General features: G+C 33.1%; 6 protein-coding genes, 3 long non-coding RNA genes and 2 other non-coding genes across 16 annotated transcripts; 7 read left to right on the top strand and 4 right to left on the bottom strand.

Moving 5' to 3' along the window:
* Window positions 1-42159: 42159 nt before the first annotated feature.
* LOC105342962 (uncharacterized) lies at window positions 42160-44245 on the top strand. Of its 2 annotated transcripts, XR_010711816.1 has the most exons (4): window positions 42160-42225; window positions 43113-43241; window positions 43525-43617; window positions 44087-44245. It is a non-coding gene; the product is annotated as an uncharacterized protein (transcript). The 2 variants fall into 2 exon arrangements; XR_010711814.1 differs by lacking the exon at window positions 42160-42225 and having other exon boundaries at window positions 43023-43241.
* A 2096-nt stretch (window positions 44246-46341) lies between these two features.
* On the top strand, window positions 46342-144439 carry LOC117687011 (uncharacterized). 2 transcript variants are annotated; one of them, XM_066065607.1, is made up of 3 exons: window positions 46342-46489; window positions 141385-141547; window positions 142682-144439. In XM_066065607.1, exons 1-3 carry the CDS (start codon window positions 46418-46420, stop codon window positions 143203-143205), a joined length of 759 nt encoding a protein of 252 aa, XP_065921679.1. In that variant the 5' UTR covers window positions 46342-46417; the 3' UTR covers window positions 143206-144439. The 2 variants fall into 2 exon arrangements, with proteins under 2 accessions (XP_065921679.1, XP_065921680.1); XM_066065608.1 differs by lacking the exon at window positions 46342-46489 and adding an exon at window positions 140214-140345.
* Window positions 52625-54529, bottom strand: LOC136273636 (ankyrin-1-like). Its single transcript, XM_066078539.1, has one exon. It carries the CDS (start codon window positions 54441-54443, stop codon window positions 53130-53132), a length of 1314 nt encoding a protein of 437 aa, XP_065934611.1. The 5' UTR covers window positions 54444-54529; the 3' UTR covers window positions 52625-53129.
* On the top strand, window positions 81289-82335 carry LOC136269884 (uncharacterized). The gene is made up of 3 exons (XR_010707464.1): window positions 81289-81369; window positions 81570-81704; window positions 82168-82335. It is a non-coding gene; the product is annotated as an uncharacterized lncRNA (long non-coding RNA).
* LOC109618202 (uncharacterized) lies at window positions 85993-87909 on the bottom strand. The gene is made up of 3 exons (XR_010707463.1): window positions 87735-87909; window positions 87413-87532; window positions 85993-86275 (listed from the first exon to the last, which is right to left on the bottom strand). It is a non-coding gene; the product is annotated as an uncharacterized lncRNA (long non-coding RNA).
* Window positions 90075-92890, bottom strand: LOC136273634 (nuclear apoptosis-inducing factor 1-like). The gene is made up of 5 exons (XM_066078533.1): window positions 92548-92890; window positions 91703-91871; window positions 90787-90859; window positions 90417-90594; window positions 90075-90277 (listed from the first exon to the last, which is right to left on the bottom strand). The coding sequence occupies exons 1-5, from the start codon at window positions 92721-92723 to the stop codon at window positions 90103-90105; spliced, it is 771 nt and encodes a 256-aa protein (XP_065934605.1). The 5' UTR covers window positions 92724-92890; the 3' UTR covers window positions 90075-90102.
* Window positions 106906-131302, top strand: LOC117687981 (uncharacterized). 3 transcript variants are annotated; one of them, XM_066065605.1, is made up of 3 exons: window positions 106906-107007; window positions 126102-126320; window positions 128817-131302. In XM_066065605.1, exons 1-3 carry the CDS (start codon window positions 106974-106976, stop codon window positions 129503-129505), a joined length of 942 nt encoding a protein of 313 aa, XP_065921677.1. In that variant the 5' UTR covers window positions 106906-106973; the 3' UTR covers window positions 129506-131302. The 3 variants fall into 3 exon arrangements, 2 of the variants coding, with proteins under 2 accessions (XP_065921677.1, XP_065921670.1); XM_066065598.1 differs by lacking the exon at window positions 106906-107007 and adding an exon at window positions 107014-107418 and having other exon boundaries at window positions 128817-131300; XR_010707472.1 differs by lacking the exon at window positions 106906-107007 and adding an exon at window positions 124513-124589 and having other exon boundaries at window positions 128817-131301.
* Window positions 138191-139756, top strand: LOC117687908 (uncharacterized). The gene is made up of 3 exons (XR_010707479.1): window positions 138191-138289; window positions 139252-139380; window positions 139663-139756. It is a non-coding gene; the product is annotated as an uncharacterized protein (transcript).
* Window positions 144440-145062: 623 nt separating the features above from the next.
* On the top strand, window positions 145063-147838 carry LOC117685447 (uncharacterized). Its single transcript, XM_034459835.2, has 2 exons — window positions 145063-145936; window positions 146636-147838. The coding sequence occupies exons 1-2, from the start codon at window positions 145271-145273 to the stop codon at window positions 147521-147523; spliced, it is 1554 nt and encodes a 517-aa protein (XP_034315726.2). The 5' UTR covers window positions 145063-145270; the 3' UTR covers window positions 147524-147838.
* Window positions 147839-149619: 1781 nt separating this feature from the next.
* Window positions 149620-154233, bottom strand: LOC136269883 (uncharacterized). Of its 2 annotated transcripts, none has more exons than XR_010707462.1 (3): window positions 151947-152135; window positions 151629-151806; window positions 149620-149923 (listed from the first exon to the last, which is right to left on the bottom strand). It is a non-coding gene; the product is annotated as an uncharacterized lncRNA (long non-coding RNA). The 2 variants fall into 2 exon arrangements; XR_010707461.1 differs by lacking the exon at window positions 151947-152135 and adding an exon at window positions 154162-154233 and having other exon boundaries at window positions 149621-149923.
* Window positions 154234-166459: 12226 nt separating this feature from the next.
* Window positions 166460-171766, top strand: LOC136269882 (uncharacterized). The gene is made up of 2 exons (XM_066065514.1): window positions 166460-171102; window positions 171646-171766. The coding sequence occupies exon 1, from the start codon at window positions 166499-166501 to the stop codon at window positions 170708-170710; it is 4212 nt and encodes a 1403-aa protein (XP_065921586.1). The 5' UTR covers window positions 166460-166498; the 3' UTR covers window positions 170711-171102; window positions 171646-171766.
* The last annotated feature ends 45578 nt before the right edge of the window (window positions 171767-217344 follow it).

Raw genomic sequence — 217344 nt, 5'->3', positions numbered from 1 at the left:
ATTTTCCCGTAGAAATTTATCTTTTAAAGGTAAATATCTCACCTAACTGACAGGTGAGATAAATTAACAACAAATATGGTTATAAACACTTTAGGCATTGTTCTATCATATGGCATATTTGAAATTTTCGATACATGCAGCTTAGACGGGTGCACAAATGCCACTTTTGCACCGGCACCGGGTTTTACGTCGGATTTATTATTAAACTACATACGATTGGCTGTAGTCGTATTCCTTTGTATTCTACAAAGTTAAAGCAATTGGCATCGGTGCCAATGTCGTTGGCTGATTTAGAATGTTTTGTATGTTTCCGATATTCAACGTTGGAATTTTTTTAATCACGATATGTCTTAGGATCCATCTCCTTTCAGAACATCTGCTGGTACGTGTATTGTTGAAATACCTTTAAAAACATCATTCATTATGTACTCAATTGAGGTGTTTAAAACCATACAAAACATGATTGTTACCTCTGAATTAAATGACACTCAGAATAAATACAAGTAAGTTGAATGTAGAGAAAAACACGTTTCCGGCTTTGTTAAGAAACAGATAATTATATCATCAGACTTTACAGACAGTTATTGATTTTTAGTACCTGATTTCAAGCGATGTGAATGATTCGTCGAATGCAAAAAAAAGGTAAGAAATTTACAGGTTTTCATGTAGAAGACAAAACTTTTCCTATAAAACTGCAGGTAATAGTCAAAGCAATTACTGAGAACATTTTTTCTTCTTCAGTTAAAACTGTCTTCAATAATTACTAGTAAATATGTAACATAGTGTTTCACTGTATGTAGACATGTTCCCCATGGGATACAGCATCTAACATAATTAAAGCAGTGTTCCTGATCATGAGTTTTGTTGTAGTTTTGGTGTTTATTCAGAGGTCGTATATACTGTTTAAAAAGAATATTCAACCAACTTAAAAAATTGCAATACATTGCAAATTCAAGTCAAAACTACGACTGTTTGAATGGTGACCGAGGTTCTACAATAGTTCTTTGTGTTTTTAAGAGACATTAATACCAAAGATACATCTGTTTAATTGATAACTTTGTCCCTTAAAGAATAGTAAGGCTTCAGTCACTCAAAGGCACAAAAAAGCAACATCAAAAAAGAAAATAATAAAAGAAAATAGAAAAAAATTATAGGCTTACCGTTTGTAAATAGTGTGAAGTCTAAAGCAGACTAAATATTATGAATATGTATCGTTTACTTCTGAAACTTGATTGTTTTATATGAATCAAGGTTTGTGATATATTAAATTCTCTGAAAACACCTAACGAGGCCAGATCTAACTTTTTCTGCCCTAGATTTTTTAATGAAATTTTTTACATGAATTTCTACTGATATAATTATCATCTTAAGATAAAAAAAAAATAAGACATTTACCACACCGTTTGTTTAAGGGGTCATCTCAAAGATTGTTAATTTTTAACATAGGACCCTATGGGATTTTGCTTGAAATGTATCAATTTTGCACATTTTTTTTTTACATTTTTTTTTAAACTTCTGCCCTAGGGATTTCCTTTTTTGTTCTACATATTAAAGTTATTGCTTAAAGGCATCAAATGGTAAAAACAAAACCCTTTTACCTCCTTGTTTGTGCCAGGGGTCTTATCAAAGTTGCTTTTTGTATGCCCAATTTCCCAGTTTGCCAGATAAAGGCTATTTTTCTTATTTGTCAAAGACGGAAATGGTGATCTTTATAGTATTATTAAAACAATCAGACACATTTAAGTAATAAATAAATATGAAACATCACATATTAAGGGTTAATAATATAAAATATGTCTTGAAATGTATGAATTAAGCTATATTTAGGCGGGTTAAGAAAACGTGACAGAGGGCTAGGCTTGCTAAACCCTCTTCACGTTCTCGACCCGATCCCAAATATAGCTTATACTTCGAGACAATTATGTTTATTCCACAATATAATATCAATTTTACGCATCAAACGTGCTATTTTCAACAAATTTTGCTAAATATATGCAGTTGAAACTATCACGCCATGGCGTCAACAAAGCAAAAAGATGACGTCACAATACAAATGAAACGCTGCGCGAAAGCGTGCGTACTCGTTCTGTACTCGGCCTCGTTAACTCCGAAACGGTTTATCCCCGCCTGTATAAAATACAAGTATTATTTGTTTCACAGTCTATATTAAACACAAGTATCATTTCTTTTACTGCCTTTATACTTAGTATCAGTTTTTTCATTAATCTTTTCTACAGATTAGGTAGTTTGACTTTATTTTACTCGCTTTGGAATGGAGAATGTGTTTAAGCTACACATTTTCTGTTTTTAATGCATACACATTGTACTATGTTTATCGATATAACTATTTTTGTTTTAACTTGGATTGAAAAGAACATAATAGTGTCAGTGTGAAACTTTGCAATTCCGAGCTGGTAGTGTTTCACATGAATTTATATCACTTGTCGTTTACGACAAAGCTAACTAAACATTAAAGTTGACAAAATATCATTTTAAATGTTAGGTTTTAAAATATACTGATAAAAAAGTCGAATTAAATTTTCGTCTGGTTGAAATTAAACGCGTGTCTTCCTCTTTTGACTGTAGGCTTGAACTCAGTGATTTTTTTTTTGGGTGGGGGGACCATAAAGGATAAATAACAATTGCAAAATAAAATATAAGCAAAACTCTGCACACCTTGGTTAAAACATACAGTGGTTTAGATTATTCTAAATACCTGCATGATCATCCTGTACTTAGTTAAAATTAGAAAAAAATCTGAAGATGAAAGTGAAAAAGCTTATATGACTGGTCTTGGGTACTTTTAGCAGAGATTTTTTCGGGAGGCTTTGGCGGAATAACAGGTGCTGGCTTGCTTCAGTTTATAAATTTCGACAGCCTTCCAACTCTTTATTTCTAAAATAAAACAAATATTTGCTTTCTTACCTTTACAGAGCCTACATCCAACAAAATATCGAGTTGTTGATCTGAAATTTTTACTATTTAAAAAATCAGAAGTCGTTTGAAGACCCTTCTTTTTTGCCACCCTTTCTGAATTATAAAGGTGTACTTACTCGACAAATTATCTACCTCTTTGACTCTGTGTTTATATCTATCTATCTATCTATCTATCTATCTATCTATCTATCTATCTATCTATCTATCTATCTATCTATCTATCTATCTACAACATCGCATTATCAAGTTTTCAGAATGAACATCTATTAACAGAAGAGACTTCAGATGTATCGTGAAGTTTATAAGAAAATGTTCATTCTAGTCCAACATTAATGTCTGTCGGTGTCCTGTGATCTATGCCTTTCATTCTTCATACACGTGCATTCTTTTTTGTATATAAGTCGGAAGGCATTTGAAGACTTCATATATTTCAAAACAGTAGAATAAACAAGAATCCCATGGGGCCACATTGCTCACCTGAGCAACAAAGGCTTTATATGGGTGTCCAAAGGATATTGTGCTATATGGCCATCGGCAGAAAAAAAAAAGAATACCATTAAGTATCCAAATTTTACACTTATTTTCCTACACTTAATCTTTGACATTGTACCTTTATGAAATACCATTGTTTTCAAAAACAAGATCATAAACAAGATATAAAACTAATTATTTTGGTAGGGGTACACCGTTAACTTCCAATTCTCTTTATTTTAGTTCTGCCCCCTAACTTTATAAAGCGATCAAATTATATATGAGAGCATGCATATAGGTACATCTTAGTCTTCAACTACTAGCTAGTTATTTTATTTATTTTAAAAAAATCTTATATGTGAAAAAAGAAAATTGTACCTCAATGCGCTCAAATTAAAAACAATTAAAAATTTAATTGGTCTTCCACATATATTACATGTATATACATGTACACCCATTGTTGTTTACCAGGCGTGAACTCGTGTGACGTTTTATAACCTTACTCACTTTATCGATGAATACACTCGAATGAAAAATGTTGTCATTTTATATGTTAAAGAGCTATTATAATCAATGTATAGGTGTCGGAACCGGGGGTGCCCCCCCAACACTTTTTTTGCAAAGTTAGACATAGCCGTACTCAAAATCCTTTTTTTGCTTGTCAAGATTTCTGATAAGGTCTAAACCCCCCCCCTCCCCCCCCCCCCCCCCCCCCTCGGCTACAAATGAAGATGATTTTCTGCTGTAATATTTTCTTAAGAATAGCGAGTTGTTTTTATTTAATTGTGTCTGAAAATCAATCAATGTTGGTGTAGATTTCATATCATTCATCGTATAAGGAGGGGACCCCAGAAAGTAGTTACAGCATATCATGATCCTATTAATATTTCTGTACCGGTATTAACCGTTTAGCGACACATTTCTAGTGATCAATCAAAATTTCAACGTCAATTGTAGAATTATAAGCAAGATACAGAGCTCACAATTCTGCTAGGTTTGACTCAATCTTTTGTTCACAAGAGTTTATTACATTCAACTTAAGATTTTTAAATTTGGTGTTTTCTATGCAGCGTTTAAAATGTAAATGCACAAAAGCATGGCCTCAGTTCTGTGTGCTATAATTCGAAACTTGACACTCAAATATGGTTAATAAAGAGAACATTTTCAACAATTAAAACAGAAGAAACATGCACTAAAACAAAAAAAGAGCATTATTTATTTTCATAATATATCGATACATACCTAATTATTTCTGGCAGCGAAAACAATCTCCGTTTAGACTGAAAATGCAAAGCATCTTAACAAAACTCGTTGTATTCATCAACCATTACGAAGAGATCGTACCGAATCGTATAATATTTATAATAGAGGGCGAAGCCCTCTCACGGGCCCAAAGGGTCCGTGAGAGCGAAGCTCTCCCTATATACAACACCTGTATATATGTCTAAATATAGAAATTACACTCTTTACCTATGAAGTTGAAAAACCTATCTAATATAGAGGAAACAAGAATAACTTCACGCGCAGTGACATCACCGGCATCCATGTTGAATTTGAATCTCGTACTAACTTCACGTTTGGTGATAATTTATCAGCTTTGTTTAATGAGTGATAAATACATTCAAACTTACCTAGTGTGTTCTTGAAAAATAAATTCCTAATTAAGAAAACAAATTTTCGCTTCCTTCAACTTTCAACAGTTGCATTAGATCCGATCAAATGAATTTCAGGACACCTGATTGAACGTGTTTCAACAGTAAAGCAGTTTTAATTCATTGTCATTAAAATAACTTCATGTTTTTAATTATATTTGCTTTCTGATTACTTTTTGAAAACACCAAAGACGATTTTTCTCCAATTTGTAATTTTGGTTTTTTTTAGTTTTCATCTCAAATCGTAGCCTAACATACTCATACCCAGATCCTTTTGTACTCAGAATTCAAATTAATTATCAAAATCCAAAAAAAAAATTAAGTTATGACCAATAACTAATTCAATATAAAACAAAAGATAATCAAAACTTAATTTTGTAGACATCCTTATCTTTGACAGACACATTGTAAAATATTTCCCCATTCCAATTCACCCACCCCCCCCCCCCCAAATGTGTAAACCATTCGTATATGATTAAGAAATACAACAAATGTTCAAATTACCCCAAATCTGCCATAAAAATAAAACCAAATAGGGAGATTTTTTGGAGCAATATGCATTATAATTACTTAAAAATTATGTATAATAGGAAGTACTGATCTGCATTCACAATCATAAATATGCATTGCACACTAAATGTAAGACATTTGTCAGACAAATTTATACAACCCAGTATGTACAATATACATGAAGGACATCATTTGCACCTTATGATGTGAATTAGCTGGGGTATTATCTCAATTCCCTAGATTTAATGCGCAAATCAATCATTGAATGTTCAATAATTCAGTGTTTGGATGACAAATTTTAGTGAAGTTAGGGACCAAAAATAATCTTAATATCTGTCCATACAAGTTAAATATTCTCGAGATAAATTGATTTCCTTATTTTAAAAAAATATACGTCATTACTCTTTAATTCATGTTTCAAGAATTCATTTAAAATAAGGGAGTAAAAAGTTAAAATACTTCATGCTGAGAAATTATCCAGAGATCTGCGATGTAGAATCTACATGTAGCTGCAGCCAGGTATTATCCAATATATGTAACAGTTTCAAGGAAATGTGAATTCGTGGCCAATGATCCAATCAATACGAAAAGTTAATAGAAGTTTCATTTCAATGGACATTTAATTTCGTGGATCAACTCAAAAACGAAATCCACGAAAATTGATATTCAACGAATATTGATGAAACCACAGTACATGTATAGTGATAGAATCAAAATAATTTTTAACTGTCTCAAGATTTTTTGCTTCATTATTAGTTATTCAACGAATATTGATGAAACCACGGTACCTGATAGTGATAGAATCAAAATAATGTTTAACTGTCTCAAGATTGTTTTGCTTCATTATTAGTTATTCATAAATATCCCTACCTTTGCTAGCCAAGGGTTTGTGATCTACAGGAGCGGCGCGGATCAGAAACCCTTGACTTACAAACATAAAATATTTCAGATTTATTTACATACCAGAATAGACCAATCCACACTTTACAGAAGTTATGTCCCTTGGTTACCATCTTTGGGGAAAAACCCATATATTTCTCACAGTGGACTTTGTAGTTTAAGGGTTGTAATATTTGGTTGCATAAAGAAGGACAAAGTTGTTTTTTTCCTTTTGACCTTTGGGTTGACCCTGCAAAGGGGAACAGCTTTTGCAAAGTGTGTATTGGACCATGAAAAATTGTTCACAGGTTTTTGTATTTGAATTTCCTCGCTCTCTCTCTCTCTGACTTGTTCGGCTGAAAAAGCGGCTGTAAAATAAAAATCTATTGAGATTTGTATTGCAAATGATTTAAAATAAGATCTGGATGATAGCATTTGAAAATTGTGTGAGGTGTTCCAAGAGACTTCCGAATGGAAAAATAGATAAATCTCCATAAGAAAGCTTTTTTTGTTTCCTGTGAAAATCTCTGAGTAAAAAAAAGAAAATGTTTAAAAAAAACGTAATCTGAACAATCATATTTTGCATGTTTCAAGTATCCCTTTGCACTTAAACTGTTGCAAAACAAGCAAATTTATCTTTGTCAGTTTGACCCGTTTGTCATGCGTCAACATCCTATATGTGAAAGAAGAAAATTGTACCTCAATGCGCTCAAATTAAAAACAATTAAAAATTTAATTGGTCTTCCACATATAATACATGTATATACATGTACACCCATTGTTGTTTACCAGGCGTGAACTCGTGTGACGTTTTATAACCTTACTCACTTTATCGATGAATACACTCGAATGAAAAATGTTGTCATTTTATATGTTAAAGAGCTATTATATTCAATGCATAGGCGTCGGAACCGGGGGTGCCCCCCCCCCCACTTTTTTTGCAAAGTTAGACATAGCCGTACTCAAAATCCTTTTTTTTTGCTTGTCAAGATTTCTGATAAGGTCTAACCCCCCCCCGGGCTACAAATGAAGATGATTTTCTGCTGTAATATTTTCTTAAGAATAGCGAGTTGTTTTTATTTAATTGTGTCTGAAAATCAATCAATGTTGGTGTAGATTTCATATCATTCATCGTATAAGGAGGGGGCCCCAGAAAGTAGTTACAGCATATCATGATCCTTTTAATATTTCTGTACCGGTATTTAACGTTTAGCGACACATTTCTAGTGATCAATCAAAATTTCAACGTCAATTGTAGAATTATAAGCAAGATACAGAGCTCACAATTCTGCTAGGTTTGATTCAATTTTTTTGTTCACAAGAGTTTATTACATTCAACTAAAGATTTTTAAATTTGGTGTTTTCTATGCAGCGTTTAAAATGTAAATGCACAAAAGCATGGCCTCAGTTCTGTGAGCAAAGCTCTATATCTTGCTATAATTCGAAACTTGACACTCAAATATGGTTAATAAAGAGAACATTTTCAACAATTAAACAGAAGAAACATGCACTAAAACAAAGAAAGAGCATTATTTATTTTCATAATATATCGATACATACCTAATTATTTCTGGCAGCGAAAACAATCTCCGTTTAGACTGAAAATGCCAATCATCTTAACAAAACACGTTGTATTCATCAACCATTACGAAGAGATCGTACCGAATCGTATAATATTTATAACAGAGGGCGAAGCCCTCTCACGGGCCCAAAGGGTCCGTGAGAGCGAAGCTCTCCCTATATACAACACCTGTATATATGTCTAAATATAGAAATTACACTCTATACCTATGAAGTTGAAAAACTTATCTAATATAGAGGAAACAAGAATAACTTCACGCGCAGTGACATCACCGGCATCCATGTTGAATTTGAATCTCGTACTAACTTCACGTTTGGTGATAATTTATCAGCTTTGTTTAATGAGTGATAAATACATTCAAACTTACCTAGTGTGTTCTTGAAAAATAAATTCCTAATTAAGAAAACAAATTTTCGCTTCCTTCAACTTTCAACAGTTGCATTAGATCCGATCAAATGAATTTCAGGACACCTGATTAAACGTGTTTCAACAGTAAAGCAGTTTTAATTCATTGTCATTAAAATAACTTCATGTTTTTAATTACATTTGCTTTCTGATTACTTTTTGAAAACACCAAAGACGATTTTTCTCCAATTTAAAATTTTGGGTTTTTTTAGGTTTCATCTCAAATCGTAGCCTAACATACTCATACCCAGATCCTTTTGTACTCAGAATTCAAATTAATTATCAAAATCCAAAAAAAAATTAAGTTATGACCAATAACTAATTCAATATAAAACAAAAGATAATCAAAACTTAATTTTGTAGACATCCTAATCTTTGACAGACACATCGTAAAATATTTCCCCATTCCAATTCAACCCCCCCCCCCCTAAAATGTGTAAACCATTCGTATATGATTAAGAAATACAACAAATGTTCAAATTACCCCAAATCTGCCATAAAAATAAAACCAAATAGGGAGATTTTTTGGAGCAATATGCATTATAATTACTTAAAAATTATGTATAATAGGAAGTACTGATCTGCATTCACAATCATAAATATGCATTGCACACTAAATGTAAGACATTTGTCAGACAAACTTATACAACCCAGTATGTACAATATACATGAAGGACATCATTTGCACCTTATGATGTGAATTAGCTGGGGTATTATCTCAATTCCCTAGATTTAATGCGCAAATCAATCATTGAATGTTCAATAATTCAGTGTTTGGATGACAAATTTTAGTGAAGTTAGGAACCAAAAATAATCTTAATATCTGTCCATACAAGTGAAATATTCTCGAGATAAATTGATTTCCTTATTTTAAAAAAATATACGTCATTACTCTTTAATTCATGTTTCAAGAATTCATTTAAAATAAGGGAGTAAAAAGTTAAAATACTTCATGCTGAGAAATTATCCAGAGATCTGCGATGTAGAATCTACATGTAGCTGCAGCCAGGTATTATCCAATATATGTAACAGTTTCAAGGAAATGTGAATTCGTGGCCAATGATCCAATCAATACGAAAAGTTAATAGAAGTTTCATTTCAATGGACATTTAATTTCGTGGATCAACTCAAAAACGAAATCCACGAAAAATGATATTCAACGAATATTGATGAGACCACAGTACATCTATAGTGATAGAATCAAAATAATTTTTAACTGTCTCAAGATTTTTTGCTTCATTATTAGTTATTCAACGAATATTGATGAAACCACGGTACCTGATAGTGATAGAATCAAAATAATGTTTAACTGTCTCAAGATTGTTTTGCTTCATTATTAGTTATTCATAAATATCCCTACCTTTGCTAGCCAAGGGTTTGTGATCTACAGGAGCGGCGCGGATCAGAAACCCTTGACTTACAAACATAAAATATTTCAGATTTATTTACATACCAGAATAGACCAATCCACACTTTACAGAAGTTATGTCCCTTGGTTACCATCTTTGGGGAAAAACCCATATATTTCTCACAGTGGACTTTGTAGTTTAAGGGTTGTAATATTTGGTTGCATAAAGAAGGACAAAGTTGTTTTTTTCCTTTTGACCTTTGGGTTGACCCTGCAAAGGGGAACAGCTTTTGCAAAGTGTGTATTGGACCATGAAAAATTGTTCACAGGTTTTTGTATTTGAATTTCCTCGCTCTCTCTCTCTGACTTGTTCGGCTGAAAAAGCGGCTGTAAAATAAAAATCTATTGAGATTTGTATTGCAAATGATTTAAAATAAGATCTGGATGATATCATTTGAAAATTGTGTGAGGTGTTCCAAGAGACTTCCGAATGGAAAAATAGATAAATCTCCATAAGAAAGCTTTTTTTTTGTTTCCTGTGAAAATCTCTGAGTAAAAATAAGAAAATGTTTAAAAAAAACGTAATCTAAACAAACATATTTTGCATGTTTCAAGTATCCCTTTGCACGTAAACTGTTGCAAAACAAGCAAATTTATCTTTGTCAGTTTGACCCGTTTGTCATGCGTCAACATTCAAACATGGCTGCTTCAAACAAAGAACTTTCATTTTCGATATGGAATACCGAACCCGAACTTATATACTGATTGACAGCGATTATCTCTTTATTTCTATTTTCATAAATTAATGAAATTTGAAACAGAATTAGTCCATAATTTTTGCAATTTATATTTTCCTTTCCATAAGGATTATTTATTCTAAATTACGTTGACTTTGACTCAGTAGTTCTTGAGAAGAAGATTTTTATAACCCACCCCCCTTTTTCTACAGTTTCGAGGTTTTCTCCGTTTTAAAAAAAGATCGGTCTTTCATTTCTGCAAGTTATAATCACCTTTCTATAGGGATGGTTTGTGTCATATTTGGTTGAAATTGGCCATGTGGTTTTAGAGAAGTTTAAAATGTGAAAAGTTTACAGACGGACAGACGGACGGACAGTCAGACAGACGGACAGACGGATGATGGACAAACTGTGATGAGAAAAGCTCACTTGAGCTTTCAGCTCAGGTGTGCTAAAAGAGAATGCTTGCATAAATCTTTAAATAGATCTTTTTTTTATCAAAATCAATAATTCTAAACGGATATAAATCAACAAAATTATCCTCATCATTCATCTTTTTTGTTTGATTTTTCTTGTAATAAGTACTAATATTTTTTCTTAAATTCAATAATTCAAACCACCTTTACCTGGAATTAGTTGAAAACGTTTCATTAATGAATGCATTTTTGAAACATTTTAATTTCCTTTAAAATTAATTCAAAACAGAAAGTACACGCCACTTATCACAAGGGCTACTTCTCTATTAGTTGATGGCATCCTTTTTAGATCATTTTGCATTTGAACAATAGGCGTTTTTTTAAAGAGTTGTTGTATTTGAATAAACGTGCATTGAACTTTTTAGATGCACACAACACATTCATTCAAAAATGACACGTTTATTTTAAACATTCCTATAACTTTAAACCTGACAAGCATAGCAAGATTTTTTTTATCATTATAAATGCTGAATAAGAACCTATTATTGCATTACTCTGCATTCTCAGAAGAAAAAAAGCAACGATTAATATTTTTGTCATGGTAATGCAGGTAAGAAATTGCAGACAAAGAGGTCATCAATGAAATAAATTGCATGATGGTGATATAATAAGACTATTAACATTATTTTAAATTTGATTTCTAAGTTTAAGTTCAAAAAGTTCATTCTATTTGTTTAAGGTGCGTGTGGTCTGGAAAGGAGAATAATTGAGTCAGGAATTGCACAAGCCACACACGAAATATACTGAAAGTATGCAGAGTTATCAATAATTTATTTTATGATTTTTTGATAATCAACTATCGTGTATTTATATCATTTCAGTCATCTTTGAATTATCAATTAAAGCATTTCTTTCGCTGGCTTATAGAAACTTATTACGGAAACAAAGTCACATGTTGGCATCATATTTTCACTGCAATGAAAGATATGAAAAATTGTACATTTGTTCGTAATGATTTCATATTTGTTAATATGTGATCGATGGAAAAAAATGAAGCAAAATCTGAAATATAAAGAGATAAAGTGTGTGCCAAAAATAAAATCAATTGTCAAAAAATGGATTTACATCAACTTTGAAGTCTGCTATGACCTTCATTATTAATATGCTTTAAAATAATTCTCGCAATTATACGTACATACATGCTAAACTTAAGGTAATATATTCAGCTTTCCTTATTTCAGATTAAAGTTCTTTTTCTATCGGTTTTGAATCATTACTTTGCAGGCGACAAATTATCATTATTTGCATTATCTAGATAAAACTGATAAGAAAATAGCCACATTATGCTAATATTTAGAATAAATGTGTTAACATGTGAGTTTTATGTATAACTTCAAAAAAAAGAAAGAAAGCGTTATTTTCAATTAACATTTAAAAATTATCACACAATTTAGATGCCTGTCTGTTTCACTTTAATTATGCCTTTCATTTATTTCTTAAAAATAACCAGCTGTATATAGGTTCAGATGCTTTTATAGATTTGATTTTCTCAGATTAAATAAATATGCATTTCAAATCAGCAAAATGAAAAAAGTATGTCGAGCAGAATACGATATAGTCTTTAAAAGATTTGATTATCAAAAACAAAATTAAGTTAAAAGGTAAATCAATAAAAGCATCATCATCGTTTAGGACATATGTTAAGTTGGAATCTTATATGTATTACGTATTGATACGTTATCTTAATGGCATGTGACATTTTAACAAATGAGACTATATTTGTAATACAGTTAAAAACGTATATTTTCTCAATGCATATTCTTCAACATCTTTAACTATCTTATTGTATGACAAAGGGTGACATTCAATTGATAGAAGTCATTCTTTAATTAGATTAAAATTGCATCCGAACAATAGGCTTTTTAATAAGAATTTGCACATGTAGAAAAACGTTCATTGGACTTTTGTGTATCGCATATAGCCTATTCATAAAAAATGAAATGTGTGATATCTGCTTTTAAGTTTAAATCTTGTTTACATAAAAATATTTTTTCATTAAAAACGACTTTATCAAATTTATCAATAAGCAATGAATATAAGTTATGTATTTTACATTTTGGGCATGCAACCACCTTGTAAAACGTATTTACATTAAATAAAGTAGTTCACATCTAAAAGCTTTATTAAATTTTTATTATAAATTGTTAATTGTAAAAACAAACATTAAATGAAAGTCATGCTATTTTGCTGGGTAAAAAGTGTACGGTTGTTTCCTTAAAGCTATCTTTGCCATTTTTCAAAAACAAATAACATTTGAGATACGAAAAACTTGTACATGTATAAAATAGAACTTTGTTAAATATTGCGTTGAAATGCGTTTTTGTTTAATTTCCTACGTAGTTTATGTCGTAGGTTTAGATTAGAGGGAGAGAGAGAGAGAAGATGATCTTTGGTGATAATTACCGAATAATGTTAAATTATTTTTTTTAGCTTTAACTAAGTTTCTGTGTAGCAACTATGAACTGTTATTTGTAAGGGGTTTGAATTTAATGTTACCGCTAAATATTCTGCAGGCGCAAGAGACGATGATTTTAGAAAAAAAAAAACCAAAAAAAAAATAATTATAATCACCATTTTCGTTTTGTGAAAATCTCCTTAGAAATTATTGAACGTTATACGCATCAAATACTTGACACTACAATCAGGAGTTTATGTAACCCCCCCCCCCCCTTAAAAATAATAGTAATTATAATTGTAAAAAAAAAATTACCGTTTAAATATAATTATTTTCTTTTTATTCAATTAGGAGTGAATATATAAGTAATAGCGGTTTCTCTGCATCAGTTTTTGATTGAATTATATATGCAACGAAAGTAGTTGTAGAAGTGCTACATGTAATAGGCATTTACGCTTTAATATCTTATTGTCTATAAATAATGTACATATAAGCTAAATTCAAAATGAGATTACCTTTATGAGCAATGCTTCAATAACCATGTTTCAAAAACAATTTAGATCATTGACTTTGTGTTAAAAGGGGCGTCTACCGTCTAGATTACAAATGAAAAGGTTTGACAGATGTTGGTGCTAATTCTTTATCTAAAATATAATACATTAAAACAATTCGCCTTTGGCTAAGCTTTGTCACGTTTAAGTAAACGTGCACTGGTCTTTCGAAGTAAACAAATTAATAGGTCTGTTTGACAACATGACGTGAAAATCTTACTTACATAACAACAATGACATATGATTTAATAATGGCGTTTTGGTCTATTTAGTTAAAAAACAATTAATTTGGGCTATGCAATCCGAAATTTGATTAATTCCCAACAAGACTTTTTTTTTCATTGAACCAATTTGCATCACATAAAGCAGTCAATTAATACTTTGCCCTTGCAATATCGCTAAAATTGATGGATAGACTTGTCAGAGGTGGTCATTGCTGTTTAAATGCAATCTGGGAATATATTAGACTACTTTCATTATCATCAGTTTGATCTGTACAAAAGCTGAAGGTTGTTTTTAAATTGAGTGTGTTGGTTGGGGAGGGGTTTACTTGACCCATGTAACTTACATGTTTACGAAATAATTTATGTTTGTATTTAGTTCAATAAGTTATCTTTTATGGATTGGTTTTTACTTTTTTTTTTTAGAAGAACCAAACATCGTGGTTTCAAAATAATTTCATCCAGTTTGTTGATCTTAAAATGTTCTATAAATTTAAAAGCAAAATGATTCATTTTCTTATTGCAAAATTATATTATGAATATTGAAACCTTGTCGTTCCTGCTGTTCATCATTAAATGATAAAAACAAAAAATGATAATCAAATTTAGTCATAGCCTTTTTATTCATCTCTATTATTATTGGTCATAGCTTTTATATTTATTTCTAGTATCTTATATCCAAAATATTTAATATCACATTTTCCCGCGTTTTATAATATTTGTTATTTACTTTTTTTTTCAATCATATCATTTAAAAAAAAAATAAAAATTTACAATTTTTAGCTCCTACGGACTGTAGTAAAATATTGTATTGTTGTTTCTCAAAAAAACATGGTTTCAGAAAGAAACGATAATTTATATTTAGGTTATGCATAAATGTTACATAATTGCTCCCGATATAACGCATTCACATGTATCACTCTACTTAATTACCAAAAAATGGGAAATATATTTCAACTTTTCATTAGACAGACCGGACTGAATCTAATTAACGTCGTATCTTAATCACCTTGATAGATTAATCACTCATGAAAAAAGTGAAATGCAACAGTTTGGCAAATTAATGTTTCACTGTTCACGCACAGAGTGACAATCATATGTTTTAATTCAATAGTAGTGTAGTAGCAAAATTCTATTCATGCATTCAATCAATCACGTCAGTATTGATTTGCAAAGGTTGAGAATTGTTTTTGATATCACGTGATTGACGAGTTTGAGTTGTGTCAGATCTTGTTGTTCCTTAGGGGTGAGATAGAGTGGTTGAACTGGTATGTTTAGGGTGTGGTTAGTAAGTATGCATGTGTGAATGCTAGTGAAAATACTTTCGAAATGATTTTTCTATTGATTTTCTACGACAAAACAAAATGCATAGATGATATTCTGCAAGCATATTATTCAGTAAGCGGTATTTATAAGAAATTTTTCTATGGATTGTTCTGGTCTGGAATAGTTCCATCACAGACATAAATAACACAGATAGGCAACTCCGCCATTAGCGTGCTTTGTTGTTGAAAACTACATTTTAGTGAAGTGAGATAATTATCTTAAACCAAAAGTATATTCTTTTAATGAAAAGTGTGCATAGGTTTTAGACATTTTTGAAAGAAAAAATTGAAAAATAAGATTAATATACAGAAAATATATTGGCCAGTTATAAAACATCGGCAAAATCTCGGACGACGGGTCGCCAACTGCCTCTTTTAATATTGTTTATATGACACAAACTAATGAAAATATAATATTTTATAATATTTTGAATGTTTTGGTAATAGGTTTTAGCTGTTTATATTCTGATATAATTGTTTATTAGAAAGATATACTGATTTAAATTGGGAACACTTTACAATGGGGACCGAGTGATTTCGCGAGATTTCGATCAGCCAGCTGCCAATCTGTTATTATGTCTCTGGTTCCATATATATTTCAATAAAGAAACTGAATAATTAATATTGTGTATGTTAATTGTATTAGCGTTTCATTTCAATTTACATGTAGGTCACTTCTCTTCTAATTTACAATCAATTATCTTGTGTTTGAACCTTCATCAACGAAGTTGTGTTCTACATTTACTTTTTTCTATAATGGGAGACCCTGTCTTATATTTGAATATTAAAAGTTTGAACAATATAAATTACGTGAACATATCTAGAAATAAAAAAAATTCAAAATGTTTTTATAACCGCAATCTTATTTCATAGTCAGAGCTATTTCGAAAAGGTAAGAAATCAATTAAAAAAAGAAATCCTGTTAACAATAAAATAGGAGAAAGGCAAGACTTATGTTTCACTTTTAAATAGTCATCAAATAAGAAAGTAAAGTGCTATAAAATAATGTGTGTTGTTTGAAAGGATATAGAATACCACTTATGATTATCAACACTTTTGTATTTTTTTAAATTTATTAATATATGTTCAAAACTTGGGTTAAAAAAGTCTTGAATTTGTGAACGTGCATGCATGTGAAATTCTTCGTTGCATTTGTTCATAGAACGATTGAAACGGCAAAACATTATTCAGCTTTTACATCATGCAATTACAATCTTATGGATATATTTGTTTCCACATAGAGATTTTCTCTATTTGTGAATATGATTAAGTTGGGGAATAGCTTGGTAGGATGCCACTCGGCTTTCTACTGGTTGCTAATGGAAAAGAGAAACAATTCCGTAAAATTAAAACAAGTTCTTTATTCTTTAAGCGTCGGATGGAAAGTGAATTAAAACAAAAACATATTTCGTGACACCCTGTAGTAAAACACGGCAATGCGAGAAAGCGAGATCGTTTTTACGCTTATAATCTAAGGATCGACAATACCGCGTAAGTATGAAAATGCATAACGCTTATAAAATGCAAGAAAACTAGAAAACAAAATATAAACTGTTGTCATTAAATAATTAAAGAGGAAATTTCTCAGCATTTCTTAGAATTTCTACCGATTCTTAAATTCACCTTCTCACACTGAAGAGTTCACTACAGGCTTACAATAATTACGCGGCGAATTCAAACTTTACAAAAACAGCATTTACCGGCATAGAAGTTCCATAATAAAAATTAAACATTTAAACGAATTGAAGCAAAATTATGTATCATGGCATAATAAACAATGACGCGAAATATCTTTTATAGAAAATGAAAACTAAATTCTGGAATGACGAATTCATAGTTCCGCAGAATAATAAGAAATATATAGTTAATTAATGTTCTTAAGTAATTTATACAAAACAAACTAAAATTTATCAGAATTAGCGACAGAAAATATAATAAAATAATGTAATGAAAACCTAAAATACTGAAAATAGATAACATTTTATTCAAACTTACCCAATAAAAAAGAGAAACAAGTCTTTAAAATTAAAACAAGGTCTTTATTCTTTAAGCATCGGATGGAAAGTGAATTAAGTTAATTCACTCACTATCCTGTTTAATTTGGAATTGCTCTCATTGACCAATCAGGATACTTGATTTAATTGCTAGCGGGCTAATTTTACAGAATTTCTTCTACGAGCTGACACTGCATGATTACTAAAGGCCAAAAAAGGTGATAAAATCAATTAGATGAATTTCGATGTACGTATGCTAACAAAGAGAAGAAGTCGCTAACATGTCGCTCTGATAACACACAGAATTTATCTTCAAAGGTTTGCCTGGACGAGGAATTTGTCAGTTTATTTAACAATTCCCTCTCTTCATTTGCACTGTTAATTCATAATCACGTCATTGTACAATTCATTTTTAATATAATACGCATCAAGAAAATTAGAAAACACCTGCTTGCTTTATTATGTCGTTCTATATTTCAATTCAATTCAATTTATTTCACTCAAACCGTCAACATGACTGTACATGATATATGTATATATATATATATATATATATATATATATATATATATATATATATATATATATATATATATATATATATATAAATCCAAGAAAAACCTCAGTGGTCGGTGAAATATATATAAAACTTAAATAAATGAAAACACAAAGATGTTTTACTCGATCTTTGTGTTTTCATTTATTTAAGTTATAAATATATATATATATATATATATATATATATATATATATATATATATATATATATATATATATATATAGGTTAAAACATCCATTTACATATAAAAAAAATATAGAAAACATAGAGGATTCAAAAAAAAATCCACAGCTTATTAAAAAGGTATACAGAAGGTAAATAAATAATCAATTAAACTTTTTGCCTTATGTTGAACACAAAAACAACTTAAACAAATAAATGCTGGATGCAGAATCTCCCGACTGTATTTATATGTATCACTAGACTTTACAGGTAAGATAAATATATGACATATCATGATGATGATGATGATGATGATGATGATGATGAAGACGACAACGATGATGATGATGATGATGATGATGGTGTAAACATCAAGAATGCATGAATATAAGGTAATTATTATACTTAAATTTATACTATAATATTTATTCTACTATATACTTTTTTTAACTACTAAAAGAACGAGGTATAAATAATTTCTAATGGTGCATTGCATAGGTTCCGACAGTTATATTACTATGCAATTAAATAAGAAAAAAAATTACGAATAATACTTTTTAACTCCCATAGCATTTCTTTGTATGTTATTATATTTATTAACGTGTTTTGACGCATACATGTACAATGTTGCTACTTATATAATTCGGTGTTATTGATAATATTATCTATAAGACCCACTGTTTATAAATTATTCAAAGGAACATCTTTTCAAACCTCCCTCTGTGAAGTACATATCTGTAAGCAGAGTACTGACTCAGATCTAATATCCATACATATAAAACTACTCTTAACTACATTGCTAAAATAATCTCGTTACAATAAACATGATCTGGTTTCTTATTTGATGTTTGTTTTGAAAAGCTGTCTGAAAATGACTTTTTTTTTTTTTTTTGGTATTAAACAATATTTAATTCATGAATCAGTTTTCATCCCATGCAAGACTTCATTTGTATGCTTCAAAACCCAATCAATACTAATTCATTAACCAAGTACAAATCGAACATCTCCAATTTTCAGTAACTGCTGAATAATGGTATAATGTCTTTATAAAATCCTATAAAGACTGGTTCAGTTATCTTATATAAATCTATATCTACTGATTATCTAATAAAAGTTTAACAATGTCCTCATGCCCCCTTGGCATGTTAAATGAAGTGGACTTACAATGTTTCCCCTGCATAAATTTATTTTTGCTCCAAAAGCTAGTAAAAGTTTGACTATGTTATGATGTCCTTTATGACAGGCTATCCAGAGAGAACTGGTTTTTTTTTCTTACTTAAATTGATATCCGCATTATAACTTAGCAAAAGTTGAACAATATTATAATGTCCTTCCTGACAAGCTACATAAATTGGGCTTGTTACGTTTTCCGTACATAAATTTACTTTTGCTCCATGACTAAGTAAATTTTGCACAATAATGTCATATCCCATTCCACATGCAATATAGAAAGGATGCATTCCGTTTTCTAAACATAAATTAATGTCTGCTCCATCATTCAGTAAAAGTTGTCCAGTGCTAATATGTCCGTTTTGACAAGCAACAAACAGAGGACTTGTTCCGTTCTTCATACAATTATTTATGTTTCCGCCATTATTCAGTAAAAGTTTCACAATATCAGTTATGTCCATATTTACAAGCAATATGGAGTGGACTGCTACCGTCTTGCATGCATGCATTGGGGTCTGCTTTATTGCCCAATGATGTATAAACAACACGTTCGGGTCCTATTTGACAAGCTATATGTAGAGGATTGGTTCCGTTATCCTTGCATAAATTAATGTTTGCTTCGTTACTTATCAACATTCGTACGATGTTATCGTGTCCATTTTCAGAAGCTATAAAGAGAGGACTAGTTCCGTCTTTCATACATAAATCAATGCTTGTACCTCTAAGCAAAAGATTTTGTACCAAATTATCGTTTCCTGTTTGACAAGCAATGTGAAGAGGGTTGCCTTTGTTTGTTATTACTTCATTAATGTTTGCTCCATATATCTGTAAAAGGTTAACAATGTTAGCATGTCCGTACTGAATAGCAACACTTATTGCACTGGCTCCGTTTTCCAAACATAAATTTTTGTCTGCCCCCCGGCTCAGTAAGAGTTTTGCGATTGGTTCCTGACCAGTTTGACAAGCTATAAAAAGAGGACTAGCTCCGTGTTTTATACATATATTTATATTTGCTTCTTTATTTAGTAAAATATTAACAGTGTTATAATGTCCTTCTTGACAAGCAATAAAGATAGGACTAGCCCCATCTTCGAAACATAAATGTATGTTTGCGTTGTTACTTAGTAAAGGTTCTGCAGTGCTATCGTGTCCCTTTTCACAAGCTGCATACAAAGGGCTTGCTCCATTTTCTGTACATAAATCAATGTCTGAACCATTATACAGTAAAAGTCTGACAATGTCATCATGTCCATTTAAACTAGTTATATAAAGCGGACTTGCTCCAGTTTTTGTTCACAAGTTTTTATCTGCGCCATTACTCAGTAATATTTGCACGGTGCTGCCATGTCCTTCTTGACAGGCAGAGTAAAGAGGATTCTCTCCATTTACCATACATGAATTAATGTCTGCTCCACCATTCAATAATTCAATAAATATTTAACAATATCGTAAAACCCCTTCTGACATGCAATGTGCAGAGGACTTGCTTTTTTTTCGTACACAAATTAACATTTGCTCCATTGGTCAGCAAAAGTTTCGTAGTACTAAAATGTCCTTCTTGACAAGCAATAAAAAGAGGACTGGCCCCATTTGTCATGCATGAATTAATGTCTGCTCCATAAATCAGTAAATGTTGCACAGTGATATCATGACCCTTTTGACAAGGTACAATAAGGGGGCTTGTTCCGTCTTTTAAACTTAAATTAATGTCTGCACCATTGTTCAGTAGACGTTGCACAATGTCACCATAATCCGATTCACATGCTATGTAAAGAGGACTTGCTCCTTCTTTTGTACATAAATTAATTTTTGCGCTGTTTCTCAATAAAATAGCTACAGTATTGTCAAGTCCTCCTTGGCAAGCTACATACAAAGGACTTGCTCCATTTCCAATACATAAATTAACGTCTGCTTTGTAGTCCAATAAAACTTGTACGGTGTAATTGCGCCTTGATTGACTGTCTTCCTTATCTTCATCCTTATTTCCAACTGTCAACCCAAAGGGAGTCAGGTAATTCTTATTGTCAGTTTTCAAATTCACATCCACTCCATTCTGGAGCAATTTCGTCAATATTTCAAAATTATGAAATGCTGCTGCAATGTGAATTGGAGAGAGATCATTCCATTTTTTTGATAAATAAGCATGTAAGTTGTCTTTAAAAACATATCTAACATTTCTTGTGAGCCTCGACAACAGATTGAAGAAAACATTGAGTCATCTCCTAAGTATTCTGTGCTTTTTTGTAGAGCTTTTAAACAATATAAGGATAAATTTGTATCGCAAAAAATGATTATGGCATTAAGAGGCGATATTCTTTGTTTTAAACTAAATAATTCAAGTTTATACAGAAGAAAATTATTTGACATCTGATCAAGATCTATACTATCAATTTGATTTTTTTTCTTTTGGAGCAACAAGTTCAGTTTTTTGGGATGCTTTTCCAGTTCTTCTATAAATAATTCAATCACTTTCTGATTGTTTAAACAAGGATTAAGCACAACATCCAGAAAACGGTCTCCAAAAATATCATTTAAAAGTCTTTTTCCAAGAGCAAGAATATTTTTTTACCTAGATATATGGTAAACAGATCACTTTTGTCATGTTGTATCCTTACCCTCTTCCTTAAGAATCCAATATCAGCGTATTGTATTGTGTCTTTGGGATAATCTGTTCCAAAAACATAAGTGGTAACTTCCATAATAAAGTCATGATAAAACTGAAAGTTGTCGCCTATTTCCTTCACAAAATATCCCTGCAACGTTTTAAGAGTATCATTGATTGTAGTAGGCGCTGTATTTTTATTCATTTCACACAATTGTAATCCATGTCTAAATTTTCTTCTGGTCATGTCCCTATCCAGCACATCTTTAACGCAAAGTTTATTGTTAAAGAGCACAAGAAGAACTAACGAGCAATATTTTTGTTTGCATGAAGTTCGAAAATCTCTTACTTCCTCTTCAAAAATCTCTATGGGTTCCGTAAAAAACTTAAGTCTATCTTTCTGTTTAGTTTTCTTTTCAAAATATAACTTGCACAATAAAGGAAAATACGCTTGGGTCTGAACAATTTTTTCCAATTCATCTTTAGATATCTTTTCGTTAGATGCGTAGAGTTGCAATATATCTTTTTTCTCAGTTTTACTCAATTGTAGTTGTTCACTACTTATGTCCATCATGTTTGATTTACTCTTGAGAATTCCTTTTACTCTATTGTCGTTAAGAATGTAAATTCTGCACGACACAAGGAGTTTGACTTTTTTAAACCTGCTTTTAATTTCTCTTCATGTTTTCTCCATGAAATGAATTCGATTTCATCAAATGTCTCCTTGCCTATTAGATCATTGAAGACAAAAATTGTTTTTTTATCTAAAGTATGTTTTGTAAATATCTCTAGTATATCATTTACTGCATCTACTGGTTTCACATTCCAACCTTGACCTCTGTATTTTAGTGCAATATGTTGTACAATGGCTGTCTTTCCGGATCCAGGATTGCCCGTCACAATTACAATGTTCTGACGTTTTATGAGTTGTTCAACTTCTATACTTCCTTTCGTTTCAACAAAATGTGTGTTGTCTTCTTGCCAGTCCTCAAGGCGGATTTGATCAAGTGTCAGTTCTGTAAAAAGTGTACAAAATGAGGGCATAATATTGGTGAATAAAATTCGATATTTTCTGTATTATTAAAATTTCATGTTAAGCACTGAAATCTAATTAGTTTAGACGCAGCTGATAATACGTTCTATTACCCAAGCGTTAGCAACACACTTGACAACAAATTGTTACATGCGCGTAAATTTTCGCGTATGGTTCGTCGTAGAATTCACGTCAATTTTACATGAAAGCAGTAAAAGTTTCTCTAAAATTAAAAGATTCAGTATAACTAGAGCAGAGCTCGTGGCAAAGCCACGAGTAGGTCTTCCGTTGTTGCTGCGAGTTGAAAATGTATGAGAGAGAGAGAGAGAGAGAGAGAGAGAGAGAGAGAGAGAGAGAGTTAACTGGTTAATGGAGTAAATTATAGATGACGCAGATGAGTGAACTATCTATCAACAATAGTTATAGTATAAAGTGATAAATCACGGTCTATAGTATGTCCCAAGTTATTGCTTCCATCAATGTTTGATGATTTTTAATAAAAATACACATACCTATGAAAGAAACACAACTGAAATTGATGAAAGGGAATATATCCAAGATATCTTCATTGAACAATTTTCACTAATAAAATTTCACAGGAACGAAAACAATTTTCTTACGGAGATTTATAATGGGAAATGTTTACATCTTTTCTCCATTCGGAAGTACTCGGGATACCTCGCGCAATTTTTCTACGTTATCATCTGGGCTTATTAATGGCTGATGCAATGCAAAATCCCCGTAGACTTTCAATATTGGGATGTGTATTGAAACCTGAAGCGGTAGAGGGGGCGTTTCAACACATATAATCTGGACATTTTTCATATAAGTGGATGAACGTAGTTTGAGCACAAAGGTATTTACTATTATTGAAATATCAAGCAAAAAGTGGTGGAAGAAAAAACTCGGGACATGGTATAGTATATTTTCTAAATTTATGAAACTTTGAAGTGTTTTGAAATCCTTTAACCAGGGAACAACGATGTCTATATATAGATCAGTAATAGGATAAGGTAATGTCAACCATCGAAGACTGTACGAATATTTAAGAAACTGTTTTTATTACAAGTGTTACCGTTAATAATCAAATCAAAGTTTGCCGAATCTTCCTGGAATTAAACATAGGTTGTAAATTTACTTTCTTCATGGTTACTCAGTGTGAAACATTCTTTACCTTAGACGTTTTACTTTTCCACTAAGCATCCGCCTTCGTTGCCTTTCCTTTACACTACATCTAAATTCATCATGTTCATAAGTGATCATTCGTTCGCATTTCAAAATATTTAATGTCCGTATTCTCGGACTCCATGCTAGGAAATTTAGTTGGATATAAGCTACGTCATTCTTATCCATGTGCATGTTGTCGACGGCGTGCGGCCAAAGAAATTTTCACAATCGTTCTTTAAAACGCTTTAAAGTTATACAATATAGGATATACATGTAATTTTTCTATACAGACCTTAATTAATTTGTTTGCAAGTTTATAACTAATGATTATTCCTTTATCGGCACGCACCACTTATAATTTACTCAATTCTCTCTCTCTCTCTCTCTCTCTCTCTCTCTCTTCTTTCTCTCATGACCAGCGGGGCGGGAGGGGGGGGGGCAGCAATGAGTTCGCTTCTACAAAGAAACGAACGACCATGTAGAAAAACTATACAGAAGTGATTAATTTGTGTGTGTGTGTGGGGGGGGGGGTGATTAAAAACATTATTTGAGCAGTTTTTAAAATATTTTACATAAACAAACTAACCATTAATTTATGTCTTACGATGTTTACAATTTGGAGTAATATCGCTCATTAATATTCATTTACACTCAAATGTTCAATTGAATAAATACAAGATGGACAAACTTTTATAGCATTAAATTAAAACAGTTCCTGTTTTTACGGCTATATTAACTCAAACACGTTCATATGCATGTAAGTGTGCGTCGCGGTGTGAGAATCTTGTGTATTAAATAACCGCTTAATTACTGCTAGGTAGTGCAGCCGTGGCTGATCTCATCGGCCGTGGGCGAAGGGTATATTACGTAAAGGTACATGTACAACGCACAGACAGGCACAGCTCAGAACCCAGAAAGATTTGAAGAGTTTGCAGTATAATGACCATACTCTATAATAGAAGTTATTTATTTCAAACTTAAAACCCACAATTGATCTGTGTCTATTATTGCTTTAGATTGAGAATGACATTGCTTTTATTAATTAACTGAACGATTTCTTAATTGACACCCAATCGTTCAATCCATAAAAAAATTATGTGTAATCAAAACGAAACTAATTCTTGAGTTCGCGGCTAAATAAACTCGTACATGTATATGAGAGACACAGCTCTCGTGTATTAGATAACTGCTGACCGCTAGGTAGTCCAGCCGCGAGCATGGTGACCGAGTTTCTCGGCCGCGGGCGAGGGAGAGCTTACGTAACGGTACACACACACACAGCTCTGATTCAAGGTAGATTTTAAATGCATGGAGTTAATAAATAAAATGTAATGCATAGAGTTTTTTAATTCCATATTGTGTGGTTTAATAGAAAAAAAAATAATGTTTTGTTTTCCAATTGCCGTTTTTAATGATTGTGCACTATAAGAACTTAACAACAATGACTTAAACTCCTAAAAAAAAAGCATGTACTCCAACAATAAAAAAATTCTTATAAATTAATGCCTCCTGTATAAACCAGCATACTTTCTGTGGCAACTTTATGCCAGTTGTACGCACAAAGACTTTCGTTAACTTGTCAAATGAAAACAGGTACATGTCAACATGTAAAGCTTTTTACACTCATACTACACAAATCACTTACAAAATAATATTGTTACGACCTTTATGAGATCCCAACAAACAACTTTTCCAGCGACAGCCATATCAAAATCCTAACCGTTTTTGAGTTATTAAGCAAAAACTTTTAGGGGCTCTCGGCCCTTAATGTAAGGGGCCAGCTCTTTTTTATTGGTGTCAAATGAAAGCCCTTGATATTCTGCACAACTTTTATTCTACATGTTTTAAGAAATTATTTTTTGTTTAAAAGATACAAAGGAAAATATGACTAAATTTTCGCACTCCTCCGAATCCTGTTTTTTAACCCCCTACCTTTTCCTAAATAAGGAACGAAATCCAAAAACAAAAACCGATGTATACAACTTCAATGTCTTTGTTATTCAAATTCGTTGGATTCCCATTCCCTGCTATCATAGTCTCGGAGCCTTTGTCTGGAAACCAAAGGCCCTAAAAAAATTTAAAAGGGGAATAACTCGTTAACGGAAAGGGAAATCTAACTTTTATTAATTGATGAAGATAGTGTTTTGTAAAGTCCATTAGCCCTGAAAATTTAAGCAAAAACCGTTCAGAAATGAGCACGATATGAAGCCTCAAAGTTCGCGTCTAGGAAGAAAAAAAAAAGAACTAGAGCAAAGCTCGTTGCAAAGCAACGAGTGGGTCTTCCGGTAATGTCGAAAGTAAAGCTAGAAGTTCCTGTAAGAAGCAGGGTTCTAAAACAAAAAAACATAAGAAACTAAGACCAAAAAAATCGAATTATTCTTGGTACGAGTTAACAAAATCCGAATGATGCCAAGTACGAATTAACAAACCTTATCGATTTCAAGAACGACTTAGCAAATACAAATCCGAATCTGTAAAAGTACGATTTAACAATTATCGAATAATTTTAGGTACGAGTTAATTTAACTCTGAACATTAAACTATTTTCTTAACCAAGAATGTGGAATCAAAATTTCCGGAAAAATCAATTGTTAAACCCCTATATCTCTGTATTGCATCGTCCGATTTTAGAACGGATTTCAGTTTTGAATTATGAATAATAAGCTCGTATTTTCTGCTTTATTATTAATAACTAATTATCGCTTAAAAATAAGTTATTATGAAAAGACTTTGTAGCCCTTTTGGCTCTTTATTTGAGGGGCTGGCCCCTTTTTCTTGATATCAAATGAAAGGTCTCGAAAAACAAACATATTTTTTTTCAACAAGTATTCACGAATTGCTAACCGTTCTAGATATATCCGAACAACTCTGTTTTAGGGGCCCACCCTTTAACTCTTTACTGGGGCCACCAACAAAATTTTTTAAGATTTCATATCATTAATAACATTATTTTGAGCAACTTTTGTTCTACAATACTTTTCAAAATATTTCTCTTTTTCTAGATATTAATGATCAAAGTTTTTTACTTCTGGCCCCTTGAAACCCCTAATTACGTAACATATGACTTAGGTATGGTACTGTATAGATAAACAGCTGTACAATAAACATTTTTGCTTCTATAATTGATAATAAATTATTTTTCAGTAAAGAGTTATTTTAAAAAGACTTTAGAGCCCTCTTGGCCCCTTATTTGAGGGGCCAACCCTTATTTCTTGATATCAAATAAAAGGTCTTGTAAATATAAACACATTTTGCTCAACAAGTGTTCGGAAATTGTTGACCGTTCTAAAGATATCTGAACAAATGTTTTTTAGGGGCCGACCCTAAAAATCCTTACTGGGGCCACCAACAAAAATTATTTAGGTAGCATATTGTTAAAAACATTATTCTAAGCATTTTTACTTCTACAATGCTTATCAAAATATTTCTCCTTTTCTAGATATTAAAGATCAGAATTTTGGACTTCTGGCCCCTTGAAACCCATAATTACGTAACATATGACTTAGGTTTGGTACTTTGTAGATAAACAGATGTACAATGAACACTTTTGGTTCTATGATCGATTACAAATTATTTTTCAGTAAAGAGTTATTGCAAAAATACTTTTGAGCCCTTTTGGCCCCTAATTTGAGGGGCCAGCCCCTTTTTCTTGGAATCAAACAAAAGTCCTAGTTAATCAAAACAACTTTTGCATTACATGTCTTAACAAAATATTTACACATTAAAAGCTAGGGCCGAAAATGTGCGAAAATTTCGTTAAAAAAATTGGTGCCAATTTTTGACCTCGGGCGAGCTTCGCCGCCTTGCGCATTTTTCAAAATATCAAATAAATAGGATCATCTACAGACATTCATCTACTATCCCTGAAATTTTCACGTTTCTATCGCAATTAGTTTTTTAGAAGTTACGTGGACAAAATGGTCTTTAAAAATTCACTTAATCCTCAAAATCTCGAACCGGAAGTGACGTCATTAGCCAGAAATTTTATAATAATAAGAACTTTTGATGCTCCACATGTCCTGTAAATTTCATGCAAATCGGTCAAGTAGTTCACGAGAAATAGCGTTCGAAAAAAGTCAGAAAAAAATTAAAAATAAAATAATAACTAGAGCAAAGTTCGTTGCAAAGCAACGAGTGGGTCTTCCGTTAATGTCGGAAGTAAAGCTGGAGGTTCCTGTAAGAAGCAGAGCTCTTCAACCAATAACAAGAGTAACTAAAATATAAAAGATGAAAAAAATCGAATTATTCCTGGTACGACTTAACAAAATCAGAATGATTTTAAGTACGACTTAACAAACACCTTTCCGATTTCAAGACCGACTTAACAAAAAAAATCCGAATGGGTTCACGTACGACTTAACAATAATTTTTGGTACGAGTTAATTTTATTTTAAACATAACGCTATTTTTTAAACCAAGGACGCGGAATCAAAATTTCCGGAAAAATCAATTTTTAAACCCCGATATCTCTGTAATGCATCGTCCGATTTTAAAACGGGTTTTGGTTTTAAATTAAACTTAATAAAAGCTTCTTTGCTGCTTTATGATTAATATCAAATTATTGGTCAGAAAAGAGTTATTATGAATAGACTTAGTAGCCCTTCTGGCCCCTAATTTGAGGGGTCAGCCCCTTTTTCTTGATATCAAATAAAAGGTCTCGCTAATATAAACATATTTTGTTCTACAAGTGTTCATGAATTGTAAACCGTTCTCGAAATACCTGTACAAATGCGTTTTATGGGCCGACCCTTTAACCCCTTACCGAGGCCATTAACAACAAAATTTTTGATATCATATTGTTAAGAACATTATTTTGAAGAACTTTTGTTCTACATTGCTTTTAAAAATATTTCTCCTTTTTCAGATATTAATGATCAGAGTTTTGAGTTCTGGCCCCTTGAAACCCCTAATTACGTAATATATGACTTAGGTATGGTAATGTTTAGATGAACAGCTGTACAATGAACATTTTTGCTTCTATAATTAATAACAAAATATTGTTCAGTAAAGAGTTATTGTAAGAAGACATTAGAGCCCTCTTGGCCCCTAATTTGAGGGGCCAGCCCCTTTTTCTTGACATCAAATGAAAGGTCTTGTAAATATAAACATATTTTGTTTAACAGGTGTAAACAAAATGTTTACCGTTCTTAAGATATCTGTACAAATGTGTTTTAGGGGCCGACCCTTTAACTCCTAAATGGGGTCATAAACAAAAACATTTAAGGTAGCATATTGTACAAAACATTATTTTGAACAACTTTTGTTCTACATTGCTTTTCAAAATATTTCTTCTTTTTCAGATATTAATGATCAAAGTTTTGAACTTCTGGCCCCTTGAAACCCCTAATTACGTAATATATGACTTAAGTATGGTACTGTATAGATAAACAGCTGTACAATGAACATTTTTGCTTCTATAATTGATAACAAATTATTGTTCACTAAAAAGTTATTGCAAATATACTTTAGAGCACTCTTGGCCCCTAATTTGAGGGGCCAGCCCCTTTTTCTTGATATCAAATAAAAGCCCGTGCAAATTGAAACAGCTTTTGCATTACATGTTTTAACAAAATATTTATACGTCAAAAGATATTACGGAAAATGTGCGAAAATTTTGTGAAAAAATTTGGTGCTAATTTTCAGGTTCAGGCGAGCTTCTAGGCCTTACGCATTTTCCGCAATTGGAAGCATGGAGGGAAATCTACAGACATTCATCTACAATCCCTGCAAATTTCAAGCTTTTATCATGATTAGTTTCAGAGGAGATGCGTGGACAAAATGACCCTTAAAAATTTACAAAATCGTCCATATCTGAAACCGGAAGTGACGTAATCATTTGAAATTTTAAAAATCAATAGCGACATTGATGCTTTATAACTCCTAAAAATTTGGTGTAAATCGGTTGAATAGTTTCTGAGAAATAACGATCCAAAAAAGTCAGAAAAAGAAAAAAAAGTATAACTAGAGCAAAGCTCGTTGCAAAGCAACGAGTGGGTCTTCCGTTATTGTCGGAAGTAAAGCTGGAAGTTCCTGTAAGAAGCAGAGCTCTTGAACCAATAACAAGTGTAACTAAAATAAAAAGATGAAAAAATCGAATTATTCCTGGTACGACTTAACAAAATCCGAATGATTTTAAGTACGAATTAACAAAAACCTTTCTGATTTCAAGAACGACTTAACAAAAAAAATCCGAATGTGTTCAAGTACGACTTAACAATTATTTTTGGTACGAGTTAACTTTACTTTGAACATTTCGCTATTTTTTAAACCAAGGACGCGGAAACAAAATTTCCGGAAAAATCAATTTTTTAACCCCGATATCTCTTTAATGCATTGTCTGATTTTAAAACGGATTTCAGTGTTAGATTCAGCTTGATAAGCTTTATAAATCAAATATTCATTTTTGATTTGATCAGAAAATTCATTTTTTCGAAAAAATTGTTTCACTTCCAGTTTCGACCGGAAGTGACGGATTTTAATTTCCAGCCTTATTGCACATGTAAATTGCCAAATTCATAACCACAGAAAATATCAAGACTTTATCTTAAAGCGTTTTTGAGAAATGTCGCGGACAAAATGACTTTTTTTAAAGTTTAAAAATGACGTAACGTCAAAACAGAAGTGACGTTGTTATGGAAACTTTAACATCTTTGAGGCAATATAATTGCACATAATCCCTGAAAGTTTCCTTTAAATAAGTTGAAAACTTTTTGAGTTATGAAGCCGAAAAGGAGTCAGAAAAAAAAGAAAAAGAAAAAAAATAATAACTAGAGCAAAGCTCGTTGCAAAGCAACGAGTGGGTCTTCCGTTAATGTCGGAAGTAAAGCTGGAAGTTCCTGTAAGAAGCAGAGCTCTTGAACCAATAACAAGAGTAACTAAAATAAAAAGATGAAAAAATCGAATTATTCCTGGTACGACTTAACAAAATCCGAATGATTTTAAGTACGACTTTACAAAACCCTTCCTGATTTCAAGAACGACTTAACAAAAGAAATCCGAATGTGTTCAAGTACGACTTAACAATAATTTTTGGTACGAGTTAACTTTCCTTTGAACATTACGCTATTTTTTAAACCAAGGACGCGGAAACAAAATTTCCGGAAAAATCAATTTTTAAACCCCGATATCTCTTTAATGCATCATCCGATTTTAAAACGGATTTCAGTGTTAGATTCAACTTGATAAGCTCTATAAATCACCTATTCATTTTTGATTTGATCAGAAAATTCATTTTTTCGAAAAATTTGTTTCACTTCCGGTTTCGACCGGAAGTGAAGGATTTTTATTTCCAGCCTTATTGCACATGTAAATTGCCAAATTCATAACCACAGAATATTTCAAGACTCTATCTTAAAGCGTTTTTGAGAAATGTCGCGGACAAAATGACTTTTTTTAAAGTTTAAAAATGACGTAACGTCAAAACGGAAGTGAAATTGTTATGGAAACTTTAACATCTTTGAGGCATTATAATTGCACATAATTCCTGAAAGTTTCCTTTAAATAAGTTGAAAACTTTTTGAGTTATGAAGCCGAAAAGGAGTCAGAAAAAAAAGAAAAAGAAAAAAAATAATAATAAAAAGAAACCGAAGAATAACAAGAGGGTCTTCCGTTGGAAACGGAAGACCCTAATAAAAAGAAACCGAAGAATAACAAGAGGGTCTTCCGTTGGAAACGGAAGACCCTAATAAGGAAAAGAAACAATAGAATAACAAGAGGGTCTTCCGTCGGAAACGGAAGACCCTAAAAATAAGAATAATCTTAACCCGCACAATAATAGAAAGGTCTTCCGTTGGAAACGGAAGACCTTAATAAAATAGATAGTGCCTGTTTTGAAAAGCAACCGTTGAATTTACACCGCTCCAAAACTATTGTCAACCTCCGCTTCTTGTTAGTTGACAATGGTTTTCTCGGGGTGTCAATATATCAAAAGTGCCTGTTTGAGAGGGTAACAGTTAAGATTGACACCCTGTGGAAACCATTGTCAACCGACGCGAAGCAATTTCAACTGTTATCCTCCCAAACAGGCACTATTTATTTTATTATACTGAATGTCTTAATTTTAGAGATTTTTTTTACTGCTTTTATATAGAAATGAAGTGAATTCCACGGCGAACCGTACGCGCATAATTTACACGCATGTTACAATTTATTGTGTTACCCGTTGCTAAGTGTGTAGCTAACGCTGAGGGTAATAGAACGGATTGTTATATTCAGTAGCATATTCTCACTATATCACTCTATATAGACAAATTGTCAATAATTGTAATATTAGCACGTCCGAAAAATATTGACCGGTCAATATTTTTTTTTTATATTGACCGGCTAGGAATAATATCTAGAGAGACTTCCCTCTATTTCAATTAATCGCCTCTGATTTGTTGATTTGTAAATGGTGACGGAAATAGATTTTCACGACTCCAAAACAAGGTGACGTCATAATAGGCAATCAGTCAAGGAAAGTAAACACCGGACGCGCAATGCGACGTTTCGCTATCATAACGGGGATATGGAATTGCGAATTATTGTGAAGTAAAAACAGATAAAACATCTTAATCTTTCTTCCTATGGACGGTGGAATATCACCAGTGACCTTTTTGATGCCGGCGATATTGGAAATGAACTTTGCGCAAAATTAAATTTGTGAATTCTATGTTCAGCCAAGGAAATTATAGCGATCTGTTTTCAAATTCTTTCTTAAAAGAAGCACTCCGCTTTGCGTCGGGCAATATTTCGTCCCTCGGGAGCTAATGTAATCAATGTTGCCGTCAACCCCAGTCAATTTTTGTATATTATTAACTGTGTCTAAATCAATCAGATTTCAGTATTTAACATGGAAGTATAATAATTTCAATTGTTCCCTCCCAAACAGTAACTATATATAATAACAAAGTGCTTAATTTACAGAACCCCAAAAACATATTTTAAAAACAATTCTAACGTCCTTCTTACTTCCATGCGTGTGTGTGTGTGTGTTTTCCCTTTGCTTTTTTTTAATATAACACACTTGCACACAGTTGAAAATTAAAAACGATTTTGGTGTGTTTTAACACTTAATAGATAATGGTTTTTTTTTCATGCTTTATTTCTATTATTACCATTCAATACAATAGTTCTCTATATAAAGACAAACACACCAAAAAGACAGAACACAAACTTTCACTCTCACACTCATTCAAATGTACTGTGACAATTAAAGGTCGGGCTCGGAAGGTATCAAGCTATTATGTAACACGGACTTTATCGCTATGTCATTATCATTATAGCTCCCGAGGGTAGTTCGGATGCGTATTAGTATATAAGGCGCTGCTTAGCTGATAGTCGACAGTTTTGCAGTGGAAGCTCCAAGTGGGAAGATCGAAGCAGAAGCGGTGCGGTTTATAAAGTTACCCTGGTTGTATTAAGTATACGGTGTCTAGTATTATGGTTAATAGGGAAATTGTATTTAATTAAATTAATTATATTATTTCCACAATTTCTATTGAGATCTATCTGTGTACAGGACATATCTCTGGATCGGGACACATCCGAGACCCGTACTCGCATAGGGCAGGTGCCTACGGATACATACCTGCCCGGACACATACCGAGTCACCCAAATTATATTTATTTGCTTTATAAATTAAGGATAGATAATCCTAAGACTAAATATCTGTATATACTGACTCGTGCTTGTTAACAAATCATTTTAGTAATTACTGTTTGATCGGTTTTTTATATACATATATATAAATATACAATCATTATCTTAAATCATTGTCTTGATTACGGATCTACCCAAATCTACGAACCCAAACACGTTACATAAATTGGGGGCACTGCATATTGAATTGAAATTATCTTCGAGTTTTTTTATAACATGGGTATATTTCAAATGTTTTGTACATTTCTTTAATAAGAAACATTGCTGAGCCACAATAAAACTACAATTAACAAATTAAACCATGGATTTTATGCATCAATCTGAAATTATATGATATAAATTATTGTATACTAGCGGAAAAAGAAACTGTGCATTATTTAATATATGAAAAAACGTTTAAAACGTTCAATGAACAAATTTTATTTTTTGTAATACTGTTATCACATGTATTCGTAACAACATCTCATAGCTCATTAATGCCAACGTCGAATAACGTCAATTTCAGCACACTCAAAAGTCACTGTTATTTGAAATTGAATAAACAAAATAATAATGCGTGTAACCACCATTTTCGTTCACGCACGGTGCCACTAAAGTATTCAGAAATGCTTGAGGGATGTTGTTCGAAATGTTGGTTATAGCCTGGCCTATATCAGCCAATGTCACTGGCTGATTTGTTAAACGGCGTAAACGCCTTTCCATTTCATCCCAGACGTGCTCGATCGATCACAAATCGGGGAAACAGCTGGCAAAGGCAACACATCGACATTCTGTTGAACAATCACGTCCCTGACTACACGTGCAAGGTGTGGCATTGCGTTGTCTTGCTGCAGAGTTATGTGATTTCGATGTCTCTGTATGAAGGGTATCACATGGCGCTGAATAATTTTATCTCGATAGCGTACGCCGGTGAGATTTCCATCGACATTTTGTAGAGGGGTCCTTCCACGTGCTGACATTCCACCCCACACTATAACACTACCTCCACCAAATTGTCGACGTTGTACAACACAAACATCCTGGTAACGCTCAGGTAACGCAACGATACACCCCACAGCGACCGTCACTGCTATTTAAATGAAATTTGGATTCATCAGTTCACAGAATATTGGCCCAGTGCTGTATTCTGAATCGCAGATGTCGTGTGCACCACGCTAGTCTGGCGATACAATGACGTTGAAGCAGTACTGGGCGCACCGCTGGACGTCGTGGTCTGATGTTTTGCTAGCGCAGACGATTACGCACAGTTCTTGGACTAATTGGTCGAAGCCCTGAAATGCCAAGGGCAGTCAAACTTGCTGTCTGGAAACGATTCCTCAGATGCGCAAGTCTAATGTAGTTGTTTTGTTGCCGTGCCGTGACGTCACACGAGGTCGCCCAGAGCGCGGTCGATCCTGAGTGTTGCCAGATTGTTGAAAACGTCTCCAAAATGACTGGATAGTGTTCCGTTGAACTCCAAAGTGTTTTTCTACAGTATTTTGTGCCATTCCATCTAGCAGCATTCCAACAGCACGATTACGTTGGTTTTCGTTGAGTCGTGGCATGAATTAGGGGTAAAAAAAAATTGAAACTAAAGTGATTTCCTTAACAAAAAAAGTTAAAACAAATCCTTTAGAGTTCTTATTCCAAACAGTATTGGCCCGTAAAAATCGTGCGTACAAATTCTTCAATAAACAACAGGTGGTCACTACTCATGAAATGTGTCATGTGATGTGTATTCTATTAAGCATGTTCACCGTACTGCGCATATAGTTCTTCATTTATTTAAAACAATTATAATTAACTGTACTCTCAACGCTTTGCATACCTGATACCTAATTTTTTTTTTGGATGATGAAAATTTGGAGATACAAAATGTTGTGTCTGATTCATTTAATTTCTTTATATGTATATTGTACCAAGGCCTGTCCATTTGGTTTAATTAATTTGAAGATAAAGAATAGTGTAACAAATGTTAACAACTATGATTAATTTAATGGGTCTTAAAAAATTGTGGATAATGTGTCAATCATTACAAAAAGGAACAGTCTAAAATATTGCCAGTTTTTCTTTATATTTTAAACGTGTTACCATTTATGGTCAAATGAATTGCAAATCAAATATATAAAAACGGTTTATTATATTTTCAGTTTGATTCAAAATCACTGTAACATGTGTTATTGACTGAATAGATTTAAATAAAAATGTAACTGATTTAGCCTTTAAATTTTATCGCCTTAGATTTGATACTTTTTTCAAATCTGGTTTTAAAAATAAACGGAACACCAATACCGCTTCGAAGGGAATATACTGTTTACCTTTGTGTGTCTGTCTATCTATCCGTTTGTCCGTAAAAAAAACTATGTCGCATTTTCCTCAGTAACTATTAATCACAGATGCATTAAATTGTAAACCATTTTTTATAAGCATGTCATATTGTTGAATGCATTTTTGTACCAATTGGCATCAAATTCCTAATTAAAGACGACTTTGTTAATTTAGCCTATTTTAAAAAAAAATTGTCAAAGATTTGTCAGCAACTATTTACTGCATATGCCTGGAATTTTCACACTATTTAGTTTAGGCATGCCATATTGTGGGATTTATTTTTGTACCAATCAGACATCAACATCCTGTTAAATGTCAACTTTTCTTATTTTGCATATTCACATCAGAGCGGGGGTATCACTAACGAACATTGGCTCACAGATATCTTCTTACCCCATTTATTCATTTCAAAAATGTGTATCGGAAAGACACTCAATTTCATTAGTTATCTACAATACATGCAGGAGTCACCGAATATTGTATTTTTTCCCAGTTTGATACTTTTTAATAAGAATTTGCCTTCAATATAATTTTGAAAAAAAAAGTAATGATAATCTTCATGCTCAATAATATGGGAAAAAAGCTGTAATCCATTTGATTGTACATATAACAGGTGAAACTGATTAGTGAAATTTTACAAGTATAAATATAAATGAATGAGCTCTTTCAGGATAAAGCAAGATATAGAATTTAGGACGTTCTTGTCTTGGTATTCAGGGTCTCTATTCAAGGTAATCATTTTTTTTAATCATAGGATAAATGTTGTATCAATATAGCAAAACCTCAAACATGTATGTGGGGAATCTACTATTTATTTAGAAGCACGTGTATGGTACATCGTCATGCGCACAATGATAATTATAGTCGCTTGTGTCCTTTACAAATATATCGGATCTTGTGTCGAGCCGCTTAGGCACATTATCAACTGTACACTGTAGATAGTTACAGTAATATTGTTACATCTCCCTTTTGCAGACAATAAGAACAAAGTAAAAGTTCTATAGATACGACTATTGACTATATATTGACTATTGACTATATATTGACTATTGCACATAGTTCTCTAAATAGCGTGGTGGTTTCACTACGCGGCCATAACGAGTGGTCAGAGGGGACTCTCGGTTGGTTGTTACTTGACTGCTCGGAATTACCATGCGTTGGTCATTTGCGTTTTGTTCAAGGTCAGCAGTTTTATATATCGCTGGTTTTCGATCGTTCTTAGGAGTATCCTCAATAGACGGTGCTGTGTATTCCGTAGTACCATAAAATCATTTCGTTCTTCACGCGTATTTTTAGGTGAGATCGATTTTTCCGGTGCGTTCCGTCCTGAGTTTGCACATTGTACAATCTTGATTCTTATCCTCCGATGATTGTTCCTTTCTTCCACTCCTTGTCTCGTAGATGTGTTGGCTTTATTCGCACTGTGTCTCCTGGTTGCAATTCACGTAGGTTTTTCGCTGATTGGTTATAGTAGTGCGCTTGTCTGTCCTTTTCCTTCCTCAACATCTTGATGTTAGCTCGATCACCAACAGATAAGAGTAATGATTCTTTTACAGGCATCAGCGTTTTGGTTATATTGTTCATTAGTCGCTGACACGGACTCACTCCAATACCCTGGGGGGGGGGGGGGGGGGGGGGGTTCTGAAATACCGTACAGCAAGCAATGGGTCTTGTCGACTGTGTTTAGGTTTTCTCATCAGTTGCTTTGCCGATTTAACTGCATTTTCTGCTTTCCCGTTTGAAGTCATATGTTCGAATAAGTATGCTTAAAGTTACTGAATTGTTGACGAAAATTGGGTTCCATTGTCACTTATGAATTTGTCTGGAATTCTATGCCTAGCGAAGTGTTGTTTTAGCTTGTTTATCACTGCTGCTTATGAAGTGGTCTCCAATCTATTTCGAAGAAATTGTTGAAGTAGTCTACGGTGATGAGGTACTGGTCATTGCTGACTGGTGACTAGAAAAGGTTTAATTTCCGACAGACAACGGGCGGTTAGGCGTCTTATGCGAGATGATATTTTCTTTCTGTTGTGACGGTTCATAAGTTCTGCATGTACAAGTTCCACACTTGGAGACTAGATCCTTGATTTCTGAGTTCATGCCTGGCCAATACACACATTATCTGGCTCTGCGAAGGCATCCTTCTGCTCCAATGTGTGACTGGTGAAGCTTCCTCGTGACTTCTGCACGTAATCCATTTGGTATGATACAGCAGGTTCCTCTGTATACGATACCATCTTGCACGGATAGTTCATCTCTCACATGAAAGTAAGGGTACACTTCCATGGGTGTACTTTCTTTAGTCCTCGGCCATCCTTGAAGGATAGTTTTCTTCAGCAACTCGTCTGTTGCGTCAATGGTCTGTTTAATCTTCAACATTATTGCTTGTGAAATTGGTAGGTATTCCACCTTGTTGATATCGTCAAATATATTGAAGACTTTCTCTGTACAAGCTTCTTTCGACAGTTTCTTTGGATAAGCTCTGGACAGAGCGCGTCTGCCACGCACATTTCCTTGCCTGGCTTGTACATGATCTCAATTTAATATCTTTTGAAGTCTCAAAAACATGCGTTGAAGGCGTTTTGGAGCGGAGATAAGAGGTTTCGTGTGAAATATTTCTAAGGGTTTGTTGTCGCTTTCCACAAGTACTTTTCTTCCTTACGTACACTAGTTGAATCTATCCATTGCAAATACCACAGCCAATAACACCTTTTCAATTTGTGCATACTGTTGTTCAGCTGGAGTCAAGGCTCTGCTCGCATAAGCGATAGGCTGTCTTTGCTGTAGAAGGGTTGCGCCGAGCCCAGTGCTTGATGCATCACACTGCAGTATCGTTTCTAACTTCGAGTCAAAGTATCGCAACACATTGCCTCTTTGAGCTTGCTGAAGGCGTCTTCATCCTCATGTGTCTTTCTCCAAACAACATTTGTGTGTATGAGGGAACGAATCGGATCACACATGACACTTAAGTTATTCATAAACTTGGCTAGATAGTTCTCAAGTCCTAGAAATTTATGAACACTGGCCTCATCGTTAGGAGTTTCAAAGTCAATGGTGGCCTGTACATTATGAGGGTCAGGCTTCAGTCCCTTCGCTGTCAGAACATGTCCAATGTAGGGCATTTCTTTTAGTCGCAACATGAACTTGTCCTTGTTCAACTTGATACATTGTTCACTACAGCAACATAAGAATCTGCTAAGTTTTCTGATTATGGTCACGTATGGTTTTCTTTTCACTTTCGTCTTCTCTGTAGATGAGGATGTCGTCTGCTACAGCTTTAACATCATGTACGTTTTGAATGGCTATTTCCAATCAATGCTGGAATATTTTCGGCGCTGGTGAGATCCAAAATGGTAGACGATGCCAGCGATAACGTCAATAGGGAGTTTCGAATGTTGTAAGATAGCTGGACGGCTCATAAAGCTAGCTCAACTTGCAAACACCCATTTTTCACGTCACAAACTGTGAAGATACGTGCTTTTGCTAAGTGGGTAATGACAGCACCGCAGGGCCTTGTTCAAAGGCTTTGGATCTATACAAATACATAGCTTGCCATTGGATTTCTTGAATGCTAAAAGGCTCGAGACCCAGTCAGTTAAATTGGCTGGTTCACTGCTTCAATGACTTGTAACCCTTCCAGCCTTTTAAGCTCTTGCTGAAACAAGGGTCTGATTGCGACTGGGACTCGTCTCAATGGAAGTTTTATTGGGGGCACCGTATCTTCTACTTCCGGATGTACTTGTTCAGTGAAAAGTCAATTTCCGGTGAAGATGTCTCCAAACTTCTTCTCAATTTCTTCCATAGAGAGTTGCCGATCAATGTAGGAGTCCTACATAGCCATGGTGTTATCATGCTGTACAGCAATTATTTTCATACGTTGACTTGTGCCTGAGCCTAGAATGGGGTGTGAACCGTTACTGACAACGACAAAGTTCTCATCATAACTTTCTCCATTCTTTGGATTGGTCAAGGTAATTTCGCAGGTACCAATGGTCTTCATCTCTTCACCATTGTAACTTCTTAATGTGTGCTGTCCTCTCTGGATCTTCACATTTACGGGTATAATGTCCTTGCTTAACACATTGCAGGTTGCACCGCAGTCAATCTGAAACTTCACTAGTTTTGACTGGTCATTACTTTTCATTCGAGCGAATAATTTCTTCGGATGTTCTTTTCCAGAGGTCTGTTCAACACTGAGTATTTCATCATCAGACGCCGTAGAGTCACAGACCTCCAACAAATGTACTCTCGTTTCCGGTTGACGACAGAAATGGTTCTTGTTACCGCAGTTTGCACACACTTTACCGTATGCCTGACAGGCTTCTTTTTCTCTTGGATGCTGTTATTCACAAAAAGTGCACAAGGTTGTCTTTGTGTGATGAGGTTCTCCTCTGGCGTGATGAGGCTTTTCTCCTTTCCTCTGTCCCTTGTGCGAAGCATTGGTCTTGAGGGGTTTTCTATATCACTTGTTCAGTGCATGAACTTCATCTTCCAGGTTCATAGATTTGATTTGGGTTGCGGTCTTCTCAGCTGCTCGGCAAATGTCAACGCACATCTGTAATGACAAGTCAGCTTCTTGTAGTAACTTTTTTCTATCTGCATTGTCTTTGATGCCACAAACTATTCTGTCTCTTAGCATCTGATCGGCTAACTGTCCAAACTCACATGTCAGTGATAGTTTCCTCAATTCCGTGACGTATGTCCACTGATTCACTGGATTCCTAATGCTTGTTGTTGAAAACATACCTTTCATATATCGTGTTTGTTTTTCCCACACAGTACTCCTCCATTAATCTTAGGATAACAATGGGGTCATTTTTTTTAATTTTCATCTCGGAACGGGAGTCCGTTATATACCTCTAATTCTTCATGTCCGATGCAAGTAATAACGTTGCCACTTGGTACGCATTGTCTGCATGTCCTGTCACTATCATGTAAGAGTTCCATATTTGTTTCCACGTTTTTCATGTTTGAGAAATGTTCCCGCCTAAATATAGTTTCGTGGTTAAAGGAATATGGCTCTGCATGACCGCTGCCTGGTCTCCTATATTGAATAAATGTCGTAAGGATTCAATCTGATTAGTGATGCTCATCGGCTCTTACGAATAAAGTCTATCTGAAAGTCAAACGCTGCGTTTTTCTGCATGCAAGGAAATTCGGTCTAAAGACGTACTTCGACGTTTATTTTTCTCAATAAACAATGTTTGTTCCACAAAGCAAGTGTCTGTTCCTTAAAACGTACTCATTTTTACTTCTGACACCATTTATCAGTATGGCAAGAACCTCAAACATGTATGTGGGAGATCTACTATTTATTAAGAAGCACGTGAATGGTACATCGTCATGCGCACAATGATAATTATAGTCGCTTGTATCGTTTACAAATATATCGGATCTTGTGTCGGGCCGCTTAGGCACATTATCAACTGTACAGTGTAGATAGTTACAGTAATGTTGTTACAAATGACACCCATATAACCAAATAATAGAACAATTTTGTATTATCATTATTATTATCTTTTTTTTTTATTATATGTTACTATTTAATATTCATCAGCGTACGATACTTTGACAAACCAAGGTGTATATGTTTGATGTTTTATACATTGTACACAGAGTCTCTCCTATCGTTGTCCTGTCGGATGGGAGCGACCTTGCGTTTTGTGTTACTTGTTCTCAAAGGACAAATTATAGTGGAAAGACTCATTGGTAGGATGTTTGAAAAATAAAACGTATTTTTTATAGTTCTTCGTAATCATTTACTTACAGCATCTATTAATTTCTCAAAAATATACAGTTGTACATCATTGTTTTTGTTTGCATTCCTTTTAAGTATGTTCATAACAAATTATAAAGTAATATTTATGATTTTAGTGTTCTGATATTACAAAAGTGTAGTTATACATCATATTTAAACAAGATGATTGGCTTGTTTTGTTAGATGTGTTTTTTTACGTTAGTAACATTTATTAAATGCATTTCCTTATCAATTTTTTTTTTTTAGGATAACTGCGCTTCGGTTGGTAGTCGGGTAGCGGTTGGTAGCTATTGAGTACAAGTCAAAAGATATGTTCATAAAGTCAAGATTACTTCATGAGTTTGGTAAGTATTGATTTAATTTACACTCAAAAAAGATATCTTCTATTTCTGTAAAACTTTGATTTTTACTTTTACAGACTCGGTCAAAAAATCTGCCATATCTAGTCCTGTCCTCTTATAAGTATAAGTATTCATCGTTTAGGTCATTAAATGTCGACTTTCACTCCAAAAGGTATACAATCCCCGTCGTCTTGAGTTTGTCCATATGCAGTTGTGTTAACAAAGATATTATTTGCAATATAGAATTCGTTTAGTCTTAAATTCGCCCTATGACAACGAGGGCAAATGGGGCGAATTAAACAGTGGCGAATATTTTCCTGCATACAGTATTGATGTATATTTCGTACTTTTTATTGTAAAACTTTAATAATTTACTTTTGATCGAACAAAAGCTGATAAACTTGAACTCCATCGCAAAGTTAGAATTAGTTTTAGAGGTACATAGTAATGTGTACATTAACAGTATTGATAACTTAAGTACTAAAACTCACCATTTATGAATAATTTACCGGTATATAATATATATGGGAGTATAAACAAATTAAATGTTTCTTACCGAGTTCTCATTCAGTCACTGAAAGATGCAATCATTGAAGAAAAATACATAATCAACCAACGCCTCCTCTTTTTTTTTATAATGCTCGCTGCTGTAATTTTATCATGAAACGCCAAAAAGTATTTCATTATGTAAATCATTACTTCATAGTTACTTGGTTCTAAACATATAAGACAAATGAATCGAGGACATTTGCGTTTAAAAGTAAAATATAATATAAAAGGAATATTGTCCATACAGTTTTCTTTTTAAATGAGAATTAAAGTGTTACATGTATATCGACAAAGCAAGCGTCGCACAATAAAAATTCGAGGGTATTTATTTAAATTTTCAGCAAGCCTTTATTTTTGGCTGGGTGCTACCGACCAATTTCGTTCTGACAAGAAATGGTACTGGGTTCAAACGGAACAAAACATTAAAACTGGATACAGTGATTGGTGTCGTACACAACCCAACAATCTGGGTAATTATATATTTTACGTTTTTATAACTCGTTCATACAATCCAGGTACTAATACTTTTGTTTCACGGTTTTTTTTTACTTTACTTCTCTGGATAATCCGAGTACTTAAATATCAGGTTTACGTGTTTTCTTTAGCTGTTTGCATGCTTATGATTAAAATTGTTAGTTTTTTGTATAAAGTTCTATATTTGTGAATGTTTGATTAGTAATAAAAAGTTATTAAAATACTGATAGATACATTAATTTCTACATGTATATATGCATACTATATACACACTTACAGGAAAACAGCATTGTCTAGCGATGAGGAAGGATTTACATTACCAATGGTCTAATGATTACTGCAATCAAATGTGGGGCTACATCTGTGAAAGACGTATGTATTATTTTTTTTTTTCCTTTAATTTCATTTCTTAAAAGCGTCAAGTCGTTTCATAGGATTAAACTTCGCCATTTACCTTATATAAAGGTGGTTGAAAAATAATCTAAAGGTGATTAAATGTTTGAGCTGTGCAAGTTGGTCGCCTGTCTTGATTGTTAAGTTTATATTCAACATACGTTTGGTAAAGTTTTTAGTAAATTATTCATTTACCGGAATAAAGAGGTCTATTTGTCTGTGAATTTTACAAAAATGGCATTTAACTACTAGTATATCTTTGATTGGCTTATGTGGATTTTTTTTAGGAAATAGATGCAAGATTTATTTGCGGTACATATGAATTTTTTTCACATACTTCTATTTTTAAAAACTCCTCATCTTATTGATGAGAGATCGTAAGTAATTCTTATATAAATGTGTTAATTTATTCAATTTTAAATATTGAGTATCCGTATGTATTTTTTAGCCTTGCTTCTTTTGACCTCAGCGCAGCTTTAAAAGAAGTGGACAAGGATATGCGACAGTTGACTTTTACACGTATAAATATCTGAACAGAATAAACTAGTGTAAATAAAAATTGATTTAATAAAATCATTTTATGAAAAGTAATAAAAATTGATTGTGATTTCTTCTTTTTAAATGTATTTTGGATCTGGATGTGTATTTTAATACCACCCTCCCCCTCCTTTCCACAATTAAAACAAAAAATTAGATCTTATAAAAAAAGAAACAAATAACTTTATATAGTAAAGCCTTGTCACGGGGTCACAGGTACGTGAGTCTCATCTGACAAGAGTTGACCAGGTATTTAAAATAAGAAATTCAAAAGGGCCCTGCAGGAAGTGGGGGCAACCTGTTTAAGATAACCAGCTGTAGCTCACAAGGTGGCACGCATGATTTGACATCCTAAAAAAACCAGATGCATACAACAAGAAAGCGTTTTATGCATGATTGGTCATCTATAAAATGTAATATTATTGTCAAATACCTTAATGAAATGTGCTTTCATGAAACAAAATGGACAACTACCACTTGTGTGATGATTGCAATGCTATAAGATACATGTAATAACTACCAACAGATTAATCTGGTATCACAGTCTCTCCTTTTATACATGCCCCAACCTTTCCTTACAAAAAAACTGTAGACAACTTGATTTCTCATTCGCTTTGTTTTTGCGGTTCGTTCACAACCTTTACCATATAATTCGCTTTAAGGTAATTATTCTTTCTAAGGAACTGTTGTTAGCACCTGAAATGACTCAAGGCTACTACGTGCAATTAACCTTTTTAAAATCAAATTTGAAATTCTAACTTAATGTAGTTTTAAAAGACACGTCGATATACAGTTGTGAGTTGCAAATATACGGATGGAATTCGATTAAATACTAACTAAAGTCTAACTTTAAATTGTGACTGCTGATTAACTATTGTAAACGTTCATGTTTAGCAAAATTAAATTTTCTGAAAAAATCCTGTTTAAATTTAAAAAAAATAAAATAAAATGAAAGACATCAAATCAGTCATTTTTTCCTGAATTTGTTAAATGAAATACAGTTAGAACTCGTTGTACTATATGACAACACTAAATATGAGTAGACTATGCAAGATAATGGAAAATGACTTGACCCTTAAGTAAGAGATAACTATTATTAAAGTACCCGATTTAATAATTGATTGAATGTTACAAAACCTTGCAAGATAACACAGATAAAAGCTCGTTTAAACGAATAAGTTGTTGATACATTCTTAGGTCAAAAATCAGACAAAACATCGCCTTTTAATGGAAAACTTAAATAAGTAAAACAACATCTACCGATGATAATGCCTGACATACATTAAACGTTTGAATTTCATTGAAAGGAACATATGGTCATGATTTTGGTCAAATTGTATGTTTCTATTTTTATTATTGACAATGCTTCAGGAATACATTTCTAATGATCAAATGAAATTCGAGAGTCAGTCGTAAAGTTTTGAGCAAGGTACAGGGCTAACAATTCTTTGTCATATAAACAAGGTTCGTGTCCCGTTTTTGTTTGCATAGGTTTAATATACCAGTAAAAATCTAACAATTTTTTAAATCTTAATATTCATTTTATATATGATTAAATATTCCCAATATCCCAATATTTAGTACATTCACTTTAGATGTAAATATTTTTGTTTCTCCGACATTCAAAATGTAAACAAAAGCTTTGTTTACATAACAAAGAATTGTAAGCTCTGTAACTTGCTTATAATTCAACAAATGGCGCCTAAATTGTGGTTGCCTATTTTAAAATACCTTACTGAAGCATTGTGAACATTTAAATGAGAAAAATAATTTTTGACCAAAACCGTGATCATGTCCCTTTAAAGCTTCAATTAGTTATTTGTAAAAGTACTGACCGATGTTTCGCAAGATTAGATTTGATTACTTTTATCACTTAAGCCTAATTATAGAATTTTAGCACTGGTGCCTGCGCGAATGAAGCAGATGGTTTTGAAAAATAACATAATTTAATCTGATAGATAATTGTTACATTCAATTATGCTTAATATAGGAAATATCACAGGCGAAAATTGTCTCTCAAATTATACCGTCCATTTATACGTCCAAACTAGTATATGATCTTATCGTTAATGTTAAATACCTATATTTAAAGAATTTCCTATGTCCAAACTGCAACATAAATTTAACATGGTGTTAATGTACATAAATTATCTTATTATATTAAATGTTAATATATTGGACACTATCGAAGTTTGTAAGCCATATTTACGGTCATACTTCACAGAGACACAAGGATAAAAGAATGGCATTCAGGGGCTTGCATGTGTTTCTTGTTCAAGTTTTCGGGATCTTCCTGGCAATATACTCTAACTCTGTAAGTTTACATTCCTATTTAGGCCTTTGTTTTTTTTCACATTATTGTTTTTATTGTTGTACTTTTTAAAATCGTTTTGAAATAATTTTTAAACAAACTCAATGTGCTTAAAATTTATTCATTTTTTTCAAATCTGTGAAATTAAATTTGAATTTGTGAGGTTTTCATCCAGTCGGGAAACCGATTAAAATATATAAAGTAAATTTTTATTAATAAAATTTGTTATCAAGAGTGACTTAAAGAAGTAAATTTTACATGTATTAAACGTTGAATTCTTCATTTATCAGAAAGAAATGTTCATAATTAGATACGTAAAATAAATGGTGAAATTTTTTATTAATAAGTAACCATTCTTGAGTAATGAATTTAATTCTACAAATGTTTAAGCCTATGATAAAATTGTAATAAATTTACCCTAGTTGTTAGAAAGTATCTGTCAGGATTAGCGATGGCATATGGGAAAATATAAAACGGCGTTAAATGCTTAACAATTATAACACTAAACTTTTCAACTTTTTTCACTGAAGCAATAAGCAAACATAAACCTACTTAATGTTTAATTATATGACGCCACGTGGTGTAAGAATACACAGTGTTATATCAAAATTTACTTTCATTAGTGATATAAATAACATATAGAGATTAACATCTAATAAATAACTTATTACTTAAGATATCACGAATCGATTATAATTGTAATAAACTGTTTTATCAGATCAACATGTGCTTCATATTAAAAAGGGATCGCGTTTCACAGTAAAATGTTTAAATTCTAATAAAAAATTAGGGTTAACGTTAATCAAATTTAATTGTAATTCAGGTACATTTTCCAGTTATTTTTTATTCATCACCATTATAAAACGACGTATTTTAATTTTTTTTTATTATGAAACATATTGATTAAATGTAAAAAGAAATGCATATTCAGTGATACAACAAAGAATAATAATATACACATTGTTTGAAACTTTGCCTATACAGAACATCAAAAATAAAACAACACAAACAAACAAACAAAATTCTTTGGGAACTGAAACCGACTTATTAAAATACAAAAAAAAAACCTACTGTATAGCACCAGGGAAGGTTTTTATGATTTTGTTTTTGTTCACATCTCAGGCTGCTGAAACTGTGCGCAGACTCGAGAAACCGTTATTACAAACAATTGCCATGACAACTTATCCACTTAACGACAGTAGCTCCACCTACACGGGCTACTTTCGTGGTCCGGCTGATACAGAGATAAAAAACTACATGGGAACTGTGGACGTCATCACCCAAGGTCTTTACTGTTTCATAGTGTTGTGAAATCATTTTTGTTCGTGGGGTTAATGTTCGTGGGTGGCCAGTATTTTTCTGGTTCGTTAGAACGTAATGTTTTTGGTAATGTAATCGGGATCATTTTAAGAAATAATGAAAAAAATGGTGTCTTTAGATTCGTTGGGATATAATTTCGTTGCGGGCAAGGGTAACTCACGAAAGCCACGAACATTGGTCGCCCACAAACAATAATGATTCCACAATATCAGATACTCATCAACAAGGTTGAAGTTGTAACAAGATTATTGCTTACTTTGGCAACAATATTTCTTTCTGATATTATAAATTAGGATTTAAACGGTTAACACACGTTTTTTAAAAATATTTAGCCGCAGAAGTATAATAATATTAAAAAAAAAATATTACTTACTACAGTTGGTTAAGGCCTCCTAGCTCATTAGATACAAACAGAGCAAAAGGTGTAGATTATTAATGGGCTGCTAATGTATGCATCAATCTGATATTTAATAAAAGGAACAAATGTTTAACGCATACTGAGTATGCACTATCCACCCCACTCGTTTTCCTAAGAAAGATAATAAAGAATTAGTTGATATAAGAGTGATCATTCAACTCAAAATAAATTATGAATTTTCAGAGGCATTTTTAAATATAACAACCTTAAATATTGATCCCACTTCATAACAATAACTTCTCGCAGAATTAAAGAATTGTGGTTGCATAAATCATTGTTTTTTTTCTATTTAACATATGCTAGATAAAAATGTTGTTGGCAAATGAAGCCCCTCATTTGCTACAACTTTAACCATTACGTAGCGTATATGACACTTAAATAACTGTGGGATAGATCTTGAGTTGGTAGATCCCTCTAAGATCATGTAATTTTTTATCTTCCTGTTTCGGGTACTCATTTGCGTATTTATTAAATAATATTCTCTGTAAAATGTATTGAAGTGAATTGTAATTACTTCTTGAGACTGAAATTGGCAAGGATTAAAGTCTTGAAATATTGTTATTTTACCATTGAAAAAAATCATGGGGATTTATTTTATCAACTCATGCTAATGCACATGTACTTACTATACATGTTTATGACAATACACGAGGATGTTGATACAGCAATATTTACTTTCAGGTGAAAATAATATGTTTGAAGCAGTTTTCACAAACAGGAAGTACAAATACGACCAGTGGATAACTTTGAAGTCAACATCCACACGAGAAACCGTCAACCTGATTTCCAATAACAACTACGACATGCGTGCGCAAACAATTTTCGTTGAAAACAGTTGCGAAGTCGGTGTGGAAAAGTATGAGAGGGGTAATATCACAGAATATGTTGCCACGGTCCGAAATTGCGCGGATCAGGACAAACTATCAACTTACTTTAGTTGTCTATTAGTCGACCAATCAGGTGGCTCTATTCAATGGGGGTCACGTGATTTAAACTATCCTGGAAGCCCAACCATTCGCGAGTATTTTAAGTACGTCGACACCTACTATACGAGGAGCGAAAAGGGCGTGTACTATGCCGTTTTGAATTATCCTGCGATGAGGGCAGATAACATCACCTTAGAGAGATTCGGTTTCGTTTTGTATGTGATAGAGCCTAATTATTCAGCTATAGCTGCCAGTCACTATTGGTTTTATGATATATAAAAACACAGGAGTTCTTTGTTCATTTTTTCAATATAAATGAACATTCATTTTTATAATTCTAACGATATGTTAATATCTAAATACGTATAGGTTTCTGTTTGTTTGGTTAAAAAAGAAGTGTTTTATTTCAATATAATTCGAAATAGTATTTTGATACCTTACTACATGATTTGTCTTTGGTAAAAATGAGCATTTTTTTTTTCAAAATAATTCAAGAATAAATCTTTACCATTATAAGCATACTTTGTTATTATTTGAGAAATGTATCAGCTACTTCTAAAAACCAATTCACACAATTAGTTCATTAATGAGAGTATTTTAAGTTTTACAAATATTAATAAAAGAAGCAGTATAAAAAATTAAAACGTGTGTCTTGCATTACGATTAACAATAACGATATAACATAAAAGGGCATGGTTAGTTAAGATTTGGTAATCTGTTTCCTTTTTTAAATGATTACAATGCTTTCGGGGGGGGGGGGGTATAGTCCTAATTTAACCCACTTCGTTTTCTATTCGTTTGGCTCGGCAAATTAATTTCAAACTTTCTGTGTAGCTCCATAACGATGCACTATAGAAAAATTATGAGTAGTTTTACTTTTGATAAACAGGTATATATCACAAAACACCAAATAAAGAAACTGTGAGTGGTGTGGGGAATGCATAGAACATGGCGGCAAATTATCTCAAATAATCAGTGCAAAAACCATCAAATAGGTTGTGTTTTGTAACCTAACCTGCAAATACATTCATAACAAATGTTATCGTCACATAACAAAGCCGATTAAGGTAATGTGTACATATGGTCAACGTACATGTAATTCTAATACTAGTATACAAGGAGGCGGACGTATCAGGCGGGGATCCAGAAATAACCCATATTTGGTAGTAATTGTAGTTTTTTGGCTATCTCTTTCATTGACTAAAACTTGCCAATAACTAGAAGTCATATCCAGTGAACTAAAAAAGGTATTTCCCCCTAGTGTATCTATTATTATTAATGATAATAGTGTATATTTGAAATGGTGCAGATGGACAGTCACAAAATATTTCACAAAATTTCCTGAAAAAAAATCATTAAATGTGGATCACAAAAATAGCTCAGAAATCGAAGGTTGTTACCCAGGGGATAAAAGAACGAAACACGAGAACCAATGATCAATAATTAGGTCTCCCGTTAAAAACAATATTTGATGCTTAAAAGTGTGGCAGTTCTTTACAATGCTCTTTATTCTTTAATTTCCTAATTTATTTACATTTTCTTAGATATAAATTTGGATTTCAAAATACAACAATTTGAATTAAATTTTATTCAAATGAAAAGCAAATTTTCTTAATGAAAAATATGTTAATTTTTTCTTTTGTTTTGGGTTTTTTTTTTTTTTTATTTAACACAATACATTTTGATGCGAGATAAAATCCTCCACAAAGACTTTCTAAATATACATCAAAGTGATGCCAGGATCCGTAATGCTTTTCAGCGGTATATATAAATTATACACCAATATATAATATATAAAATATCTTTTTTCTAAGGTATTTATAATTGTATTTTTTTAAAGCGTAAATTGACGTAAATATGAATTAACGCACTGTACACACACACACACAAACACACACACACACAGATATAGATATATATTCGGTCGGACTTTACATAGTACTTTAATAAAGTATATAAGATTCCATCTATCATATACTATTTGATAGTTTTGTCAAGATTGCTAAAGTTATATTTAAACATTTTGATTTATTTACAGTAAGTTCTAATTGCTTTGGGGCATTTAAAAAAAGCGCATGCCCTCAGATGACACTTTTTCGTTTAAGATTCTACATTTTATTTAATATTTGTAAATTTTGCATGCAATGAATGACAAAGTGTTATCTGAGATGAACGTATATTTGTTGCTCGAAAAAAAAGCCAATGACAAGGTGATCAGTTAATTTAACTTTTGAAAAGTTCGTGGGTTTGCGCAAAAAATATTTTTAGGGGTTTATAGCAAAAGTTCTTAGTGAAAAATACTTTGTCAATTCTTCTTTATCTATATTTTGCCCATCACACCAAGTAAAACCTTTTTTTGGGGGTTTAATTCTGTCTAGAGATCGATAAAAGAAAAATTAAAAAATATATCCTGCATTAATAATGATCGCTTATCCTTCTTGCTAGCTGTATCACAATTAAAAGAACCAACAAGAATAACATTTTCGTCGTTCGAACTATATTGAGAAATCCATTTAGAAACTTTTTTTAAAGAAATCAGACCTTAGTTTATCGGCGTTTGGTGCATATATATAAGTAAGTGTTATAATTGTGTTGTCATGTATGATATTCAGTAAAAGTATTTGGATTTGTGTTGGTTAAGGATTTTAAATGAGACTTATGTTTTAAACAATATTTTGACACCCCTGTAATAGAGAGAGTTAGAATAACAGTGATATGAAGAACCTAACGATCTAGCATTATAGTTAGCCTCCTTATCTGATACAAAATGTGTTTCTTGCAAAAAGGCATTGTCTCAATCAGCGTCTTTCAGCCAATCATACAATGTTTACTTTTGTTAGAATCGTTTAACCCTCTACGGTTTAGTGATAGGCATTTTATACTAAACATTGTAGAGAAATAAAATATCAACAATTATCAAGGGAAATATAACTATAAGAAAAATAGAAAATATATTTAACAGATATTCAATAAATTAGATAACATTTATCCTCAGTAGCTGTCAATTTCATTCTGACGTGTTTTCAGCTATTGCCGAGGTTGTGACCACGCGCGATATAGCTCTGCATTTTTCAGCACACTGCTTGATATTTTTCCCCAGGACATTTCTGCCAAGCCAGGCATTATGATTGGTATGTAGAGTTTTATCTGCATCCAATCCAGAGCCCCAGTACCGGTCATAAACGGAGTGCGCAAAGATAACGCTGGGTTTGGATGAAGAAAGAAGCTTCTTCATTTCCGAAAGCTGGTTCACTTTTGCATCGATGATCTCCTCCATCTCCTCTATCACAGATTTGTCCTCAAGATGCCACTGTGGAGGCTCGGAGACGGTCTTGCCGATCATTTTGAGCTGTTTTCACTTCCCGTTTTTTCATCTGCTATCAGGTTTCCGATACGAAAGGCCTTAATGAGATGATAGGCTTGTTCCGCAGAGCTTAAGAATTCACCAAATACATTAATTTGGCTGGGATAGAAATTAGAAAGGTTGTTTTTATCACCGTTGAACTCTTCGACATTTTTTTGGATAGCCAGATACGTACTGTGGACAGCACTACGCCACCGGCTCATGCCCGGAGTTGTTGAATGCGCTACATTTTGGTTCGTTAGTGCAGTCCAGCTTCCCAGCAGTTTGTACACGTTAACGTTGCCTTTTCAAAATCTTGACCTCAATGGAAAATTTTGCATTTCAAACCCTCACAGTAACTGAAACGGGGAAGAAGCCCTCTTGAGGGGAGATCAATGTAGATGAAACGATTGCCGTTTAAGACATTGGTCAATTTTTTATTAATACGATTGCGGATTTTTCATATTTTAAATCACTTTTTTGGAAAACACCTAGTTTCGATAGCATTTCGAAAATGTTTATGTTAAATATACTATTATTTAGCATCATTACCACCAAATGAGTAATGGGCTATTATATTCTCACAAAAGTCTGTCCACTATGAAACTGAAGGTTCATATAAAAGGTATTAATCGTTTATAAAGGAATCTCTTTTGATTCATTGAATTGCTTGTTGTGTTCTCCTTTATCTATTAGAAGTTTTACAATGGTATCATGTCCCCGTGTACGAGCTAAAACAAGAGGACAAACTCCGCATGCATCACACACATTAATATCTGCTCCTTTACTCAATAAATGTTCTACAACCTTATCATATCCGTGACTACTTGCTATATGGAGAGGACTGTCTCCGAATTCCCCAATTAGATTTACATCTGCCCCATTATTTAGAAGAAGTTGAACAATGTTATCGTGTCCATACTGACAAGATATATGGAGTGGACCGACTCCGGATTTATTACATAAATTGATATCGGCTCCCTTGTCAAGCAGAAGTTGTACAATGTGTTCTTGTGCGTATATACATGCTGTTATAAGAGGAGTTGTTCCGTTTACCATACACAAATCTGGTTTCGCTCCATTTTGCAGTAAAACCTTAATTACCTTCACATGCCTGTATTGACAAGCAACAACGAGAGGACTGGCACCGTCTGCTGCACATATATCTATGTCCGCTCCTTTTTCAAATAATTCTTGAACAATAATGTTGTGGTCCTTTTGGCAGGCGATATAGAGAGGACTAACACGATTTTTCTTACACATATTAACTTCTGCCCCAAATGCAAGTAAATCAATAACAATCTGTTCATATCCCTTTTGACAAGCAACATAAAGAGGACTTTCTCCGTTCGTTTTACACAAATTAGTATCAGCGTTTTTATTCAGTAACATTTGAACAATAGTATCATATCCTTCTTGACAAGCAGCGAAAAGAGGACTGGTTCCGTCCTTTAAACATCGGTTAGCATCTGCTTCCTTGTGTAGTAATAAGTCGACTATGTCAGCATGCCCTTGTTGACAAGCTATAAAGAGAGGATTGCTTCCGTCTTCCATAGATGATTGGATGTCTGCTTCGTTACGCAGTAAGGTATCTACAATGCTGTAATGTCCCTCATGACAAGCAATAGTGAGAGGACTCGCCCCGTTTTTCGTACATATATTTATGTTTGCTCGATTTATTAGAAAATGTTGTACAATGTCAGCATGTCCCTCTTGACAAGCTATATAGAGAGGACTGACTCCGTTTTCTTTACATAAACCTATGTCAGCTCCGTGACTCAATAGCAGTTTTATAGTTTCAATGCGCCTTGATTGAGTAGATGTTATCTTTTCGTTTTCTTTGTTTTCCCCCGTTTGGATTCCAACTGCTAATGTTAATGGAGTCCAGTAATTTTCATTGGTAGTCTTCAGATTCACATTGGCGCCGTTTTTAAGCAGTTCACGCAACATATCGTTATTATTAAAAGCGGATGCGATGTGTATTGGATTAAAAAACTTCCATTTCTCTTCCAGAGATGTTTTTACATGATCTTTTAAAAACCTGACATAAACATCTTTAGAGCCATTACAGCATACAGAAGATAACAGGGAATTGCCAGTAAAATATTCTGGTTTTTCTTGCAAGATTTCAAGGCAACATGAGGTTAATCTTGTATCGCACAATATAATTATTGCACTAAGAGGTGATATGGTTTCTTCTAAACTTACGAATGCAAGTTTACACAAAAATAAATGGTTTGAAACATAGCTGACATCTTGGGTATCAATATGAAGCTTTTTCTTTTCGAGTAACTTGTTTAGCTTTTCTGGATGATTTTCGAATTCATTTATAACAGCGGCAATGACCTTATCGTTTTTTAAACAAGGATTGAGTACAACATCTAGAAAACGTTCTCCAAATATGTCATTGAAAAGTCTTTTTGCGAGAGATTCAAGGTATTCGTCTGCCAAGTATATCATGAAAGGATAACTATTGTCGTAAAAGCAGTTTAATGTTACTCTTTTTCTAAGAAAACCAATGTCTGCATATTTTATCATCTGCAAAGGATATTCTTCTCCAAATACCTTAGTAGTAACTTCCATCACAAAATCGTGATAAAATTGATAATTGTCGCTTAATTTCTTGACGAAAAAACCCTTCAAAGTTTCAAAAGCATAACCAATAGTATGAGGTGGCGTCCTTTTCTTCAGTTCACACAGTCCCAAAGCAAGTTTATATTTTTCTTTTGATGTCCCAGATTTTTGCAATTCTATAGCATTAACGCAAAAATCATTGTTAAAAAGGACAAGAAGAACTAAAGTACAGTATTTTTTTTTAAATGATGTTCTAAATATTTTTATTTCGTCTTCCAAAACGTCTACGGGTCTTGTAAAAAATATCAGCATCTGGAGTTCTTTGAATTGTTTGCTTGAACATAATTTGCATAATAATGGAAAATACGCTTCCGTTTGAATGATTTGTGTTAACACTTCTATGGATATATTTTTGTTCAAACCATACTTAGTCAAAATCTTTTCCTTTTCCTTTTTACTTAGTTTTAATTGGTCATTGCTTATGTCAACGATGTTTGGTCCATCTTTCAAAAGTCCTGTCACTTGATAGTCATAAAGAATATATTTTCTACACGATATCAGAAGTTTGCACTTGACATCCTTTAAACACTCTCTTAAAGTTTCCTCATATTTTTTCCATGTGGTATATTCCATTTTCTCGAATGACTCTTTGCCAATTGGGTCATCGAAAACAAGTAGAGTCTTCATTCCGTTTGTGGATGAATTTATAGTTTGTATCATCTCCACCACAGTACGAATGGGTTTTATAATCCAACCATGACGTGTATATTTAAGTGCACTGTGGTGTACAATGGCCGATTTGCCAGATCCTGTGTGCCCAGTCACAATAACAATATTCTGAGAATTTATGAGTCTTTCCACTTCTTTACTTGCTTCTGTTTCAACAAAAAGCGCATTGATTTCTTGCCATTGATTGATGAGGGCGTGGCCCACTAGTAATGCTTTTAAGAGATAAAAAAAATTGTTAAGTGTATGATACCTAAATTTTGTTGAAAATATTCTAAAACTATTACATAATGCAATGTTATTCTGGTTAGTTTCTGTGTTAAAAACAAACAAACAAACAAAGCATTAAAAATAAAGAAAACAAAACCATGGTCATCAGTTTGTACTTCTTAAAGGTCATATGAAACGACTATGATTTTCTTTCATAAATATAAAGCTTGGTATAAATGAATGTTAAGATATTTTGCCTCTGCATTACTGAGAAATTATCGTGAATACTCAGCACCGAAAAAAATTATCCCTGCTTATTTGTCTTGAAATTAAAATCATCGCTTTTCTTACTCAATTAGAAATCGTGGAATTTTAACACCGTGAAAATAAAACGACTTATAGTATATGATTGTGTTTTTGTTTACAGATCAGATTATCTGATTACGAATTAAGATGACTTAGTTTTAATTCGTCGTTATTAAATAAAACTATCACCTTTTTACCAGAGTAATATTATGATGGATATCCTGTACCACAGTGAAAATTGAACAAAAGAAAAATTCCTTACCACTAAAATATTATCCTAAACCTTTTAAAACAAAGACATCTTTATCTTCAACGATTTGTCCAATGAGTAAGCTACATTTAAAGAGACTTTAACTTTGTCACATAAAAAAGTATCAGACAGGCCAATGCCGGATAATGTGTGATGATTTGTGTAGTTTTTATTTGAAAGCCGGTATAAAATGCCAAACAATTTTTTTCCAAACTTATTTGATAATTAGAACTAATTAAGCAGGCCCATAATTTTTAAATGGATATGTAGCAATATCTTTAAAAAATATTTACTGTACACTTGTTTAAGCGTCCTATAAAAAAAGATCGGAATTAAGGCATGAGGATGAAATATTTACCAGTTACATGAATCGGTTTTTTGATTAAGTCATGTGAATATTTACATTCAACCTATTTTTTGCATGTGTTGAAAGTTTACAGTGTATTGAAAGTTATGACAGTTATAATACTGTAACACAGACAGGGTACTCAAAGGTTAAAATGACGATTTTTATTATGACGTCACATATGTTGAACGCTGTAATCTGCATGAACACAAGCAAAAATTAAAGTTCACGCTTGTTGCTGTCACAGTGATCCTTCCATTAATATGTTCTACCCTTAGGATAAAATTGGAATTTTAAGGTATAAATAACATTGGCAGACAAGGCAGGAAATTACAAAAATGTAAATATTGTAGTACATGTAATTAAGATCGGGTTCGGCATTCCGATCAGCTGATTGATCGTTCCTCATTTGTGAACAGAACTGAAATAGTACAGACGTCCCTCGGCCGGCTAAGGTTTTGGATTTTGCGCCAAAATATTTGTTTTTTCCTTTGTGAATTCGTAAGGCGTTATCAATTAAAATATTTGTTTTGATTTATGTCATTTGGGGTTTTCTTTCATTTCGTATTTTTTTTCTTAGAAATTACCTACTTTGTTGTCGGATTTTCTGATAACAAATTAAAAAACAAAATTCACCCGAGTTTTTCTGTCGGATTTTCTGATAGAGAAATCAGCAACACGTCTATTTCTTCGGTCTTTATTGATGTTAATTAATCAATTAAGATGGCGAGTAGTTCAAACTCTGTAGACATAAACAATGCCAATTTGGCAGAATTAAAATCAATTTCAAACATTTGAGGAAAAAGGGCTGGGCTATTGTTAAGTTTGGAGATGAGAGTGGCCCTTTGTCATTAGAAGACCTAAAATCAATGTCAACACTTCCAAGCACTATCTGGGATCCCCTTGTGAGTGAGGGTGTGATCATTTTTAGAAAGAGGGTGAAACAACAAGAAAAAAGACACTTGAATGTTGAAATTCTGTAAAGTCAGGTATCTTAGTTACAAGCAGAAATTCCCAGACAAGCAAAAGACATAAAAAGAAGGGACATTCAAATTGCACAATCTGAAAAAGACATTACTGCTAAACAAAAGCAATTAGATTCTTTATAAAAGACTTTGGCATTGGAACATGAAGAACGACTGAATAAATTACAGCAAAAATTTCAAACAGAATTAGAAAAAACAAAATCGCATTATACAAAGACAATTAGTAAAACAATGACTGTTAAAAACGATTAACTTGCACTCATGAAGCAAGGACTAGTTGACCAAGATAGTAAGTGGATAAACAAATGCAACAGTTAGACAATAAGCTAAAACAACTTGAACATGAAAAGATCAACAGGGGAGTCGACAAGCTGGCACCACATGAGGTGTATTGGAAATCATCATCAAACCCAACTTGATGTGCAGATACGCTTCAAGTCAAAGGATCCTAGTGCACCAAAGATGTCAACATTTGACGGAAAAATGACATGAAACCTTTCTTCACACCGTTCAACTACATTTCATCCCGGTATGAATGGCCCGAAGAACAAAAGCTGGACAAATTGATTGAATGCCTCCGAGACAAAGCTTTGAAATATTTCAGCTCTAGACCAATTTCAGACCAGAAAAGTCTCAAAAAGCTAAGTGCACTAAAACAAAGAAAAAACATAATTTATTTTTCATCATATATATACTTATACCGAGCGCAGCGAGAGGCGGGCGTCACTGTCACCTCAGACAAAGCCTATTCCTAAAGTAAAATTTAAAACCATAGAAAAAGAACTTTACAGGAACAAAAACAAATTCAAAAAACACTCTTTATGTTCCCTGTACTGTAAACAACAAAACAATCAATGCGGTGATAGATACTGCTGCCCAAGTAACTGTCATGAATTATGAACTTTCTGAGAGTTTAAAACCAAAGCCCCTACTTCAGAAAGTTATCATACTAAAAGGAGCAGGTAAATATAACATCATTATGGCAAAATAGCAGCACAGGTCAAGTTAAGAATAGGGCCTAGGGAACAAAGATGGGATGTTGTAGTGGGAGAAATAGCAGATTCTTTATTACTTGTTTAAGATTTTTTGAGCTCTCACAATTGCATTATCAATTTGGAAAACTTTACTCTGACAGTACATAAAGCATTAATACCTATTACCAAGATGAAAGGGTTCAAGGAATGGTGTTGAGATCTATAGAATTCATTGCAGAAAAGTACTGTTATACCACCACAATCAGTTAAATTTACACCCGTTCAGATTGACAAACTCTTCAAAGATTTCCTTTGTTTTGAAACAGACAAAAATATTTCAGAAGGGTTATTACCACCAAATTCTGTAATTAGTGCGGGACAAACAAAAACTTCTTTTCGGAACCCTGCAGATAGGTTCATAACATTAAAAAAGGGCAATAATGTAAGTTTTGGTATGGAAATAGATGAGTTTTCTCAATAAATAATAACTGAGGTAGATACATCTGCCAAAAACCCATCATCCTCAGACAATTTAAGATCTCGGTTACCTGAACATGCAAGATTTATATGAGAGACCAATTACAAATCTAGATAAGAAAGATCAACATGACGTTTTCTCTTTGTTGAATAGATTCCAACATGTTTTTGCCAAAGACGATTTTGATTTAGGGCTATTTAATGGGGAGATAACACATTAAATAAACACTGACGAAGGAAGACCTATCAAACAAAAGCTTCGTAGAACACAAATGGGTTTTGAAAATAAAGTAAAGAGTTACATCGATCAAATGCTTGAGAAAGGCATTATTCAACCCTAAATTTCAGAATGGGCATCATCTCCCCCTGTAAAAGTGAGAACATTAGATTGGAAAATGAGATTTTGCATCAATTACAGGGCCCTCAATAAAGTAACAACAAAATATGCATTTCCCATTTCAAATATACACTATTATCATTAATAATAATAGATACACTAGGGGGAAATACCTTTTTTAGTTCACTGGATATGGCTTCTAGTTATTGGCAAGATTTAGTAAATGAAAGAGATAGCCACAAAACTGCATTTACTACCAAATATAAGTTATATGAACATGTTAGATTACGATTTGGACTATGCAATAGTCCAGCCACTTTCAGTAGAGTTATTCAAGAAGTTCAACTTGCTCGCTGGATTGAGGAATTGTCATAATATAACATTATTTTACAACATCGGCCTGGCAAAAATCATGCCAACGCAGATGCCCTGTCAAGAAATCCAGATGAGTTGAACCTTTGTAATGACTATAAGCCCAATGTATAGTTACATACCTTGTGAAGGTTGTTATTTTTGACAGCGAGCAAAACAACAATGGTTTACTTTTGAAAATGACATATATTATGTTGTTTCCTTGACAATAAGATCAGTTGACAATTTGAATGCAATTTCTCTAGGTTTGTTAAATATGTTTATTCCAAAGAGGTTAGTACAAGATAAAGATGTTTATCTTTACAAGATTAAGACATGGTTAGAGTCGGAGATAAAACCATCTCAGAAAGAGTTATCTCTTAGTAGTCCCAGTTTTAGATCTTTGTGAGCATGTGAATCACAATTACATGTAAAAAATGGTGTAGTGTGCTATTTATGGGAAGATCATATACATACAAGATATGTATTTGTTGTTCCAAAAAAAGATACAACCTGAAATTTTAAAACAATGTCATGACAACAGAACAGCAGGACATTTAGCTCAAACCAAAACTTATGAAAAATTAAAACAATGCGCAATTTGGTATGACATGTCTCAAGATTCAAAACTTTATGTTAAGAATTGTAGTGTTTGTAACAAAAACAAAAAGCTAAACATCAACGCTAAGGCAGCTTCAGGTCAATATCATGCAGGGTATCCTCTGCAACATATACACTTTGATATACTAGGGCATTTAACTGTAACGAAAAATGGTAACAAATATATCTTGATGATCATTGATCAATTTACTAAATGGTTAGAAATTGTCCTAATACCAAATCAAAATTCTGAAACAATAGAAAAGCTAGGTGTGGTTGATAATGTTATATCTAAGTATGGTTGTCCCACAGAAATTCACTCAGATCAAGGAAAGAATGTAGATGGTGTACTTATGCAAAACCTGTGTCATCTGTTACAAATAGCTAAAACGCGAACAACACCCTACCACCCGCAATCTAATGGTCAAGTGAAAAGTTATAATCGCTCTGTATTACAAGCAATCCGATGCTATCTTAAAAACAAACAACATGAATGGGATCTTCAATTGCAACAGATTGCAGGTGTCATTAGAGCATAAGAAAACATACAGACTGAATTCACACCAAATTTTATGTTCCTTGGAAGGGAGATAACCCAACCTATAGATTTAATTTTAGGTACATGTGACTTAAAGAATCCAGAGAAAGAAGCTCCTGAGTATCTGCATGACCTAAGAACAAACGTAACAGAATGTCATCAAATAGCACGTGATTATATTGGCAAAGCTCAAAGCAGACTAAAACGTTATTATGACACAAAATTGTATCAAAATACATATACTATTGGGGATGTTGTTCTTAGAAGAGATTCAGCTACAAAAGTGGGTCAAAGTTCAAAACTAAGATCACCTTAGAAAGGTCCATACTTTGTAACTGAAGTCAAATCACCTGTCTTATTTAAGATCATTGATATGAGAAATAGAGAAACTGTTGTACATGGACATCATGACCGCATCAAACTTTGTCAAGATCTGGATTATCCCGGCTGGGTTAAAAGAATCAGATATGAAATGTTTAATGAGAATGACAAAGTATCAAAGACTAGTGAGGGATCTCTAAGGTAGCTTAACAAAGTTCCGTAAAAAATCCAGGGGGGGGGGGGTCTCTGAGGAAAAGCATGACGGGTAGGGATTTTCCTGCCATTTTTATGCGGTATACATGAAAATTATTTTTTTTCATTCTCAGTTGCATAAAGCAGTGGATTATCTTTCAAATACATGAACAAATTATTAAGAAAAATGTTAAAAATTTATTTTGTGGGACTCTTAAATGAAGGGAGGTAACTCAAAAAACATCCGGTTTTAATACTTACTAGTGTTAAGTTACAGTATTGTAAATGTAAATTACAATTCTTTTAGAAATGTCGGATTTCGAGGAAAGTCACTTTGAACCAGATTATGAAGAAGATTGTCTCCCAGATCATATAAAAGGTTCTACATTAGGTAAAAAGGGAAACAAGTGTCCTGTATGTAGTTCAAGGTTTACTCATGTAAGAAGACATGTCATTCAAGAACATATGCCTTGCTTTATCTATCCTAGAACATCTTGCTGGAAATGTGAACTAGGGTTTGGCCAGGAAAGGTTTCTAAGATTACATTTGGAAAAAGAGTGATGAGTCCTCAGATTGCAGATATGATATTAAAATTCATCAAAGATGAATTGAAGAGATATCTATTTTTAATTTGGCCAAGTTTAACATGGCCAAAACACTATCTTTCATCAACACTAATGAACGATTCATGTCCTGTCAAGGAGCAATCTGGCTAGAGGATGACCTTGAACAAATCTTATATTATTTAAACGATACCAAAGAAAATTTCCCTTAACAAAAATGCCTTACCCAGCTCTAAATTTCACAAGTATATTCCATTGGAAAATACCGAGCAATCTTTTAGACATGAATAAAATTCATACAGTTCATTTGAAAAATACCAATCTTCAGAAAAACAAGAAAATACTTAATGTGGGTTTTTCATTTATTTATTGTGCACATCAGAGAGCAACAATGCTAAATTCCTCAGATCTTGGTCTAAAAAATGCTCATATTACATGGCATGGATTTAGAGGAATGAAATGTTTTTTCTCTTGTCGAAACTGTTAATTATCTAACAGAGGACAATAGTCCTGATGTAATTCTTATTCACTTGGGATCCAATGATTTTGCTTTTTGTAGCTCACTACCTCTTATCAAGAAAATGAAAACTGATATAAGTTTGTTTACTGCAAAATTTCGAAATACAATTTTGATTTTTTAAGCAGTTATATCCAGGAGATTTTAGGGTGAAATTGATGGGTGGGAGGGAGAAAAGAAGAAAATATTCATATTGGAACATTCATTGAAGAAAAGGGAGGGAAAGTAGTAGGACACAATAAAATTTACTCGAAAAATATATCTATGTTTAAGTGAGATGAAATTTATTTCTCTGACAAGGGAAATGACATTTTTTTAGATGACTTTAAGGAATGTCTAGGAAGATTGTGTTGATTTTATGACTCTGTATAGTGATTTTTAGTTGTAAATAAAAGTGTAATATACAACATTTGATTTTTAAGATGTTGGCATTAAGTCGGAAATTCTGATTTGTGCCATACTGTGTGATTTTATTAAAATGGGGAGGAATGTAGTACATGTAATTAAGATTGGGTTCGGCATTACACAGACGTCCCTCGGCCGGCTAGGCTATTAGAGACACAACAGGTGGGGTAGTAACTTTAAGTTACCCCTCACCGCCTGTCACGTTTTATAATATCGAATAAATAATTCCAATCACTAACATCACTTCACAACAACATAAGCATTAAATCATTAATTTTAGATAAGATACAATTTGATAACTGCAGCGATGTGTGCATACAAATTTGCATAACGCGCTAACGCGCGTTACTCAATTTGTATACACACAGTTAACACATAACTGCAGTTATAAGACTCTATCTTTAAAAAAAAAATGATTCAATGCTTAAATGAACGTGTATGTTAAAGATTTCATAACGAACAAGCTTTAATCATAATAAAAAAAGAAAGAAAAAATGCGAGGTAACGGGGAAAAACCACATGCACGTTGTAAAATCAAAGCACTACCACACTAGTACACGTTTCAAAATTAACACATTTGAAGAAATTTCGTTTAGACTAAAAACAATTTAATTGAATGGTAAATATAAAAATGAACAATGTTAGTCTTATTGAGGTTGGACGACACGTTCTTCACGAGGCCGGATCTAGTTTGTTCTGCCCTAGATTTCTGAATGAAATTCTTTACATGAATTTCTACTGATATATTTTTTTTCTAATATAAACATAAGACATTTACCACACCGATTGTCTAAAGGGTCATCTCAAAGTTTGTTTATTTTTAACATACAGTACCGATCAGACCCAACCTAACACCAGAGTAAACCCCAACTAAACCCCGGGTTTACTTTCTGGGTTTACTTTTGGTTTACCTTTTGAAAATGTGGGTCCACTCGGGGTTTACTTTGGGTTTACTCGGGCTTTACTTTGGGTTTACTCGAGAATTGCTTTTGGAGTCAACTATACGCACTGACGTGTGAAACAGACCTGTATTTTATCTTATCATCCTACTGCCTGTAATTCCTGCCCCTTGTATATTCCGAATACACATGTAGCGTCTGCTTTCAGGGTATTCTTCTGATCGGGGTTTTCTCTCTGTTTCCACTCTGTGTTTACGTGGGGTTTACTCTGGGTCCACTCTAGTAAACCCAGAGTAAACCCAGAAAGTAAACCCAGGGTTTAGTTGGGGTTTACTTTCTGTTAAGTTGGGTCTGATCGGTACTGTAGGCCCCAATAGGAGTTTGCTTGAAATGTATAAATTTTGCACATTTTTTAAAACTTTCTGCCCTAGAGATTTCTTTTTCTGTTCTACATATTAAAGTTATTGCTAAAAGGCATCATTAAAAGTTAAATTAAAAAACCTTTCACCTCCTGGTTTGTTTCAGGGGCCTTATCAATTTTGGTTTTTGTAGGCCCAATTTCCCAGATTTTTCAGATAATGGCTATATTTTTATTTGACAAAGGCGGAAATGGTGACCTTTCTAGTGTTAATAAAACATTCAGACATGCATGTATTGTAATAATAAATAAATATATAACATTGCATAAAAGAGTCATTAATATAAAATTCATGGTTACTGTCTTGAACTATATTTATTAAAGCTATATTTAGGCGAGTTAAGAAAACGTGAACGGGGGCTATGCTTGCTGAACCCTATTCACGTTTTCGACACAGGCCCGAATATAGCTAATACTTCGAGACATCTACGTTAAGTACACAATATAATGACAATTCTACGCATTAAACGCGCTATTTTCAACAAATTTCACTGAATATCTGCAGTTGAAACTATCACGCCATGATTGTGTCGTCTGACCTAAATAAGCAAGTACGAACTCAATATCCTCAAGATATCGTTTCATGTGACCTTTAATGCATGACGTAATTTTCAGTTTGGATATCTACATTTGATTACTTTTTTATTACAAATAATCATCGAAATCTGTTTTAATTACTATTTAGTAGTCTTTAGAATATACAGATAAGCATAATATTTTTGTTTTTAATCGAATCTTTTTTGTTTGTTTGATTTTTTTTCTTTGGTTTTGTATGATTGTGTACCCCGTGGTGTTTTTTTTTTTTTGGGGGGGGGGGGGTGGGGGGTATTGATGAATGAAATTTTATTTAAACAAGAATAACCGTCGCCTGACCCAATGTCTCTGGTGTAATTTTCACCCTTCTTCGCAGTCAAAATACTCATGCACATTAAATGAAGTGCTTTTGTTAGAGTATATTAACAATCTCTTTGCGGATACGTATTTCAACTTAAATCAAAATTAGAACAGTTTTAACAAGAGCTTGAACTTTCGGTGGGGTGTGTTTATCTAGTTTGCTTATCAAAACAAGCTGTCAAACACTGACATCCCTTCTTCTTATTCGCTAAGAGAACCTCATTAATATTCAAAGACTGTCAAAACCTTGCTCTGTTCTGTGAAACTAACTGATGCGGTTTCAGCGAAATATATATCCCTGGATGAAGTTGGACGAGTGTCATTGCGTTCAATGTATGCATATATACTAGACAGTTAATCATTAGTAGACCACGCCTTTATCAACTCGGATTTTATCACGTTCTGCTTTAAGTCCAAGCTCTTGTTAAAACGATTCTAATGTAAAATAAATATTCTCAATGCTGTTTCTAAGTAAAATCCGTAAAACATGTCATTTTTATTGGTCTGCACAAGTTTTATTTCTTTTAAAAGCCATCTACATATTTCACATTAAAGTCCAAACTACATTATTTCCTAAAAATGTGGTATAGCATGTAATTTTAAATGGCTGATAAAAGGTTCATTTTTTCGAGATTTTTTTTTTCGAATGTATTGCTATATAAAAAAACTTTTAGACCTCAGGATATTTATGTTGGTACACCAAACTCCTTGTTGCTAGACAAACACATTTGTCAATATAAACTATTTCTTTGAAATAACAATATTGTAGCTGTTGTTTAAAGTAAAATGATGGACTGTAAAATAAACATATTACTTTTTAATTGTGTAAAACTTAAACTATTTTTGTACCTTATTGCTGTTAAAACATGTGAAATTGCGCTCTTTTTCTATTCTTAGAAAAAAACATTTGCGATAAAACTGGCGATTGTGCAGTTAATGATAGTGCTGAATATAATTCTCTAAATATAACGTCTCCACCACGGGGTACACAATTATACAATTTACTGTAAAAATCTAATGTTGAACTTAAAAGACTACCCAAAAAGGGTTTATACTAAAACAAATTATAAGAATATGTTAAAATCGTCTATGTATATGATAAGGTATATGATATTTATGAACGACGTTGCGGACCTTGCGGGATAACCATGTATTATTTATTGTAATCGATTTAAAAGATTTTCTGTTTAGAGAATTTCATAGTTGAAAATATGAAACATCATTTCATACTATGCTAAGCTGTGTTTCGTATTTGTCTTTTTAATATTAATGAGATAAAAGATTTCATATCATACCTTTCTCGTCCTGTTCATTTACAGCATGTTGATCCTGAGAAATTAATGACTCTCGCTCTCCTGCGTTTCGGGTGTCTACACCTTTATGTTGTGTGCAGGTTTGGATTCCTAATAAAACACATAGTAAATAGTACCAAATTGTTTACGAAGCAAACCGTTTTTGATTGTTATCCTTTATGACAAATTCTATCATCGGAAAAAGCAAAAGGATTTTCTTTAAATTCCATATATAATTAAGGATCAATATTTCTTGATAACAATTGATGCATCTAATAAATTGCACCAGAAAAAAAAATTCATTTAAGATAATAATTTAATTACAGATTTGTCTATTTAGATAGGAAGAAATGATTAAATATGAAATTTAGTTGTGTGAGTTATAAGGAGATGTGGTATGTTTCCTTACATGCTTAGTTTTTAGAACCTTGTCTCTAGCCAGTTAGTTCATAGTTTAACAGCCCTTTATGCTTTCTCCACTAACTTAATTCTTTTTTTTCTTTTTTGGCGTAACATAAACTGTAGTGTTACGAGTATTGATGTTTACATAATATGAATAAAGGGTAAATTATTTTTTTTAAAAAGCAAGGAGAGATTTAAAAAGTTTGATTTAGGTATTCGATGTATAATGACCATATTGTGTGCCTAGTAAATGAATGGTCTGATATCCTTAATGATGATATCATTTTGAAGGTTTTATCGTTTATGAGCAACGTATGTTTATTGAGATATTGTAAAAAGTAACTTAAAATTCGAAAAAACTCTCTTGGTTAATACATGCATAAACTTTCTTTCTATTAAAATATGAAATAAAATAAATCATTGACCGTAGATATTTCGAGAAATTTAATTTTTTTCTTTTTTCCTTAAGGGGAGATAACGCTCTAAATGATTTTCGATGCAAAATGACCGGCTCCTTAAATGTTGTCTGTCATGTTAATTTGGTTTATTTCACTTTCAAAGTTATCTAGCAATACATATATAAGTAGGTTAAAATGATTCAAAATTGTTCAATATCCCTTCATTATACATTTAATACTTTAACAGTGCGCTGTTGTCTTTTTTAATAGAATGGCACATAAATGTATCCCATCTTAAAAAATTCTTGATAAGATTAGCTTGTGCTTATAAGAATATAATTTTGCAAGGAAGAACAAGCAACTTTCAATAGATAAGAAAGGGCCTTCATATATATATATATATATATATATATATATATATATATATATATATATATATATATATATATATATAGAAAATTTGAAAAATGAAAGACAACACAGAGTAAAACGTAAGTGCTTTCATTCAATCTTCAGACGTTTTTAAAAGCGCTAACGTTTTACTCTGTGTTGTCTTTCATTTTTCAAATTTTCTATATATAAAACCGGACACTGCGATATTTTTTGGATTTTACTATATATATATATATATATATATATATATATATATATATATATATATATATATATATATATGCTCAAATATTGAGATGTTGACAAGTTTTACTTTACTTCTATCGCAAAGACCTATTAGAATTTTTTTTTGTAACTAGTATTTTGATTATGTTTAATAGCTCAAAATATTTTAACAAATGAAATGTTATGAAACCCAGTCAGCTGTCCTTACTTTTCCTGTGATAGATAACCAAGTAGCAGACTATACAGGTAATTACAAACACTCCAAACGTTGTTCCAACGAAAACTCCGCTGTCGCCGTTTTCTATAATAACATGGTCTGTTTTTCTAAAAAAAAAATATATATATCGTCGATGTTAATAAAATGTTTTAAATAGAAAAAAATCATAAAAGCTTATTCAATCCATTATAATACAATGTTTAAATATCCAGAGTAGCAAAATAAGCCTATCCAAACTGAATTGGTAAATATAGCCTGTCTTCGTAGATATACTCTCAGTAACCTTACTTAAGGGTTTAATACAAGTTCTTGCTTAAACAAAACAAGTAATCAGTTTGTTTGCCTTATGGTCTTCCGAAAGTACAAAGACTTTTAAAAGAAACATTTTTTTTTTACAGTTTTTACGTGGTTTTTATATATGATTGGTCATGGGATTTTTAAGACATAGGGTGAGTTAATCATGCATCAGACACATACCTTGGATCGGACAACACTCAAATACTTAGTAATGCTTCAGTGTAAAATCTTTCAATTTTCAATGATGGAGTAGTTGACGTCAATTTAAGATGCCTATATTGCTATTTCTTTGACAATGTGACTGTCAAATTCTTAAAATTGAAAAAAGTTCATTAGTTTTAATTCAGGAATATACGAAACAACACATGAGCGCATGCACGTTTATTTGTATATTTATAACCAAAGTTGTTCGATCCAAGGTATGTGTCCGATTCATGGTTAACTCACCCTATACAACTGAATATGACAAAAACGAAATGGAATACATTGGGATCTCAATGGAGGATGAGAAGTGTAGCTTGAGAGTAAACAGACACCAACATATCAGGAAAATTAAAAGACGATATGTAAAATTAACCATACTGACCAACGTTGTTCTTATTGATAAAGTACATAGTAACGTTAACATACGGTATTTGAGAACAACTTTTTTAAACTAAAGGAGTGACAACTTAATGAGTCTTACCTTTGACATGATGGCTCAGCAAGAAAACATCCATTACTAATAGATGTACAATCAGGTTCTGTAAGAAAGATAAATAGTTAACTGCTTTAAACACTTATTGCAGTGTTTGTATACTAATTTTGTAAAGTTCTAATGGAAAAACTGAAACGGCTAAAGAATTATATATTTCGATGTTACAGAATGAATGGTTACATCTTTTTAATTTGTGATGCATACTTTCAAACAGTTTATCTGACGTATAAGAAGTGGTTGGACATCCGGATAAGAAACCGCTGCAGTTGTGTGTATATAAAGCTGAGTCTTTCTTGCTCAAATATAAACAAATCCCTAAAAATAAACCATTAGATTTACTACATTTAGATACACCATAAGATGCAATGATGAATTATTTTTAGGTTAACAATATGTCAAAAAATCATAAGAAAATGACTAACATTTGGTTTGAAGTTCTTTTACGTAACTGTTTTTAAACATTAACAATGAATTTGTATTCTGTATGAAACCTTGTGGTGATTACCTTCTTCTATCAATATGAATCTATTATAATGACAGAACTCTAACAGTTCCGTTTTGATTTCATTTGGTAGACACACGTATCCATTATTCTCGGTACAGTTGATAGCCGTAGACCTCTGGATCCACTCTGTTTGATGTTTTGGACAGTGTTTTGCTGAGTAAACTGGAAATTTATAACCTTCCAACTTTCTCTGGAAAGAAGTTATTTACATCAATTATATAATTAAATGCTTAACATTCTACAAATCACTGGGTGTAGGTATAATTGACATATTCTTATAAAATTCAATTTCCAAAACTATTGGTATCCTGCATTCACTCATTGATTTTTCTGAAACACTTTGTCAATAAAGTAAAAACAAAAGTCAAAACAGGCACTCAGTGAGACAAATGATTTTGATTCAGCTATTTGAACCGACAAAAATGAAGTAGTAGGTATATTCTAAGAAAATAATAATCTGATACATGTAGCTATTAAAATGAGAACGATTTTAGATTTATATTTATCATTTAACGAAACAAAGGCAGGCTAATGAAAAGTCCTTTGAATCAAAAAACAAACGCAATCATTATTTATTTAAAAACTCAGTAGGGCATTTCTTATTGTCAACCAAAATGTCAGTTTCAGTTGTCTAGTTATAAGCAAGATATACAAAGCCCCTTTATTCAAAGTTGCTTCAAACTTTTTTAATCCACTCAAGAGTTAAATGTTTTCTTTATGATTATCATATATTGTTAAATTGGCTTTATTTTTAAAACAACTGTTTCGAAAGATATATTTTAACTTTCTTAAGCTCATTAAAATAAAGTTATGTCACTAATACTCAATATAAAAGTAAAACAGCATGGTGAAAAATAAGGCAGAAGAGAAAAAAAATAGGTCACGATTAACACTTCATAAAACAAACCACATTGGTACAGTTTGGGGGAAAAAAATAACTGAAAAAGGAATCGAGTTTTTTTTTTCTTTTTCTTACTTTAGGGTTTCTTTTATTATTTGCGTAAAAAATCATTAAGAAGTATGTAGTACTATATCAATACTCTATATCTATAATTATATATCTTTAGTATTGACATATTTAGAAATTCTCTATATGAACATTTGGGACAATCAACGCAAAGAAGGGTAGCTGTTACGTTAATCTAGGTTCCAAAGACACCATTGTTACAAAGACACCCACGCACGTTTGTGTGTAAATCGAGAAAGTGTGTATGTGTTTGTGCATGGGGCGGGATTTAAATGTTAAAATCCTTGTCTTTTTTTAAAGTGTGTACAATAGCGAGGCAAACTACAAGTTCCATGCACCAATCTCGTGCACAGTATTGAAATCAAAGTACCGAAAGCTGAGCTCTTTTAAATCTCTCTCAATCTCCCTCTCCCTCTCTCTCTCTCTTTCTTCTCTCTCTCTCGTTTGTTTACTTTTGAAGTTGTGCCATTCATAGCAAAATTGACGATTCGCCTGCCTACAGCCAGGGACCTGCTTTCAGCATAGCCGGCCTAAACATGCATTCACCAGCAACACATTATAGACAGAAGTTATATTTAAAGATGTTCATCGTTTCATAATTTTAAATGCATGTGCAGATATAGAAGGCCAATGGTCGGGGGAGGGATTGGATCCGTAAAACACATATTAATATTTTTAACTTTTACATTCATTAAATTCGGTTTTTCGCTTAAATGAAAAAAAACTTACACATTCGAAGAGACAAGAGCTAGACAGAAGTAATATAAATCCAAAAAATAAAACAGAAAGTGTCGTACAGAGTTCCATATTGTCTTTTCCTAAACACACAGTTTTACACGCCCTCTTTTAATAAATGAAGTCTAAACATAAACCCGAAACCGAAACTTGGAATTACTTTTAAACCCTAAGCTGCCTGTTGAGACCTCAAAGGTGTTGCGAACCGTAAATAGTTCATTACAGAAGTGATAATTTTAAACCGGTTCTTCTCAATGACAGTTACCTGTGTTGTACCATTTAAACATGCACCGACCAACATTAAAATAGCTTTGAATTTTAATCTTAAACGACATGAATCGATATTTCGTTAAAGACCTTTGAATGTGCGGAACTATATAACTATAAGGCATTTCAACCTGATTACCACTAGTCAGCTACAAATATGGAGCTATGTAGACAGGTCGTTTGATTCTTCAAATCTTAAGATAGTCTTTAGATTTATATTACGATAATTTTCCGACACCCATTACTTTGTTTACCAATTGGTAATGTTCACCTGTGTGCCTTATCGTAATCACCATACATAATATCTCTGTCAGGAAATATCATTATTATTAAACTCCGTGTACCAATGGAGGTCAAACTCCTTGTTTTCTTCTGTTTTCTTCCTACTATTAAAGGTTTGTAAAATTCATAATCATTATTGTAAGCAAAATTATAAATTTTAAATTTTATACATATAATGAAATTTTGAATGGAAGGAATATTAAAGAATACAGGGTTTCTTTTTTTTTTGGGCGGGGGGGGGGGGGGTGGAGAGGGGGGGTTAATATCTGTTTATTTGGTTTTCATGTATTAGAGAGAACCAACTTCGCATTATTTTATGCATTTTGCATTGCCTTGTCGTACCAAATTATATGCACTATCAACTGCATGTAATATGAAATCTTCAGGAGGTCGACTTTATATAGTTTTCATTACGCATGTTTTCGCGCATTCTAGTACAAAACAGTGGAATTATACCTCATATGAACTTTTTACGATATCATTATTAAATTAAACACAATGGACAAAATACAGAAAAAAATATTCAGATTGTTTAAGAGAATTTTTTTTTGAAATGATTTATCTGCTGTGTGGCAGGGGAGCGTTGTCATTGCGCTTTTGTGCGTTATGATAAAATGAAACTTTGTTGAAGTACGTTATAAGAAATAACGTAAAAGAAAAAGCAAAATGTTACGCCGTTGAAATTTTAAACACAGAATGATTCTGTCCTTGGGGACATTTTCCTTATTTTTTGAATGAATACATTTTACCAACCTTAATTCGTAATGCTTCATATAAAAAGCAAACTTTGGTGCATTTTAATACTTTGATATGGTCCAGAATTTAGTTTTTTTCAGGTAAGTAAGAAAATGATGTTACTAATCATATATACCAATTTTAGAAAAAAAGTTTCGAAGTGCGGAAAATTGAATATTTCCTATATATTCCTACAGTAAATGTAACTCTATTTTGAGATGGTCCCTAAAACAAACCAGGCGGTCGATTTTTCTTGAAACTTCGCAAATAGACTGGTTTAAATGACATATGGTTTAAAAATAATGAGTTTTGATATTGTAGTTTTTCCGCAAAGAAAACCCAAATCGGCCGCCTTAAACAGTATAAGACCTGAATTTTCATATACACTCCCCCTACCATAAACTTTGCGTTTACAAAGAACAATATTCTGGTTTACAAAAGGATATCCGCTAGAAAAAAGGTTCCTGGGACTGTTTGGTCTCTCGGTGTCCAATCCAGCAGATCTTTCCGGGCTTTACAACATAAAAGTTCCCGGATCCGGAGACGCCACGGGTTATCTTTTCATCAGTCATCAGCAGCAAAGCGCAGGTGCAACCGGAACCGGATATGTTCAACATTAAGGACAAAACGGTCCCGGGTGTAAGGATTTTTAGTGTATTTGATATATTTTGCATTGTTTGAGATATTCCAGTTTCATTTTGATTCAAACAAACAAAATTAATACTATACACATTCAATGGATTTCATTTGTAAATAATTATACTATTCAAATTTGCGCAAAAATGTCAATTATTTTTTTTAATGATTTTCGGCTGAAGCTTTTACCATGCAATCGGGCAGTTCCGGTGTGAATTCCTTACCTGGTAAATGTTACCAGATCATTACATCGCTATGTCCTGTGGATTGTAAGGAAATTGATGCAGTGTCTGGATGTGTCACGTGCACATCTGCATGCAGTAAATCTCTCTCTCTCTTTCCGGAATATATACACACTCTCTCTCTCTCTCTCTCTCTCTCTCTCTCTCTCTCTCTCTCTCTCTCTCTCTCTCTCTCTCTCTCTCTCTCTCTTGAATATACTAATCCCGTACGAAAAATTCCACCCTGGCTTGAGGCGGACTGTAGGCTAACTTTGAAAGGCGGATTCCGTCTTTCATTCCTCTGAATGTATAACTAATATCACAGATTCAGGGTGGAGTCCGGGCGGTATATGGCTCGAAATATTTAAATGAGATTAAGCGTATTCCGGGTTATAAAAATCCGCCTTAAAACAAACGGGAATCCTTGAAAAGTTTCTAGAGTAGCTCAGATCTTCCTCGAATCTGTTCGGTAATTGCATCACTAAAAATACTTCTCTCACATCTTCTGAAAAAAATACATGTAATTTGATAAAGCATTACTTATAACCAAACACTCGATCAAATATAAATATATCAATATACATATAATTTTACCTTTTTGTTATTATCATGATTATAAAGAATATCTTTCAACAATGTGAACAAATAAAACGAGATCCAATCCTTACCTTTCAAAACTTTGATTTTGGTAGGGTTCATGTAATTGGTATGACTGACATTCTACTTTTTAGTCTCCCATGTCCATTGTCCTTCTGCTTTTGAGCTAGTTTTTATTTTTATCAGGCTGTTTCTTAATGCTCAAACTAGGACAGCTTATATATAAGAAGGCAGCTTGCCACCCTCTCAATGACTTGTTGGTATTGTTGCTTTCCTTGTTTTTTAATTGTTTAGCATAATGTCAGTTGTTTTCAGCAGCTTTCAAATCTAACGGAATGAAGGGATTTCTATAGTTTATACATTGTTTGACATATACGCACTGTCTAATATCTTTTAAATGAAGAATAGTTTAAACCTATTTTATCTTCACGTACAATTAGCACAATTTTAACTGTACTTTAGTACTATTATTGATAAAGTCATGAACATAATTAGAATTTATATTGACTTTCTTTCGATAGTAACATTAAGGTTCCTGTGTTCATGTCTTTTAGTCCACATAACGCGCACACTTTGCTTAACTCCATAAGACTTGGTTTACATCAAATAGCTGTAAAAAAAAAAAATTCACTGTATTTCCCCCCAAAACAATCCTCATAACGGTTTACACATGTCTAAATTTTGTAACACAAAGATGATCAGGAAATTTAGGCATAATCACCGTTGTTGCCAAATTCAAAACTCACAAAGCGCGAGCCTTTGAGGCCAGACATTTGATAAGGGGTAACGCTGATTTTATGTTTACAAGTGCTTGATGGCCGTAGTAAAACAATTTTAAGTAGCAGTTTAAAAGTACACTAAATATGCTAGCGTGTTCATAACCCATTCCTGTCTTTATATTGATTAAACATTGCGGCTAAAGTAGTATGTACATGTTTAAAATTATGATAGAAAAAAATGTTTTCCTTGTTGACGCCCCTTTGCAATACAGTGAGAGGCTGCGGCTCTGCCTGTTTACAAATGGCAGCCTGTGTATTGAGGTCAAGATAAAATTAACCAATCTGTGTGTAGAACATACATATATAACCTGTTTGATAGTGTCATCGGATTATAAATTTGAATTTAAGGTTACAAACCATTGTTTCAAATTCTATGTTTGTGTCATTTGAAGATTTTAAGAAAAAGATTTAACATCGACGTTGGATTTACTGACAAAATTAAACAATTTTGAAGAAAGAAGTAAAGTTAATTGAGTAAAAGCAACAGACAGTTTATAAGAATGAGCTATTTATAGCACAAAAAATGAACTGTTGTGCGCCTTTAACACAATTTGGCCAAGTTTTAGCCGTAAATTTTATATTATAACTTGCAAAGAATTGCCAATTAGCTAGGTTAAGGAGGAATATTTAATGGTGGTAAGGGGGGAAACGGGCGGTGAGAGATAATACGGTTAACTTTAACAGAAAACGGCTAGATGCTGAAAATACGGCTAAGGTTTGAGGTAAGGTCCGGTTATGAATAAGATGGAATCCGTCTAACATTCAAAGCGTTTTCCATGTACGCCTTTGATACTCCTTAGTACGGCTACATTTTAACCGGAATACGTCTAAGTTCACCCTGAGTTCAGCCGGAACATTTTCGTATGGTCTGGTATGCTTTATCTCTCATTAAAATACGTTTCTAACATTTACATTGTTTAAAAGGATTAAATACCAACGCCCCAACAAGCAGTCCGGCCAAGATACCATCTTCAACGACAGGTAATGTAAAGAAGATTTGCACTTTGATTATCAAGGCTTTTCTAACTAATTCACCGAGTTCCAAAAGCACGGAACAGCATGAAATTCACGGCCCGTGTATCTGAGTCACATTACCATAAATTTATCCGGTTTTATCACAGCCTCGTCGATGTGCCCCGCCTTCCCTCCCACCTGTCCCAGAGGTCACTTGGCTATTGTTAAAGGATGTCCTATTTGTACCCACTGAACTCCAAACACATCTAAGCGTAAGAATACCATTAACACTTAATTCTGAGAAGAGACAAATGAAACTTCTAAACCTTATTCAACAGCTTCTCTAAAATATAATCAATCCAGTTAATCATTTGGATTTATCGGGATTCATTTTAGTTTCATTGAGGTTCAGTCACTCAGGTATCACTGGAATTCATCTAAGTAAATATTGGTGTAATTTTCTCCCCAGGACATCAAGAGGTTCCATGGAGTGTTACTGGTGTTAATTTTGGTATATCAAAGATTTGGAGCATCTCTTGCTATTTTAATGCCAAGAATGCAGCGAGATGTAGCCAACTGGATCAGCAACTGAGAACGATGTGTGAAGAGCAAGAAAACCGCAGAGAAAACACAGTTGGTTAACATTCAGTCATCACAACCTTTAGAGTTAGTTTGTATAGAATATTGAAATTCAGAACCATCCAAAGGAGGAACTTACAATATTCTCTTTATAACTGATCATTTTACTAATTCTTTGTTGCAGACCCTACCAGAAAGAGACAGCAAGAGAAACAGCTGAAGCTATTTTTAATGATTTTATTTTATTTTATGTACGTGATTCCAGAAAAACTTCATTTAAACCAAGGTACCATTTTTTGCAGTATTATCATTAAAGATTAATGTTTTATTTGAGGCAACTACAAATCCTGAACCACTCCATACCATCGAATGGGTAATGGCGTCACAGAGAGATTTACTTTACTTTCTATGAAAGCAAACTTGAAAAGTCTTATCAATACTTCGGTCCAGCTCCACGGTCAATGCCACTACAGGATTATCACCTATTTGTCTTATGTTCGAGATATGCCTTAGATAAGATATGTTTGTGTTAATCTAACTGCATTAGGCATTCCTACATTAGATAAATTGCATGACCGTCTATTTTCAGTTGTCCCCACAAGTAACTACAGCTCGCATGTACCAATACTTATAGGAACCAACATTATACATATAGAATATCACACTTTTGTTTTGATCTGGGCCCTGGTATCAGCCCGAGCGGTTGGTATCGGCCCAAGCCCGAAGGGCGCGGGCCGATACCATCCGAGGGCTGATACCAGGGCCGAGATCAAAACAAAAGTGTGATGTTGTTTATATCATATATCTAAAATCAAAGACTTTAATTCAAATTTAAATTCCAAATTAGGAATATGATTTATCATGAAGAAGCTATAGATTTTTTTCGGATTTACAAAACTTGTTCGTTTTTATTTCTTTTCATATGTGTTAAAACTGTAAGAGTTGTCGGACTTTGTTGACAAACCATCGTCATTTGAAATACAGTAGAAGGGAGTCTGTCGTTTGAAATGAAGCACTATCTTCTAGAATTCAAAATTATCGAGAGAGAAACTTCCCTCCTACGCAGCTTCGTTATGAGTCAAATTCTCTCACTGGGACTTCGTAAGTTTCCCGTCAGATTCCATTCATAAAGATCCATACTGTTAGATTCTATAGCAACCAGAAAGTTGTTTGATAACGTTCATAAGCGCGTCCATTGCTTTAACACCTTAATTTTTACAGTCTAATCTCTGGTTTTCTAAGATTAAGTATCGTTCCATCCTTCTCTATATCCTCCATAATTTAAACGTTGATTGATATTAAATAAAGCGTGCTATTGTTCTAAATACACAAGCGTTGTGTAGGTTACCTCCCCTTACTTGGATACACATCACTCTTTGGCGCTATTTTTGAATTATTATTTTTCAATTTTCGGAAATAAATAAAAATATTCAGACGTGTAAGGTGATAATTTGTATTATATACTCGTAATTCTATCGTTATTTCACAAACTAGTTTTAATTTAAAGCGGAGATATATGGAAATTATCGATTTCAAATTTGAGGGCAATACACCCCCTTGACGACGGGCTGAGACAGAAATATCAGCCCCGAGGGCGATACAGCCCTAGCTTCCGGTTGCTGTCTCACCTAGTCCAAAACACGTGTATCAGGGCTGATACACTACTAGGTATATGATATAGAACCTTATCGACACAACGAGAGAGGTTGGTTTAGGTTCTTATAGGATGTAGCTTTGCATACACCTTGGTAATTAGTATTCCGGTGTATATTAATTTGGGGAGGGTGTGGGGCGTATGCACTGGGACTTTTAAAGAGTGAAAAAGGAACCAGGATTATTATTCCTCCTAACAGAAATGTTACTATGGATATATGGATAAAAAAATCCCATGATACAATTCATAGTGATGGTGTATCAGTCTGCTAAGACCTGCATGCAGGATGATGTTGATATAGAGGTAACCCTGCATCCTTATATATACGAGATTTACAATATATGTCTTGTGGCTGTGAAGTCGAGATATCATCAAATTGAGGAGTCACACACAAAATGACCGTTTTACCGTTGGGCCCTTAGGCTTCTATGAATTCAATAAGATGAGTTTCGGATTGTCCAATGTCCCTGCTATGTATCAACCGCTACAAGAACAATGTTTGGTGATATACATATCAAAATAGATAACTTAATACTGTAAACGTCTTTAAATCCACGTGTCTAAAATTTTACGATTTCCTGTGTAAGTACCTTTCACGGTGTTTTTAATTTCACGGATAATCGATTTCTTTTCATAGAAAAGTAAATCCTGATTGTAAAAAAAATCTGATGAGTGATGAACCTGCAACATGTAATTTACATTATTTTCTTTTGAATAACGTAAAGTTAAAGCCTTATTTACGTTAAGTGCTGTGAGAATTATAAAACAGGTTTGTGTCGAATGTAATAAGCACTGGTGTTAAATGCGCATTTGATATTTTTTATATCATCAAAGTTAAGAGGAAAACGCACATGTAATATATTTATTAGAAAGAGGTACACCTTTATAATCAATCAATCTTAAAATAAACTGCTCAATATGAATGCCGATCGCAGACAACGTCATGGTTGCACAGGAGTCTCTGCCCTACGGAGATGTCCGAGATAATAAGTGACAATTAGCACCCGTGTTCATAATGGCTTCGATAGGGCCGCAGAGATAAAGGTGAAACGAATATTCCGTTATAATCATTTTTTTAATTATGATACTAATTGTATTAAATTAACGTAATACTCTTGCTTGCTATTTTTAACGAATTTTAAATATACTATGATTACGATCAACAAATTGTAACTTTGGCCCCGCTCAAGCACACACGTATCTGTTATGGCGGTAGACACGGAGATGGTAAATGCACAGCTCAATATTCACGATGGCCTAATGTTCACGGAAAATTGTCTGACCGTGAACATAGTGAAATAAAAAACACCGTAATGTTTTCCACGTCTACAGTATTTTCTTCTACTTCGACGAAAAAATGCATAGATGAAAACAGGTTTTTCAGCGTATCCGGCAGTATTGGCCTAGACTTTCCCCCATGAAATATTCATTTTGATAGAAAAAGTAAAATATTTATGACACATTGTCTCTAAGGAAGGGGCTGAGCCAGACCCAGACAAAATCAACAAAGTCAACAATTTTCCAGGGCCTTCCAATGCGGAAAATCTACGCACGTTTCTATGCTTCGCCGGATACTACACAAAGTTTATTAAGGATTTACCAAAAATTGCTTGACCACTAATTGGTATTATGGCCTTGGGGGAGAAACAACTGACTAACAACAAGCATAAAGATTACCCAAAGTGGATGTTGCAAACTGAACAACAACAGGCAATTGGTACTTTCAAGGAAAATATAACATCACCACCCATCTTAGCCTATCCAGACTTCAGTAAGCCATTCAGGTTTCATACAGATTCATGCCAAACTGGATTAAGTACTGTACTATACCAGTGTGAAGATGTAGTAGACAAAGTGATAGCTTATGCCAGTATAGGTTTGAGTCGTGCCGAGAAGGAACTGTTTTAGGCATAAGCTGGAATTTTTAGCTCTTAAATGGGAAACAACAGAAAATATTCCGATTATCCAAAAGGTAAGGAATTCAATCTTTACACAGACAATAACCCATTGACCTATGTTTTAAGCAGTGATAAGCCGGATACCACGGGTTTCCGCGTTAGCCAGCTACAACTTTTAAATCTTGTAACCCAGGGGAATGCAACAGAGATTGCAATAAGCAGATGGCTTATCACGGCTTATCTATTAGAATTTATCATCTGATTTCATCAGAGCTATTTACCAGATTGGTCAACCATATGCTGAGACATTGGCCTTAGATCATTTCAGTTGCCAGAGTATGCAATATGCAACCTATTAATGAGTTAGGAGAGCAGTATGACATATCAACTCTGCAGAATGATGGTTCCTTTATTTCCTTCTGAAGACAACGGGTGATCTTAGGAAAGAAGTCAAAGAGGAGTGCAATACAGACAGAGAATGACTTATTTTTCACTTAAATTTTTCTACGCTGAGAGTTTGAAGTGACATATTACACAGAGAGGTTAGTTCAGAAGCCAATACAATTCTGCAACACCTCATTTCTGCATCAACTAACCGTGTAGAGTGGCCTTCACAGCAAGATGGGAAACCTGTGACAAAACCGTATCTCTTGTTAGGCACCTTTTTTTTAATAGCCGAGAATGCAACGACATGTAGTCAACTGGATCAGCAGCTGAGAACGATGTGTGAAGAGCAAGAAAACCGCAGAGAAAACACAGTTGGTCAACATTCAGTCATCACAACTTTAGAGTTAGTTTGTATAGACTATTGAACTTTTGAATCATCCAAATGAGAAATTCAGAATAATCACAACTTATCATTTTACTAAATTTTTTGTTGCAGACCCTAATGGAAACCAGACAGCAAGAGTAACAGCTGAAGCTATTTCTTATTATTTCATTGTATGTGATTCCAAAAAAACTGCATTCAGACCAGGATACCAATTTTTGCAGTAATAATTTTTAAGAATAAATTTTTTTTAGGCATCTACAAATCCAGAACCACTTTGCGGCAATGTTAAGGCTGCCCGATTAATAGGCTCTGTAAGTATCGTTTACTTTCACTTTCGTTTTGTGACTTCCGGGCAGTTCGACAAGATGCCTTACTGCTTTGCATTTGGTTGCACGCATATAACTGGAGCCAGTGGAGGTAAACAGAGCTGTAGTTTGTTTCGGTTTCCCACCGACCCCAAGAAAAGGAAGAAATGGATTGAAAAATGCCGGTAGGTGCATATAAATACGTTTGCATCATATAATTGTAACGAATAATAGGCACGATGTAACTGTGTAATAAGCAGTTTATAGGCCTATGCATGTATAGCATATCCCTACACTTGCGTGTGTTTACCCGTTCCAGAACAATCTCTTACTTCAGCTTTATACATATTACAGTAGTATTGTTTTTTTTATAATTTATCTTCAGGCGAGCAGACAGAAAATATACAGAGAATGATAGACTCTGTAGTTGTCATTTTCTGGAGGGAAAGAAAGAAAATGGGCCAACAATTTTTTCTTTTAACAAGACCTTCAACTTTCCAGAAGTACCTACGTCCAAAAGGTAGTATTTTATGTTTTGAAGCATCACAAAGTAATCAGAATATTTTATTGAACACATTTACTTATATTAAAATGCATCATACCAGAAAACAATAATTATACTGATAAATGTAATTACTTTTGTTTTAAATCTGTGCTATAAATGTTGTTTTGGAGATGTGCTAAAAGAAGTCTTAGATATATATTCCCCTGTATTAATTGCATTTGGAATAAGGGGAATATTGTATTCCCCATATTCCCAATATAATTAATACATTGTAACAATGTTAAGAAAATCTTAAAGAACACTAATAAGCTCAAAAGTCCAATTAAATTCATAAATTATGTATTAACTGTAGTTATTAAGGTCATTAAGATTTAAATGATCTGTAAACTGTGTCTCTTTATAGGCAAGGTTCTAAATAGATGTAGTTTTTATTATTTGTAATATGTTCATAAATCTATACAATTCTTATACTGGGTAGGTTAAAGAAGTCCAAAGATAATGATGAAAACTCAACATTGCCAATGGTAGCAAGTCATGACCATTACAGTACAGAAAGCCATCATGGTCATCATTACAAACCTCTAGAAACAGACCATTCTTACTTTGTTCAACAAGCTACAACACAAGATACAGTTATTCCCATCCAAAGAAATTCAGGTAAGAAAAACAATTTCATTGATTGTATCAATTCTATACTGTGTTACTGACTAGTGATTAAGAAGAACCAGGTTCAAAATTATTGTCTGTTTACATTATCCATTTAATACATATATTAACAATAATTAAAATCAACGATTTCATATGACACTCAGTACTTTGGAATATATTAAATAAAAAATTTCTGCATGCATATTAACTGTATACTTGTTGCAAGTGTAAATCAAATTTTATTCCCAATATTTTTTATTTGCAGTTGAAAAACTTGAACAGGAGATTAAAGAACTGGAGGAAGAAATTGAGAAGCTAAAAACACAGAAACCAAAAATGACAGTTGGAGATATCCTTAACGACACTGAAAGGGTAATTTTTTTAGTCAATATTAACTGTAAAACATCTAATATTCACATCTTTTATTCACAATATACATCAGCTTAAAATCTATCAGGGACCACTTATGTTTAAGACTGAGGCAACATTCTGCATAAATACATAAGTGCTTTAATTAGTTCACAACGAGAAATATATTTGAGAATGAAAGAAAGTTGTGAAAATTGCAGATATTTCTCGTGAAAAAAGTTGGTTTACAGTATAATATAAGATATTGTTAGCTGACCTGACCCAAAATCTTAAGTAAAATGTCTTTATCACCTGCCATAGTTCTTGAGTATCTCTTGAATTTTTATGAAATTTTTTTGGCTTTGAAATACCTTGGAGGTTTTTTTACTCGTATATTGACACAACCACTTCTCAATATTTAGACCTGTACTCAGTTTGCATGCCAAAGATCATGATATTTGTTATTTTCATTTCGTTTTTCTTTTAGATGTTGCTCTACACATCATTTCCCACAGATGTGTTCAACATAATTGTCCAAATTCTCAAACGGATAGCACCATTCAATTACTATGCTGGATGGGAGGTCACTGGTTTTAGCCTAGAAGACCAGCTGCTCATTTGTTTGATGAAACTTCGATTAAACTTTAGAGATTTAGATCTTGCTGTCAGATTTGGAACACGCCGTGCTACAATATCTAATATTGTAAACACATTTATTTCTGTCCTCCACGAAATCTTTTTTGATGGCGTATTAAAGGCAATAGGAATTCCCTCTCAACTGAAGTGTAAAGGTTCTATGCCAAAATCTTTTAAAGATTTTACATCTGCAAGAATAGCAATGGATGCTACGGAAGTTACTCAAGACATTCCATTCAATATGAACAAGCAATCGTTAACATACAGTAACTACAAAAGCCGCCATACTGTTAAGGCCGTTACTTGTGTTGCTCCAAATGGAGCACTTGTATTTACGTCCGATCTATATCCAGGATCAACTTCCGATGCCGTCATAGTAAAGCACTGCAGAATTCTTGACTAGTTACAGCCTGGAGATCTTGTTCTAGCGGACAAAGGATTTAATATTTATGACAAACTTCCTACTGGGGTATCATTGAACATCCCTCCTTTCCTGTTAAGTAAATCTCATTTTACCAGAGAAGAGGCAAAACTGTGTTATAAAATTGGACGTAGTAGAATACACGTAAAGAGAGCGAACGAAAGAATTAAAAACTATGAAATTCTCAGACATGTTCCTTCTCAGTACAGACATTTGACAACAAAAATATTTCAATTGTGCTGCTGTTTTAGTTAATCTTCAGGCTCCTCTCCTTAAAGAGATAGCAGACAAATATGAGATAGGAGAAGAGAATGAGTCAGAAATGTTTTAATTAACATGAGTAATTAATACTGTAATACAGTAAAATACATATAATGTACATACCAAGAATTCATCATTTTATGCACTTTCAACCATTTCATGTATGTTAATTATTCAACCCATTTCACTTCATTATCAGATGTTTGTGCAATTACATGTAGATAGGGTTGGGGTTTTTTTTATAGTAAAGAATCATTATATGGAAAAAAAATTGTATTACAATACTGCAAAATGTGTTGACTGTGTTCATATGAAGATATGTTTTACTGTAAACAAACTACTGTAACTTTAAAATACAGGTGAATCAAAATGATATATATGAATCACATGTACATATATCATGTAAATGTCATCAATTGATCATTCTGACAAAGATGGCAGGAATTTTGAAAAATAAAAATCTAACATCGTTGAAATGTTTTGAGCCCATGAGTCATCTTTCTAATCCCGACAATTTTCAAATCTACCAGAGTCCATATGACAAGGTCACAGCAATGAGTTCCTGACAAATGAAGTTGTCCTTGAATCTGATGCCAGTAGTCATGCGTTTTCTTCAGAGTCAAACTCCCATCTTCATCAGTGACTGAAACAGTGAATTATAAATTGATAAGATGCCACAAAATTATAATTTGATAGAACATGTACCGGTATTATTCATTTGATATTCTTTCAAAATGTGCAAACTATCTCTGGTAAAATATAGGTATTAAATCAAAGATTGCAGAGTAAACCACATACACACACTCATGATATATATTCAAAATATGTTACATGTTAAACCAACAAGAGTTCATCAGTGTACATGACCATGAATCTCAGACTTACCTATGTAGAAATCCTTAATTGTAGTACATGCAGCGGCAACTGTCATATCCTTTGCTGAGAAAGGTCACTTGATTTCTACTATATCAGGTGAAATCCTACACTGAGCTTGTTGATGGTACACATTCAAACTGTCTTTTAAAGTTCCTTGTACAAAACCATCAGGTGAAGCCCCTAAAATTCCTGTCTCATGAAGCCATATACCTAAGAAATCATACAATCTTTAAATGAAGAACTATTTTTGACTGCATTTCTTTTAAAAAAATATTTAAATAAAACAAAAAAACACTGAGATTATCTGATTATGGTGGAAGAATGTACATTTAGGCCAATTATTTAAAACTCTTTAAAAAACATTGTACAAATGCATGTCAATAAATTTATAAGACTGAATAATAAGAGTAGAAATCCATCCATTGCAATCGCCTCAAAATATATTCCAAACAAAATCATGACAACAGATACACAGACAGACATCTTGAAAGTAATATCCTTCTTTAAACTCTGTTTGCAGGGGGAGGGGGGGGGGCATAATGAAACATTCATTAAAATAAATATTGAGTGCACATTTTTGGAGGTAAAATTTGAAACTGTACTGTATATAAAACTACCAGTAGTTTGTAAAAAGCATTTGCCTTGGTTCAGTGAAACACAAAACATGTAATTTCTTAATATTAAGTTACCTGTATGTAGTACTGAGACATCTCCTTCTTTGCAATACTCTGTCAATGCAACACTCTCATGTGTTATACCCCACTGAATGGGGTCCCGCTTGTCTAAGTTGTAGGCACTCAGTAGCCTTTTCTTCAGAGATACCGTCAATCTGATGAAAAAAGTCATTAAATATAGTTCATTTGATTTTATGTGTTTTACTCTTTATTTTAATTATATCATTGGAGTTGTGTGCCATTACTCTTAAATTTTTGTAATAAAATGACAAAATATATACAACAAAATAGCTCAGGTAAGCTAAAAATGATTCTAGTGTAATTAATATTGGGCCATGCACCTGTTGGATAACTAATTTTTTCTTATAATTCATCAAAGTATTGCTTTTAACCATGCCTTCCTCCTCTGTAAATGTGCAAAATAACTTTGTTCCTTAAATATAAATGTATGTGCCTATTTCGTTTTGCAGCTGCACTAATTTTTCCAAAATTAGATGCGGTAAACCTTAGTTTCCTTATAGCCGCCCAAACTGCATTTTCCCTCTGTCCAGTTGTCTGGAAGGCTGTCTGTATCACTTTTTCAGGTGATACAATAAGTTGTTGCCTCAGCCATGTTAGTGGCTCTTCTGCTTGAAGATACTCCTGACACATGAGAAGGTCCTCTACCGCGGGTACTGGTAGTGCCTCAACCTCAGGTTCCTTACTTAGAATCCAGTTCAGAGCTTTAAAAATATGACATTTAAAGATGTATTTTATAATGTACAAATGTAATAAGAATTTAAGAAAAATAAAATTTTAAATACTTCAGCATTGCACCTTAAGTTCCATATGAAGAGAAATTGTTTTTCTAAGTTAATAAGTGTATATTAATACATGTACCAGAATATAGTAATTGTAAATCTTGCTCATAATTTAAGCAATTGATGATTGAAATATAACAATTAAAATATTAATATATCAATCTATTAGAAAAAACAAGTCATCTTAAAAATTAGAAATTGGAATAATCAATAATACTGCATATATGAAATAATGAAAAAATAAACTGAAAATTTTTATTAATGAAGTTTTGAAATCACCTTATTTTAGGGTTAATTTTCATTTCATTCATGGCCTGAAGAAATCTATGAAATTATATCTTTACTAAACATAAGCGTTAACAATTCTGCACTTTTTCAACATTTAATCTTCAAATTAAGCCTCATTTACCATTATCTCCCCCCCCCCCCCTCAATTCAAAAAAAAATTGACCCCACAAAATTAATGATTTTATAGTATGCAATGATACATTAAGAGATAACTAGGATTTTTTTTTCATTTCCAAAGTAGTGGAACCCGGGCCCTCTTCCCCTGTAAATATTTTTAGCTAGTCTGATCCGAAGGCTCAAACAAGCTTTTACTGATTAAAAGGCAACTTTCTGTCATCAGTAAAAACCTTTCACATTTTCTCATTCTTCAAAGATAAGTTCTTGATTCTGCATCTTAAATTAATGCTTCAAATTATCAATGTAGACAAAACAACAGGGTTAATAAAAAACAATAATAAAAAAAAAACTTCAACAAGAAAGCTCATGATCAACCATTAACTGCATTTCAGAAAGTTGGAAACAACCTGTGAACCGCCCCAACTGTCCAAGTAGTTTTCGCAAAAATAATCTATCCTCATCTGCTTCAACTCTTTTGAGTGCTCTGTTTTATGGGGAAATTATGTCAGACATGAATTTTTTGTTGTTATTTTTTAAAAACATTTTCATCACTTAAAATCGTAACTTGCATACATATATTGTGTACATAAATCTAACTCAAGTAGCTTTGGCAAATATATACGATCAATTTCAATATAAATTGAATGCAGGTACCTGTAGTTAGGCTGATTTGATGGATACAGTTCCTGCATTGTCACTGTTCTCTTGGGTGGTGCTGATTTAGGGTGTTTTATCCAGCTACATTTGATGTCTGTTTTGCTTGCTTTCTTATACCTAAAAATATTTTTTTAGTGTCTTTGGTAAGACTTAAACAAATTTTTCAGTGTAATTAATAATTACATGTAATATAAAATGCTAATTATCTTTATATCTTAATACTAAATATGTTTTGGATCAGCATTAAAGACAGCTGCATAATGATTACTTATTATTTTTTTTACACAGTTTTGACTAAAGTATTTTTATCTAAACTTACCCAAACAGAAGTGTTGCTGCAACATGGTGACATTTAAATTCTCCCATTGGACACTGACAAGTACTGTCTTTCACATTCCCATTGTCACTCTCCTCAAGGAAAATCTGCTCATAGTGATAATATTTGTATTTATAAATAATTATATAGTGCTCCACGAATATTTAATTTTTCCTGCTGAATACATACATGTAAGTGCCTTTTACTGAGAATGTATTGTTTACCATGCTGAAGTTCACTAGAAATTAAGCATAAGGATACTATCCATAATAATGTTCTTTCTATTTGTTCATTACTATTGATCTATATTTATACTAGGCCTAAATGGCAAAATGTGTGTTTGCTGCACTTTAGGTTAGAGTTTACCTGAATTTCGTCTTTTACTACAGTAAATAAAAGTGCCGCATCATATGTCTCTGATAAGGTTCATTAATTACAACGAACTAATAAACATCTGAACTGCAAAATGGCATGATCGGGGTGGGTACATGTGAAGTGCACTCACTTGAACTTTGTAAGATGTATCTCTCATGGAGGCCTGCACAGATGAGTTGATTACACGATATTCTCTATCAAACACAAACTTCAACACCCGGTCACTCTCTACTGCTGCCTCACTTTTCCTTGTTAACTTGTTTTGACCGTTGACATAATTTGCCCAGTACGCAATGGACATCGCCATGACTTTGACTGCCCGGAAGTGTATATTCTCGCAATTTCACGGAAGTCACGTGCCGAGACTTACAGAGCCTATTTCACAGCGATATGTAGAAAGTCACTAGTCTGGGAACCGTTTCACAAAAGCATTGTAAATCTTACGTAGTACGTAACTGCGACGATGTAATACTTAGTTAATTTTGGGTGTTTCACGAAAGCGACGTAAATTACGCAGCGTCGTATGTAACGTCGTAAATCTACGTCACCTCTGAGGTGGCGTAAATCTACGTCTTAGCGTTATTATATCAAAATGTCAGCGATATGAGGTTTGATGACGAACAAGTGCTTTAAAATGTACATATGAACACTGTATTTAAGGGACAGACAGTCCCCGGGACCTCCACGAATCGCAAAAGTTATATATATCCTCTTTTTCTTAATATTTCGACAGTGTCAATCTAAGGGTCTTTATTATAATTTTTTATAATTTTTAAATCAGAAAGGTTTATCATGAATAAAGATCATAGCTTGTCCTTTAAAAAAGTTAGCTGATTATTTGTTTTACTTCCATTGACAAAGTATTAATCCATTGACAAAATTACTATGTCCTAATTTCGACGTTTCAACTAAATTGTATAATCAGATAAATCTGTGTTCATAACATTACTTCTTTTTCATTATTAAATCTTCAGTTTTTGCAGACGATGCATCATATAGTCCGTCAAAACGATTTTACTTTTGTTGCACGATGATTTTTAATGTCAACATAATGTATTAACAAAATTTGCTCTTTTTTGTTTGAAAAACTAAATAAATTAAACAACGAGTTAATCTAATAAAAATGTAATAAATCGTTCATGTAATAATATCATCTTTGTCTGCCTTTTTTGTTTTCCAGATTAGCTGTTGGTTCGAAATACCCGGAAGTGACACGCAATACACTAAAAGGTGGTGTCGGAAGAACCCGTATCATGTTTTCTGACACAATCTTCTTTCTGTTAATACCAAACATATATTACATATTTTACAACCCAAGTTATAAATAGTGGTTCGAAATACCTAAAATTACTATATCTATCTATCTTTTTATTCTTTTGTTACGAAATTAAATAAAAAATCTAACACCCCATGATCACAGTCAAAAAGAGGTTATTTCACTACAAAAAAATATGGGCTTAAAAAATGAAGGCAATTTACTAACAAACTTTAAAATAGTAAATATTTGCAAGAAAATACAATAAAAATATACATCTTACGTAATGATACATTATATTACGTAAGTTGCATAACATTACAATGTTGCATAAATTATGCAGAATTATTGAGTTATGCCTGCAAATTGAAGGGTTACTACTTGGCAACTCTAAGAGACGTTAAACGACAGTGAACAATTCTAAAGGCGAGAACAGATATGCAACAAATCAAAAAAAAAAGATTTTAAAGCAACTGATCTTTAAAAATTTTGTAAATCCCGATCCAATTAGAATTCACCTTGCATAATATATTTTTGAAATCTTGTTTGAAATATTTGACACGCAAAACTTAGGAACAATGATGAATTATATTGAAAGCGGGTTCCATGGTTAATCCGTCCACGATTCAGGAAAATGTTTACAACATGCATATCTTCTATGTGATAGACTATTTTCATTCAAAAGAAAGATGAGTAAATTGATTTTTTTTGTATTTAATGCATAACGATTTAATATCTATTTTATGTAAATGATGCAAATAATTCAGTCACAGAATCGCTTCCTTTTCGCAGTTTTTCATTCAGCTTTTTCAGAAGTTCAATTTGTAACTTGTTCTTCTGAAGTTCCTGCTCGAGCACCTGGCACTGTAACTCGTGAACATCGTCCACATTTCGCTTCCTTTTCAGTTTATTCTTCCTAAAGAACGATACATGAAATTTGGTTTACTGACTTGATTAAAAAAAAACAAGTCTTAAATTCAAAACGAAAACATTATGCATAATACTGTTTGGTTAATAGATTTTATCAATTTAAAAGTTCCTTTGTTTCGAGTTACCCCGATGCCTTTATTTTCATTTCTGCTTCTCCCCCACGCGATGTTTCTTCCTTCTCACAGCTAGCCTTGGATGGCCCAGGAGACTGAGACAGCATTGGGGAGGGTACAGCGGCTTTCTCTGAAGTGATTGTGTTCGGTGTTGACAGCCATACGTCTTCAACTTTGAATAAATCTACGTCTGAAATTAATCCATTGTAAATCGGACATATTCGCTGGAATCACATTCATTGGTGCTTACGAACGTGTTATGACAATATTATTGATTGTCAGCTTATGAGGAGAGAGAGAGAGAGAGAGAGAGAGAGAGAGAGAGAGAGAGAGAGAGAGAGAGAGAGAGAGAGAGAGAGAGAGAGAGAGAGAGTTAATGTACCCAAATTTTCCAGGTCAGTGTCAAAGCCACCGTCAATCCCTTCAATGGAAGTTTTTCCTATTATTGCGACAACCTGAAATAATTATCGACACTTCAAAAATAAATTTCTAAAATGGCGTAACCTTACAATTTAATTTAGCAATAATGATTATATGTATATACAAGCCAGTGAGAAACGCTGGATTTTTTCTGCTTTATGTAATAAAATTTATTTAATCTTTTGTTTAAGGAAGAAGGGGTTGCAGTATCGAGTATGTTATTTTAACTTAAGCTGAGCCAATTAAAAAATTCAAGTAGAATTAGATTTTCTTTAAACGTAACGTTATACATAATGCTCTCATCGATTTTAGAATTATATTGAAAATTTATATCAACTTAAGACCATTTTAAATAAGAACCCATCTGGGAAAAATTTCTTGGTCTGCCCATGGACAAATTGGAATAATAAGATTTTTAATTAAGACTTGTTTCTCACAGGCACGCAGCATCGTTTTTTAATGGTGGGGGTGGGGGGGGGGGGGGAAGGGGGCAACCTAATCCCAAAAATCTTGACAAGTAAAAAAAAAGAGAAAATTTTCGAATCCCAAATTCTTGAAAATCCTAATTCGTGAGGGAGGGGGTTCTTAAAATTCCTTTCCCTTGAATTTCAGTATTAATTTCCTTATTTTCTCTTCCATTTCTTATAAATATACCCTGCCTGTATCAATGTGTATACTAAATTGTTTTCGACACATACTTTAAATATCATGCAGTCACATGTGTCTGTGCATGCTATACACATCGACAAACTTTTTATGAAGATTGTTTTATTAATCCAATATTATCGATTTGTTTCAAATTTTAAATTTTGTTTAATTGATGGTAATAACTTGTTTGCAAGTCTCCAACAAAAATCAACTAGACATCATTTGCGAACCTTCTGACTGAGATCACTTGTGTTGACTGGGGTGGGGGCTGGTCCACCTCCCGTCTTGGACCTATCTCGCCGAAACTCCGCCTCCTTTTTCTTGGTTTGTGAAGACAAATCCCTCCACTTCTTGCATATTTCAGCAGGCGACCTCTCCTGGACAGAGACACTGTTGATTCTGTCCAAGTTGTTAAAACATTAATATTGAACCGAAAATAAATTACAAGTAAATTTTGTCCGAAAATTGATATATATGTATATACATCATTACATGTATATCCCCCCCCCACACACACACACACAATATTCTATGTCGGTCCCAAAAATAAACTTTACAATAAAAGATCCCTTTTTGCTGTACTAATACATTTTTTTAAATGGAAAAGACCGATACTCATTATGTAGTATTTAATGCATCAGAATTTAGATTTAGTCCTTTCTTAGAGATTATTTTAATGACGCAATGGGTAAACATTAAAGGTCAAGGTTATCATACAGTTTTTGTAAACATGCAGACGCTGAAACGGCTTTTGATCATGAATGTCGAGCAATAAAAAATGTAAGTTTTTTAATCACTAAAACTAAAGGTTATGTGCAAACAAAGTCTCCTATAGATTACATATTGACATATATTAATTCTGTACCTTTGTCAGCCCATGTTACATGTATGAACTTTCACATGTAGATCTATAACATAAATCCGAGATTCCTTTGACAATAGACCCTCTTTTTTAATATAAAACGCAAAAAAGCTATTTGTATATGAGATATCGATGAAATCACTGAAATCAAACATTATCCATATAGATAAACAATTAATATAAATCGTGAAATATTTTCTGTGAGATACATACAAGGAACAAATGTCCTTCCAACATTTGTTTTTCTTTTGATTTGTGTTGACATCTTTGTGAGAGGCAAACAAGATCGCTCGATTCTTCTCAACTTCTTCCACCAAAATTTCAATCTCCTTAGCAGAAAAATTCTTTTTCCTCTCTTTTTTAATTTTATTGACGAGTTCGTCTGCCATATTAAAATCAACTTCCGGTAATTTAAGACGGACGTAAATACGAGAAAGTTACGTCGGAACTAAGTACCTTTTGTGAAACGGTCTTAACTAAGTGCGTACGTAGTACTTAAGTATGTCGTAACTCGTTAAGTAGTACCTAATTTACGATGCTTTTGTGAAACGGTACCCTGTAGTGCAGGACACCTCATGAAGCCTAGACGTCAACCTCTTCTCTCGCTTTCTTTCTCTCTGTTTAACCTTGATGGCTTTCAGGTTTGTTTTCTTTTTCTTCGGCATCTGGAAATACATTCATATCTAATAGAACAATGTATACAGCTTAAATTCAAAGTAGGAAAGGTTATACTTGTGGTACAGGTCTGACCCTCATTCTATTACATCAGCAAATGGATGCCACTTTTTATTCAATTAAATGAACCAATTGGATTATGTGTCCCATACACCCCTACACGGTTACAATGGTACTGCTCTTTTGCAGGGCAAATTTATATATGTTGCCTTAGTTTTACTAGGTAGATAATTAAATGACAAATTTGACTATTAACTTTACTTAATATTTTGCCTAAGTCGTTTTGACCTGCAAAATAGCATTACCAGTCACCCTGAAGGTATCTATTTCATATAACAGAATTAAAATTAAAGAACAAGAGGTCCACAGGCCACATCGCTCACCTGAGCAACAATAGGCATGATAAAATCAGCTTCGTGGAGTCATGAAACAAAACATCTGGACAATGTGGTATAATACATGTAGATCCTATACAAAAAAAAATCTGTTTCCCCCTGGATATTCTTATATTTATAATGAAGTCCCTTTTCTAACAGGATGATTTTGTAGTCATATCACATTCAGCATTGCAGTTATCAGAAAGACCATTAACAATTGTCTATATACAGGATGTAAACCTACATCAAACTCTGAACCCCTTGTGAGGCCCAATAATCATCCAGGGGCCATAGTTTAAACAATCTAGGGTAATGTATACTTATAATTGTTATCTAATCCTTATCAAATTGAAACCTCAGAAATTACAGTAAAACCAGGGACATAAATATAAAAGTCTCCAGTAAAACAATCCATAAATGACAAATTCCCCAATAAATAGTTTACTGATTATCAGCTAATAATCTAATCGGAAATGAATTGTATTATATTTATAAGATAGGGTCACTTAATTTCATGCTATGGTTTAATTTAAAATGAAGAAATGCTATTTGCAATTACTTTGAAATTTATAAGAGGCATGCTGTATTGTTTTCATTAAGGAGGCACGATGGTAGACAAATTAACCATCAGATGTGTGTAAAATTTTATGGTATGATTTGTTTAGCTATTAGCTATTATTTTGTAACTTACCTTTTAATATTGGGTATTTTTCTAAATTTGTAAATAAACGAGATCAATACTGTCTAAAGATGTCTACAACCATCAAGTTGTCTTAGAGTGTTACATATCTTTTGAGATTAAAAAAAAAACAACCACCAGTTTGCAACAGTTTCATTTCAGGTATTATCTAAAACAAACCACCCATCCCCCATCCCCAGGGGCAGACAGATACTCTCAGAGTTTCTGAAAACCAAAAAATTCTATCAGTCATGACTTAGCATGTTCTACCAGTTCGAAACAAATTTTATCAGTCCAAATAAAGCAGATATTAATTTTACAGTAGTTGTTCAGTGTTATGTAATTACTCTGTTTCTAAATAAATAGTGCCAATCTTTAACTTATTTCTGTTCTGTTTCTATTGATGACTCTTTACAATTTATTTTATTCTTTCCTTGTTTTTATTCTGCTCCATTTCAGATATTTGAGTAGTGTATGTGCCACAAAATCACGATTTTTAGCTACTGTACTGGACTGGTTAATTTTCATTAAATCTTAACAAACATATGATCTTATACAATCGAAAATTAATGGAATCAAAAGTGAGAGTTGATTCATGAAACGCCAATGACTGACCCTTCTCTATAATATGAAACAAGTCATGCCATTAACCTCGCTACATTTCAACAATTTCGTGCCGTTGTGGATTAACCTATCTTCATACTTTTCTTTATTCTCAATCCTCACATAGCTTTTAGCCTCGTACAAACAGAAAAGTGATGGACAGCGACCACGACATGATTCTATATCAGTGTAAGATAAGCGCTCAGAAGAAACTTAAATTTAAACACTCCCTAAAGCGTTTTGAAGATTACGACTAAAAGACAAAAACGGAGCGTAGAAACATGCTTGTGAAAGTGGAAATACCGGTCACACGGACCAGTAATATATGAAATGCTATCGGACATTTTGATTTTCTATCAGTTTTGCCGGTAGGACCGGTAGTTTTCGGAAACTCTGAACTCTCCCTGTAGGCATTTAAGAAAAAAAAACAACTATTGAAAGCTTCTCTTGTATTAAACACTTCTCCTGTTCCATCTTTGAAGATGTTGTCAACATCTACATTTAAACCAAAATCATTTTACATGTACTGCTTATCAGTGATTTTGGTTGGCCAAATACTACATTAGGCCATTGCAAAGTTTTTTCTATGTTTAGCGTCCACCTAAAACTCAAAAACTTGTCTTTCTATCAGGAAAAAAAAACCCAAACCTTAGAAAAAAAAAACCCACAACTTTAAAGGTTCAACAAAATAAAATTTGTTATACATTTAGAAGTATTTTCTTCATTTTGTAACAAAAATAACAAAGACCCACTATATGATTTTCATTTTGAATGTTGTTACGTTTGATTTCTGATCTTGATTTAAAAATGCGATCCTGAGCCCGACATATGAAAAAGAGATCTAATTTTATGAACAACAGTTGTGTGTTTTTTTGTTTTTTTTTTACATTTCAAAACCAATCCGACCGCGGACGCTAAACATAGAAAAAACTTGGAATGGCCTTACTATTAACAAGCCTATTTGTTTATTTAGAAAGTTTAAACACTTTTTTTGTTTCGAATGATAAATATAATTGCATAACTTTGATCATGCAACATCTTAATTTCATTATAATCAATTAATAATCACTAATTATGACAAACACAGATCACTCCATTAACTGTAATACTATATACTAAATATTTTTGAGAATGATCAAATTTATTTCCAATGTAAAAATTTGACCCCCCCCCCCCCTTATTTATAGTTTCATCCTTTTTTATTTGAATTTTAAAGATTTTTCTCTATATATAACACTATCTGAGAACGCTTTCACTCAAGTAACAGCTTTTCTGCTCAATTGATTTTCAAAACTAAGATATTTCTCTTTACATTCCTATGTAAAAACTTGACCCCCCCAATTGTGGCCCCATTGTACACTACCTGAGGATGATTCCACGCAAGTTACAGCTTTTCTGGCCAATTGGTTCTAGAGAAGAAGATTTTTAAAGATATTTATCTATATATTCCTATGCAAAATATTCGACCCCCAATTGTGGTCTCATCGTACCCCCGGGGATCATGATTTGAACCAACTTGAATATACACTACCTGAGTATTCTGTCATGCAAGTTACAGCTTTTCTGGCCAGATGGTTCTTGAGAAGAAAATTTTTAAGATATTTTTCTATATATTCCTATGTAAAAATTTGACCCCTCATTGTGCCCCCATTGTACCCCCGGGGATCATGATATGAACAAACATGAATCTACACTAACAGAGGATGCTTCCACGCAAGTTACAGCTTTTCTGGCCAATTGGTTCTAGAGAAGAAAATTTTTAAAGATATTTCTCTATACATTCCTTTGTAAAAATTCGACCCCAAATTGTGGCCCCACTGTACCCCCTGGTACCATGATTTGAACAAACTTGAATCTACACTACCTGAGGATGCTTCCACGCAAGTTACAGCTTTTCTGGCCAATTGGTTCTAGAGAAGAAGATTTTTAAAGATATTTATCTATTTATTCCTATGTAAAAATTCGACCCCCAATTGTGGCCCCACTGTACCTCCGGGGATCATGATTTGAACAAACTTGAATCTACACCACCTGAGGATGCTTCCAAGAAAGTTACAGCTTTTCTGGCCGATTGGTTCTAGAGAAGAAGATTTTTAAAATACACCATTACTTTTTCACTAATTCCTAATTATTTCCCCTTGAAAGAGGGCGTGGCTCTTCATTTGAACAAACCTGAATCCCCTTCACATAAGGATACTTTATGGCAAGTTTGGTTGAAATTGGCCCAGTGGTTTTTGAGAAGAAGATGAAAATGTGAAAAGTTTACAACAACGACAGCGACAACGACAGACAACGGACAAATTGTGATCAGAAAAGATCACTTGAGCCTTTGGCTCAGGTGATCTAAAAAGTACCAAAGTACTGACGGGAGTTGATTTTATTGATTATTATTAATATCAACGATATGTTATTTTGCATGGCAGGTAGTTTCTAATATGTATTTGGATGACGCACATTTTCATAATATGAATTCTCGAACTTTTCTGACAAGAATTTAAAGAAAACCCAATGTGATTAATTCCATCAAACTATGTATCATTAATCGAAATATTTCTAAAAATTGAACACATGTCTGGATCCGAGCAATATTGAACTCTAGTCTTGTTCAACCAGACGCTCGGCAGTTTCCGTTAATCTCCGACTACCAAGAAAGACTCTTTGTTTGTTGTAGATTTATGGATACAGCGAAGCGTCTGGTTGATGAGACTAAATTGAACTCTGGCAAAGGAATTATACATACGACTGCAAAAATATCTAAATTGTTCGTAAAATCTGATTAATTTTAAGGTATATATAAATATGTTTCCCTGGAAATTAATGGTTCAACATACAATACAGCGAATTTATCTGTTATTTTCAAGATTTAAGTCTTGTCAGCGGTGATGATTGGTATGGGTCCAAACACTGTTTCACTTTGCCAGAGTAACTGCATAGGAGAGTTGATTAAAATAAACTCCTAAAAACCATTCAGGAATTAATCAGTATTAATGCTGCTTGGTGCAATTTTTTATCAAATTTTGTGTTAGCTCTTATACGATGGTTATGCTAAGTATGTGTATAATAATAGGCATTGCAGTATTTACTTCAGTCAATTTAGCTTTATTTCAATGAAAAAAATTATGTTCAAAATTTTGTTTACAACAGAAACTACATAAAAGGGCATCGTGTTAATTCCCCCACATTAAATTTGCCCCTGACATCAAGGCAGATATGATTGTATTGTTGTTTTATGACTTTGACATTGCTATAAATAAAGATCATAAAGTTTAATTTTGGTCAAACAAAACAAGACATGTATGTTTTGTTCACTAATATTTCTTCAGTTTGTTTTATTTACAATCTTTGCATAACATGCAGATTGATTTCACCCAATTATTAGCGGGACAACACCCAACAGTTCACTTTTCTACACATTCCCATGCTACATGTTGGTTTCTTTTTGTGTTGCCATACAGAATTTTTTTTAATTTACTATGAATATTTCTAACTTTGAAAGGAGAACAATTCTGCTAGTGTTAATGAATGAAAATCTACAACTTTCTAAGATAATTAGCTTGAAAAATTATTTGATACTGAAATGCAGCTTTAAAAATGTTGCTTTTTTAGGGCAAATGCAGTCAAAGTTCTAAATGTTTTGAGGCTATGTATAACTTTTTATGTGTTACCAAACAGCTACCTCTTAAATGGAATGTGCAAAGAAGAACAGATCTGGTCAACATGATGATTGATTGGTAATAATTCAGCACAATGTGAAGTAATCACAATTATACATGTCCCATTACACACAAGATGTCATACAGTTACTCAAACAATAGAAATGCATGTTCTCCTTAAAATTGCTAAAAATCAGCAACTTTTTCTGCTCTGGTTGCTTCTATTAAAGCTGACATGAATTCATAAATGCCCATTATTTCCCTTTTATCTCAACTACCACCATATTATTTGTCAAACTCTTCTGTTCTGCTCATCACTACACAACCCCTATATAAGACCAAGTGCATTATTCATATTTACATGCTTTCAGGTATTTCATTGACCCGAACATGTTACAATGGAGGTAAAAATTTGAAGAAATGTTTTTTGAACATAAATAGACAACCAATGCACTGGTAAGGAATATCCAACAAAAGACGAAACAAAATAGAAAAAAAACACAAGCATACATATTTCAAAAATCTTCGATTATCGTAAGCACTTTCCTGTGTCGTACCATTCATCGAACATGCGCAAACCACACACTGTAGAGGATCGTGCAGGGGCAGCATGGACTTTTGAAAATAAAGAGTTCATATTGAAACTGATAAAATCAATGTTATGTTGTTACTCTCTTAAATTATATACTGTCTCTAGTGTACTGCAGCCAAGGTCTACGAAAATAATGAAGACGTTATACTTATACATTCAGTAGGAACGACACACGCATTTGATGTGCATGAGAAGTTAAACAGCACTGCTCTATCTATGCAAGATAATGTGAATACATTGGAAATTCTTTCACAGGAAAAAAACAATCATTTATGTTTTATTGATAGTAGTTAGTTCTTTTTTACAAACATATTAATATATAGTGTGTGTAGTCAATACATTAAGATGTCGGTGCAACATAAATGCCTTAATCGGAAAGCTATTGACTGTAACTTTCTTGGTCTGTATATTTACACCAGTAGCAGTTGAGGAGTAATTAAAACTTATATGGCAACCAAACTTTTTATAAATTCATGTCAGCTACAATACAGTACAAATATTATAAAGGTTGCCATGAAACTTTTTGTCTGTTTGACAAAAAAAGAAAAATTGCATAAAAGTACCTTAAAAAACCTACTTCAAGGCCATTACGCCAAAGGTTTTTAACCGGGTGGTTTACCTCAGGTAAGTTAAGGTAAGGGTAGAGTCTATATCGATATAGATGTGAAGCCCCGAGGGAAACACACTCGCTTGTTTATACATGTCTATACACAGGGTGTTAAAATGCTCTCAACAGAGTTTTTTCGATGATCTAGAAAAATATCATATTTATATATGTACTTCAAAAAGGAAATTGTCGATCATTGTGATGAATATTAAGGCATGAAATAACCATGTGCGACATGGCTGAAATCTTTCGTTTGTTTAAATAAGTTTCTGACGGGATCTAGTGAGAGTTTATAGCAATGTTTTATGCAATGTTATCATCATACTGTACTCAAATACTAATGCAACATTTATACAATATACGTTTCTATTACCTCTCCGAACAGCTGCTAAAGTGCAGGATTCTACCTTCTGCGCATGTTCCAGAGTTGTCAGTACTTTTTCTTTTCCGGTTTCGGCTCGTGAAAATTCTCAAAGAAATATGATAACTAAAGTTATAACTCGTGGATATTTGATTTAATTTAAATCTGTATTCTCAATTATTCACAAACATCTTTATTAATAAAAGAAAGTTCTCATAAATGATCGGCACCATGTGATTTTGAAGACTGCAGGTGATCAGCGCGTTTTGTGTGGTACATAAACCAAGTACGAGTAATTTTTTAATTCATATCTTTCACAATTCTCAAGAGCAGAAAATTTAATTTAGTTTAATCGCTGTCCTCAGTAGTTTCTTTTGATTATAAAGACATTGCGATTTATGGTCACGGTATCCATCAAACGACAAAAGTTAATTGCACGATCGTCGCAAGCGCTAGACATGGTATACACAGGACAAGTAAACGAGTGTCAATCATTTTTTAACATCCAATCTGGGGCCCCTCAACTCATTTGATTGACAGGGGTACACTGACCAGGTAAATTTGAAGGCGTTGCTTATTTTCTCGGCTTTTAAGGTTGGAAACAAGAGCCATATAGGTAAATCAAGCTACTTAGCTAAATCTCGTGATTGCACAGGACCTGTTCACGTTTTCAAAAATGCATAGTTAGAATATATTCATTATATGTTATAAAATAACAGGATATATATATTAATCAATGTCAATAAACATCTTCAGTTTAAAAAAATGTATTGACACCCAGATTCAACCAGAACGAAATAAATTTTGCAGTATGTTATCCGAGTAATGGACGAGTTTATCGCTGAATAAAGGGTTACAACAGTTACAATGCCATTTTACAATTTTTCGGGGAAAACGGACAAAAAGTCAAAAGTTTAACTGCATCATTGTACAACGTGTAAACCTAATATTGTCGACCTAGTTTTCAAGATATGTGCCCGAGGAAAACACACAATCAACAATGCGTAACCGACAAAACAGAACGTGAAAACTCAAAACACTCAAAGCAACATTTTGTTCCAATATTTGCTACCCATTTACTCATAAAACACTTACAGCTGGTGATATTCAACTTCGCACAGATGATTCTCTCTATCTCCTTTCTTCGAATTAAGTATAGGCTACCACAGAGAAAGCATCAACATGTTCAAAGTAAATTACAAAACGAGTTCATAAGACTGGCAAATGAAAGTCTGATCCTCTCAGTCTCACTAGATGGCGCTTTTTTAAAAATTGAGGTGTTGCTAGTAATGTGAATAACACGAAAACCTTATTTATATTAATTTCATTGATTACGAGGAGCGTTTTATTGAACGCTGTTCTAATTTATAGCATAGAACATATTAAATTATGTCAATACAATTTTAAGAATTATCTATAACATGTGGTTGGTTTACTGACCGATCATCGATCACTGCACTAAGTTCGGTGCAGTTCATAACATGGCATGTAAAGAAGTAACATACGGACTTATTATCATAAAAAAACAACAACAAACAAACAAAAAATCGATTAAATGAATTTGTGATGACCACAAAATCTATTTCTTTAAAATTTCATAGCCATTGCCTGTCATTGCACACGTAAAAATGGTAGATAAAATGTAAAATATTTGTGTCATTAGCGGATCCACGCCCCTCCTCGACCACATGTAAGGGATGAGTTCTGTAAACATACACACAAAGCTTACGGGAAGGATGGCTTTAGAATGCAATTGCATTTATGATATGACAATAGTTTTCATTTATACCATGTGCCCAAATATTAAAAGGGGTGGAGATGAAAAGATTAAATTAAATCCCACTTCATGCTTTTTAAAGTTTGTTTTCATATATGAACTTTTAAATTTGCAAATATCCATAAACGTGTTGGAAAAAAAAAACTTGGACACGTAAACGCATTCTTCTGATAATGTGTAGCATTCGCTAGTCAGAATCAACGTTTATACGTCTTGTTTTACTTTTTAAGCACAAGCAGGTGCCGTTTATTTGCCAGATTGCGTGAGTACTGGTCTACATGTATTACTTTTTACCCTCTTATTATGCAATACCTGGACACAAAAACAGTTTTATGAGATTAATAAGATCACAAACAACATTTTTCTTAGCGGTACCATTATTGAAAAATTTACCGTTTTAGAGTTATAAAGCAAAGAATTTTAAGGGATCTAGATCCCTAATTTAAGGGGCCAGCCCCTTTTTCATAATACCGAATGAAAGCCCTTCGTATGTTGCACAACTTTTGTTCTATATGTATTTAGGAAATATTTAGGGCTAAAAAGTTATGGAGGAAAAACATGAGCAAAATTTAACATTTTTTAAAACATAAATTTCGATTTGATTTTGTAAGTAGTATACGTAGGTAATTAAAACAAAAAAAACTGAGAGAACAACGTTCAAGGTGTCTACTTTGAAGATTTGTAATTTAAAACTTCTTTCTACCGACCATCTCGGAGCCTTTGCAGGTACACGAGACCCATTAAAAAAATATTTAAAGGGGAATAACTCAAAACCGGAAGTACCGATCACAAAATCTTTTTAGTCATAGTGAGCTATTGACATTTCCAATGTACCCTGAAAATTTGAATAAAATCGAATAATAAACAAGCGAGATATTAAGGTTTAAAGAAACGTCTAGAAGAAAAAGAAGAAGAAAAATAATAATGAAGAATTTCCAACAGAATCAGTACAAGGTCTTCCGTTGGAAACGGAAGACCTTAAATATGAGCTTTGGTAGGATTGCTGGTCCTTGTGTTGTAATTCCTTTCCCCACGTTTAGAGTTTCACCTGTAAGTCTCATTCGTTTCGTACTGTGGTATTACTGCAACATAGGCAGCAATGAGGGGCATCCCCGATCAAATTATCAAACAATAGGGGCGCTGGAAGTCAGAGTCTAACACTTCAATTAAAAGGTTTTACTGTTACATATATGTTAGCTTGTTGCATTATTGTTACTGATTACTGATTACTTTTTTCTACTGTTCCAACATTAACAAATTCTAAGATTTACAGGAAGTAAGTGAGTTATATGGGTCATGTGATCGTCCATCGAGTACTGGGCCGCACACGAAGTGCCTGTATTCGGCCGGGAGGAAACTATACCACCCTAAAAGCGAGAACATCAACATTTTATAGTTTGGAGTTAGGGGAATAAGATGAAAGGAGCTTGACCCTCTTTTTGACAATTTGCTGAAGCCTACATGTAATTCACCACTAGATTACCTGAAAGTACACTACGTTTTAAATGACCTTGGCATTTTGCGTGGAGTTAAACTCATTCATACTATTACGGCATATCTTTTCTAAATGTTCTTGTATCAAGCATAGTTTAAAATACCAAGATATTGAGGGGTCAGTGTTTATCCCTCTAAACTATGGCCAATATAATTTGACCTTATTGCATCTCAAATGCAATTTCAGCCTAAAAAGGATTTGTTGTAAGTATCTTTCATTGATTAATAAGACTTCTTCAAATATTGTTTTTTATTATGCAAAATGGTCACACTAAACGGAGGACTTCCGAAATATGTTTGTACAAAACTGCATAAAATTTTGCGCAACCTTTAAGCACTTAAAACGACAATTTCTATGATAGTTACAATTTGATTTGGAATAAAAACTCTTTGAATATCAAAGTATTATAAGATTTATCCAGTTTGCCTAGATAAGTATTTAGTATCATTATGAAAAAATACAACAGTGAGTCAGTGATGTCAAATTTTTAATATGGACTCAAAGGTAAAATTCGCGCAAGATTTGGATTTCAAAATTCAGACATTTTCTATATCTTTGCATTATTTTATGCTATATGTCTATAACTCTCTCAAGATTTGATTTTGTACAAATCACACAAAATCTATAGAATATAATACAAATTGATTAAATGTTAAAAGATATGAATAATAAATAAAGTTTGATAAAGGAAAAGTATGTTGAAAATTCATATTTTTCTTGTTTCTGTCATTTTTGTCTAAAAAAAAAACAACTAATAATGCCTTTTAAACGCGTTACTCAATCTGTATGCAAACACCGCTGCAGTTATGAGTCATTAAAAAATAATGTTTTAAGGCTTAAAAAACACCTCTCATTTGATCTGGATATTTGTTGCAATAATACGGACCGAAAACTTCTGCAGTGCCTCCTTTGAAACATTGGGTCAATGTGGATAGGTAGCAGAAGGATTCATTTCATCTAAAAACAAAATGCAAACCGACGTTACTTACCGTTTACTTAATTACCATAGCCTATACAAAGACCTGTCGAGGAATTTCATATGTGCATTTAATTGAATTTCATTCTGGAGTAAAAACAAAATAACTGATGACCATACCCTCCTTACCTTAAATCATTCAAAAGGACTTTGAAACCCGTGGTTCTGGTTAAACAATATATGGTACAAGGCCTGATATTGAATAGGTGCCAAACGCTGATAAAAAATAATAATCCGGTAAATGTTTACTTTGAAGATACCTTTTAGTTGTGTGTGTATGTGTATACATTTATACGAGGCTAGTATTCATGTTTTATTTCAAACAGCTCCCATCCCCATACAAAATCTTCCTCCTGAGAATTCTAAAGGGACAAGAGGGAATTAGACCTTAAAGCTCATTTTTGTACCAAAGCCCATACACAAACCTAGCTGTCAAGAGGAGTCTCATATATACATTTCATTTAGTTTCATTATAGAGTACAAACATTATCACTCCGCTCCCCATACACCCTTGGCAGATTTCATTACGAAAACTCGGTGACAAGATTTGCTGCAGCTGCGAGTAGCTGATCCAATCGCAGCGTTAAAACAGGCGCTTGTAAAAAAACATGTGTAACATATTTTTTTTTTTTTGGTGAAACATTCGGTGCATTTAACAAGGCGAGACAGAAGTGCTCGAGCACAATGCCCCCTCAACGATAGTCTAACCAGATCACTTTAAATAAAATATATACTTCACAGCATGGGAGGAACATAAAGAATCTGGGCGCACAAGATAGTGCTTTTGCAGGAACCATCGACACGAACCAATTGGAGTTTAAATGTCTATACAGTATCCTCGAAATGCTATGTACAAGTTTGAACAAAAATTGATTACTCAAACTATATTATGTTGAGAGTTTATGTACAAGTCTATTTTGGCTATTGAATAAAACTCACAAGCTTTCTGAAAAGGGAAATGAGGGGTAAACCGATAAAACTTTATTTTATTTTATTTAATACACATGCATATATATTTTAATTGAATTATACTGTATATCATAATAAACTAGTAATAAGAACAGAAAATAGTGTTCATATGGCAGAAATCAATAACGACTTATTAAAATATACCGGTATTATAGTATAAATCAACATAATGTTATACCAACATACATTTAAAAAGGAAAGGAAAACAATAATTTGAGTCTCGAGCAGGATTTGAACCCAAAACACTGCGTGAATGTCTTCAAAATCCAGAACGAAACCAGTGAGCCATGCGAGACTTTGAAATTGGGTATAAAGTAAGTGTTGCAGACAATATTGTCATATCTCTGGACTTTGTTTTATTATCCTCCAAAAATATTTTTAAAAAGTATATAATTCTTCATCTCTGGGTCATCTCTCCATCTTTTTTTAAAAAGCGACGTTTTTATTGTTGAAATATGTCATCTTTACAAGTTTCAAATTTGTGGAGAGAAGACCCACAGACATCAGAATCATTTAAAAACAGCTGTTAATAAGTACGATTTTGCATCAATTCCGCCGTGTTGCTATATTTAGCCCCATATTATGACAAAGCCTTTTGTATTTCCAACATTTTTCTACCCATTCTACGTCCAACAGAAACCAAATAACGGTAATAATTCGAAAAATGTGCAAAATTAATCAATGAAATTTTCACCCTTCTTGTGCGCCCAGATTCCTGCCGAATCTACATCTTAAGCGTCCACTTTCAAATTTACTTACTCGTCAAGGTTCGCGTTTACAATACTCTGGGATTCCCGGTATAGTAAACATGGCGAATGTAGAGGTTGTCTTTCCCGTTAATGTATACATATTTACTTATAGTTATTGCTTTTATATGTTCAATAAGCTGTATGTTTTTCAATTACTTTTGTCCGCAATATTCACGACGACTAACATGGCTGTATGGCATCATTGCCCTCATATATCGGCGTCATTCGGTGACTTTTTTACTCACAGTACAGGCCAACCTCCCTTTAAACAATATAAGGTAGCTATAAATAAAAACATTCCTAGCTTTCTTCATTCCTATTTAATAGCACCGTTAACTATGTTCCGATTTTCGCTTGTCAACATCTTTTCAAATTGCATTTAATGCCATGGCGTGTATATACTATCCGTTGTTTCATTCGATTAAAATGCAAATATTATTATATGCAAGGGGCCTAACTCAATTTGCTGTCTAGATAATTTTCTCACTTCTCTTGTTACAGCTTTTATATATTCAACCTTCTCTGTCGTTTAAATACCATCTTGGATTTATACCGAAACCCTGCAAACAAAAGAAACCCAGACTATACACAAGGAAAACGTGACAGACTCTAAGGTCGGTGCACAGGATAACGAGGACACCATGAGGTCTGCCCCCGCCCCCCCCCCTCCCTTCCCCCTTTAAAAAAGCGATGCTTCCTGCTTGGGATTAATTATCATTTAAATGATTATGATATGTAAGCATGCATATGAATTAGTTTCAAGCCTTGCTTAATATTTAAAATCAGAGTACTATATGAAACTGAAACAATAATGGATGTCATTTAAAAAAAAGAAAGAAATTGTTATATAAAAATTCGAAAAAAAGAAAGATCGAAAAAAGAATCATGAAAAAGTTCGCAATAAAGCACTACGTGTATGCCGATACTGAACTGCTGAATGAAGTGACGCTTTGACCGGGTGTCGATTAACTTTATGTCGATTTGACATTCAATCGTGCAAGGAACGACAACTCGGAATCGAAATCGCAAACTCTAACTTGACGGATTCGTCTTCGTTAAAAATTGTTGTAATTAACTTTGCACGTTGGGGAATTCTATAAAAAGTGTATATAGATAATGATGTTCGATGGAATTACTGCAAAGCCTTTCGATTCAGTATTGTAAGTAGACAATCATGTTTTCGGTAAGAAGTTTGCTGAGATCGGCCCAATGTTTACAACCAAACCATCCATCATTTAGACATGTGCACGTGGATTTAAGGAAAACGTTGCAGTCATCTTTAGAAAATTACACGGATTTAAAACTATTTCCTCAGCGAATTTCGAATTGTGGTTTTGGAAGAAGTTTTACCAACACATTTGTAGATTATGAAGACTATGTGGGTCCAAATGAAAATGCGCTATTTCATATGCAATTTTCTAGTGTTTTCAAAAGAGGATTTGACTGTTTGCAGCAATATCTGAAAAATGATGTTGGTCTCTTTGACAACTTTCACTTGGACGGTGTCTCTAATGATGATAGAGACCATTTCCATGCATTAACTGCTCTGAGAATTTTTCTAGAAAAGCTTGGTAAGTGAAAATTAATTGAACTCAGGATTACAACCTGTGTACTGTACTGGTAAACTACCAATTCTCGCCAAGGACCATTTCTTGCCAGCGCATTGTTATGTAATAAGACTGCTACCCCAAGAGGGGGATAAATCCTGCTCCTGGGACAGTCGGGTACGGGGGTGACTACCAATTATCCCTAATTGCTGATTAGTAGTCAGCAAAAATAAATGAAGTCAACAAAAATCAAAGTTTTAAATTAATAACAAATTTATTTTATAACAGATGAATGTAGATGATAAACTGGTACCTCCAGTTGAACAAATCAATGAAAAATAGGTATGAAAATGACAAAAATTACCATGAAAATACTACAAATTTCACTTCAGAGTTTAAATAAGAAACGTGAAAAAATACTCCTACACGTATTTATGATAATTTATATCGGGCTCGAAATTCAAATATTAATTACACTATGGCGCCTAGTCTGAATAAGATAAACTTCTGAGAGAAAAGAATTAGTTTTTATTGAACAGTGCCTTATCAAAATGTATACCGAAGTCGGTATAAAGTGCTTCGAACGGGAAGATGAGCTTACCCGGGAAGTAGGCTGCTATAAGCAGTGGACGCAAGGCGAGCAGTCCGCCGAACTACACGAAACACGCCTTTATATAGTGTGAGTACACAAAAGAAACGATCAGCCAACCATGAAATGTTACCATACACCTTATTGGATAAAATTACAGGTGATAAACCTATCAGGTAAACCCTAGTGAAATACGTTTTGAAATAAGGACCAATATGGCTGACCTGTATAAACAAAATAGCACTTGAACCGTAATGTAAGTGTAAAATAGCTTATCACAAGAATTGACGTTACTATTTAAGTATCTTATATTGAATTATCCCTAGCTTAGTTAATTGTTTATGCAATTTATGATTTTTAATAAAATAAACATATGGTATGGGATGAGTTTTATCACAGTTATGTCAATTTATTGACACGTAAAATTATACACAAAAAATGATGTAATAATGCACAGGTCCAGTACAATCTCCAGATTTAGCTATATAGCTTGAATAAGCTAAATAGCTTTATTTACCTATTCAGAGTAGCTTCATTAAGCTATTTTGTCATACATTTTTCTTAAATGTGTAATTATTTCAGTATGTATAAAAAATCGCACTTTAGTGCAGTGATAATTTTCAACTTTGAACTGTTCTGTAAACAATGCATGTAAAGATTACTCATAAGTTTGCGTCTCCTTAAGAGACTTTGCACTAAAAGTTTTGGGGCAACTGATTCATGACCACACAGTTACTTCTTGAATGAAATATAAAGGAGGTCAGTTATGGTGAACAAGATAATTGATTGGTAATAATTTATCACAATGAGAAGAAATCATACTTATCCACGCCTCATTGCACACAAAGTGGTGAACAGTTACCCAAACAATGGAAATATATTTTTTGCTTAAAAGTGTTTAAAAGCTGCAGTGTTAAAACTATCTTTAATTTGGGTCAAGTTTATAATGGTCACTGGCGCAAATATGAGTAGCAAGTTAATTGCGATTTTTCGTCCATTTCTTACAATAAATATCTTCTTAAAAAACTGCATTGAAATAGCTTTATCAAGCTATTCTGAATAGCTTTATAAAGCTATATAGCTTTTTCAAGCTATATAGCTTTTTCAAGCTATATAGCTAAATCAAGAGATTGTACTGGACCTGATGCACTGGCCAGAAATGGTACTTGGCAAGAAATGGTTGCACGCCAGTATACTGTTTTAATGTTAAAAAAATGTAGCAAAATATTGAACTTATCTGGTCAGCGATAATCTCCGTCCGTATTTATCGAAAGACATTAGGTCAATAAGCCGTATATGGAAGCTGCACGCTTATTGCACGGTACGGTACGCTTTTTTGTCCGTCTGGAGGCGGGTCTTGCATAAATTATCTTGCACGCTTTTTGCACGGTACGGTTCGCTTTGTGAACGGTACAGTTTGCTTTGTGAACGGTACGGTTCGTTTTGTGAACGGTACAGTACCCTTTGTGAACGGTACGGTTCGTTTTGTGAACGGTACGGTTCGTTTTAGAGGTGTAGTAGCACGTTTCAGGGTCTGTGGTTCTTTCGTACTTCAAATCACCATCTACCAGTTGAAGTGGGAAGATGGGAAGGTATCCCATTAAATGAAAGATTTTGTCCTCTCTGTTACAATTTCTGATTTCTGTGGGGTTCCCTAGGGTTTATAGAGGTTTTTAGAGGCGTGTCTGGGATACCAATGAGTCCCCAGTGGTATCAAGAAATTTTAATTTGAATTATTAGGCTATATCCTTGGGGTTCCATTGGGTTCTATGGGGTATCAAGTTTTATTGGGTTCCCTGGGATACCTTGTGATTTGTCTAGGATATCAAAGAGACCCAAAAAGTATCAAGAGATATAGTGTATCCTTGGAGTTCCATAGGATATCAAGAGTTATAAAATTTATATAACCAATACATGTATAAGAGTATCCCTAGAGTTCCTTGGGGTATCCCTGGGTTTTGTCTGAGATACCAAATGAATGAGTCCCTACGGGTATCAAGAATTTAAATTTGTATTATTAAGTTATCCTTTAAGTTCCTTGAGGTATCCTTGGGGTTCTGTGTTGTATCAAGAGTTATGAATCTGTATTTTTAGGGTATTCTTGGAGTTCCTTGGGATATCCCTGGGGTTCCCTGGGATTCTTAGAGGTGTATCTGGAATACCAATGAGTCCCCAGGGTTATCAATAGTTTTACATTTGTATTACGATGTATTAGGGTATCCTTGGGGTTCTATGGAGTATTAAGAGTTATGATTCTGTATTATTAGGGTATTCTTGGAGTTCCTTGGGATATCAATGGGGTTCCCTGGGATTCCTAGAGGTGTATCTGGAATACCAATGAGTCCCCAGGGTTAATAAGAGTTTTAAATTTGTATTATAAGGGTATCCTTGATGTTCTATGGAGTATCACCGTGCAAAATTCACTGTTTAATTATAACTTTATTTTGGACTTTACTTTAAAATTCAACATCTGTTTCGTAATATTTTCTCACAGTTTATTTCTTACAAAGTTACTTATTTATTTAGTGATTGACACTTTTCGGACTCTATAGACAGAGTGCCATGTCTCAAGGACTGTTAATCTCTTAAAACAACATTGTGCAATTATCAGTTTTTCATGTCTTGGACATCAAAGACTCATTGAGTTTATTTAATTATTTTATATCTGTGAACCTTTCACTCAGCTTACTTATGGCATCACCTGTCAATTTATACTCATTGTTCAGTTTCTTATAAATAATTATGTACAATTGTCAATCGACAGTCTGGAATACGGCGGCCAGCCTCGGCCACGTCCGACTCACCCAGAGTCTTGAGTCCGGAGGCCACTACTGGCCATATCCGACTTGTTTGTAAAATGTCTGTCTGTTAAAATGTTTTAATGTTGCCATCGTTGAATCTCGGCCAATAAATACGGAATCCTTCATCACTTGGTTTATTTCTCTGGAACTGTATACTGGTGGACCTTTGGGAATACGGCAAACCTACCCTTCGTTATTACCCTACGGCCCACAGCGCGCCTACACCTTATACCCTTTACGCCAACATTCCCTCACCCGGTTCGTACTGCACACGACCGATGCAGATCCAGAAAAATTCCCTAGCACCGTGCAAATCTACGCGGTCACAATTGGTGGATGAATCCTAAGGGTAACAAAGCCCGGGGCTGCTGCATATATTTTGCAGTAGTCAGATCCTGGACCTCTTCAGCCAGCGAGTTTCCCCCATTGAACATCAACTCAGTCTCAACGTAACAACGATGGACAACAAAATTTCCAGCCGCCATGAACTATGCAGACAGTTTTCTCTGTTCATCACCAGGAAACAACGGTCAACTGTAGAAACTTCAGCTGTCCTCAAACGTCCGTCACCGGTGGAAGAAAATCAAAGAACAGAGGAAGAAATGTGATATTCCATTCAAAACACGAGGACGTGTTTTCCCCGGAGCGGTGGGAAACTATCACCGTGCAAAATTCACTGTTTAATTATAACTTTATTTTGGACTTTACTTTAAAATTCAACATCTGTTTCGTAATATTTTCTCACAGTTTATTTCTTACAAAGTTACTTATTTATTTAGTGATTGACACTTTTCGGACTCTATATGTGATTTCAAAGAGACAGAGTGCCATGTCTCAAGGACTGTTAATCTCTTAAAACAACATTGTGCAATTATCAGTTTTTCATGTCTTGGACATCAAAGACTCATTGAGTTTATTTAATTATTATACCCCCGCAAACGAAGTTTAGGGGGGTATATTGGTTTCACCCTGTCCGTCTGTCCGTCTGTCCGTCTGTCTGTCCGTCCGTCTGTCCGTCTGTCCGTCTGTGTTCACGAGAGAACATTTATTGGGTTCAATTTATGTCATTGGAACACTTATTGGGTACTTTTGACTTATTGGGTATACCCAATAATCCAATTGCTTTCATTGTGTTCCAGAGACATTTACTGGGTATTGGATAACACAAACCCAATAAATGTTTGTCTGAGATTTGTCTATGAAATCTAGTCCATCTTATGGACTTTACTGTTTGTTGAAATCAAATTCTTTCGGAATGCCTTTGGTTTTATCATCAACAATGAAGAATTCAGAAGAGTTCCAAACAACTATGACATGTGATAAGATTATCCAATCAGAAAGTAGCAATGGCTACTGAAACAGATGCTAGATGAACATATCACCTGGAACTAGAGAAAACCGATTCAAGGCCTTATTGCTATCTGGATAAAAATGTAAGTTATTTTTAAGTCTTATTTATTTCTTTTCTTTTCATATCTTTAAAGATATTGACATAATCTATTTTAATCATAAACAACTACTTATATGGAAGAATTAGCCAAAGTACCCAACAAGTTTGTCAATGTTTCTTGTGTTTGTTATAAAGAAGTTTTATTGTAAAACTTTCTTTCAAGAAGATTTTTTCTATCTGCTAGTTTGTTTTTGGCATAAATTTTCATTTCCAATCGTTTTACACATTGATTTCAGTTTTAAAACTGGTCTTTTTATGTATGTAAACAAAATCATTGCACAATCCTTGTTTACATTACAAAGCCTTGTGTCACAGTGAACTCTTTATCTTGCATAAAACCTAACAACTGACAATCATTTCGATTAATCATTTTAAATGCCTTATTTGTGCATTCAAAATAGCAAAATAATTTTTTACTAAAATTGTGACCATGTCCCTTTAATACTTTATTCATAGTGATTGTTTAGTTAACTTTTTGTCTTAAAAATTGACATTGTTTCAATGATTAAATTTTTTTAGCAGTTCCAAATCAACTATAATCACTTCTTGGGGTCTAGCATAGAAACATTTCGGGAAAATTGTAAATGGTAATAGATTGAAAATACAGGTAAACATCGGTATCTTGAGCTTGAAGTGATTTCAACAAAATTTCGAGATATCCAGGGGTTCAAGATATCTGAAGTGGCTTTCTGATTAATTCCATTCTTACATGTATATTTACACGTGTTTCAGTACCTGTCTATTCCAAATTCTTCTACTATACTCATAAATGACTAATATAAACTTTGATGAACTCAACTGTTGGGATCCTTAACCCCTCATTTGCTGGGACTGTGTATACGTATATGAAATACATATCAATATTGGTACAGAAATTAGATTATTAAATCAATGTTTCGTTTCAAATATGACTTAAAATTTTTGTCACTCGACGGTTTGCGACTTGCAAGGGATGAAGCACTTACCATGTAATTACTGAAATTTATCACGTATGAAATGAAAAATACGGCTTAAAATTTACCAAATAACACATACGGTATTTATTATCTAGCTAATGCACACAGTATATTTTTGTATTTTTTGTGTTTGTAAAGCTAATGTATTTTATATTAATTTATTGCGATTTTATATTAATTTATTGCGCTCATCAGTCCTCATATCTAGTAATTATATTGAAAAGTGGAAACGTTTCACATGTATATGATAAACCATAGTCACTTCACAAGTTGTGTATTCAATATGTCCGTATACAGTGTGTTTTATTAAACACGTTTCCGATATTCATGGCTGTGTTTTATCTAAATTTTATAGATATGTATTAAGGTGGTATGGGATGGGACATCTGTAGATATTACTGTGGATTCAAGAACATTTATTTATTATAATTAGAATACTTTCACCGGTTTAGAATTTTCAAATTTTACAATATTTAAGTTACCCCAAAAAAGCTTTTGAAATAAGATGTGCCCCACACCACCTTATATGCCCAAAACACACGATTTCATTTTTGTAAGCATTTTTAACGGAAGTTGTATGATCATTGCCATAGTATGAAGTAATGGAGAACACATTGATTTGTACATTACTCTAATACAAAGTTCAACTCATCATTTGAAATTTCTCTTGGAGATTATGTATTTCAAACCATTTTGGTTTTTTTTTGTTGCATTGTATTGAATGAAAACTGAATGCATTAGTTTAATATATGATTTCAAGGGACGTCATAATAAAATAAAAATGGATTAGTTCAAATTTTCCAGTCAATTCAAATTTTCATTTCTGTTATATTCTTGCGTAAATAATTGATATAATGTCATTTCATGATACTTTCTACCACAGTTTACATGGAAATATAATAAATACACACGCAAAGTCATTTTATTTGACACGGCACATAGAAATTCAAATATATCATTTATATAAAATTTAATGACATTCAGGTCTTTAGTATTTCAGGTCTTTAGTATGTCCCGCAATTTGAAAAGAATGAAGAACTCCGAAATTTTCCGAGTAGATTATAGTCTCGATAAAAACGCGCCGAATACGACAATCTACAAAGTATGACCTACTTTTCATTTACGAGTAAAACAAAAAATATGTGATATTTTCTAAAAGGCATAAAACATATCTCTACATTCAAATTTACTTTTAATTCATAAAAATAAGCATAGTATTAATTCTACTAAAAAAGAACTATCCCGCAGAAACGCAGTAACAATATTTAAATGTGTATCAAATAACGGACCGCCTTCCGGCGGCCCGTAATGACATCAACCTCCCCGCCGTAATGTAATGTTTCATTGATTTTCATTGGTTAATCATAAAGTGTTGACCAATGAGATTTAGGCTTTTGTAGTGTGCCATCTTTTCTTCGGAACATATCGGTGGTCTTTATAAAAAATCTGAAACATTTCTTTGTTGTTGTAGAATTACATCATGATGATGATGATCAGAGCTATACTGACATCTGGACAAAGAGCAAAAATGGAGCCCTGAATTCACAGTTTAAAGGTATGTTCAACATGCACTTGTATAATTATGTATGTATATAATTATATTATCTTGTACCTGTCAAACAATTTAAGTTTTTTTTTTTATTCTGTAGAAAATAGAGTTGAGCCTTGGATAATATAAATAATAATGTTCTAAACATACCTAAATACATTTTTAAAAAAAAGACTTTTATTGTAAGCTGTTAACTTATTATATTGCATTATTTCTATTGGAGACAAAGACAAATTTTTTAATTCATTGTGAAGTGTCAGCTGCATGGACACAATGATAAAAGAATGCTAGCAGTCATATGAAACACACACACATAAATATAAATTCTAATTTGTAGATTGAAAGTTTTTGTGAACAGAATTTAGGTTAGCAGCATAGAAAAATCACTGCATGCAGACCTTTCAACTCTGGAAAAGAAACCTTGGGCACCCAAGACCTTGTTGAGGCCAGGTGCAAGGTATGTGCATTAAATATGTATGGGTTCCTATGTGTAAAAATTATCATAAGAGAAAACTGCTATTTGTAAACTGAAAGGTTCAGAAAGGTTTCTGGCAAAGCTATGTCATTCAGTCAAGTTTTTGTTAACTTTCAGAAGGGCAAAGGTTTATCCTAGGCCTAAAAAAAAATTGTTTGTGTCCGCTTTCCCGACCGACCCTTGCTTTTACCCGCCGACTCAAAACTTTTTTAAAGGATTTTTGATGGAAAAACGTTTATTGTCGTTTTTATCCGATTTGGAAAAAAATTACTCAAAATTTTGGTCACAAAAATGCTTGAAGCAGTTACTCTTCTCAAATCAGTGTAACTCAAACGTTTTGTTTCAAAATGGCTATATGTTTCCATGTGTTATAGATTTTACTAATGCTCTCATCGTTGTCAGAGGAAGTATCTGATATATAATATCATGTTTTTGTTTTCTTAAGACCAGCTTAAAAGTCAGGAATGATATTAAAGTATTTCTCATTTTATACCATTCAGCAGTCTCAGTATCTAACCGGCATGTATAAATATTGCAATATTATAGAAAAAAAAATATTTGAAAATAATAAAAAAAAAATTCCGACCGACCGACCCTGTACTTTTTTTCAGCATGAAAGCGGAAACAAACAATTTTTTTTTGATAGGCCCTATGAATTTGATTTATGATATATATTATTAGGGTTTGAAAGAAGGAACCTGTAAAAACTATATATTCAGTATCTGACATGCAGATAATTACTGGGAAACTTTATATTGATCATACATATTTCACAGACTTAGTAGGTATTTTTTATTCTGTTAGATTTTAAGCTCTTAACTGACTCTTTTCCATAGGATATGTTTTTATATAAATGTTACCATGGTTATCATATAGAAGAGTAAGAGAAACCTCCTTATTAGCAAGTTCCTTTTCCTTATGACATATCGTTAATGGGTTAAGTAAATGTGGTGCATTTCTTCTGAAACTAGGGTTAAATAAAGTTCAGCAAATATTACAATATATGTTTTTTAAGAACATCAAATGCTAATGAACTAGATGTTGTTTAATTAAATTTTGACTGGACAGTTTCTTCAGATGTAATCCGTGTGTATCAATGCTGCAAAATCCATGATTATGTATTGATTTTTTCCCAATTTGGAATCATGGTTCTGTATGGTGTCTGGAATGAATATGTATAAGCTTAGAGTTGTAAATAGCCACAATGACTGTTTCATATTGGGTATATACCTCTGACTATTTTTAGAATCGTTAGGACAAGAAAGTAGTGCCTTTAAGGAGGTTGGCACCTAAAATAATAGTAATGTCAATCATCCGAAAACCACTTCGATATAAAGATGGGAACCTAAAATGTTCATTTATTTTATTTGTGATCCATGTCACATGCCATTTTTTTTTTAAATATAAGGCCCCAAACAGAAATGATTATTTTCCTGAAATTTTTGCTAAAATTTGACATGGAAATTGATAATTTGAAGAAATCAAACAAATATTTATAGTTTGAACTATTATTTAGCTATGATTTTAATACAGTATGAAGTTGAACACATGTAGTGACTATAAAAGTAAAATCTAAGTCAAAGTTTAAAAATTCTTGCTTTACTGGTGGCTTCAAAGTCCAGTACATAATAAACACAACAACAGATGTTACAAAATTTATAAAAAAGTAATCAAATTATAATGCAAATAAAAAAATTATAGTAAATTGTCATCTTTCCAAAACTTTGCATAGAAATAGACATACATTTAATGTCTCATTTAAAAGTAAAACAAGTAGGGGTCACATCTCAAAAATTTGAGATAAAGCATGAAAGAAATAAGCTAATTTTAGGCCAAAATTGGAGTTAATTTTTTCTTAACTTCTATGAAATATAAGCTAAATATGCCAAAATATACCGATAGAAATATCAAAATATTGTTTAAATATGTTTTTAGAACATTTTGAATATATCGTAATACACAAAATATCTATAAGTTTGGTCTGCGCTGAAAATTAGGAAGCTAAAGTAACAGTACTCTAAAACTAGTGAGTTATGAAAATTCCATGTTATTCCAAATTATGGAAATGTTCATTTAGTTCTTGAAAACCTTCCACCACAAAATATAGTCCCTTACTAAACTCTGTAAAAATGTAATTTTGGTAAAACAATTTTATTCAATAAAGTTTATTATGCATTGTAAAATATGAATATACCACTAGAATTAATATGTGATGCAGAATTTTCAGACTAGAGGTGACCCAAAATGGCTACCCAAAACCTAAGGAGCGAACCTTTTTAAGCAAAATAGTTGCTAAATTGCAGAGTGTATATACATTTATTGGGACATTTAAAATCAGAATGCTTGACACATGTTAGAAAAAAGGATTTGCAATTTTAGAAGCAAGTGTCATAATTGAATTATCATTTGAAGAAAAGAATTGAAATTGTTTGACGTACACCCTTTCCAAAACTGTCAAATTTAATACTTTTACTTTCATTTTCAGAGTTTTTCAGTACAGACTTCACACCATAAGATTTTAACAAGAAAGAGGCAATTTGATGAGCTTTCATTCAAGAGGTCCCTCGTTGCTGAACGAAAAATAGGGCCGGAGCTATGAACCGGAACGTTTACATTACCGCCTAAGGAAAATGCATCAGTGGACCGGAACGTTTACATTACCGCCTATGGAAAATGCATCAGTGGACTATACACAGGCGTTTCATGTGGATACGAAGGTAGCGAGCATTGCAGGAAAAATACACGGCTAGTGTTAGAAAGCGTTTAATGGGGTTTACCATCAGAAACATCTGGTAATTGAAGTGGTGAAATGACGGGCGGCTGCCAAAAGGGTGCCCCTTTGGCTGTACAACTCATACATTTTTCAAGATATAAAGGTTTTTTGTTTTGCAGATCAATTGTATATATAATCGAGATATGCATTATTGCTAGGATTTTAACTTTTGTAAATTTTTGCAAAAAGTACCCACTTTTGAACTCGTCATTTGCTTATAAGGTACATCTTTTGTGCAAATAACTCCTCCCAACAGTTTTGAAGATAGGGATATCTTAATTTTGCAGATTAATTGTACAATCTCAACCCCCATAAACTTGAAATGATGACCAAATATCTTAAAAACAAATGGGATCTCCACCCCTAAACAATAAATATTCTTGTTCATTGTGTAGGTCATTACCTTAAGTTAGAGGGTGGTTATGAAGATAAACATTTACAATTTTCTTCAATACAGAATGTTGATACAGGAAAAACATTCAATATTTTCATATTATATATTATATATAGCAACAAGAGTAAAATGGTCAAACAAAAGGAAAAGGAAGTAAGGGAATATTTTTCAGACTGTTGCACATCAAATACACTCCCATGAATGAAAATGTGCCCAAGACTTACAGAATGTAACTAAAAGTGCGGAAGAATATTGTGGAAAAGGATATGGGAGACCATAAAGAAAATATATTGAATGACCTTAAAAGAGTTAAAAAGTAATAAATTTGCTAAGATTTGCACTTTTGATTGAGTTATGTCTTAGTGTACAGGAATTGTTAATAATATATGTGTGTGCTCATAGAAAAGAACATCATGCATATGCATTGTAATACCAGTAAATATCGTATTGAAATTGTTGATCATGTTAAGATTTTCAAAGTTTATGATGAGTTACAGTGTGTCTAATTCCACACATACAAAATTCTCTGTCACTGTTTTAAGGGAAAAAAAACCAAATTGTACCAGTATGACCATTTTTTGAATATTTTTGGATGTGTATTTTTTATGAGTCAGCCAATGACTGTTGAATATTTAAACTTTCTCTGCATTTTTGTATGCAAGCTGAATATTATGCCAGTTTAAAGGTCTATGGAATGGTCTGTTTGATCTTCTTAACTATACATGTAAGATGTCTGACAATCTTTCTGTAAGATTTGATAAATTCGTGTACATGCATATGCATTTGTATATATTTCATATTTGATGATAATTGTTGAAATTGTTGATAAAGTTGAGATTTTCAAAGTTTATGATAGTTATACATGTAAATTGATCGATTTTGAGTTTATGATCATAAATTGTTGTTTAAAGTTCCTTTAAGTTGTTGTTCTTCACTTTCCTTAATAATGATGCTCAATTTTCGTTGAATTTATGGGTGCCTCTTATCCACAAATTAACTTCGTCCATGGATAAATAATTAAGGGTTATAAATAACGTCCCCGCAAACTTGTAAAATTTAAGCAATCCACGAATTTTAATGATTTCACAGTATAGTTGATGCATTTAAAGATAAAGTTATCAAAAACTTGAGTGTGTTAAAACTTTTAAATCAAAGTACTGAAGTAATGACGGGAGTTAATTTTATTGATTGTTGTTTATCTTAAAATCAACGATGTGTAATTTTGTATGGTAAGTATAATATGTAGTTCCATAGCTGTATTCAAATAATTTCGCACATTTTTCAATTATGAATTATCGGGCTTTTCCGAGCTATAGACGGAAAACCCCACGTGAATCATGTTGTGTAATATTTAAGAATAGATTTAACGCCATCAAACTCTACCATGCATTATGTATCAGTAATTGAAATATATCTTCAAAATTGCATCCCAGCAATATTGAACTTTGGCGAAGGAATACATACGACTACAAAAAATATCTAAATTGTTTGTACCATTTAAAATCTGACTATTTTCAAGGTATTTATAAATAGGTTTCTGTGAAAAACAATAGTTCGGAATACATTACAACAAAATTATTAATTATTTCCAAGTACTAAGTCTTGTCAGCAGTGATGATGTGTGCATAGGTCCGAACACTGTTTCAATTTCCGTTTGCCATAGTAACTGCATAGGAGAGTTGATTAAAATCAACTCACAAAAACTACTCGAAGGAAAAGCATACATGACTGCAAGTATAAATACCGCATAAAGGGATTTTTTTTACGTGTCACAAATTTGCGAAAATGGGAGAGATATGTAATATTTTTAATTTGCGTCAGTCATTTCCTGCATTTTGAAAAGTTTCTAAAAGAAAAGAATATGGGATATTATTTCTGTGAGTTTAGAAAATTAAAATATAAAAGTGGTCGCGAAAATTACCTGTAGATCATTGCAAAAATTACCGTACATGCGGTATTGCATACATGTTGCAAAGACAGCACTTTAATTAACTCAGATGTTTCCCTGAATTACTTTGTTGGTTAAAATTGCACATTTCTGTATTACCCAGTAAGCCACAGACTTTTCCATGCTTTATTGGGTAGATGTTATAAGGAATAAACCCAAAAAAGCATGGACAAGTCTCTGACTTAATGGGTAATGGATACTAGTATAGGTATTTACCCCCCAAAACAGTGACAGTGTTTTACTTACTGTTTACTTATTGGGTTATTATAAGAACAATACCCAGGAAAGCATGGGGAAGTGTAAGACTTATAAGGTATAACCAACCAATAATGGACACTTCTGTGACTTATAGGGTATTACCCAACAAATCATGGGCAAGTCTGTGACTTATAGGGTATTACCCAACGAAACATGGACAAGTCTGTGACTTATAGGGTATTACCCAACAAAACATGGACAAGTCTGTGACTTATAGGGTATTACCCAACAAAACTTAGACAAGTCTGTGACTAATAGGGTATTACCCAACAAAACATGGACAAGTCTGTGACTTATAGGGTACTACCCAACAAAACATGCACAGGTCTGTGACTTATAGGGTATTACCCAACAAAACTTGGACAAGTCTGTGACTTATAGGGTATTACCCAATGAAACATGGACAATGATCAATGCTTACTTGGGTAATACCCTATAGGTCACTTTATATGGTAATCCCCATATCTATGACCTAGTAGCCCCCCCCCCCCCCTTTCTTTAATGTTCCTAATCAAATAAATTCCTATACTAGATTAAAACAAAGTAGGTCACAGGCCTGTTCGTTCTAATAGGAGTATTACTTTGTTGGGGTACTGTAATAATAGACTTTAAAAAATTACTATTTTATGCTTTGTAAATTATTAAAAAAAATTCATGAATTAAATTAAAAATATTTATTTTAATAATTTTATATCAAAAATGCATGGTAATACCTAGAATTATGTACCCAAGAAGTTGATGGACATATTTTGATACCCAATACATCTGCAAAGAAATTTAACCCAATAAATGTATTCTCGTGTGAAACCATATCATGTACCCAATAATGATACCCAATAAAGTTTTGGACACTAAGTACCCAATATATGTCTAAATGTGTGTCCGTCTGTCCGTCTGTCTGTAGACGCAACTTTGTCCCCCCTATAGAATTTTTTATTACTGCATGGAACAGTTTGAAAATTTGTACATATGTTGAACACCATCTGAAGATGTGCACCTGCAATTTTTTTTAAGATCAGACAAGATTTAATGATTTTATGACAGTTTTCATTTTCCTTATTCTATATATTGTACACTAATGTTGAAAAGTAAGGGAGGTAATCCTTACAGATTTTATTAATTAATTAATAGAAAACACTCTAAAATATATTTATATATATACATCCAGATGGAGTTTTTTGTCTTTATGTCTTAATTAATAATTTTTTTTTATTTTTTATAAGTATTCTATCAACTGACAATGCAAAGTTTTTGTTTGTCAATGATAAATTCTTAGGAGCTAATAAGAACATCAAAGACAAGTGTGGCTGAATTCATTTGTCCCAAGGGAGCCATTATCTGAGCCATGGTTCAGATGGAGCATGTGTTTAGGGGAAATTGATAATCTGTAAAATGGGTGATGGTTTTGGGGCTATTTTAAAACTGTTTCATGTAAACCAAAAGGTCTATCATTATAAGGAAATAAATAATATAATTATTAATAAAGAAGTTAAACTATTTTTAGAGGTTGTTTAAATTTATTTGTCAAGTAAATTGATGAAGTGACCCTATTGGGCATTAATTTAAATGAAATTCAAAATTACTGATATGATTGTAGTGTTTTGGCAATTTTAAAATTGTTTGTAATATTAAATTTTCTTTTTTTACATATTTTTACATAGTATGGTAATTATGGTAATGTTTTGGGAGTTTATTAAATTTAACAAGTTCATCAAAGAAAATCATAGTCCTATGGGATCAATTTTCTGATATGGAGTTCCATTGTGCCATAGGAGAAAGTGAGGAAAATTTGAAACAACTAATTGCATATGTCAAGACTCTTATTAGAAAGATATTGAAAGTTTTATCAACAGAAGAGCATTGCTTGGCTACCGGTATTTTTATTCACTGCAAAGGGAGGGGTTATTGTCATTTTGTTGGTTTTTCTTTAAATCAATTAAATTAAAAAAATATATCATCAACTACATACATTTGTAAATGTATTACTGTTATAGATATGTATTTACAGTGAAATTCTGACAATTTTGATTTTAATTTTTCTTTGTTAACTAATTTTTTTTTTTTTTTTACAATTCTAGAAAAAAAAATTTGTGTGTGTTCCAAACCTTTATTATTCAATTCAATTATTTGTCCCATTTGAAATTAGCCTAGCGGGGGTATTAGTCCCATTAGGACAGTTCTAGTTTTATATCTGTGAACCTTTCACTCAGCTTACTTATTGCATCACCTGTCAATTTATACTCATTGTTCAGTTTCTTATAAATAATTATGTACAATTGTCAATCGACAGTCTGGAATACGGCGGCCAGCCTCGGCCACGTCCGACTCACCCAGAGTCTTGAGTCCGGAGGCCACTACTGGCCATATCCGACTTGTTTGTAAAATGTCTGTCTGTTAAAATGTTTTAATGTTGCCATCGTTGAATCTCGGCCAATAAATACGGAATCCTTCATCACTTGGTTTATTTCTCTGGAACTGTATACTGGTGGACCTTTGGGAATACGGCAAACCTACCCTTCGTTATTACCCTACGGCCCACAGCGCGCCTACACCTTATACCCTTTACGCCAACATTCCCTCACCCGGTTCGTACTGCACACGACCGATGCAGATCCAGAAAAATTCCCTAGCACCGTGCAAATCTACGCGGTCACAGGAGTATCAAGAGTTATGATTCTGTATTATTAGGGTATTCTTGGAGTTCCTTGGGATATCCCTGGGGTTCTTAGAGGTGTGTCTGGAATACCAGTGAGTCCCCAGGGGTACCAAGAGATTAACATTTGTATTATTAGGGTATCCTTGAGGTTCCTTGGGGTTCTATGGTGTATCAGGAGTTATAAATCTGTATTATTAGGTTATCTTTGGGGTTTTTTGGAGTATAATTGGGGTACCAAGGGTAAGGGGTGACCCTTGCACTCTAATGAGACCCCCTTGGGTATCAATAGTTATTCATTTCTGTCATTGGGGTATCCTTAGGGTATCCTTGGGGTTCCTTGGGGTTAAAAGACGTGCCGGACTATAGTTACTCCTGCCAGGTGTGTTGATCATCGAGGGCAATGATCATTTAAAGGGGGGGGGGAGAGGAATCCGATAGTGATGGTCAGACTGGGTTGAAAACTGGCTCCCGACACATGTAGCTCAAAGCATATTTTCAGTAACTTAATAAGAAGAGGGGATGGGTGGGGGTCCAGACCCAGGAATTTAATAGAAGTTTAAATTTACATTGTGGGAGGATGAAGGTCCAGAAATTCCAGATCCAGACATTGCATTTTTTTTAAGCATTCCTATTTATTCATGGTCTGATAAAATCATTCATATCATACAAAATTATACACTTCTAGACTACTAGGCATCCAGGAGATGGCAATCTTTGAAATCCAGCATGAGTTTTGTTCATATTTTTGGGGGGGTGGGAGGGGGCAGTGAATTTGGGGCATTTTAAAAGTTGGTATGTGCCCCTATCACTCTGCTATATAATTTTACCATAATTAAAAAAAATAAAATCTTAACATTGATATTTATTAATTAATAAAATTTTAATGTCAATATTATTCAATAGATGTAGATTCAATGAAACAATGTGGAAGTGAAGAAGCACTGCTATAGTTAAAGATATTTTTGCCCCATATTTCGACGATATTTAATTTATAAGTAAAAAATAAACCTACCTGTGAGAGCTAGAATGCAATTAAAATCGATGAAAGGGAAAATTCCCAAGATATCTTCATTGACACATATTCGTTTTTCTCTTGAAAAAATTCACAGTTCTAAACGGATACAGATTTCATACAGGGGAATGTTTACATCTTTTCTCTATTCAGAAGTATTTCAAAATACCTCGCACAATTTTTCAACGTTATCATCAGGGTACGTTCATCAAAAATCCCTGTAGACTTTTAATTTTTAGCCCTGTATTGAAACCTGACAAGCTAGAGGGGGCGTTTCAGAGGGTAAATCTTTGGATTTTTTATACTCTTGAATGAACACCATTTGAACCCAGAGGTATTTATAAATATAGAACAATTAAAGAAAATGTTTGGCATAAATATCTTGGGATAGACTACTGTATGGATTTTTTTGAAAACAGAGAATACTGATCGACATGATGAAAATTGGACACAAAGAATAGAAAACGCAAATTTTTTGATATCACAGCATACAATTAAAATATGAAATATATGTGAAAACAATGTATAGTTTTATGCAGATTGTCAATTCATATTACAAAACATAATGAAGTAGTGTTTTTGCTTAAATCAGCAAGAGTTATCTTTCTTTGCCTAAAAATACTGAATCAGTACATGATACTTTCAGGGTTGTCTCTAAAAATTGAAGTAGAAGGAGAAAATGAAAAAATAGCAGGGGGTTTGGGGTCTTTCTTACTGCTACATAGTGTTTGAAATGCAATAATAGCGGGGTAATTACAGCAGATTTTAGGGATGTCAAGCTAGTCTTGACCAGACTAAAATGATTTTATTATTATATATGTATTTTTTTTTCCATATCTGCTCTCTAATGATAGAAAACCCTTAAATATTCAATTTTACACATTTTAAATATGTTTTTGATTTCCAATGATGCAAATTACATGTAAGCCTACAGTTTGCAATTGTCTCAGTCATTTTTTTCTCCAATAACAATTTAATACAATACATTTACTCCTGTGAACTATGTAGCTACATGTAGAAAGAAATTGAAATTTTCCATCCAAAGATTCTAAACTTTATAACATTAAAAATGTGTTGTTCTTGTACTCTGCTAGTACAATGAAATTCAAAGAAGATATATTATTTAAATATAACTTCTTTGAATTTCAATGTATTTTGGAAAAAAAACTCAATCCATGTAAGGGGAGGGCAGAGCTGCTACCTCATTGTTCAATCTTGAAATGTGTTTAGTTTTTCTGTAATTTTAAAAGTTTTCTATAATTGTTTCCACTCTGACAAAAGTGGGAGATGAGTTCATTCAAAAGTAATTTTTCTGTATGCGAGTTTAAATTTCACTTTCCAAAACAAATTGGGGCCAAGCACCGCCCCCTTGATGCTACATGCCTGTAACGATAGCGAGTTAAGAGAAACAAAGGGAGATTATTTTGTACAGAAGTTATCTCTCTTATCAGAGGGTCATTCAACCTTAAGAAAGGCCTATAAATTAGAACGTACAATTAAGTTACAGAGGATAACTCCCTTTAACCATGTAAAATAACAACTGTGTTTTAAAAATATGTATTTGCCATATTATAACAGTCCTGACCCACGTACTAAGATGTGTTGTGTGAGTCTGATTATAATTCTTTTGACAAACTTTTGCAAGATAGGTGACAGTAAAAAATGATTATGAAAAAAACTTTTTTTAAATTAGTTGTGCCTCTGGAAAATGTTTTCAGTTCCTTCAAACTTCGTTATTTTTTATTTTAACTGCCCCAACAGTTAAATTTACTATGACCTCTATCTTCAGTCATCAGATATTTCGTGATCACTGTTTTTCTTATAAATGTATCCTGTTTACTTCCAGCATTCCATGAAAGTAGCTTAAAAAGCTCACAGAGAAATGCATTTGATGGTAAAAAGGACGGAGAAATAGCAGCACTGTTGAGCAACCATCTGTTGTCATGCTTAGTGTATGGGAATAAATATCTCATCAGCAATACCTACCAAAAGCAACCATCACAATGTCCATGTCTAAATCCAATCCAGTGTATGGAACATATTCCATATGGAGAGACAGGTTTAGGTGAGTTAAGTTTGTAACGTTTGAATAATATTATGTGAAATAACCTTAAGATAAAAGGTACATGGGTGATCTCAAAACATTTAAACCATTTCCAATTAATGAAGCTCATAGGGGCCAGAGCATGTATCCAGTTTCTGTGCAGCATAGCAGGTGAGGGTCATCGACCCAGAGTGCCATCTCCTTGAATGGGACAACAGTCCATCATTAGTCAATTTCCAGCAGGAGATTTAAGAGGGTTCAATGGTTGTGGCCATTTGTAGACTATTTCAATCTCCTTACAAAGAAGAGTTCTGTATAAAGATATAGGAAAATGATTAAATTTTGAAACTCAAATACTGGGAATTTTCCTTTAAGGTGTCTCACTACACCAAGAAATATTTTCTCAAGTCAGCAGATTACTTAAATGATCATTATAGATGTCATTATAATGGATAAGAAGTATTTAAAGCTGCTTGGTCCGATTTTTTTGTTATTACAGTATCAAAATTTTTTCTATACAAATCATCTTGGAAAGTTATGGACTTTCTCCTATTTACACCAGCAGAATCAGTCTCCTTTCAAAGTTAGAAATATTCAAAGTAAATAAAAATAATTTCTCTTTGGGCAAACGAAAAAACAAACCAAAATGCATCACGGGAATGTTTAGAAAAGGAAACGGCTTGGTTTCGTCCCCCGAATGATTAGGCTTATTCAACCCGCATGCTATGCATCAATTGTAAAGAAAGCAGACTTCAGAAATATAAGCGAACAAAACGTACACATGTTTATTTGTAATTTGTCTGATCATTTCGACCTTTTTTTAAAGCGATGTCAAAGCCGTAATACAATCATACCCGTCTCGTCGTCAGGGGTGAAATTTAACATGAGGCGAAATAACGCGGTACCTTTTAAGTCGTTTGTTTTGTTAGGAAATTTTGTAAGAATTTTTTTCATTGAAATTTGGCATAATTGACTGGAAAAACTACTGCAATGTCTATTATTATACATATGCTAAGCATAGCCATCGTTTAAAAGCGTGCATAAAATTGATATAAAATCGGACCTGAAGCAGCTTTAAGTCAAATTGCAATTTTGGATGAAAAATTACATTTACAAAAATTTAATTCAGTTAACATTCAACAAAAGCTCCAGGCGGATTCAAACTCATGATCTGCGGTTATGAAACCCAATATTTTCCCCACTGACCTACAACGATATACAACCAAAATGAACGATATTTTATAAACAGTTTAACAAAACATTTAAATCGCCATTTTGTGACGTAGTGTCTTAAAAAGTATAGGTGTAGGTGTAGTGAGGTATTAATTACAAAATGTTATTTTATGTTCAAAAAATGTCATATTTATTGTCAACTGAAAGTTTAAGGCAGATCTGATGGTTAATTTGTTGACTACGCAGCTTCCTTAATGCTGGATGGACTGAAACAATTCAGAGAATGTATCATGTACAGTAAAACACGCTTATAACGAAGTCCCAGGGACGGGTGATTTTACTGCGTTATAAGCATATTTCGTTATATCCGTCAAGTTTACAACATTTAATATAGTCACAGGGAATGAAAATTACTTCGCTGTAAGCGTCAATTCATTATAAGCATGTTCGTTATAACCGTGTTTTACTGTATATGGACACAACATACAATGTTCATCAAGTGTCCTCAAAGGATTTGAACCAGCAACCATTTGGTTACTGGCCAAAATGCCAATGACTATTAAGGCAGATTAAATGATTTCAAATTGTCTATGGTTGCTTAAATGTCACTGAAGATTGATTGATCGATTGATTGATTTCTGTTTTCTGTCCTGTCAATCTGCTACTGGGTACCATAAGCTTCTTTTTAATTCCTACTTTTTAATACATTTTGATAGCAAGACACCCCCTGTCTTTTATGAAAAAAACATCTCTTTTTCATTGTTAGAAGTTTTCAATTAGTTTTTTTTGTTTTGTTTTTTTTTTTCAACTTCTCAAATGATGCATTGGACATAAGGTAAGTTGACAGTCCTATGAGTTATAATAAGATTCAGTCATGAACAACTAGCTGGTTTCTATGTTCATTTTACTGATCACAGCCTCCAAATTCCTTACATGAAATTCTGTAAGATTTGTTGAACCATTTTGTTCAGCCACTAGGACTTTCTAGTATGGCATCTATTATGTCTCACAGCCCCCTTCCCACCCCTTTAATCACTTTTTTTCTTGAGTTTATGATCTTGATAAATGCATGTACTAAGCTGTACAAACAATATTCATAATGAAATGCATGTAAACATAGGAAACATAAATATTTTTTTTTTGAGGCTTTTAGCTACAGTTTGCCTAGTTCAGTATTTCAATGCACCAATATCATTACCCTAAAAGTGTGTTTCCTTTCTATATAAGGCATTAACTGAATGGTCTGGAAAGGTGTCATTAAGTTACCATTCAGTAACATGAAAGTCACATTTCAGTTGACAGAGTGGCAAAGTTTATCCTGTGGATCTTTTTATTCAATTGTAGGACATGAGGAGCTATGGTATGGACACCCAGGCATAGTTTTGATCCCAGAGGACCCACCAGACTACATACCCATTATGGTTTACGAAGAATTCCTATATGATGATGATGATGGTGGTGTTGGTCAAGAGAGAAACATTAGGGAAAACAAAGAAAACTCAACAGAAAAGTGTGACTTTGAATCTGAAGACATGCATTTTGACAAGTGTGCTGAACAGATCTTTAACCAAGCCATTACCTTTGCATTTCATCGAGGGAATGCTATGAATGATAGTTGTATTCAACCTGTGTCAACTTTAATTCCATCTTTGGTACTGACTCCCTCTAAGTATTACATAGTGATGTACGATTACATGAATGACATTTTGCTTAGCAGTAGTCACCAGTGTTGTTCATGGTGGGATGACAGCGATATGAAGTTTAATATGTCAGCTGTTCTTCAGATGTGGATGGTGCTTAATTATGTAGACTTTGTTCCTGGTTTTAGCCAAAAAGCAGATCATGTTTTAGCTGGTAGTGGTAATTTTCACAACATATTAAAAAGCAAGCATTTGTTTCAAAAGACTAAAAATATTTCTCGCAAACTAATATTCAATTCTCCTCAGAAATGTAGAAAACTCATCAATAAGGGAGTAAGTGTTGATATAGATGAGGAAGTACAATGTATAAAGTTTCCTAGTATAACTACTTGACACTTTTAAGGCATACATTTGTATATTATACATGTATAATGTTCACTTGTGTGCACAAATTTAAAACTTTAAGATAGAAAATACTGGCATTGTTTTTTATGTTTTCTGTTTTCAGCTCACCTATTTCAAAAGCATTATCATGTTTTATTGTTTTCATGAATTCTATCTGTGCCAGCTTCAGCCAAACTTAGCACAAAGAATTCAGAGAAATACTGCTGGCTTCTCAAGCTTATAAAGCTATAAATAATATGTTGATAATAAAACAATACCCATACTATCTTTTTGCAATTGTACACCAGAGCGTTTTGACATCATACATAGAAAATTAAAAATAATGATAAATGGTAGATGTTGGTTTGTGTACGCTATGACCTGATGTGTCATAAAAAGGACTCCAGTGGTGTAACATGAAATAACACTCCAAGCAACAAGTTGTGAGGTGGTGGGGAGGGGGCATAATGATTTTGACCTGTCCATCAGTCACTTTGTCCGTTCATCTGCCAGAGAACATCATCAAACTGTTGTAAAAAATATGAAATGTGAAAAATAAGCATACTTCTAAAAAAAAAAAATTTATATTTCCATTATGTTTGGGAAAATTTTGGCCGTTTTTGACTGGGTAAGCTCACCTGAGCCGGAGTCCGTTGTTTGCCATCGTCATTGTCGTAAACTATTAACATTTTTATCTTCTTCTCCAGAACTACTGGGCGGATTTCAACCAAACTTAGGACAAAGCATTACTGCCTGAAGGGGATTTAGATATGTTCATATGAATGACCACATTCTTTTAAAGGGGAGATATTTTAGAATTATTGAAAATTTGTTGTTATTTTTTCAAAAACCTTATTGTCAAAAACCATTTAGCCAGAAAAGCTTAAATTTGTGCGAAAGCATCTTTATGTAGTGTATATTCAAGCTTGCTCAAATCATGGTCCCCGAGGGGTAAGATGGGGCCAAAATGGGGGATGAAGTTTTATATAGGAATATATAGAGAAAATCTTAAAAATCTTCTTTAAAACCGTTTTACCATGAAAAGCTTATTTTTTTTTTGGAAGCATCCCCAAATAGTGTAGTTTCATATTTGTTCAAATCCAAATCATGGTCCCCAGGGGTAGGGTGAGGCCACAACTGAGGGATGAAGTATTTCATTGGAATATATAGAGATAAGTTTAAAAAATCTTCTTCCTTAAAACCAATTGACCAGAAAATGTCAAACTTTTGTAGAGGCATCCTTATGTTGACTTGTAGATTCAAGTGTATTCGAATCATAATCCCAGGCGTAGGGTGGAGTCACGACGGGGTGTTGTCAAATTTATGCAGCTAAGAAGGTAAAAAATCTTTTAAATTTTAGAATGTTGTGCATGTTGTTCCATGCTGACTGGAAAAGCACTCAGGCATATAAGCTGAAACTTGTGTAGATTAAAGTTTGATCAAGCCACGGTTCCCTGGAGAAAAGTTGGACCACAAAGGGGGAGTTTTAAAATCACTACTAATGCATAGGTACAGAGAAAAATGTTCTCACTAATACACTAAAACAACAAAGGGGATTGGTGCTTACATGTACCATAAAAGTATGTTGCTAAAAGATGACAGATTTTAACTATCTACTGTACTTATTTGTCAACAGATTTTGAATTTGAAATACTGCATTGCTGATTTGATCAGCTTTTGTTCCTCAGGTGAGCGATGTGGCTTATGGGCCTCTTGTTTGAAATTTGGCCATGCATTTTGGACAAATTTACACCTTAAGTTCAGACGACACTTTCCTCAATTTTATATAATTTTTCCATGAACTTGTTATTGATTTATCACTCTTGCAAAAAATTACGGTACTAGACCAGGCGTTTATGCAAGATACTAGAATATGCAGTTTCCTATATAATCTTCTTAAAAATACACTTGAATCGCTGATGTAAACATTTTTAAAAAGAAATAATTATTTTTCGAGGAACGTGTCGTCTGACCTAAAGTAAATGACTTAAATTATTACAACCCCCGTGCAAACTCATTCTCTCTCATACATTAATTTAGTTTCTTATTATTTATAGCTAATGTATTTTTTTATTGCATAATTAGATCAACCTTTTTAGATATCATTGTCAGACATCCGTTGAATATTACATGTAATCTAAATCAAATTCGAAACTTTGGTAGTAACTGTGTTGTGTGACAAACTGATTAATTTAAGGAGTTTATCTTTCAAATTGGGACTGTTTTATGTTACATTTTGTTTTTAGCTCACCTGAGCTGAACGCTCAAGTGAGCTTTTCTGATCACCTTTTGTCCGTCGTCCGTCTTTTGAACTTCTTCTCTAAAACTGCTTATCCAATTTCAACTTAATTTGGCACAAAGTATCCTTATGGGAGGGCGAATATAAATTGCAGAAATAAAAGTCTTGAGAAAACCTTGAAACTGTAGAAAAAGGGGGCTGCATTTTCAAAAATCTTCTTCTCAAGAACTACTGATTCCAATTCAACGTAGTTTAGCATAAATTATCCTTATGGGAAGGAAAATATAAATTGCAAAAATTAAGGGCTTCTTCTGTTTTAAATCTGAGTTATTACGAAAATAATAATAAAGGAAGGGCGTGTTTCAATCGGGTTCGGCATCTGGTAAAATGGGTAGGCAAGACTTCGCCTGGGCAAAACAAAAGATTGGCAGTTATTAATCTGCCAATCTCATTAAAATTTCAGGATATTTGATGGACCAGTATATTTGTATTTGCTGTAAATATTGCTGCAAAATAATGCGTATTTGGAATTGACGATTGCCGATCTGCCCCAGCTTTAATTTTGCCACGGCCCGGGTTTGCATACCCATTTTACCAAGACTCGTATTCCATACTTCTAAAACGAGGTTCTTTGTTTAAAGCAGCCATGACATTATACGAAAAAGGGTCGATCTGACTATGATGAATTTGTTTGTTGTGCAACAGTTCGCATATGAATGGAAATTTTTGAAACATGCAAAATATATTGGTGCCGATTTTATGTAGTAAAGTGAGGCGAAATATTTTTAAATGCGTTGACAGTTTTCACACATGACGTTGGTGTTAGCTTGTTCTGATTTTCGTTTCGTTTTTATTATTTATGCTTTGTAACCTGGGAACTATATATCGTCTGTATTTCGTGATTTTTACGTATCAAATCAAATAGAAACTTCGGTAAATCAAACAGTTAACTGTTTACCTGCGCAAATTAAGCAAAATCTGATGTAACAAAAAGGTTCTGAAATACAATTCATTCTATCGGTAATTCGGCATTATCTTTTGCGTAAAGGTAGATTAATACAATAGGTTTTGTTGAGATGCTCGGCATTTTCTCGAGTTTATTCAGTTTAATTAAATAGAGTTTGATATCGCTGACGGAAATATGTAGGTATATACATGTGTATATATGATTCATTTCGAAAAAATAAATTGTGTTCTTTATTTGTTATAGTGCATGTTTCTTGTGTTTAATTGTTTACAATTTCTATTTACTAACCATATTTGAGTGTTAAGCTTCGAATTATAAGCAAGATACAGATATTTGATTACAATTCTATGTTTGTACACAGATCTTAAAAACTAAAGATTAAAAAAGTGAAAAAAATTGTCAATATTTATATAGAAAATTTTCAAAGTCTGTTCTTCCAGAAACCAACTTTAACAAATTATTGTATTGTAAACTTAACCTTTTTTCGTCATTATTATACCCCCCGCAAACGAAGTTTGGGGGGGTATATAGGAATCACCTTGTCCGTCCGTCCGTCTGTCCGTCCGTCCGTCCGTCCGTCTGTCCGTCTGTCTGTTCGATTCGTGTCCGGTCCATATCTTTCTTATGGAGAAACACTAGAAGTTCTAACTTCACACAAAGATTGCTTATGACCAAAGGGTGTGTCATGACCTTGAACCAAGGTCATTCGGGCAAGGTCAAGGTCACCAACAGAAAAAGTGCAAAATTCGTGTCCGGTCCATATCTTTCTTATGGAGAAACATTGGAAGTTCTTACTTCACACAAAGATTGCTTATGACCTAAGGGTGTGTCATGACCTTGAACCAAGGTCATTCGGGCAAGGTCAAGGTCACCAACAGAAAATGTGCAAAATTCGTGTCCGGTCCATATCTTTCTTATGGAGAAACATTGGAAGTTTTTACTTCACACAAAGATTGCTTATGACCTAAGGGTGTGTCATGACCTTAACCCAAGGTCATTTGTGCAAGGTCAAGGTCACTGACAAAAAAAGTGCAAAATTCGTGTCCGGTCCATATCTTTTTGATGGAGAAACATTGGAAGTTCTTACTTCACACAAAGATTGCTTATGACCAAAGGGTGTGTCATGACCTTGACCCAAGGTCATTTGGACAAGGTCAAGGTCAATGGCAGAAAAAAGTGCAAAATTCTTGTCCGGTCCATATCTTTCTTATGGAGAAACATTGGAAGTTCTCAGTTCACACAAAGATTGCTTATGAGCTAAGGGCTTGTCATGACCTTGACCCAAGGTCATTTGGGCAAGGCCAAGGTCATTTGCAGAAAAGTGTAAAACTCATGTGCAGTCCATATCTTTCTAATGGACAAATATTGGAAGTTCTTAATTCACATCTAGAATGCTTTTAACCTAAGAGTGTGTCATGACCTTGACCAAAGGTCAATTGAGGAAGTTCAAGGTCATTGTTTTAAAAAAATTCAGGCTCAGTATACCAATAATTCAAAATGTTTATATTAAGTGGCTGCTTGACATGTGGAATTTCGTTTGATTCGAGTCATGTTTGTTAACATAAGGATGCAAATGTTATCATGCATTAACATTTAACTTGAACTAAAATGGAATTTAAAGAATAGAAATTGGTGTGTGTACTCATATAAGCATTAACAGTTTTAAAAAATAGAGCAGTTGTTATTTATAGAAAATGGACGGTGAAATAGATTCATCCAATATTTTCTATAATAGAAAAAATACATGAGTTATGATTTTTTCTTAGCGGGGGGTATCAATTGTGAGCTTGCTCACAGTACCTCTAGTTACTCCTACTGTACATGTGATCCTTGACTGTGTTTGTGTACATTTGTATAAACTGATTTTGAACCTCAAATACCAGTGAACTGGTCTTGAGTGAATAAAAGAATTAAAAATCTTAGGCCATTCTTTTTTTTTCCATTTTTAATGCTGAACAGGAAATACCAAGTTAAAAATCTTAAGCTGAATGTAATAAACTCATGTGAACAAAATATGACACAAACCTAGGCGAACTGTGAGCTCTGTATCTTGCTTATAATTCTACGATTGACGCTGAATTTTTTGGTTGAATATTAGAAATTCTATATGAATTAGAGTATGTTAAATACTTGTACAAACAAAATAAAAGAATGATATTCTGTATATATACCTATTCTCTGGGGCCCCCTCTTTATACAATAGATAATGTGAAATCTACATCAATTTTGATAGTTTTTCAGACACGGGTAAAAAATATCACAGCGGAAAATTATCCTGGTTTGTACGCGAAGTAAATAACAGTCATTTAATTAAAATGGAGAAGACAAATAAATTTTTTGACTGTTTTTAATTTGAGGAATTGAGCACATTGAGGTACAATTTTCTTCTTCACATTTATACATGTAGGATTTTTAAAATAAAAAAAAACAATAACTATTATATTTTTTGTAAAAAAAAAAAAATACAATAACTAGTAAGTAGTTGATGAAAAAATGTACCTATATGCTCTCATATATTTTGATCGCTTTACAAAGTGGGGGGGGGGGGGGGGCAGAACGAAAATATAGGGAATTGGAAGTTATCAATTAACAGTGTACTCCTACCAAATGTTTAGTTTTATATCTTGCGTAGGATTTTCTTATTCAGGTAAAAAATAGTATTTCATGAAGGTACAATGTCAAAGATTACGTGTATGCAAAGATAAGTGTAAAATTCGAATACTTTACAATATTTATTTTTTGTTATTCTACCGAGGGACCATACGGCACAATATCTTTTGAACGCCCATTGTTGCTCAGGTGAGCGATGTGGCCCCATGGGCCTCTTGTTGTTATTGATTTTGTGTCTTACACTTAAGGTTTAATTGGCAGCTACTGATCTTCACAGTATGAATTCGAAACCCACATTTCAGATTTTCAAATTTGAAAAGATGGTTGATGTGTAAAAACAAAGAGACTTCTGAATTTCTGCTTAAATTTATATGTATACTTATATAATAATGCTACTTTTCTTTGATGTATTTGCCATGATTGAAAATAAGTGTTCAATAAAAAACGAAAGGATAGAATATATCCTCCTTTACTTATGTAGGGGTACACTGTTTGCATATAATCTACGTAGACCCTTAGATCCGCCCAACATTTGAAAGCACTTTAAATCAATTTGGTACATCTTTTTTTTCAGCTCGTCATCATGGTATTTGATTAGCAATAATATTTATACTTGATCACTTATAACTTATTCTAAATTTGAGGGGGGGGGGGGGACGATATACATCATTACCCTTACCTGTTTTAATTGTCAAATAATCTATTTGACCCACCCCATTATGGTTACCTCATGTGGACTCGCTTAAACCTTTCACATTGATCGTCTGTACCAAATGTGTCACGTGATATGCATTTCATTAAGCGTGTTCTCCGTGCATATTTTTCTTCATTTATTTAAAACAAGTATAATAAGCTGTACTTTCAACGTCTGTCATACCAGACCACTAAATGTTTGGCGATAAAAATGTGACGTGATATGCAAATGAGTTGTGTTCCATCTATTTAATTTCTTTGTATGCAAATTGTGCCATGGCAAGTCCATTTTGGTTTAATTTATATGAAGATAAAGGATACTGTAACTAAGGTTGCCAACTATAATGAATTTTATGGGTCTAAAAATCGTGGATAATGCGTCAATCATTTAAAAAAGGATCAGTCCAAACTATTGTCACCAAGTTCTTTTTAAAACGTGTTACAATTTATGGTCAAATGAATTACAAATCAAATATTTTAAAACGGTTTAGAATGTTTTAAGTGTAATTCAAAATTACTGTAACATGTGTTATTGACTGATTATATTTAAATATAAATGTACATGTAACTGATTTAGCCCTTAAATTTTATTGCCTCAGCATAGAGCGAGATGTGGAACAATTTTGTTTTCATCGTTTTATTTTTGGTTGTCATCAAAGGTAGGTTTATTCTTTAAGAGAACTGGGTGTGTGTGTGTATATATAGAGGATATCTATATATTGTGTAATTTTATATTTGCTTAATCCAACGAGTTGAAATGGTGTATATATTCGCGAGGCTTGCTGAGTGAATATAACCATTTCAATTATATGGATAAAGCAAATATAAAATTACACAATTGTTGATGTTCTATTTATCTCATACGATTTTATTTATATTATGAGGCTTTTGATACCTTCCCTTATATGACCGAATAGACCCCTCCACGATAACTACCGTGAAGGGATTAATCGAATTTTTGAACGATTAAAAACGATGACGCAACGTTGTGTTATGCGGTTATTGTGACCTTGCGCATTATAATTTAGAACGTCATTTCGGAGATAAATATAACTGTTTCAATGTAACGTTTCATTGAAAAAAAAAATTATATAATTTTTTTTAGCTCTAAATGATTAAATAGAAATACTGATTAGAAGACTTGAATATTAATCAAGTTTGTTGACATACACAAAGTAGCGAATGCCCGTTAGTTTAAATTGATTTGAAAGAGAAACAGTTGTTGATGTTTTATAAAACAAACACTAGCCCAATGATTCGAAACTGAAAATATTGAATAAGGATGCTTACTTGTGGTGAAATAAAAGACTAACGAACATCATTTCGGTAAGTTCTTGTATAAAAACACAACTGAAGCGTTCTGTTTTCATCGCGTTGTCAGGATGAACTTGTTGATAGCTAACGTGATTTGCAGTTTTTTTAAATTGAAAAGGGGGGGGGGGCTAAACTAATATAAGAAAAATCTTGACAAGCTAAAAAATGGTCTTTGGTTATGGTTATAGTAACTTATAACTCTGTAAAAAAGGTGGGGGATCCACCACTCCCCCCCCCCCCCCCCCCACACGGTTCTGACGCCTATGTGTTCACAGTTATGTGTTAATTTTCCTTCATATTAGTCATTTAAATCTTTGATAACATCCGTTTTATATTATTTCTATTCAAGATATTCATTTTTTTAAATCCTAGAATAAATGTCATCCATATCATCAAATCATAGAACAATTTTGTATTATTATCTTTTTTTTTAAATTATATGTTCCTATTCCATACTCATCAGTCTTCGACACTGTGACAGAGCAAGGAATTTGTGTTTGATATGTGTTTTATACATTGTACATAGATGCTCTCACCTATCGTTGTCCTGTCGGATGGGAGAAACATGGCGTTTCCTGTTACTTGTTCTCAAAGAACAAATTGAACTGGAAAGACTCATTGGTAGGATATTTAAAGAAAAAAACAACGTATTTTTGTAGTTCTATTAATTATTTACTTACAGCATCTATAAATTTCTCAATAATATGCAGTTGTACATTATTGAAAAAGTTTGCATTCCTTTTAAGGGATTGTATATAACAAATTATAAAGTTATATTTATGAATTTAGTGTTTTGATATTAAAAATGTGTAGTTGCATATCATATTTTAAAAACATAATTGACTTGTTTTGTTTGATTTCTTTGTCAATGTTTTTTAGGACAGCTGTGCTTCGGTTGGTGGGTGGTTGGTAGCCATTGAGTCCAAGTCAGAAAATATGTTCATAAAGTCAAGATTAAATCATGAGTTTGGTAAGTATTGATTTATTTTACACTCACAAAAGATATCTTTTATTTCTGAAGAACTTTGAATTTCACTTTTACAGACTCGGTCAAAAATCTCCAAAATCTAGTCCTGTCCTCTCATAAGTATAAGCATTCATCGTTTAGCTCATTAAATGTCGACTTTCACTTCAATTGGTATACAACTGGTACATGTATAAAACGGTTAAACGTCAATAACTGTATATAGGGTTATTTTCGCCCTTTAAATAATTGCAAACGGTATAGTCCCGTCTGAATTCGTCCAGACGCAGCAGTGTTAACACAACTTTTATTTGCAGTATAGAATTCGTCTAGTCTAAAATTCGCCCTCTAACAAGGAGGGCAAATGGGGCGAAATAAAATGGTGGCGAATATTTTCCTGCATACAGTACTGATGTATATTTCGTACTTTTTATTATAAAACTTTGATAATTTACTTCTGATCAAACAAAAGCTGATAAACTTGAACTCCATCGCAAAGTTAGAATTAGTTTTAGAGGTACATAGTAATGTGCACATTAACAGTTTTGATAACTTAAGTACTGAAACTCACCATTTATGAATAATTTACCGGTATATATATATATATGGGAGTATAAACAAATTAAATGTTTCTTACCGAGTTCTCATTCGGTCACTGAAAGATGCAATCATTGAAGAAAAATACATAATCAACCAACGTCTCCTCTGTTTTTTTTTATAATGCTCGCTGCTGTAATTTTATCATGAAACGCCAAAAAGTATTTCATTATGTAAATCATTACTTCATAGTTACTTTATCTAAACATATAAGACACATGAATCGAGGTCATTTGCGTTTAAAAGTAAAATATAATATAAAAGGAATATTGTCCATACCGTTTTATTTAAGTTTTCTTTTTAAATGAGACTTAGAGTGTTACATGTATATCGACAAAGCAAGCGTCGAGGGTATTTATCTAAATTTTCAGCAAGCCTTTATTTTTGGCTGGGTGCTACCGACCAATTTCGTTCTGACAAGAAATGGTACTGGGTTCAAACGGAACAAAACATTAAAACTGGATACAGTGATTGGTATCGTACAGAACCCGACAATCCGGGTACTTATATATTTTACGTTTTTATAACTCGTTCATACAATCCAGGTACTAATACTTTTGTTTCACGTTTTTTTTTACTTTACTTCGCTGGATAATCCGAGTACTTAAATATCCAGTTTACGTGTTTTCTTTAGCTGTTTGCATGCTTATGATTAAATTTGTTAGTTTTTTGTATAAAGTTCTATATTTGTGAATGTTTGATTAGTAATAAAAAGTTATTAAGATACTGATAAATACATTAATCTCTACATGTATATATGCATGCTATATACACACGTACAGGAAAACAGCATTGTCTAGCGATGAGGAAGGATTTTCATTACCAATGGTCTAATGATTACTGCAATCAAATGTTTGGCTACATCTGTGAACGACGTATGTATTGTTTGGACATAGCAAATTCTTTAAATATAGGTATTTAACATTAACGATAAGATCATATACTAGTTTGGACGTATAAATGCACGGTATAATTTGAGAGACAATTTTCGCATGTGATATTTCCTATATCAAGCATAATTAAATGTAACAATTATCTATCAGACTAAATTATGTTATTTTTCAAAACCATCTGCTTCATTCGCGCAGGCACCAGTGCTAAAATCCCATAATTAGGCTTAAGTGATAAAAGTAATCAAATCTAATCTAGCGAAACATCGGTCAGTACATTTACAAATAACTAATTGAAGCTTTAAAGGGACATGATCACGGTTTTGGTCAAAAATTATTTTTCTCATTTAAATGTTCACAATGCTTCAGTAAGGTATATAAATTTAACAGGGTGTTAATGTACATAAATTATCTTAGTATATTAAATGTTAATATATTGGACACTATCGAAGTTTGTAAGCCATATTTTTGGTCATACTTCACACAGACACAAGGATAAAAGAATGGCATTTAGGGGCTTGCATGTGTTTCTTGTTCAAGTTTTCGGGATCCTCCTGGCAATATACTCTAACTCTGTAAGTTTACATTCCTATTTAGGCCTTTGTTTTTTTCACATTATTTTTTTAGTGTTGTACTTTTTAAAAATCGTTTTGAAATAAATTTAAATTTGTGAGGTTTTCATCCAGTCGGGAAACCGAATAAAATATATAAAGTAAACTTTTATTAATAAAATTTGTTATCAAGAGTGACTTAAAAGAAGAAAATTTACATGTATTAAACGTTGAATTCTTCATTTATCAGAAAGAAATGTTCATAATTAGATTAAGATACGTAAAATGTAAAATAAATGGTGAATTTTTTTATTAATAAGTAACCATCCTTGAGTAATGAATTTAATTCTACAAATGTTTAAGCCTATGATAAAATTGTAATAAATTTACCATAGTTGTTAGAAAGTATCTGTCAGGATTAGCGATGGCATATGGGAAAATATAAAACGGCGTTAAATGCTTAACATTTATAACACTAACATAAACCTACTACATGTTTAATTATATGACGCCACGTGGCGTAAGAATACGCAGTGTTATATCAAAATTTACTTCCATTAGTGATATCAATAACATATAGAGATTAACATCTAATAAATGACTTATTATTTAAGATATTACGAATGGATTGTTATTGTAATAAAATGTTTTATCAGATCAACGTGTGCTTCATATTAAAAAGGGATCGCGTTTCACAGTAAAATGTTTAAATTCTAATGAAAAAATTAGGGTTAACGTTAATCAAATTTAATGGTAATTCAGGTACATTTTCCAGTTATTTTTTATTCATCACCATTATAAAACGACGTATTTTAATTTTTTTTTATCATGAAACATATTGATTAAATGTAAAAAGAAATGCATATTGAATGATACAACAGAGAATAATAATATACACATTGTTTGAAACTTTGCCTATACAGAACATCAAAAACAAAACAAGACAAACAGACAAACAAACAAAATTCTTTGGGAAATGAAACTGACTTATTAAAATACAAAAAAAACCTATTGTAGAACACCAGGGAAGGGTTTTATGATTTTGTTTTTGTTCACATCTCAGGCTGCTGAAACTGTGCGTAGACTCGAGAAACCGTTATTACAAACAATTGCCATGACAACCTATCCACTTAACGACAGTAGCTCCACCTACACGGGCTACTTCCGTGGTCCTGCTGATACAGAGATAAAGAACTACAGGGGAACTGTGGACGTCATCACCCAAGGTCTGTACTGTTTCATAGTGTTGTGAAATCATTTTTGTTCGTGGGGTTAATGTTCGTGGGTGGCCAGTATTTTTCTGGTTCGTTAGAACGTAATGTTTTTGGTAATGTAATCGGGATCATTTTAATAAATAATGAAACAAATGGTGTCTTTAGATTCGCGGGGATATAATTTCGTTGCGGGCAAGGGTAACTCACGAACGCCACGAACATTGGTCGCCCACAAACAATAATGATTCCACAATATCAGATACTCATCAATAAGGTTGAAGTTGTAACAAGATTATTGCTTACTTTGACAACAATATTTCTTTCTGATATTATAAATTAGGATTTAAACGGTTAACACACGTTTTTTAAAAATATTTAGCCGCAGATGTATAATAATATTAAAAAAAACTATTACTTACTACAGTTGGTTAAGGCCTCCTAGCTCATTAGATGCAAACAGAGCAAAAGGTGTAGATTATTAATGGGCTGCTAATGTATGCATCAATCTGATATTTAAAAAAAGGAACAATTGTTTAACGCATACTGAGTATGCACTATCCACCCCACTCGTTTTCCTAAGAAAGATAATAAAGAATTAGTTGATATTAGAGTGATCATTCAACTCAAAATAAATTATGAATTTTCAGAGGCATTTTTAAATATAAAAACCTTAAATATTGATCCCACTTTATAACAATAACTTCTCTCAGAATTAAAGAATTGTGGTTGCATAAATCATTGTTTTTTTTCTTTTTAACATATGCTAGATAAAAATGTTGTTGGCAAATGAAGCCCCTCATTTGCTACAACTTTAACCATTACGTAGCGTATATGACACTTAAATAACTGTGGGATAGATCTTGAGTTGATAGATCCCTCTAAGATCAAGTAATTTTTTATCTTCCTGTTTCGGGTACTCATTTGCGTATCCATTAAATAATATTCTCTGTAAAATGTATTGAAGTGAATTGTAATTACTTCTTGAGACTGAAATTGGCAAGGATTAAAGTCTTGAAATATTGTTATTTTACCATTGAAAAAAAATCATGGGGATTTATTTTATCAACTCATGCTAATGCACATGTACTTACTATACATTTTTATGACAATACATGTAGATGTTGATACAGCAATATTTACTTTCAGGTGAAAATAATATGTTTGAAGCAGTTTTCACAAACAGGAAGTACAAATACGACCAGTGGATAACTTTGAAGTCAACATCCACACGAGAAACCGTCAACCTGATCTCCAATAACAACTACGACATGCGTGCGCAAACAATTTTCGTTGAAAACAGTTGCGAAGTCGGTGTTGAAAAGTATGAGAGGGGTGATATCACAGAATATGTTGCCACGGTCCGAAATTGCGCGGCTCAGGACAAACTATCAACTTACTTTAGTTGTCTATTAGTCGACCAATCAGGTGGCTCTATTCAATGGGGGTCACGTGATTTAAACTATCCTGGAAGCCCAACCATTCGCGAGTATTTTAAATACGTCGACACCTACTATACGAGGAGCGAAAAGGGCGTGTACTATGCCGTTTTGAATTATCCTGCAATGAAGGCAGATAACATCACCTTAGAGAGATTCGGTTTCGTCTTGTATGTGATAGAGCCTAATTATTCAGCTATAGCTGCCAGTCACTATTGGTTTTATAATATATAAATACACAGTAGTTCTTTGTTCATTTTTTTCAATAAAAATGAACATTCATTTTTATAATTCTAACGATATGTTAATATCTAAATACGTATAGGTTACTGTTTGTTTGGTAAAAAGGAAGTGTTTTATTTCAATATAATTCGAAATAGTAGTTTGATACCTTACTACATGATTTGTCTTTGGTAAAAATGAGCATTTTTTTTTTCAAAATAATTCAAGAATAAATCTTTACCATCATATGCATACTTTGTCATTATTTGAGAAATGTATCAGCTACTTCTAAAAATCAATTCACACAATTAGTTCATTAATGAGAGTATTTAAGTTTTACAAATATTAATAAAAGAAGCAGTATACAAAATTAAAACGTGTGTCTTGCATTACGATAAACAATAACGATATAACATAAAAGGGCATGGTTAGTTAGGATTTTGGTAAATAAATCTGTCTCCTTTTTGAATGATTACAATGCTTACGAAAGGCATTTCGAATGATCAACAGAGGTTGTGTAATAAGGAGATACAGAGCTTAAAATTCTCGTTCATGTAAATAAAGCTTACGTCATATCTTTGTTAACATTTTAAATGTTGAAGTGAAAATTTGAGTTTAAGATCTAAATGAATGTAATAAAGGTTAGGAAAGAAAAAAATAACGAACTGTCAACCATCTCAAAAATCCATAAAATGAAATATAAATTCAAAGCAGAGCAAAACGAACCTCTAAAAAGATAAAGGTAGTTCACTTTAAATCTCAGTCTCACTTTCCCACTATATGTTCCTTTAGTGAAATCGAGACTTAGCTTGTCTTAATGTTATGGCCCCGGGGCCGGTGCCTAAGAGGAGTGAGCATCCTCTGGTGACCGGTCACCATTACCGTGTGCTCTTTGTCGTAATCGGGAAAACAGGAAAGTTTGTAGACAATTAAGTAATTAGTTATGGTCTATCAATGAGTACGAAAAACGTCATTCAGTATGCGACCAAGAGGAAGGTTGTATTTGCTGACAAGAACGTTGTATCGGCCATAGAACTTAAGAAAAGATGACTTCAAACGAGAATGTTGATAGTTCTGTTTAATCAACATGTTTGTCAGTAGCTTGCTTCGCCTTGGAGGAACAATTCATTTATGCTAGTAACGAATCAGGAAGAACATTCAGCTTAAAAAGAAGTTTTACCGGTAAATTGAACCATTGTCAACAACAAACAGGGCACGCGCCTTGCAAATTGTTAACATGACAAAGAATCGACTGACAATCAGATTTTGGTTGATCGAAAGAAATGTGTTTCTAAAGCATTGTAAACGATATAAATAAATACTGTTTGTGTGTGGTTGTTGTAAATGCTATAGTAATGTAATCGAAATACATGTATCACTAACTAAAATGTGAAACGTAAGTAAAAGTACTGTAAACAGTTCAAACCAACAACTTCATTTTTTACTGGATTTTTACCTTGTTTAAATAATGTCCAAAGTTAAAATCTGAAATGGGTAGGAAACTAAATCAGTCCCATTTTCATCAAATAAAAAAAACCCACATAAATTGTAGCGCATGTTGAGAGTCTAAACTACTGACTTTTTTAAACAGTTTCTGTCCGAGCGATTTTCACTTAAAGATAATAATTTATCAAATTGTTTCCATATTACAGTATAAGTATGTGACGGAAAGTCCGTATTTACATAACTAACACACAATATTTACACCTTTATTCCTCACATGGCATACGAAAATGATAACGAAAAATAATCCAAATGCAATACTATGGAACGCCTGGACTGTCTTATTATGGCAAAAATAAATTCGTTATCTGCTTACATCGTTATGTGGTGTGCTTTTATCATTACGTGATGTGCTTAAATCATTATACGGTGTGCTTTTATTATTATGTGGTGTGTTTTTATCGTTATGTAGTGTGCTTCTATCATTATGTAGTGTGCTTATATCATTATGCGTTGTGCTTTAATCATTATGCAGTGTGCTTTTATTATTATGCAGTGTGCATATATTATTACGTGTTGTGCTTTTATCGTAATGTAGTGTATTTATATCATTATGTAGTGTGCTTATTCCTTTATGTGGTGTGCTATTGTCATATTTTGGTGTGACTATATCATCATGTGGTGTGCTTACATGTATGTCATTTTGTGGTGCACTTTCGTCATTGTGGGGTGTACATTTGGCATTATTTGCTGTGCTTTGATTATTACATATAGTGCATCTATTTTTGCGTATATGATGTACGTTTTGCATTATTTGAAAATAAAGATTAGTAGTTTTTGGAAATTAGACATGGAAACTATTCTAGAAAAACTCGGATTGGGCTCTTTAACAAGAAAGTTTCAAGAAGAAAAGGTAACACCTGATATTGTATCAAAACTCTCAAAAGTTGAAATGCAAATTTTAGGAGTTGCTGATAGATCAGCCATGATGAAATTGAGAGTGGCTTGTATTCACCATGGAAGCAATCTTTTGATACAAAGAAATTCTGGGTACTTGATACCAGAAGATGTGTTGGACTTTTTGCTGGAATCTAAGTTCAAAATCATTGAAATTTCTCAAATGTTAAATGTGTCAGAGAGCACAATATACAGAAGGATGAGACGATGCAATCTTTCTGTATCAAAATATAACGATATATTAGATCATGAGCTGGATCAAATAGTTTCTGAAATTGCTACAGAGTTCCCGAAATGTGGAGAAACAATGGTCAGAGAAATTCTTCGGCAAAAAGGTGTCCAGGTGAGAGAAATTCCTCTTTTTTCAATATTTAAATTTGCAAATATGCTTTTTGATATGAATCTAACACTGAAAAAAAAAGTTCACTATTTTATATTTACATTTTGCAAATGTTTCCTTACACGAACCAATGACATTTTAACATGATTTCGCTACCTTCAAAGCCCGAATGAATCAACAAAGAAAGCTTTTGTATTAAACAAAATCCACTTATATATATATATTAATGTTTACATTTTCAACTGTCTTTGTCTGTGATAACATTACGAATCAATTTTGAACCCCAAAACCCAATAACTTCACAAAACATGAGTGACACAAATGGGCGTGTCTTATAGCATAATCGAAAAACGGTATTGTAATACATAGCATGTGCTACATAAAAAATAGTGGTTTTAAAATAATGTTGTTTTAAAGTGTACAAATTGGAAATAATATAAATATAAGTAATACGGAATCATTCTTTGAATATTATGAGGTGATAATTTCGGTCGGAGCGTAGTCAAATCCATCATAAAGCCCTGGGCTTTATTGGATTTGACCACGCCCCGACCGAAATTATCACCTCATAATACTCAAAGAATGATTCCTTATTCCTTGAATAATTGTATGACATGATCTGGAACAGCTGTACATACCAATTCTTTTAATCTTCGAATTCTGTTTCATATCATGTTAAACAATTGGATGTTTTTAAAACAGGTAACAAGAGCAAGACTGCGAGAGAGCTTACATAGAACAAATGGGGATAACATAAAAAGCAGGATAAAAGGAAGATTACAAAGAAGAGTTTACAATGTCGAAGGTGTCAATCATCTTTGGCATATAGATACAAACCACAAATTGATCAGATGGAATTTCATAATCGTTGGTGGTATCGATGGCTTCAGTAGGTTTGTCACATTCCTTAACTGTACAGACAACAATAAGTCTGAAACAATTTTCAGTTGTTTCCAAAGTGCTATTCGAAGCTATGGCTTGCCTTTAAGAGTTCGCTCTGATAAAGGACTTGAGAACAAAGCTGTCGCTGAATATATGGTCAGAACTCGAGGACCAAACAGAGGAAGCATGATAACTGGAAAAAGTGTCCACAACCAAAGAATTGAGAGGCTGTGGAGGGATGTGTATGAAGGAGTTCTCTGCTACTACTATGAACTTTTTTACTATATGGAAGACGTACAACTGCTTGATATTTTGAATGACATACATATGTTTTGTTTACATTATGTGTATCTGAAAAAGATAGACGAAAAGCTTCAAATATGGAAAGAAGCATGGGCTAATCATAGATTACGCACTGTTAAGACCTCGCCATTGCATTTCTTTGCAGCCGGCATTATCAATAATCCAATTGATGTTTTAGATTTAGATTGGGAACAGTATGGTATTGAAGATAATACTGATGTTCAATATCTTCACAATGTTAATCCCAGGCCTGTGTTTGATCCGCCTTCATATGCAGTAACAAATGACACTTTACAAGAATTGCAACAACATTGTCCATTTAATTGGCATTCTGCTAACTATGGAATTGATATTTTCCAAAAGGCTGTGGAAATTGTCGAAAGAAACAACAGCTTAACAATATGATATACAATGTAAATTCACTTGCCACTGTCTGCAAGACTAGTGTATCTTTTTTCCTAATCTGCTTGGCCCATTGACTAAGAATGACCAGATTTTTATCATGACAAAAAAGGGCTATTTAGTTACCATTCATGACTCTACTACAATGACTCTTCATGATGGTCAATAAAATTAGTAAGATGAACAAAGATTTGAGATTTGTTTTTATTATACTGCTTTTTGATAGAAAAAAATGTCATTCCTTCTTGGTTTGAAAAAATAAACATAGGTAATCAAACTTTACATAGCTCACCGAGATGAAGGGTCACCTTTATGAGATCGCCTTTATTATATCATACGAAAATGTATAATGTCATCATACAATATGATATTTTATTATGTGATACTCTTCTGTATCACGTATATTGTATCAGATGATTTTTATTGTTTGGTATCAAACGATAGAATTTAAAATACATTGCATTATATTATATACTTGTAAAATATCAAACAATCTGATACAATCATATAATAACAGATCATATTATACAATTTCATAATGATAAAATACAAAACTGAATCATATTATACCAAAAAGTTATGTTATATGATAAAATATTCATAATATGATTAAATACCATTGTGTGTGCACATATATATAAGAGAGAAATAAACAGCAATTTAAAATGTTCACCGGATACGAAGTTGGTTGGTCACGTGATCAAATCCTGTGAAGCCTGACATATTCTAATATGATATTTTAAGTCTATAAAGTATTTAAGTAGGTTAAGATGTACCATCCATGCAAGTTTGGTGAAGGTAGGACAAGTAATGACTTAGATATAGGAGCTGCACCAAAAACATTAAACAACGTAGTCAGGTGAGTAGCATAAGCTCCCCCCAACACCCCCCCCCCCCCACACTTCGTCTTGGTGAGCTAAAAATCAGAAATGTACAGGAAACAATTTGACAAACATGTCATCAGTACAAAACTTTAAGATATTTAACTTTTTGCTGATATTCCTTTAACAAAATATACATTTACCACACAAACTTTCATTTAAGTCAATGTTTAGAAATCCTGATAAAGTTTCTATTCAAAACAAGAAGTTCATGAGCAAACTTATGAGACAGTTCATACAAATCTTAAAGTATATCTATTCAAAACAAGAATTCCAAGAACCAACTTTAACATGACACAGTCCAAGGACCAACTTAACATGACACAGTCCAATGACATACTTAACATGACACAGTCCAAGGACCAACTTAACATGACACAGTCCAATGACATACTTAACATGACACAGTCCAAGGACCAACTTAACATGACAAGAGTTCATACAAATATTAAAGTTTCTATTTGAAACAAAAAGTCAGAGGACCAACTTTATCATGACAGAGTTCAAAACAGATATTAAAGTATCTATTCAAAACAAGAAGTCCAAGGACAAACTTAACATTACACAGTCCAAGGACCAACTTAACATGACAAGAGTTCATACAAATAGTAAAGTTTCTATTTGAAACAAAAAGTCCGAGGACCAACTTTATCATGACAGAGTTCATACAAATATTTAAGTTTCTATTCAAAACAAGAAGTCTAAGAACCAATTTTAACATGACACAGTCCAAGGACAAACTTTAACATGACACAGTTCATACAAATATTAATGTTTTTATTAAAATTAAAACTGTAAAAATGGGCTTGGGGTGGGGTTCAAGAATCTGAGGAATCTCAACTTATCTATACCTTAGCGGCAGGGATCAAAATTGCAAAATTTTGGTAATTTTAAAGAGACCTGCATGCCTTTAATAATCAAGCTTTTATAATATTCAGTTTCATTTTTTATGTGGAAGGCTATAAAACAAGTAATCTTTGAAAATGAACAAGATATCCGTGAACCAATGCTCACTAGTAATACCCCCGATCTGATGTGTATATGCAAAAAAAGAAAAGTCAACATTTAACAGAAAGTTGACTTATGATAAAAAACTAATTCACTCCATATGGCATGCCTAAACAAACTTGAATGTCTTAATATTTCACGCATCTGCGATGAATACCGGAAGTTGCTGAGAAATCTTTGACAAATACATACTACAGAGAGTGTGTATAAAAAGTTGCCATGGACAGGCGGACAACATTGCGTGGTCTGAAAAGCTCACTTAATCATTGTAAACCAAAGTACGAATTGCAAAACGCAAAGTAAAAAAAGTTGAACAGTGCATCTTCTGTTGGCTCCTCATTTACAGGTATGGTTAATTGCATTTTGTTGATGCATGTATTTCCTGTTGGCAGGAATGATTGTCTTTCGACAAATTCCATTGTTGGCTGAATCTGGTAACCAAGTGGTGGTTCCTCTTCTGATCCAGTGCAAAACCGAAGAATTTTTGCAAGAGTAACATCCCCACGTCTACCACCTAAAAAACAAGAATATGGGTTTTGTTATTTACAAAATTCTAATAAAATGAAATTTATTTCCTACTGGAAAGCAGTTAAATAACTGTAAATAACTGCACCATACAACAATAACTAGTATGATAAAGATAACACCATACAGTGCTAATGACTACAGACGCAGGACAACTTTAGATGAGAAAAGCTGCTTTAAGGCTACAGCTCAGTAGAGCAAAACAAAGTAGATATTATTGAAATAGTGAACATCTCAAATGGTCCCACTCAAATACATAATGTAATAGAGAAAAGGATGATAAGACTTGAAGAGAATTTTGATTTTTTTCTATAAATCCCTATGTAAAATACAAACCCCCATTGTGGCCCCACCCTACCCCTGGGGGTCACAATTTGAACAAACTTGAATCTACACTTGGGTACATGATGATGCTTCCATACAAGTTTCAGCTTTTTTGCATATAATTCTGCCATGACCTTAACCTTAGACCTAGAAACATGGTTTAAGGTAATTGCACATTCTCTACCCAAAGGCTTTCTGTGGATGAAGTATAAGTAAGATTTGGCCAAGGGGAGAGATGATATGCTCCCAACAAGAGATCTCTGATGAATGGAAGGGCGAAGTGATCACTGTAGGGTGCCTACAGACCTGGGACCTAATAACTTACCTTAAAGGCAGTTGAAGTTCAACATTAAAGAGATCACAAGCTTGTCTTTTAAAAAGATTGGTAAGCTAGTGCTGTAGCCATAATAAAACACAAAAGAAGACTTCTAAACCATTGGTTTAATTTTTTGAATCGATTAAATATTAGTAGGAATGCACTGTAGTTGTGTTTTGGGTGGGGTGGTGAATTTAGAGTGGGTTTGACATCGGCAATGGGATAACTCATTAACTGTGCTTTAATCATTCTGTATTTACTGAAAATACTTCCAATTTTCTGATAAAAAAAAATACGGGATCAGTAGAACCACTGGTACTGTTTTGGAGCAATCGTATATTCTCAGGCCTTTCAGACAAGCTCGGAAAAAATATCCGATGTTGTTTTCCAAGATTGAAGGTTGTTAAAAAAAGCTGTTTTTTTTTTAAATTGTTTAATGTATTATAAGACCTAAGATACTGTTACTTTTTGGCATTTACATCAAAATACAAAATTTCAGAACATATGTAGATGATAAAAACGAAATTGACATGGTACAGTTTATCTAAAGTAGTATTCCCACAATGCCCTACCTTGAAGTCGAGCATGCGTATTCCAGTAAAAGTTGCTAGCGCTCGAGAGCGACATGTATATATATGTTATATTCATGGTTTTACTAATACATGTATATTAACTGCAAACAGTTGCTTGTTTTTAACATTCTGACTGTATAGCGAACTTCGTAGAAACGCTTAATAGGCGGTAACTCCAAAAAAGTTTCAACATAATGTAAATTTGACTGACCCTTGTCCAATCGGATCGTAGAAGGCGGAGTTGAGAGAGAGAGAAGGAGAGAGAGAGAGAGAGAGAGAGAGAATGTGTTTAATGGGTAAATAAGAAAAGTTAGAAGTTCTGGAGTTAACACCTATTAAACGCTTCCATGTAGTTCACTGTAAATGAGTGCAAACACCGGTAGTAAATCAAACAAGGGCAAATATTTCCCCCTATACAATATACATGTACCAATAATACATGTACTCCTACGGTACATCAACTATCTTGTATTTGTACTTACTTGCAGCCTCTCTCAAATATTTCACATATTTTGCATAAATTTTGCTTTCTTTTTGTCTTCTATTACTTCCTTCTGGAGAAAACTGTGGTTTAATTGTGCTTGTAAGCAGCTTTAATGTAATTTTCTGTCGATCCCGAGGTGTAAAAAGATGGATAAATGTTGGAAGATGACAAGCCAGCTGTTAAAAACAAGTGGAAGTGTAATGACAAACTGACCATTCAAAATAGCAAATACTTCATAATGCTGAACACTGCTCATGAACAGGCACTTTCACACAGGTATATAAACTCTTCAATTTTGTTATAGCCGATTGCAAACCTGAAACTTGTGGCCGACGTGTAGTATTCATTTCATGGTCTTTGGGTTTTATGCAATTTCTTCTCATTTTATATGCGTATTCTGTTTGCAATAATGCATTGACCTGTTTATTTGATGCTGGTATTCTCTTGGCTTTAAAAAAGTGTGTAAAATTTCACCACGACCGATTAACACAGCACAGGTGAGACTTCTACAGTGAAATTTCTAAAAACTGTTAAGAGGTGTGCAGCTCATATAGGGGTTGTAGGGAAGCGGTGATGATGGAAAAATATGGCAAACAGTGCCTTTTTACGAGCGGTGTTCAGCTTTAAGTTTAACAAGCGGTGTTCAGCTTTAAGAATCCTCGCTACCCGTGGCTTCTACTTTTTATGACAGGACACCACAAAATGCGAATTTGACCCTTTGTGAAACTGTGCAATAATGCATTGACCTGTTTATTTGATGCTGGTATTCTCTTGGCTTTAAAAAAGTGTGTAAAATTTCACCACGACCGATTAACACAGCACAGGTGAGACTTCTACAGTGAAATTTCTAAAAACTGTTAAGAGGTGTGCAGCTCATATAGGGGTTGTAGGGAAGCGGTGATGATGGAAAAATATGGCAAACAGTGCCTTTTTACGAGCGGTGTTCAGCTTTAAGTTTTACAAGCGGTGTTCAGCTTTAAGAATCCTCGCTACCCGTGGCTTCTACTTTTTATGACAGGACACCACAAAATGCGAATTTGACCCATTGTGAAACTGTGTTATATAATTGCCAATTTTGTTATCCATCTCTATAGCACAATGGTTGCAGCTGCAAACTACTGCATGTTTTGTGTTTGAATACTGTAGGAAAATTTTTCCATGAATTTACTGAAATTTAGTGATAAATTTTTAAAGTTGGTTTTTCTCCCAAAATTAAAATGGCTTTCTGTCATTTTTGAGTCAAACACATGCTAGAAATCTATATTTTTAAGTAATTTAGGAGTTCAGTCAATCTGTGCAGAACTTTTCCCAAGGGTGTGGAGGACCCTTAAAAAACACTAGTTACTAATACATGTATATATAATTTTAACTTTTATGAGATCTTGAGCTGTGGCCATTTTCGAGTGAAAAATATTGTCCTTTAGAAGAAGAGCTCTTTAAAAAGATGTAAAAAAGTACCAGGTATTAAACAGTATTCACATTTTAATTTAAACAAGATATCTGTGAGCCAATGCTCACTAGTGATACCCCGCTCTGATGTGAATATGCAAAATAAGCAAAGTCGACATTTTACAGAAAGTTGGCATAGATCTGCGATAAATAGTTGCTGAGATAAATGCGACAGAAAGTTTTGTTATGGACGGACAGACAGAAGGACAGACAGACACACAAGGGTAAAACAGTATACCCCCTTCTCCTATGGAGCGGGGGTATAAATATATGGAATTTTATTTTCTTTCTAAGTTTATAGGCAAAAAGATAATGTGTGTGTGTGTGTGTGTGTGTGTGTGTGTGGACCAGGAGACATTTGGCTATATTTTGGAATAAAGGTCCATAAAATCATATGTTGATGAAATCCTAACAAACAATAAATTATTATCATCTTTCACTAAAATTAATACATCTAGTATCGTTTCCTCATTAAGCACAGCTCTTTCGTTATTCATTTATAACTGCCAAAATTACAGTTAGGCCTAACAAAAAAAAATAGTTTGTTTCCTCTTTCATGCTGAAAAAAAGTAGGGTCGGTCAGTCGGAATTTTTTTTTATTTTTTCAATTTTTTTTTTCCTTTAATATTAGAGTATCCATAAATGCCGGTTAGATACACTGACACTGCTGAATGGTATAAAATGAGAAATACTTTTAATATCATTTTTGACTATTAAGCTGGTCTTAAGAAAACACAAAAATGATATTTGCCGACGATGAGAGCATTATTAAAATCTACAACACATATGGAAACATACAGCCATTTTGAAACAAAATGTTTGAGTTACACTGATTTGAGAAGAGTAACTGCTTCAAGCGTTTTTGTGACCAAAATTTTGAGTAATTTTTTTCCAAATCGGATAAAAACGAAAATAAACGATTTTCCATCAAAACTCCTTCAAAAAAGTTTTGAGTCCGGGGGTAAAAGCTAGGGTCGGTCGGGAAAGCGGAAACAAACAATTTTTTTTCTTAGGCCTTACTGGTAAACACAATGAGATTATATCATTAGGGACGAGTGGTTTTGATTGTCAATCAATGTTACCTCATATAAACATAATGCATCCAGTCCTCTTCGTAAATCATGCACAAATGCCCTTGGTGAAGAATTGTTAAAACACCTCCTCAACTAAACTGGCTGATAGCACTCTTGGCAAAGGTCCACTTTGGAGCATACTTAAAGCTTGGAAAAATGCAAACATACATCTTTTCACATTTCCAATCGACTGTCAAGCTGATTACAAGTTCAAAACAATTCACTATTGTTAAATATATATAAAAAAATATATATATACATGTATACTTCATATGATATAGGGAAAAAATTTGCCTCTGTTTAGTACTTTTGCCTCTTTCGCCCATGTAAAAAGTAAAATTAAGACTGCATGGGCAATTCAAATGTCTCAACTTTATTTTATATACATGTATCTCCTTCAAATAACAATGTTAACTGTTCTTAAGTGAATTCAAAACGGGCGAAACTGAATGCAAGTATATGTAAAGAAGGACAAAAATAAACATGGGGCAAAAATAATTCAGTATATGCTTTTTCTATGCACAAATTCAGAATTTTTTGTCTGCTATCATACATACCCCTCACTTTAGTCAACACATGTAATCTCTTACCCAATATCTTTCCAACTATTTCATAATTGTCTGAGTATTCCCGAACAGGATCAAAGTAATGTTCTTGTATCTGCCTCAATACCAATGTAAAAAATTCTCTGCGAGGCCCACCAAGGTCAACAGCATTCTGTAAACAAGATATATATGCATGTGGTTTTTTTATACATCTATGCTTAATTGTACACTACTGTAAAACTGGTAAAACGGTACGAATGTACCTAAATTCTAGAATAATGTTAATTTTACATATCATATGAAGGATTTCTATTTTCTATGAAGTATATTAATATTTTACAGTTGGGACCATAAGTTTTGTAAGCTATAAGTACATCTATTTGTAAAATTGCAACTAGACATTTATTTAAATCATGCACAGTGTAAAGGGGATTTGAAAACATTCAAATAAGCATAGGTAACATTATTGTGAAATATTAAATAGAGATAGAAGAGTCATTAAAATCCCCAGTAACAAAATAATAATTATCTTACTTCTTCATAAAATTGGACTTCCAATGTATTTTTGAGATCAACAATCTCTTTTATTTCAACAAATGCTGTCTCTAACAGGTTCTCTCTGTCCACCAAAATAAAATTGGTCGCTCCTTCTATTGTTCCACTTTCAGATTCTAGTTCCAGTTTTCTGCCTTTAATAATTTTATCTTGCGCAATTTTCAAAATTTCAATAGGATCCTCAATCTTTTTTTCTGAGCAAAATTTAATTATATTTGAAATAGTTTCATATTTCCATGAATCCGAATTTCCTGTTGATCCCACCAAGTCTGCATTAGGTTCCTGTATGTATGATTCTGTCCTAGCTTCCGTTCTCGACGTTTCCGCTGAGTTTTCTGCTGTTGATGCAATTGAACTGGATGGAATAACTGGTGGCTCTAAAACTGGTACTGTCTCATTGGATCTAGGTACTGGGATTGCAGAATTAGTTAATTGATCAGTATTATTTGTAGCTGTAAGGGCAGCATTATAAATGTCAAATTCAGGATCAGGGAGATCATCTGAATAATATTGAGATTCATGGGGCGAGGAGCACTCTATCACAATATTCATAATCTGATCTGAACAGAGTTCCTTTTCTCGCACACAAGTGTAAACATGGTCTCTGAGTTCATCTATTGGTATTATTTGTTCACAGTGACAACATTTTTCTGTAATGGTAGCAGAAGCTTCTGTTAACAAAGAATTGTCGGCCTCAAGAGACAATGCACGTTGTATGGGTCTGATGTAAAGTTTACTTTGACATCCCACAAAGGACTTCATAACTTCTGGGGTTCTTCTACAAGAAATAACTTCTAGGTTTCTACAATTACTTATACATCTCATTATTTCAAACCCACCACAGTCACTCAGCTTACTGAACCCATCCTCACCAATCAATTTCTGCTGAAATAGCTCCTCTGTATCATCTGCATTAAATTGGATCTTTTTGGAGCCAAGTCCCGCTTTAACTAGTGCAAGTTTTTCCTCTCTTGTTGGGACTTTCATCGCATCTGTTTCACTCAGACAAATAAATTCACAGGTCCATGTTCTTCTTTTCTTCTGCTTTTTAATTCTTCCTGATGTAGATGTACCCCTCACTGGTCTGAATAAAGCTCGTATTTCATGCTGGTTATGCTGATTGTTCTGAGATGGAAGTGATACTGTAAAAAGTGAAACATTGTTGTACAAAACAATTGAGATACTTTTTATTACATGTGTATATTAACCACATGTAGGGATTGGAACCCCAACCCCCCGCCGTCCCATTGATGATGAAGTGACCTTAACCCCATGCAGATCAGATGCATGAGTGGTAACATGTTGAATTTTTCACATAAATGACATACATGTATCTCAATGATCAATTTAAAATCGCTTTGTATACAGAACAATCAATATGTACCGGTAATGCTTATATTTATTGTTTAAAACTTTAAATCACACGTACTATAATAGTTTTATTAAGATTAAACACAGTTGAAACAATATATTTAAACCTATGTTTGTAAAAACTACAAGAGCAAAACCCTTTATTTTTAACCAAAAGTAAAATATACCCACTCTTCTAAATTTGTGAAATTTTAAGAAAATCTATCATCTGGTTCTTTTTATGGGCCATCTCAAAATACAGGTAAATTGAATAGGTCTGTATTAAAATAAAATTATCTAAATTGTACATACTACTGTGACATGCAGTCTGCCATAGTTGTGTAAATGAAATTAAACTTCTTTGTTGTTGTTTAGTGTCAATTATCGCGAATTTAAATGATTTTTAATCCAATGCCATTTATACTTTCAATTTGATAGAAAGGTTGATTTCCGGTGTGATCGTTTTTTGCCAAGTCATTCTTCAGTTTGGTTAAAAGAATATATTAATTTCAAGTCTGTGAGTATTGTAAAAACCAGGTACGTAGCATCGGGAGGGGGGGTGCCACTTTGGTTTTTCTGAAATTTACATACAAAAAAATGAATTAATATAGAGTTGCCCCCCCCCCCCCCCTTTTTATGGGACCATGTAAAAAATTGAATTGAAAATAAGGAAATAAACAGTGAAATTAAAGTTAAGGTATACTTTGCTTGTCAAGATTTTTTGGATGAGTCTGCCCCCCCCCCCCTTTCCAAAACAATGCTATATGCCTGTAAAACAGCTTAATTTTAATTAAATAGTTATTGAAATAAACCAGGGCACAGTCATGTATGAATGTTTTCTTCCTCATCGTGTGCAAGTCAACCTCCCATCCGAAAAACCCAAGCTGTAGCAGGGCAAGACCCATATTACAAAAGTTATGTCCATCTTTGGGGGTGGGGTGGGGCATGGGTTTCTAAATGTAGACTTGTAATTTAGAGGAATAAAATAGATTTAAAGAAATTTCAAAGGACGCCAAAATATTTGGTAGCACAAAGAAGGGAAATAATCGGAAAGATTGCCCACCCCCCCCCCCCCCCCCCCCCTTTGACCTTTTCGTTTGTCCAGCAAAGGGAAACAACTCAATCCACTTTCTATTTCTCAAAACATTTTCTACAATAAAATGTGTGAAAACCCGCAAGGTTTTTGGTCAAGCAATTGGTAAACATTAATCTATAGGTTAATATGTATGCTTCAAACTTCATTAATTAATTATAACTTTAAATCAAATTAATTCGTCTTCTAGACACGAGCACGTGAGCATACTTACTGCGTCTAAGCTCTTCCCTAAAACGAATCCTATCGCCGATCGTGGCGATTCCAAGCCTCGATAGATCTACATCGCTTAAACTTTTGCAAATATCAACGTTGTTTACATTTGCCTCCGCAAAGTTATTTGCTAAATTTGGGAGATCAATGTTTTTTAAAATTAGTTTAATGTCGTCCATTTTTCCAAATGACCCGGATAGTGTGACGTCATCACATCATCATAACGAAGTTTGCACACCACATAATGATGTTTGTACATAACAAAAGGATGTTTGTACATGACGTAATGAATAAAAAAGTACATCGCGTAAAGAAAAAAGCATATCGCATAATGATCTTTAAAAGTACATTCGGTAAAGACGGAACCACATCACATACTTAGAAAAGCACATGCCATAATGATATATGCACATGCCATAATGAAAACTGCACATCACATAAGGATGAATGCACATCACATACTGTCAAATTCACATCACATAATGCCAAATGCACATCACATAATACCAAATGCACACGCCATAATAATGAATGCACATCACATAATAGAAGGAGTACACCACATAATGATAAAAGCACACCACATAATGATACAAGGACATCACATAACGATTAAAGCACGCTACATAATAATATAAGCACATAACAAATTTATTTTTGCCATGATAAGACAGTCCAGGCGTTCCATACAATACATAATCCCACAACATTGCCAGTAGATTGTCTAAATAGTATACATGTATAATTAATCAAATGGTGATATTTAATTTTGGGGACAATATTGCATAAAAATGAAAGAAAAGCGCATTTACAAAAGTATCAGGAGATGATCTACAACTCCCCATAACTCTATATTAGGACAGTTTTCCAACATGATTTCATGCGTGCAATTTGACAATGGTGGGTCAGAGTGCCGAGACAAGCCAGTCATACCGGTATTCTATCGCATTAACGCATTTAAACATAATTAATAAACTTCAGAAAGTCTCTTATGAGATGTTCTTTTAACGATCTTACTTCGTGAAACGAAGCGCATATTTGATCCAGATCAATCAGAACCAACGACAAATCTCACTATAATTAATTGGAGCAAGTAAACGTTTGTAAGGAGGACCTGTTGTGTTAAACATATAGGGAACGATTTAAACTATTATTTTGGTTATAGTAACGTTAATACATTTTGAATAGAGCTTCCGGAAATTTAAGAGTCATACAAAACAAGAATAATCTTGTATCGTTTATTTGTACAACGTGGATTTTAATGAATTTAGGTTGTAGTAAACTCCTATGATAAACATGCAAAATACATGCTTACAAAATCCTAATTGTGGTTATTTAAAAAAAGGGAGAAGAATAAAAGCATTATTTCTCCAAACAAACATGGTCAGGGGGGTCTTTGTAAGCCTGCATGTGGTTTGTTTACAGTAAATACGCATGCGTAATAGTAAAGAAGGCTGAGCTCCGTAACACGTGGCGATGTATATATACATGTAAGTAAGTTATAACTAATTACTAATTTTAATGAAATAATCAGATTTATTTCACGGAGAAATTTGTAATTTTCTGAAAGTTAAAACATTTATGAGTAGTACAAAAAAAACGAACCAGATTGGAAATTTGTTCAAGTCTTTGTTTTTTATAAGATGTGCCGTGTTGTCTCTTTAAAAACCGCCGTGCTATTTCCACAGGTTTTAGGAAAACGTACTTTTGTTGGATAGGAAGAAAATGTTAAAACACAAAATTTGGAAAAGTAAGATAAGAGGGAGAACTAAGTCGTAGAAGGAAGTACAATCTCCTCCCCCAACTCACATCTCACATCTAAACAAACTTCTGTTTCTCTATCTTACTATATGGAAATAAAATGCAATTAATTAAATGCAATTAAAATTCTAAAAAAATTCAACAATATGAGACTTGTAACCTTTTAAAATCTTTAACCCCCATGTATTTTGTATATAAGAATAAATCAAATAAATAATTTTGAAATGACTGAAATGTAGAAAATGAAGGAAAGAGTGAGACTATAAATAGCATTTTTGACAGTTAAAATCGAATTGATTAAGTTATTTTAAAGTTACATATTAAAAAAACATAATTCACTCTCTTTGTTAGGTAGAAACAGTTGTCAAAGATTCAGGCAGCTCGATGCTTGCTGGTGTTTGCAGAAAGATGAAGAAACATTGAAACATTACAATTCACCTAAGAGTTTTAAAGATATAAATATCATTGTTAAATTCAAAAAAATTTCTTCTGTTTTTCATTTTTATCTTTTCATTAACAAGATTAAGAAAAGCGTTGAATGTATCTGGGTTGCAAAAGATGATTTTGAAATAAAGCAGTATCTGATCAAAAGGCAGGTCACACATTATACAAACATTGAACAACATTGCATTGTGAGTGTGATAACGTTATTGTAGAACCTTCCAGCCACTCTTTTCTGTTTCACAACTAATGCTGAAATTTTGAGCTTAAAAAACGTATGATAGAAGGTTGTATTTATTTTGATACATTTATAAAAAATAAATGGGATCAATATGAGTAAAAAAAAGTAATAAAAGTTTCATGTTCCAAAATTTGTTGAATATAATCCAAAATGATTGTAACAGATGCCATTGACTTATTATATCTTAATATGCCCTGTAGTATTCGTAGTCTCTATCCAAGGAACTTTTTTTTCTTTTATTTTGAACAAAATGTTACCTATATCATCAAAAATTAAATCAAATCTCTGGTTATCTTTCGATTTAATAATCATCTTTAGATTACATGTACATTATACTTTGACAACCAGTATCATATTTGATATGTCTTAATATATACATCAGAGGTTGCCCACCTATCGTTGTTCTGTCGTTTGAAAACAACATGGCGCATCATGTTACTTGTTTTTGAAGGACCTCTAAAACTGGGAAGACTTTTCTTTGACAGTTCCTTTCATTATTCATTTTTTGCAGGCATAACTGTTTTAAAAACATTTGTACAATACATAAACGTTTGTCATTATTTAGGGGTTGGATGTACATGTATATCATAGTATAAAAATTATCTATTTTTTAAGAACTTTTAGTTCAACGAAACAAAGTAGGGGGTGGCTTATGCTATACCTAGGTGTCGGCGTATTGACCTTCATAATTTTTAGAGCAGGTCCTGTTTTTTTAGTTATTACTTGTTCTTTCTCAAATAAACTTGTACGGACGATACATTTGGACCTACTTATGGACTTCAACGACTTAGATGCAGAATCTTAGCCGTGGGATTCAGATCCTGAGAGAGGTAATGGTGTTTGGAGCTGGATAAGGTGTTTAGAGCAGGTGTCCTTTGACAACTCTATAAACTGTGTGTCACTTGCTATGTTGGTAAATACGTTTAGTCTCATTTAAAAATCATTCAAAATTCTTGGACACTTTTTTATATGGCTTTATAATGAACTGTTTAATGCAAATAACCTCATATCTGTTATATTATATATTTAAAACATGGTACCTAATTATATAAGAAGTTATCATACATATAAGGAAGAACTTTCTGCTGTTTCATGAGAGTATTAAAGCAGCGAGCGTTGCAAAAACCTACAATACCCACGTTAGCTGGTCATGTTTTTCTGCAATTACGGATTCCTTCATGGCCCATATGAAATCCCAATTAAAATATTTTATGCTGCTCTTTTCCCCCATAGTAACCCCCCCCCCTCCGAAAAAAAACTACTATATAGTAGCCCCCCCCCCCCCCCCCCCCCCGGGAGGAGTTTCTCCCTCACTTTTTTGTTTAGATTTTATTAAAACATATTTATGGAAATTCAATACGGGTTAAAATCAATGTTTCTACAACCCCAGGTTACATGTATCTGCAATCATCTGTACATGTTAAGTTTGTTTTTCCAATTTATTATTTTTATAGACAATGCTGAAAATTAAACATGTGGGTAATCGAATTCCTCATAGAACTTAATTAAGGTATTGATTGAAATAGTACTTGGTTTTACAAGATATACACTTATATGCATAATTCTGAAATTGTAAGTGAAAATGTTTTAAGAATTTTATTTATAAATCAATCAGTCTGCTTGTCTGTTTGTGCAAATTTTATCCTATTTATCCATTTTTATATAAAAATCTGTTTTAGAGAAATTCTGTTTGCGATGTTTCAGAGCCCGATGTTTAAAATCCTATTATAATGATTATAGTGCATTTGAGTCCAATATCTTATAATCTAGAGATGACCATATCACCATATACTCACAGTGGCATTGGTTTACCACTTGTAGATGACTCAAAAAATGTCAGCCCTCAGGGTAGGGGCCCTCGATGTTTAAGGACCCCATGTTTATAACCCCGTTATAATTATTGTATAATGTTCTATAATGATTGTATAATGTTATATAGGTGGGGACCGAATCTCAAGTTATAGAGATAACAACTTAACTATATTGTCACAGTGGTAGTGGTATACCACTAGTAGATGACACTGAAAATTCTAGCTCCCAGGGTGATTTCTTTGTTTCCGACCCCGATGATTGAATTCCAATTACAAAGAATAGTGTATTCTTAGGGCCCCATACCTAAATACTAAAGATGACCACATGAACATATTTTTACAGTCATTTTAAAGTAAAAACATCATTTAAAACTACACATTTACTCATATATTTTTTTATTTTTAACTATATCAAAATTAATGAAAATTACGTTTAATTCCGCTCTTCTTTTTAATTAATTATTCTTCAAAGAATTTAATAGTTTCATATGATGACTAATGATATAATAAATAACTAGATAAATAAATCAATAAACTTTTATTCATAAAAGTAGCAACTGAAAAACATGAAAAAACAACCTTAGCTCAGTTTTATATAAGACTTGTTTACTTGTTAATTGAGAACAAGCTTATATTAAAAAAAAACTAAGTCAGCTCATCACAAAAGATGTGTTAGTTTTTTTTTTTTGTTTTTTTTTTTTTGGGGGGGGGGGGTTGTACAGCGAATTACAGAATACTAATATAGTTTTTAATAGCGTGTTGGATTGCTCAATAGGGTATTAAATTTGGTTAGCAAGGCATCACATCAGGTTTAAATCTAGGTCCTAAATGTAGATTGTTATTTTGCACTCAACCCATTCATTTTGCACAAAGAAATTCGAGAACACTATCTTTCTATCCATAGACTTTTAAAAAGATTGTTCACCTAGACATCACTGGATTATATAGAGCATCAGTTCTGCTTGGAGTAATTTGAATTTTGTTTTACAAAAAATGTATTTATGACATTTATGAAGAAACAAACAAAAGAGAAAAGCATAACCTTAAAAAGGAGATATTTTTTTCCTGCAAAAAAGCATAAGATATTTTGTTTCCCCGATTCGTGGTGCAACATACAGCACTAATAGTATTTTTGCGCTATGTCAGCTTAATTAGTTTAAACTTTTAAACCAGTAATGTAGGATAACAGTAAGAGACAAAACAAGCTCAAAATATGCAAATGTTTACTAGATTAACTCGCTATAGCTGTCATACCTGAGTAATCACATGACCTAGACCTGATGTGATACCATTCGGATCAAATTAAATACCATATTGACCAATCTAGCATGCTATTGAAAACTCTACCGGAAACCTGTAATTCGCTGTAATTTCCCTAGTTTAATAAGAAATAAATTGGTACACAAGATTGTTAAGTAAGTTAATCGTATGTCTTGTTTAATATGGCATACTTTTCAACGCTGTATATTTATAAATTACGTTGCAAACAAAAGAGCAGAAAAATTAGCAACTAGTGAATGATAACATAAGGTTAGTTCAGGCTTCATTTCACATTTTCCAAGTAACTAGCAAATATACAGACTTTGTTTTGGTTTTGAAGCCATTTCTAAAAAAATTTGTACATCATAAAACATCCCGTTTCGTAAAAAATGTGCTTAAAATATGAATGTTACCGCCAATACTGCAATTAGTCATATCTATGCTGGTACTGCAGTTAGTCATACCTGATCTGACGTCATCAGTTTTTGAGCTCAATATTTTTGTGTGTAGAGCCCGTGAACTTGTGTGAGGCGGGCTCATGTCTTCAATCATTTTGTACTGAATGTACTTTTCTATGGAGGAAACTACTTAATTGGTGAGTGTTATGATATATGTATATTGTTAGAATGTTTTCCAATGCATATGTACATTGTGCAGTAGAATTATATTACAGTACATCTGATAATTCTGATAATTTTCATACTTTAGTGTAGGTATAAAGTTACTATTTATGCATATGCATGGATATTTCAAGGTCATAATTAATGATATATTGATAAAGCTATATAGAGGTACTTGTATGTAATTATGAGGCATGTGTGCAATTTCGCTGGATTATGTTAGGTTTATAATTGATATATTACGGGAGGTAACTCCATTTGCAACATGTATGATATCATTTGGTTGTCTAGAGTTATGCCTCTTTGTTTACATTTTTCTGTCGCCAAACTTTGCTAGAGCATTTCAGATTTATATATCTAGATGCATATCTTATTGTGACTAATTGAATTAGGTTATACTGATACATCAGATAGTCATACGTTTCATCATTGTCAACCATATATTTACTAGGATGAATTTGTATGTGTGTTTTTTTTGAATTAGTTTATTTACAATATTTTTTCTCTATTTTTTGTAGCAAATCGTCATTCGTCATTCGTCATTCGTCATACATCTTACATGTTTTGTCACCCTCCAAAATAAAATAAAGACGCATTTACAAAAGTGACCAAAGTTTCCTCATTTCACTGGCCAGTACAAATATTTGCAATTAAGTAGATGATGGAGGAGGATGGAGGGTGAGAAGATAGAACAGTACCGTAGGAGTGAACGAAGTAGGAAAATGACTGAAAAAGGTGCTGAATTTACCCTGGAAAGTAAAAATAAAAACCGAGAAAGGTGTTTCAAAATACTGTTGACACTTAGTGACAACTTACAGAAATTATTATTATCATCAGAGGATAAAGAAACGATTAGAAGAGCGTATAGTGAATGGCTCGATAAATACGAAGAATTTCTAGTGTCTCAGGATGAAGTACGGGCTTGGCTTTCTACCAGTGATCAGGTCCCTGATGAAGAAAGATTCCAGAAGAGGGATGAATACCTTATGGATTTGAAAAGTTCGGTAGAGGACTGGTTTACGAAACATTCAAAAAGTGTTGTGATTGATAACAATTCCGTGAGTTCTAGTGGAAGTCGCAAGAGCAGTTATTCGCAAGCGAAGTTGGAGGAAAGTCAAAGAAAAGCGGAATTAGAGGCCAGAGCGGCATCATTTCAAGAGAAAAAACAGATAGAAGAGGCCAAATTACAGTTGAAATTGAAGGAAGAAGAACTGGATATAAAGACAGCTTTAAAAATATGTGATGAGAGAACTAAAATAATCGAACAACTGGAAAAAGCTGATCTGGAAGTGGGACGTCTGTCAGAGGCCGCGGGTGACATTCATCTTCCTTTATCAACAGTGACAACATCAATACAGGATCCCATCATGCATGTGTCTACATCTATGAAGCAGTCAAAGTTGAGTCCATATGCACCGGTGTTTTCGTCTGTTTCAAGACCATTACCAACATGTGAAACAGTTAACCACATTAACAGATCTACATGTACAATGACACCTGGTATTCCATATGTGCCAACAATAACACGCCACAGTACACCATATGTGCCTGTTTCAAGTTATGAAACAAGTCGTCAACCACAGACTCAAGTTTATTCTCATCTGTCAGAGCCAACGTTTACAACTGCAGAAAATCACCACAACACAGATGATCTATTTACAGTTGCAAGAGAGCTCAACAAACCTAAAGCTGACATTCAAAAGTTTGAAGGAAATCCAATGGACTACCAAAGATTTATCCGACAGTTCAACACCAAAGTGTGCGCTAACACCAGTTCATATGAAGAGCGCTTGAACTTTCTTCTTCAATTTACCAGTGGTGAAGCTAACAGAATAGTAACTGGATATTCACATTTGGATGCAGAAAGAGGATACCTACAAGCTTTAGATGAACTTAAGGATCGATATGGTGATCCAGATGTTGTGGCTCATACTTATGTCAAGAAGGCGTTGGATTGGCCAGCAATTAAACCAGACAATTCGAAGGCATTAGACTCTTATGCAATATTCTTAACCGAGTGTCAATTTGCTGTGAATAACGTAAACAGTGCTCGAGTTCTTGAATACTCAGAAAACATGAAACTTCTAATTAGGAAGCTACCATTCTACTTACAAGAAAAGTGGCGAAATGTGGTGTATGAGCTTAAAGACAGAAAAGAAGCTGTTACATTTCAAAACTTGGTAAACTTCGTCCGCAAAGAAGCTAAAAAGGCGAATGACCCTATCTATGGAAAAGAAGTCATGAATTCTAGTTCAAGTGCACCAAAACGACAGAATGAAAGAGTGAACACATTTTCAAGACCGAGCCGGAACTTTGCTACAAAAACTATGGAGTCCCATTCATCTACAGAAAATCACACAGCTGCTGTTCAATACAAACCAAAATTCTGTGCTTTTATGAAACCATGCATATATTGTGAAGGTTCGTCACATTCCTTGGAAGAGTGCAAGAACATTATGAAACTTCCTCTGAAAGACAGATATGCAGTTTTAAAAATGAAAGGACTGTGCTTTTCTTGTTTAAAATCTGGACACCAGAAGGGAGTTTGTCAACGCAAGTCATATTGTATTCATTGTAAGAGATGTCATCCTTCTATACTCCACTTGGATCCTCGACAGAGCTTTGAACCTCCGGACCAGAACAACAACAGATTGTCTGTACCTTCAGCATCTGTGTCTTCGGCAGCGCATATGGGGGCTGGGGAACTTGTGAGGCAAGCGCTTCCAATTATACCAGTGCGACTGAAATCAAGAAACAGTGACAAATACATTTATACATATGCTTTCTTGGATTCAGGGAGTACAGCAACATTTTGTACAGAGAAAATAGCAAACTTACTTCACATTGAAGGCAAAAAGACTTTGTTAAATCTGACAACCATGGGACAACAGAAGACAGAAAATTGTTATATTCTCTCTGGACTTGAAATAACTGACGTGAATGGTGACAATCAAATAGATCTTCCTCCTATTTACACACAACCAGAATTACCTGTGTCCAGGAAAGACATAATTTCACTGGAGGACCTTCAAAGATGGCCACATTTAAGAGACATTCACATTGACAGGATACCAATAGATAGTGATATCGGTTTGTTAATTGGTGTCAATGTTCCTAAAGCAATGGAACCATGGGACATAATTCCTAGTAAAGACAATGGTCCATTCGCTATGAAGACTATCCTTGGATGGGTAATCAATGGACCAATCGACACAGTTCCAGAAAATGGCATTTTCAACACATTCGTCACGGTCAATCGCATTGATGCAAGATTAGAAGAACAGATAAGATACCAGTTTAATCATGACTTTTGTGAGCGGACGATCGATGATGTTCCAGAGCCGTCAAAGGAAGATAAAACTTTCCTAGAATTGGTAAAAAAGTCAGTTCATTTTGAGGATGGACATTATATCATTGACTTACCTTTCAAATCTAAAACTGTTACAATGCCTAACAACAGAAAACAAGCAGAACAGAGACTGATTTCATTATCCCGAAAATTTGAAAACAACATTGAATTTTGTGACAGTTATAAAGCATTTATGGACAAAATTATCAGTGAAGGTTACGCACAACAAGTTCCTACTGAGAACCTACAACAAAATGATGGACGTGTGTGGTATTTGCCGCATCATGGTGTATTTCATCCAAAGAAGAATAAACTGCGCGTTGTATTCGATTGTGCAGCCAAGTTCAAGGGAACTTCACTAAATGATCAGTTGTTACAAGGCCCTAACTTGACAAACACACTTATTGGAACTCTGATAAGATTTCGGGAAGATGAGATAGCTGTAATGGGTGATATTGACAGCATGTTCTACCAAGTGCGTGTACCTCTCCAGGATGCTTCATTTCTTCGATTCCTATGGTGGAAAGATGGAGATACTTCGAAAAGTGTAACTGAATACCAAATGGTTGTGCATTTGTTTGGTGCAACATCTTCACCTAGTTGTGCCAATTTTTGTCTTCGAAAAACAGCTCAGGATTGGAAAGGATATTTCAGTGAAGAGACTGTTAACACCGTTCTCAAAAACTTCTATGTAGATGATTGTCTTAAGTCTGTCAAATCTGTGAACGAGGCTGTAATATTAGTGAAAGACTTACAAAGACTTTTAGACAAAGGTGGTTTTCACATTTCAAAGTGGATAAGCAACAGTCGAGATGTCATGAACTCAATACCTGTGTCAGAGAGAGCTAAAGAAGTTAAGACTTTAGATCTAGATCGTGATACCTTGCCGATTGAAAGAGCCCTTGGAGTCCAGTGGTGCGTCGAGTCTGATTTCTTCAACTTCAAGCTGGAATTGAACAAACAACCGCTTACCAGACGAGGAATTCTGTCGATGGTCAGTAGTGTATATGACCCATTAGGATTTTTGGCTCCATTTGTACTCAAGGCCAAATGTATCCTTCAAGAACTTTGCAAGATGCAATTAGGATGGGACGATAGAATTCCAGATGACCTTGTAATTCAGTGGAATCATTGGTACCAGGACCTCCAGAAACTAGAAGACTTCAAAGTGAACAGATGTATCAAGCCCTTTGGATTCGATCCAGTCATTGCGCAGTTACATCACTTCTCTGACGCAAGCGAAACAGGATATGGCACAGTGTCCTACTTACTACTGGAGAATACAGACGGAGAACGTCATTGTTCTTTCATCATGGGAAAATCTCGTGTTACACCACTCAAACAGACAACCATTCCAAGACTGGAGTTGACGGCAGCTACAATAGCCGTCAAAACCAACAAGATGTTACTGACCGAGCTAGACATGCCCATCGATCGCGTTATATTCTGGACCGACAGTATGGCAGTATTACGTTATATTCAGAACAGAACGGCAAGATTTCATACTTTCGTAGCTAACAGACTAGCAGTGATACATGAAGGATCGCAGCCAAGCAATTGGAGATACATTAACACGAAAGTCAACCCAGCTGATTACGCATCAAGAGGTATATCGGCCAACAGCCTTATCATGCAAGAAAACTGGATCAAGGCCCCTAGTTTTTTATTGGAACCAGAGGATCAGTGGCCCAAACATCCAATGGAGATCGCTGATACAGAATTATTGGACAATGACCCAGAGGTGAAAAGAGTTAACGTCAGAGCAGTCATCGCAGAGCAACAGAATTCAGACAATTCTACAGAGTGTGTTAACAAATTGATTCAACATTATTCTTCGTGGTACTTGTTGAAACGAACAGTGGCATGGATTCTGAAAGTGCGGAAAGAATTGTTAAGGCGTGTGAACATGAAAAGACTCAATTCTAGTCCAATATTACAAGAATCATATGATAAGAGTGTTCTATCGCACCAAGACCTTAAAGAGGCAGAAAAGTCAATACTGAAATTTGTTCAACAGCAAGAATTTGACACAGAAATCAATGCTCTTGCATCAGGAAACTCTCATGTGAATCGTAGAAGTCGAATCAGGAACTTGGATCCATTTTTGGATGATGGAATCTTACGTGTCGGCGGTCGACTACACCAGTCAAGTATTCCAGCAGAGATGAAACATCCAGTTATTCTATCCAAAGATCATCATGTGTCAACAATCATTCTTAGACAAATTCACCAAGAACTGATGCATAGTGGAAGAAACCATATGTTGGCAAAGTTAAGAGAAATGTATTGGATTATTCATGCTCCGTCAGCCATCAGGAAGCTGATATCAAGATGTGTTACATGTAGACGATTCAAGTCGAAAGTTGAAGAGCAGAAGATGGCAAATCTACCAAAGGATCGTATCGTTCCAGATGAACCACCATTTAGCAGAGTAGGAGTCGATTACTTTGGACCGTTCGAAGTAAAACAAAAGAGAAGTCGTGTGAAACGTTATGGCGTAATATTCACCTGCTTGGCAAGTCGAGCTGTACATTTGGAAGTAGCAGCTTCATTGGACACTGATTCTTACATAAATGCCTTGCGACGCTTTATTGCTAGAAGGGGACAAGTAAAGAAGATACGTTCTGATAATGGAACTAATTTTGTTGGTGCCGAACGTGAACTTGCCCGATCCATACAGGAATGGAATCAACACCAGATTCAAAATTCAATGTTACAGAAGAATGTAGACTGGCAGTTTAACCCACCAGCTGGATCACATCATGGTGGAGTGTGGGAAAGAATCATTCGAATTATTCGCAAGGCCATGAACAGCGTTGTAAGGGAACAGACCTTGGACGACGAAGGACTTAATACCCTGATGTGTGAAATCGAATATATGATCAACGATCGACCAATCACAAAGAATACAGATCACCACTCTGATTTGGAACCACTTACACCAAACCATTTGCTCTTAATGAAGCGGAAACCGAACCTGCCTCCAGGAGTTTTTGATAAGGACGACATCTATCACAGGAGAAGGTGGAGACAAGTTCAATATATGGCAAACCTGTTTTGGCATAGATGGGTACGGGAATACCTACCGCTTTTACAAGAAAGACAGAAGTGGCACGAAAACAAACGGAACTTGCAAATTGGTGATGTTGTGTTAATAGTCGATTCTAATTCTCCGAGAAATTCGTGGCCTATGGGCATTATTTGTGAAACTATCCCGGACTGCAACGGACTTGTGCGACAAGTTAAAGTTAAAACTGCGACAAATATTCTGATCCGCCCCGTTGATAAACTCTGCCGGATTCTAGAAGGAGATTGTTAGAACTGTTTGATTATTACGAACTTGTGCAAATTTCTGTATTATTATTTGTGATCATTGAATGTTTGTTCATTGTTGACATTTTCTAGGAACAATTGCTAGTGAAGACACAAATTTGATAAAAAAACTAGGTTGTTTGTAACTTAATGATGTAGAGTATTTTCGACGTAATTGTGTCATATTCATTCCACAATTAGGGGGCTGGGTTGTTACCGCCAATACTGCAATTAGTCATATCTATGCTGGTACTGCAGTTAGTCATACCTGATCTGACGTCATCAGTTTTTGAGCTCAATATTTTTGTGTGTAGAGCCCGTGAACTTGTGTGAGGCGGGCTCATGTCTTCAATCATTTTGTACTGAATGTACTTTTCTATGGAGGAAACTACTTAATTGGTGAGTGTTATGATATATGTATATTGTTAGAATGTTTTCCAATGCATATGTACATTGTGCAGTAGAATTATATTACAGTACATCTGATAATTCTGATAATTTTCATACTTTAGTGTAGGTATAAAGTTACTATTTATGCATATGCATGGATATTTCAAGGTCATAATTAATGATATATTGATAAAGCTATATAGAGGTACTTGTATGTAATTATGAGGCATGTGTGCAATTTCGCTGGATTATGTTAGGTTTATAATTGATATATTACGGGAGGTAACTCCATTTGCAACATGTATGATATCATTTGGTTGTCTAGAGTTATGCCTCTTTGTTTACATTTTTCTGTCGCCAAACTTTGCTAGAGCATTTCAGATTTATATATCTAGATGCATATCTTATTGTGACTAATTGAATTAGGTTATACTGATACATCAGATAGTCATACGTTTCATCATTGTCAACCATATATTTACTAGGATGAATTTGTATGTGTGTTTTTTTTGAATTAGTTTATTTACAATATTTTTTCTCTATTTTTTGTAGCAAATCGTCATTCGTCATTCGTCATTCGTCATACATCTTACATGTTTTGTCACCCTCCAAAATAAAATAAAGACGCATTTACAAAAGTGACCAAAGTTTCCTCATTTCACTGGCCAGTACAATGAATATGCGTAACTTTAAAAACAAAATTGTAAATACTAACTTTACACATGCTTTTAATACATAATCAATTATAATACCCATAACCCATTATTTAGAACCCCATCAATCGAAGTAAAATATTTCAGTTTCTCAACGTATCATTGCACCCTGTTTGATATTAAGAAGAAAAAATATATAATTTTATTTAAGGAAGGAGTCTTTTCTGGTTTTTCTCTTGTCAAACGTAAATTTGATTAATTGTTCATTAAATCAAGATGAAAGGAAATTAAAATAGTATATTTTTCTTTCTTTTTTAATTATCATACAACTTGGCATAGAAACAGTAATCAATGTTTAGAATCTAACAAGGACTATATTTTTGGTGTAATATTGGCGTAGGAAAATATCACATGCTTCGTAATTTAGAATTCCTGCAGAATAATGAGTCTGTTTTAGCATTAAAAAAACATAATATTAATGTTGGATTTTTTTTACTGATACGAACTATTGATATGATACTTGGGTTTCAGAATATGTTTTTAAAATATGATTTGCCTATCAAATCACATTTTTATAGGTTTTTTCAAGCACCCATTCAATACATTGATTTGTGTGAAAAAATCACTAAAATCAGATTTTTTCTCTTATTAAATGGTCAATATATTAGCTTTTCTGTCAATTTATATGAAGTTTTTGTTATGCATAAAAATCAGAAATATATTACCATTGGAAGCATAAAAAAATAGTCAAAATTTCTTCAAAATTTAAGTAAATTAGACGAAACCCGGACTAAGCAATATCAATTTTAGTATAAATATTTATTCCAATTTAGTAGTATAAGCTGATTGACAATCTAATATTCTATAATTTCATTGAAGAATAGAATATTCAAATCTTAAACAAATGTCTACAGAACTATAAAGAGCTACACTTTGTTTAATCATCATTTACGTTGTGGATAAAGGTAGAGACCTTGACTTGACCTTTATACGAAAACAAAAAAGTCAAATTTGATTAAACTGATAGAATCATTTGGTAATATAATCCGTTTGACTGTGTCAAAATTTCATGAATTTCTTATGATAAGAAGTATGTTTGATAACGAGAAGACTCCTTCCTTAAGACCGTCAATTATAACGGTATTAAATTTAAATTGATAGCCTTTTGGACGAAAGGAGTAATACGTTTCCACATCTTATTCCCTTCCTCTATAAAAGTCAGTTAGTTTCCTGGGATTAGCTTATACATGAATAAAAATACATGGGAAAATTAAAGTTCCAAACCGTATTCTGAGGTGTTCATTACGTCGAAGTCAAAACTGTAGGTAAACATCGACTAGATGAAAAAGATTCGAGGTATTGAGAAATCCGTGTAAAAGGTGTTACAAAAAGGTGTGACAAAAGGTGAAGTAAATGATAATGACGCATGAATGTTATAAAGTCCCGTACCTTTGTTCATATCAGGGGTGAAAAAATCATGTATTTTGTTCAATGTATTAATAAATGCCATAATTATCCATCATTATGATAAATCAATATCATATCAGGTATGGCAAATTATTGCCTCGAATGGTCAGCCATAAATATGACCGGAATGTAAAACAGGGGGAAACTCCACTATATAGTAGGTTTTCCATGGGGGTATTCTGGCTATAAAAAGGGGGGAAACCCGCGATATAGTCAGCTTTCCGTGGGGGAAAAAAATAGGAGTGTGAGCTATTTTATGCCTCCAAATGCATCACAGAAGGTTTTTAATAGCATTGTGTTTCCATATTTAACTTATTGTTGTACTGTCTGGTGTAATGTAAACAACCAACTGTATTTAGAGAAATTGTTCAAACTGCAGAATGGGGCCGCCAGAATACTGTTAAATGTACGTGATATCTTTACTCCTACTAGTTTTTTTTTTACTTCTTTAGCATGGATGCAAATTAACGATTATTTTATATTTAAACAAGTGATCTTTTTATACAAGTTTTTACACAACCAAATGCCTGCTTATCTTTCTGTGTTTCGATAAACAAGATGATGTTAATTGTTGTCAAACCAGATCAAATGATTTTATGTCAAACCTTTTATATTTACCACGTCCCAAAACAGAAAATTACAGACGTTCCTATAGTCGGCATTTCTTTGGAACAAAAGTTCTCAAAATGTCCGAAACTCTACTTCAGTAAGTAATTTTAAATCTTTGTAACTTAGGGAGTATCTCAATAGAGCTATTATTTGACTCTTATAGTCCTTTTATACCCCACTTTTTAATACATATTGTAACAGTAACATGTATATTACCATATACTAAGACAGTAATGTGCTTGTATATCCTATAAATGTGTGTGTTTATATTTAGATGCTAATTTTATCATTATGATATGTAGGATTGTAAATATGTTTTAATGCAGGACCAAGATGTAAACTAGCTACAGCTAATCGTGTAATCCTGGATAAATAAAGGTTATTATTATTGATAAAGTATAAATATGATATTTCCCCCCAAAATAATGTTCCCTAACATTGAAGCGCAATGGGTTAGAGCGTTTACAGGTCTGTTAGAGCATTGGGGTCCAAGGTGTATTTTTGGTAACTTTGCTAATTATACAAATTAATTTTCATGGGGGCGGGGGAGGTTATGGGCCCCTCACTCTCACCCCTTTTCTAAATCTGTGCACACGTCGATGTACATGTAGACACACGGAAGCAAATTTAAAGCCGGCAACCGCCGCGTGGAGGGGGAATAATTTAATTTTGTTTGTAATAAATATATAGACAATTATGCTTTCCATGACATGAAATGTTAATATTATTGATTGACTTAAAATTACTTAACTTAATATGCAAACATTTCAACACCAAATTTTACATAAAGTGCATAATTATGGGAAGGGATCTCATCCTTCAGTTACGAAAATTATAATTTTTAAATGTTTTACCGGAACTTGCATGTGACCTTTATTTTAAATTAAACTGGTAAAACACAGTGCTATTTAGGGGCAAACACTTGGTGCGGCTATTACTGTCCAGTGACAGCATTTAGTCTTTAGCTGTTTCTGTTTGCATGTTTATTGTTAAATTTGTTAGTTTGTTGTATAAAGTTCCATATTTGTGAATGTTTGATAAAAAGTTGTTAAAATACTGATAGATACATGTATTTATACATGTATATATGCATCCTATATACACTTACAGGAAAACAGCATTGTCTAGCGATGAGGGAGTTTCTCCTTTACCAATGGTCTAATGATTACTGCAATCAAATGTTTGGCTACATCTGTGAACGACGTATGTATTAGTGTTTATCCATTTTTTTTTCATGGATTTCATTTCTTAAACGCTTCAAGTCGTTTCATAAGATTAAACTTTGCCATTTACCCTATATAAAAGTGGTTGAAAAATAATCCAAAGGTGATTAAATGTTAAAGCTCTTCCAGTTGGTCACCTATCTTGATTGTTTAGTTTATATTTAACATACGTTTAGTTTAGTTTTTAGTTAATTATTTATTTGTCGAGAAAGAGGTTCATCTGTCTGTGAATTATACAAAAATGACAATTAACTATATCATTGATTGGCTTATGTTTATTCTTTTCTAGGAAATATTTGTAAGATTTATTTGCAGTACATATGTATTGTTTTTCACATACGTTTATTTCTAACAACTCCTCAGCTCCTTGATAAGAGATCAAAAGTAATTATTATATGCATATGTTAATATATTCACTTTTAAATATTGAATATCCGTTTGTATTTTTAGCATTGCTTCTTTTGACCTCAGTGCAGCTTTAAAAGAAGTGGACAAGGATAGGCGAGAGTTGACATTTACATGTATGAATATCTGACAAAATAAACTAATGTAAATAAAAATGATTAAAAAAACAAATCATTTATTAAAATTAATAACGATTGTGATTTCTTCTTTATAAATGTATTTTCGACCTGTTTTTCACCTACTGCATGTATCTAACAGGAGTTGACCAGATATTTAATATAAAAAATTCAAAAGGTCCCTGCAACATTAAATATGGTGAACCATGCAAGAAAAGGCAAATGACTTGACCTTTCAGTATGAGAACTGTTATTGAAGTACCCCATTCGATAATTGATTGAATGTTACAAAACCTTGCAAAATTTAAATAAGTAAACCAACATGGAAAAATTCACAGGAACAAAAATTGATTTACTACGGAGATTTAAAATTCAAAAAGTTAACATCTTTTCTCTATTCCGAAGTCACTCGAAATACCTTGCACAGTTTTTCATCGCAATTTTTCGGGTCTGTTGAAATACAAAATCACCGTAGACATCACATTTTGAAGCCATTTATCGAACCATGAAAGGACAGATGGAGCTTTTCAAAAGAGTAATATTGGCAAATTATACTTTTGAATGAACATCGTAAGAACCCTAATATACTTTAAAATATCGAGCATTTTTAAAAAATAAAATGTGAAAAGAGGATTTATTTGGTAAGAGTATTGAAATTTTCTTAGTGTTATCATTGTTGCTACGTTAAATTGAAAGTTCGACAACTTTATCTTTTTACAAGCAAAAATTCACACCGTTGCCAACACATATGTCATTGTTAGTATGAATGATCTGTTAACTGAGTATTAAGTTCGTTGTCCTCTTCAACGACAGCTATTTTCTTCCAATTTATATTGTTTCAAGAGGGCTAGGACTCGTCCAAATGTAATGAGAAAGTATGAAACGCCAAAAGCAAACTACATTTTTTCAGCTGACTAATAAACGATCAAAACATTATCATAGTTTTATTTTTTCACTTTTTCCAACCCTGGAGAGAGAGAGAGAGAGAGAGATAGAGAGAGAGAGAGAGAGAGAGAGAGAGAGAGAGAGATATGTTAATCTAAGGAAAAACCTCAGTTGTCGGTGAATAATACACTAACTTAAATACATACAAAAGACACAAAACGAGTTAAATATAAACGCTTTTATTTTCTTAAGTATTTTACAATTATAACATAATAAAAATTGCTATGACGCAATAAAAACTATTATAAAGTTGGATTTCACACTATTATCTTAAACAAATAATACAACTGAACAAAAAGTAATGATAATACTAACTAGCCATTAAATAAAGATTTGAAAGTTTTAATGTTGTTTTTATCCTGTCTTTCAATAGTAATTTGTACCGTTCATAGAAAGAAAAACAAGTAAATGATTTATTTACGCACAAGTAATCGCTAGCAAAGCTGAATACTTTGTTTGTGGATTCATATTTCTTTCCCCGAGAGAACAGGAAGAAAATTATGGTTTAATAGAAACACTTTGTTTGACAATGTTTCTCTTGCATTATTTTCTTTAGTGATTATGTGGACACGATACGGTTCTAACTTAACTAAGCTGGAAGAGTGATTGGAGGGTGAGTTTGAGTTAGCCTTTGTTAGAAAATAGCGTTATTTGATATACATTAACAAAACGTTATATACATTTTCTGGCTACAAGTTTTATGTATTTTAGATTAAGCTACATGTGTGTGTAGTATTTTGCTATATAATTTTAAATAGCAATTTAATTAGTATCATGGAACCCATTTCTTTACCAAGTATCAGAACACGTCTCAATATAATACAGGCAATCTTCATCATGAAATTGGTGGGATTACACCTTTTTTTTTAAGATGGTGCCTCGAGAACTTCACAAGCTAAATAATAACCAATTTGCACATTGTGTTTTATTAACTACAGTTTAGTTTGATTTTGTTAGGGGTTTGTGTGGAGCTGAAACGACACGCTGTTTAAGTTTCTATTTAGACAAGGAGAAAAAAAAATACCATGTGCAATGACAAACAATTCATACATTTAAAAATGACTTGCTCAACTACGTAGTAAATGATACTTTATCATTGTTTGCTCAAAATTCGATGTAATGGACTAGTTCCATTGTTTAAACAGATGTGATTGCATTTACTAATTTTTATTGAAAATGGTCAATGATAATATATATATATTTGATCAAATGTTATAAGAAGACTGGCTCTGTTGTCGAAGCGGACATAAATCTCTTCCCCATTTCAAAGTAAAATTTATCCTTGTCACTCTTGTTTCCATCACCAATAGATTTAGAGAACTTAATCCGTTGTTCAAAGTTTATTGACAGCACTATTTTCCTTAAACATTTTTATAACGTATCCATGTCCATTTTGGCTCGCTATATCGGAAGGACTAGTCCCGTGTTCAATGCATAAGTTAATGTCCGCTCCGTTTGTTAATAAATAATTTACTACTTTAGCGTGGCCTTCTCTAGAAGCTTCGTAAAGAGGACTTGCTCCGTTTTTCTTACGTTGATTAATATCTGCTTTATTATTCAGCAAAATGTTAACGATGCTGTAATGTCCCTTTTGACAAGCTATGTGGAGAGGGCATGATCCGTCCTCGATACATAAATTAGCATTTGCCCCATTATTTAGTAATAATTCTACAATTTTTTTGTTTCCATTTTCACAAGCAATATACAAAGGACTATATTTGCTGTTTTTCAAACATAAATTAGTGTCTACTTTATAACCTAGTAGCATTTTTACAATTTTCTCATGTTCTTCCTGACAGGCCATATATAAAGGACTTGCTCCGTTTTTCATACATAAGTTAATGTTTGCTTTCCTATGTAATAGCCATTGAACAATGTTAGCATGTCCTTCTTCACAAGCAATTAAAAGTAGACTAGCTCCAGATTCCAAACATGTGTTTATTTCTGCGCCATTATGAAGCAAATATTCCACGATTTTGTAATGTCCATTACGACAAGCTACTATAACAGGACTTTCTCTGTTTATTTTGCGTAAATGAATGTCAGCATCTTTACTCAGTAAAAGTTTTACAATGTCAAAATGCCCCTCTTGACAAGCGATGTAAAATGGACACGTTTCATTTTTCATGCAAAAGCCAATGTCTGCTCCATTTTTTAGTAAAATATTTACAATGTCATTATATCCTTTTTTACAGGCGACATAAAGGGGACTTTCTCCATTTTTCAAACATAAATTAATGTCTGCTCCATGACGCAGTAAACGATTAACAATTTTTTCATGTCCCTCACTGCATGCAATGTAAAGAGGTGAACGTCTTTCATCCATGCATAGGTTAGGGTCTGTTCCGTTTTCCAGCAAAAGTTGCACAATGTCATGATATCCCTTTTGACAAGATGTTACAAGGGAACTTCTCCCATCATTTCTGCATAAGCTAGTGTCTGCCCCATTTATCAGTAAAAGGTTAACAATGTTTTTATGTCCTTGTTGACAAGCAATATAAAGAGGATTTGATTTGTTTTTCATGCATTGATTAACGTCTGCTCTATAACGTATTAAGGTTTTTACAATGCTAAAATGTCCAAATTGACATGCTTTAATGAGAGGACTCGTTCCGTCTTTCATGCACAAATTAGTGTCTGCTCCTTTGCACACTAATTGTTCTACAATTGTTCTGTGTCCGTTTTGACAAGCAATAAAGAGGGCATTGGCTCCAGATTTTTTACATAAATTTATATCTGCTCCGTTCTTAATTAAATGTTCTACAATTTTATCATGCCCCTCTTTACAAGCAATGTAAAGAGGAGAAGTCCCATCATCAACGCAGGTATTTATATTTGCTCCTCTTTCCAGAAAAAGTTGTACAATGTTATAAAGTCCTTGTTGACAAGCGACGTAGAGTGGACTTGATCCGTTTTTCGCATATAAATTAATGTCTGCTCCATGAACCAGTAACAATTGAACTATGTTTTCATGTTTCTTCTGACAAGCAATAGAAAGAGGGCTAATACCGTTTTCTATACATAGATTTATGTCTGCCTTCTTAGCAAGTAAAAGTTCTACAATTTCAATTTGTCCCTCTTGACAAGCTTCGTAAAGAGGACTTGCTCCAATTTCCATACATAAGTTTACGTCTGCTTCGTTATCCAATAACAGCTGCACCGTGTCATAACGCCTTGATCGAGTGTTCGTAGCATTGTCTTCGTTTTCTTCCGCCGCATTGTTTCCAGCTGCCAACGTTAAGGGTGTCCAGCAATTATCATTGGTAGTCTTCAAATTCACATCGGCACCAATATCAAACAGCTCGCAGAGTATTTCGTTATTATTGAATGCTGATGCAATGTGTATTGGAAAGAGAGAATCCCATTTTTCTGACAAGTATTCTCTAATTTCGTTGTTTTCAAAGAGAGCAAAAAGATCCATTGAGCCATTACAGCACACGGAAGAAAATAGAGAGTGTTCTTTAGTGTAATTTGGCATTTTTTGTACAGCTTTTAAACAATGTATGGATAATCTTGTATCGCAAAATATGATAATTGCATTAAGAGGCGATATTGTTTCTTTCATACCTAAAAGATCAAGTTTGGATATATAAACACGAGTTGAAGGCTGTTCAGCGGCCTGTTGATCGAAATTAATTTTTATCCTTTTAAGTAACATTTCAAGATTCTTAGGTTTCGATTCCAATTCTTTTATAAACACATTGATGACGTCCTTATTCCTTAAACAAGGATTGAGTACGACATCAAGTACACGTTCTCCAAATATTTCATTAAAAAGTCTTTTCCCAAGAGGATCAATGCGTTTGTCACTTAAATATATAGTGAATTCATCACTATTGTCGTTTATACAACTTAGTTTCAATCTTTTCCTAAGAAAACCAATGTCTGCATGCTCTATTGTTTGCAATGGATAATCTCTTCCAAATACAACGGTGGTTATTTCCATTAGTAAATCGTGAAAGAAATGATAGGTGTTGCCAATTTTCTTCACAAAAAATCGCTGCAAAGTCTCTAAAGCTTCGATAATTGTATGAGGATCAGTTTTTTGCCCTATTCTACATATATCCAAAGCAAGGTTATATTTTTCTCTTAATACCTTTGACTCACAAATATCCTTAATGCATAGACCATTGTTAAACAGGACGAGAAGAACTAAAGCACAATATTTTTTGTGGCATGATTTTCTGAATTGATTAATTTGATTTTCATAAAACTCCCTTGGCTCTTGAAAATATTCAATCACTTTGCTTTTATCAATCTGTTTGCTAAAATATGATTTGCATAGTAACGGAAAATAATGTTTTGTTTCAAGAATATCGTCTAACTGTTTATTAGACATATTTTCGTTAACTGCATATGCTATCAAAATTTTTTGTTTCTCTTCTTTTCTCAGTGTATTTTGGTCATTACTTATGTCAACGATGTTAGATTTATTCTTTAAAAGTCCTTCCACTCTATTGTCTCTCAGAATATATAATCTACAAGTCATTAGAAGTTTGACTTTCTTTAAACACGCTTCTATATATTCTTCATATGTTCTCAATGAGTTGAATTTTACTTCATCAAAGGACTCTACACCAATTGGATCATTCAGAACAAAAACATATTTGTTTTGTAAGTTGCAATTTGAAGATTCCATAAACTTTATCATATCCTTTATTTTATACACTGGTTTCACTGTCCAACCCTCATTTATGTATTTAAGTGCAATGTTCTGCACGATAGCTGATTTTCCAGATCCCACGTCACCTGTAACTACAACAAGGTTCTGACTATTTGTGAGATTTTCTACTTCTTTACTTGCTTTTGTTTCAACAAATTGTTTGTTGCCTTCTTTCCATTCATCAATAATGATTTGATCAGGTGACAGGTCTGTAAAACGTAAAAAGAATAATTAAATTTGTAACTACTTAAATATGTTTTAAAACTATGACAAGTTCTGCTATATTACACAACTAAAAATGTTGATGCTTTGTAGAGTTAACTTAACAAATCTTATAAATTGTCACTTCTGTGGCTCCATGTATTTTAGATTACATCTATGGAAAAAAAAAATCAATCTTTATGCAGTGTTCTATAACTTGGCGAAAATGGGGGGGGGGGGGGGGGGGGGGGGGAGGGGTGTCCCATAATCCTGTCAAATTTGAAGAAAAAAATAAGTAGTGAACTATGAAGTTCATTGGCCCTATTTAAACAATCTTACAGAAAAACGAAAATTCGTCACTTTTAAAAATGGTATCCAATAATACGCTGATGGTACATCAAAATGTGTATTTGCATTTTTATCTACACCTTATGATAGTAATAAATGAATTTCTAAAAACGGATTTCTATTTAAAAGGTAGCTATGCTCTACCGGCTGTCTTATACAAATCTTATCTTAAAAAAAAATAAGAAAATGAATTAATGACAAAAAATATTCAATAAAAGTCTCACAGGGTTCATAACGGTCACCTGCCGCATTTAAACAGCTACAGACCATGAAACGTACTACTACACCAAAAAAGCGTGCGACTTTCGTGCGAGAAACGTTTTGTGTAAACCTTTTAGCGTTTCGGGCAAAGCGTGTAAATCGTTTCGGGCAACGCGTGCGAGAACCGTGTGAAACGTTAATAAGATTTTATTCGGAACTCTCTGACAATTTAATTGTTTCAAAATAGCGCTCGTGTTAAACAATACTTACAACTGTTTGTGATTGGCAAAACTCCTTTGTAGATATTCTCGTGAAAAAAGTCTATAAGAAATGATATACCTATCTTTTTACAAAATTGAATTAATTCTTAACAGACAAAAGAAAAGTACCCGTATTGAAAGAAGACTAGTTACTGAGACTATTCGGCTTTGTACAACCAGCACACATAACCTCGGACATCGGGTAAGACCTGCACCTGGCTGAACCTGTCAATCAAAATCTGTGTATTCGTTTTCATTGGATGGTCCCGCGTCTCTTCTTTTGTCAATAGCCAATAGAAATTTAATGACTTCAAGGTAATCGAAATCAGTATTTGATGATACACACAATTAAAATGATAGATTATTTAACAATAGTTTGAACAAAGTTAAATGTAAACATAGAAAGAAAATATACTGTTCATTTCCATGAAATGCAAGAAGTAAATTCTTCTGAATCCCGATTAGAATTATTCCTGCTAAATATTATTTTAAATATTTAAACACTCATAACGGAAATTCTGTTTCCGTGTTGTCGTATTCAAATGACGATCAGCTGACTGAGCGTATCAACCCAGATGTAGGTTACAACGAGTATGGAACACGGCTATTGTCCCTATGTAAGGCCACAGGCGTGCGCATTGTGAACGGGCGACACAAAGGAGGCTATTCGAATGACTTTACTTTTAACGGTGCGCGTGGACTATTGACTATCTCTTAACAACATCTGACATGTTTGACACCATTAGTAAATATATCGTTGACAATTTTACATTGTTTTCTGATCATGTTCCACTACATCTTGAACTTCATTGCTTTTTGGATGCATACAATATTGTAAACAAAGATTTTTTAAGATCCCGTGATGTTTTTAAATGGGATCCTTGCTATTTAGAACTGTGCAAAGAATCACTTTTTGCATGTGAAAATATCAGCAAAACCGTAAATTTTGAGTGTATTACGTCACAAGACGAACTTGACGAACGTCTACAAATACTGGTTAATTTGTAAGACTCCTCTTTTTGCCAACATTTTAAGCTTCAACTCAAAAATCGAAACAAACAAATACAGTACGCAGTACCCATAGACGTACAGTATACCTATCGGTTGACGATAAGCCCTGGTTTGATGGGAAATTAAAATCTTTGTATAAGGATTATGCTGTCGCGTTGCGCAAATTTAACAGTTATAAATGTAATTCTAACCATGCGGATCTTTTAAGTAAAAAACGTATCTACAAAACACACGAAGCCAAAGCCAAACGTATAAAATACTGAAGGTGACCAATTATCTTTGTTAAAACAAAACAACCCAAAACAATTTTTCGTGAAATTTAAGAAAAGGTGGCTGAAACTTTCAAAGGTTGGCATTGAAGGAAAATTATTGGCAGTTATTAAAGCGTTGTATCGTCATGTGAAATCCTGTATTGGTGTTGATGGATTTTTAAGTGAATATATTTGTAATAACCTAGGATTAATGCAGGGCGAGGTGTTATCACCTATTTTATTCAATTTATATGTTAACGATTTCGAAAATAGCTTTTTAAATGTCGGTTGTTTGTCTTACGAGTTATCTTCCCTAAATCTGTTTCTTTTAATCTACGCTGATGATATGGTCTTGTTCTCTGAATCTATGGAAGGTTTACAATGTCTTTTGAATGAACTACATAGCTATTGTAATTGGAAAATGCATGTTAATACGGAAAAGTCAAAAATTTTGGTTTTTAGAAACAATGGCAGAGTAAAAGATAGTGAGTGTTGGCATATTGGTAATGATGTTTTAAAAATTGTACAACAATTCACTTACTTAGGAATACGTTTCAACTTTAACATCAAATTTAACAAAGCTGAAAAACAATTATCTGAACAAGGTAGAAAAGCATTGTTTGCGCTTAGAAAGAATATACGGGGAATGTCATTTAATATAGAAACTTTATTGTCGCTTTTTGATTGTTTTATTGGTGGAATTGTTAATTACTGTTCAGAATTATGGGGAAATAATATAGGTTGCAATATCGAGAAACTTCATACAGACTTCTGTAAACAAATTCTCGGAGTGAAGAAAAGTACAAATACTGCTTACTTATATGCTGAATTAGGCCGCGTGCCCCTTGTACATTATAGAATGTTTAATATTATTAAGTTTTGGAAAAATGTCTTAATTAGTGACAATTGTATTATTAGACATTGCTACGAAGTTATGTATATTAATTGTGAAGAACACGGTTATAAAAATTGGGTTTTCGATGTAAAGAAAATTCTCATTGACCTCGGTTTTTTTTATATATGGTCTAACCAAAAAATAAACAATGATATTTTACAACTTGTAAAACAAAGAATGTTTGATCAGGCAAAACAAGATATTTTTGCAAATGTTGAAAATTCAAAAAAATGTTCTTTTTACAAATATCTTATCGATGGTATACATCTTCAATACTATTTAAGAAAATCTATTCCCATTAAATTACAGAAATATATAACTAAATTACGACTATCGTCACATCGCCTGGCTATTGAAACTGGTAGATATAATAACACAAATAGAGAAAATAGATTTTGTCCACATTGCAAATCTAGTGTTGAAGATGAATTCCATCTTTTATTTGTTTGTCCTCTATACAGAACATTGCGCAGATTATACATGAAAGAGTATTATTATAAAAAACCTTGTATGTTTAAATTAATTCAACTTTTTAATACTGACAATGTTAAAGATCTCTGTAATCTTGGCAACTTCGTCTCAAAAAGTATGTTATTAAAGGACAGCTGTATTACATAATTGTAGTCTTTTGTTTTCTCAACCTGTATATGTAACAGTAAAGGTTATTATCTGTACGTGCACAAGTTCTCCTGTAAATACACTACCACCTTATGTTATACATATGTTTTACTGACAAGCTGTAAAGCTTAAAGAAATAAAGAATTGATAATAACGGAAAACAACAAGTAATTAACACACTGAAATTTTCCTAAAATGTACACATGCAATTAATTATTATGGGAATCTATATGCATGGTACTGAATTCAAAAAGATTATGATAGATATATTGCACGCCGTTATGCGGGTCGCCGGTTATGTATACAAATAGTGATACAAAAATTTAAATCAGTTTTATGTTTTGTTCTTTCCGAAATCCGAAATAATAATGACAACTTTCTTTATTGTTTAATCGATTCGATTTTTTTCTATGATTTTATGTACGGAACATATATTTACGCGAATGATACGACATGATAAAAAAATAATCGGTTGTTTTATAGCATTTTCCTAACTTTTGTGACTAATTTTATTTTACGTAACTTTCAAAATTATCAATGTAAATAATTACAGGTTTATTTATTGTATTTTTACATCGTATTCTCTGAAACCAATAAAAATACTAATGTGAGAAGAAAAAAACAAATCCCGCCGAATACTGAAAAACCGATTTCAATTTGTAATCATACGGATTTTATTTTTGGTATTGAATATTGTGTTACGGTAACTTTTAACTCTCGGGAATTTTTATTATTTACAGCACTAATAAGAATCATGGATATTTCTTTTGAGCAATAGATATATTTATAGAAGTAGTATTTTTGGCTAAATCTGTAAATAAAAAAAAAATTGCTTTAAATATATGTACCAAATTAATTTAATTAATCAATTCAATACTTATGTACATAATATGTTTCAAATATCAGTATTTCTATTATTTCGTGTTTTCTTAAAATTAATTCTTACTAACATATTCAGGGTAAAAATCCGAGAGGACCCGAATCGATCAGGATAAAAGCGTGTCCAAAGCGTGTGAAAAGCGAGTTAATCGTTTCGTGTAAACCGTCCAGCGTTTAGTGTAAATCGTTTAGCGTTTCGGGCAAAGCGTACAGCGTTTTGTGTAAACCGTTCAGCGTTTCGTGTGAACCGTTTAGCGAGCGTGCAGCGAGCGTGCAGCGAGCGTGTGGTGTAGTAGTACGTTTCAGGGTCTGTAACTTAAGCTTAAGATTGTCTTAAGAGACAACTTAGTAGAGGATATTTTATTAAAAATTTTAAACATTTGGGACTCACCCTACCCGCAGCGATCGTGATTTGTACAAACTTGAATCGACTCAAACTTATGATACTTCAACAAAATTTACAAAAATACGAAAAATATGAACCCCTATTCCCTGTTGTGGCTTAAGCCTATCCCAGGGGATCATGAATAGAACGACTTCTATCTGCTCTACCTAAAGAAGTGTCTGCTTTTATGGTCGATAGGTTTTTGAAAAGAAAGTTTGAACGATATTTCCCTATATATTCCAATGTAAAATTTTAAACTATATCCTACAATCGGGGATCATACTTTTAACAAATTTGAACATAAACTACCTAGTGATGGTTTCACACAATTTTCCGATTTTATGAACAAATGATTTCTAGAAAAAAATTTCATCCGGATACTTTTGTGTTTTTGTTTTGTTTCTTTTCCTCCATTATTATAATTTTGGTATTTCGTTTGCAACGGTGAACTTTATAACTTCGTATTTTTTTCTTCTAATAATATTCTTAATACTAGATAATATCCCGCAAAAGCGCAGGGAATAACAATTCACATATTTATAAAATGTTTAGTAATTTTGTACACTTTTTTGTATTTACTTTGTCCGATTTTTTTGTGTGAATTCTTTCTGAACCTTTTTTGCATTATTTATTAACTATAAAATTTTAACCTCAAAATTGAATATACATGTATATGCTCAAAAATAGATTTTGCGTTTAAACGCAATAGATATTTTTTTTTTTCGAAACTGGCCTCAATGAGCTTCCGTAATAATAAGTTTTCTTCATTAAAATTTTAGAGGGGGTTTGGTCCCCGTTCTGTACGCACACCATTTATCTATGTAGTTTTCTGTATATAGATAGAGTTGTCAAAACAATTTACTCATGTATAACAAATTAATATAAAAACTTCTAAAATGGATGTTATCTAAAAACACTAGCTTGTGCATATTTTTCTGCATTTAAATTAGAGTTGCCGATCCAACGTATCTCCTCGATTCATGATGAACCTGCCATACACTTTCCGCCCTGACGTTAATTAGTCAACCCGCTTTCTTGGTTACTCCTTTGAATCACTCCACGCATTCTGGGGATTGTGTGTGTCCAGGTGACCAAGGTTCAATTCCAGATTGCCTATTTTTTGTTTGGTTTACAACTTTATCTTTGAGGTGATAATTTTTTCTCATTGCCGTTTTCATTTTATTAAAAAGAAACAATAATAGCGCCCCTTTTGCTAGTTTAGAAACAATGTATATCAATTTTGAATTCCTTAGAGAAGATAAAAATGGAGTTTGCAAAAGTGTTAGGAGACGTTGAAAAAATAACTGTCCAGATCAAACGGAAGATATCCTGTTGTTTCTGTTGTTGTAGGGGTTAAAAGGGTCGAAAAAGTCATTAAAGCAATAAAGATGTTGTAATGTTATACTAAAGCAAAGTTGTTATTAAGGTCTTCCGTTTCCAACGGAAGACCTTTCTATTATTGTGCGGGTTAAGATTATTCTTATTTTTCTTTTTTTTTTTTCTTCCTAGACGCGAACTTTGAGGCTTCATATCGTGCTCATTTCTGAACGGTTTTTGCTCAAATTTTCAGGGCTAATGTACTTTACAAAACACTATCTTCATCAGTTCATAAAAGTTAGAATTCCCTTTCCGTTAACGAGTTATTCCCCTTTTAAAATTTTTTGGGGCCTTTGGTTTCCAGACAAAGGCTCCGAGACTATGATAGCAGGGAATGGGAATCCAACGAATTTGAATAACAAAGACATTGAAGTTGTATACATCGGTTTTTGTTTTTTGATTACGTTCCTTATTTAGGAAAAGGTAGGGGGTTAAAAAACAGGATTCGGAAGAGTGCGAAAATTTAGTCATATTTTCCTTTGTATCTTTTAAACAAAAAATAATTTGTTAAAACATGTAGAATAAAAGTTGTGCAGAATATCAAGGGCTCTCATTTGACACCAATAAAAAAGGGCTGGCCCCTTAAATTAAGGACCAATGGCCCCTAAAAGTTTTTGCTTAATAACTCAAAAACGGTTAGGATTTTGATATGGCTGTCGCTGGAAAAGTTGTTTGTTGGGATCTCATAAAGGTCGTTACAATGTTATTTTGTAAGTGATTTGTGTAGTATGAGTGTAACAAGCTTTACATGTTAACATGTACCTGTTTTCATTTGACAAGTTAACGAAAGTCTTTGCGCGTACAACTGGCATAAAGTTACTGCAGAAAGTATGCTGGTTTATACAAACGGCATTAATTCATAAGAATTTTTTTTTTTAGAATACGTGCTTTTTTTTTAGGAGTTTAAGTCATTGTTGTTAAGTTTTTATAATGCACAATGCTTAAAAATGGGATTTGGAAAACAAATCATTGTTAACTTTTTCTTTTCTAGTAAACCACAAAATATGGAATTAAAAACATCTATATATGCATTACATTTTAGTTATAAACTCCATGCATTTAAAATCTACCTTGAATCAGAGCTGTGTGTGTGTGTACCATTACGTAAGCTCTCCCTCGCTAGCGGCCGAGAAAATCGGTCACCATGGTCGCGGCTGGACTACCTAGCGGTCAGCGGTTATCTAATACACGAGGGTTGCGTCTCTCATATATGTGTTTATATATCCGCAAACTCAAGAATTGTTTTCGTTTTGATTACACATATTTATGGATTAAACGATTGGGTGTCAATTAAGAAATCGTTCAGTTAATTAATAAAAGCAATGGCATTCTCAATCTAAAGCAATAATAGACATAGATCAATTGTGGGTTTTAAGTTCAAAATAATTAACTTCTATTTGATAGAGTAAGGTCATTATACTGCAATCTTTTCAAAGCTTCCTGGGTTATGAGCTGTGCGGGTCTGTGCGTTGTACCTTTACGTAATCTATCGTTCGCCCACGGCCGAGGATCTCAGCCACGGCTGCACTACATAGCGGTTATTTAATACACAAGATTCGCACACCGAGACGCACACTTCCATGCATATGAACGTGTTTGAGTAAATATAGCCGTAAATACAAGAACTGTTTTAATTTTATGTTATAAAAGTTTGTCCATTTTGTATTTAATTAAATTTGAGTGTAAATGAATATTAATGAACGATATTACTCCAAAACGGAAACATCGTCAGACATAAATTAATGGTTGGTTTGTTTATGTAAAATATTTTATAAACTGTTCAAATAATGTTTTAAATCAACAACAACAACAACAACAGCCCCCCCCCAAATATTAAACATTTAAATGATGATCATCCATCGCACATGGCTGAGGAGATCCGGCGCGAGTGGACAAGTGATCCGCGGTCGGTTCGTGATCTTCTACATGTACCTTATCACGCATTCATGTTTCATATTTTGCACGGATTATTATGTTTTCAACTATTATATTGGTTTAAGATGAAAAGATAAATTTATTTTACTTGTACAGTTGATTAAGCATTGATGTATACGAGAGCGTACAAGGTGGTTTAAAAATCAAATCAAATTATAATCAAAGTTCCATATTACATGTTTGCGGTATGTGCTAGCACGATAAAAGAATGTCCAGAGTTGAGGCATTCGATGAATATTTAAAAGAATATTCACATGAGTTTTAAACAACTTTGGATTAGATTCTATCGGTCACATATTAATCACTTCTGTAGTTTTTCTACATGTATACGTTTCATTGTGGAAGCGAACTCATTGCTGCCCCCCCCCCCCCCCTCCTCCCGGCCCGCTGACAGGAGCTCGCGCTGGTATTTTTATTTTATTTTTGATTGGCGAAACGATATCAAGATCTGTCGAAAATCATTTTTAGTGGCTTCTTCTTATGTGTAACATTTTGTTTCACTTTCCCACCCGTTTGTTCATTCGGTCAGTCTGTGTTTAAAATTGAATCGCCACGTGCGACCGAGAATCTTGTGTCGCTACAGCTCAGAACATATATAGCCCCGGGTCATCAATTCTTATGTAATTACCTTTGTCTGTCGATGAATCGGCCGTCGTCGAGCTACTTGATAAGTTAGGAGCAAAGTTGAAAAGCAAGATATTGTATGAAAAAATAAGACACCCGGTAACAAACAAAATGACTAGCGTACTTAATGGAAATAGATTCATGTACTTAGAACCCCTTGAAAACGGCAAAGTTCTGCCTCGTGTTAACTATTGCGCTGGCATACGCTGCATGTTATTTCACTACGGTCAGCCCAAACCTCAGCGGAATCTCACCTGTACTCAGTGCTGGGACACCGGACACACAAGAAATTTTTGCAAAACCGAACCCCGTTGTAAAGTCTGCAAAACACCCGGCCACAAACCAGGTGACTCAAGGTGCTCCTCCTATCAAATTCAGGAAAGTGTTATAGCCTTCAATGGTGAAAATAACATTTTGTCAAATTTTTACCCATGTGAGCTCAACATCTTCGGAGTACAACACAAGTCCGCAGAGCATGCATTCCAATATGCAAAATCATTACGATGCGGGGACCTGGAGGCTGCCAAGTCCATCCAAGAGGCTAAAGACGCTCTCTCCGCCAAACGCATCGGAGACAAAGTGCGGATAAATGAGCAGTGGACCGAATCGTGTGAAAATGTTATGACCGAAATTATAGAAAATAAATGTGTCCAAGTTGAGAGGTTCAGGGAAAAGCTCAGGTCTGTTAAGAAAAACACATTGTTTGCCGAGTCAACATTCAACGACAAATGGGGGACAGGGCTGGATAAAGCTGGTACAGAAAACACAAAAGCTTCTGACTGGCCCGGTCAGAATCTACTAGGCCATATTATTGGAAAAGTGGCACAGAAAATCAGAAAAAGAAAAAAAAGCGACCAATGGAGTCAGCCTAAACAGAGCTCGAGACAGCAAAAAAAGCACAGTACAACGCAGAAAAATATAGCAGAAATGCTTCGCTCCCTGCGCGCCAACACTGACGCCGAATCCGCGTCAGGTTGTGATGCATCTTCAGAAACTGACTCCGAACCCGAGGAATCCGGTAAAGGATAGACCAAATACTGTCATACGAGTTATAAATCAATGACCACAATGTTCGTTATTTGGACTCGCCTTAGGAACAGCGGTATGGCAATTATATGTACGATCACTTGCAAATGCACTTGCTATGTTCTATACTTTATGCACTTGATAGTTATTTTAATATACAATTCTAAGTAATGGAAAAAGTAAGCTTTATATCAGTAAATGTTAGAGGTCTAAATACAGACGAAAAAAGGAAAAAAATATATTCATGGCTTTATGAGAAAAAAATAGATATCGCACTTCTGCAAGAAACACATTTTGTTCAAAAATATGAATGTAAATACAACACTGGTTGGAAAGGGAAAACTTTTCATGCATATAGTGATTCAGTTTTTAGTAGAGGTGTAACTATTCTTTTTAGAGAAAATCTTGATATTAAAGTTATGAACTTTAAAAAGTCATTAGATGGAAGGAAAATGTTGTTAAACGTTGATATAAATGGTGAAATTTTCTCCATCATTAATGTTTACGCTCCTAATATATTAAACAACAGACACATTTTCTTTACAAAATTAAAATCTTTTATAGAAAAAAATTGCTTAAATGACAACATAATTCTTTGTGGAGACTTTAATTGTCAAATTAATGATACAAGTGATAAAAGTTTACACGTTTTGAAAAATATCATGAACAAATTCAACTTAATTGACTTTTGGAAAAGTGAATTCCCCGAGTTGAATGGTCTAACATGGTGTGATGCAGAAAACAACCCTAAAAGTAGGATAGATTATGTACTATTAAATGAAAATATATATCGTAAATTTGGTGGATTAATAATCAGGAAAATTCCTGGCACTCATTCTAAAGGAAATCGCATGTCTGACCATAGGTTTTTAAAATTTCACCTAAACTTATCATGTGAAAAAAGAGGCCCAGGCTACTGGAAGTTAAATGTGTCAAATATAGAAAACGATAAATATAAAAAGGAGATTCATAAAATCATTGATAATTTAGATAACTCCTTGAACCCAGTCGACAAATGGGAATGTATTAAACGTAAGATAAAAGAATTTTCTATTAATTTTTCGAAATATCAACAGAGATCAATTAAGAAACGGAAAAAGGAAATTGAGAAAGAAATTGAAAATATAGAAACTAGTAAAACTGAGGAATTCGATTATAAAAAGCTTAAACAGTTAGAAGCAGAATTAGATTCTATTTATGATAAACAATCAAAAGGTGCACATATTAGATCTAAAGCAAAATGGGTAGAAAATGGCGAAAAAAACACATCATATTTTCTAAATTTAGAAAAGCAACATCAATCATCAAACGTAATAACGGAACTTTTGACTTCAAACAATGAAAAAATTCATAATACCAATTCAATTATGGGGGAAATGTTTAAATTTTACCAGAGCTTATACGCAAGTAAAAACATTGATAATAAAATAATTGATGATTACTTATCTGAAATCAATGTACCAGTAATAAGTGAGGATAATAAACGTATGCTAGATAAATTTCCGACGTTCGAGGAATGTACGGAAGCTGTCAATAGTATGAAACACGATAAATCGCCTGGACTTGATGGATTACCAAGTGAATTCTATCAATGTTTTTGGAATGTAATTGGCCCTTATTTCTACGATGCTCTTAAAGATATATATGAAAATAAAATGATGACATACACACAGCGGCAATCAGTAATATCGTTAGTGTTTAAGAAAGGAGAAAAGAATTCTTTAAAAAATTATCGTCCAATTAGTCTAACAAATACTGATTACAAAATCATAGCTTTTGTTTTTGCAAAAAGACTACAGAAGATCCTAAAAGACATAATCAATGATAACCAAACTGCATATATAAAAGGAAGATACATTGGAGAAAATGCCCGGCTTATATTAGATATATTTGAATTTTGCGAATCAGAAAACGTGGGGGGAATTCTGTTATTTTTAGATTTTGAAAAAGCATTTGATTCGGTTGAATGGAATTTTCTTTTTAAAACTTTAAAAAAGTTTAATATCGGAAAAAGTTTTATTACATGGGCAAACATTTTGTATACAAATCCTATTTTTAAAATGAAAAACAACGGCTGGCTTTCAAAATCATGTTCAATGACAAGAGGAATAAGACAAGGATGTCCTTTATCAGCTCTCTTATTTCTTTTTGTTGCAGAAATATTGGCGACTAAAATTAAAAATCATCAAAACATAAATGGCATTAAAATAAATAACTATGAAATTAAAAGTATACAACATGCAGATGATTTAACAGTGGCTTTGAACGACGAAATCTCAATGAAGAATACTTTAGATATTATTAAAGCATTCTGTGAATGTGCTGGGTCAAAAATTAATACTAATAAAACTGAATGCATATTATTAGGAGATATGAAAAACGAATTTGAAGAGCTTCATGGAATCAAAGTAACAAATAAAGCAATTAAATGTTTAGGTATTTATGTAGGCCATGATAAAGAAGAATGCTATAATAAAAATTGGATGAGAATTTATCATGACATGGAAAAACTATTTGAATCCTGGAAACGAAGAAAATTAACACTCTTTGGAAAAGCATGTATTATTCGGACTCTAGCTATTTCAAAACTTGTATATACTTCGTCAATACTTTGTCTTCCTGACAGCAATTTTATTAAAAGAATACAGAGATTGATTTTTAACTTCATTTGGGAAAAAACGGAAAGAATTAAACGAAATACTTTAATTGGAGACATAGCAAAAGGTGGATTATCTATAGTAGACATAGATTGCAAGTTAAAATCATTAAAAGCAGCGTGGATTCCAAGATTACTTAACTCAAAAGGCATTCTATTTGATATTCTTAGTAACCAGTGTAAAAAACTTAATATCGATATACACTTTCTTTTAAAGTGCTCCACTACTAAAACAGAGACCTTGGATAGCATAAAATTACCCCTATTCTACAAAGAAATATTTTGTTGTTTTAATGAATGTAAACGTGAACTGCACTTTGAAAAAAGATCACCTGATGATATTTTACAACAACCAATATGGAATAATTGTAACTTAGTATATAAGGGAAACTCTGTTTTCTTCGAAAACTGGATTAAATCAGGAATACTATACATTAAAGACTTGTTTGACGACGAGGGTAACTTCAGACGATTAGAACATTATGCAAATATTATTAATAAATCTAACTGGTTATGTGAATACAAAATTCTTTTTCAAATAACTAAATTAATTCGAAGACTTTACTCATTCAGCAATGTAAACTTTATCAACATACAAAGCGTAATGAGTTTCAACTTCCCTCTGGGATATTACAACTTGACTGGTAAATCTAGTAATTTTTTCTATAAAAATCTCCTTGAAAAAAAGTTTTGTAAGCCATCTTCTCAATTAATACTGCGTAAAGAATTTGAAATATACGATGAGAAGAGTTGGAAAAATATTTATGAATGCAAGATTAAAGATATAAAAGATAAACATGTAGCTGAATTCAGTTACAAGCTTTTAAATAATATATTATGTAATAATGTATATGTGAGTAAATGGAAAAAAGATATATCAAATCAATGTGTACACTGTAAACAAATAGAAAATATAAAACATTTGCTTTTTGAATGTAACAATGTTAAAAACATATGGAATACTGTTAGTAGTTTATTGTCATTCAAAATACAATGGAAACATATCGTTGTTGGTTTCTTCTATGAAAAAAGCGATAAAACTAAATCTCTAAATTTACTTATCACTTATGTAGCTTATAGAATTTATAAACAAAAAATGCTTTGTAGATTGGATTCTATGAATGAAACTGAATGTATCATATATAATCATGTTAAAAAATCCACTTGTTTTTATGCCTCAGTTTTACGTTTTTTAAATGCAAATGCTGAGTGCAAGTTTTTTGAAAATCTGTCAAAGATGATGTGATATGTCTTATTATCATAGTGTAATATATTCTATTATCCTAAAACTACTGAGAAGAGACCTGTCTTCCAGTAGAGCTGTCATAAAAGGGAGGATATGGACTGTAAAACAAGGTAGAACCTCCTTATTAGGACAGCAAACTCTTTTTGTCCATGATTTTTATATCATAATTATATAGACAACTACAGTGTAATATAGTAAACTGTTATATACCATGGATACATAGAGTCTGCCTATATATCTCTACACCCAGAGACTATGTGATTGATAATATTGTCTACCAGGTTAGGCAAGATACTACTTGTACATTTATTTAAATCTCTATACATTGCTAATTTAGCCTTATTTGTACACCATTTTTTTACTTGCTTTATGAATCTATGCTAATTGTATATATATGTGTAATACACTGAAACATTATCTGTGGAATCTATACAACTCTAAATACTCTTTAAAGTATTTTTTTCATAAGCAATATTTAATTAGATGACAAAAATAATAATCATAGTATCTTATTTAAGACAATGTGCTGTCTTGTAGATAGCTTATTAGAATTCTGTGCTTGAAGTTATTGTATACTTTGTTTGTTCTTGCAAATAAATTATCAAAAAAAAAAAAAAAAAAAAAAAAAAAAAAAAAAAAAATGCCAATTTAATGAGTGAAAAGGTTCCGAGTTGAAATGACATTATTACTATACTGTTAGTGCAAACACAAAAAAAAATTACATTTAAATCCATCACAGTTTATAAGCAGCAGAAAACTAATGCAAAGAAAGTAGCGTAATTTATATATTTTTTTTTTAAATATTAAAATAACAGATGAAATTCCAACAATATCCACTGATATTGTAATAGTGTCGTTATTTGGGTCACTATGCAAGGTCAGGATATATGAACAGATAAAATAGAAGCATACCAGAATTTGTGAAATGTATAGTTGCTTTTTGTCACCTTTAGTACAATAACGGATTTTCAGTCTATAATTAAGCAGATCTAGGCTGGACTTAAATCGAAAAGGATCAAGAAGAATCATTTTTTTGTATATGAATGCTGTATTTTTAAAAATTGTATAATTACTTACTTTTTATGTATGTTTAGTATACTAATAATTGAAACAGATTTTTTTTAACGTAAATATTCACACGTTGAACTATTGGGTATGTTTTTAAAATCATCCGCGTGTAAGTCATCAAAAGGGAGAGAAACCTATTGCTATTCCTGTACAGACATATCATATGTAAATAATTGACATATATATTGATTTATTGATTGTGAGTCTTAGTCAAAGATTCTATCCAACATTATGACATATTGTAGATTTTTTTTCATTGAAGAAATGATATATTCATTTTCAGACATAGAAAATTGAGATAAGAATCTAAGTAAGCAACGTAACACGGAAGTAATTTTTTCAGTGCTGTAAGAAATGCATGGTGTATACATATATTCGTCAACTATAATTATTTGAAATAAATCGCTTACTGTTGAAATAAGAAAAAAAAAAAAAAAAAAAAATTCTTATGTAATTGAGTAACAGTTGGAATGGTGCTTTTACTACATACGGGGATATACGGGGAATGTCATTTAATATAGAAACATTATTGTCGCTTTTTGATTGTTTTATTGGTGGAATTGTTAATTACTGTTCAGAAATATGGGGAAATAATATAGGTTGCAATATCGAGAAACTTCATACAGACTTCTGTAAACAAATTCTCGGAGTGAAGAAAAGTACAAATACTGCTTACTTATATGCTGAATTAGGCCGTGTGCCCCTTGTACATTATAGAATGTTTAACATTATTAAGTTTTGGAAAAATGTCTTAATTAGTGACAATTGTATAATTAGACATTGCTACGAAGTTATGTATATTAATTGTGAAGAACACGGTTATAAAAACTGGGTTTTCTATGTAAAGAAAATTCTCATTGACCTCGGTTTTTTTTATATATGGTCTAACCAAAAAATAAACAATGGTATTTTACAACTTGTAAAACAAAGAATTTTTGATCAGGCAAAACAAGATATTTTTGCAAATGTTGAAAATTCAAAGAAATGTTCTTTTTACAAATATCTTATCGATGGTATACATCTTCAATACTATTTAAGAAAATCTATTCCCATTAAATTACAGAAATATATAACTAAATTACGACTATCGTTACATCGCCTGGCTATTGAAACTGGTAGATATAATAACACAAATAGAGAAAATAGATTTTGTCCACATTGCAAATCTAGTGTTGAAGATGAATTCCATTTTTTATTTGTTTGTCCTCTATACAGAACATTGCGCAGATTATACATGAAAGAATATTATTATAAAAAACCTTGTATGTTTAAATTAATTCAACTTTTTAATACTGACAATGTCAAAGATCTCTGTAATCTTAGCAAATTCATCTCAAAAAGTATGTTATTAAGGGACAACTGTATTACATAATTGTAGTCTTTTGTTTTCTCAACCTGTATATGTAACAGTAAATGTTATTATCTGTACGTGCACAAGTTCTCCTGTAAATACACTACCACCTCATGTTATACATATGTCATACTGATAAGCTGTAAAGCTTAAAGAAATAAAGAATTGATATTGTACTACATAAAATAATAAATAAAAAAAAATGTTACCGTAACTCAATAGTCAATACCAAAAATAAAATCCGTATGATTACAAACTGAAATCGGCTTTTCAGTATTCGGCGGGATTTGATTTTTCTTCTAACATTAGTATTTTTATTGGTTTTAGAGGTAACGATGTAAAAATACAAACAGTAAATAAATCTGATATTATTAACATTCATAATGTTGAAAAATATTTAAAATTAAATTAGTCACATTCGTTAGGAAACAATGTTATACAAACATCCGATAATTTTTTTTCTATGTCGTATCATTCGCGTAAATAAATATGTCCTTTACATACTCATGTACCTCAGAAAAAATTCAAATGATTAAACAAAAAAGAAAGTTGTAATTACTATTTCGGATTTTTTTTCAAAGTAATTTAACATTGTATTGAAAAGAACAAGAAATAAAAATGATTTAAATTTTTGACTCAATCTTCGTATATATTACCGGCGCTCCTTACATGTATAACGGCGTACAGTGTATAGATTATCATGATCTATTTGAATTAAGTACCATACGTAAAGATTCCCATAATAATTAATTGCATGACTGTGTACATTGTAGGCAAATCCCTGTGCGTTAATTACTTTTAAGACCTCTTGTTTTCCGTCAACAGTGGTTTCAATAATTAAAATGATTACTTGTAAAAATATCTATAATCGGGATTCCAAAGAACTTACTTCCCGCAATTCATAGAAATGATCAATATGTTAATTCTATGTTTACATTTAATTTTGTTCAAATAATTAATAAATTTACTATCATTTAAATTGTGTGCTTCATCAAATGCTGATTCCGAATACCTGGAAGTCATAAATTTTCCATTGGCTATTGACAAAAAAAGAGACGCTTGACCATCCAATGAAAACAAATACACAGAGTTTGATTGACAGGTTCAGCCAGGTGCAGGTCTCACCCGATGTCCGAGGTTATGTGTGCCGCTTGCGCAAAGCCGAATGGTCTCAGTAAGAGTTATCGATGTCAATAAATAAAAAAAAATACATGCTTATCAAACCATGCTCGTGTAAGTTAAAGTTGATTACGGCTTGTTCCAACAGAAATCATGTTTTGATAACCGTATTTAATATTTTTTAATATAGCGAATTTTAATATTGTACAGTCATTTTACCGGTAACGAATCAGCATGCGGTTTCGTCGTGCATGCAACTATTATTATCGGAATTACAAATGTTTTTATTTTTTGTTTAAATCGCGTTTCTTTGTCCTTCTAAATTGTAGTATAAAACTTCCGAAAATATAAAGGATGAATTACGGAGACAGTAATTTCAACACCCCCTCCATTTTCCTAGTTTCGAATTCGTTTCCCAGTATCGAATTAAGCGCCCTTTATCACTTCTGGCCGAATATTTTGAGGCGAATTAATTTCCAAAATATACTAGAGGTACATGTTAATGGACTTATAAATGAAGAAGGAAAACAATTGTGGGAATATGTCATTTAAACAAATAACATGATCGTTATTTTCATCATACCGTTTTCCCGTCAAATTGAAACCGGACTTGAACAGTTTTCATTTGCGTTACTTTATAATATTGAATTTTCATAAAAACACTTTATAATAGTAATTGATGATAAGTAGTTGCCATTTTCCTTTGTTTTTCCCGTATATCTATCAATATATGCAGCCAAATAATACTTCTGTCGCAAAGAACCGAAACTATATAGGAAAACTACACGTGGTTCTATTTGAAGTCGTAATTTCATTCAAAGCTCCATTATAATTTGATATGATGCATTATCTTTTTAAATGAATTATATTTACTAATTATCCACTAAATAGGGATCAATAACAAACTTATTTTCATAGTAAGGCTTAATTGTTTTCACACTTTCGTTTTTTCTGCTTTGAACTTCCGGCAGCTCATATGTGGGTCACATTTTTAATTTGTAAACAATTCGGTAAATAATCGTACAAATGGCAAACAACTTCACGCACTGATAGAATATTTATTTCTGTTTTATAATTACCTAGCTAGGATTTTTTAAAACCTCAACTTCGTCTTCAACCAATAATTTTTCTAAAAATTATTCGATATTGGCAAATATTCGTTACCGGTAAAACGACTGTACATGTACCAGTACTGAAACATCGTATAAAAACGTTATATATACATGTACTCTGTAACTAGTCGTCTTTTAATACATATACCTTTCTTTTGTTTGTTAAAAATAAATTAAATTTTGTAAAATGATAAGTATATCATTTCTTCTAGATTTTTTTTCATGAAAATACCTACAAAAGAGTTTTGCCAATCACAAACAGTTTAAAGTACATGTAATGTAAAACACGGGCGCCATTTTGAAACAAATTGTCAGAGAGTTCCGAATAAAATCTGATGAACGTTTCACATGGTTCTCGCACGCTTTGCTCGAAACGATTTACACGCTTTGACCGAAACTCTGCACGCTTTGTCCGAAACGCTAAACGGTTTACACGAAACGCTTCACGATTCACACGAAACGCTAAACGGTTAACACGAAACGTTTCTCGCACGTAAGTCGCACGCTTTTTTGGTGTAGTAGTACGTTTCAGGGTCTGTAAATTTTGTCAGCACGCAACAATTCTAAATTGCACATTGTCTTCATAAATTTAGAAATATTTAAATAAAGAAGTTATCTTAGAGTAAAGGTTACGTGTTTTGTAAACGGGCTCGGTTTAAAAAAACCACAATTCCTGACATGACACATGAGTACATACTGTTTATAACAATGCTTGCTATCCTCTGAAAATGTAACTCGCCATTAAATATCTCATTTTTTAAATAATGTTTGTTACGATTACATAAACTGTGTGCGACAAATAGTTTTCCTAAAACATTTTCTTTTTCAAAACACGTTTTATATGCAGGCTTTCAATCACAACACGTTTTTATAACAAAAGCAGAACTGAAAGTTAAGTAATTATAATCGTTTGACACCATATCACATATATTTTCAACTCACAGCAACAACGGAAGACCTACTCGTGGCTTTGCCACGAGCTCTGCTCTAGTTATAACATTAACTATCTGGAAGAAATCATTCCCATGCCAAATTATTACGTCATTAGGGATATTTCTGCATTTAAACCTTTAATTCTTAATGTCCCTATGTTAGATATCAAAAACAGTTTGTTGAGAATTGTAAAAGGTATGATGATGATCTTATAAATCATTTATTATTAAGGTCTTCCGTTTTCCAACGGAAGACCTTATTGCTTTCGTTCGTTTTTTTTTTCCCTATTATTATTTTTTTTTCTTACAAAATTTGTGCAGGCGATTTCTCGGAAATGGCTGAACCGATTTTCATTAAACTTTCAGATCTAATAGATATTAATCCGAACTTAATTCACTTTTTTTTTTATTTTGATGACATCATTTCCGTTTTTGAGAAAATTACGTTTTTGCGATTGTATGAGGGTCGGCTTGTCCAGGGATCTCCTCCTAAACGGTCAAAGATATTGAGTTTAAACTTTCAGGGATTGTAAACAAGATATTGTAGATGTGCAATTTGGCATTCATATTTGTCATGCTCAACAGGCGTTTAAGCTCGCCTGGTCCCGAAAATTGAGACTAAACAAACGTCGTAATTTTTCGCGGTTTTCTTAGTCTATCTCTTTTCTGAAAAATATTTTGTTATTACATGTAATGTAAAAAAAGTTTATATTTAAAAGACCTTTCATTTGATATCAAGAAAAAGGGGCTGGCCCCTAAAATTAGGGAACCAAAGGGTTCTAAAGTCTTTCATCTGTAGCCCTTTCATGAGGGAAATTTTGTGAACAGTTATAGAAGCAAATATGTTTATCTTACAGTTATATATCAAAGCAATGTAATGATTTTATCATGTGTTACGTAATAAGGTGTTTTAAGGGACCAAAATTCCAGAATTTTGAACACATATATCTCAGAAAGGAATTTTTTTTTGAAATGCAGTATAGAAGAAAAGATGCTCAGAATGTTGTACTTGTTCATATGCAATTTTCAAAATGTCGTTAATCGGCCCCTATAAGGAGTTAAGGGTTCAGCCCCTAAAATGTTCTCTCCCATATATCTCAAAAACGGTAACGAATTTCTAAACAAATGTTGAACAAAATGTGTTGAGATTTAAATTATCTTTTATTTGAATTCAAGAAAGAGGAGCTGGCCCCTACAATTAGGGGACCAAAGGGCTCTAAAGTCTTTTATCTGTAGCCCTTTACTGAGGGATATTTTGTTAACAGTTATAGAAGCAAATATGTTTATCTTACAGTTATGTATCCAGGCAATGTAATAATTTTATAATGTGTTACATAATAAGGGGTTTTTAGGGGCCAAAATTCCAGAATTTTGAACACATATATCTCAGAAAGGAATTATTTTTTGAAATGCAGTATAGAAGAAAAGATGCTCAGAATGATGTTCTTATTCATATGCAAGTTTCAAAATGTCGTTAATCGGCCCCTATAAGGAGTTAAGGGTTCAGCCCCTAAAATGTTCTCTCCCATATATCTCAAAAACGGTAACGAATTTCTAAACAGTTGTTGAACAAAATTGGTTGAGATTTAAATTACCTTTTATTTGATATCAAGAAAAAGGGGCTGGTCCCTAAAATTAGGGGACCAAAGGGCTCTAAAGTCTTTTATCTGAAGCCCTTTAATGAGGGATATTTTGTGAACAGTTATAGAAGCAAATATGTTTATCTTACAGTTATGTATCCAAGCAATGTAATGATTTATTCATGTGTTACATAAAAGGGGATTTTTAGAGGCCAAAATTCCAGAATTTTGATCACCCAATATCTCAGAAAGGAAAAATATTTTGAAATGCAGTATAGAAGAAAAGATACTCAGAATGATGTACTAAATCATATGCGATTTTCAAAATTTCGTTAAACGGCCCCTGTAAGGAGTTAAGGGATCAGCCCCTAAGACGTTCTTTCCCATATATCTCAGGAACAGTAACGAATTTCTAAACAGTTGTTGAACAAAATGTGTTGAGATTTAAATGACCTATTATTTCATATAACGAAAAAGGGGCTGGCCACTCAAATTAGGGAACTAAATGGCTCTAAAGTCTGTTATCTGTAGCTATTCACTGAGGGAAATTTAATGAAAGGCTATGGAAGCAAATATGTTTATCTTACAGTTATGTATCCAAGTTATGTAATGATTTATTCATGTGTTATGTAATAAGTATTGTAGGGGTCAAGAGTCCATAAACTATGACCACATATATCTCAAAAAGGAAAATATTTTGAAATGCAGTTTAGAAGAGAAGATGCTCAAAATGATGTACTTTACAGAATGCAACCTTCAAAATTTGGTTCAGCGGCTCCAATAAGGAGATAAGGGACTGGCCCCTTAAACTTTTTTTCTCAGATATCTGAAGAAAGGTGACGAATGCCTAAACACTTGTTGAAGCTCTTATCCCTGAAACAAAATAGTATCTGGCCCTTAGAATGTAGACCCTGTTTTTCTATACTAAATCATGTTGAGCTGTTAAATAGCAAAATCAAGATCGAACATATTTCTCAAATTCTAAAATCAGACGGAAGACCACCTTGTTGCTCGCAACGAGATCGTGTCTAGTTATTATTATTATTATCATTGTTTTTATTTCTATTTTATTTTTTGGGGGAGGGGCGAGGGGGGTATCATATATCTGTATTGTATATATCATATCATTAATATGTTGGGCAGAACGTAACGAGATCATATCTGGTTGGGTTTTTTTTTCAACAAATTCTATAGCATGATTTCTCGATATTATCTTTTTTTTAGACGATTGCCAGTGGTCATAATTTTTGACTTTTTTTTTTGGGGGGGGGGGGGGCTTTTGAATCCGTCTCTTCCTTTACCGCATTATCGCATTTTTGTATATTTGACGACTTCGCAGCAATGTTAAGGCGTCCTGGAGCTGAACTACGGCTGGAAAACGATATTTCTTTTAAGGACAGGTGATACAATCACAAAAACATTGACAAGACAAGTTAAATTGTGAGTGGGACACAATTTCTGCAAAATTTTCCTTACTACTCCCATCTGTTTCACAGCTATTGCTGAATTACTGAGCTGATAAGACGCGTGACCTTGATATGCATATCTGAAGCCTCTGAGATCGGAAACCTTCGGTGCGACGTAATAGCCGACACACTGCCCATTCACTGTATCTTTCATCCATAGGGATTTTAACTTGCTCTTATCTAAAATCTGAAGTCATTAACTTTTGCTCATTGCTATTAAAAGTTTAAGACCAAGTACATAAACAGAGTTATTCTAAGCTTAGAAACCCCATTCCTGTTTCCTCAGTAATAATGAATAGGAGTAAAAATTGTGACCTGTTCTATTAACTTTTCATTGATCTATGTGCTTCATGTTGGAAAAAATATGTCAGATGTTGGATTTTTAAAAGATAAAGATCATCAAAAACATGGAATCATTGTTTCTAAAGAAAGGATTTTGTTTTGTCAACACATAGTAAGTGATAATGTATAGAGACTTTTCGTAACCAGGATTTTACCAGATCTTAAACCCTTTTTTTATTTAAGAAGTATTACCAGAAATCTATACCTGTAAGCAAATATGTTTGTAAATTTCTTTAGTTCCACAAAATCAGGGGTATACCTTAATCTCAATACTTATAACCCAAACTACCACTTTTCATAATCAGTAAAGACTGAAACAGTAGTTTTTTAACATAGTATTCAGGTTTTAAAAACGTGTTAATCTCAGACTCCTTGAATTTTATCCAAATGTAATTTGATCTTTCTTTTAAAAGTTTATAAAGATCATTTTTTTGGTAGTACTTCTGAGTTGTGTATAATTTATTCTCTATTGATCAAACCTAAAAAAAAAAACAAACCCAAAAACGAACTGTTATGCACACTAATGACTTCTTATATATTGACATTAGATTGAGATGGACAATGAATTATTTTTTTTACAGCAACACCAATTGATACAAATAGTACACAAAAAAGGATTTATATGTGATATAATAAAAATCGAACTCATCGTCCTCCCTGTTGAATTTATTTTTCAAGAAAAAAAATATTTAGATTAATATCAACTTATTTGGATCTGCAAGATTGGATTAGTATGCATATTCAAACAATATATTTCAAACTTTACTGAATACTGACAATCTGAACAAGTAATTGCCTGTCTGTGTGACAGGATGATAATCTGCTATAAATGATTATCAATCACAGAATCTTCAGATTCATTCTAATTTAATTACTTTTTTCCAATTTCTATTACCACTATCTTATGTACACAAAATTTCTCAAAAACTCCATTAACCAATAATACAACATGTAATCTTGGACATTCTATAATCTTACTTCTTTGTTTTCAGGAGAGGGTTCATACACAAAACTTCTCAATAAAATATGCTTTTAATAAATTCACTCTAATCTGATAGTGCTTTATTTCGAAATCATTATTTGCAACATAAATATACTATCTTGTACGTGTAAATAAATCCTTGTCCATTGCTCTGTTTACTATGTAGCCGATAGCTGACTATGTCATCTTTGACGAATAACGCACAGGGGTTTCTTATCTCATTAAAGATCGGCAAAACTCGGAGATCTGTTGCAGCTGGGATTTTCAGCACACTTAATTGAGCTGTGTGTTCTTATCTGATGCTAGTCAAATGGAAAAATTGTTATAAACTGATTTATATTTATGAAAGAAAATGTTTTTAGAAGAAAATGATTTTGTGTCACCTGTCCTTTAATCATCGCAAAAATACTTTGACCGGTAGTATTTCTTAAAATCTCTATTACATTTCTTGACAACGATAATCAACATAATATTTGATGCATTTTTTGTGAACTCATATGTACTTTGTAATCAAGTGACGGGCAAATCCTAATATTGCAATTATTAAATTGCATCGGCGCAGGTGGTTAATAACATTAAATCATGAATATTTTATAAAGAAAAATCTTTTGTTTTGTCATATACATAAGTTTTTGTTTGGGTTTAAAATAATTATTTCGTTTATGAAAGATATTGTTGAAACATTCCACCAAATCATAAACTAATTGGCATTTTTACTAATCAAAAGCGATTGACAAAAAAATTGGAGTAAATCCATAGGTTTCCGAAGCACAACTCAATTGGTACTTATATTCTCTACCAATTGTACGTACAATTTTCTAAAATTGTGTTGATCTTTCACCTGCACTTAGCTGGTTTTTACATGCATTAAAATGTCTTCATTCAGTTGTTCAGACGTAGCAGGGAGAGTCTCCAAACCTCTAGTTTACAAATAGTCTTTTACTTAAAACGAAACTTTAAAGCTGCCAATTATTTGATACTGGTTTTTGATATGTATGAATTATGTAGGTCTAACATTAACGGCAGCATCTATGTAAAGGAAAATGCGGTTTTATTTTTGGTTTGATACAATTCACTTTTAACGTTAAGATACATTCCCTGGGAAGAACTGTCGACATGAATGCAAATCGTGACGTCAGTTAATTATGACGTCATATCATATGAAGTACAGACAAATCAACCAGGAAGCCTTAACATGCCCGCGTTTATTTTATGCTGAACTACTCTAAGAAAAATCAAATATATGATTTTGAAATTTTCAAAAGGTAGACTATAGTTGTGTTCTATTTGGTTGGTTAAACGCCAGTGCTACCATTCATCGGAGCTTTGGGTACAAATTTCCGATCAAAATTTTCACCCAATTTAATGTTTACATATTATCTACTTATATTTTGTTACGACATATACTGTGGAATCATTAGAATTCGTGGTGGTTTATTGTTGTGGTTTTCGTAAGTAGTCCTCCACCACGAATTTACATCCTCAACGAAAACAAGTTTATAAAGAGTTATCTTTTTTTACTGAAACTGAAAACCGACGCATCCACGAAATTACATCCCAACGAATAAGCAAAAAAAAATCACAATTCATGAAATTAAATGATTCCACAGTATAACCCAAAAATGACGCTCTTTGTTTTGGGGTTAGGAGACTCTAACCTATGACACATAAAGTCGATTAAAAATTTGAAATGCATTTTGGAAGAAAAGTCTATAATATTAAACATCTATGTTTAAAAATTCATTGCGATATCTTTTTTTTTTTTTTTGTAATGAAGGATTTTAAGGACTGAGGTCATCAAACTTTTACAGATACATTTTTAGAAAATGCGACACTTCCTGTTAAGCATTGTTAAAGAGAAAAGACGTGTATTAATGTCTAATCGATCCCTCTTCTCAAAACACAAATGTGTCCCCTCTAAAGATTGACATGTTAAAAGTGAATAACACTTTGTTGAGCATTGTAGACTATATTATTGATTCAACAAATTATCTTGATGTGTTAGGGGATGTGGTGGTGTCTGGGTTTTTTTAAAATCAGAACTCGTTTCAAAAAAGACTGAAGATTTACATGCACTAGTTAATCGTAGCGAGATCGTATCTAAAACACATATAAATTGTTTGTTTAACCCAAGAAAACTCTGGAGCTAAAACAAAATATGCAAGATTTTTACAACAGGTTTGTCTTGTACCAAGGTTCACGACAATATATTTTCTATTTATCTAAGCCCCCTTTAGTTCCCTTTAAACATGATTGAAACTTAAAAAAAACATACAAATATTGTTTTGCAAAATTAAGAATCTTGAGTAGGATACAATTCCATAACATTCATACGCGTTGTCGTAACACGTTATTTTTCTTACTGATCTATCCAGAATGTGAGTATTTGTTACGACAAAAATTAACTTTTTTGCACAGGCATTGATAACTTTTATGAAGAGTTAGTATATAAATGCTTAAATACCCTTTCGAGATCTGACTAGCCTTTTTTCAAGTCTCGCACAAAGAATGCATAAAACTTATTGAATTGCATAACAAAATTATTATAACTTAAATCATCGCTAGTATTTTGTTTTTAGAGAAATTTGTTTATATACTTAATGTATATTTTCTTCTTCGGACGAATAATTAATTATTATTTAATTAATGTTAGTTTCATACCTTTATCACACTGATTCTTTGATATTAATGGCAGATGTTCCTCTTCTTCTTGCTTTTCAGTATATTCAATTTTTATGCAATTCCAATGTCCTAGAAAAATAAACCGATAAAATTTGTGAAACAAAGCAAAATTCAAAGATTTTTTTTTTAAAATCTTTCTCATTGTCAAGATCACGTATATTAAAACAGCATAAACGTTTCTATATGAATATCTTCTTCAGTAAGGTTTCATACGTGTAACAAATTATTAAACAGGTAAAGTTGTACTAAATTATGTAACTTTAAGGGAATGATAACGTTAATTAGAATTACCGACCAGACTGAACATAAAGCATAGCAGACCGAAACTAAATCCCGGATTTACTTTCGGGATTTACTCGGGGTTTGCTGTTTGAAAATATGCGTCCTTTCGGGGTTTACTTTAAGTCCACTTTAGGTAAACTTTGGGTTTTTTGACTTTTGGGGTCATTTTACGCACTTAAGTGTGAAGCTGACCCGTCTTTTATCTTTCCATCTTAAAACCGGTCATTCACGTTCCTTGAATATTCCAAATACAAACGTAGTATCTGCTCTCAGGGGTCTACTTCTTATCTTATCTAGTTTAATCTCTGTGTCAATTCTAGGTTTACTTTGGGTTCTCTCGGGGGTAACAACGTCCGCTTTAGTGAACCCTGAGTAAACCCGGAGTAGACCACGAAAGTACACCAAGGGTTAGGTTTGGGTTTGCTTTCTTCTAGGTTGGGTCTGCTTGCAGCTGTAGCTACTAATGATCACGTGAGCATGTAGACAGTATTTAAGCTACATTATATTACAGTTCTGCCATCGTAAAAGTTGATAAAACTTTCCTACCCTATCATAAATCCTGTTTCCTGCATCTTACCCTGCAACAAATCTCTATCTTATCCCATCCTACGCTATCCCATCCTAACATATTTTATCCTACATTTTCCTGTCCTTTACTTTACCGTCAATATTTATCATATTATTATATTTATCATATTATTTTGGGGTAATAAACGGAATTTTTGTAAAGGCGGACATAACGTGATGAATTTTTCGAAAAAGTGGCGGACATATCGTGACGGCGGACATAACGTGACGATTTTTTAAAAAAAAGTGGCGGGCATATCGTGACGGCGGACATAACGTGACGGCGGACATAACGTGTTATTAATTTTACTAAAATTACGATTGCTTTATCAGCTAACTATCAACTAATATAATGATCAAAGTCATTATTACATAAAACCAAAGAATTTGCGAACGTGCCGACTTATTTACCTGTGCATCGGTAATATTAAATTGTACGTAAAGTGTACATAATTACGCAAACAAACAGGTAAGGGACTATTTTTTGCTTTTATAAGATATATTGATTAAATTGATTTACAAGCAGGTAAAACACTTTAATACATTAATTGAACTAATGTTAAAGTAGTTTTTATTGTGACCTCAATTCAATAAAATTACACAATTCCTTATTTTCAGTTTCATATATTACATTCTCCGGCAAAAGTGGAGGAGTTGGCAAATCCATGACATTTCCATTTTTAGGCTCGTTAACCGACACCACCTTTCCCATTGTTCAACTCCCGTTGGGCATGTTAGTCGTTTTGATTTTTTGATGCATAAATCAATACACTCTCCGTTTATGAAATCAATATCAATTAATTTTAGTGAAAAATGCCTAAGAGTAAAGATATATAGTAATTATAAGATGCATTTAACTTTATCTGTAGAGGAACGAACGATAACTCTTGCTTTGGTATGCTATGTAAACAAAGAGAACGCACGTGTTTTGAATATTGGATGGAAAGATAGTTCATTGTTTGTACAGGAATAATCAATTGATGCACAAGTAATGACTTTTTTTCAAGATCAACGATTTGTAAAGTTCTATTTGAAGAAGGAAAATTTGAATTATAAAATTATTTGGCTCCGCGTAATAATCTAACACATTTCAGATAGTTGCTAATTAAAACAACAGCTGGTGGTGGGAAGGGGGGATGGGTCATAAGGACCCCAGCAGCAGTTTTTGTGCAGGCTAAAAATATAGAAAATTAGGTAAATAAGATGTTTCTAAAAGGAACGTTATAGGACATGATTATCAAAGACTTATATATCTACATTTTGTTATATTTATGAACACATATATTTTCTTATTGTGATACACAAAACTGAAATCTTATTTCCGACGTCTTGAACATCAACATAATCAATAAAGTTGCATTCACTCTTGTGAAGCTTTCGAAGCACGAGTCTTGGTGAGAGAATGGGTTGCATAATGAAGTATACCGCGTCCTCTAAATAAACTACTTTACCGGCCGAATATATAATAAATTGCATCCGTATCTTAAATTCTTATAGGAAGATGAATGCGTTGGAAATATTAAATATTGCCGCATAGTATTGCATATATCTTAAATTACACAAGAGGTCCGTGGGGCCACTTCGCTCACCTGAGCAACAATGACTTTATATGGGCGTTCATAGGACATTGTACCATATGGCCTCTCGGAAGAATATCAAAAAATAAATAAAGTAAAGTATTCGAATTTTACACTCATTTTTGCATACTTTTACTCTGTGGCATTGTACCATTATGTATTACCATTTTACCAAAAATTAGAAAATCCTATGCAAGATATAAAAGTAAACTTTTTGTAGGGGTACACTGTTAACTTCCAATTCCCAATATTTTTGTTCTGCTCCTATTCTCCCACAAAATATAAAGCTATCAAAATAATTGAGAGCATATACGTACATTTCCTTCCTTAATTCTTTCTAGCTTTTTTTTAAATGTTATAATATTTATTGTCCGATATTGCACCAATTAGTGGAATGAACTATAAGGGGATTATATTTTATTTAAAAAATTCCTATAGTTGTGAAGAATAAAACTATGCCTTAATGCGCTCAATTCCTCAAATTAAAAACATCCACACATTTAATTGGTCTTTCCCATCATAAAAGACTCTAGTTTACCTGGCGTAAACTCCCGTGACTTTTTAAACTTACTCACTTTATTGATGATGAATACACTCGAATAAGAAATGTTGTCACGGGACACGTAAAGGAGTCATTATAGTATTGACAGGCATATCACTTTATTATATTTAGACCCACCCATTATTTTCATCTTTATTCAAAAACAACAAATGGCTACAAACCAGGATGATTTTACGCTATAATATTTCCTTAGGACTAGCGATAATGCCTTTATCCCTGTAACAAAATGTGTCAGAACTATAAAAACTATAAAAACCGTATTAACGGTGTCGTTTTTATTTACTCGTGTCCGAACAACTATTAAAATTAATTTGGAATTCATATAATTCTTAATCATCGTATAAAGATGGGGCCCAGAAAGTAGTTACAGCATATCATTTTTGTACAAGTATTAAATGTATGGTTAAACAAAATTTCACTGTCAATCATATAATTATAACCAAGATACAGAGCTCACAATTTTGCTAGATGTTTAACTTGGTATTTCCTATTCAGCATCTAAAACGTAAACAAAAAATGGCCTTATATCTGTGTACAAAGCTGTGTATCTTGCTTATAATTTGAAGCTTAGCACTTAAATATGGTTAGTAAATAGAAGCAGAAGAGACATGCACTAAAACAAAGAGCACAACTTATTTTTAAAATGAATCACATATATACCAAGTATATATTTCCGTCGGCGATATCAAACTATGTTAAAACTCTGAATGAACTCGAAAAAATGCTGAGCATCGCAACAAAACACATTGCATTTATCAACCATTACGCAAAAGATCATACCGATTTACCAATAGAATTAATTGTATTTTAGTACTTAGTTAATACATCAAATTTTGCTTTTTTGTGCAGGTGAGCAGTCAACTGTCTGATTTATGAAAGTCTATGTTTGATTTGATACGTAAAAATTACAAAATACAGGCGATAGTTTCACTAGTTACATGGCATAAATAGAATGAAAATAGACGAAAACCAAAACAAGCTAACATAGCACAACCGTCAAATGTTAAAAACTGTCAACGCATTGAAATATTTAACCTCAATTTACTTCACAAAATCGGCACCAATCTATCTTGCATGTTTCAAAGGATTCAGATTGACCCGTTTATCATTCCATATGGTTGCTTGATACAAGGAATCTACATTTACACCGTCCAGTTTTAGAAGTATGGAATACCGAACCCACAGTACAATCTTATCTTAACACGTATTTCTTTTATCATTATTTTTGTTAAAACTAAGATTTGAAACAGAATTAGCCCATAATTGTTGCAATTTATATTATCCTTTCCAAAAGGAATAGTTATGCTAAATTACAGTTGAATTTGACTCAGTAGTTCTTAAGAAGCAGATTTTTAAAAATGCAACCCCTTTTTCTACATTTTCGAAGTTTTCTCCGCTTTGCATGAAGTTCAGTGTTTTATTTCTTCAATTTACATTTGCCTTACCATAAGGATGCTTTGTGACAAATTTAGTTGAAATTGGTTAAGCTGTTCAAGAAAAGCGTAAAATGTAAAAAAAAGTTTACAGAGGAACGAACAGACATACAGACGGACAGACTGGAGACGGACAAAATGTGATCAAAATAGCTCACTTGAGCTGTCAGCTTATGAACATGTATACAGTTATATGTTCATCAATATATTTGTTTTAAAAGGAAGTGTAATTATACATTGAAGAATGTATACTATGGTTTCATTAATATTCGTTGAATATCAATTTTCGTGGATTTCGTTGTTAAGTTGATCCATGAAATCAAAATGCATTGAAATGCAACTTATGTTAACATTTTGTATCGATAGGGCCACGAATTTACGTATCCTTGAAGCTGTGATTTTTTCTTTATCCACGAAAATTGATACCCTTGAATATTAATAAAACCACAGAATAAAATGCTATGAAAAATGGCTACAAATATTTTGCTTCTTGTACAGTCAATTTCATCCTCAATTCCCGATTGAGCATACATGTACCAGCTATATAACCATTACCCATGTTCTGTTTGCCAGGTACCAATTAATTTCAATCCCTAGAAGGAGAGAGTGCATGAGTAAAGTAAAGCAACATGCAAAATTACAATGCGACAGACCGGGCTCGATTTTGTAGAAGTGGGCTAATTTGCTAAAAGTTAAGGTGTGTTTACTTTTGAGGAATTTTATTTTTATTAAATAGTTAAATGCATACCAATCTTTTAGATCATTTACCCATCTGGAGAGCTATGCGGACTACGGACCGTGACTTTTGAGACAATGATGCATACCATGCCATTCACAATGTGAAGTCATGTAAAGTAATGGTATTTTTGGTATTGTATTTTACACGTTACTGATTTTTTTTTTAGATTAAGTCATAATGACTTCAAAAAACATCCAGGTACGAATAAAGACATACGATTTAATATCGGGAAAATGCAGGTTTTATTTTATCGCCTCTGTAAATATCCTTCTCTAATTTTTACACACAAAATCCACTTGCCACATTTAACTATCTAGTAAACATGCAATCATTAACTAACAACGACTTCTACGTTTGCATCTGAGGAGGTTGAAAACAACTTACTTTCCGGAAGAAATGGAGCCTTTTTATCATGCAAGTAAGGTTATATAGAACACCTTCATGTTTGACATTCCTCCGAAGAAATGTGTTTTCATTCCCGAAATTTTTATTTAGCAGTACAGAGCACTGGGTTGGAGCATTAAATATTAATCCGTTAGTCGTGCGTTCGAATCCCGCTGGGGCTTTTATAATTTTTACCTTTCAAAAAAATATTTAAAATATATTTTTGGGACAAGTATATTCTAAAATTTGAATTTACTCAACCAGTAAGAGTATTTGGTTATAATGGATTTTATTCACATCAATATCGACAGGGTCTCATAGCACTTTAACTTTGCTTGGTAATTTTAATAACATTCATGCTTCCGCCTATCAGTATTCGCAGTACTTTAATTATATGTAAAGTTTAGAAAAGTGCCTGCCGCGAAGAATGTGGGGGCAGACATTCCCACCTGCTACGTGCCTGTGATGTGCACACATTGTGTGTTTTATCTGGAGTAACTAATGACCCCAATTTTGACTCGTCCTTTAATCAAGTAATCGGCACCCAAAAACTATAAATGAGACAATTTATGGCACGAACTCCAGCTTTACCATTCACGCATGAGCCCATGGTTTGAATGAACTCATCTACTGACATGGGGATGGGTCATATGAATATTTTGACATTTGTTTTCAAATCTACTTATATTATACTTTTGGTCGAATGTTTAAGAAAAAAATCAATGAAATTAATATAAACATTTGAGTTGTAATTGTTTAATGTAAGTTTAGTAAAACACGGGGGTTATATTCTTTTCAAGATGAATGAAATCACCAAATTGATCGAAAATTGGGTCACATCCCGCTTCAGCGATTTAGTTCCTCCAGTTAATATTCCAGTTATATGAATACCATAGTATATATATTTCTTCTAATCCAAACTTATGATTTATAGTTAATAATGATAATCCAAAACTAATTATTACTTACATTGTACAGTATTATACAATATGGAACAAATTGTCGCGATACTCCCCCCCCCCTCCCTCAAACCCCCTCGGCTTTCAACCGTTCAAAAATGGCTAATCTATTTTAAAATCTGAACAGCCCTTTTTCTTGAAAACTTTTGCTTATTCCGTATAATATTTTCATCAATTGCGAATATAAAGGTTGACAAGCATCGATTATCTTTTTATGAATTTTTTTAATATGGCGTGCTTCTATTGCCTGCACTGTTTCGAAGACGGCAACTTGCAAACCTTAGATATGTCTGAAGTCATGACGTTAGGCAATAGTGTTTATCACCAAATTGAGAGTTTTGGATTTTACTTAAACCGTGAATTTTGCAAAGTTCATAGGGTTAACTGCAAGAGAATTCATTTCAGTTACGGTAAAATTGGCTTTTCGTGGTTATTCCCCAAACTGAGCTGTAGTGTCTCTTTAATTGAAACTTGTAATTTTACTTTCCTTATTTCAAACGAAAAAATAAAATAATTAACCTTACCTTTTTTACGCTTAAATAGGAAATATAAAAAAGGAACACATGTGATAATTAACACTGCTGTAACACAAGTTGTTGCAATCAAGGCTGTGATGTTCTCTAGTCTGTTTTTTTCTGTTGTATTTTGAAGATAGGTTGTTGACGTCACACTATGAAAAAAGAGGGAAATAAATTAAAAGGAGTATATCACTACAAAATAAGTCGTTTTTTATTAAATAAATGTGTTAATTATGCCTAAATTTGAAAAATACAATTACATCAGTACCAATTTGTTATCAGGACATGATTTTAAAAATAAAATGGTTAAAGCCCCAAATTCATTGAACAATTTTAGATTTATCACTAGATATCTGATGACTACGTTAAAGATATCATATACTTTTTTTATTATCTATAAATTATATTGAACAGATATTTAAGCCGACAATGTTAAAATATTCCAGAATGCGTTTGATTAAAGTAACGGTACACTACGCGCTACGTGCATTGAAGAAGTTTTCCGGTCATTTTTTCTTTAATACGTCGATCAATGGAAACATCATTATCTTCATTTCTTATCATTTAATAAAACATTTTCAAATAAAAAAAATGTGAAGTGTCATTGATAAAAAATGTAAATAATGTAAATGAAGCGGCGCGTATGAATACCAAACAACAACAGCAACAATATTCAAAATGGAGGCGCCTTCAGCTGATGCAGACCTATTGAGCTGAATATAATGGATTAAACACTAAAAGTGAGTTAAAATCTGAACCCTCTTAATTGAAAACGAAAGGAAAATGCATGCGATAGCTTGTGATATTATTCACTGTGCAGAAAAACTCGTAATAAAACTAGTTTTCATGCGAGATCGCTTGAATATGCAACTTGCCATAACCATCCAATGAAAGGCGATCGTGGACGAAAATAGCTGATATGTCGACAAAGAATAGTGTGTATAAGCGACTTTTGTTAACGTTGTGGTAACTAGATAGCCAGTGATGTACTTAAATGGTATAGTTGCCGTTTGCAATGCGCCAGAGGAGTTGATGCATTACTCATAGCTATTCTTTACGACGCTTATTCTGATGACCGATCATGTACGTGTGTAGATTTAAAAATTATCGTTACAACATTTGAACAGCAGTGTTACCGTGAAAGTTTATAGGCCTGTTCGTTAAACTATTCCTGGGAACAGCCAGTCTCGCTGTAAATGTCGATTGATCTCAAGCAGACACAATCGTGAGAGAACGCTAAATTTTCTATTTCGTGAAACAAATAAGGTGTTTTGTTTAATTTTGAAGGTTAAAACCTTTAAGTTTTTATATTCACAAGGTTGCATTTGGTATGCTGACGATAAAACAGACACAACTTTACATTTTGTTGACAATTTCCCGTTCTATAAATAGTGTTAGACCAGAACAGTTGAGACAAGTATTCCTTTTAAAGGAATAATCGGTAATAATTATATATAGATAGCTATAAGCAATCAACACGATCAGTTTGATGTAAAATAATTTAAAAAGTACTATATTTTTACAAAATATAGAATATTTTGAATCTGTACAGCATAATTGCATCATTATAAAAACCGTCAACAAATTTAATTTTGAAATACATTTGGAGAAAGCCGTTTGTAAACTCATTGTCTAGGTTGTTTTTTTAACGTAATTATTAAATGTTAATGTATCTTCTTCTTCTTCTTTAGAATACGGAGTAGGGCTCTTCAAAGAGCATAAGTTACACGAAAGAAAGATTTGAAAATAATTGAACGGGACTGAAAAACATTGAATGCCATCATAACTTACTATTGAGGTCGCTTTATAACGTAACCTTGTTTATGAATCAAACCGTCTTCCTAGCTACTATTATGCAACATCAATAGATCGAGGTCAGTTCATGGAGCATCTTCTTATGATCGAGGTCAGTTCATCGAGGTCAACTGCATTACTGAATGAATCTTTCGATCGAAATTCTTACGCCTGAGATAAACTGTGCATTCTTGAATTAACAGGTCGAACTGTATTTAATGTATGTTTGCATCTCTTAAGGTAAATGAATTGAAATAAAACTAAGTAAAATGTTATATAAATAGTAAACCAAAGCTTCAAGTTTTTATAAGAACTACTTATGCAAGCGGAATGCGTGCGCACGTGGAAGCATTCGCTGGATGCCTCATATGGACACAATAGTGATCGGCCGAAGCCGATCACAAAAGTAGATCCGGCAAAATTTTATTGATGCAGGTATCAAAGAAATTTTTCAACCGATCAGAAGCGCCGATATCTCATCAATCGAATAAATATTAAATGATAACGTCATACGACCATTTAAAGACTTTAACATTTGTTTTATAGTTGCATGCCCACATCTTTAATACCTAGTACTTCTTTCTAACGACTGTGTATTTTTTTTTTTAACATTTTCATTTTTATTGCCTTATTTTATAAGTCGAGTACTTGCAATATGTTAGAATCTTGTCAGTACTGAGTCGAAGTGTTTTTATAAGCAAACATAAACTGACATTTTCTTTCTTTTTTTTTATGTCTGGCTAGCTTATTATTTCTTTCCAGATCTCGAAAGTATATATCATGAATAACGAATGTGCCAGTGATCTTA

The sequence above is a fragment of the Magallana gigas genome, chromosome 1 (genome assembly GCF_963853765.1).
Source record: "Magallana gigas chromosome 1, xbMagGiga1.1, whole genome shotgun sequence".
Classification (NCBI taxonomy): domain Eukaryota; kingdom Metazoa; phylum Mollusca; class Bivalvia; order Ostreida; family Ostreidae; genus Magallana; species Magallana gigas.
This window is presented reverse-complemented; position numbering and strand designations above follow the sequence as displayed.

Excerpts from the sequence above, each read along its gene's own strand:
- LOC117687011 (XM_066065607.1), top strand. The coding sequence starts at position 46,418 with ATGGCATTCAGGGGCTTGCATGTGTTTCTTGTTCAAGTTTTCGGGATC. Across the intron at positions 46,490-141,384 it reads TGGCAATATACTCTAACTCT|GCTGCTGAAACTGTGCGTAG; the intron begins GTAAGTTTACAT and ends TTCACATCTCAG. Across the intron at positions 141,548-142,681 it reads TGTGGACGTCATCACCCAAG|GTGAAAATAATATGTTTGAA; the intron begins GTCTGTACTGTT and ends ATTTACTTTCAG.
- LOC136273636 (XM_066078539.1), bottom strand. The coding sequence starts at position 54,443 with ATGTTGCGTGAACTGCTTAAAAACGGCGCCAATGTGAATCTGAAGACT.
- LOC136273634 (XM_066078533.1), bottom strand. The coding sequence starts at position 92,723 with ATGGCAGACGAACTCGTCAATAAAATTAAAAAAGAGAGGAAAAAGAAT. Across the intron at positions 90,595-90,786 it reads CACTGACCTGGAAAATTTGG|ACGTAGATTTATTCAAAGTT; the intron begins GTACATTAACTC and ends GATTAATTTCAG. Across the intron at positions 90,278-90,416 it reads ATGAAAATAAAGGCATCGGG|GAAGAATAAACTGAAAAGGA; the intron begins GTAACTCGAAAC and ends ATCGTTCTTTAG.
- LOC117687981 (XM_066065598.1), top strand. The coding sequence starts at position 107,022 with ATGTTTTCGGTAAGAAGTTTGCTGAGATCGGCCCAATGTTTACAACCA. Across the intron at positions 107,419-126,101 it reads AATTTTTCTAGAAAAGCTTG|CATTCCATGAAAGTAGCTTA; the intron begins GTAAGTGAAAAT and ends GTTTACTTCCAG. Across the intron at positions 126,321-128,816 it reads ATATGGAGAGACAGGTTTAG|GACATGAGGAGCTATGGTAT; the intron begins GTGAGTTAAGTT and ends ATTCAATTGTAG.
- LOC117685447 (XM_034459835.2), top strand. The coding sequence starts at position 145,271 with ATGTGGTGTGCTATTGTCATATTTTGGTGTGACTATATCATCATGTGG. Across the intron at positions 145,937-146,635 it reads TTCGGCAAAAAGGTGTCCAG|GTAACAAGAGCAAGACTGCG; the intron begins GTGAGAGAAATT and ends TTTTTAAAACAG.
- LOC136269882 (XM_066065514.1), top strand. The coding sequence starts at position 166,499 with ATGAAACTTCCTCTGAAAGACAGATATGCAGTTTTAAAAATGAAAGGA.